This window comes from Diadema antillarum, unplaced genomic scaffold (genome assembly GCF_040938485.1).
Source record: "Diadema antillarum isolate AM-2024a unplaced genomic scaffold, OU_Dant_1.0 seq00000633_RagTag, whole genome shotgun sequence".
Taxonomy (NCBI): domain Eukaryota; kingdom Metazoa; phylum Echinodermata; class Echinoidea; order Diadematoida; family Diadematidae; genus Diadema; species Diadema antillarum.
In genome coordinates, this window is record NW_027271550.1 from 5,298 (window position 1) to 293,655 (window position 288,358).

At 38.8% G+C, this 288,358-nt stretch overlaps 2 protein-coding genes and 1 long non-coding RNA gene across 3 annotated transcripts; 1 reads left to right on the forward strand and 2 right to left on the reverse strand.

The window, feature by feature from the left end:
• Positions 1–8,626: 8,626 nt before the first annotated feature.
• On the reverse strand, positions 8,627–142,848 carry LOC139736162 (uncharacterized). The gene is made up of 4 exons (XR_011711240.1): positions 142,734–142,848; positions 110,965–111,206; positions 23,716–23,815; positions 8,627–8,997 (listed from the first exon to the last, which is right to left on the reverse strand). It is a non-coding gene; the product is annotated as an uncharacterized lncRNA (long non-coding RNA).
• A 4,220-nt stretch (positions 142,849–147,068) lies between these two features.
• LOC139736175 (protein ARV1-like) lies at positions 147,069–157,425 on the forward strand. The gene is made up of 6 exons (XM_071646909.1): positions 147,069–147,267; positions 149,623–149,742; positions 151,147–151,300; positions 153,627–153,708; positions 156,340–156,488; positions 157,295–157,425. Exons 1-6 carry the CDS (start codon positions 147,154–147,156, stop codon positions 157,408–157,410), a joined length of 735 nt encoding a protein of 244 aa, XP_071503010.1. The 5' UTR covers positions 147,069–147,153; the 3' UTR covers positions 157,411–157,425.
• Positions 157,426–165,139: 7,714 nt separating this feature from the next.
• Positions 165,140–182,048, reverse strand: LOC139736176 (uncharacterized). The gene is made up of 6 exons (XM_071646910.1): positions 181,947–182,048; positions 181,143–181,324; positions 178,603–178,693; positions 176,552–176,768; positions 173,585–173,734; positions 165,140–165,668 (listed from the first exon to the last, which is right to left on the reverse strand). Exons 1-6 carry the CDS (start codon positions 182,046–182,048, stop codon positions 165,274–165,276), a joined length of 1,137 nt encoding a protein of 378 aa, XP_071503011.1. The 3' UTR covers positions 165,140–165,273.
• Between the last annotated feature and the right edge of the window lie 106,310 nt (positions 182,049–288,358).

Genomic DNA, 288,358 nt, shown 5'->3' on the forward strand with positions numbered 1-288,358 from the left:
TGCCACAGATGGAGAAAGAGAGAAAACGAGCGACGATGACGCTAGAAAAGGCTCAGCCCGATGCAAACAACATCACGAAACGATAGCCAAACAGCGATCATGAACTCTTGACCCGCGAAAACCACAGGCAAAACAGAGAGACAGAGAGGGGAAGGGGAAAAAAATGCATAATTCCAAGCAGAGAAAATTAGGTCCAGGTTAAGCACTTACACCATAAATGGGAAAAATGCATCAACAATGTCTACGTGATAAGGAGAGTCTAAATGGAATATAGATGTAGAATTTATGAATTGCTTGAATGCAGTAACTACGGCTTTCATACCTCATCAGGCTGAATATTTAAAAAAGATATAAAATGACTTGAGCTACAACAGAAGTACAACTATATTATACACAGATGGACTTTGATACAACAAAACACTTGCAATAAGAGTAGTGCTTTGCCAACAATGTCATAGAATTACAAATTAACTGAAAGTCTACAGACAAGATGAAAATGTGACACTGCTACTGTAGGTGCACTTCCTTTTCAGTTCATGCAATGGTCCCTTTCTAATGAACTACTTAGTAATCCTCAATGGTTATAAGCAACTTGAAGACATTCATGTCATTTATACGGCCTTGGTAGGGCCTACTTGACGTCCACTACCCCTATGAATCATTAAATTAATCACATAATGTGATAATATTGATACAACAAATAAGTTAATGTCGCTAAAATTTGATAATCTGGACAGTAAATTGAAAATGCAATTGAGAACATATCATCTCTGTATCAAAGAAAGCTGAAATTTTTTTGTCAAACTCCAAAAGTATCAGCTCTGGTATTAGTAAGGCCTGGCCATTTTTCCCCTTTCCTTGATCAAGTCATTCAGTCTTAATGGCTAGCTAATCTGAGGGTAGGCAGTTATTTGTTGTTATTACCACTACATTTCACCGATTCATCTGGATGGTAAAAGCATTTGGCAAATCAGCATCTGGGAGAGACGTATTTTGTGTTCATGCCCGATCACAATCCATGACAGCACAAAATGGCAAATGAGGTCACTATGGTCAAGCACGTATGGTCAACCACCACCGCCTGTCCATCTGAATCAGCTGCAAGTGGTCAGTCAGCTCTGAGATTCTGTACTCAGTATAGAATGCATTATACAGGCATGCACGCTGGACAGATATATTTAATAATTTTGAGACATGAGGGGGGAAAATATACAATAATTTATAGTTAACATTGTTTATAAAATTGGCATCGCAAACTTATTTCACAAATTAGACAAGAATTTGTATCTATGCTTTAATCCATGGAATGTCAGATGGATCCATGTGATGTGTGGTATTTGGTACCTCAAATAAAAATGTGCTACTTCTTTGAATTATCTTTTTTTTAATGCTATACACGAGGTTGTTTTTTTTTTAGGGCTAAAGTAATATTCAGTGCTTTATTGCAAGCATATTTTATTATATTAGTGATCTTAACAAAGCAAGAAATGAAATCTATTGAGTCAAATAAATCCTGCAATCTAATTATTTTTTTTTCTCTCTGATTATAGTATCAAACAGTAAAATACTAATGCCCTGCCCCAATAGTGGCCATATAGGCATTTGTTCATGCATGTGCTGCTTGAAAGCAGCAGCAGCACCACCACCAGTACTACTGCACTTCGCATTATTAGCCTACAGATGAAAATAGGAAATCACAGGCCAAGTTTGTGGATTAAAAAGATCTCTTTCTGATATAATAATAATAATAATAATAATAATAATAATAATAATAATAATAATAATAATAATAATAATAATAATAATAATAGACTTTTATAGAGCGCCTTTTCCACTGGATAAAGCGCTATGACATGTCATCCCTCGTCGCCATAGGAGATAAAATATATACAAAATACCAGGCAGCAACAGTACAAGTCGCTGCCTAAAATTACTACAGCACTTACAGAAAAAATAAAAGTTATATATTATCATTACTGTAATTACTTTACACACATCATAATAGGGATGAATTGGTATCAGGATTGTTAATGCCAATCACCAAAATTTTACCAACATGATACATTGTAGCACTGAGTAACTGTACATCTTAAGGCATTGAGATGGCACCACACAATACCATTGCCCCATGTACATAATGGTATTCCGGGCTGCAGCATGCCACATAATATAAGGCAGTACAGCTTTTGTTTTCAAACATTCACAATGAAATTGTATGTTGGCAAAATGTCTAACTTTCTCAGGACAGGACCTCTATTTCAATATGTCATATGGACTGTATACAAACAGTCACTGGTAGTACTGACACATATATATGTGTGTAGTTCAAGTGAAAATCCATTCAGATATTATGTTGCTCTGTATGAAAACAGAAAATTTAGAAATTTAGATTAGTGAAAATTGGGCGGGGGGGGGGGGGAGGGGTGGGGATCAGACAATCAGTTGGCAACTCTATGTGATTTAGGTGTTCAGCAGTGCTTCAGTCAAATTTTTTAAAACAAAAATTAACCTGTTCTAATTTTTTTCCAAAGAAAATTTTCTTCAGACCTGTTCTTGGTACATAATAGCATAACATTATATGTTTGCCTGCACTCCTCTGTGGGAAGTTCTGTCTTTGCCTGAATATTTGAGAAAATGAAAGTCAGTGAAATTTTGAGTTCAAAATGAAGCATTCTTCAACACCTTCGTTAACAGAGTTGCTAGTATTTCTTATTCTCTAAACTTTTATCATTCATAACTTTTTTAATTTGTTGATATATTTTCCAAAATGTTCACTGATTCAGTCCTCTGATTTTTCTGTTTTCATACAAAGAAACACATACTGCGGTATCAAGATGGAATTTCCTAGTAGTGTGTGGCCCCAATTATCATCTTTGCATATCAACCTATCCTAAATTTTACATGCTACGACATCATGAGATTAAGTCTCTGATTATTGTGGGTAACTTATTTGTGTACAATGTCAGTGGCACTTGGGATAGTGGCCCTGGAAGGGTTAAACTGCATAATGGGAAGGGTGATTGAGTAGGAACCCACCATTAGAATCACACACTGACTGGCACAGATTTTGCATTTTGAGGCCACCATACTTGCCGTTCACTCTGCTGAGCTCGATCAAGATGATGTTCGTGTAACAACGAGAATCAAAATGAAGTGTCACAATGCACATGGCCAAAAAGGAAACATATACACTTCCTTTTAACTTGATCGTGATGTGAAAATTTCATTGCTCAAACAGACGAAATATACTAAAAAAGCGGACGATTGTCAGTCATTTTGTCCATGCTTCATTGTAATGCCTCACTAATGGGCTGGTGATGGGCTGGTGTTCCACCGAGAAACCCGAAGTTAACGCTGAGCCTAGACAGACTTTGGCAGTAAAACGAGCCTGCCCAAACACGCCTACATGTATGTACACCTAAAGAATCATTGATTACTGCCTAGCACGGCATATGCCTCTAATTACCATATCAATTCCCTAAATTGTTGATTATCATCAGCAGACATATCATACTAATGTAGCCTATTTATATACAGGTTTTTTTTTTTTTTGTTAATACACTCTCTCTCTCTCTCTCTCACTTCCACCTAGTAACTCTGTGTGTGGATAAAACTGCCATTGCTTGTCATAATTGACAGAACAATGCAAGCATACTCTAAACACAGTAACCTAATCACAGAAATGATATTGACAGTCACCCCAAGCTACAATCTTAGGGTCAATTCCCGGAACCTGACATCTGTAGGACAGATTACAAGGGTCAGACATCTTACACAGGTTGCAGCAGCATTACCACCGGGCAGGTATATATTTATATTGCAGATGAGGTAAAATAAATAGTGTATGATTAATTTGTAGCATTATAAGGTTTAGAAAAAAAGAAGAAAACCAAAATATGTCTGTCCAGATCTTGTATGAGGCAGCCCAACCACAATATTATGTATGTGTACATAACACTCGAGCCCAGCTAAAGAAAAAATGCACCAATGTTCACAGATAGGTTACCCCTGTCTTGCAGCTAAACATACTCGGCGAGGAACATGAACCGCGAATGTGACACTGGTGTCATTTCACCGGCTTTCACATTACACGACTCCAGCATACATGGCATTGTATGGCCTGTCATGACCGATAACAATGTTTTCGAAAGAAGGGGGTAGGAAACCCTAAAATGAAATGACAAAAAAAAAATGAAAATAAAAAAGGCCAAAATTGATAAGGTATTGGGGGGGGGGGGGGGGGGGAGTGTTTCTCTCGAGACAGACCAGTACTGGGATACTGAATGAGCCCAAATTGACAGCAGACGAAAAGTCTGATCGGCTGGCGGCCAGAGCCGCGAGTCTGGTCAGGGAGGGAATGCCGTATTCCAGACAAATCGTCAATTCACGTTCCAATTACAGGAGGCCATCTCGCGACTGACCCTGCCGGCTTTGCGACAAGCAATACAAGCACTCCAACAGCCAGCAGCTATCAGAGTCACTGGCTGGTGTTAATTCAGCACCAAATAAAAAAACCCACATTCCTCTGACCTGCTGCTATCATTGTTATTGCTGAGGTCACACAGTTTCATGTCCACTTTTTTACATTTCCTTTCAAAGAGTTCAGTTTTGGATCTATTCAACTTCTTGCAGCAAATGAATTGAGTTGGGGGGGGGGGGGGTAAAGGGGTGGAAATGATTGTGGGATTTCACAGTCTTTGTTGTACTATGAAGAGGACCTGGGCTCACTCCCGATCCTTTTCATCTGTTTATGCAGACAAAATCCCTGCCAAAATAAATCCATCCCTCTCTTCCCCCACGTTTGCCCTTAGCAGGAGAGTCAATCTCGCCGGAGTAGAGTGAGGCGCTCTGGCGACGAGGCGGCAGATAACATTGCCATGGTTACAAATAAGCAACGATGTAAGATATTTGAAAGAAAAATGATAATGCAAAACCAGGTTAGAAATCTGACAGGTTGGGTGTTTGTGTGTAAAGGCAGGACAGAAAGACTTGCTGTACAGCTAACCTGTAGGAGAAGGGGGGTGAGGGTGAACGCTTTGGACAGCAGCGTGTGGTGGGGAGAGGGAGGGCCACTGAGCTGGCTGGCAGATCGTTGGGGCAGTGAAATGGGGTCGTATGGCAAGAGCAACAAACACATACCAATAGTTTAACAAGAATGTGCCGAGTGACAGGTATGAATGATGGAAAAATTGGCTGGTGAATGGTGAATTCTTTGGCTACTTGCACTCTAGATCTCTCTCTCACTCTCGCACTCTTCCCATGTCTGAAACACATAGAGCACATTGCCAGTGTGTGTCACACTGTGCATTACTGCTTTGACGACAAAGACCCAACTTTATGAATCATCTATCAACTATTCCCCAATAAGGGAAAAATATTTCCTCAGGAAGTCATAAAGTAGGTGTTTGTATGAGGTATACGTTTACTTTCATCATCGTGATCAATGACACATAAAATAACTACACACACTACCACCTCTAACCCTACAATTACTCCATATTCATAAAATTACTCCCTAACAAAAACAAAATAATAAAAAACCCAACAAGACACGACAGAATGAAAATAGGCCTACTAGTAGAAGTAGAAGTAGCATTGGTGGCAATTAGTAAAAGTAGAAATACACTATGTACTACTACTACTAGTAGTAGTAGTAGTAGTAGAAGCTCAGTACAAGTTGTAGTAGTAGTAGCAGTAGTAGTAGTAGTAGCAGTGTGAATGCTAAAGCAACAGGGCAATTAAAGCTAACCCACTGACAGCATGGGTACCTTAGAAATCGGAGTTTTTGATACAAGCCACCTATCTGATCATAAAATACAAAGTATAAATGTCACTTTGTACCAAGCAAGACTAGCATAGGATTTGGCTTGACACTATGCTAGATAGAGATACCATACTGGATTTGACCACAAAAAAAAAAAAAAAAAAAAAAAATGTTTACGACTGAGTTTCTTTGATACAGTTAATGGAAGACTTGGCCACTGACTACAACTGTAAACATGGAATAATGTATAGTGTGGAACCTTTCATGAATGTCACACTGTGCTAAATTAGTTTTTCTTTTTTTTTCAAATCAATATTTGGGGAATTATGAAATAAGTTGAGAAATGCTTTCATGTGCAAAACAGTATGCACATGAAATATACTGAATGGGTACGACCGACATTCTTCATGACTAAGTTCCAGTCTTAGAGTCACGTTTCTTTGTTTATTCCTCTCCACTTTACGGAAGAGGAGATAATATTTGTTTAATAGACCCTTTAGTTACTGATATTGAGGGTGTTGATTCTCATCCCCCCCCCCTTTTTTTTTTTTTGGGGGGGGGGGGGGGGCTATCAGTCAACAGGAAAGATGAGAGTATTAATACAATTCCATCACCTATGACAGGTACTGTACCTCCATATAGCATATAAATAACATCTGTAAATGTTGGCCAAAACTGACATATCTTTCAGCTCTGAAATCAGTGCAACTGAAGAATTTAAATGAATTTAAGCAGATAAATGCAATTGTCATTTGATGTGTTTTTTAAAAGTAAGGTCATCATAAAAAAGAGAAAAATTACATCATTTTAATGACACTGCACTCATGACACTCAAACAAGAAATATTTCTTGGCTATATTATCAGAATCATCACATATTTTCTACTTATTTTCCTTGTTTTTCTACAGCTTCAATCTCAAATATCCAAAGTGGATAAAAATGGATGTATCGGCTTTTGCATTTAAACTCTTCAATAGCTACATTAGAAATTCAAAATAGCAAATCTACACAAAAATACACTGATGCTACTTATCATCAACAACAAAAACATTTAGATAAAAAAGAATCCCAGTTTGACAGGCACTTATTTCTGAAATAACTTTTAAGAGCAACCCTCTTTATTGACAAAAGAAAACACACAGAAAACCTTGTATCAATCAGTTTCCTATAGAATGTCATTATTTCCAAGAGATTTTGCAGTAATTTGCAGTAAATACTGTAGGCCTACTGCAAAATCAATTGCATTTGAGATACCTTTTTATGGATCTGATGCAAAATAGTGAATGGGTACGCTGGCTGGGATATAGCAATATCAAGCTGACATCATATGGGCACTTTGTTCTTATCAAAGGCAAATTATCAAATTAAGGACCAATACTTCCAAGAAATGCTAGACAAAAATAAGCATGAAGGAGTACACATATGCTGCCGTTCCTTTTTTTTTTCCGACACAAATTTCAGTTGTACATGTGAGAGACCTGTGATCAAAACATCGTATCTTTCATTCTTTGCACATTTTGCCTCAATAAATCAAAGCGTATTGATAACGCAATGGACTGGTATGTACACACCTGTCAAGATTGCTACAATCTTTTCATTTCAATCGCCACATTTATTTATGGTTGTCAGTTTAATGACCTAGACATACTAGCTCTAAAACCCTGCAGTAATCGAGCAAGTCCGTAAGAAGACAAAACCCCTTTCCAATCTTCAAATGAACCACATAGCATGATAAAGGAAAGAGGCAGAATATTTACACAGAAATTCATGAAGCTTGTCAAGTGTAAAAGAAATAGTACATGTCATGTGTGATTGAACATTGACACTCATGAACATGGCTAAATGCACCATCACAGATTGTGGATATCATGAGAACTTCACCATAATAGCAACATTTCAATGCAATAAATTTCCTACTATTTATTTCTACAGGACTGTTGTTACACTGACAATCTTTTTACTTTGTTTATCACCAGGTCTCCATTCTCATCATTACATACAAAATTAGCTTATATTGCAAGATGTCATTTGTGATGCATACATCTAAATCCACTACCAATTTACACACACATACACACACACACACAATTACAAACAGATATGATTTCACAGTCTACAGTTTTGGGGTCGCGGGCAACATAACATTTTATCAAAAAAAAAATTCAGTATCGATATTACATGTTATCTGTGACTGAGTTTTAGTTCATTTAATTCTTAAAATTTCACAAATTGAATAGCTTGTGGATTCCATTAATGTCAAAACTGTATGATTTGAATGAAAGGACAATGAAACACAAAATTGCTCTGTAAACACAACATTCTATCACAAAATACCTGATTCCTGCCCTTGTTTACACAGTTAAAGTATCTACAAACCAAATATTGTCAAAAAAGATTTTGACTCTTTTTTTCCTTCTCCGTTATAAAATATCCCACGCATACATCATGGACAACTGAATTTTCATCTCAAACAAATGTAACATCTCTTACAATAGCATTGAAACATAGCATAGTATGCATACTCAGATTATGAAATAAGGAAAACATGTATTCGTATGAGGTACATTGTTCACATCTACAGGTCACATTTATCAATCGTATGTACACGTAACCTTTACAAAATCTGCCCAGGTTGTGACTACCGTTGAAACATGTGAAGAAAGGCAGTGACATTGTGTTTACACACCAATTGCACAATAGCATGGCCTGTGAAATACAACACTGTGCGCAGGCACACAATAAAGACGCACTCTCATATTCAATACTTGATACACAATATGGAACGACTTCATCAGTTAGCACACCATGCTGGTATTCAGGTAATGATAGACAAAAACAAAATACAAGGGTCCTTCCTATTTCTTTTCATGCAATATGATCTGCAACATATGTGCCACTGATAATCTTTCCGTCACTCTTGTCTTCCCCTGAGCTTACACTCTTCCTCATCCTTTTATACTGTACGCATTGCTTCATCTCATATGTTTCCTACTCTTTTTAGCACTTAGAAGGGAATATTTTCAAGATTATGACACAGTCAGATACCATAATATTATGACAAGTCATGGGAGGGTTTAAGAGAGCATAGATCAGAGATGATTCAGACCGGTATAAAGGTAAGAAATGGTAAGATTCCTACCTTGATCGTTTCGGGGGCGGATGCACTGTCTCCTCGATTTTCGAGTAATCCCCTTCTTGGGACGAGTGGGATGACACCGAGGGAATCGGGTCCACTGGCATTGTAAGGAGGATGATGTAAATCCCGTAAAAGGAGATAAATGGGAAAAACAAGATTTGTAAAGAAAACACACCAGGTACACAAATGTGCAGCACTTCTGCGATTAATGGCCTATTTGTATCAAACTTTGTGTATCAAAAATTTGGCACGATGATGAACGAGTAGGACTGGGATGGCACAAATGAACACTTCACAATGGTTCCTTCTTCACTAATCCAGTGATGAGACTGTCGCTTTGTACTTGAAGTGGATGGCCGCCATCGAACTAAATCATTTCTCCCCTGAATATTTCTTTGGCACTTACAAATGCACTTATCTCTTCTCTCCCTGCGCTCGCTCGCAGATGTGATGAAGTCGAATGCTTGGAATGTGTTACCAAAATATCTGTAAACAAAACACGGGAGCGAGGGGTGGGGAAACTTGATGCTGGGGTTAAAAGTTGATCATTGCATGGTAAAGGACTTGGAGGTTGCAGTTTTTATCCACGGGAACATTGAATTGCCGCTAACAACAAAAACACAGAGCAGCCTGGCCCAAACGGAAGATACAAAAACACGCTCCTTCTATTTCTCTCTCCTCTCTACGCACAGAAGTGGCAGCTTTGTTATAGGAATGTGCATGTCACGAGTAGCTTGGTTCCAAGGTGAAGTGATAATTTTTCATTCATACTTCTGTTATTTTAGTCAAATCACACAAAAAGTGCCCTTTGAGGAGGGGGGAGGGGCACATTTGTCTGAACTTGCCTCAGTCAAGAGGTCAATTTTGTTTTGTCATGCGCCGTTTGTGTGTCAACAGTGGCCGTAATGCCATTCTGCACATCACGAATGTTCCTGCTCCTGGCGGGTAAACATCTCAGAGAGGAATACGAAGCGGGATCTGATCTTGCCGGCAAGCACGCAGAAACATGGAAGAGTGTGATCCAAATTATGTCGTGCAGTTCTGGGTTCCCATTCACAGATCTCTCTGTCCGAGGCAGCCACAAATGACAAAGATATCAGAGTAACTCTCCTCCAAGGTTTCGCTACAATTCCAACTGCAAGGCTTTCTTTCCGCAATACTGGCTCGATTGTTGCTCATCCACCATACACAACGATATCAGTGAAAAAAAAAAGAGGGAGGGACAGAGAAAGGAGAGAAAGGAGAAGAAAAAAAAAAGAAATAAAAAATGATGGAAAGGGAAAAAGGAGTCAGAGAAGTGTGTCTAAGTGCTGCAATGATTGAAGGTTGAGAAAACAGACTGAGGAGGTAAATTGGCTGTGAAGACGTGACTGAGCTTTGTGCGTTTCACGCTAGCCCAGGCCGGCTGAATGCGTGCACAAAGACCCACGGAGCCGCCCGCAGGGGGGACAATAAGACCTGTGTAGCAGCCCTGAGCCCCAGCGTTCGGGCAGGTGTTCCAGCCGGCGCTGCGCTGACTGTCCCTGCTCTCGGCGGCCTGCAGACAGTCCAGCGGGCTGGAGGGAAGTTGTGGTCACCTTCCTCTCACTCACTCCCCCACACAGCAGGGCTTCAGACTGAAGATTCCTCCCCCTCTATACCTGCTCGAGCAGCCAGAGCAGGGCAAATGGTACAGAAAAATGGAAAAAGGTGATCTCTTACATGTATCAAATGCACATTCCTGTAATCATCCTTGTAATCCTAAATTACAGCCGGTTGTGTCGTAGTAACAAAAATGCGGGGCAAAAACTTGAACTGGTGCTCGGCAAATACTCCACGCGTTAGCCAGCAATCAGTGCTGGAACCACACAGCTGTCGCCAGTAAATACTAGAGTCGTCCTGGGTGATGATAGATTCTGACTGGATGTGAGTAGGGAGACACAGATTATGTGTATATGGAAGTCAGTTGGTGATTTGCGACCCAATCAATCACAGGAGCTGAAGTCAGTTTGATCCATGGGAGTAGAGCAGGTGGTGGCAACGTGCCTCGTCGATCCCTGCCTTGTAGCACACGAGAACACTGCTACACACAGCTACACACACACCGTACACACAGATCAGGAGTCACAGCACATGTATCCTGCACATGGCATGCACTGGCTACAATCCTACAGACCCAATCTCTCTCTCTCACTCTGCCCGTTCTGTTCTGCGATGGTGGCATCGGCCTCGTAAGCAGCAGCGGCCACTCTGCCCCCGCGTCAGAAAATCACTCACATGTGCTCCACACAGCTTGCTCCGCGAAACCAAACCAGCCCTGTGCTCTTGTTCAGCGAAGCCGCTCGTTGTATTCTTACTTGCCAGAGCTGTCTCTCCACACGTGTTTCCGGATCGACCGCTCGCATCTCTCTCTCTCTCCCAATTCGAGACGATCGGCTATCTCTGCCAGCTATCTGTCAGTATGAAAATCTAATCCCACGGGATCCTGTACATGGGAGTCCCCTCAGTTTTATGCAGACATAATCATGTCGAGTTCTGCTCACTCGTATCACTCATTCCACATGAAATTGATATATTCGGCTCTGTACACGGATGGCCACTATTTTTGTTGTCGCTTCACGACATTCAAAACGGCGATTATTGGTGGCAAGAAATAATTCGCGGGACGATGATACGTATTCAGCCACTACACAGTATGCGAAACGTAATCGGCAGACCAGGCAGGCTAGCATCTGAGACAGTAACTCCAGAGTAATTGCCACTTTGCAGTAATATTAGGCTATGTGGTATGTTTCCATGCAAATAAACCAAACTAATTCACTCCCTGGCTCCTCATCAACAGAGTTCTGCCCCAATTCAGTGGGGGCTGCCGTGTGCGTGCGTGTATGTGTGTGTGTGTGTTTGTGTGAGTGTGCGTGTGTGTGTGTACCAGCGTTTGTTTCTCCAACATGCGAGTGAGCATGAGAGCGAGAGGGAGTGAAAGAGAAAGAAGTAGAAGCAATCAGCTGCCAGCCGGCGTCAGGCTCTTTCCCCCACACACACAGAAGACAGGACAACGCCAATGCGAAGCAAGCCAAAGAACGAACGAACGAACGAACGGCACGACACAGCTCAGCTCCTCGCCAGGCCCACCCAGTGGCCAACCAGTCCTGTTTATTATTGTCACAACCAATTACTAGAGGCATGGAGTCCCAGGCAGGCAGTGCTGCACAATATAATAGCCCTGGCCTATATACACGAGTTCACTTGAGGTCATGGTATTACACACACTCTATACACAGGCAATGCTGAGGAGGCGACCCATTGTTTTCTTGTCCTTCTAGCTGTATCCTCTCTCGCCCTCTCTCCCTCCCTTTTCTATCTCTCTTTTATCTCCCTCTCTTTCTGTTACTCTGTCTCACTCTCTCCCTCACTCTATTCAGTCCATGTAATTCATTGTGCAGTCTGTAATCATTTCTCTCTTTCTCTCTCTCTCTTTCCCCCTCTCTCGCTCTATCTTTCCCTCCTCACATACATGTAGTGTCTTGCCTTGGTCTCTCTGTCATAAGCCAGTCACCCATACATTAGGTCTTGTGTGTATTGTGCTACTGGTATTCTATACTTATCAAATTCCATCAGGACTTGCAGAGTCTGCTGCTACAAAATTGTACATTCCACTCCCATCTGAATGCCAGTGATGTAAGAAATGTTGAGGATGTTGTGGTCGAAGAGGAATCAAGGGTAAAAATTGCACCAGTTCATCAAAAATGAATATTCTTCCTTGTTATTATCCACAGAGATGTTGCGATTTCAAAATATTTCAGCACAGCAGGGCTTGCGAAACAAAATCAACTGTAGCATTTACATCAATATAAATTAAAACGAGCCTTCATAGGCCTGTTGTTCAAAGTGTTATTCTCTGTAATATACAACGTTACTCCATTACTCAACCAGCACAAAGATAATTAGCATACTAATCTACCAAATCATCCCGCTATTTCGAAAATATATTAAATTTGATGTGAAAAATTTTCTCAATTGGAGCTTTCAAAGTAGCATGCTCTTTTGAATTCACATTAGCAAAAAATGGTGTGCTTTTTTGTGATGTTCTTTTTCGTGATGTTTTCGTTTAATTTCCGGAATCATAAAAAGTATTTAAAAATATTGTGCTGATATGAAAGGACCTCAGGTTTAAAGGTCAACTCTAAATACAAAAACTGAAATCAAATGAAAAGAATTTCTTTTTTAAACTTAATAAAACTGGAAATAGAATACAACAAATTCTAATGCAAATGTGTGTGAACAGTAAATTCATGTTTGGAAAGTGGAAAATGATCGGGATTTTTTTTTTTTTTTTTTTGTAGGTGGTGGTGGAATGTTTTGTGTAAATGTGTAATAGTGTAAATGAAAATATTATAATGCACCATTTGAGTAATGCATTGAAACGAGCAGATGAGATTTAATTCAAAATCAATTTTTGAAGTGGAAAAAAAGAAATACAGTGATGCCAAATAGGGGTTTAGGGCAATTACCCCCTGGGCAATTACCCCAGACCCTTCCCCTGACCATAACCCTAATCTTAATCCTGAACCTAATTCTAACCCTAACTCAAACTCTAACCCTAACCCAAACCCTTTACCATAAACTTAACCCTAATCTTAACTCTAACCCTACACTGACCAGTATTCACAGGGGGCAATTGCCCTGATACAGCCAAATAGCACATATCAAACATTTCAAAACATGGCTGCTCCCTTTTACTGAATGAAGTCTGAGGTGCTAAAACCTGTAATACTCACTCTATATCTTTATCAGTATCTGCCACATGCATACAGTGAATATGCCACACATATTATCATGAACACTGCAACATCTATTATGTGTGGCAGTAATAATATCACGTTCATCATGTGCATAATTTGGTTGTTCTTGCGCTTGAGCTTTGACAACATTGTGGGAGTGCTAATGGACGGCTGGTTGTACATGAAGCTTAGAATTCAGGACTGACTAGCTACGTATGCTCTAATCCAAGTTCCTTCAACCCCAAGAGTAGGAGTGAATATTTCCCCTCTTTTTTTTTTCTTGAAATAATCTGACTTTTAAGCAGATCAACCTAAACCTTTGTAATGCTATAAAGTCTAAAACACTTTGCTACTCAAGAAATCAATCTCTATCACAATCTCTTGTGTATGTGCTACATCATGGTTAGTTTACTTTTTAAAATATTTCAGAGCAAATATCACATCATGATTAAAAGAAACAAAAAAAGAGAGATCAGCCTAACATGAAATGTGCCACATACATATACACTTTGAAATTTTTCTTTTTTTACATGAGTGTGTGTACAACATCTTTTTCACTAATTCATTTTTGTAGGAAGAGTTGGTAAAGATGTTTCAGGCATCACTACTGTCAATGCCATCTATAAATCAACATCCAGTCTGGTGAAAATCAAATTGTAACACATTTATGGATGTAATCGTTTTTTGTTTTGTTTTGTTTTGTTTTTTTCACACAAGTTTTTTTTTTTAACCCTCTATTTTCCCTGTATTGTTTTGGAGTTAGTCTGTTTCATCTGAGTACTAAATGTTGCTTTTAGTGTAGTTGTTGTCGCCAGTTTCTTACTTTGGCTGGATAATGGCTCTGTTCATTTCCATTTGCTCTTCCTCCAAACAATTCCTGCCCTCTGCTTAGGGGCGTAACAGCATAAATGAGAACTAAAAGGGCAAAAGCAAACTTTCATACTAGCGCACATACACATACACACAAACATGTATGCACATATCCACCCACCCACTCACTCACTCGCGGGGGTAATTATACTTTCTTATCAACGCGCCACATCGGCCCATCTTCCTGCCCGCCTATCTCAAATCACAAATGGAGGCATAATGAACTTTGCTTGGTTTTACTCCGTTCTGCCGTGTTCTGGGGCGATTACAGGTTACTGGGTCAGCTGTTGTAGCCATGCACTTGGCCATCAAGTAACCTTCCTATATCAATGCCCTCTGTTATCACACTCTTTACCCAATAACACATTACACAGGCACATTTAATAATACATACAGACATTTTAACAGACACAACAATTTTAGAATATTCTAGTGCATTTATGCTCAATATGTGAAGACAGAATCAGTGTTTAGACACGCTGATCTGAAACACCAATCCAAAATGCCATTCAGTGGGTCATTGTTTATGGTCACTTTTTTCCAGCTTGACAAAGAGCTGATTTCATGAACATGCACTGCGCATTGTTGATAAACTATAACACCCTAGTGTAGTGAGCTATTCAGTATACACAATTTTGCATTTATGCTTTGAACAACGGAAAATGCGATTATGCAGGAATGCCAATCGTAAATATAATTTGTGTTTGTACTTTTCCAGTACATGTGATTAGAGAGAATCGCTGATTGTAAATGCACGTTTTTGTGCATTTTGAATCAACATTTTGAAGCGGCATTAATATCAAAGTGAGTCGAGAAGCCACGGGTTTCAAGACGCCCATTCTGGCTCATGGAAGTTAAACATGTATGCTTCCAAAGACACACATTCATCCGTATTCGTCACACCAAATTTCCGAGGAAATACACGTTAGTATGACAAATTTACAGCCTCACCATCCCACGTTGGCCACACCGCCTCCCAAAGATAGGAGAAATGACAAAAGAAAACAATAAATCATCATGCCTGTCATGGTGAATATTTGGCGCACTTGAGCACGCAAGAGACTTGAAGAACTTCCTCCTCATTGTTCTACTTCTACGAGACCAGAAAACACATTTTTCCTGGAATACAATACTTCAGTTTCTAGCCTGTGTCTTCCCTAAGGTGTGTGTTTGCCGCACTGATAAAACTTGCGGTCTATCGGCCGTGACTTGCTGGTAACAAACCCGAGTCGATTCCATCTGATATTCCTCTCTTCAAACCAGATCCAGACCCTGTAATGATTGCCTGAATCTGTTGGATGCACTTACACCACACATGGAATCCTCTGCCTTTCAAAATATTCAAGTTGAAACATTTGTACCAATTGGCTGCTGAAAACTGAACGTATTACGGTAAGTTGCACTTTCAGGCAGTCGCATCATGAAGCTAAAGGCGACAACCTTCTAAAATCTGATTTCCTTTCTCAAGAGAGAGGCAACACATTAAAGTAATTCAGAGCAGCTGAGCAATGGAACAGTCAAAGCAAATGTTACCAAGATAAAGCAATTATTGCTTTCAGATTGAAAATAATAATAATAATAATAAAAAACAACAACCTGAAAGCATATTCCTTGATATATCTAACAGCACAAAAATCCATGTGAAGAAACAACAGCAACAGTTCCTATCTGCAATTGTAGGCCTATACATCATGTACTTGTAAATTAAATTGTTGGCATACTGTATAAGTGGTCATTTTTGCGAGGGTTTAATTTTCGCGAATTTCGCAAATCACAGTTGGATCGCGAATTTAACAATACGCAAAAATGTCGCCATACACTTGAGTAACAATACATGCAAGATAGCGTTGGTGTCAATTTGCGAAATCACCATCTCGCGAAAATGTCTGTCACCTTCTAATTCGCGAAAATACCTGTACGCGAAAATAACAGCGTATACAGTAATTAAGGGAGAAATGTAGGAATGAATGGCTTCAATATTTCAGAAGGGTCAGTTTGCACAATTAGGAACAATGTGATGCCAAAATACAGCACTGGCATGGCTACATACATCGTAGAATAAAAGACTTCTCATTCAAATGGGAAGTAATCACTCAAATCTCATAAAATCAGTGAAATGACAGATGAATTGGTTAAAATCAATGTCAAATCAAACCTATAACTACAAAGCTGTGTTTGCTTGAATGTAAGTTCATAATTTGACCATTTAAGAAGCGTCCTGTACACACATTTGAAGAAGCTCAGTACTCTATCAAATCAATTCAACTCTCCTTTTCTTTTTATACAGAAACCACTATTCATGTTCACTTTTGTTTCTTTTTTTTTTTTGCACACAAATGATTTTCTTCATACATGTATCAGCTTGATGCAAGATTTACCTGGGATACTGTGTCCCCTGACAAATTCTCTAAAACATCACGGTCCATACAATCATGTATGGAGGCACTGCTGTAGGGGCACTGTGGTACATACTGGCAATGAGTCTGAACATTTAAGTGCAGGTCATGGATGGGTTCAAATCTTGGCAAGCGCTGACATTCTTGGATTTAAGATGTTTTTACCCACTATTTCCCTCTTGATGAAGGTGTACAAATTGGTTCCTAGCAATGCTAGGGAATGATAATGGTAGAGCCCTCCGGTAGAGCAGTGGTAACACTGAAGGGGCTACCCTGGGCAAATAAGACAATATTTTGTGTGTGTGTGTGTGCTTGCAAGAAGCGATCACCTTGCCAGTGTCTTTCAGATGGTTCTCAAACCAGGCAGATTCCCTTACAGTGACTTCTTTGAGATTTTAGAAGATGGTGGCTGCATTCTGCTCCTAAGCTCAAAACTGGATTTCTGTACTCTTTATGTCTAAAACTGATTAAGTTTCATCCAAGCCCAGAAAGTATCCATCAATACAGACAAATTTAGTCTCAACCCCCCCCCCCCCCTTCTGCCTACAAGAGCACTGTAATACAGTGTACACCTCAGTACAATCCTGCAAATATTTGATATGAACGATATACCATATTTGAAAGAACATAGATTCAATGTTACTTTATGCAAGCATATCTTTAAACTTAACTTTATCAAAAGTATGATACTGAACAGCTAGGTAATTTCTTTGAGAATTTGCACAAGCAATACAGATTAGCTACATTCCAAAATTCTTCATTCATATTTTACAAGTTTATGCATCGTAGATTCATGAGACACTAATTTTATAAAGTGTCTCTCAGACATTGACTTGTAACACACTACAAGAAACATGATTACAAACAACATATTTTTGTAGTCTGAACCTTCCAGTCCAAAATGCTCAATCTAAAAGAGTAATGGGGGTTGCACACAGGCACAAGTCAAATAGTGTCTGGTTTGACACACTTTTTAGATTACATGGCTGGGAAAACATAATCAGAATAATGAATTGTATTTTCAGGGAAAATGACCGATTCTCTATTTCATAGAACTTGTAATATAAAATTAATGGAATTACAATGAAATAATAAGTAAAAGGGTTTATGATAGCTATTCATTATGAGCCTCTCATTATTGATAGATTGAACTTTCAAAGTCAATGACCAATCGCAGTGTTTGAATAGAATGTTGGCGCGATGATAGGTTTCACGTCAAAGGACATTACCATGTACAATTCAACATCATTATTTATTTTGAAGCTCATAGCACAGAAATATACCTTACTTGGATCAATGACAATTTATTCTGATTAAATATAACCTCCTTTTTGCTGTGGAAAGGGCTGAAATTTATTTTTCTAAGGGAATGAACATTTGTTAGAAGTGCTAAGCATACTGCAAAGAGGCACAACAACTTTGCATTTCTTAAAGATGATCTTTTCTGAACCTTCTTTAACTGCAAGTGTTGACAGAATGAGAATTGATTCTTGAAATGAACACTTAAAATAAGAAGAGTTTGATCAACAACGAAATATACAACAAGTAGACACAATACATTTTATTTTATTTTCTAGATATCTACCCAGCTACTGCCTTGACCTCCGATGCAGATTGAAATTGTCACATTGCCAAACTGCCAGCAATATCTTGGGTAAAACATAAACATTTAGCCGCAAGTCACAGAATGTGTTATCTATTCAAAGCTTCTTCTTTTTTTTCATGTATGTTGAACATTTGGGTTTTTGAAGACTCCTGTGTCAATAACCCAAAATAATATCACAGAGGAATTTTGGACAAGATGAAAGTTAATCTGAAAGGAAGGAGCATGATTTCAGAAACACAACAGTAAAAGTTTGATCAATAACGGAAGAAAATTTAGAAAGTAATGAAATGTGAAGATTGGCTAATTTTCAACAAACCGTTCTTGAACAGTCAATATGAACACGCAAATGAGTGAGTTGATGATGTCATCACCTAACAACTTGCCAAATCTAGTTTGAACACAAAAACTAAAAGTTCTAGCTTTTTGTTCCATTGCAAAAATGCCCAAGTCTCAAATCTCAGAATAATCTGACTGATCACTATTTTGAAGGTAGTCAGGCAGGACTATCTGATTATGTTTTACACTTTGATATCAGAAAATTTTAATTTTTGTCATTTACGTATACAATCAAAGGAAAACTGTGAGGTGATGACATCATCAGCTCACTCATTTGCATATTCATATAAGCCGATAAATTGTATGAGAACTGTTCTGCACAAATTAGCCAAACATCAATTTTCATAACTTTCCTGATTTTTATACAAATTTTATCACATTTTTACTGCTGTGCTTGTAAAATTTTACTATTTCTTATCAGACTAATTCATAGCTGGCTTGGAATTCCCCTTAGGCAAGAAATTGTGATATTGTACACACAAACACACATACACACACAAATCCAATACTCTCATCTACAGATAAACATCACGAAAGGTGTACCACACATGGCTAAATTTCAAACTATTACCTTTTATTTGTTTATTCTATTATCTGATGAGGAACAGTGTACTAAGCATTTGTAAAACATAAGTTTACAATCATTGCTAGTATTACTTCTGCACTTTATATGCCCCATCTACTCCTTTCTAAATGGGGTCTAGTACCATGTGTAGCCTTTGGAGAACCTGTCGTCTTAATTTGGACAAACACAATGATCATAAAATCAACATCTAGATACTGTGATGCTCTGTTTATTAGAACGGCTTGTACAGGACAATCTTTTTGAAGGTTTCCTTCCCTGTAAGAAGTGTTAGGAAACAGGGCACCACCCAAGAGACATACACAGGTATAATGTATATTATATAGAAATGGTTCCACAAGGAATGGCAAGACTGTTTTGTGACATATTGAAGACAAATTCCACGCTCAGCAAAAACTGTACAAAATTAAAGTTTACTGCTCAATTTGTGCAAATCAAATTTTCCTCTGGACAACCTGGTCTCTCTACTATTTTTTTTAAGAACTTTCAACAACATACAACCCCATCCTCATCTCCTCCAATACCAGTGAAAAAATAAAGAAAAATGGGAAAATTAACGACAAAAAATAATCTCTTTCACACAAACTAGAAATGATGCTGATAATTTGGCAATTAGCGCCGACTGCTCGCCACCCTTCCCCCCAAGGTCACCTACTTCCATTAATTATGGCCCCACTGTTCTATCCGTGACCACACGGCTCTCGCCAAACATTACCTGGAGAATGCCATGGTATAGAGCGAGAGAGAGCCCTCATACCAACAATGTAGCCCCTGTGCTAATTTACCAGCAACAGCCATTCATCGCTATGGTTTCAACTATGAACTATGACGCAGGCCCCTCACGCTGCCTTTCAAGACGAGGAAAGCATCGTGCAGCTCTAAGTGCTCGGGCTCCTCAATAAACATGGACTCCGTGGGTAATTTGGAAAGAAACTAGATGAATCTATTACACTGGGACTAAATCAAACATGCACCGAAACTGGTGCCACACACAAAAAACAATATCATGCCTAATCGATGAATTATAACTCTGCGCTTATGTGAACGATGGACAGCAGTCAGGGAAAGTCAACCTAATTTGATAGCTCTTGATAAAAAAGTGACCTTACACCTAGATTGGGGGGGGGGGGGCATTCGTTCGTTGTAAGTAATGTCCATCTAACCCCTGTAACTGCCTTGAATTGCTGTGAGCACTAACATCATTGAGAAGAATGCTTAGTACTGCTCTGCTGAATCCAACTTCAACTGTTTTCACACATACGCACTCAAAAAATGTAACACATTTTTCTGGGATGAAGTTATCAGGACCTATGGGACAATGAGAAAATGCAATGCAGCCTGGCCTAAGCCACAACCCATATTTACATAAAGCATTTAGCACGAAATCTCTCTCTTAGAAAAAGGAAAAGCGAAAAACAAGAAAAAAAAAATCAGCACATGGCACCAATGACGCAGATTTCTACCACCCCCCCCCCCCCCCCCCCCTTCCCATCCAATCCATAGGCTACTGTATAAGAGGTAAAGGGAGAGTTTGAGAAAAAAAAAATAAGTACGTTCAATCAAAAAGGGGAAGGAAATTGTAAACAGAGTAGAGTTACTGATCAGGGCGATGGAAAAGTGCACTCCGCTCGCCACATCCCCGGCACGACTCAAAAATTAGATGAAAGCCAATCTTGGGTGGCCCTCTACAGTCTGTGTTGGTCCACCTCACGTCGTGGCCCAGTTTCTGTCTGTCCATAAATTTAATTGCCCCCGGCATCCTTTCACTTGCCATAATCAGCCCACGGCGAACGGCCTGACCAGTAACTTAACAGCGATGTCCACTTGTGTGTGTGTGTGTGTGTGTGTGTGTGTGTGTGTTTTAGTCCATTGTTGTGTAACATTTATGATTGTTATTCATTTATTGTTTTATTTTCATACCCATTTATTTTGGATTAAATATAAATTTTCCAGTAAACCGTGCGCTTAGAAACATCCGTATTAAGCGTCTAAAAAATGTATTGTATTATCATTATCATTATCATTATTATTATTATCATTATCATTATTATTATCATTACTTGTTTTTAAAAGGAATAGAGAGGACAAGAAAGACATCTCAGTCATCCACACAAAATATGACAAAGTTGTACTATCACGATGACATTCCAACATGTTGCCCTGTCATCCCATGCCTACACATACATGTCACATTTCAATATATCAAATCTTGACAAAGCAGATTTTGGTTTCCACATATTGTAGTTTGTTGTTTACATGTTTTTGTTTCTGTTTTTTGTTTCTGTGGGATTGAGTTGTGCTGCAAAGGGGTGATTGACTGAATTCTCTTCCATCCAAGCTCTGCATAAACCTCTATCATACAAGATTCTAGCTCTATCCCGTTTCATATCAAAACTTTCTTTCCAGTGAAATGACGATCATTTAAACAGTGCTTCAACTATAAACACTAAGTTCAATGACATGGTCACAGTGATGTTTCAATAGGATGTGTAGACTGTACATCAAATGTACAACAACGGGGCATTTTTTTTTTTTTGACATTTCATGCTTGTGGCTTCCGACCACTAATCTATTCAGTGAAATCTGATCTCATTTCGCCACCACAGGCAAGGCGAGAAAATGGCCTACGTCATACATCGCAAAGATACTGGTTGATAGAATAGGAGGGGTCTCTGAATGTGAATCCTACATGGAAAGATACATATCACTACACATACACACACTCAAAATAAAATGCTAAAGAAAATACATATTGTAAAATGACTACAGCCAGTGTCACATTTATATCCATAACATCCTTACTGCACATGCTATGTGGTGAAACATTACACATGACACAGATACGCTCGACTCCCACTTCACTTTACTGCACGGGCCTCATCTTCGTGGATCCTAGCAGCTTTGCCCATCTACTCTTTCCGAGAAAACTGACTTGAATAATCGGAGAAAGACTTTGTTTAGCTCTGGTAAACTGTGGTTTTTTGGCCACTCTGCCTTAAACCTAATGCCTCCCCTCTGATTCATGAGTTGCCGTGGCGACAAAGTACTGTTGGTGTTATTTCCATTCTCTCTCTCCAGGATAAAAAGGTTGATGGACAGAGGGATACATGGATAAATGGACACATGAACAAATGCAGCAATAGGCAGCAGGGATGCAATTCACAGTCATGAAGGTGTTTGGACATAATCCAGTATCATATGTCAATGGCATGACAATGTAGGAAATACTATGACTAATATCTTTTCCACAAATTATACCACCAACTAAGATAACTTACTGAAAGTGGATATTTTTGTGTGAGTAATCTTCTGCGCTCTGCCAGGTAAGATGAGTTTCTCTTTTTTTAATCCGGCGGAATCAAGATATCAATTGCTGTAATATATGGCAAGCAAAAATACTTGCATGCTTTTATTTTTGCGCAAGTTTCTGGTTGCATGAAATGTGCAAAAATTTCCACTTTTTCAGTATACACCAGTCACATGGTCTAATATCTATGTTCTATCAAGTACTGAAAATGTATCATGTTACTTTAACAAGATGACTGTAAACATTTCAAACTTACTACGAATCAGGCATCATAGACGCAAGTAAACAAAATGAGGATTTACCATATATAAAACAACAAAATTGGCACTGAAATCCATACTTGAAAAAGAGCAAATTGCTGACAATTCAAGTAAATGCAGACATACTGATGGGAAAATCATGACCACATAAATAAGTCTTATGACCCAATATCTTGTATGTTATGTAAAACACAGTTAGCTCTATCACGTAACTGAATATCATCAATATTACACTTCCTCGTTTTCTTACTTGACATTACACGAATTTCACAATCACACGAAATGAATGGATTTCATAATTGCATAATGGTACATGGTACGCACAACAAATATGTAAACAATTGTTCTAAATCCTCAGCATAGTTTCAGGAAATCATCAAAAAACTATCTTCACTTGATCCCTGAAAATAGTCCAACTGGTTTTTCACATCTATGTCTCTGTCGGAATTTTCAATTTCTTTGGTTTTCTTTATATTATCCCAGTTTGATCCATTTTCCGCAAGACCAATACAATTGAGAATAAATGCATAATTTGATACTTCATCATTTACAACTAATTCTGCCAGTTTCTCTCAAACTACAACATGTAAATTTTCAATACCAATACTGCACTAAGGATTATACAAATGGGGAATATTGTAAAGAAATACATCATTTTCAAAGAGAGAGAGAGAATAATGGAGTGTAAATGGCATACCTGTGATCACTTAATGGAACATTTGTTCACTGAAGAAATCTGTATTCAATGGAAGACAACTCTGGATACGGGCCTTGATTACACTGCATGGACTGAAATTCTGAAATGAGAAGAAAAAGATTGCATTGTGAAATTACAGGCAACATACACAGACCCCTGTGTTAGCAAACACTGGAGCTGTCAGAAGAGTATTAACAACAGCATAATTTATGATGCATAACTCTTAAAGGACAAGTTCACCTTCATAAACATAAGGATTGAGAGAATGCAACAATAATAGTAGAACACATCAGTGAAAGTTTGAGGAAAATTGGACAATCGATGCAAAAGTTGTGAATTTTTAAAATGTTTGCGTTGGAACCGCTGGATGAGGAGACTACTACAGCTTGTGAGTCATATGCGTACAACAGTATAAAGAAAATGTAAAAGAAAATTCAACATATTTTCACTTTTTTCGCATAATAAAAGAGCACTTGACTTGCCTCTTTCTATAGGCGGGGGGAACAATATTACCCATAACATTTGTCGGTAACGAGTCAGGGGAATGTGTACTTTTTTCAAAAGATGGAATTTTGTGAAATTCTCTTTATATTTTCCTTGTATTGTTGTACGCATGTGACATCTAAGTTATACATACACTGCAGTAGTCTTCTCATCCAGCGGTTACTGCACAAAAACTTCAAAAATTCATAACTTTTGAACGGATTGTCTGATTTTCCTCAAACTTTCACTGATGTGTTCTACTAATATTGCTACATTCTCTCAATCCTTATGTTTATGAAGGTGAACTTGTCCTTTAATAGCACCTAAAGGTGCAATTATACGTAGTTTGAGTATGAAATGTGTAACAAAAGAACCCATCAGAAATTTGTTCTTGATGGTTAATATGCATATTCCTAGTCACTGGGATCAGTCAAACTGCAAAAGACAAGGCATGTACAAATAGATCCACCAACAAGAATACTGAGTTAGTGGGACTGTGATACAAGTTTTCTACTTGTGCTGCAAACAGATCTGTGTTGGTATTTTCTACCTGTCCAGGATCGTATTTTCTTTATACTTTTTTTTTTCAAATAAAAAGAAAATTAGAATATTTCTGATAATTTGAGATATTTTGCAAATGTCTTTTATACAAAGATATGTAATATTACAAATGGAATAACAATTACAATCAAATCAAATCAAATCAAATCAATCAAGTAGCTCTTTTGCTGCTTCTATCAAATTTTGTTAACAAACCTACACCCCCCCCCCACCCCCACACACACACACCCTCTACCTATGGCAAACAAGCTTGAACAAAGATCATTATATTTTGATGAGGAAAATTAGTTACAGACATGGAATTGATCTGTATTTGTTGACAGTTTGAGTTCACAAAAACAAAGAAACAAATATAACTGAATTACAATGACTGAATTATTAATGACAACTGTATGACATTCAATCAATATCAATTAATAAGAAAAGAACAATATAGAGTTTGACTAACTGGGTGCCAGAGGGTCGACAGGCATGGTATTCCCTCAGGACATCATAAAGCTACCATCATAGTCACACATAATAACCAATAACCAATATCTATCAATTTACATGTATTCATGCTTAAGTTTGCACAGTGGGCTTTGATAGGCTCTTTTCTTCATACTTAAAGCTAGAATGGTGCTTTTGATACCACTGCTATTGATATCACTGATCTGATACAACTGCTTTCCATCTTCACAGCTTCTTCTCCAGGGTACCGGTATATTCTGCTTGCAGTTCAGGTGACCACAAATGAAACAGCTCTTCATCACACCTCCCTGATCCATTTCAAACCCTTGGCCAGGCCCACTGGACAACAAAGGACTCTTGACCAGTCATTGACCTCAACAGGTCCACCAGGCCCCCCTGGTGGTTGTTTACATAACTGTGAACAGTTAATCTCACAAAGTACACACAATGGTTCCAAATAGACTGATCAAATTGCATGTTGCCCAGTGGTCCTGCACCAACACCCTAAACATTTTCCTCCTTTTCTTATTTTGGGGTGGGGTGGGGGTTGTCTTTTGTTTTCTGGTGGGGAAGGGGGATGGAAAGTGGGTAGCTAGTCAGGACTAGAAAGTAATTCATAGCACAGCTTTGTGGGTATGACTCCTCATGCAAACATCACACTATAGACATCTTTTTAGTGGCTCCTGACCCACTCCAAATATCGCACTCTTTGAAAGCCACCGGTCATCTGCATGATTTTTTCTTTTACATACACACTGACCTCTGAGTCTATGTGATACCAAGGAGGTTCGAGAGATGGAGTTACAACTGACTATAATTATTCAATCAGCTGTCAGTTTTTTATGGATGGACAAAAGAATTCCACAGGTGCATTTGTGCCTTTGATTTCGAAGCTTGAAGACGCCATCTTTCTGAGCAATCTGAAGATTCACTTTTAATGCTATCATAATATCGGGTAGGCCTATATGCTGCTCGTTTATATATCAAATGCAATGAAATTTCACCTAATGATAAAGCATATAAAACAAAAGTCAATTCCGTTTGAAAATATGTGCAAAAGTGTAAATCTGAGCTGTATTTTGTGAAAGTGTTTGAAATTTTACCCTCATGGAAAGCCGGTTTTATCACTTTTGTGATTACTTCTGCCAAATGAAACTAATATGGTATCATCTTCAAGTATAGTTCTTTATAAATTAATGTCAGATTAGCATACAGACACGTACAGTCGAGTAATTTTGACATCTATTTCAGCAATATTTGAGCAATTTCTATTCGCGCACCCCCGTGCCTTTACCATTGTCTACCGCCCATCGTTTGTAAGTAGGGATAGCAAAAAGTAATTGCCATCATAAAGACATATCTTATCTTCCTCAGACAGTGGCTGGTCATTATGCAATGAGACGTGAATTCATGTTCTTCCTATCGGGGGGGGGGGGGGGGGGGCAGATCCAGTTTGACACATACTTCAAATATTTTTGAGTGGCGGCTTCGACCATGGGATCAAAGTGAATAAGACTGTTGTGACTGCATTTCTCGAACCTCCTTGGTGATATACACCCACACATACACACACATAAATATTTTCCAAACACAAACAAACAACAAACAATAAACAGAGCACATTTCATCATTATCAGTAGAATCCATAAAAAGCATCCTCAACCTCAGCGACAGGTAAACCGATCTATTCATCTGGTATTTATACTGTGAAGGCAACTACCTTTGTACATTCTCTTGGCTTCACTATCCCCATAGCTTCCCTACTAATGAATGTCATTATAAGGATTATCATTTTAAGGAGCCCTGAGGGATTAATGGATTACGGCCACTAAGCTTTGAGTACTGGTCCAGGGCCAAGAACCTGCCGGACATGCAAACCCCTGAATAGAGAGGAGACGATGTTATGATGGGGACAGCTCACTGTCCACTACATCTACTTTGGTCAGCTAGGGTCAAGGACAAGTAGATGGATGGGCAGTTAATGGTCACTCTTCAGAGACCTGTCCACCCAAAGTGAGAAATCTCCTTCAAAATGACAAATTGTCTCAAAACAGCTAATTATAAATCAAGGAAGTATGCTAGTCATAAAGACCATGCAGGACAGGAAACAAGCAAGAGAACAAACAATACATTGTTTGTGTAGGACAGTGATCGGTTAAAGGATAAGTCCATCTTCATATAAATGTGGATTGTAAAACTGCAGCAATATTAGTAGAACACATTAGTGAAAGTTTGAGGGAAATTGGACAAATCATTCAAAAGTTATGAATATCTACAGTTTCTGCAGTCACTGCTAGATGAGAAGACTACCACAGTATATGATGTCACATGCATAGAATGATATAAAGAATATAAAGAGAATTCAAAAAAATTTCATATTTAGAAAAAAGTACACATCCCCTCGACTCACTACTGACATATATTGAGGTCAATATTATTTCCCCTGCCTTCTGAAAGAGGCAGGTTAAATACTCTTTTGTTATGCGAGACAAATGAAGATATGTTGAATTATCTTCATATTTTCTTTATACTGTTCTACACCTGTGATATCACAAGCTGCAGTAGTCTTCTCATCCAGCGATGGCAGCATTGAAACTTCAAAATTTCAAAAATTTTGAACGGATTGTCCGATTTTCATTAAACTTTCACTGATGAGTTCTACTGATATTGCTGCATTCTCTCAGTCCATGTATAAATGAAGGTAAACTTGTCCTTTAAGAATAATTTCTGCAAAGCGTGTGATAAAGATGTAGTTGCAACAAAAAAAAAAGTTTTAAAAGAAGGATGGCAAGCTTGCATTCTTGTCCTTTTGGGTAGGTTGAGTTCTCTCAATATTTTTACTGACTGTCATTTTAGTGGTTACATGACTGCTATTGGAATTTTTAGCACTGTGTGTGGTACTGGATACAAACTGCTTGCATATAAAACATCATATCGACATGCTTACAAACAATAAAAATACTGAGTATCTTAAAAGCCAAAATGTATTGCATATTTACGAAAACTAAACATAAGCCCTTTTTACACTTGTGTTTCTTAACCCCGCACTTTCTCTAACCCAGGACTATCGTTAGTCCCGTATCAATTTTTTCAGCTTTTTACACTTGCCAATAAATCCCGTACTACGCTCTTGTCCTGGGCTAAGGAGAAAACTGACCTTTTTACACTCATACTTCTTAGCCCCGTACTTTCCAAACCACATGAATATTCATGATTAGGCTGTGCACTGTACAAGTACATGCACGCACCGGCAGCACTTGATTACCTCGTTTCTGATTGGTCAGTGGGGGGTCGGACTTCGTATCCGTCGCTTAGCCCCAGATTAATTTTTCGTTCTGTTTACACTCGCTTGCTTGGCACCGCAATTGTGATGCTAACCCTGCTATTTTGCAGGGCCAGATAGTACGGGATTATCGGTGGGGCTAGCCCACTTTCGCAAAAACAAGTGTAAACAGAAAGTGGGCTAAGGAAAGTCCGGTACCAACGGTGGGGCTAAGGCCCCCCCCCCCCCCCCCCTTAGCCCCACCGTTGGTACGGGACTAAGCAAAAATTTGCAAGTGTAAAAAGCCCTATAGATGTTCATCTTGAGGTACATTCCCAAAGGTAGGTACTAGTCTAGAATAAAGGTGTCTAACACATGTACTAGGTACAATGATGAGCCTTGATGAGGCTAAATATGCACACATCCTGTGGCCATTACCATACTAGACTCAAATTACAAGGAAGACTGAGTGATATCTAAATTCACCTCGGTGAAGAACTAGGTCCCTTGCAAGTCACATGATACATTTAATGGGCAAGCATTCTATGCTGGCAACCCTGTTTGTGAATGACGAGGGATGGCCCCTATATGGAGTAAAACTGTGATCAGGTGGAATTGAGAGACATGGAAGGATCATTTTCCCAATTCTATCTTCTTCATGGAGGAAAACAACCCCTCTATAAAAAAAATATGATAACTGGACCGTGCAGACTGAGCAATGAGAGGGCTTTATAAAGGAGCATACACGCATAAAATTTCCAGATTTTATTACATGATTTCAGAGTCTTTTCAACCAATTGAGGATGGACTGATTATGCTACAATACGCATTTCCAGCACACACCTGCCCGAGTATTCTCGGTCAAAATTGGTAGTCACTTTGGTACATGGAGCTCCACTGCTCTTAAAGTTCACATAAGAAGCCGATCGCCAAAAACTGGACTGTTTGTGTTTTTGAAAGGCTTATTAACCATACTTTCCTATCTCACATCTTTCAAACCCCTAAAAAGGTTGGTTTTTGAGGAATATGCGTTCAAATTTCGTCAAAATATCGAAGCCTTATTCCCCGTTGAGTCAAGACCCCTAGATTATGATGTCACGTAAGGGTATTCCCTCTTATGTCCACGCAAATGCAGTGCTGTCAAAGCTTTAAAATTGCGTCATATCGCTCTCTTATGATGGATTTTATGTTCTAATTTGTTTAAGAATTATTAGAAAAAAATGTTCTAGTGAACGATTTTTTGATACATCACATAATATTCAGAAAATTTAGAATTTTGAGAGGACTTTTTTAGTTTTATTTTGGTTGGAAAAATAACGTCCCGCGTAAAAGATTAATCCGCGAGTGATGCGACTCTGTACGTGCCAGCGCGCGGTACGGTGCGGACGCCAGATGCTGCCAGCAAAGAGCTACCTCTGTGTGTGTGTGTCACTACGTGTGTGTGTGTATGTGTTGTGTATGATGTGCATATCGAGGCAGGAAACTGGGCTGGTGTCGCTTGCGATAGCTCCTATAGGCCTACAACACGCATCACAGCATAGCACGCACCCTGTACTGTACATATCGGATACAGTCACGCTCACAAATCACGTACGTCTTGCAAAACAACCAGACTAAATTTCTGTCTACTATTATTAGTTTACTTGTGGATTGGTTATGATCTTATCGTTGTTCATTTATATGGCATTTATATTTCGAAAGTGCACTCGCGATGCTCGAGTCACTGGCACTATAAAGCCGAGAAGTCGGTTGTGAATACAATCATGTCCGCTTAGCCAAAGTGCGAACGTAACCATGCTCGCCATGCCGGCTGCCCTGGCTTGCAATCGCGATGCTCTCTCGTCCGCTCGGCTCCCCGAATTTTACCGGCGGGGCTGCCTAGCTGCTGCTAGCTAGCTGCGCCTGCATACATACGCGGGGTTCGTACGTGTTGTAGGGCGCTCAATACGGTACATGTGAATCGAATGTAAACTGAATACCGAGCACGTACGTACGCACGCAGCGCACACAGGGTATGACAACACATAGGGGGAGTGGCTTCTGCGCTTGTTACGCGTATTTTCTAACCGCTGTACGCTCATTATCTGATCGCTGGAGATCCACACGCGAATGCAGCTTTTCGGCGTTGTTTGCAAACATGATTTGGGTCACATTTTCATGCGTGCTCGTAAAAAAATGGGGTGATATTGCTGTGATTTCAAAGTTAAATTTCTCAAGATAGAAACATCATTTCGCCATGAAATTTGAAATATGTCTTAATGAATATGTCTAAAATCGAGACGAGGAGCATCCCCGTCGTTTGCCATTCCATCTCCATCGAAAGGCAGCGGCTCATGACAATAGGGTTGCGGCACCCGTGGCCCTGCCGCTGCTTCCCCGGCTGGATTGACGTCGACAGCACCTTGCTCTCCCACTTCTCCATCGTCCTCTCCCCAGCTTACATCTTCCCAACTTCCATCGTCCTCGTCTATATTCTCGTCCCCTTCTCTGCTTTTGTCGCTTCATTCCTCTTCACTAACGTACTCCTCAAAGTCCATAAAAAGATCACTCTGATAACTCACTGTTCTCGGCCATTTTCGGAAGGAGTGAAAGCTCAAAATTGATCGACGCGAAATTTCGAAACGAACCGCTATGAAAAAGTTACGATGATACAAATGTGAACCGCACGTACGTACGTACAATGCATACGATACGAGCTGCGAGGTGATACGTCATACCGACCGACGGCCGACCGGATCTACTTTCGCACCAAAACTATGAGGAGAAAATTGTGATAATTGTGTGAAATTTGGGCTTGTTGCAGATCATAGTAATACAAAATAATTGTTTGAGAAGAAGCAGTTCATGATAATACTATTAAGTGTAGACAAACAGTAAAGAGTTGGTGTCAAAAGTATAAATAGCAGAGATTTCAGACTTTGAAAAAAAATTGACAGAAATTCTTTCCCGATGCCAAATGCTTTTCTACAGAGCATCCGGGGCCCGTGGCTCTAACTACCCTGGCGTGACGTCACAACTTTTGGAGTCCCGTACTGTGGCTGGTTTTCGAGGGGGAGGGAGGGGGATGTTTGGGACTTGCAAATAGCGGATATCTAGATGCTTGCGGGGATTTGAGCCAAACTTTTTGCATAATTGGTCAATTACCAACATATATTTCATCTACAAACGAATTTTACGAACATTTATTCCCTTCATATAGGATCTTTAAAGGCAGACGATCGTCATCCCTTATGGTACGTAAACTCTGAACGACCGAAGTTTGTGCATGCAATTGCGTAATGCCAGACTCGGTGCTATATCCATAAACGTGTGGGACAATGCTGCCACTGAGACACGTGTGTGTATGTGCGTGTGTGTGTACGCATCATACACAAACATTGTGACCGCGAGCTGCAGTGATTGGAGGAGAGAGGCGAAGACGCATGGCTCTTTTGGCCTCTCTTCATGTGCATGCGCACTGAGAATGTGCGTCCATTCGGAAGCTCTCGTGGCTCGCTCGGACAGCCATTTTGGGTCAGGAGATTTGTAGCACAGAACTCTTGTAGTCTAGAGTGTTGTTCGCTGACCCATTGAGCCAGCGCTATTCTCATTCGGGGTCACTATATTTGATACAGAATGGGGGAGGCAGCGTGTTGTGTTCGTCTCCGTGCCGCACAAACCACTCGCCACGATTGTATGCCTTTAACATTTGTAGGAGGCGATCAACATGACACGCTCCAGCTCAAATTTCACAATCATGTCACCATGTTTAGCAGTAAAACTAAGTGCAATCGAGTACCACCAACAGTGAGCCGAAAGTATATTTAGTTCCTGGAAGATCAGTTGCTGACGCTTGATTGGGATGATCCGGGAGAATGAACTTTGCCACAACTAAAGAGGTCAGATGGTACATTGCTATCTCGGTGCCATGTCTATCTCGACATTAATTTTGTGGCCAAGGTGGAAAAATACAGCACCTCAGGCTTATTTGAAATATACCTTGAGCAGGGCTCGACACTAACGGTGGCCCGGTGGCCCGGGGCCACCAAAAACACACGTCGGGCCACCAAAATTTCAGAAATGAAGATTTTGGTGGCCCAATCGGGCCACCAAAAAAAGTTGGATGTTTGACTTCAATTTTGGAAACGGACAACAGTAACAATCGGCTCCGTTAGATGCTAAAATAAATGTCAGATGTTTGCTTATACTTTTGGAAATGAATAACGGTAAGATTCAGCTCCGTATGGTGCTAAAATTAATGTCAGATATTTGATTTTGCGTTCGGAAATGAATAAGGATAACATTTGGCTCCGGAAGATGCTGAAATAAATGTGGAATGTTTGCTTTGACGTTCGGAAATGAATGCTAATGATATTCAGCTCCGTACGATGATAAAATAAGTGTCTGATGTTTGCTTTTATGTTCGAAAGTAAATAGCAATTACATTCAGCTCCGAAAGATGCTAAAATAAATGTGGAATGATCCATTTGACGTTCGGAAATGAATAACAATAATATTCAAGTCAGTACGATGATTAAATAATTGTCGGATGTTTGCTTTTACTTTCGAACGTAAATAGCAATAACATTCGGCTCAGGAAGATGCTAAAATGAATGTCAGATGATTGCTTTTACTTTCGGAAGTGAATAACAGTAATATTCTGCTCCATACGATGCTTAAATAAATGTCAGACATTTGCTATTACATTTGAAATGAATAGCAGTAACATTCAGCTGCGTTTGATGGTAAAGTAAATGTCTGATGTCTGCCTTGACGTCCAAAAATGAAAAACATAACATTCGGCTCCGTACGATGCTAAAATAATTGTCAGATGATTCATTTCACTTTCGGAAGTGGACAGCAATAACATTCGGCTCCGTCCGATAATAAAGATAAATGTCGGATGTTTGCTTTTAAATTTGGAAATGAATAACGGTAATATTCTGCTCCGTACGGTGCTAAAATAAATAACAGATTGTTGCTTTTACATTTGGAACTGATTAACGGTATCAATCGGCTCAGTTAGATGCTAAAATACAGTGTAAATAGTGGATGTTTGCTTTCACGCTCGAAAATGAATAAGGATAACATTCAGCTCCGTAAGATGCTAAAATGAATGTCAGGTGTTTGCTTTTACATTTGAAAATGATTAACGTTAACATTCGGCTCTGTATATGTTAAAACACTAGTAAATGTTGGATGATGGCTTTTACAATCAGAAATGAATAACGGTAACTTTCGGCTCTTTACAATGCCAAAACAAATGTCGGATGTTTACAAATGTCTGCAAATGCTCCCACTTTATCATTTCAAACGTAAGTTTTGACCTCCTAAATAGGCATCAACTTTTATGATAATCTATAAGCCTATTTTGTTAAATCATAGAACTCGGAATAACGGTAAGACATTTGAATTTTTTATTCATATTATTTTAGACATGGGTACCTGTATCACTTCAGTAATACTTGATATTTATTTTTCTATGTTTAGTAGGACCGATTTATTTTTATGCCTCCGCCATGAAGTGGTGCCGGAGGCATTATGTTTTTTTGGATGTTTTTCTTGATTTTTTTTTTCGGGCCACCAGATTTTACTTTCGGGCCACCAAAAATAGAAATCAATGATTTTGGTGGCCCGATTGGGCCACCAAAAATAAAAGTTAGTGTCGAGCCCTGCCTTGAGGGTAAGAGACATTGCAAAGAGGCTTCAATAACATCAGGCAAATTATTTGTTGTATAGGGCCCCAATTTTTTCTCTCTCTTCTTTCTTTAAAACACAACATAATATCAGGAAAGAATAATCAAAGCAACACTTTTAAAGACATGCTGCAAATCCATACCTATAAGCCCAGTTTACATGCACCCAAAATTTGACATTTTTGAAAAGTATATTTTTGCTGTGCAGTGCAACAACCATTAATTTTTGTGTCTAAGACCTATACAACAAAATAATCATAAAGTATCACAATCTGCATCGCAATGTGAAAATCACTCCATCTTGATTTTTCAAGACCTTTGCAATAATTCGCCTCATGCAATATGAACGGCACATGAAGAAACCTCTCGACTTTCTAATCCCAGGATGCACCTTGCCACACTACGGAAGCACACTACTACGGTGCTCAGGGTCACTGTCACTGGTCACTGTCTACACAAAATGCGCAGTTCACAGATTAAAATTGGTTTGCTTGCATTGGAAGCATTTTTTTCTTTTGCCATGTGCGAATGGAAGCAAATAAAATTGTTTTTTGCACTGCGATACAAAAACCAAAAACACTTGTGTGTGGATGGGCCTAACGGTGGGTTGAGCTGACATACTGTTTGCTATACGTCTGATTGGTTTGCTTCTTTTCCCTTGCAATTATACTTCATGAAGGAATCCTGTTGCGAATTTCTCAAACATCTGACTATGTCATAAAAATCTGTTCCCATCTTAATGTTTACAAACTTCAAATCATTTGACTGTCACACGACATGACATAATAGAACAACATTCCAGTTGCCATAACAGAGAAAAGATTACCTTCAACATCTCTAACATCAGTTCTTAATCTTTCATTCTTGTTCACAGCTTTGGTATAGAAAAAAAAAATATGTCTAAACTTCTTCTTGTCAGTATATTCTGAATTTTCAGCAAAATATGACATATTTACTAGATCTCACACTAACTGCTGACTTTTTTAAGGGTATTGTGAACCAGACTTGACCTGCAAAAATTCAAGGAGAGAGACAGCAAGAGAGAGAGGGGTAGGCCATATTATTTCTTTTTTCTTTTTTTTTATGTGTACCTTCAATCTGCAGCTGGGGCAAATTAAAAAGCACCTGGAAAAAAACAAAAACAAACGCACACACACAAAAAAAAAACATGGTGCCAGCAGATTTACAGCATGAAAATGTGTGCAGAAGTTGGCTTGAGGAGGCGATTGCCAACAATCAACTCCTCTACAGCAAACATTCTTGAACTGGTCATAAAATGTCAATGCTCTTCTCCACTCTCCCTTTATTCTTCTCTTTGTCCTTCCTTCCCAATTTCTTTTTTTTTTCTCTCTCTCTCTTCCCACCTACTGGCTACTATCCTGATGTCCTTGACACATCTGTAATGATGCCATGTACTGCCATAAAAGTTATGTCTACTACGATCAACACCGGGCACATAAATCAACTTGCTCCACTTTTAAATGAACTTGACAATGACACAGCCGGCCATAAAGGCCAAATATAAATTTCTTCCTTTTTTTTTTTTCCTGGTACTATTCATACGGTTACAAGCTCCTTCTAATCCTACGGAAATGAAAAAAAAAAAAGCAAGATGGAAAAATCCGCCTGATCGCTCTTTCTGTTGAACACAAGAAGTGAATCAATGGCTGAACAATTTGTATGGTGTCTTTGGTGACAATGGACTTGCTCACTTTTAGTCAGCACGGTTTCTTCAACTGACCTTTGTGCAGGATAAAATCCTGCGCATCTAGTGCTCACCCAAGCATGATGGGTTTCATCAGTTTTGGGATTTTCCTGAAGGATTCTTTACCAAATCACGATGAACAATTACATTTTTTTTTGGGGGGGGGGTTGGGGAGGGAGGAGGAGGAGGAGGAAGGATTCACTGAATTACTGCTCTTCAAAAGGTGATTTTGCTTTGTTCAAACACTTGTTCCCCGGGAACACATAGGCAAATCTTAAGACAAACGAGATATGAAAACTCGTCACACTGAGGACGAGTTAGGTGATACGCTTGGGGTCATCAGATGTCGGTCATCTGTGATCGACAAAGAAAAGAAGTGATATAGGCACCTTGAAGTTATATTGAACCTGCATGTGAAACCGTTTCTCTAACCACTCGGGCACGGGACATCCACGAAAATGTTAAGACAAAAAAAACCCAAAACAATGTATAGATATAACAGGGGAAGAGTCAATGACCACTCAACAAACTTGGCCGCGTGAACATGTATTGCATTGCTAGATGGAAATACGGCCTTGTAACGATTGATGTCGCTAGGCCATTTCTGGCAACTCGGGAAAAATACGTCCCGCAGACATACAACCTATAATCGGCTGGTTTTGATACCTTGCCTTTAATCACAATTTTCAGTGTGATGACGTCATCAAAGTACAAAACAATGACATGGACTTGAAAGACAATTGTTCAAAGTACAACTCCTCCGTCGTCGTCATTACATACTATGATCGATTTGAAAAACCCAGCCTGCAGAAGTTTGCAGCAGTCTACGCAATGTGGTCTCCAACACAAAACAGAGTGATTGTGTGTGTGGGTGTGTGGCTGTGTATAGGTGCGTTTATATACGAACGTGATTTCTACATGGACGAATGTGTAATACACCATTGAAGAAAAAAAGTAAAATAGATAAGTATTTTGTTTCATGCTCTTATGGGGTTCGAACCCGCACGTGTGCAACCTTACGTCTCTGAGACGTCGCCTTTAACCTCTCAGTCATACGTCTCGACGAGAAAATATGAGGAACGTAAGCTTATATCTGAAAGATGACTCAGGAATCATTTCGTCCACCTTCCATTCTCATTTTCAGTTTTAAGCTGCAAAATTCTCAACCTGGTGAGAAGATCCAAAAAAAATAATAAAATGTATGATTACTGCAGCTTATTGTCTCAGCTACAACATACTTAAGTTTCAGAGGAAATGAAGCAAAATCAAGTGAGGTAAAGGTGCTCGAGCGTTATCGAGGCAATGCATGGTTAAAAAACAAAAATCCCCTCCAATAGACATAAACGTATAATCTTCGCTGATTCCGGTATCTTGCCTTTAATCACAACTTCTAGCATGATGACGTCATCAAATTAGAAAACATTGATATGGACTTGAAAAACATTTGTTCAATGTATAACACGTACATCGTACATTGTCAGTTTGCTGTAGACATGACAATCCATCACATAAACATGAGGCAGGTATTAGTACCTGTATGAAATTATTATAGGCATGGTTATCAAATTCCCCTAAAATTTCCTTATAATTGCCTTATTTTGGCACACAGTTATGCTATCCCTTTAAACTCGTCACAGTTTAATTAGAATCATTAACATCATACATTAGTACCATATTCAGTTCCATAGCTGATCACGTTTGCTAATTAATTAAGATTAATTGTCTAGAATGTGTCATATGGCCAACCTGTATACACACGTATACACACACACAATGCTAAATGAATGTATCAAACATCTGTAACACAACTTTGAACTAACTGTAGGAATTATCGCTGCACTTATCATCCATACTTTTTATCACTATCTGAAACTCCACAAAAACCACTAATCGACAAATAATCATCAATACAGAAGACTGACTTAAAGGAACAATGCAAATACCTTTTTTACAATGTATAGCTTGTTACATGTATAAATCAGCACAAAGTAACCACGACTACATTGTGTTACTGAATTGATATGAACAAATTTTTTTCATACAATATACTATATCAGTTTGAAAAGCCCAGCCTGCAAAATTTTGCAGCAGTCGAAGTAATGCAGTCTCCAACGCAAAACAAAGGTATACTGTGTGAGTGTGTGCGCATAGGTGTGTTTACATGCAAACGTGATTTCTACATGGACGAAGGTGTAGTACTCCATTGAAGAAAAAAAAGTTTTAAAAAAATAATTATTTTCTTTCGTGCTCTTGTGAGGATCGAACCCGTACGTGTGCAACCTCACGTTTCTGAGACGACGCCTCTAACCAATCGGCCATACGTCTCGACGAGAAAATTAGAGGAACGTAAAGTTATGTACGTGAAAGATGAATCAGGAATCATTTCGTCCGCATTCCATTCTCATTTTCAGTTTTAAATTGCAAAATTGTCAACCTCTTGAGGAGATTTCAAAGAATAAAATGCATGATTACTGCAGCTTATTGTCACAGCTACAACATACTTAAGTTTCAGAGGAAATGAAGCAAAATCAGCTGAGATAAAGGTGCTTAAACGTTGTCAAGTCAATGCATGGTTTCTAAAAAAATCACCTCCCATAGACATAACACGTAAACTTGTCCGATTTTGCGTCTTTACCTTTAAACACAATTTAAAGCATGATGACGTCATCAAATTTCAAAACTATGACATGGACTTGAAAGGCAAATGTTCAAAGTACAACATATCTGAATTTGGGATAATATTGAGCTTAAACAACAGAGATACGAGCAAATGAATGTCAGAAACAGTACCTTAAAAAAATTAATTCCACTTTTTTGATTTCAGATGATGATATGATGACGTCATAATGTATTCATGGAGATATTGATACTTGAAACGTTATTTCCAATTCATATGTTTTTGTAATATGCAATAAAAACATAGGGTAACCAGACATTTTAAAGAGCTATGGCGAAATAAACAAAGACATGTTTTTCGCTATATTTGCACATAGACGCGCACACGAAATTTCAACTTTGACGCCAACGCATTCCTTTGTTATAGGTCAAAATTGATCGGAAATCAAGGGATATTGTTGCTTAATGTATCAGGAATCCAAATCTGTCAAAAAATGTGCATTTCCATTTTGCTTACGCGCGAAAATGTGCCTACGGACGCGAACGCGCGAAACGCTTAAAATATTCTGAAACTTCGAGATTTCCCATTGGTAAGTTGTTTTGAGCCTTTTAAAAGTTTGACGCACGCGTACGCGCGCGTAATAATGTCCTAGGTAATTAGCATTAAAATGTAAGATAGAGCGTGACCTGAACTTAATGTCCACCGAAAATGATACAGAAATGACCTTTAGTTATGAAGTTATGATCGATCATGTAACATGGTCCGAAAATCACAAAATGGCGCCTAGATGACGTCATAGATATGTTACTGTCATGAAAACCTTATTGTGGCTAGATTTTGTCATGAGACATGTTCCCTGAAAATGTCATGTTATTCCGTAATGTCATTCTTGAGATATTGATGACACAAAATTGTCCAGAAAGAAAGAAGAATAAAAAGAAATAAAGAGAGATTTTGACAATCACAATAGGTGATACGCTGATAGCGTATCACCTAATTAAAGGTCCTGTTTACCTTTGGGAGCAGTGATTTTAAAAAATGTTGAAGATATCACATTTGAGGCATATGTGTAGGTCAGTTGTATCGCAAAACATCGTCCCATATAAGAATTGTGCAGTAGCACCTAAAATATATGGAGATATCACTATTGTTCTCAATAAACCGTAACTGTAGACGGTTTAGTCTGGAAACATTTTAAGTATAACCATTGTTTACACTTTGTGAATTTAACAATACTTAATATTGATTATACTAATTCAAAATTTTTACATTGGTTGTTTCTATCCCTACCTCACATTTCGGAACTATTTTGAAGCATTGATGCTGGGTTTTTATTTCGTCTGCAAATGGTAAAATATGCCTTTCAGTGCAGAACTCAATGATAACATTTATCATCTTATCAGGGCAATTAGATACACAAGCTAGAGTATAAAAAACAGTTCTTTTTATAAAAACACTTCTTTTTCAAGGACGAGAATTTTGAAAACTAATTACTATTATTCCCTAATGCTGGGTCTAATTTGTACTTTGGTTAACCATGCAGCCCATTAATTTGACCCATCAGAAAAAGTTAAAGTGGTTTGGTGCTACATCTCATCATATTTCTTACTACTCAGTGTTAAGTTGGTCTTTCACAAGGTAGAGCAAAAATAGTTATCTTTCATTGGAGCCATTGTTGTTTTCACGATTGTTTCTGTAGCAGAAGCTTCAAAAGTATTTTGAGAGTTAAATTTCTTATTCTGAAATCTGCAACATATGATACCATTGATGTTTGGCTCAAATTGGCAAATTGCCAAATATACTTTTTTTTGGAAGATTTTGATTTTGTCTAGATTTAAAGGGATGGTATACATGCGGATTCACATTTTAACTTTTTGCACGATAATAAGAAACCACTTACATGAAATATTAGAGAGTATACAATTCTACGAGGAACTTAAAGTTTGCTTGATGAAAATCGGTTATGAAATGGTTGAGCTATTCAAAAGCAAAGCAAAACAAAGAGGTCCCAACAAAAGGTTGGTCCCATCTTTTATTAGGACCACTTTGTCTTTTGATACCTCAGCCATTTGCCCTGAATGAATAAGCGAGAATACCATGGAATTTGTTTCTCAAACTTAACTCAATGGCCATTTGAGAAACAGCAATCTATTTTACAAAAACAGAATCTCTTTTAAAAATTCCAATTTTTGATCAAGTATTAGGGTGAACAAACATTAATCTACTTTCATACAATAATGTGATCATCAACATTTTTAGCCATAATCACAGCTGTATCTTAATGGATCCTACATAATCGTCACAGCTATTAGCATTCACTGAGACAATGCTATGTATATATGCATTCTGAGTAATGTCTGCAATAAAGCACATTTTCCGGAAACCCAGACAAGCCAAAGGCAAAACGTAAAAAGATGGGGCTAAATCAGCACCGTTTGCGAAGTCATTTATAATTCGGTGTTTGCTATGCATGGGGCCAAACTGTGATTGCATTCGGTTCAGCACTCCATGTTCAGCTGGTCGTAGCCTGCCGCAGTCACATAGAAATGCACTCGCCTGACAACAAAAAAAGAAAAAGAAAGAGGAAATCAACTAGAACAGACTCCGCATGTAGAAGTAACATGTGGGACTGTGCACGTTGCGAGAGACAGGACAAATCTTAGCCATGGCTCCCTTCGCGTCTTCCTTCTAGCGGGCCACTTAATGTATTTAATTTCAAAGTGCATTAGGAAATTAGAAATGTAACGACGCCATAATGCAACCTCACCATGCTAACTGAGGAATGGAATTTGATTTCTTTGCATTTCTGTACATAGCCCCTCTCCCTAATTACAGAGAATGCCCTAAGTGAGCAGAATCCATTCTCGATATGATTGCTATGAATTCTTTCTCATTCTCTCCTTTGCCAGAGTGGCATCCAATCTGTATCATTGGGGAAGGCGAAGGGAACTCCAGAAGGGCCAGATGCGAAAAAATGTTTCTTCCGGACCTAACGGTTCTCCCCCGGTGGAGGGGTACTACTCTGCGGTGTAACATGATTTGCCTCGGCAAATGTGATGAAACTCTGCAGAGCCGAAATGGAGGGGGGGGGGGGAATATGGGGGATATGGGAGGTATAGGGGGGTTAATAGTGACTGGGGAGCAGGGGCCATATATAAGAAGCACAAACATGACTCCAAGTGCATTCCGAATACATACGATGGCTATGGCATCCCCATCTTGATACACACACAGAAAAACAAAAAAATAGACTTTCTATTCTTCTGTCATGATGATACTGTATGCTATGCTGTCAGTAGCTTGTTTATTTCTCTATTTCTTTCCTCCCCATATGGCATACATTTCTCTACTTCACATCTTTCCCATTACTCCAATTTTGATTAACCTTATAATCTACTTTTTCCAAATGGATGCGCCAGTCTCCCCATGACCTTTTCCTCATTCTCAATTTAATACCGTCTTTCTTTTCCCGATGCATAAGACATCAAACTGACCAAAGTTTCTACCAAAAGAGGGGAAGAAAGGGCTATTTTCTATCCTGCACAAAGCCTTGCCTATGTGGGAAATGTTTTTGAATACTGTGGTATGCACAGGGCTTCATTATTCATCACCAATTTGCAACGCTTAATCACCTGTCAGTTCAGTTGGTCCAAAATGACGACATTTGACATGCACAACGGATATGTCTTCCATCCTAATAGTCAATGATTCTGTCAAATTAGCTAGCATATGAAGGGGCCATGTTGGGAGAAAAAGAAAATACTTCAGTGCTTCGAAGACACAAGATGAAACTATGTCACACCCTCACTGGCCTTCAAAATGATCAAACAGTTTTGCCATCCTCAGAATGTGCGGGGTCTTAATAGAGTCAATAAAACCTGAATGGCATTCTTGGCATTTATCTGACAGGGTTTCTAAAACCCTACTCCCCACAGAGAGTGGGAAAACACAGAGAAAAATAAGAGAGAACAAAGAGATGGAGATAGTATCCTTCTTCACAAGCCCTCCAGATCAACAGATTTAAGTGGAATCAAATTATCAAATAAATGTCATATTCTGCATCAAACTGGCTAAAATTAGAGATGCCACAAGATTCTTAATCTTGCCATCACATTTACTGCTTACAATGATTTTAGTTAGAGCAATGTTTCACTTTTATGATTGAAAAAGGTAAGCAGAAAAAATAACTAACTAATAAATTGGTTCAACCTTGTACCCCCATCTCAACAGACAGCGATTCCGCTATGATCCTAAAAAATCGACAAAGAGAATCATATCGTGGCTTGAACACTTTAAATCTTCGCCATCGCATCTTCAGCATTTCAGAAGCATGGAGGGTCATCCCCATCGCCCATGGTTGCCACAAAGTTTTGAACATGTCCCCAAAACTTCCGTAGCAAGAGCGCGGTAGTTTTAGAGCATATCACAATCAGCTCACAAGCATATTAGAAGCGACATATTCGAAGCTCTAATGCAGTAGCAACGCGTAAAGCGTCACCCAAGCGCATTGAAAGCCGCCCCCATCGCCCACGAAAATTTCCACTTTTACAGTATTCACGCAACAGGAACCGATCATGAACGAAAGAACTTGATGCACCAGACAAGGAAGGTGGAAATGGAGAATAGCATAAAATACTCCTTTCTCCAAGAACACGTAGTATGAACCTCCTCTGTTTATCAAATCGTTTGTTTTTCATTCACCATTGCTACACAATGCAAGTGGCATAAGTTGCATCCATTGCCAATATCTTCATAAAATTGGCTCAATGTCCGATACGATTTGTAGTTTGCTCGTAGGCCGGTTCTTTAGTATAAATATATCTAACCCATGGTCTTTTAATAGAATGGATGACTTAAAATTGACAGTCTAATTTCACATTAGGTTCAACTGGTGTTGTTCTAGAATGCTAAGGTATAGGGGTGAACCATATTATGCAAATCCTTGTTGGTTTGACACTGACATCTGACTGAAGAAATTCAATCATGTATTAAACCCAATTTATACCCCAATCGCTTGAGATCGTAGGATGATTAACGTATCACAGCCACTCCAAATGTACATGTTCCACTGTTGTTTATGGCGAGGTCTTGATAAGTGTACAAATATCGCAATATGATGAGTATGATTGCAGAAGCAGCACATCTCATCAGCCTGGGAAAGTGGCAACCACGTGGCAGAGTTGTAGTACAATCGTGGCACTATCGCCTTCAGTGCACGTTGAGCATGGATAAACCGTAGTGTAATCGCCTTGCGGGCAAAAAATGGAGATGAATAGTAATTGCACCACGATTTGTAAATTCTTCACAGATCCCCATAGTTGCCATGATCGCCTTCCTAGTGAGATGGGGGTATTAGGTTTGAAACCATTTCTGCTTGTCGCAGCAATACCTGCACCAGCATCTGCAATAAGTTCATTTTAGTTTAATGTCAGCCTACTAGGAAAAGTATATATATATTTACTTGGTTACAGTGAGAAGATCATTTTTACATTGTCCTCATTATGGTACAAAAGACAAATGACCCTTATTTTAACACGTAATGATGGCTGCAGTTTTGCGATACATCTAGTGCATCATCATTCCATACAGCAAAGGACAAAATCTGCTAAAAAAACCCAAAATAAATCATCTACGAAGCTTTGTATGCAGGAGCAACAACGCTGTGATGACACTGATGACGACGATACTTTTAAGAAGCTATCCATCCATTTTCTGAAGCTTTCTATTTCAAAATTTTCCCTTACATTGGTCGGTTTTCTTTTGTTTTAATTCAATTATTCATAACGTCTTCGCAAAGAAGGCAGGGAATAGTTTTGATGTTTTTTTATTCTTTTCTTTTTCTGATTTTCTTCTATTCAAACAATTTTCTTGTCCCCTCGGACATGTCATATTAGTTTGACTTCAGCAAATTTCCATGACTTTTCTCAGACTTCTTCCATCAACACTGGCTTACAACCAAATCAATGTGAATCATCCTGTCTAGCTGAGTGAATAGAGTTTTTGATGAGAGCCAATATACATGTACATCTGTCCAAACAAATTGCTCAATTCTTGCTCTCAACTAAACCAACCCTCTTCTCCTTGTTTAGTCAGTGCAAGCCGACTTTGAATCAGCCAAGCCTCCCCCTCCCCCCTTAGTCCCACATACTGCTTCACCTCGTGGGGTCATTCTCTTCATCTCTGGTCATTATCCCCTTCTCACGCCCCCATCAAAATTACAAATCCCAAGCGGGCGAAAACATTGGAGCATTTAGCTGGCAAAGGAAGGAACAGGGAGGGGGAGGGGGACGAGTTGTGAACCTGAAAGATTTGGACAATGGCACGTCAACGATGGCTGAGCTGCGTGTAATTGGCTCAAAGCGGCAGCAATCTAAACAGAGGAAGCCGGGGCTTCTCCTAAATACGAAAAGAGTTTTTTGGGGGGGGGGCTGAATAGCTGTGAGCAGTCGCTGGGAGGAACAGAGCTGCCCTGCTGCTTTACAAGGCAGTCTTGGTGAGACACTCTCTTTTGGACAAAATGTCAAGGCAAAACGCCCTGTTTATGCATGGACAGGCATTCAAGCTACGGCTCACACGCTCTCTCCCTCTCGCCACCAACTTCTCCCTCCCCTGCCTTCCAAGTACATTTCAGTTTTGTTTCAAAGGCCACCGCATCTGAGCCACACGTGGAAAACACACACACACACACGAGGGGAAAAACATAATTTCTTGCTCTTTTGTCACTCTTTTTAAAACATGCCTCCTTATTTCTTTAAAACCACATCAAAAGGGAGAGGAAAAGACACAATCAAGATGCAAGAAAGCCGTCTCCCTCTCCGGTACACGCTCCTTTTGCACGACATGTTCAGCAAAACATTCTACAATGCATTCACTACTCATTTTAACGTCTATGGTATACCAATTTTGGTATAGGAAGCAAGCTACTTGTAGATGCCACTGAAGGCAAGGAGACATTTCTATTGGAGTTTATGTTTGCCCCCCCCCCCCTTTTTGCATGTAAAAAACAAACAAACAAACAAACAAACAAAACTGAAATATATCCAAATACAGAGTTACTGCCTTTGCACTTTTTGCTTGAGCTTGATGCTATGCAGATGTTATGATTTCTTTTCTTCTTCTGTTTTTTCTTACACTGGTGTAGGGGCAATATGACTGGTGTAGGGGCAATATGGCTGGTGCAGGGGCAATATGGCTGGTGTAGGGGCAATATGACTGGTGTAGGGGCAATATGACTCGTGTAGAGGCAATATGGATCCTACAAACAATTATATAACTAATGACGACATGTTCAGAGGGAAATTAAACATCCTTTGTTTTCAAACTTCTCTACGACACTTATGAAACTTCTTTAAAACTACTTTTGTTTGTGTTTGCACATACAAACAGTGTGACAAAGTTAACATCAAAACTAGTATGTTTCACGTTTGTGTATGAAAATTGGATGATTAATTGTAGTTCCAAATGTCATCATACAGAAAGTGTAATCCCAAGAAGATTGATGTACAGAAAATATAATCCACATAAAATATAGGAGGTTGAAAAATTAACCATAATCAGACATGAAAACCCCCTTAAGCTTTGCAATGCATTAATTCTGTAATTGCTCCCCACACCACACACCACTTGTTTGATGTATAATTGTATTATTGCTCCTGTTACTATTCAAGGAAGTACACATACGTCGAAATCGCAATCAGCAACTGTAGTCTTGGAATAAAATACTCCTTAGGACTTCAGGGTTAAACTTAAAAGGTGTAAACACAAACAGATGTGTTCTGTCATAGCAGTTCTCAAATGCAAAATTGAATACATCCGTATCCATGACCTTTATTGATAATAGAGCAGCAACTCAATTTTGCAAATGTTCAATGACAAACTCCCTCGAAAATCGAATACGGGCAAACAAAAGACCCATTTTCTTCCTCGTCGCACCCAAGTCAAATCAAAGTTATGACACATATCTGCTGATGACATTTTATGGGAGAAGGATATACAAAAAAAAGACCTATAAACCTTTTTTTTTTCCCCTTTCCTTTTTCAAACGATGACAATGGTATAAAGTCAGAGGCCTTGACGGTGAAATATGAATGATGCTAGCTTATTTGAGTGTCTGAGACCACATGACACAGACATCTTTGTGTCTTCATGAGTTTGGAGATTCTACTCTGTTGCTTGAATTTCTATGTTCACAAAAAAAAAATGCAACAAGTGATGGGGGGGGGGGGGAGGGAAAAAAAGTATTCTATGAAATCCCAAAGAAGATGAATTCTGTTTAATGCAGCACATCCTAGACGTGACTCCAGTGACCTTTGCATTTTTCTTCCTTTTTTTTCCCCTTCTCTCTTCTAGTTTTGCCTCGCCTGTTCGCCAAAGTTTATGCCATGATCAATATCGCATTTCAATGGCCTTTATCAGAGAGAGAAATCAAAGGGACGTTGCACATACGCATGACAGTACGGCAAGGACACACATAACCAACGGTGGCGCAAAGAGCAACAGAACATTACGGGGGGAGCGCTCGCTTCCAGGCGTGATGGAGACATCAAGTTCATAATTATTCGAGGTGCTGCGCAAGACAGATAAACGTGAAAAATGTGAGCGTAGTCAACCCTGCAAACGGTTGATCAGCCATGAAGACGGGGGAAATCGGAGGGAAACTTTCAGCTTGGAAGGATCGGGAGGAAAAACGAGGAAAGACAACAAGCAAGAGACAGCATTCTTTCTCCCTCAGTCCACCTTCTCTTCCCTCTCCCCACCCCACTACCCCCCTCCCCGAATCAAGCCCCTCCAAGAACAGAAATTCATATTAATCAGCAGCATTGTGGATGCTTAGCTGAGAAACCCGCCGTCACATTACAGAAGTAGAGTTTGCGTTCTCTCCTGCTGTGATTTTGAAACCGTAATGTGATAATAGGGAACAAACGTGCAATACTGGATAGCAATTAACATTCACTAACCACTGCTGCCTGTTCTCCTTCCAGCAGAGAGAGAGAGAGAGAGAGAGAGACAACCAGAAACATAAAGAGAGAGAGAGAGAGAGAGGCAGACAGACAGACAGACAGAGAGGGAGACAAACAAGAAGTGGGTCTGGGCCATTCATGCCTGTAACGGATGACTCCCAACACACTCACTCTTTCTCCATTGATTTTTCCCTGGGATAAACTAAAGTAATAATTTGTGGTCAGCTTATGGCTAAATGGCTACCGCGACACAACACTCGGAGACACAGAGTTACGATTTCCGCGCCCCTGCTGTCATCCACCCGTCCATTTTTACTCTTCCAAGCTGCAAGATGCCATGTTGCTTTCACTGATATACAGCCTGTTTGATCACCAGATTTGTACACCTTTGGAAGGAGGGATGGGACAGCATCTTAACTTTTATTCAAAGTCGTGAAATTCTTCCATCGTGGTTTTCATTGTAACTGATTGACAAATTGCCCTATTTACGTGATGTGGGGCAATTTGTCAATCAGTTGCAATCTTAACTTTTGTTCTACTTTTTTTTTACTACCAGCAAAAGAGAACATTTAACCCACTGAAGACTAGTACCGAATACATATACTCAGGCAGGTGTCTATGGGAAACGTGTGTTGTAGCAAAATCAGCTCATCCTCAACAGGTTAACACTTGTCAGTACCATCTGCAGACTTTGATATGCAATGCATTGGATAGTTAAGGATAAAAATCCTGAACAAGTTGAAAAGAAACATTTTATAAGAACTTTGATTTCAAACACTTTGAGGTACGTCTCCACATTCAGCTCCTATTGTACGGAAGACTTTACAACATCCAAACAGTGAACATGTCAGCTCATTATTTAGATTCTGAAGACCAACTTGCCCACCTGTTGAATGCGAATCCCACACTAATGGCATTGGACAGCCATTCCGGCTCAATTTATTTCAATCGAATTGTCGTTGTTGCCGTAGATCGGTGTGACTACCAAGACGTCATGGAGAAGAACATAAGGTAGTCTTGATATAATGTCTTCCTTGAAATCTGTCAGGCTATTGCATCCGAGATGGTCAAAACATCATAATATAATTGTGAATAGTGAAAACGATGATCTCTCCACATCGCGAGTATGATGACAGCCCCTAACTGTGGTGTCACTGCCACATACATGAGCAGGCCTAAAAAATAAATAATAGAATAAAACACCTAAAATATTGACTAACTCAACATGGCTCTTTTAATTTGTGTTCTTTTATTTACTGGTGTGGCTCCTCCCTATCTGATTTGTGACTTCACACAATTATGTGCCTTACATAACCAGCAAATATCTCAACATGCTGTATACGCATCTAAAGTCTCCAGACATGAATGAGACTACATCTCTACATGACTTCAGGGAAAGGAAGCATCCATTCTCCAGCGACAGTGGTCAGGTCTCGGGGAACGAGACTAGGAGCTCCGGCCGAAGGCACACTACCAGGTAATGCGCATTACCAATTGATGTCCACTCATGCGCTATCGTTCAGGGATTGACCGGGCAAGTTCATACCGACCTTGGGATTCGCACGCACGGCTCGACAGCGGGGAGGAGCTAACCGGCTCAGGAGTGACGTGACAGGCCGGGATACGGAGAAGGAAAGACAGAGGGGGGGGGGGGGGGGGGGGGGAGTGAGGTGGGGGAAGAAAAAAAATGAAATAAACTGTCTCCTGGGAGTCCCTTGAAGACTTGTAGACCAGCCTGTCAGTTCAAACTGCTCACCCATGGGTAAATGAGCCCACGGAGGAGCGGAACATTTCCTCATGATCAATTTGTCGCACATAATTTGCAACCTGAGTTTCTATTGGCGGCCCGAACATGACTCGGCCGCGCAAATTGTCGTGGAAATGCTGCTCCACGCTGACTGCTGGTATCTTCATGTGCCACTCGATTGGCTGTGTGGCATTTGATTGAATCCAGCCTCATCAAGCTATAAAAATACCAGTTGTGCACAAAATTGTGACAACCCCCATCTGTTGGTCACATTAACTCTATGCTTATTAATCATCATAAATCTTGATGAGTTTGTATTTCAAGCACTGAACGGATGAACCGCAATAGTGATGCCTTCTGTATGAAATCCATCCATATCTAGCTTTTGCTTCATATGGGCTTTGAGGAAAGCATATCTACTCATACAACTGCACTGGAATCCATTCTACAATATTCTACATGATGGAGAGAGAATCATCCAGGGACTCCCCAAAAGCAAATTCATGCATTACCTTACAGATTGATCACGCTGTGGTATTAAATTGCACTTCTGCATCATATTCAAATCAAAGACGCTACATTCTGGTACAGGACAGTTAAGGAAGTTCAAATTTCAACATATTTTCACCGTAGAGTACAAATGTTGGTCACAATCGCTTAGGCCTATATGTGAATTAGTTGAGGCGATGGTAACTCACAAGTCTTCCCATTGGTTTGTGTACAACAATACCACAGGAATCATATTTCTGGTAGATGATTAAGCAACTACAACCCTGTCCCACCCCATAGATAAATAAATAAATAAATAAACAAATAAATATAGATATAGATATAGATATAGATATATAGGGCCTAGCCATTGCTTAGGTTATTACAACATCACAAAAACTTGATGAGATGGTTAAATTCTTTTATACTGGATCTCATCACTGATGATACGTGTGTTAGTCTACAAAACACTTGTAAGGCTGTGACAGCATGATTTTATCTTATTTGTTCATGTGACTGCTGCAAAAAAATCGCAATCTCAAAAAAAAGTCTCTTCACCTTTACTCAGTACCAGATATGTGTAAATAAGCCTATGCCCTTTTTATACATGGATTCATAATTTAAAAATTCAACCAAAAAAAAAAAGATATTCATATGGAAGTTTGTCATTGTGCAAATCCACGACTACCTGTATGCATGCACGATCAACATGGTCAAGTCAATTAGCCGTGCACGTCTGACTGTACCTGAGTTGGACTATCAGAGACAGGACACGGGAAATTACCCCCTCCTCCCCACCCCCTTGTTCTTTTCATCGCCGATATGATCACTTGTCAGGGTCCTACGCTTTGCATGCCTGCTGGTACCAATTAGGCCATGTTCACACTGATTAGAAACAGAGGAGAGATGTCTGTATATGAACTTATTGGGCCAAAACAAGTCTCATATTCCCAAATCAATGCTTTTTTCTTATTTCTTCTTTTTCCCCCTTGCTTTTTCTTTTCTTTTTTTTTTTTCTTTATCTCCTATTTTCACCTGTAAAGGTAGATAGGACCATCTGGTTATGTCATTGCAGTAAAGTATTGAGAGCAAAGATTATATTCCCACAAAGATTTGAAGAAAAAAAATGTTGTGGTACAGATCATGAGTTCTACACTCTGTTGTTTTAAATTGCCAACATATTTGCAGGTACTTAACATTCTAGCTATAATTACTCTCTGTGGATCAAAGAGTTGAGTGTACCCCCTTCCCTTCCATGCCAAATCAAGAAATTCCCCTGCTATTCACTTGGTATTTATAGTGAAGGCTCAAGACTTAGGCTGCGTTTATCTCATGCATGAGAGAAAATCATCTTTCAAAACGCATTTCAAATGGTGTTTACGAACGTGGTTTGAAACGTGATTCTCGGGTGCCGGGGGTTTATCCAACCATCATACAATCGTGATTCCTGCATTGTCACTGTGACAGCTGCTTTGCGCCGTTCGACCTGGGAAGAAAAGGTCGCCTACGTACCACCAAACATGCTTCATCATTCACACACAAATGATAGGTAGAAAAACACAACCAAAAACTGCTGGGAGTTGACCTTGAGATATAAATGCGCTTCATAACGGCATTGCATTTATTTACTCGCAGAAAGGCAATATTTTTTCGAATTTTTTTTTTTTTAAAATCCTCTCCAAATTATACTGCCCTCATATGACATGGATTCTTTACCAGTTTCAGATTTGATATTTGCTGGTTTATAATTCATATTTTTTTAAAGCCTTGTATCATAATCATGCTAAATTTTAAAACAATAATCGGACACATCACAGGGCAAATTATGATGAATTAGGTCAAATGTTACAGTTCCAATTACACATTGGAAAACCATTCTGTTTTCAAAGCCAAATTACGTTTTCATAGGAACTTTAATGCTAGAAATGCAGTGAAGCAAAGTTTTGCAGAAATTGGAACTTCGCTGTGATGTGCATTTTATGACAAAAACTACAGCTTTTTGTATGCAACGCAGGCTATGACGCTTTCAACGTACTGTTCCATATTGGGATATTTATCAGCCTGTCTGTGCATGGTTGTGTGTTTGAGCAAAATATGTAAAGTTGGTAAGCCCTCGACTGAGCCAAGCTTGTAAACACGGCGCATAAAAAGTTAAATTCATGGTATGCTGTGATACCTTTGTAGATCATCTGGATCTAGCAAATGTAAGTTCATGTCAGAGTGAAGTGCGCTTCCTTACCACAAAGAAAGAAAAAAAAAAGATCACTCATAAAAAGACATATTTTAAGAGCTCTATACAACTGACTTCCTGACTGACTTTTGAATATATGTGACAACGAACTGCTGTTGAACAGCCCCTGCTATAAATCACTCAAAAAGAGGAAGAAGGGGAAAAAAAAAAGGCATGACAGGATCCAAAGTTGGCCAGATGTCATTAGGTAATGAATGAACGCAAACTTTTTTTCCTGGCTAGCATCATATTTATCTTCACACGCAGGGAGTGAAGGAGGAGTGCATGCAGTCATAAAGGAAAAGAATACAAGATGATGGTTTTTCATGGCAAAAGGAACAATACCTTTAAACAGTCTCACACATGCATACACTGTGGCAGAGAACCGCAAAATATACCAAACCCTCCAATTCACCATTTTTGGTGGGCCCTAGCGGAGGGTTATGAACAAAGCGTGTTTTGATAGATATATTTCTGCCCCACTGCATCACTAGCCATGCACGGATCTGGCCATTGTTACCACACCACTGAGAAAGCGTAATATGTGGTAATAACCAATCGACAAAAGAGGTCATTTACATGCATTTCAAAAATATTAGGTTGACTGGCTCATTTTGAGTGGTTTTATTTCTTCCTCTCATGCAATTCTCCATCTCAAGCACACTTGATTACAATTACTGGTACACGCATTGCAAGTAACTATTCGTTTTTAGTGTATGACTAATTGGAAGAAAATGTTAATGTATGAAAGGTTATACCCTGAGAAGAATCTTCTCTGAATAATGAGAACATCAGACTGTTTCACTTTGATATCACATTGGCATACTAGAAAACTTTTAACCTGACATCTTAAATGAATTAATGAGTGTATTAACGTGTCACTACATATACAAAACAACTTCGAGCTCAACTTCAAGATAAGATTGAGACCATTCCACAATAATGTCTCTTAAAATGCATTCTGCCTTCAGAGAATCTTCAAACAAAACTCAAGCTGTAATGATGACACGCAGCCATTGTCTATGAAGTACAAGGATAAGGTTCGGAAGACAGTCTCAACCATAAGCAATGACACTTGCTGCCGAAACATTGTCTGACTGTAACTTGAGGGGTAAGTTCACCCAGCAAGGGGTGCAGTATTCACCCCGAGTCTTCAGGCTGGACCTCCTGTACTCAGAAAGCAATGGCATCTTACTGGCAGTGTTAACCCGTCGAGGATGAGTCCCGAGTATACTCAGGCAGGGGTCTATGGGAAATGCATGTTGTAGCAAAATCAGTCCGTCCTCAACGGGTCAAAGGACAAGTGCACCCAAATATACATATGGATTGAAAGAATGCAGTGCATATTAGTAGAACACAGCAGTGAAAGTTTGAGGAAAATTGGACAATCCCTTCAAAAGTGGTGAATTTCTGAGGTTTCAATGCCACCATCACTGGATGAGAAGACTACTAGTACTACAGTTTGTGATGTCATAAAGGAAAACGATATACAGAAAATATAAAGAGAATTCTACAAAATTCACTTTTTATGAAAAGTATACACACTCCCTTGACTTGGTACTGACAGATGTTAAAGGGACTATACAGTACTGGTTGAGGTAGGGATTCATGTTTTGAACATTCCTAAGTGAGATAATGAAAAGCCCCTTATGAAATATGAAAGAGCATGAAATTTTAAGAAGGATTCAACGTTTATTTGATGAAAATTGGTGTTCGAATGGCTGAGATATCCAAAAAAGTGCTAATAATAAAAGGCGACATGCCCCAACTTTATTAGTATCTCTTTGTTTCACCTTGTTTTTGGATATCTCAGCCATTTCAAAACCGATTTTCATCAAATAAACTTTTGATACCCCTTAGAACTGCATGCTCTTTGACATCTCATAGAGTGGTTTCTGAATATCTCACAAAACGTTAAAAGCTATATCTTCACCTCGACCAGAACTGTACACACCCTTTAAGGGTATTATTATTCCCCAGCGCTGCTCTCTGAAAGGAGCAAGTCAAGTGCTCTTTTACTATGCTGTTAACAAATTTCCTTTATACTTTCTTTATATCATTCTTCTTTTCAGACATCACAAACTATAGTGGTGTCTTTATCCAGCAATGGGTGCACACACATTTTTTTTTTTAATTCATAACCTTTGAACAGATTGTCCGATTTTCCTCAAACTTTTACCAATGTATTCTGCTAAAATCACTGCATTCACTCAATCCACACATATATATTTGGGTGAACTTGTCCTTTAAATTATTACTTTTTTATCCCCATTTTTCTTTTCTCTTTCTTTAAATGGAGGTAGGGGGCACAGGTTGCATGAGGGAACTTATTCAGTATGGATGACAGACTGATGCTAAACAACCTCAATGAATGATGGATAAGGGTGTGATTAATTTAAGCCCTAGGATGATCACTCAGAGTGAAAATTGTACACCGAGCTGCCTGTTAGTGTAGAGGCCTACAGTAAAGACAAATCATTGATCATTCATTATATCGGTCATTCGCTTTGACATTGTTATCATTTTAATCAAGGTCAATAGATAAGTTTAACAGCAAGAAAAAACAACAACTTACCATTCACACACATCTAAACTATTTGTGTTTAACGTATGGTTGCTGAAGAGCATTTGCTTTGATGGCTCAATACCAGGAAATTGATTGATAAAAAAAGATTGATAAAAATATGTGGCCTCCAGAGCTTTTACTTCTAGTTCAAGCATATTGAAAGATAGACTAGTTTGCTGAACACAATCGAATTGAAATGAAAAAAAAAAATCATCACATGCCTCAGAAAATTAATTCATCTAAAAGTGTGTTTCTACTGGACAAGTTGTATTACCTACCTTTCTACACCGCAAATGTTTGTCACCTGCATCGCCTACTATATTTCTACCACCCAAACTGTTTCTACTGAGCAATAACATACACGGTGATGCGGGGGAACTTGCAAAATGTGGTGAAACAGGAAGTCACGTATGATAAGGTCACAGATCAGATTGTGCACTCACTGCATTGTGGGAAGGGAAACAATCAAGATGGCGCCAACTAGAACGAGACACGAAATGTACATCAAGTGCAGTAAGTATCTAGGATGATGCCACTGCTGTCCTGTGATGATCACTTGAATAACGTGTGGTATCTCCCTGTAAGAATTTGAGATTTCCAGCACACTGCAAATTTCATTACCTACTCTGTTTCTACTAAAAATTGTCCCTTGCATTATCTCGCATTAACCACGCAACAAGGTGGACAATGGATCATGTTGTGTTACCTTGCATCACTTACTACGCGATATATTTCTGAGGAAAAATTTGGGTTGTTACCCGCGTTTCCTTGCATTACTTCGAATTATCTTACATTAACTTGAATTTTATTGTTCTTGCTATAAAAACACACTCTAATTATGAATACTATCAAAACCTCCAGAACTCTTTCCACATGGATTTGTGTCATGTCTTCATAAAGCATGACTCAGGGCCACTATACTTTTTAATGACATCATATCAAATGAAAACCAAAAATATTACCACCACATACCAAGCTCAATACTAAATACAGTAAATCTCTTCAGTGGTTATGAAGTAAAATTATATTTTAGAAATTTGAGCTAGACATGTGATCCACTGATTTCACCAATGTTATCTCATCACAATAAACTAGTTCATCATCAACATATTCTGCATATTTGTTCAACTTTTGATGACTTTTCTTACGCCTTTGACATCTTAGAGAGACAACTAAGTGACTGCTGTAAGGCAAGACATTTTTGCAGCATGAAATTTTCATTAATTGCAACTGGCATTTAATGTATATACAGTGCAGAAAAGAACTTTTGCATGCATTGTAATTGTGCAAGCGAAATCAAAATGCATGCACAATTTCTGGTTTTACAGTATCACGCTTATCCTTCTATGATTCACACTGAATTTCATTACATTCACCCTTCACTATACTGTCTTTAATGAGAAATGTTTGAATTTGAACTCAATTCAACGGATTCTGACCTCTGTTCTTCAGTTCAAATATCTAGTAACATACATGCACAAATACATTTTCACTATAAAACTCTAGTTTTACTCCTTCTCAGCTTTGAGCTCTGACAACTCTTACAGATGGATGGATGGATGGAAAGACGATTGTAAAATGTAACACTCTGGTGCTGCAATGTGGCAGGGAGATAAAGAACAACATCAACAGCAACAACAACAACAACAACAAAGAAAGACAACTACTTAAAAAGCAGCATAGATCCGACCCGTTGCATTTGTCCCTCCGCAGACAAGATTCAGGGGCTGACTGGGTTGGTTGTGACAGCGCGTTTGATGCTACACGCTGGCTGTCAATTTGTATCAACTGTTTCAATTAGAGCCACAGATTATGCACAGCGTGAGTCCAGGGAGCCCAGCGTGGCACGACCAGTAGAGATTTCTGGCTTGCCATCAATCGCCTGCTGAACTCCTCCACTCATTATTTGCTTCACAATACATATTCTAACACTTATGTGCCAGAAATATACAAATATTTGATAATGTTTGAGTGTTTATTTCTATGTATATATAATATTTGTAGAATGGTGTATTTTTTAAGTGTGTGTGTTTGTGTGTGTTTATGTATGTATATATATATATATACATATATATATACATATCTAAATATGTGTGGGTATATATACATATATATATATATATATATATACATATATATATACATATCTAAATATGTGTGGGTATATATACATATATATATATATATATATATATATCACATATGAAGACAGATTAATTAATGAACTGATAAAAATATACAAATCAAAATGATTATCATTGAACTCTGCTACACTGGTTTTATTCCAAGAATTTTTACACAAAGGCACCAAATGCCAATGTGCTTTAACAGGAAAAGTGTGGAATGAAAAAAAATAATTTAAAAAGCCTTTATCATATGATGTTTACTTTGCTGTTCTCATGTGCTTATTAATCACACAAATAAATAAAGTAACCTGGATTTTAATGGAAGGGAAATGACCTTGACAATAGATAATGATTTGATATTTTGTCCAGTGGTTGCAATAAAGTGCATTTGATCCAATTCAATTATGCTGGTGACTACCAGAAAAAAAAGAAGAAAAAAAAAGCTAAAGTATGCCACACGCTGCATAGTGAGGAAATAGATTCACATCTCCACCTGACAGCAACAAACTTCATAGCTTCACAACCACCTTCTGATCACCATGTTTCAAAAGAGAAAGAAAGAGACAGAGAATGATAAAGTAAACATGAAAATACACACAAAGAAACACATACATACAAACACACACACACAAACACACAAACACACAAACACACACATACATGCACACACTCACTCAAAACACACAATTGATATACTGTATAAGTTGTTACTTTGGCGTACAGATATTTTCATGAAGAAGGAGGTCATGGACATTTTCGCGAGATGTTGTCTTTTGCAGTTTGACACCGAGACTATCGTAAGTGCATTATTACCCTAGCATTTGGCGACATTTTCGTTAGTTGTTAAATTCGAGGTCAAACAGTGATTTGCGAAAATTAAACCCTTGCAGAAATAACAGCTTATACAGAAGGTTATTTCATGAAACTTTGCTTGAGTTTCCTATTTTTACAAAAATCTATTTGGTTTTGTTCATTTCATGAAACAACACTTTCTGTGGCTTGGCATTTATATGTTTTCCCTAGTATCACATTTCTTTATCTCAGGTTTATTGGGCAGCTTCAATTGACAAGCGATCGTAATGACTTTCAGCATTTTTACCATGCCTTTTTTTAATCTTATTGTCTCTACAGTGAGCTGAGTGTACATGCATGTTATTCATATGTATCAAGAGAAATGCATGCATGCCATTATTTTTTTTTCTATTTAGAAACATAACTTGTGAAAAACCACAAAATAAATGAACTGTTGATTGAGGCAGTGGACACTACGATAGGACACTACCAGTGATTGATAATATGAACAAGAGACACACGCTCGAGAACTTTCTCAGAATATCAACAAAATAATAATCTCCTTTAGGAGAAAAAAAAAGTGTTTCGTGGGGGGAAATAAAGGGTAAGGAAAAAAGACGAGAAATGGTACATTAGGCATCTTTTGGAGAACTACCATTGTGGCAAATTCTAAACCAGTGCTTACCATTCTTTGTTTTCCCCAAAGAATGGCAAATTCGGCGCAGAAAGGCTCACTCTTAAACCGGTGCCGATTTTTCTTTCAATTTACCTTCTACTCTTGATGATAACAGAGTGGCTAACAAAACAGTTCCTCTGCTTTTCAATCTTTGTGATGTCTCAAACACCAGTGGAAGAAAGATGATTCTGATGCTGTTGCTGCAATCTTTTTCATCTCTACGGCATTAAATCATGTTTTTCATGGGCTCCAACCTGGATCCTTGTTCCCTCTTCCTTGCCATCCGTCCATCCCTCCCTCCCGCTCTCTCCCAAGGAGCATTACGAACACGTGATACTGGGAGGTGGACGAGTAATAAAGCAATCTCGTCAGCCAGTCAGCCCTCTGTCTCCCCCCACCCCCCCCCCCCCACACACACACAGCCGAGCTACGTAGCGTAGCGTAGCGCACGCCGATCTAGACTTCCATCCCATTTGCTGTGAGGAAAGTCGCATAATGCATGCTGACTAGCCAACAATCCCTAATGCCAGCCCAGCGAGACTTGCTGGCGCCGCTTGCCTCTTTATCGCATCGTGCATAATTTCTCTCCCTCCTCCTCATCTCTCATCCACTCTCCCTCCCAGTCTCTCGCTCCCTGATTTCCCTCTCTCCATCTCTCATCTTGCATCTCTCCCCTTTCTCTTCCAGTTTTTTTCTCCCCCTGCACCTTAGCTCTCCTATCTCTCTCCTCCTCTTCTCTCGCTGGTTTGGCGTATTAATTCTATTCCATCGTTGTTTCTGAGACCTTTATTACGGGTCTTTCCGCTTCATCCTTATCCCTCCACACACAGTCTATGGTGGTATCTTAATCTCATATTCATCCCGATGCTCGTCGGCAGTCATAATGTAGATTTTACAACCAAGACAATGTCAACCTAAGCTACTCAAAGAGCTTACCCGTTTCTAGCCCTCCCCTCCTTCGTGACCCCCACCCCCGCAGCTCGTCAGATGAACCTGTCATTGGCAAAGACCTCGTTTCTGATCACTTTAACCCTGACTACCCATCCTCTTCATGTCTTCAATCTTTGCCTACTCGTTTTCACCTTTGAGAATGTCCTTGGTCTGTATTTGCCTACATGGAAGCGCAGTTATGTATGTCTGTGCATTTCATTCCTTCCCCCACCGTTTCCTCCCCCCCCCCCCCCCCCCCCGTCTCTCACTATTTTCAGCCCCTTCTCTCTTTCTTCCTACAGATGTTCATGACTGTAGCATTCTATTTGTGCTTCTTCTCTCTACTTCAGTTCATCCTCCTCATCTTCGACCCCCCCCCCCCCCCCACCCCACCTACCCGCCTCCTCCAGAAAGCGACTTGCATCAAGTCTGCCAATCCTGGGTGGGACATGTAATATCATCTTCTGTGTCAGCCAGGGAACCGATGGCATAAATTCACGGTCAGGGTTGGTCTTCGGGCGGGCATCGGGTAGATGCAGCAGCGTGCCAAGGACGGCCTTTTTTAGCAACAGTTACCACAGCAGCCGGACAATTGCTCCTTAAATACTTGCCGGGAGTGTCGGATCTGCAGGCTACTGTTCCACTTTCATTCTTTCTCTCATTCTCTCCCCACTTTCCTTCTCTTTTCTCCTTCTGCTTACTGCTCTAAACATGGGTCGTGCGATAGGGCCGTTGCAATATGCAACCATAACAAATGGGGGCAAAATCTAATTTTGCCTTAAAAGCCACTGAGTGTGACCATTTGCTGGAGTGAACAAATGGGGGACAGAAAAGAAATGTAAATTGGAACAACTCAAGGAGGACTTGAATGGGCATTCAATAAGTGTATCTATGTAAACAAAGCAACAATGCGAAAATAAACAAAAGCCTCAGATATGGAGGCATGGACTAACTTTTTTGCTGAGGGAAAATTGATGCAATTTACTGGAAAGCTGGCGTCACCGAGAGGATGAGGGGTGGTGCGTTAGGGAGCAGCCCCCGTCAGACCGGTCCTGAAAGGCAGAGGAGTGTGCAGGCTGCAGAAAGTGACACACGCCCACTAATCAGGCAGAATAACAATTAATCAGGGGGCTTTCTGAATGAGGGATGCACCCGTCTCCTGTGGCTGGGGCTACAAAAGCCATCCCCCCCTCAAGAGACACGGCATTGTGCCCGGCCCCTGCGCTGGGGCGTTTGGGGCGTAGACAGAGACAAATCGGCAACAATGGCTACTGTAACACAAGACAGCTGCTCAATGGAGCAGCAACAGAGAGCGGATTGGGAAGAGGGGGCAAGAGAGAGAGTGAGCGAGAGGGTGAGATTGGGGGGCGGGGGAGGGGGAGGGGGTGGGAGTCAGCCTGACGCGTGATGATGGGGTCCTAATGAGAGGTCAACGTGTTGGTAAAATACAGGACAGATGCTGGGTGGCAGTATCAGGGCAGAAGTGGGTGAAACATGACAGACGCCTGCTTCCATCCTGGCTCATCTAGAGTAGAACATGGCAATCACATCACAAACAATAATGGCAACGAAAGAAAGAAAGAAAGGGGGAAAAAAAAGGAAGAGTAATGACCATTGTAGCTTAGCGTATTCCGGTCATGCTGAATACAAACCATTAGGTAAACCAATCAGATGCAAAGAAAAAAAAATCAGAATAAACGAGCCATGTCTAGCTTGCTGATTGAGCGCTATGTTTGACATAACATGCTCCATCATCCCAGTGCAGACCTCTGGGATGTCATCTGTCAATGAGTCGGAGACCCTGCATTATTAAATACTACCAAAACAAATCAAGAGTTATTCACCTTTCATTCATTAATCCCACTGAGTCATGCAGAATTAAAGAAAAAAAAAACACATGCAATTGGTGAACCACCTGCCTCTGCTCCTTCACACTTCTATCTCACCTCTCGCATCAAATACACAGGAAGATTTACACTTCCCTTCGGTTTTATACTTTGTTCCACGTTTCACCAAGATGAGGTCATACTTCACATTTCAGAATTAACATTCATTCAGACATTAATGTTTGTTTGTTTGTTTGTTTTTTCTGCAGCAAAACACTGGCAGCAATGCTACACCAAATGAATGGTACAAATTAGAAGAGAATCATCCACATTAGAAAGCTTGGAGGCTCTTTGAATCCTTCACATTAGAATGTTAGGGAGTCGTCTAGAATGTCTCTTGAATGTTTCGTTGTCAGTTTGAAGCTAATCAATAATTATGTTCATTCCTCAACATTGATGAAAACAAAAGATTGGAGATATTTATTGCAAAGGGGATATATTTGGTGTCATATGCCATGAGAAGAAAAAAAAAATCCATACAAATTTTAAGCTGCTCTTAGCATGTTCTGTTGGATGATTTATAAATATTCAAACAGTCAAAACATTTTGACTTGCCTGATTTCATTCAATTCTTGCTTGACTGACAAAGTTTGCCTTACCTTTACATAACTTTCAATTTGAACTGAATTGCCATTATAACAACCCTCTACTTAAAAATTTTCAGCTGCCAATTAGAGCTTCTCATTGAAATATGTTCTTGTGATTATGTGAGTTGATAAGCAGATTGGCAAAAAGTACATCAACATTGTAGTACCCAATTTATTGTTACACATTGAATAATACACTACATTCAAATTCGTTTAATTTGCACAGTCTAATTTTTTAGACTGTCTTCTAAAGGACAAAATGATTTTGGCTGGTATCTATGTTATCACAGCTTTTATTATTACATAATTTTCTATTTAAGGCTAATCATGAATTCAGCATAAAGGGTAATTCATATATAATTGCAATGATCCCTTACTTGGTATGAACCCTTTGCATGTGTAATTGACTTTACCTTATTCATCAATCACAGCATGGATCTGATTGTCAAATTGCCCTTCTTTGACATTGATAAACAGCGATTATTCAGGGTCCTGAGCAATAGTCATGATAAAAATCATGAACACACATACTCAGGTGGGATACCCATGATCTTTATCATGGCTATTACTTTAAAAAATACTGATAAGACACTGTTTATACATGTCAAAGTAGGGCAATTGGTCAATCAGTTGCGATAAAAGTAGGAGTGCAGGAATCATTGATTTGAATAAATCACAGTGTGATACGCTCTAAAAAAAATGTGTGAATCTGAAGTAGTGTATTTCTGGACTTCATATTTAGCTGACAGTCATGGCACAGGCATGAAATACACAATGTTCAAGTTGTCAAAAATCAAACAAACAAACAAACCTGGAAATATTTGTTTCACAAAACATTTGTACTTTGAACGCACTGTCCCAAGTTCCTACTTAATCTCACGCAATGCTGCGAACTTAAATTCCAAGTTCCCTCCCCTTTCCAACCCCTTTCCAGTATCAAACCAGATCAGGGCGAAATTTTGCAAGCAATCTCCCCTACATTGGCAAGAGACATCCTGACCTTATCGTGCCCTTTGTCCCCCCAGCCGCAAGAAAATAAAGGGAGGAAAAGAACCAGGACAAAAAAGAAGAGCCACAATTTGACACAACTCTCTTATCACCCCTTGCATGTCCCGAATCAGTGCGGCTGATTGATAAAATTTCCCCCCAACCCATCCCCGAATTAGCAGCGGGGGCTTCCCCCCCAGGGCTAGGGGGAAACTGCTCGCTCAGAGCCACTGACAGTCCGCGAACTTGGTGAGTCAGTGGTGTGGCATCGACATCTTGTGCCCCAGGTTTTCACTCGCTCTCTTTCCTTCTCACTGGAATTTAAGCTCTATGAAACTTTGATGCATGGCTAATTTTTTTTTCACTCAAAACTTTGGCTAATTTGTGCTTTCTAAACACTCTGGCTAAAGTGATCTTCCATGAATTAGAGAACAGGCATCATGTTTTGCAAATCTGGAAATATTACTTGAAAGGAAGAACACCACAAAGTATGACACTTTATTTATTTTTTTTTTTTTTGGGGGGGGAGGGGGACATATTCATATTTCAAAGCTCTTTTTCCTATTAACCCGTAAAAGATGGAATGATTTTCCTATAACACACATTTCCCACCCACCCCAGCCGAGAATACTTGGTACCAGTCTTCAACAGGTTAACCCTTCCTACCCATTCTCTCTTCTCGCTCATCACTCTGTCCTATCTACTTCTCCATTCCTCTCCTCTTCAATATCTTCATGTTCTTCTCCATTATCCTTTTCTCATCCCTCCATCTTTCAAATCTCTGTTCTTTTAACACACCCCCTTTTTTTCCTAATCCACGTCCTCCACTTCTCTACCACCACATACTACCTCATATTTTCCATCTTCCAACTCTCAGCTCAATTCTTCTCTTCTCTTCTTCCTTTCTCATCTTTCTCTATCATTCTCTCCTCCTCCTTTATCTCTAGTTCACCCCTCTCTCTTCTCTAAAACTACCACTCCATCCTCCCTCAACTGCAACCTCAATTTATCTTTTCTTCCACCCACCTTTTTTTTCCTCATTTCATCACTCACATCATCCTAATGTTCACATGAAGTATGAGGAGAGCATTACCGCCTCCAATATGGGGGACAATTTGATCCTCCATCCAGCACTCCGCTCCATACTAACACTTCCCTCCAGCATTCCCATTAACCCCTCGCCACTGATCTCTCCCTCACACTCATTCATCGACACCGTCCTAGAACCGACAACAAAAAAAGGAGTAGAAAACCAATATTTATCCATGATCTCCAGAGTTTGTACATTGTAGTCTCTAATCAACAATCTCCAACCTTTCCAAACAATCTGCAAACTTTCCTTTTGTGATTTCCTTCACATTTCTCATTCAAACCTTGATCGTTCAAATTCAAAAAATGATTTAAGTTCTTGAGATCGTGTTTCTTACTTATATCTCATTGCATTTGGGGTGTTGTCTCTTTTCTCTTGAAAGAAAATATGAAATAATCACTCCACACTGTCGGGGCTGAAATTGTACATGTTTGTTTTCTTACTGTACCTCTTGTGATCCACATTCGCATCAATCTTGACACCAGTAACAGGAAAAATGTAAAAATGCTGCAGAAGATTTTGTCACAGTAAGAGGTAAATCGTCACAGAGCCTAGGATCCATGTCATCATCATTTCTTTCCCTTTTATCCCCAATCTATCCAACCTGATATTCTTATCATGTCTGTTCAGAGGGCAACGTCGGATAACTTTTGCCCCCGCGCTTTCATTTTTCGGGGTCCTCCTGGAGGAATACGGCATCAGTAATCAGCCATTAAGAAATGCTCCATCACTAGGACACGAGGCATTACATGGCAGCCCCTCTTGCCACCTTCAGTCTGGAGTCATTTTAACATATCACATGCCAAATATAGATTGGGACTTGGGTTTGGGGAGGACTGTCAGACAGTGTTGTCTTACGGAGGCAGTGAATGGAGTTGAACAGCAAACTTAAAATGTTGCAACCCACACTCACAAAACGCTGGCGGCTCTTCTCCATGATACACGATGCTCCCTTTCACGTCAGCCTCCTTAGACTCCGCCCTGCAGGAGATATTAACCCACATAGACAACAACAAGAATGATTCAGCCCTACTGGGTCTCATCCACATTACGAATATCATCCTACCCAACAAGCAGGTACACGAAAGCTTGTATGGTACGCGGCACCGATTCCCATACGCAGACGAATTTGCAGAATGCTCAATAGAACCGGTAATTTGTCGGAGGTCATCGCATTATCTCCATTCTGACCCCCATTTACCAGGTGGCCCTCCTGTCTCCGTACACACCACCCCTCCCCTTGGATTGAGGACACAGTTCAGTGGGAGGAGGAAGGGAGTAATTGGGACCCCCACTGGGGGTCCATTATGTCGTCTGCTGCTGGGTCCACTCTTGATGAGGGCTGCTGAGGCTGTACCTACTGGGACGTCAGTTACACTGTTGATCCAACCTAGAACACCCTGACAGATGCTGACTCACTGTCAGTCTCTTCCTTGATGCTGTCGCTCCTCTCACGACGACGGCAGCCAACTCTCCCGGTCTTGAGCCTCTTCCAAAAAAATGTCCGTCTACACGGCAATTTCACAGAGCAGCAAATAATCACAAAACTGACAACATTTTTCACAGGACATTCTATTCAATGTTGCAAAATTTACTAGTGATTCTGATATTTGCAACATTTTCATATTGTACTAGGTGGTTTGGCGAAGCAAACAGGATACATGATGAAAGTGTTGCAAAAATTACATTTAAATTTGTAAATTCTTATTCTAATTATAATGATAAAAGAATGCATGAAACAAAATGAATGGCATTTATGATGATAATAATGATAAGAATACACACTGGTATTAAAACAAACTTGGGTATCTAATGTCAAATGCTTGCTTAAGACACCAGACACATTTTGTTCCACAAATCAGTAGGGTAGGGCAGACATGAAGTCCCAGATACTTCCCAATCATACAGCTGTATAATCCACAGCTTACATTCTGACATCCAAAAAACTGAACGGGGATAGGCAACCTCCAGGGCAATCGGATGCCTGTGGATGTCACCATGACAACCCCTCCACAGAGCAATGTCAACTGAGTAGACTACAAGGCCAAAGACAAGGGGAAGGAGATGACAAAGAAGGATAAAGGAAAGAGGGCAGAGCAGAAGAGGAGAAGAAATAGGAGAGATCATTGGAGTGTTATGTTCGGATAATGCTCCCCTCTTTCATAGCATTTCGAGCTCATCATCTTCCAATAAATGTGAACATACCAGCTAAGAATGTGAAGTCAGAATTTGATTTGTCAATACAGTGCACTCCCGTTACAACGAACACGGTTATAACGAAATTTCGTTATAACGAAGTAAATCTTCTGGTCCCAAAATTATCACCATTAAAGTCTATGGAGCAAAATTTGCTTATAACGAACAGGGTTATAACGAAATTTCCGTTATAACGAAGTTTTTTCCGAGCGCCACAGATAAAGAAAAACAAAAGAAATGTGCTCCGTTATAACAAAATGTGAATTGCTCTCGAAAATACGTAGCGGAACAAGCATATTTTATAGCGTCTCTGCATGGGTGAACGCTTCACACCACTGTGTGTTCGCTCCTTGTGTCATGCACAGTTTCTGAGGGGAACTTGCGTTTATTATTGTAATACAGTTATCCCATCACATTTCACATAGCTTTCCAGTGTATGATTAGCATTCAGCAAACAGAATATGATATAATACGTGGTTTCCTTGTTTTCGTTGTATATTGTATTTGTTGGGTTATAACGAAATTTCGTTATAACGAAAGAAAACTGCCGGTCCCGAGCATTTCGTTATAACGGGAGTGCACTGTAGTCTTAATTGACTTAAAGACACTTAAAGGACCTACTATTTACAGAATTGAATGACAGCTCTAGACTGTTTGATTGCATTCAGAGTGCATCCATTTTTTTCCTTTGGTGGTAAGACTCTATTATCTTTTATAAATCATAATTCAGAGTTGTCTCTGATGTAACCAATTTCCAACAGAGTATTTTAGACAAATACTGAATAGGTGTTTAGAATCATGAACAGAAAATATTGTTACCAGTGCCAATAAATGCAAAGCAGCTGCATCCAGTAATTTTTAAAAAGGGACCAAATTGAATATAGAGTTCAATATCTAGAAATAATTTCAAAGCCTGAACCTCTACCACAGCTCTGTAACAGACCAAACAATAAGACAATATAAAAACACCACCACGTCTAATGCAAAATTATACGTCGAACTATCAGCTGGATTTTCTGGATATGGGAATGAAGTTGTCACCAAAATGTTCAACAAGTGGAACTGTTTTGTTGCAAATTAGGATGTCCATCATAACATTGACAATTATGTGCACTTTGATAAAGTACCAGTTATGAGTACCACATATAAATAAAGAATGATTCTTTAGGCCAAGAAAAAGCACTCTCTCAATATGTTGTATCTTTTAATTGCCCATCTCCTCAGATCATTTAATTTAATCCTGGCCTGACACTCACATTCATCGTTTTCTAATCTCAGTCATTTCAGTAAACAAACAAATGGCATCTCTATAAGTAGTAGAATTGGACGTCTTTGTAAACAATTGCTTTGTTGATTACTGTTTAATTACATTTGTGATTTGCATAGCTATGAAATATACTAATCAGCAATTATTATGACTATTGTTATCATTATCACTATCTGTTATCATTTTCATCATCACCATCATCATCTTGATCATTACCACTATCATTTGTTCCCCTCATCTGTGCCAAAGAAATTTGTTACATGAAGTACTACCGACCAAAAACTGAGTACTTTAAGCAAAGGGGAAAAGTTTACACAAACAGCACAAATGCTTCTGAGCGAATGCAGACCAACAACATCCACAGTCAAGGCTACAAGTCTTAGCGGGCATCGCCAACGCTCTCTGGCCCGAGTTTGTTTGGGTCGGTTTTTATCGCGATTTCGATCTCCGTTTCAGTTTGACGGATAAGTAATAATGTCATATGTCAACAGAGTGTACTCTTGCTCTCTCCCTCAATCTCCCTCACTTTCACCCCGGGTTCCTCTTCTGCTTCAGCGTTACCACTGAAATGAATCATCAGTCGATGAAATCACCACCCTTCTCTTTCCCTTTCTCTCTCTCTCTCTGCCTCCGCCGTGGTGGTTTACTGAAATTCCTCAGTGCTTCAAAGCAGCTTAACATTTGTTATTGTTTTTAGTCACTATATAAAGATACATACGTCCAAAAAAAAAAAAATAAGAGTTGACCATCTTATTGGTTTTATAGCTAATTTGGGGGGGTGCATACACAATAATTCTCAAGTTGCGTCTACACTTTTTGCCACCACCTATGTGTCACCTGCTTTCGTTTCTTCCCTTGTTTTTTGTTCTAAGGAGAACTGTATTTTGAAAAGGGTGTAGTATGTACGTTAATCTACACTGAAGAGGAACTGCTACATATCTCTTGTCAACAGGGTAGTACTGTACGAAACCAAATGCTGCTCAGCATTTGGAAAATGAAATCATTCCTCATGTTCCCCTGACATTAATGATGGTTGCAATTTGGTTAAGATTGTGTGGTACTGCAAAAAATTATGACGGTTAATCACTATGCGATCTTGTAATTTGAGATCCTACAGTCATTCATACTGAAACTTTTGGGTTTAAGTGAGAACATTTCAGATGGCATTGGATGTAAACGAACTTTGTAACGATGTAAACGAAGTCTGTCACTCTAAGGGGATTCATAAAAAATACAATTGCCTTAACCTGTATACTTCTAGAAATGTGACATACATATCATGCGCAAGGCAGGCAAGAAGCCTTAATCAGACAGTGAATTACAAAACACATATTCTTTCCACTTAAAGCTATATATGAGTCTTGAGTCCCTCAGACAAAATCATGTTTAGAGTAAATGTGGATATCTTTCAAATGGTTAAAACAGCCTTCATATTGTAGTGTTCATTAATGTTCCTGGTGACAGGAAAAATGTTAAAAGGTACAAAAAATTGACCTGATAAATAAGTAGACCCTAACTGTATAAGCCATATTCTCATGGTCGGACATCCGGGTATTTTGTGTGTCACGGGGTCATGGATAGCGTTGGAGTGAAAACAAACCACTCGCGTGAGCCTGGAGTGAACACTGTACGTGTTTTCTGCCGGGGCGCCCCGCGAGCATAGCGCTAGCGCAAGCTGGTACTGTAGCTGTGCGGGCGGCAGAATTAGGCCCTAGGCCTACTCTAAATTAGGCCCTACCCTAAGTACTACAGTACTAACGTTAGACCTACCTGAAGTTTCTATGAGGTACTAAGTAAGCGTAGATATCGGGGTAGGGCCTACTCAAAGAGGTTCTACTGCACATCTGGCCATTCTGTCGGGTCGTTGATCCAGAGTCCTGCCGCGATTTCATACGGGCACAGGTCCAGTCCGGCCGCCTTAAACTTGGCAAAATACCGGGACCGATCGATCGTCAGGATCCAGATTTTTAGAATATTGCTGGCAAGACATGATGCATGTATCTCATGAATGATGGCACAAATGACAAAATGAATAATAAAAAACAGTCCCCATGTCTGAGCTGCGTAGAGTTGCACATAAATTATACGCGTCGCACATGCACAGCATGCAGTATGCGCATTATGCAGGCTTAGCGCTTGCAAGCTGTTTGTTTTCACTCCAGTCAACCGGAAGTGACGTGTAGCCGACCGCAAGAATATATTACAAATTGAGACTTGACGGACATTTTTTTTTTCATTTGTGATTGAGAACAACACTGACAGAATGAGAAAAAGGTTATCCCATTTCAACTGGTGAGTTCCGAACTGTGCTACAATCAGCAATGCACTTGTGTTACCAGAGGCAGGTTGTTAATTTTGCAAAGTTTGCAAAAATAAATATGCTGCATAATACACCACATATACCATATTTTTCTTTCTTTCCTAAAAAGTTTTCCTTTACCTAGTGCAAGGTTTGTCTCCTGGTCTGAAATTTATATAGGTCTAAGAGACCTACATCTTTGAAACATTTCCATTAGAATCATGATACATTTCCATCTACTTTAAAGGAGACCTCCAGATGATTTTCAAACTTTTACTTTTGAACAACCTATAAATTGGTCAAAATAGGAACTGAGTTTGAGAATTTGTACCGATTGGGATGAGGAATAAGAATGTTTTCAAAATTTATAACAATTCACAATGAATAAGGACGACGACAGTCTCATATGCCATCATCCTTGTTCAGTGTACTTTGTTTGTGGCTTTTCAGAGTATTGGCATCTCTGCTCAAGGAACACCATAAATTCCACAAATCTATACATGAAGCTGTCGATTAATGTGCTACATGATGTGAAATTATGAAAATCGCCACGACTTCCCCTTTAATGTTTATATTACGGTTGGCTGTAGAAGTCATCAGCTGCTCTCTGTATCATCTCACCTTACCATTACGTAATTACCCTTTCGGTCATCCTTTCGGCGGTCTCTTTGTTTCTGATACCCTATACTTCCCCCTCCATCTATACTCTGGTAGAGTTATTAACGGTCATTCCATATCCTCTACCACCTACCCCTTTCATCTCATGCCGACAACGATGGACTAAAATAACATATTCACTTGTGAATAAAGACTTGCATTGACAATTACTTCCCTAATACTTGTCTCCCTCGTCCATTCTGTAACCGGGGTGCAGAATTCAAGGCCTATATGCCCCCATTTAGAGTCCCCCTTACGAGGAGGACCTCCAGAGGACATGCCGGACGAAAACAAACATTTTTTATACTAACTCAGCAGGGGGTACGAGAAACCCTTGTTTAGAGTTCCCTGGTTGTCTAACACGAAGTTGGTATATGTTTCTATGGAAACCAGTTGGTGCGCGTTTCTCCGCAAGAGAGGCAGGCAGTTTCTCATGTGCACATATGCGCAACCTGCAACAAACTGTGCAGGTCAACGGAAGTATGTGCTGTGTTCAAGCCGCCCCTCATCTGCAGTAAACACTGCACAACCTCTACAAGCCGTGCTAGACTCCGTGCTAGGCTCTCTAGCACGACATTTATGCCACACTCACGCTAGACTCACACCAGACTCACTCCAGACTCACACCAGACTCACTCCAGACATGAGCTACTCCATTGTCCAAGGTAAACCCGGCACTAGAGGTTGTGCCATGTTTTGGGGGACTCTGAAAAGAGGGGTATTACTGAATAACTTACAAGATTTACACATATGCTCTTTGAACAAGCTGCTGTGGCTGCAAAACTTCAGTTGAAATTCATGTTTTTCAAGAACAAGTATCAACAGTAAACTAGGATTTCATAATTGGAAATTGTTCAAGACAAATGTTCTAATAGCTTCTTGCCACAAAATCTTTTGAGATGGCATTGCACAGAGGAGAGAGAGGTTTTGTTTTGTTTTGTTTTGTTTTTTTCTTTTTAACTGTGTCAATGACCTCTTCATGAATGGCCAATTGCAATGCTCATTTCCTGGATATTATCTCTAACACTTGCAATGATTTCAAATAATGTTTGCCCCACTCTGTCAAGCCTTAGTCCACTGCTCTCTTCTTTCAGAGAAGCTCTATTCCCCATCCTCAAAGTTATGATGCTGCCAAGACATCACTTTGGACATACTGCCAAAGCTATAGGAAGTGTCAAAATCAAATTCACATTGTAGCAACATCAGATTTATCACACCAGCAGCTCCCGCTGAAAACAAAAAACCACACTAATTCCCAGAAACGGAATTCCCCACATAACCGCACAGGGTAACAATCCTATCCTCACATTGCCATCATAAAAGCGCACAAAATGCCGTTCTTTCCCTTTTTTTTTTTCCTTCTTCATTTTTCTCCTCCATCAAATCACAGCATCTTCCAGTGAGCAATATCGGTGCAACTGCATACAAGTAACTGATCGTTCACCCGCAAATTTTTTGAATCGCTCATCGCCAAATGTCAGGCCAATCAAGAAGGTAGTGACAGAGAGAGAGAGAGAGAGAAAAAAAAGGACCTGTCACTATTGAGAGTGTATATGAGGGAAGGAACAATGTGATTCTACAGGGGGAAAAAAATGGAAAAAAAAGCCTACGGTGAATTCATCCGCATAAAAGATAACGGGTGTAGCCAGTCGCGATGAAAAGCTTACACGCCCACGGAGTAACAATTCAATTTGCAGAATGTTTGTGAAGGGGGGAAAAAAATGAGATGTTACTGGTCTAGCATTCAATGACATCATCAGCAGTTCATGACCAAGAAAATAAGACACAGCTGCACACATACCAAAGCTTTGCATCACTTGCCATTAAGACTATTACATGCCCTGACTTGTAATCAACTGACCTTTTCCAAAGATTACGATACAATTTTTAAGGCAGTGCTTAAATTCAAAGTTAACTAACTGTAAGTGCTGATGTGATCTGATGGTATGATTATATGGTACTTAAAAAAAAAAATTGAACTAGAACTATCACTAAATGTCACTAATACACCACCACTATGAAAAATTATAACCAAGTTCCTAAACAAATATATATCCTCATGAAAATTTATATCTACAGGTGCAGTAGGAATTCATGTCTAAGCCACCTTATCCATAGAACAATATGTCTTGCACATCTAAGGCCAAGTAAAAAAAGAAAGTAGTTTCTCGTCCGGGTTTTTTGAGCAAGGCGATGAGGGAGGTCCTTACTATTTGATATCTTACTATTTTTTCGAGGATTGTCAAAATGAAAGTAATATGTGTGAATATTGTGATATAAACCACTTATCATTTGAGTGATGCACAATTAATACCAAATCTGCATATATTGCTGTTTATGCATGACAAGTATACCAATTTAACTACACTGTGACTGTATTCATTCAGTCATATCAAGGGTATGGAAAAAAAACACGTTTTTTTAACATAAAATATACACATTTATGCATCACTTGTTGAACCTATGAATCCAACCATTATCTCTGGAAATGCATAGCATTATTTTTGCCTGTCAACACAACACAAACTTACTGAGTTAGATCTTTTCTCATATGAAAACTTATTCGCTCAAGGATTTAAAATGCCGCAGACAGTATACTGCCAATTGTCAACCCTGTGAAACAACCACCTGATTTCCTTTTTACTGAAAGACAGAATACGAACCAGTTGAATACTACCGGGTATTTTATTCACTATTTAAAGCCGTTCGCTGTGCACACGTGCGCTTGAGATCGGTTCTCTCCATCACTCCACGATTTTTTTTTTCCAGCTCCAGAACGCATGCTATGCTGGCTGGCTGGTCTCCTCTACTACAGGGAAACCCCGTTATAACGAGTTCGGTTAAACGAGGAACCGCTTATAACGAGGTGATCGCGTCGGTCCCGTTTTCCTTTGCGTGTAATGGCAGAACGAATCGGTTATGACGTGTTCGGTTATAACGAGATTCCGGTTATAACGAGGACAATTTCGGTAAATCATGATAAAGAAAAACATAAACAATTTGATCGGATACAACGAGGTTCCATTTCTTGACCAAATTGCCGCTTTCAAACACGCGACAAATGAAACATTGGAAACCGAAATCTCGCTATCCACGTCTTTTCCCGTTTTGCAGAGAACCGTTCCTTCCATGTTTTCTTCTTAATCACGCGATAAGACACAGGAACACCTTCCGATGTTCCTACTAATTATCAAACATAATCATTCGGTTTTCTTTTTCGCGAGAAACGCGTGCGTGATATGAGGTCAGACCACAGCGCAACGAGAAAAAAATAGATAACGCATTCAAAAACTTTTCATGTATGTTATAGCGACAGTAAAATTTGACCAAAAACGGACAATTGGAATGCGTGTGCAACTCATCATTATATCCTTTCCAATTTTAGTTCCGACTTCCAGTTCTTTTGCTGGTTTTGAGCAAATATGAGTTTGGACGATTAAAGGCGAAATAATAAAATCATCGCCCCGATCCCGCCGGGTGACAGTAGCGTTAAAATAGTTGAGTAACGCATGTTAACCTATATACTTAATCGGTGTTCAGAAAAAGAAGCAAACGCATTTATTAGTTTGAACAGATCTGGATTTGTTCATTATCATTTAACAAATGATAATTTAAATATGAGTGTGTATGATCAAAGCAGAAATAATTAGTGAAATCATCGCGATCCTGCCAGGTGACAGTAGAGTAAAAATAGTTGAATAACGCATGTTAACCTATATTAATCGGTGCTCGGAAAAAGAAACAAACGCATGTATTAGTTTGAATAGATCTGGATGTGTTCATTATCATTTAACGAATGATAATTAAAATATGAGTGAGTATGATTAAAGCCGAAATAATGAATGAAATCATCGCGATCTCGCCGGGTGACAGTAGCGTAAAAATTGTTGAATAACGCATGTTAACCTACTTAATCGGTGCTCGGAAATAGACTCAAACACATTCAACAGTTCAAGAACGGATGTACAAAACGCGAAGAGATTTTCGGAAGAAAATAAAGAACGCATTTTTAATCCCTTCGAGCGCAACGGTCATACATTATATAAAATTACACCCAAATGATTCATGAAATTATCGAATTCCCGCTGGGCACCAACAGCGTAAAATACCTCGCAAGTTAGCGGTAAACAACGCACGTATGTTACTCTGAAATCATCGCGATCTCGCCAGGTGACAGTAGCGTAAAAAAAAAGTTGAATGACGCATGTTAACCTAAATCAGAAAAAGAAACAAACGCATTTATTAGTTTGAATAGATCTGGTACAGATTTGCGTAAACAGGATGACAACCTCCCACATTCAATCCTGTCACATATTTTCAAGAACGGTCGTACAAAACGCGAAGAGATTTTCGGAAGAAAATAAAGAACGCATTTTTAATCCATTTGGGCGCAACGATCATACATTGTACATGTGTACAAGATTACAGACGAAATCATTCATGAAATCATCGCATTTCCGCTGGGCACCAACAGCGTAAAAATACCTAGCAAGTTACGGTAAACAAGGCCTGTATGTTACTCTACAATATATATTTGCCCCCATATTTGCGCTGGTGTTTAGAAAAAGCTTAACAAACAAGAATTACAGTAAAGAATTAACTTATCATTTCAGCCTCTATTTCTTCGTCTAATTCACAAAATCTCCCTTTATTCTCTCAATAATAACGCTCAATAATTGTGTAATAACAACGCAAAGGATATGTTTAAGTTTCATTGATGGGTGTATGACGTCATGCTTATGTTTTTCTTTGTTTTTAATGAGTATGGTTATAACGAGGTACCGGTTATAACGAGGTAATATCGCCGGTCCCACGGATCTCGTTATAACGGGGTTTGTGGTTACATTGCGCAATCAATCTAGCAGCACATGAAGCAAGCAACAGCACGAGAGAAATGTACAGAAGGTGCTCAACGTCCTGTCTACATCACGACGTACCGAGTGCGCTGTACATCACAGCCCAGGCCCGCCCATGCACCAACTACAGTTCAACTGCTTTGTGGGTCATTCCTTCTTGCCGAGCTCGCAGTGTGAAATGCGTGCGTTATTACATACGCACTACAGAAGCTACAGCTGTACTACAGCTAAGTATAGGACGCAAGGCGTAATTAGAAATAAGACATCACGATTGGTAGGTGAATTGCTGATTTTTTTTTTTTTTCGGCGGCCGAAAAAATAGTAAATATCAAAAAAGTCGATGCGGCAACTGAAAATCGATGCGGGCGGGGAGCGGGCTGGGAAGAGAATTATGAATTTCTTGGTATTTTCAGCGCCATTTTGAAAATAGTAAATAGTAAAAAAATCGATGCGGCGGCCAAAATCGATGCGCGCGAGGACGAGAAACTGGTTTCTTTTTTTACTTGGCCTAAGCCTCACTGTAGTTACAAGTGCCAAATTTCATATCAAAACCTCCAAAGTTTTTCAATCGACAAGATTTCTGTACCACATATATAAATATATATATATATACATATATTATTTATGTATATAAAAACTGTTAACAAGGCAATCCATCATCCAAATTACGAGAAATATTATGAGAAAAAAATATAAGAAATCCAAATTTCTCATAGACATGGACTTTATATTCCTGTGAATGATTTGTCAGTGATGCTTTGGAAAAAAAAAAATTAGCAAAATTTGTGCAAACATTTTGAAGTTTAGTAGTGTTTACTGCTAGAGATGATGGTACTGGATGTGGACGTCACCTGGCAGTGCACTGCAGTGGTACCACTCATTTTCAGTCAATATCAATCAAACAAACACACTATATGAGAAGTGATATTCTACTCACATTTCACTCGATTTCTGTGTCATCTGAATTATTGAGCATGACAATGAATACCATACAAATAATCATAGTATTTGTAAGTTGATAATAATTTGTGGGTATACCCCCAGGATATGCTGAACAAAAAAGAGCTGTACTTGAGCATATTATCTCTCTCATCCCGCCAAATTACTCACTCACATGCTGGTCAGTCCCACCACGGCCGCATAACTGAGATCTGACCATAACACTTTTTAAAATCATCACATGACCTTGAATGATAATTTCATTGTCATTTCCGATTATTTTTTGTTGTTGATGTTTATTCATGCATGTCAGCAATCAATACAGAGCTTAAAGGGATCGTATAGTTTTGGTTGAGACCTAATTTCAGGTTTCTAATATTTTTTGGTGAGATAATGAGAAACCTCTTATGAAATATGAAAGAGCATGTAATTCTATGAGGAATTCAACATTTATTTAATGAAAATTGGTTTTGAAATGGCTGAGATATCCAAAGAAGAGCGATTCTAATAAAGTGTGGGACCCACACTTTATTACGATTGCTTTGTTTTACTTTGGATATTTCAGTCATTCCAAACCCGATTTTCGTCAAATAAACTTTGAATTCCTTTTAAAATAGTATGTTCTGTACTATATCATAAGTGTTTTCTTGGTATCTAGCAAAAAGTTAAAAGCCCAATTCTCATCTCCACCAATACTGTACCATCTTAAGAAATGAAATAAACAGCGCATTTTCATTAAATTCCTGTTTGTACATTCAAGAAAAAAAAACACACAAAAAAAAAATAAAGCTTCATGCATAACCAATATGATCTCTCAAGGGCTCAATTTTCACTCTTCTGCATGAACCAGACAGTTTGAGAATGACATCAGGGCCAACAACAACAAAAAAGTCACATGTACAATTTTGTCATATCTTGGGATCGAAGCAGTTGGGTTTCTTTCATGGAGATGATTTGCTGTAGACCTTGGAGAGCACATGACTGGCCCACAGTTGATCAGTAGAGGGCAGCCTTTACAATTCTGTGCAGAGCATCAGTCACTTTTGCGAGCACCAAAATACACACTAAAAGGCACACATATTTGAAATATCAAAGTCTCATGCATTAGCGGGAAAAAAAAAACAGAAAGAGAGGATTTTAAATGCTTTCAATATTTTGTTCGAGAGCCACTGCTTAGGATTGCATTGAGGTGACTATGAAAAACAGCTATAAACTGCTCTGAAGACCTTATTCTTTGCATTTATCTGGTGATCCTCAGCAAAAGAAAAAAAATGAATACAAAAAACAAACTTTGTCTTATCTGGGTTATCATTGGCTTTCTTTATTAAAGCAAATGATGTGCTCTTTCCATCTGCAAGGAGAGTCTCCAATATTTCCCTGACAGCATCTCATTAGGGAAGGGATTATACGTCAAACATGCAACTGTCAAGCAATGATATTATTCTCGCAATGTTTAACGTGCAGGGCTTTGGCTTTCAGTATGAAAGTATGTCTGGATGCATATACCAGATGACATATTAGTATCGTATCATATCTAAATGGCCAAGCAATAAGGGTATGCATATATGTGCTATGGTGCATTTATCTCTATACCCACTGCCTGCAACTCACATCTGACAGCAAACAACGGGTGAAGAAATGTCAGTGCTTCAGCGGGAACTTTGAATGTTATACTGTGTGCAGCTTCAGGGAAATTCCAGCTAGCATGTCTGAACATAAACAGACAAGACTGTAGTGTGTGTGGAAGCAGGTTTGGAAGCCGGGCAGATGGTAAAAATTATGTAATCCTGAGGCATTAATTTAGCCGTTGAGGGTGGACAGATTTTGCTTTAGCAGGCATTTCCCACAGACACCTGCCCGAGTATACTGTATACGTCAATACTTCACAATGTCTTTATTTTCGCGAGTTTCACGAGTCACATGCTATTCGCGAATTTAAAGACACATGAAAATATTGACTCTGATCCTGACATGAATGTGACATGCATGTATACATTTCTCCTTTCAGTACTAAACTCCATGATCGCAAATTGAACCACTCGCGAAATCATCGGGAAGTCCCAATTCGCAAAATTTTAGACTTACTAAATATACGGCATACTGTATACGCCGAATATTTCGCGAGTCGGGTGCTATTCGCGAAATTAAAGACACGCGAAAATATTGACTGATCCCGTTGTGAATGTGACGTACGCATGTACACTTCTCCGTTCAGTACAGGACTCCACAATCACGAATTTAACCACTCGCGAAATCGTCGGGAATTCCCGATTCGCGAAAATTTAGACTCGCGAAATATATGGCGTATACAGTATGCAGTACTCGGGACTAGTCTTCAATGGGTTAATCCATTTGGCATAAGGGAGTTTACAGACAACCAATTATTGGCACAACTTTCCAGCTCTTGGTCCACTGGACATGGCCTGTCCTATCTTTTCCTTTAACGTTCCTGGGACCACCTCCTGAAACCATCGACGATATTACTGCACAATTTGGCTTCTTGAGAGGTTGTTACAGGGTTAAAGAGGTTCCCTCCAAATGGGTAGGTATGAATAAAGGATACATAATATGAATGGGAGCCACTACTTTAACTCCTTTGCGTGCTTTGAATGCTGATTGGCTCATAAAACCCCATTGCACTGTAGCATTTTTTATCTACATCATTTGAATCATTTCCTGTATTAAACCTGAAATAACTAGTGTCATGTATCAAATGTATGACATACACTTCCATGTCCTCAATGTCCATAAAATACATGTATCTTCAGTACATTTCTTGCTGGTATGTAGTCCCAAATAGATCAACCCAATTACAACTCATCTCTTTTCTGAACTTTTCATCGACGCATGAAGCAGAGGCTGACCTGGAACTTGCATCATGACTGAAGTTTACTATTACAACCTCAGCAATTTTCTTCTAGAACAGTAATGACTGAAACATATTTGAAGCAACGACGCAAGAACAGAATCAATTTTTGTTAGCTGTAACACAAGGTTTGTAAAATACTAAAAATAAAAATACTTTATTAATTTAAACAGATCAGTCTTCAATCACTGAGACACTGTAAAAGAACACCTCACATAGCGTACATAAATACATATTAGCCCATTCTGTACAAGAGAGTTATTGTTCTTTTAAGAAAGAAAAAATAGATACATGTAAATAAAGATATAAAAAATAAAAAATCATACACTTAGGACAAAACCCTGATCTGCTGATGTTTTTATTGAATTTACAATATACACATATGCATAGTAATAATTGATGTGTCAACTACAAGAAAAAAATGGCAAAAGGAAAAATAAAGCAAAGAGTTTGACAAACTATGCTAATCTAGTTTTTCTATACTTTTGCCATATATTGTTTGGTATTTCTTATTTATTCCTATTTGTTAATTATATTCTTCTTCATCCATCTACATTTTATTCTGGCATTTCTTGTCCATCAATTCAGTTTAACAATGATATCTGACTCAAACTAATGCACTTTAAAGAGGTGCGACTTTTTAAATAGCAATATTTTGATGTTTCAATTAAGAAAAGGGGATAGATTAAAGATGCTGATAAGCATTGTGGCCAAATTTGGCTTATTCAGGCACACTAGGGCATGAAGGTTATGCATTAGCGTGAAAATGACTGAGAAAATATTGTTTAGGAGTGCCACCTCCCTCCGCTCCCCACGTGCTCCCCTGTTATTAACCCTACCCAAGACTTGGCATCGTGATCCGGAGCAAGAGAGTCCAATATCTGACATCCTTTCAGCACCTTCATGACAAATTTGTTTAAATCACTATTGGTCCCCAAACAGTCAGCCAATTATTTTTTCTCTCTTTTTTTTTTGGGGGGGGGGGGGGGAGGGGGTAGGCAAGCATTGGTATCTCTCTCTTCCTCAAAAAAAAAAAAAAATCATTAGGAGTTGAACACAAAGATAATAGAGCGAGGGTTTGCTTAGTGCTTTTACAAGAAAAGGTGGCATGATCAAAATTGCTTTCTTGGAGAGGGTGCGGGTATGAGGCGCAGCTAGGGGCCTCCGTGTTTAATGTGCAGCCCTCCTGAGGATTTCGGGCAAATTTGACATCAAATATGTGGGCCAACCGAGCCAGATGGACCCATTCAAACACACAGTGAACTTGTGAGAGAAATCTGCATCTGAATTCATCTTTTTTTTTTTTTTTCTCTCTCTCCCTCTCTCACAGTCTCTCTTGTCCTACTTTCTTTCCCTGCTGCATTTGTTTTCTTTCTTTGACGCTAGTTTGGTTTACTTTTCTTGCATCCCCTTGGCAATAATGTGCCCATGATTTTCATGCGTGAAAGGCACGCAACCCGTCATACATCATCTCTTCCTACGAGTGCAGTATGCTCCGCTAATGCCTCCTCCTTTTTCTCAGCTTCTGTTTTTCTCCTCCTCTTGTAAACGTGTTTGTTGCGAGAACGTTCATAAAGTCAAGTCTCGGGGTGGAGGAAGAAAAAAAAAAGAGAGCGAATGCTGTTTGGTATCATCATTCATTTGTTCTCATTGTTTGATGATGATGCGTCATGGTAACCAGAGGGCCAACAGCATGAAGTAGTATGGTACACGTCCCCAAAATATGAGCAGCACACTTCCTCGAAAAGGTGAGATTTAAGGTAAGCACTGGGGGGGTCAGTCCAAAATGAACAGAATTAGTTTGAATATGCTTTTACTGCTTAGCAGATTTTTCCCTGTTTTCTTTCCCATCGCTCCCCCCCCCCCCCCCCCCATTGGGAGAGCCAGCTTCAATTGAAGTATAAATACTAACATATTTACAACGTTCAATTTCTCTGTTTCGATGATTGCTTGTAGTGCATTGTGGGTTCTCTTTCTCACATCATAAAAACAGGTTGCACCAGCATCGCTGCTATGCACTGGCATTTTCTTTTTTCTCTCAAGAAAGGTTTTATTGCCACTTATCCTCAACCCTTAAATTACCTCAAACCTGAATGAACAAGAGACCCGCGGGTCACGCGCTCACCTGAGTATCGCAATTTCACCTTCCATGCATTCTTGCACACTCTTACCTGAGAACATTGGAAACTTAGGTCTGCATATGGATCCCCCCCCCCCCAACTCCAGGGTGGGGGGGGGGGGGGCAAGCAGCCCTGGATCTGCAATGAACAAACTTGGAACTACACGTAAAGTCATCAATGTACAAACTCATGGTATTAACTATGCTTTATCATTTCTGGTTCTAGAGTAGAAGATTTTAAATATTCCTTAATGTGGGAGGGGGGAGGGGGGTGAGAGGTGGGCCCCATAGGGGCCCCCAAGAGGGATATGGTGCCCATTTGAAGGAATTGAGATTCTATCCCCCGAGGGATGCTACCTGCTAAGTTTGGTCAAAATTCATCATGAGGTTTTTATGAAGAAGATGAACGTGTACAATTCAGGCCCCATTACAACTGTAGTGTAGACTTCTCTCCATCCCCTCTCCTGGGTCCCAAGGGAGGGGGGGGGGGGGTGGTACCCCTGATTCCGCCAATCCCATGAACAAACTTGAAACTACAGTCAACAATGTACTAACTCATAGTGTTATCTAAGCCCTATCACTTCTGGTTCTAGAAGATTTTTAAAGATTCCTTAATTTTAGGGGGTTTGGGTCCCCCTGGGGGCCCTCCAGGTGGGCCATGGTGCCCATTCGAACAAATTGAGATCCTATCCCCTAGGGATGCTACCTACCAAGTTTGGTGGAGATCAGACATGGGGATATCAAAGTGAATATGAAAATGTACGATTTAGGCCCCATTAGGACCCCTCCGCATCCCCCTCCCCTGGGTCCCAAGGGGGGCACCCCTGATGCCCCATGAACAAACTTGAAACTACAGTCATCAATGTACTAACTCATAGTATTAACTAAGCTCTATCACTTCTGGTTCTAGAGAAGAAGATTCTTAAAGATTCCTTAATTTTAGGGTGTTTGGGCCCCCCTGGGGCCCCCCAGGTGGGCCATGGTGCCCATTTGAACAAATTGAGATCCTATCCTCCTAGGGATGCTACCTGCCAAGTTTGGTGAAAATCGGTCATGGGATTCTCAAGAAGAAGATGAAAATGTAAAAAGTTTACGCACGACGGACGACGGACGACGCACGACGCACGACGCACGACGCACGACGCACGACGCACGACGGACGCCGGACGAAGAGCGATCGGAATAGCTCACTTGAGCCTTCGGCTCAGGTGAGCTAAAAATCTATACGCACCACAGCTGAATACAAGGTGAATCAAGAAGCCATTCTGTGACAAATCAGCATGTTTTGATTTTGTTTTATTTTTGGGTTTGTTTGTTTTTTGTTCTACATCAGACAAACCACAACAATAACAATCTAAACGTGCCTATTCATGATTTCCTCTAATATCATTGGGTTTTTTTATGAGATTCGTATTTTCATCAGAGATTCTATGATCTTCACACCCAGTCAGAGCTAGAGATACAGAATGAATCCAATTAGTAGCCCATCTCAAGCAGGCTGTCTGAAATCAAGATGAAACTCTGAATGAACGACAAGATAGCAGCACCCCTCAGTGTTCATAGGGGATTCCTTCCCTTGATGATGATACCCCTACCCTTGACTCCTCACTCATTGTGTCGTAGTCATGGTGTGAAGGCATTGAACTAGTACATGGGGTGTGTGTGTCAAATCTCTCTCTCCCTCATCTCTCTCTCACTAACCCACACACACAAACACACACACACACACACACACACACACACACACACACACTGCTGAACGAAGAAGACTTAGGTTTGTTCTCCCCCGGCAGCGATGTATTCCATTATTTACCATCTTCTCCTCACCCACATTAAATTATTATTCTATCTGCAATGACTGCTGCATAGGTCATTAACTCCGTGTAATTGTTGTCATTTATCAAACCCAGCGAGGTGCGACCAACTTTACTGAAGGAGAAGGGGCGTCGTCCTCCCACAGCCGCCACTCTCATCCCCCACCTATCTCATCCTAATTGTGGTGTCGACACGGGGGCTGCAGCAGCAGCAGCAGCATCAGCAGCTCTTACGTCCTGTTAATCACACCCAAAACTTTTTTACACACTAACATACGCCAGTAGTACATGACCATATGCATTCATTAAGGTGGAAAGTATAGGCAGGGTTTGGCCAAATTCTACTTCATCAATTGTGGTGAAACCATTGAGACTACAAATGCAGCCCAAAAAAGTCTGAATAAATAACTTGATTCAAAAACATCTCTGGACCATGATTTAAGTTTAAACATGATTTGATAAGATTAGATTGGCATGAAACATGTTTCTTAACATGCTGAAGAACAATTTTTTTCTGACATGTCTGAAACCCCCTAAGGTCTCTTATCTTCTTCTACTTAGTCTGTTCCATTTCAGCTGGCTTAATTGATTCTCTCAAATGCTTGACATCCTTAAACTGTTAACCTTGACTTTGTTCCATTCCTTTCCTATGATCAGTCATCTTAGCAATCCATTATAACAGACAAACTGACAAACTATGATGTGTACAAACACCTCTAGCACCTACTACATAACAGAGGCATAGAGATGCAATACTTGCTTCAAGATTCAAGGCATTTGAGGTAGAGATGTTCTCGACGCATCAAAAGTAGGTTGCACTCATGCCAGACATGCATCTGCACTTGACTCACGAGGCCCTGCGATGAAAGAGAGGGCGTTGCATCACAAACATCACTTAGAGATGCTTGAAGATCACGCGAATGTGGTAAAAATGTACTTGCGGTGCATTAAGGTTTCAAGATTGTTCAAAGATGAAAAACCCAAACGTGTTGCATTCCATGAACAGCCTTGTTTGCCCATATCTAATCAATTCTATGACACAATAAAAGGAAAAGCTAGGTATCAACCCCCCCCCCTCCACACTTCATATCACACATGAATGCGGTTTACTGTTTATACATTCATGTTTCTACCTTGTGCCAAACTTGGAAATAAAAAGACTGCCAATGGTGAACGAGTTTGAGTTTTTCTTTTTTCCTCTCTCTCTTTTCTTTTGTGTGCCTCTGACAGCACAGTATTTTTGTGACCAGGCTTCAAAGTTTCAAACAAAAGCGCTGATTGAGGACCACTTCACTCGTCTGTCGGAGACAAGAGAGAAATCGACGGAGTCGGGAAACCGACGTGCGTGCTGCAGGATGTACAATGACAAGTAGGACAATGGGAAGGTCTCGCTTTGACTATTATGCCTGTCACACCGGCATCAGACACTGACTCGTTTGTCTCATCGCAGCATCAAACACGGAAATGGGCTACTTGAGGGGGGAAAAAATGGAAAGAGTTTTTTTTTTTTAAAGAGTGGAGACCACTCGTGCTAACCGTCAATACCACAGAATGAGAGATAATGGATCATCAGAACGGGAAGATTGAGAAATCTCCAAACGAAAGGATCCCTATTTTTTGTTGGTTTTTTTTGGTTCCCCCTTCTCTCGCCTGCATCGATAATGGAAGACTGCCCCGTATTGATTTATGTGGTGAAGTCATGCTACACATGCATGTGTAACCTACAATCAAATTGCGGTCATGAGCGCAAAACAAATCATTATTGTGTCAAGAAAAAAAAAAAAGGTACAAGAGGGACGCGTTCCATGCATTTTGATATGTTGAATTAGATGCCATCAGCTCCTCCAATTGAGAGACATATGAGTGGCCATGACAAGGTCTCAACAATAGAAAGACAGCTAGACTAAAAGAAACAAAAATGTATGTTTTTTTTACAACTACTTGTCAGTTTGAGCTAACTACAAGTACAAGAGTGACTCTTTTTTTCAACATTAAAAACAGTGGGTAGCTTTCATGATGCTAGAATGGGGGGAAAAATCCTTCAAACTGGCTCCGCTTTTCATTTGCAACTAATGCAGTTATATCAACCATAGCATGACTCGGCGATCATATCAAATTACAAAAAGCAAAACAAACAAAACAAAACAAAACAAAGTATGAAGAGAAAAACAAATCATAATTACTGTCAATATTTAACTTCCTTGAAGCAAGAGTGATATGGTGTGTGAATCAAATATTAATCAAAGTTTACCATATTTTCCCTTTGTTGCATGGCTGGTATCTATTAATCTATCTTTTTTCCATGGACGATAATGAACAGTCAATCATGCCAAATTGCATGAAAATTTAATTCTGGTGTTATATTTGACTGCCTGTATCTCATACCTAGATTATATAATTCGGCAGAACGGCACTCATGGTTATCATAAGATTGTAGGCATGGATCCCGTCAAATATTTAAGACGAAATTATGAAAGCCAACCTGATACAATTTTCCATACACTCTTCACTATTATTGTCAAAGGATATGTTCAATCACAATCAAAATTGCCTACCCTGCTGCATTTCCAGAAATTTTACTGGCCTGTGCTAAATGGACAGTTACTTGCCTCCATCACTAGAGCCACACCTACACAATCTACATGATCGGTATGTCTTTTTAAAGGGACTGAACAGTACTGGTTGAGGTGAAGATTCTGCTTGTGACGTTTTGTGAGATATTTAGAAACCACTCTGTGTAATGTTAAAGAACATACAGTTTTCAAGGGAATCAAAAGTTTATTTGATAAAAATCGGTTTTGAAATGACTGAGATATCTCAAAACATGGAGGGGGGGGAAGAGATCCTAATACAAGTCGTGGCCTGTCAATTTTATTAAGACCGCTTTTTTGGATATCTCAGCCATTTCAAAGCCAATTTTCAACAAATAAATGTTGAATCCTTCATGAAATTACATGCTCTTTCATATTTCATAAGAGATTTCTCATTATCTCACCAAAAAATGTTATAAACCTGAATCCTCACCTCAACCAGTACTGTATAGCCCCTATATCGTCAGGTGATAGACATGTGCCCGAATCTAATGCACACCCCCCTCCCTACTCTGGCTTCTCATTTCTCCCCTGAGTGATCCGTGGGAGAGCGAGTGGGGAGGGGAGCGCGTTAAGCGCCGGGACGAACTCATTAGGCCGCGACATGCTTGGAATCTGGGGCACGCCAAACGATTGTCGCTCTTGCCACGCCAGCATCAGAAAAACATCTATCTGCGCTGCCTCATCACTCCGTTGCCTCTCCGGTGGCAGGCATAACTGTTTTTCCACGACAAAGCCGCATGTTCCAAACTCATCTCTCTCTGTCTGTGCGTATGTGTGTCTCTCTCTCTCTCTCGGGATATTGCTGTCTAGGCTCCAGGGAGAGGAGACAGGCACAGAACATCATTAGGTACTTGACTCCATCCCAGCCCTTTAACAGTGTTGGCATTGTTAGCTGTGCTGTCTGTGCACAGAGAGAACCTGTAAGAAGGGTCCACATCTAAAGGAGAATGCCATTCATAATGACAATGTGTTCCACAGATCAAGCAGTGTTTCCCCCCAGTTGAGTCAAACCATGCGACCATCAGAGCAGTCTATCTATGCCTCCATAAATCTATACTGCACTCAAATGTGTCTATATGATTCCACTTTGAGAGTAAGGAGCACCACAAGATAACATACCAAATTGGCGACCAACTACTTTCTTAAACTTGTGACACACTCACCCACTCAAATGCATCGTCTTGGACTCATACGGATCTACCACTTTCACACAAGTCAGGGGGAAGGGGTCACCTAGTAGATTAAACAGGTAATCAAATGGGGGACATAAACAAAAAATTTCTTCCATACTAGCAACTAAGCGCCAAATGAGTGGATTGATAAATCAATTTTTGAGGAAAAAAAAACTCATTTAATTATAAAAAGGTACACACTGGGAGCTCTGATTTGGCACCAGTGTGATGTTTCTGCCTCTGAACACAACTTTTAAAATTGCTGTGTGCAGATTGAAAGGTGTGTTCTATATTCCTCCATTCCCACGCCCTCCTGATATAATGACTACCTGCTAATATACCCCTATTGCACTGGTTTCAGGTTGTCAAGAACAACCTCTGTTTAAAAGGTACGCATGAAATTCGAATATGTTACGGAAACTGCCTATTTCAGCTCTGCACTCAACCATTTACGCAATGCACAGGTCTGTGCTCTGCAATGACACCATCATTAATTCATGAATGCTTTGGTCCTGCAAAGAAGTCACTGCAAACTTCCCACCTGTATTAATTGGGTCACCTGCCCTCCAACGCCCCAATTGCCACAGCGGCTGAACTCGGTGAATGCGGAGTTATTAGCAGCAGCTTTGCGGACCAACGTCTGTATCATGGATTATTCAGGACTGCCAGGATGGAATACTTGTGGTAAGCCGAAGAGATAGCTGGCAATTCTAGTGTGTCAGCTGCAATATCTGTCACCTTTACCCGATGGCAACCTAGCCCAGAATCACGCTTCTGCGGTTTACAAAACAAAACAAAAAAAGAAAATTGGTTTCTTGCTCATCCTCTCATTAGCGACTTTGTGTTTTATTGGGTTAAATGTATTTTCAGGAGTATTAAATGAAGAGCATTAAAACCTACTGTTTCTGTGATTTGATAAATTTTCATAGCATTGACACATGGCCACCTAGTTTCAATAAGCAGTGGGTTAATTGGTACCAATATTTCTAGTGCACTCTTCAAAAACTTTCGTCTCATGAAGACGTATCAGTCTTTGGAAAGAAAAGCAAATACTGCCGTCAGTCTCCATTAGTAGATTACACTTCATCTCCCCCTTCTCCCTTGCACCACGACCACAAAATATGGTGCCGAAATAAAAGAAGAAAAAAAAATGAAAATAAAAAAGATGCTTCAGTCTATAGGAAGACTACCATCAAACTCATCAAATCCAGCACTAGTTCCACAAATCAAACATGACAATCATGCTTGCCCGAGATGAATCCAAAAGTATTCATTTTCCCCCACGACGACTCGTTCTCAGAGCATAAACACCCTCTCCATTTAATGAAAACACCAAGAGTCATTTTCCGGTATTGCTTTGAATCAAAAAACTCACGACACTTGCGAGGAATCTAATCTAAATAAAATAACCTGCAGCAAGTGCTGTATGTGCCCAGCATTCTGCACTGGTGTTACTTTCGTAACATACTCAAGTCGACTGATACTCACGAAAATTGATCTGGCATTATATTAGCCTCCCCTTAACACGAATGTATTTATACATTCTCTCTAAGGTGGGAATTTGCCAACTTACTGGCTCCTGAAATTGGATAAATACATATATCTTATCCAGTTGCTGCAATTCTTGGATTGTGGATTTAAATGCTGGTAAGATCGCCTTTCAGGTTCTGATTCACAAAATATTATGCTCATGAAATATATGGGACACGCAGTGATTATAATCCCAATGCTGAAGTCCCCAGCTAATGGCTAGCACATCACACTCTAATATCAGCAATACTTTCCTACATGTTAGTATGATTTGGGTCTGCAAACATACCTCCTGTCATTGTTTTTTCTCTACCTACTGATGCATTGCACAATGTCAAGATAAACATTTTTCCTACTTACATCAAAAGACACAATAAAATTGGTAATATTAAAGGTCCAGTTTACCTTTGGGAGCAGTGATTTTAAAAATGTTCAAGATATCATATTTGATGAATATGTGTAGGTCTGTTTTATCACAAAACATCCTACCATATAAAATTTTTGCAATAAAGCCTAAAATATAAGGAGATGTCAGTATTTTTCTCAATAAACCATAACTGTCGATGGTTTAGTCTGGAAAATCCTTATTATAATCATTGTTCACATTATATGTATTTAACAATACTTAACATTGATTATACGGATTCAAATTTTTACAATGGCTGTTTCTATCCCTAACTCACATTTCAGAAGTATTCTAAAGCACTAATGCTGGGTTTTTGTTTCATCTGCAGATGGTAAACTATGCCTTTAATCAAATTATGAATAAATCAGCTATAAATCAGCAAAGTACAAATGATAAGAAGTTCTATAATATACTCATGTGGCTATGTGCCTAAGATTATGTGATTTCTATGTTTGCACTGTATTTTGGGGTTGGCCTTAAAGGATAAGCCTCCTTTTTTGCATATGATGTTTGTTTCTTTTTTAAATATCCTGGCATATGAATGAATTATGTACTTAAAATCTTACTGAGCTTTCTTCGTTTATTGGCTAAAATGCCTTGAAACTAATTGTCATAAAATAGAGAATACTTAATCCCCCTTATACGTCACCATGGGCTCCGTTTGACATAATGACATTGCTACATATACCTGGGAGGGACTTTCTTATTTACAACCAGGTCAAGTATTGGGAGGATTACTAGATGCTGATTATAGAAAAAGAAGGGGAAAAAAAAAGCTTGGCAACTTCAATATGGAAGTGCCTGGGCATATCCAAATCTATAGGGTTAAAAGATGCCAATTTAGTGACACTTTGTGTGCAGAGTGGATGAGTAGTTCTGGACAAGAGATGTTGCACTGAATGTCACACAGTTCACATAGCCATTTAAAGTGTTCGTAGAATATCACATATATACTATACATTAATAAAGTACGATATCAATTGTTCTGGCCCTGTGTTCGTCCAAGTTTCTTTCTTTTTTCTTCTTCTTCTTCTTCTTAAGATCTGCTTTACTTCTGTCTAATGCCTCCATCCTTATGAAAACAACTTTCTCCCTGAACAAAACAAAACAAAACAAAAATTCTCTCTGAAGAGCTAGAGGCTGATAAAATATCTCCACACCATCTGACTCAGTGAGAAAAGAGAAGTCGTGTATTGTGATGCTACCACCGTACTGGAAATGAAAGAACGTACGGGGATTCGGTGGTTTCGTGGGGCTGACACAGATGTAGCTAATCATGTGCCCAGCCTGGTGGAATTACAGCTGATGAAAAGTGACATGCAGCACTCTTTGTTTCTCAAACAAAAATGTAATTGACACCACATCAACAAACGAATCTTGATCCTCTCCACTTTGCTTGTCATCATAAATTTGATTAGTATGACCCTTTCCCCCCTACTCTAAAAAGGTATTCTTCATTAGACATGGACCCATAAAAGACATCTATGCATGTATAATGTGCTTTTTACCAATATTGACATTCAGCAAACAAATATATACAGCCAACGACCATTCGATTTCAATTCAAAACTACCCCGGCCTTCCCCCTACCCCCCCCCCCCCCATCTCACCAAACTAATTGTCTGTGATTAAAATTGAGGCCTACCCACTGCGCCTCTTTCCCCCAGCTTAATTAACCTTCTTGGGACGACTCTAGACCAAGACAGCATTGCATCAAATCAGTTTCCTTTCAAGATAATTGAATCTAATGTCACAAATCAATGGCCTTTGCAGGCTGATCGTGTCCGAGCACACGGAACATGAACCGCGCTGGTGGGGCACAAAGTATGTGTTGTGAGCACTACATGAAGAGTGGCTCTTCCCATGTCGACATTGTTGGCCGCTCTCTTCTCCGAAGGACGGGGAAGAGTGAGAACAAAGAAACCTCAGCGGAATGAAATCAAAGAAAATGCTTTTTCGCCTCGACCTCTGTTTTGAGTGGCTCCAAGTTGATTGCCACCCACCTTTTGCAGATGCAATGGATAAAAAATACAGTACAAGTAACTCTTTTATGCATGATATGTAGAATGTTTTGGGCTTTTTCACGTATCAACCTAGTAATGATGACATGAAACTTACAGCTTGAGTATTTCTTATCTTACTACAATTCTATGTGTGTCATGAAACAAAATACATGCCACTGACACTACAATTATGCCTTGCCGCAAAAGGCTTTTGAAAATGCTTTTCAAAAGTCAGACATAGGAATCTAGCATATCTGAAATCTGGCAATTAGGGCTTGAATTTGATTCTTACTTATGCTTTCAATCATGGCCTTTTACTGTGGAAGGGCCTGGATCTATATTTGTTTACAAAGTGGACTACTTACTTGATGTAAAAAACAGTTGTCGCAAAGTTCAGAATCTCCTTGGCAGAGTTTCCTCTAGCCTTACATTTTCAATGAAATAATGATGGGATTTAAGCTCTTGCTCATATCTACTGGAAACACAAGATAGGACTTTGAAAGAATTTGGGGAACTGGGCCAATAAGTTGATATTACGAGTTACAGTATTTTGTACCAGTAAAAGGATCTATACACTATACATTGACTAGTTCTCAACAACATTTATTCCTGGTAATCTATATTTGTATTATGTGATGTATAAAATTGTAAGTGAAGCAGACTGTTCTAGATATGCCCTGTGAAACAACTCACTGAATATTTGAATGAGAAACATGCCAAAAATAACATCAAATTTAAAGTAAAGCACTAAATTTTGAAGAAAAAAAATGACAATTCTGAATAATTTCTCGAAACTTCAAACCTCAGAAGATGAGACTTACGGTTGCCTAATCTCATAAGAGCAATATAGACCAACGGTGGCTCAGCAGAGCTATTTTGATTTTAAAAAGAAATTTTACTCCCAGGGCTTAACCGACAGCCCCAGATGAAGGCCCCCTACCAAATTACTCTGCAGTATCATTAGTACTACCCAGTTTGATAATCACTCTAGCAGAACCATAGGAGTCGCTCGAAGCATCACTTTAATGCACAGTGATCATCCATGCCAATTTTCATCCTTTTTTTTTCTCTCTCTCTCTCCGTTTTATTGTCATCATTATCTTTCTTCCGAATACACAGAGAAACAGAGAAGATTCGGCTGTCATCCAAGTAGATTTCTCATGAAGAAATCTTCCTATGATTAACATGAAATATTCATGGCGGTATCAACACTAGTTCCACCTATTTCCAAGTGCTGGTGTGGCTTTAAACCCTATCAGCTTTATGTCAAATGTCATAAAAAAACAATTACCACCTTCACACACAAAAAAAAAGAAACAATAAAGGTTATGAATGAGAATGATTCAAGATTTAATTCTCTTGGGGACTCACTGGCAATAGGTTCTCCCATCAGTCCAAGCTTATGGTTTGAATGGCTGTCTAATGTGCAGGGTTTTTTGTTTTTTTTCTAATGCAGTAAAGTAGCAATTTTACAAGATCTATCACATTCGATTCTTTAACTACATTCATATCCATCATCGGGAGTCTCCAAGTGGACATTATAGATCAAAATCCTTGTAACACTGCTGTAACTCACATTCACTGAAAATGTCAAAGAGTGCACAGACCAATTAAGTTTCAGAGAATGATGGCTGCACCAAAAACTTTAAAATTTCATAACTTATCGACAAATTGTTCAGTTTTTCTCAAACTTCCCTGATATGTGTTCTGCTAATATTGCTGCATTCCCTCAATTCACATGCTTATTTGGGTTTCATTCTTCTTTCAGGGCTTTGCCAGCACAATCCATATTATGGTAAAAGGTATCAGGTCTGCAATTCAGCAGCAAATTCACTCACACTACAGGGCCAGCAAACATGAGGAAAAACTTCAAATATGACTGAACCATTGCACCCCTACAATACCCGCCTTGAGATCAAAGATAACAGATATACTGTAAAACAAGGAATGTTTGCATGCATTTTAATTTCGCGAGAGCCAAGATTCAAGAAATTTAAATGCATGTGAAAGTTCTTGTCTACACTATATGCATTGAATGTCAGAGGCAACTCGCGAAAATTTCATGCTGCAAAAAAGGCCATTGGCTCCAATTCGCGAAAATTTCAGCCGCGAAAATATTGTGTTTTACAGTCGTTAATATACCTAGCACAAATTTGCATGCTTTTATATTTGTGCTTGTTCCATGTCGCCTCACTGCTTCTAACAAGATGGAATGAGAGCTCGATGTACATCTTGATCATCCTCAGCCACACTATAGGGATTTTTACACTAGCAAATTTTTGCTTAGTCCCGTACCAACGGTGGGGCTAAGGGGGGGCCTTAGCCCCACCGTTGGTACCGGACTTTCCTTAGCCCACTTTCTGTTTACACTTGTTTTTGCCAAAGTGGGCTAGCCCCACCGATAGTCCCGTACTATCTGGCCCTGCAAAATAGCAGGATTAGCACCACAATTGCGGTGCTAACCCCGCAATTGCGGTGCCAAGCAAGCGAGTGTAAACAGAACGAAAAAATAATCTGGGGCTAAGCGACGGAGACGAAGTCCGACCCCCACTGACCTATCAGAAACGAGATAATCAAGTGCTGCCGGTGCGTGCGTGTACGTGTACAGTGCACAGCATAATCATGAATATTCATGTGGTTTGGAAAGTACCGGACTAAGAAATACGAGTGTAAAAAGGTAAATTTTCTCCTTAGCCCTGGACAAGAGCTTAGTACGGGACTTATTGGCGAGTGTAAAAAGCTGAAAAAATTGGTACGGGACTAATGATAGTCGTGGGTCAGAGAAAGTATGGGGTTAAGAAACACAAGTGTAAAAAGGGCTTATGACACACTCCATAATCAAGAATTGACAGCCATATTCACGATATCAACAGAAACTCTACCCTGAAGTTGTTGCAATCATAAGCAATATAGTTCCTGGCCATCTCATTTTTAGCTTGAACTAAAAACATTTCCTCAGCACATTCTTGCAAATTTCCTGGTGGACATGTTCCATCATCTCGCTCAAGAGCTTGAATTCATAGCACGAACAATACCACAAAGAGATTAGTTCTAAACATTAACCACTTCCATCAAAACCACATGCTTTCACTGTATTAAGGGATAGATGTGCCGTAATCATGTCATGTGCATCACACCAAACTTCATTTACAAGATGAGTAGACTCAGCTTCCATATTTCCATTTGGGGAGATCTGCAGAACAAACCACGGTTGGAATACATTCACCTTTCACTGTTTTCCATTCATCTGATACAATTTCCACGACAACTGGGTTGCACACTTGTTTTGAGGTTTTCCTGAAGTATACCAGACTGACCAACAACACTGAATACAATGACAAGACTTCCACTTAAAATGACATCATTCATAACCAGTACGCACGATGACTTCCAACCACATGCTTTAAAAAGAAGAAAAATTCATATCTAACTTTCTGCATATCTAATGACATCAGCAAATGACTAAGAATACTGTATATGCTATATATTTCGCGGGGGTTTTATTTTCGCGAATTTCGCGAGTCGGGAGCTATTCGCGAAATTAACAACACGCGAAAATATTACCTTCCAAAATGAATCCCTTGCCTTGATGATACGAACATTTCAGTACTAGAATACCATGTCATGGCTTACCGAACAGACCATACTGGCTAAGCTTGTTTACGCACGTCCACGTCTACTTACGAATACTGTAGAGAGCCAATCCATTATCGCAAGGGGACCACTCGTCAGAAATCTAGCGCGATGGACTTAACCACTTCAAAAATGTTGAATTCTAACTTACTAGTTCGCAGAGTTTGGTAAGTCTTTTTCATGTAGTGTAAAACTAGTATCATTCTTATATGCTAGTAAGTTGAAAATTCACACTTTCTTTGCCACTTCATATTTTCTCTGGTCCCCCAATCGCGAATTTAACCACTCGCGAAAATGTGTGACAGCGGCAATTCGCGAAAATTTATGTACGCGAAAATTATAGCGTATACAGTAAAACAAGGAAACCCCCCCCCCAAAAAAAAAAAAAGAGGTGAGACTGGGCTAATAAGACTAGTCTTGAAATAGTTTAGTCATGATGTCACTCTCTAATCACTGGCAAGATGGATGCGGAGATGGATGCGGAGCTCAGGACAGGAGATGGAGAGGGGAGATCATCGCACCACCAACTGGAGGATGAAGCAAGGCCAAGGATACACACACACACACACACACACACACACACACACACACACACACACACAAACGAAGTGAAGAGGGAGGAAAGGATCGTCACCTCTGGGGTTATCTCTTCTGTGCGACTATCAAAACAGATTGGAAATTCGCTGGCTGTCAGAAGAGAAACATTCCTGCTCTAGGACATGGGGGGAGGGGGGGGGGGGGGAAGAGTGGAGGGAGCAGTCATTTGGGGTGATTCATCTCGCAAATGAGGGAGACACCACTCCGCCACTCTGCATCCCCGACCGTGATGAATGCGTGTCTCTTTTACTTCCATCATGTCCACGGCCACTGTATGACCTATTTAATGTTCTTTTATATGTTTCGCTCTGCAGACTCCACGTCACAGGTCAAGAAGCCCACTTTGCACCAGATATAGTCTGTACATGCAACTGATAACATCAAGAACCTGACTTCTTGTCATCCATAGCATTGGCACATATGCATAATACAACACAACACACATGTTTCAAGACTAAATGTCAGTAGGATGGACACAAACTAGACTTCCATCCCAGGTGCAACAGCCTACTGAAATTGTTTTTCTTTTCTTTTTTTCCTACTTCTTCTTGTAGTTGTACAACTCTCTTCTTCACAATTGCACCATGAACCACGGGAGATCACTACTAACATCAACGCTACTGTATACATCATGTGTCGAATATTATTAGGGAAAAGAGATTGATCTATATTGTAACACACACGGAGACACACACATACAGATGCTGCAGCCAAAGTTATTTTTGACACTCTACCTTTTAATCTACTGAAGATCCTTTCTTCCAGGATAGGGAAACTTATCAGACTCAGTCAGAGAGTGAAACATGAATAACAAGGCCATTTGCAAGAGCCTTGCTCTCACTGGGAAAGAAAATGGAAGGACAAATGTATGCATCCATACTTGTCAATGATACCTAGTGTAGGGGACCCATCTTTTGTAAGGTTTTCTTTTGCATGTTGATGATATCCAAGAAAGATAAAGCCTGATGATAGTTTGAGTGATGAAGACAATTTGCATGGAAGGCTGTCTCATCTTTGCTTTTGTAGTTTAATCACACAGATCCTCAAATATCACGCATTCTACTGTCACATACACCAACAACATAAAATGATGAAAACCTGTCCAAAAAAAATGTACAAAATAGCTGCAGGAGATATATGTCTCATATCCACTGTTGAAAAGAAACCTGTACAAAGACGTTGTTTTGCAAGTTACAAGATCGTAATACTTTGTCAGCCAGCATTTTTCTATTGTCACTGTATTTTCTGCATTCATATCAAAGGATGTGTTAGTGATGACTGTGACGTGATTGAGGAAGAGCTTTTGTACCATAGCTTGCCAGGCCTCGGGTCCACGGAATACACAGAGCCTGAGGCAGTCTAGACAACCCCCGAGCTAGGCTCTGGCAAGATGGCATAAGATCATACCATACAACCAGCAGAGGTTGTTCACCTCCCAAATAAAACCGCACATTCCATTCTGCACTCAATACAGCGGATCGTGTAGCTAGCTAACTGTGCTATGACACCACAGATACGCTTCAACTGACATCAAAGGTTGCATATATTCATACAGCATGTGGTAGTTATCCAGAGCCTGACATTTTAGTCACTGACACGTGCCCATGTTGGGATCAGCCTTAACACACCCCTTCCGAAGTCTATCACTGTACAATAAGAGAATTCATAAGAATTATATTCAAATCAGTATCCTTTTCTCATCTTTACTAGGTATTTGTTAAGTTTTATTATTCTAAGATTACTGCTTGATTTACTAACACTTCATTCTCTGGTGTAACACATAACAAAGTCGAGGGTTTCTTTATCTTTTATATCAGAACTAATTCAAGTAGCATTTATTCCTGTAGACACAGACAAAACAATAATAAGTGGAATAAGCTCCTGTGGAATAAGCTCCCTCCTGTGGAATAAGCTCCCTCCTTGTGGAATAAGCTCCCTCCTCTTCTCAAATCTTCACCAACACTCGATCATTTCAAACAAAACTTGAAGACTTATTTATTTTGATGTCCCTCTACAGTTGTATGTGCACTGGACTTATACTGTCACTGCCTGGTATTTTGTATATATTTTATCTCCTATGGCGACCAGGGATGACATGTCATAGCGCTTTGCATCCAGTGGAAAAGGCGCTCTATAAATGTCTATTATTATTATTATTATTATTATCAAAACAGAAAATATGAATCCACAAACTTTACTAAAACTTGAACACTACCTTTTGGTCTTGAATCATCAATGAAAATGCAAGGTGAGCACATGACAATCACAATTAAAAAAAAAAAAAAAGACTTTTCTCTAAAAAAGTGAAATCAGTAGGATATGAACTGATCACAGGGTTTTATCATAGTTAGAGAGTCACACTTTATTTAGATATATATTTGAGATCAGTAGATAGCAAGGATTGGGATATACATACATTTTTTTTCTTTTTTTTAATGTATTGATGCAACTAAATAATCAGGGGTCAGCATGTTGGCAATATAATTTGAGAATAAATACATTTAATAGCTTTGCCAGTGCCAAAAATCAACATATCAGAATAATATCCATAATGATATCAGAATAATATCCATAATGATATCAGAATAATATCCATAATGAAAATAACAAAAGTGTTTATTTCCATTATACACATAGCACAATGATTTCCTCACTGCAGCAATCTCATACGAAGTGGTACGTGTATTTTACCCTTTGTAGATCCTAACTTTACCAAGATTGATTCCAGTTATTCAACATGTTTTCTAAATGTTACATACTACATTCCACAATATCCATGAGCATTAATCTTCATGCCCAATCTAGAGATTTTGCAAAATTGTATAAACTGCTCAAAGCATAATTTTGCCAAATCGTATTTATCGCTTACGCAGGTACTACAGAAGTGTCATATTGCTGCCCATACGTGTTCTTAAATTGTCATAACAAGAAATTTAAAAAAAAAAACACCTCATAGAAGAGAAACAGACAATGTACAAACAGCATGCTTCCTGCAAAATATTTTGCCTTTTTTTTTTCAATCATTTATTTTGGCAAAATTATAATTTATTTAGACAAAATACCTAACCACCGCTACTCTGCAGTGATTTGAATTATATACATATGAAGGGAGGGGGCAAAACATGGCACCCCTGACACTATTACTCTGCAATGAACTGAATTACTGACAGTGGAAAAGAGACAAATTCTGTGGGATTGTCAGAAATGCTGACACCACGTCTTCTGACGAGCATCTCAACATAATGAGAAATTAAAGACCACATTGCTAAATAAACGATGAATCTTGAAGGTGATAGGTGAGCACCCAACAGATGAAGAAACCATACCACTCTGTCATTTGTTTTCCCCGTTCCATCTCTCCCTCTCTCTCCCTCTCTCTCTCTTTCTTGGTCTCTTTCTCTTTCTTTCTTTTCAGAACAAAAAAATGAATTTAAAAAAAAAAGACTGGAAGAGAAGATGTCCCAATGCATGATTTATGTGCAAGCCATAAACACACAGGAATCATTATCCCCTTGATATGACATTTACAGTGAAATCATGTCACCCGCCAAATTTGCCCCTGATGGTCAATCTATCTTCGACAAGAACTAAAAATCAATTACCCAGTGAGAGGCATGAGGAAAAATCAATTTCATGCCCAGAACAGCTAGTCCATTATATAAATTGCTACTTCCATGCCATTCCTCCCTTCTCAATGTTAAAAAAAAAAAATAACAACAAATGTCCATAACCTTCACTCTTTTCAATTTCCTATATCATAATCTGATCAGATAAAACAGACAAAATTGAGTTTTTGCCTAGTCTCGGTTTTAGGTATATTGACTGTTCAGCCACAATTGACATTACTGTGACTTGGCAGTTGTAAGTAATCTTGTATGGTGATGTGATTTTAATGGTTATCTAAAGAGAGAGAGATGAAGATATTTATGATGGCAAGCAGGAAGAAGAATGTTGTGATATCTAATGATTTATACAAAGGCAGAGGGGAATGACTGCGAAAAACTTTTTTATGGTGTTCTTACTCTTCCACTTCTTATCTTCTTACCTAACTCCATATTCATCTAAACTTTCCTTCACCTGCTCATCTACTCATTCATCGTTTATCAATATTTCTATGGATTTTTATGGATTGACCGATTCATTCATACTTTAACTCATCTAATGAAAATGATGTATACATCAAAGAATACTAGAAATAAACCGACTTGAAGAGATGTTTTTTCTCCAATTACACATCACTATCTACTTTGACTGCATAAATGACAAAAACCTTAGACCAGTTAACTAATTTATTCACTCATTCATTCATTGTCTATACATACATTAAATTTATATATAGAATTTCATTCCAAATATGTAGACATCTTTTAAGGGCTAAGGGAGGTCTCCTTTCAAATGGAGGAGAGCCTTACAGTGCACAGGTTACTAAGGGTGGGATTTCACGGAGCACGCGAACGATTTGCGAAGGACGCGAATGACAAAATCCAACATTCGGAAAAGTTTTTCTCCGAATGTTTCCGATAATGAAGCCGAAAACTATTCTTGCGCAATTTGTGCGAAGTTTCCGCGACGTATGTGCGAATGTCGTGTGTATCATTGCTAAAGTACAGCATATTACGTACACGAAGAACACGCGGCGGAAATGCGAACAACGAAAAATTTTTAATAATCATGGGAGAAAATGTACCCAAGGAAAGGTGGAAGCTGTCTTGAGTTGAATTTTTTTTCTTTCCTCTATTTCTCCTTTCTTTTTCTCTCATTTTTCTATTGTGTGCTTGCCTACATTTTTTCCCCTAGGACTTATCTCCACTAGTAAAGCATATGATCTTTTTTTTTTTTTTTTGCAGTTCCTCCAACACATAATCTTTATACTTCAAATGAAATCTTACATACTTTAGATTAATTTTAACTGTATTCTGCGATTTTTTTGTGTATATCAAACATTTCTTTCTCTTTGCTAGTCTTTAATTTCTTTTGTTACTATAGTTGTTAATAATTGTTTGATGTTTAGGTGTATGCTACGATTTTTATTTGTAGAAAACGTAGAGGTCATACATCCCCCAAACGTACGCTAAACGTTCGCGAGAATGTCTCAAAAGGTACGCGAACAGTTTGCGATTACGTCGTAAAATGATCGGAAAAACTTCGCAGATTTCGCGTAACATACGCGAGACATTCTCCAAAGTTTCGGAGTCTGTTTGGGGTTTCACGAACATTTTGCGAACATCGCGCATGTCTTGCGAAGGTCTTGCGCATATGACGAGGCTTTAAAGACACTTTCGAGAACAATTCACAAGCAAATCACGACCAAGTGTGCGGAAAAGGTTCGCAGAAAATTTCAAACTTTTCTGAAATTCTCGCCGAAGTAAAAACGACATTCGCGAACAATTGACGACGCTTCCGAACCCTCACGTTCGTTTGGCGATCTTTTGCAGACCAAAATGCGAATGCTGGATTTTGCCATTCGCGTCCTTCGCAAATCGTTCGCGTGCTCCGTGAAATCCCACCCTTAGTGATCGGCTTTTACTCAAGTTACAGGTGATTAGCTCCAGATTGAGAATGCAATATTGAGAAAACAGGAAGTGATCATCTTGAATACACTTATTAGTGTACATACATGTATAATGTTATTTGATACTTCTCCCGAGCTGATAATGTTGCATGACATCCAACATAACTCAAGTGTCACATGATTTTTGAAGTCTACAACCAAATACACACTATCACACACACAAACTCATTCATGTTTTACATGTATATCATGATGATTGTATCACAAGCAGCTGCAACATTATTTACTCACAAAAATGATACAATCAAAGTTATTTATGTCACAGCAGATCTTAAACCTCACTGAGCCATTGTCTGCAGTCATGGTCAGTTTAATCAATTTGTGAAAGAAAAAAAAGAAGAAGATTGTATGAATTGAATCCTGAATGACAGCACAAAGTCATCAAAGCCACAATGAAGGCTAGAAAGGGGATTGTATCACAACGTGATATTGCTATGTCAGTACAAGCAGAGCCAACGAAGGACTTCAGTCATTAAGTATACTCACACGGAACAAAAAAACAGAAAAAACAAACACACATACACTTACACACACACACACACACACACAAACTTTTCATGTTCCTTCGGAGAGAATTTGCCAAATGTTCAACCACTCATTGAAGCATCATCTGATGTTAACTCCATAAACTGTTTTCACACATTTTCAGTTCAAACCTGATGATGTATAAAAGGTACCTCTAACTATTCTAAAATGTTTGTGAGATATTGTCCGGTACATGAAGGACAAAGAAGGGGTGCTTGGTGCATGTAATTAACCAATTCTAAAACCAGAAACATTCTCAGCATGAAACTTCCCCTAACAGGAGCTGATAGTCTTTTTCGCTGCATGAAACTGTAAATTGACGATTAGCATTCAATACAAAGCATAGACAAAAACTTTTGTGAGCACTTTACTTTGGCGAATCCTGGCTCCTCACGAAATTCATGAAAGTTTCATGCACACAAAAATTTCTGGTTTTACAGTATGTCTTGCCAGGCTTTGAAGGGAGTAAGGAGCAGCATATAGAAGGGACCAGTAGAAATCCTCTCATGACCTCAAATGTCAAAATGTTGCCCACATTCTATACAAGCACATCATCACTAGTTTGAAACATATCCATGCAGTAGTTTGTAAAATTTGTACCTAATGTCTCTCTTTCTTCCAAATCAAAAAAAAAAATAACCACTCTTCCATATTTTCTTGGTTCTGTTTTGGGTCTTTTATATAGTATTTGTCTGTTAGTGTTTCATCCACCTCCCTTGTCTCCTTCCTACTTTCTCCCATCTCCAACTTCCGCCAGATGGTAAGCAAAAGAGAAAGTGCCGAGAGCGTCACCACGGCTACGGTACACCATCATCCTTCTGCCATTCCCTTTGTACCACCCATGGCCTCTGCACATCTCCGCGACCAATCAAATAGCTGCAAGTCTGTGCAGTTTCTACAGTATCACCTTCCCCCCTCTTTTTTCTTGCTTGACTTTTCCTCACTACATTTTTTATATTTTCCTTTTTATAATTCTTTTTCTCCTTTTTTTCTCCGCACTGACATTCCCTAATTACTCCCAATGTCATTCCTTGAAGAGAGATTGTCTGATTATTGGAATGCTACCGAGCTCCTCGCCTCACTCGGGGATGTAACATGAGGAGCAGCTGCCCATACCAGGAACCACACTCAAATGCCGATTTCATTAAATTAATGACTCCCCAGTTTCGTTCCCTGAGAAATCCCATCGCTAGCGGACAAAAAATGCCATACTTCACAAGGTGAAAACGAAGGCAAAAATGTTCCTGTTTAATTTTAAAAAAAGATAAATAAACAAACAATCAGAGAAGAGTAAAAGAGTATGATCTACTAAATAATTTTGAACATATTAAATCACAGCCATTTTCTATTCTCAATCACTTATGATTTTCAGGCACTTACAATGCAATATAAACAAAGAAAATGCTCAGCAAGCTGAGCTGCAAAAATATTTTTCCTCCATATGCCTAACTGAGCAAAATCATGAACAATAAAAAGCAGAAATATGTAGATATCTAGTTCAGTACTGGCATAATCTCATCTGAAAAAAGTAAAGCAATCATACATTCTTCCAACGTACTGTGAGCTTCAAACACAAATTGCCCTCCATGTTACCAGTGCATTGCAGCAATTACAAGACATTTCAGCATACAGACATCTACTCTGTTGCACATTGCCTCTTCCAAACAAAATGAGCTCATGAATTTCTCTACAATCACTTCAGCAAAGTTATGTGCACAAATCACGCGACTTTGAAATTCCCATCCATCTACCAAGAGCACTCTGAAATCTCTCCACGTAGCCGGATGGCACGCACGCATGGACACACTGACTGCTTTCCACTCCGACCTGACCTTGAGGTGAAGAGGATGCGATCCTTTCAGTGATGCATTCCAAGGAATCTCCCGCGGCAACAGCCAGCCATTCATCTCTCACTCAAGAAACAAAAGTCTCGGATACCCTGCATTCGAGTGGTTTTCATTGTTCTTGGCAGAACTATCCATCATTTAGCAGAGTTGGCCATAGAAACTTAAAGGTACTGTACCGCAACTCTTCAGAAGATGTACAATGCAGTTACAAAGAGTTTTCACTTCAAATGGTACACCGTCAATAAAGAATCTGTCTTGCCCTAGCAGTGTCTGTCTGCCATCTCAAAACAACAATACAGATACAATTCATGGACCAGAAGGGAGAAACAAAAATAGCCACTGAATTGTGCAATATATATACAATCTGTCAATGTTGAGCAGATACTGTGCAGCTTTTAGCCTGAAGCTGCACACACAAATAGGCGGAAACATGTTGTCATCGCTCTGAGAAAAGTGAATGATTTATCTGCCTCTTACAATACAATACTCTTATCTTTGGAAGCATCAAATGAACATTTGAAAAAAAAAAAAAGTTACTTAATCCTCTCAAGTTCGCTAGTGTAATATATCACTGGTCTCTTAAAAGTATTGGTTTATTTCATGAGTAGGAATGAGAGTGTTAAAGCAAGTACATGAAGCAAGGGACAAAGTCTGCTCACTTTCACATGTAAAAGCTTTGCAAAATCTACTCTCATTCTTCATTGAAAACAACAATTTTATTCCACAGTTTGTGGAGAGATGGGGAAAATGCACTGGATGAGGAGAATATGAAGACATTAGCAAATATTTCTCTGAAGAATTATGTGTACTGGATATGCAGAACTCTTTCTGACAATCATGATGTGACACAGAAATGGTATTGCAGCCTCTGTGAGTTCTAAAATACTCCAAAAGGTACAGTGCTAGATGAAAACATTGCTGTCTTTAGTCAACAGAGGGCTCCCTCCAATGTCAGCTAAAGACCATGATGTCTCAGCAAAATGAAAATGCTTCATACACGTGGGTATGATTGATTTCTTACTGGATACCTTCACAACTTTTGACATCAACATTTAACAGGAATATTCAAACAACTAATAGCATACTGCAGATAGCAGCAGCTGCAATACAGTAGAAATGCGCAAACCAATCACGTGTTCTGATTGCATCAATCATCGTCTTGTTTATCCTAATTTATGCTACAACTATCCCATGGAATCCACTTTTATTGCGGCAATAATCACACAAATGTGCCATTTAACTCAGAAAGGCTTTGAAGAGCAAAAAACAATTAGAATGGTTTCCCGCATTAGAAAGAGGCGAGCTAATGCATCACTTGTTGACAGAGGCACAATTTGTATCTTCCCAAGACGAACATACCTTCACAAGTTTTCTGTTGGACACATTTTCCAGATTCTTCCCCGCACATCAACTGCCCCTTGGAAACTTGTACGATACACGTACAGAGACCTGTCTTTCAAGTTTGCTCTCTCACATACTCCTTCCCTTCAAAGCAATCTGATCAGGTCTTGACACTGACTGACAGCCTGAACTTGACCCCTACCATTAGGTTGGGAGGTCAAGGGTGAAATGGAAATGCCATTGATTATTTGGCCGGGGACACATCCAGTACTTGTTATCTTCTCAAATTTGTTTATTCTGACACCAAGAGGGGAAATTCCTCAGCCGTGGATCTTGTGCGCACATTTATCTAACACACACATGCACTAACACACAAACACACATTCACACACGCACACACACATACTACAAACATATCATGGAAACATGCTCTCTCTCTCTCTCCTCTCTCTCTCTTTCTCTGTCACACACACACACACACACACACACACACACACACACACATTCTCATAAGATGCTTCAACCGGCGATATGATAGTTTGCTCGAGGAAACTCGGCATATTCCATTATTTGTTTTTGGAAGAAAAAAAAATCACTTTTTCGTTTCCCCAATTAAATTGACTAAGTGAAATTGAAAACCATAAAAAATAATACTTGAATTCAGTGTAGTATGTAAAAAATCAGGCTTCATGTAGTGTAAAGGTGCATACACAACAAACAAGGATATGTGTAAAAATTTCCACATTTCCTCATTTGAATAGTGTCAAAACTTTTCGCCTACATACATGTGCTAAATATGCAGGACGGGCAGGTGCATTATACAGGAATACCCCAGGGTACCCCTAAGGCCTCGAGAGGGCGCTTTTTCATTTGTTTTAAATACTCTGTACAAACAAACATATGCCCAGCATGAAATGTATCACAGGTTGCCTGGATTGAATGGTTACCACTACAATATCCCCGTCTGAAGCCACTTGCGAGAACACACACACACACACACACATATAATCCATGCATACAAATACATGACTCCACATATTTTCAATGGCCGACCTGCTTTTTTCCTATATATGGAGTACTTTACATCAGACTAGGGCAGCTAATGTGTTGTTTTTTAATCCGCCACTTCTGTTTCCTTCATTCTGCTAACCAAGGTCATTTTGCCCCACTAAAACAGTCTCACAACCGAGTTCTGAAACTATGCTCGGCTTACATGTATGTACCAGTGCTTATCACGTTACACGTGCACATGCAGTGGAAATCCGTAGCTGATCTAGGTTTATAGAGTTGTATGAATTACAGCAGCACCATTTCCATACCAACATAAAGACAGCCCACAAAATATGAACTTTATGGTATTTAGTATATCACTTGGTGGATAGAGGAGGGCCATGTTTGTAATTTTTGCTCTATTAATAGCATTAAACCTTCACTTGATTCATGTTCTCTCAGACATGTAAAGAACCACATATAATGCATGAGAAAATATATAATCATTTTCATGACAATATGTCACAAAAGAATTACTTTCAGCCCTAATAACCACTCACATGGTAACCTCAAATAATGAAGATCACCTTGTCATTACTGATCACCTTTGAGCTAAGCAAGAGAGACAATGATAAACAAACCTATATAGAATGCCTCTTACAACCATGACCCTTGAAATAAATCACTGCATCCAGCTTTCTTTCTTTTTTTTTTCTTTCTTTTTTTCTTTTTTTTTTTTTTGGGGGGGGGGGGGGGTGGGTTCTAGATTCAACTTAAACCAATGCTATATCCTATACGTACACTTGTGAAGTCCACATGTGACCTAAAAACCTGGGGGGGGGGGGTGGGTATGTGTATTGGATACCACCACTGACATCAAAGAATCATTGTGCCTCAAAGGAAACATTAGGGAGCTTTAGATTTTGATGCGCGGACGTTTGAGACGAGTGCGCTGGACGTTCTCCTCTCCCCTGCGTCGAAAAAAAAAGGCGCTTTAGATTATACTGGGACACAACGTATAACAAATAAAATGGAGCCCCCATATGATCGGTGCATGTATGTTGCAAACTGTGCAGATGTAAAAATAGCCCAGGACGCGTAGTGAAAAACTCAGGCGATGCAAGCTAAAAATAGATCGACTTGACGCATGCTTCTGCGCACACTCAGAACATGTTTTTCCCTTCTGAACGTCTGCGCGTCTAAAATCTAAAGCTCCCTATTAACTTGTTGAGGACGAGTCCCGAGTATACTTGGGCAGGTGTCTATGAGAAATGTGTGTTGTAGCAAAATCAGTCCATCCTCAACGGATTAACCCTATGTATTTCCGGCTCCATATGGCGGCATCAAAATACACAGGACAGTGCTAAAGGTGGAGACTTCTGCTAAGCATGGCATGCTCACACTGTGCTACACTCTGCAAAAATCCTGCGATAGTGCCACATGACCGCTATGAAATATGATATGCTGCAGGGATGCCAATTTGATGGCAGTTTGAACAGCTGTGCACCATGTGCCCACAAGAGGGAGCTCTTTTCATTTGAGAAGGGTTGTTTTAGGAGGTTTTGTCATCAAATTTTGTGTTTCAAGAAAAGAGGGGAGATAATGAAACAAAATCAGTAAGGCAGCAAATTAATGTACTATCAGAAGAAGAAAAAAGTATGTAGAGTATTAGATGAAGATAGTAAAGTAATTGGTGGAAACTACTTTGTCATGCTTTGTGCTTCATAAAAACATCCAAGAATTGGATACATGACATACATGTACACGTGTAAGTTTTGGTACAAATATTTACCATAAACTCTATCCGCACCTTGACAGCGAGGTTTCAAAATGCCATCCCTGCTTCTGAAAATAAAGGTTTCCCACAAATCCCGAGCTAAAATTGATCAACCATTTATTGATAGATTTATGTCTGCACTAAGCTGCAGCAAATTGACAAAGATACTTGATATGAGAAGCTCCCATGGTGCAAACTACATTTCATTCATAAGCTATGTACAACAGTGAAAATTAACAGTTCCTTTAATAAGCTGTTTATATGCGTGTGTGTGTGTGTGTGTGTGTGTGTGTGTGTGTGTTGTGTTATGCATTTGTGCATTGAGTATGAATGTTTGCATATTGTGAATGTATGAGCATGGCCTAAATTTCATGGGTTATAATTGTAAATGTTAATTTTCAAGTAAATACCGTAATTCTGTATACATATTATTTGACAGCCGAATACATGTCCCTCACTACAGCAACCCATTAAGTTTAAAAGCAATCACTCTCATAAATTCAAAATTTTAAAAAAGAATGCCTGTGATAAATTATTTTAACCAAAATTCTAGTCCTGACTTGATTTGTATTCATTTATGCATCATGCAGTACTTTTACATCTAGTGCTATCATTCGTTGACCTTTAATATGAACTAGTTCATTGCAATATAGTAACATGCAGACAAAGACAGAAAATAATCTTAGAGACAGAAAATACGGTGATTATAATAAATTGTTATTGAGGCAAATTCATTCTAAGAGACAAGGATATTTTTAGATTTAAAGATGTTATAAATACCACTTGTGAGACAAGAAGCTACAAAAAAAAATTATGAGGGTGAAGACACAAAAATATATATTTCATTTTGGGGGTGAGGCTTTTTATGACAAAAGGCTGAAAACCTCGTCAATACCTATGCTTCAAAATTAAAGTAGAAATATGACACTATCCATTAAATTAAAGACATAAACATATCCCACATGCATATCGATAAACAATTATCACAAAGTGATGGTAGTGCAGTTGATATTACTAAAAGAAGTGACAGGCATTGGTACCTATCACTGGTGTACACCCTCAACATCAGTATTGATAGTTGTCTTTTTTAAGAGATTAACACTCTCACGTAGGCTTTAGTCTCTTACTTCCAGTCAGTGTAAAACTTGACATCTGGATACTTTGCAGATAAAGTAGAATATAGAAAAATTAACATTGAGGACATAAAAACCTTTTGTACGCTTTTGTACTATCAAAATGATAATGATAATAATGATAGTAATAATAATAACAATAATAATAACAACAATAGCAATAATGATAAAAATAACAATAGTATTAATAATGATATGTATGTATTCAAAAGTTTGCATTTACAAGTGAATAAACTTGTGATCAACTACTGTATATGCCATTATTTAGCAAGTCTAAATTTTTGTGAATCGGAACTGGGGGATGATTTTGCAAGTGGTTAAATTCGCGATCATGGAGTCCTGTACCGAACGGAGAAATGTATGCATATGTCACATTCACAGCGTGATCAGAGTCAATATTTTCCCATGTCTTTAATTCCGCGAATAGCACCTGACTCGCGAAATATTCCGTGTATAGGGTATGTGATTACTGTGATTGAGAAAGTGTCGAAATCTATCCCTTTGTTTTACTTAACTCAGAATTAAGGTGAGGAAATTCAATGCTTGTAATCAGGCACTTCGCTGCCACTGTCATGAATCACAATATCCTCACACATCTTGAAAAAACATAGCTTCTACAAAAGTAAACTTTTAACCCCATGGACTGCACCCTATTTTGGGTAATTACACACACATACACACTAAAAATCCTGATGATTCTACTGATGATTCTACTGATGATTTTACCTGTTGAAATCAAAGAAATAGATATACCCCATTCATACATGGCATTTACAGTACTGCTCTTGAAGTGTTCTTAAGTTATACCCCTCTCGAGGTTACGTTCAGGAGTACTCCTGAAGCGATCTTACTCTTGTATAAATGGTCATCAACATTCAGAGTGCTCCGGAAGTGGTACCGAGTGCCATGTGCTATGCATGACACAATTATTTTCAGAGTTCCTGCCAGCACAAAGGTTACCATGGCAGTGATGCCTCTCTCAGCCACTTTGTGGCAGGTGGAACTCTGCAAAATGTGGTGTAAAGTATATTAGTGATGACTGAATGTGTGTTTTCAAAAACAAAAATGGTCCTGGCTTTCTTTTTGAGAAATGATTTTAAAGAATGCATTCTTAATGTTTCCTTTGAATCTGAAAATTTCATTGGCTACATAAAGAAAAAGAAAGGACTCACAAACTTTTATCTGTCATGCAGTGACATAGCAATTTTGAACTTTCTAGGAAGAAGCTGCACTCCCAAAAGTACTCATAATGTATTCAAAGTCAAAACATAGTTCTCGTATGCCTGCAGAACTGGCAATAATTGCTCCAAAATGTGCGCACATACATCAGAAATGAGTGAAATAACACTGCAAAAATGCCATTTCAGTTGTGTAACAACGAAAATGCAAAATCTTAGCCCAAAAGGTTTCGCTGGAAATCCACAATCTCAGAGCTTACCCGATCGCGGTAGGTACGTAATTTTTCATAATCGATTACATGGGACACAGCAATATCCATCCATCTTCTGGGCTAGAGTGAATTGCATGCAGATTATGTTTACAAGGGCAATCAATCGTCACATAATGTTCTACCTCCCTACAATGATAAACGGGGAGGACGATCCCCCAAATAAAAGTTGGTATACCAACTTTTATCATTTCACACTTTTGAACTAGTAATATACAAAAAATAAAATAATTTATTATCCTGGCAAATCGCGTGAGCCAGACAAGTTTCTTCATGAAGCTTTCCGATATATTGTAAGCAAATTCGAAATGGAAAAAGATGAATTTTACGCCCCTTCGAGTACTTTATTTTAGCTTAAAATTCCTTCTTACATGCTTCCATTGCTGTGACCACTCATGCCAAGATCTACACTGACTAGGTATACCATAGATATCCAACATAAACAAAAATTATCATATATCTTTTTTTCCCCTCTCTCTCATGTGCCATAGTAAGCTGGTAAAGTGCTATCCTTTGCATGGAAGCACAATCTATCACATTATCCTACTTTTTTGTCTGCAATATCACATTTCATTGTTTTTGTACTTCTCCATGTTCAACATATTTGTATTTAGAATGATTTGCGTAAGACAACATTTAACCCATTGAGGACTGACTGATTTTGCTACTCTATGCATTTCCCTTTGATGCCTGCCTGAGTATACTCAGAACAAGTCTGCAACGGGTTAAAGAGATGGTACAGTATTGGTGGAGATGAGAATTGGACTTTCAACTTTTTGCGAGATACCAAGAAAACACTTATGATATAGTACAGAGCATACTATTCTAGGAGGAATTCAAAGTTTATTTGAAGAAAATCAGGTTTGGAATGACTGAAACATCCAAAAACAAAGTAAAACAAAGCAATCGTAATAAAGTGTGGGTCCAACATTTTATTAGAATCGTCTTTTTTGGATATCTCAGCCATTTCAAAACCAATTTTCATCAAATAAACATTGAATTCCTCATAGAATTACATGCTCTTTCATATTTCATAAGAGGTGTCTCATTATCTCACCAAAAAATGTTCGAAACCTGAAATTAGGTCTCAACCAAAACTAAACGATACCTTTAACATCTATCCACAGTTGTCTTCCCTTCATTTCTCTAACTCATTCTTTGACATCAACTGTACTTGGCATGCTACTTTGCTAGCGTACAAGAGAAAAAACAAATCAGGAAAAGGTCAGCATCACTCAAATAACTTTTATCCATGTCCTTTTTGGCAACCCAGAAGCATAGCATCTTCATCAATTTATGTAAGTGCAAACGTACTGGTACACTGCTGTCGCATACTGCTCACAAACATCCAACCATGGAAAGGCCCTACAGCCCTTACATGCACAAGTCGGTCTACAGGCAACTTCAACCTGACAACCATGGCATTTAAAAAAGACAAAAAAAAATCAGTACCAGGTCTCATGACATATTTTCACATTCAAAATATGCCTTGCCGCGCCATTTCATCCCGAATATATATCATACTTCTTTCAAAAATGATAAAAATAATTTTTTTAAATACAGCTTCCTGTCAATAAACATGCACACTCGTGATCATTTTTAGTGAGTTCAGTCCACACGCTATACACTTCACTCTCACACATTTCGGTTTTGCATACCCGACATACAAGTCTTTTTTTTTTTTTTTTTTTTTTTTTTTTGGGGGGGGGGTCCTTTTCTTAACCTGCCCCCCCCCCCCCCGCAATAAATCAATTTACATCTACAGTCATAAATCAAGAGAATAGGACTTGCATTATCCTCCCATCCTGCTACTATATAGCACTAATGACACCACATGGACATACACATACCTTCTGACATTCAAATCTCTCTGCGCAGTCCTCAAAAATACTGGAAATGATCCATGCATCTGTGAGAATGGAAGACCGGTGAACTGCTCGCTCTCGGTTTACAGAGCACTTTGTGTTCAGTCTCAGGAAGCCCAAGGTGCACAGCAACGGAAATGTTGAACAATCCAGCAGAAAAAAAAAAAAAGTAAAATATATCGGACCCTCGTCTGCGTTGATGAATCAATGTGCCTGTACCGATATCGCTGAAATTAGAATTTAGAAAGATTTGGGATATAGAAGATATGAAAAGAGGGAGAGAGAGGGGAGAGAGAGCCAGAGAGAAAGAAAAAGGGAGAAGAAGATCGGGAAGTGGGGGGGGGGGGGGGAAGGAGAGAAAAGAAAACGTGTAAAGATACAAGTTGACTATGGAGTTGACATTAAACAGGTGTTTTTCTCATATCTCTGGAAGCGGTGGCAGAGCTCATAACAAATTTGCATTTGCCATGCAGTCAACTACACACACACACACACACAAACAAACATTCACACACACATGCACACATACACAAGCACAGCTTGTGCCCACAGGGAGGGGACAAAATACCAGTAAGGGGCAGTATAGCAGTATGGATGCAGCTACAACGTACAAACAATGGTAACACTGGTGTCCATATACACAAGGTACGATCAGGTGTAAATGGTTCTAATAGTTTACCTGAAATGAATAATTCCTAAACAGGACCCATCCTCCCCCTCTCCCCCCCCCCCCCCCAAAAAAAAAAAACCAACAACAACAACAACACAACAACAACAACACTCTGCTGTTTGGTTTGCTGATCACAGGATGTCATATTTGTAGAGCCAGTCCCTGCATGCACTATCAACTGGAGCAGTTTCAGACTTACAGAAGATCTCATTTATAATCATGTTCTGAAATGTATGTGTTTTATAGTTAGAGAGTGTTTGGACACTGTAATGATGTCTGCTTGCTGACCCTAACTGCATATGACAATCCATGCATTGACTGTGTCAAAAATCCTATGGCCAGTCAAACAAATGTGCAATTCTCAATATGTTTACAAGCGATACTATTAAATCACATACATGTATATTGCAAAAGTGTATGCAAGGTCAAGCTAAGCTTCACTTCCTCATCATACTTCAGAGGTTACCGTGATCAATGTGCTATTCCATGCCGAGAAAAGAGCAAAACTGCAAAGATGATATCAAACACATAGATGCTTACCCAGTCACACGAAAAAAAAGAAAAAAAAAAAACCTATGCTCTGCATACCCGAAATTGTAACTGAAGATGAAAAGAAAATATTTCATTTGAAGTCTCCAAAATTCACGCTCAAACTGGATGATATTACAAACTGGCTGTTTCTAATACTTACAGTATCTTGGTTCAATAATGGCTCAGTGTAGTGCTTTGTCAATAGAGCTATGTTTGTTCTTACACTCATATCCTTTTCAATTTCCTCTCACTTTTAATCTCAAAACTTGAAATATCACACCGATAGAATTATTTTCTTTTGCCTTTTTCTGGATTCAATAACTTATTCCATCCTTGTTTAGGAAATTGAGGATATTGAAAGTGACCTGGCAAATACGAATATGATCTGACACCTTCATGAAACCCGAGTATTTTAAATTCTTCAAATGGAGTTACTGTTGAACTCCATGTGGTAAAATATGTTACTTCCTCACTTCAAACAGGAAATATACAAATTTATACTTTCTTGAAATTTATCTCAAACAAATACTGCATATGTACCATATATTTGGTGGTGGTTTTTATCTTACACATTTGGTGAGTTGACAGATATTCTTTATTATATTCCACATACTAAGAATCTTGCTAAAGGATTGGTCAAGAGCTGATCACGTGATAAAGCTTAGTTTTGCCCATCACATCACCTGCGAAGAAAAGTTCGTTACACTCTATGATGATAGTCATTCTGTTTCGCTGATCTCTTCGTCCACACAGTCCTAACGCATGATATAACTTACAATTTTGAGTACGCGCGAAATAAAAGTGCGTTGCACTGTGGTCTATCATTTGACCTGGGTCAAGTGATAGACCACAGTGCAACGCACTGTTATTACGGTGCCGCGGTGCGCGGAGCAAATTCATTGTTTCGTCATCTATATGCGCATACGTCTAAAGTAAACAACGTAGCCTAAGCCCTAAGGACACCTAAAGACAGCTTAGACGGTTTCAGATGTGGAATAAAATGGGAATATCTATGACCCTAGATGTGGAATATAGAGCAAATAATCAACTTTAGGTTTCAGGCAACAAGACAAACTATCACTTCCTCGGCGATCTGAATGTGTGCGCTATCTTTCCTCAGCTACGCTTCGGAAAGGTAGCTACAACATCCAGATCGCCTCGGAAGTGATAGTTTGTCCCATCACCTTCACCAACGTTGATTATTTGCTTACTAGCATCATGCCAAATTACTGCATCCAATAAATTCATAAACTCAAAGGATGGAGAAATTATAAAGACCCAACAGCATGGGTATACCATGTAGTGGGAAGGCTGGCCCCTTACACATTATATATACACTACTCAAAAAAAGTTAAGGACCACTTTTTAATGTGTGTATACAATTTTCAAACCGGGTGTTGTATTTCTAGAAATACCCGAATATGGCTGTCTTGAATCTCCTCAAACACCCTGTAACAATTTCACACATGGGTGGTTTCAGTTGTTGCATGATGTCTCTCGCATTATTGCATATCCTGAAAAGTGGGCCCATTGTGAAGTGGTACAAATGTGTACAAATGTGTACGTTTTAAAAAGTGGTCCTTAACTTTTTTTGAGTAGTATATATCCAAGAATCTTTGTAACCAATTGTGTCTCTTTATCACTGATCTTTGTGTGAGTATGCACACTACTGAAGAATCCTGAATGGATTCGGCCATTACCGTTGAGCGTGCACTTTGATGCACACATTGGCTCCTGAATCTAATACCGTGTTCACAGTGGCCACGTATGCAATCACGAAACAGCGCGCAAAATAATGCGCAATGTGCGTAAACAACATGAAATGGAATTAATCACATCATCAACTTCTCGCAGTTTCAGCCATACATGGTATGTGGTCGCATCACACAAAACTACATGCAGTTTTGTGGGAAGTGAAAAACTTCCCAATCACATGCAAGGAGTTTTGTTGGATATTTCACAGTACGTTTCTAGAGAAGTTTGCTGTCACACTGCCCAAACTATGCTAAGCTAAATACTAGGTAGCAAAACTATGTAAGGTAAATACTAGGTAGCAAAACTACGTAAGCTAAATACTTGGTAGCAAAACTACGTAAGCTAAATACTAGGTAGCAAAACTACGTAAAAGTTTCATAAAGTGTAGCTGCGATTTATAGACACATTTTAAGTCGCAACTGCTAGTAGGCCGATGGGGGACACTGTGATGCATCAGTCTTGCATTAGATTCAAGCACCAATGTGAATTCAGAATAACACAGTGCAACAAAGGCTTTGAACTATGAAGCAAACAAAAACAAAACAAACAAACAAACAAATGTTCCGGGTACAGTGTAGGCCTTCCTTTGAAGTTGCCCTGATTTGCAAACAGCTTGTAGAAAAACTATTTTTGTTTTTGTTTTTCTATTTGTGAAATGGTCCTACAGTACGTTTCCCCTGGACAATCATATTGCACAAATTCTGACATTCTTGGCATTCTTTCCTGCCTGCATTCTACACTAGCAACAACTTGTAAATTTTATTCTCTATCTAGGGTATACATGTCACACACCTGTCTACCATTCTCACTAGACACACATTGTTTAAAGAAAAAAAAAATCAATATAAGATACACAAAAGATTCATTATCTTCAATGTTTCATCTATGTACCTGTTAAGTATAGAGCAACCTATTCCAGTCCTGAAATTTGTTTTTCTGCTCAATCCCCACTGCAGAGGAACAAACAACTACCCTTTTAATACTGTCACTCAAAAATTTTATGCATTTTCTGAATCTACGCCACAACAAATGAAGTCCCCCTAATTATAAAAAAACGTGTGACCAGCCTTGAAATGAGGTGTATTTTGTAGAGGGATTCACCCTCAGTAACAGGTTTGTATTGCTTATCTTCTTAAAGTTTTTCCAAGATGTGGTATTAGAGGCCACACAAAAAATGAAAGCGGCTTCTCGTCCACAATTTCAGAGAGAGGTGATATCGGAGGTCCTCAACACTACTTGATATCTTAATATTTTTGAGCCATAAATTCTCTCATGGTCAATCAGCACTCGCTTGTAAGTATACCATCATTATTACGGTTGCTGGTACCTACAGCACAAAGAATGACAGTTCGGGAGTTTCCCCCTCCCTCCACTTGACTTCTGGATTCAGAAGAGTCATTTACAGCTGACCATGCAGTGCATGCCAAGGAGTATAAAACACACATACAATTTGCACATGTATGTTAATATGTACGTTATTTTTCCCCTAATAAATTTATATGCTTTTGACACGGTCACACTTGAGAGTGTACCTGCATGCAAAATGTTGACTCATTGGCACAAGTCCAAACCACAGAGACTTGAACCACACTACAGAGTGTGCTCGTTGTTGTGGTTATTGTTTAATGAGCAAAAATATCTGTTGACTTAGGTACAGCAATTAACACTGGATTTCCTCAACTGGGACCATGAACTAATGTCAACATCTCAGGCAATTTCAGCACATTTAAATATTGTCCTACAAAAGAACTCCATGGCCAATACCAGGACACCTTCATCTCATTGACTTTACATGCAATATGTTGAATCAAGGAGGTAGCATACATCGAAGTCACAACTCCGATTTTATGGGTATTTAACCAGTGAAAGCAATACCAATTGATTATGCAGTGGTCTCTATATGGGATCAGACTTCAGAGTGCCATTGCGGTCTAATCGTAGCGATCTTGTTCGAGTGACAGCTACAACGTACCTCGCACATCATCCGCTCTTAGAAGTCTGATGTTCGATGCCGCGTCTGTGTGGCTCAGTGGAGTAATGATTTTTGTAGGTTCAAACAAACAATAAACTTCTATGATTGTGCAGTTGCCTGCATGGCATCATCCTTCCATCCATCATTTTTCCCAACGAATAACGATGAGAATCATACCAAAATCACCACATTGTATGTAGAGAGAGTAAAGTAGACATAATCATCTTCTCAGACTCTGCAACTTGAGGACGAGAAGTTCAAACCTGGAGATTAATGGGCATTCATCTCAAGACTGCGCGTGTACGCATGCACAAATCCAAAAACTAAGTCCTGCGGAAAATTTGAATAGCTCCAAATGTTGTATATATATCACAGATGGAGCAATCTTCTACTGAGGTTTTAAGAGATGGCATCGAACATGGAGTAAAGGGCTCACTGATAGTTGTGACTCGAGTGTGTAATACCTCCTTCAGAGTCCTTGGTTGAAATATGCAATGAAGACCTAAGCATACAGCGTAGTTTCCTACTGTAAAACTGGAAATTTTTGCGCACTTTGCACAACCAGAAAGCTAGCGCAAAAATAAAAGCACGCAAATATTTTCATATGCCATATATTCCATTGATTAATGTCCTGATTCTGCTGCCGAATATCTGAATTAAAAACACACAAAATTCATCTTACCAGCCGAGCACAAAAATTACTCACACAAAAATATACACTTTTACAGTATACTATGCTCACATAGACGTAGATTGGAAAAATACAAGAATTTACAATATTTTCCACTACTAACTATTTTCACCATGTGCATATCTAAATGCATTACGCCATGGGTTTTCTTAGAAAAGAATACAGCAGCCACCACATATCTTGCAAATATCAAAAACTCAATGATTTTTTCATGCATCACAGTGACCAGATCTAGACTACAAAGTGTATCGTACAGCATACGTGTGCCATGACGACAGTACAGTGCCTGAAAGCAAGGCTAACAAACACTGCAGAATTTTTTATTGACCAGTCAAGAATGAAGATGCCTGTGAAGAGAGCTTGTCCTTGCGGTAATTCCATTTGTTTCACTTCCAACTGATAGTGTTATCATATTCAAGTAGTAACAGTGGAAACATCAGTGTTGATTGGAGAAATCGCATAAGGTTTGTTGCCCACATTTGGCACAGTGCCAAACGAACACAGTAAAAATTTGGGTCCTGGTTTGGGGACTTGCCCGACCACTTCCCCCACTGGATTTATGTCAATGTCCGTAAAACCAGGGACATGGGATCTCCCTGGTAAAACCATACCTGCAGATCTATCTCTCCATCATTAAAAACAGGATGGGCACCTGCATATTTCACATGTACATATATATATATATATATATATATATATATATATATATATATATATATATATATATATATACCTATACATACCAATGCATGGTACATATTGTGAAGCATACTCTCTCACAGATCCTTCCATCTCTGCAATCTGTAATGAGCTGCTTTGCAAGTCATAGGGATCAATCAAACAGAAGTTTAAAACTTAACCATACATTAGGGACATATACAGAAATAAAATATGATAAGGAATCAATCTATTACTGGTAACTTTACAATATTCCATATCATCATCTGCATCATTCCAGGAAAAAGAAGTCGGTCGGAGCACAAGGAAGATCGATGTAAACCAACGAAAAATATCCCTTCAGATTATTGTGGTTGCTCACCTTGTTTTTTTTAGTGTTAACACCTCTTTGGCAAATGGCCTACTGTACATGACTTTCACGGCTAATCACAGCAGTGGCCAAATCAATTCACGAGTCACATTAAAGGAACTGCTCTATTACCCAGAAAAAAAGGTACTGGTACCATAAATTTACTTTACTTTGGCATTAATTTGGGGGAAAAAATTGTATGGCCTCTGGCAATGCAAACATTGCTATGATGGGCCCTGTAATTTTTAATAGCTCCAAGAATAGTGATTTGAGCCCCTTTTCTTTTTAATACAATACCTTTAAGCCTTGGGGTCATGACCCCAGGCCCTATGAGGGCCACTTGTATCATTGGTATACCCTGCCCAGCAGAACGCAGAATGACTCTTATCCAAACCAAAAACCATCTATAGGACTTGGAGATGAAATATAGAATGTTTATTGATGAGGAATGACTGCCCAGTTGGTTATACGACAGGAGAAAATGGGATTACAAGAGCTCTTCCTTAATAACTCATATTTATTCTACTTAAGAACTTCCTTATTTTGTGCAATTCTGGTAAAGCTTCTACTACTCAGTTTGAATATAAATCTGATAATCATGGCTAATTTGAACATGGGGGGACAGTTTCTATGTGACGTGATTTTCCAGACCTCAAATGAAACTGTACCAGTGCACCCAGTGACCTGCCTGTGTACTCTCAGATAAGTGGTTTCGGTTATAATAGTTCCATTCATAGCTGGATGACTACCTGCCTCATTTACAGATTCATCTCTAGACTCATCATTTGCATCTTAATCACACATTAACATTCGGTGACTTCCATGTTACATACTCTGTATAATTCAAGATGTGATAACATGTCTTAAACAGGACAAAACAGAGGTACATTTAAATATTGGGTAGTTCGCCGCTCCCTAGCGAGACCGCTAAATTCAGCCAAGTTTTTCATTTCATTTGTTACAATAATATTTCAACAAATGTTGACTAAACCCTACCCTTGTTGTTTGGGGGATGGGAATTTCAAAATATGTAATTTTTGAGCCTCCTTCTACATGCAAAAAACTTTACCTCTCTCCAGGAAGCGAACCATCCTCCTCGACAAGTGAATTTTGCACACACAACAAAATGGAATGATCTGCCGTTTCTGCCACACCTACCACCTTTCTACTCTAGGCCATTTAAATCACCACATTTCTGTAGAAGATTGCCTACAATATTCTGGGCATGTAGGCCAACACTTTTGATGGGGACACAAGACCAACATACATTGTACAGTCATGATTGGTCTGGGTAAATCCACCCCCCCCCCCCCAAACCATTTACGGGGATGCCCAGTATGTGACGTAGCCCGATTTAGTAATCCCATGTTTACACAATGCTAGAGCTGAGAAGCATGGATTACTGCTGACTGTGCCTACTATTCATGAATGAAACTCTCATAGGTTATGTTTATATATCTATCTTTTCATTTTTTGAAGCGCCATGAGCACTGAAAGGTGGACCACTGCACTATACAAGTAGCCATTATCATTATCATTAGGTGATCCGAGTATCCTTCGGATCACCTTCTGTTTTTATTATTATTATTATTGTCATTGTTATTGTTATCGTTATTACTACTACTACTACTATTATTACTATTACTATTATTATTATCATCATCATCATCATCATCATCATCATCATCATCATCATCATAATTATTATTATTATTATCATTATTATTATTATTATTATTATTATCATTATCATTATACTCTAATCCGATTGGTATCAAAGTGTACATACCGGACTTATTTTGTGGTGTTGTGTTTTGATTTTTTTATCTATTTTTTTTACAAGATTATCCTGACACTGGGAACAGACAGACAGACACACAGGACCAAGAGAACTCTGTGAAGGAATAAGTACAAAGTGAAACAAGCAGAGGCTTATACAATGTATCTGGTTTGAAATTTTCCAGCGCATGCCCTCAGAGTTTTAAATACATGTGATGTAACTTGGCAGGCCTGAAGGTGGATGGAAATTTACCTTGGAGGAATCTGAGGCGATACTTGATATGTGCGCTAGTGTGTCCTTGTTTCAATTGGAATACTTGGTTTCACACAAAGACAAACACGGAAGACAGACCACCTCACACAACACTGCCAACACTTTCTGCATTATGTTCTTTATTGCAGAAAATAATCGTGCTCACTCTGTGCGAACTATGAACTCCCTGATTTAGAGGGAGGGAAATACATTTGACCTAAAAGGGGAAATACATTTGACCTAAAAGGGGAAATTTTTCTGAACACGGTGTGATTTCAGTCCATGCAGAAAAATCGGGGAAACACATTAGGAAAATTAGACAAGCTATTTAAAAGTTTTAGCGGTTTTGGAAAAGTCTATGTGCTGCCCTTTCTAGCTGGGAACTTGACAAAAATTCACGCAATATCTGGGATGGAATAAATTAAAGAAAATTAAAAAAGAAAGAATTCCTTTTTTTATACTTTCTTATCAGACATCAGAAAGCACTTGACTTAGCTCCTCAAGGAAACATGGAGAGATCTCAGCAGCACATTAAAATATATGTACTTTCATACAAATTGAAGATTTGTGAAATGCCTTCTGATATTTTCTTTACATCATTTTACACCTGTAACATCATGAACTGTTGCATAGTTCCCATCTAGAGGAGAAAGCACATTGAATTAATTATAACTGAATATTTTAGGCTTCTAAATGAATCATCTGATTTTCTCAAATGTTCAGTTTCACTACCCTTATTAAGCTTTCTGCAATCACTGAATCCATAATGATTGGAGGAAATTCCCCTGAGGAACAGAAATACATCGTACTTAAGCTAATATTACAAAATATTCATGTAAGACTTTAAAATACATTATTCAAACTCTAAAATATTTTGCAATACAAAGTAGTGGTATCACTTGCTCTGTTATTTGAAACGTGTGACAGCAATATATGAAATATATAATGAATATACTGGTACAGCATTAAACTAAAAAAACATGGGCAAAAAAAAAAGTACAGTACTGAACAGCATCGATTTCTCTGAACCACAGTGAACTGCAAACTGTTTACTCTGATATCAACTCTGAATATGACTACACATGAATATGGTAACTTGATATGGCCTATCACTGAAAGGGCCTACTTATCAACTGAGAGCTACACATAGAAAATGGGTTGAGCCACTGGTTCTCAATAGCTGCCGTTTTTCGATTACTTTATGCTCTGTAAATAAAGTACTCTGCCATTCATGTGTGAATCATTTATGCCATCTAAATGTGACTAGCTTTGGTATGACAATCCATTAATTCACGCATACCAAAATTGGAATGCGAGTAAGATGCTGACGGCATGTGAGCTCTGTAACCATTTCAAGAGGTGCAACATCACACGCATGCTACATTTGGTGCAAAAAGTTAGAGTAGAATGACATACAAATGATCTAAAGTCCTGTCTCTTATTGCACTGCCAGCCAGAATGGCGTGCATTGGTTTAGAAACAGAAATATCTTTGTTATTACATGGTCAACAACCATGACCTTTCGCCTCACAAATTGTTAGAAAGTGTGCTTTTTATTGCAATGATTGTGTTTTATCAAGCCCTCGACTTACAAGAGATTCTTTTATCATTTTCTTATATTTTTGGACTTTCTTTTCGGGCAGGTAAAATTCATGTTTGGGCAAGTGTTCTATAACAATATGAAAATCTGCTTGCCTAACTAAGCAAATGGTTTTAAAAAAACAACAACAAATATGTGGCGCCCTGTAAAGACACACAGTTGATGCTGACATCTTCTGCTCCAACCACAGCATAAACATCAACGTCTTGTCTAAATGCAAAGCAAAGCAAATATGCATGAGGGGCAACGACCTGAAGCTGCTTCATCAAAGATTAATTCAATCCACGTTGTCAGTCTCATAGGGGTTTTGCTAAGCTTCATATATTTTCCACACTTCAGCAAATTACCTCCTAAGAAAGTCAAGCTACTGTAGACTGAGGCACCCTTCATGCTTCTTGTCTTGGCACAAATTTCTTTTGAAGTTGGTTCCAGACCTGATGGCGGCTATCTCATCAATAAACTAGTTTGACAAAACATGCCTAAAATATGGTCATATAATATTTCCATGAAAAAATGCATGACATGTGCTGAAAAGCTCATATATTTCTCCAAAAAATTATTCCACCACCAACCCCCCCCAAAAAAAAAAAAAAAAATTTGCAACAGAGTAGGAATGTTCTAACAAACCAGTTTCTAGTGAGAATATTCATTCATGTACTGATTGTAAGAATATATTCCTGCCTGATCTAATGTATCCTGGAATGCACTATGATTGTCTAATAAAAACCGAAAACTATACGAAAAAAAAGGTGCACACAGATATCCCTCAATCCCTTGCTGAAACCTATTTCTCAGTAAGTCCTCTCTCTGATTTTTGAATGCCTAAATAGCACAGCCACATTTTGAAGTTTTGGATGCAGTGCATTTTCTTCAGAATGCACAATTTACATGATTTATTGTGCACAAATGCTGGTGCATAGAAGATTTCCGTTCCAGTATGCGAGTTCACATCACTTTAAGAGTTAGATTGAACACATGTGGGCAAAGTTTCGGGTGAAATGCTGCTTGGACAAACCAGCAGATTTTACAAGCTCCGGCAGGAAGGACCCTGTTTATTGCACGTAACCTAGAATCAAGGAAACATACACATGATGTGTCAATAGGTCAAGGGAGCCAACAGCAGTCCCCCCCCCCCCCCCCCCCCCCTCATTCCATTTACAAAATGCATGTAGTTCATTAACATTATTACTTCCCTCATGCCACTTTAAAACTCTACAATTTCACTGCAGAATTTTGCAACGAGTCTGTATCCCACTTGGGATCAATTTATGTACTCTTATGCGTCAATTCTAAAAGCAGAAATCTTCATTCACGATACGTGGATTTGGAATAACATGCATGTAGGACTAGACTAACAGACTTTGGGAAACTCTTGAAATATTTCTACTAAACAGACTGCTTTCCCTAATGCCGTTTGAGCTAGGTGTACATCTGCCTCCAGTAATATTCCATTTTCTGCCAGACATTTTGTACGTCAATTTACAATCAAACCACCTTTTACATTTTAATGCACAGCTTTTGAGGTCTGTAACTGCAAATTGCACTTGTTGAATTTAGAGTGCATTTATCTAAAAAAAAAATTTAAGGCAAAATCACGATTGTAATCATGTTTGAGGAATTTTTCAGGCAATAGATAAACGCAACCGTGTTTTCAGTCGGGGTTTAGAAATGCCCATTTGAAATGCCATTCAAAGGGCAATTTGAAATGCGTTTGAGACCACGATCGTCTTTCTGTGAGTAGATAAATGCAATGCCGTTTTGAAACACGTTTATATCTACGAACTGCCAATGTCAACTTGCGGCTGTTTCTGACTGCAGAGAAAGCGCGCCATTTGTGTTTTCTACCCATTGTTTGTGCGTGAATGATGAAGGCATGTTTGGTGGTACACAGTTGACCTCTACTTCCCAGGTCGAGCAGCGCAAAGCAGCTGGGCAGTAACAACACTCGAATCGTAATTGTGTGATGGTTACATAAACGTGACACCTTGAAAATTGCATTTCAAACCACGTTTGCAAATGCCATTCTAAATGCATTTTAATTCTCTCTCAAGTTAGATAAATGTAGCCTTAGACAAAATTGACAACAAATCAGTTAAGTTTGAGAGTTGTGCATGAACACAGAAATTATGTCTTCTCTATCTGTGACTTGAACGATACACAAAATTAAGTTATTCATATTTATCTTAAATGCAGAACAGGTCAAAGCATGCTATCAATACTTGTCAAACTATAAATGGCATCATCACCTCAATAAATATGCAGATGTGCATATGATGAAACTATAAAAGTACCTAACTTTTTTCATATTAGTCCAATATTGATAAAACTTCTCCCATTCTGTTTATCTGATTGTACCCCATGTATTTAGTGCAAACTCGAACCAATGACTTCAGACAAGAAGGATAAGAAGTAAGGACAAGGCACAAGCTCCTCCTTCCCTTCCATCGATCCCTTCCCTCTGTCCCTTCCCCTCCCCTTAATTGAATCACAAGACTAATGTGGGTTGCAAAAGCCAAAATAGTCAGGTTCACACAACATTTCTTATCTTTCTTATCAACTTGAAGTTTTAAACTTCAATGAATGGCTAGTAGTTTTAATCGGAGAGGACGTCTGTATAGTGCCTAATCTTTAAGACTGAACTTTCGAGCAAGAGTCCCACTCAATGATTACACCACAAAACTGGAAGGAATACACACAATGGTAGTGATAAACCCAATGATGTGTGATGATGCGGTAGTATACAACATGTATTGGAGGTTGACCTGGAAGCTACTGGAATATAGGGTTCATGGATAGGTCACACTATCTTTCATGTTACTTGTCATTGACTATCATGTCCATATGATGGTAATCTATGAGTGGGGACCTCCAAAGGCACACGGATAGATCATACCCTTAGATATCTTGTGGTTCTAATCATCAACTAATCATTACAATTGTTAACCTTCGAGTGCATCCACATGGTGCTAGACTACAAACTTATCATCAAAGTTTTTAATTTCTAGTTAATCTGTAAGATTAGAAACGTCGGTGCGAACTTAACTAATGTCACCACTAGCACCACATGTCATTCCGGGCAACTGCTTCTTGGTAAGTCACCGTAGGCCGTTGAACCATCTCCAGCATGCCTCACAATAAATGGGAGATGACTTAGATCGCTTAATATCAAAGAGGCGGGGATTGGACCATTTAATGATAAAGATGCTGAATTCACCCTTTGTCTGGCTCCCAAGTAATTAAATGATGATTACACAGCCAGCGAATGCAATGAGGTGATTTCCATCTATCTGCATTCTGTCATCGCGTTGTTCCATCATACAAAAGATCACTTGTGGCAGGCAAGGACTCAGTCAGGACTTTGTAATTATCTACTGTCTAGGTGTACAACCATCCCTAATTGGTGTAACACCATGGGATTTTTCATGGCATTTCAAATGATCTGATATCTACATCCAGCAAAATGTGTAATGGAATAAAGCTCCCACAACAATCACAAGCTCATTAGGCATAATTTACCATTTGCAGATGAAACAAAAAACCATTATACATTGTGTAAGTGCTTCAAAATAGTTCTAAAATGTGAGTAAGGGATAGAAGCAACCAATGTAAAAATTTGAACCAGTATAACCAATGTTAAGTATTGTTAAATATACAAAATGTGAACAATAGTTATAATAAAAATGTTTCCAGATTAAACCGTCTACGGTTACGGTTTAATGAGAAAAATAGTGATATCTCCTTAAACATTTTAGGCTTTATTGCAAAAATCTTATATGGCAGGATGCTTTGTGATACAACTGACCTACACATATGCATCAAAAGTGATATCTTGAACATTTTTTAAATCACTGTTCCCAAAGGTAAACAGGATCTTTAAAGTTGAAAAAGGGTAAAAGAGCTAAAATCCACAGCAGCTCAATATTTGGGGTTCACAGTTTGCTTGTTTTTGCTTTTTACCAGGTACAGTGTATGTTTTTTTTTTCAAAGCTCTCTCCAAGCAAAACTGCACGAGAGGATATTATGTAGATGTTATGTAGATATTCAAACTTTTATTCTTTGCACCTGGTGCTCACACTTTAAGATTGACTCCATGGATAAATAGGTGTGTTGTATGTACAGTGTGAGTGTACTGTAGGTATGTGCACCTCTGAGGTGTACAGAGATACTACGATGTACAGTCAAAGATGCTTCTCTTTTTCTGTCTTGCACACTTGTTTTCATGGCTCAGATGAACTGAGCTTAGATATAGACCATGATATCGTGAGCATGTTCCATCATATAGGAAACCGTAAAGCAAGATATTTTTGCGGCATGGAATTTTTGTGAATTAGAGCCGACGGCCTTTTCCGCGGCACGAAATTTTTGCTAGTGTCTCTAACATTCAATGCATAGGGCCTACATTGTATAGTGCAGACAAGAACTTGCGCAAACATTTTAATTCATCTCAAAATTAAAATGTACAAGAACATTCCTCATTTTACAGTAGTGGGAATTTGACTGATTTGGACACTGTTGAAACTACGCTCTGTACCTCAATTTATGTGCAAATGAACAAGAATGGCTGGTCCTTCTCTCCGATCCTCAGATCCTGTGATCTGCATCCATTCCGTTGCGCATGGAGTACAATAAGTAGTCTCTCCGTGTGAAAAATACCGCTAGCCACTCAACATGTTGTATTGTTTTAAAAATATGTACTTGAAACTGTTCTTCTTCTGACCAGTGTGAGCTGGAACTCAATCTCAGCTACATGTATGTAAGTGTTCCTTGAAGGTCATTCAATGCATGTCATAAAATGTCCTCCCTTGTTGTTTTCATAGAAGCATTGGGGTAAGGCCTGTAGTTTCTGTTTACACGGAAACACTGTCTACCAGGAGTTAAACAGACATTTCCATGGCGACTTGTGCCACACCATGTGCAGTCACCTTGCACTTTGAGCCAATAATCTAGTATTTTATGTCCTTTGAATGATTATTCCCCTTTTTCATGCCTTGTGTTTTGTGTGTGTGTGTGTGTTTTGTTTTGTTTTTTATAATTGAAGTCACAGACAAATCTCATTTAAAAGCTAATGATCTGTTTTGGTACAGTACATGGTAGTTAGATATTTCTTTTTTATGACAGAATATCAGTAACCAATTGGGTGTGTAAGATGTCATCATTGTTTTTATACATTTAATGTATAACATTCCTCCCCAGTACTACCAACATGACAACACATTTGTTCAAATATTCCACTCACTGTCTGTTTTCATACACGTGCTGCACTATGCTGAGATGAATTGTATAGGCCTACACACGGTATCTTTTTTATGGTGACACTAATGAAATTGGCGCCATACCTCGTCAATTTGTTCACTGTCATACTGTGCTACATACATTTCACTGTTGCCATATTTCTCCTGTACGTGAAATCATATGCCAGCAATCAAATTTGTTTTTATTTCCTTAGTCATTCATGCTATCACGACACACAGAAATGTTATTTCTTAAACTGATTACATCGATAACAATAACAGTGCAAATATGCTCTTACGATACTTGTTGATCATCAGGACTTGATTTACAATTTATTACTCTAATATGCTACCTAGGAGACAGAGAGACAGACATATAGACAGACATAGCTTCCTATTTCCCAAAATAATAGGCACATTCAGTCTGGTTTATGTGGGGGAGAGGGAAAGGTCATACTGATGCTAATGGCCTGCAGCCCTTCTTTCCACCAGCTTCCACACTCCATGGAAGGCATCTGGATGTACGGCAGAAGACTGTGAATTATTCAGACAAATCAGAACGGCGTCAAAACAAAAACTCCCAAGGACGGAGGGGCAAAGTCAGGTACGGCTGTCAGGTCAAAGAGCAATCGTTATAAATGGACTTTTAAAGAGGCATTGGGATGCATTCTGTTGCTATTTCAAAACATCAAAACAGTGCAATGATTTTGATGTTCAGCAACAAATTTGAGTGCAAAGAGACCACCCCAAAAAATAAATAAACTTCAAAAGAAAGAGAAAAAATATTCCCTCCAGAATGATACAAAAATGACAAAAATCGGATAAGAAATAATAATGTCATATCTTCTTTATTTCTCATCAGATTTTTGTCAATTTTGTATCGTTCTGTAGGAAATATTTTTCTCTTTCTTTTAAATTTCATCTATATTTGGGGTGGATTTTCACTTTAATGGATTGCTTTGTTTGGACAAATATCAAATGTGCTATATTCTTGTCATCACCCTGGTATTGAGAAGATGGCATCTCTCTAGCCAAAGCCTTCCCTGGTCCTCTGAACTTCACTTTTAGATGACAAGCATGTACATCTTCAGAACAGCTTGTGTGAGAGTTTCATCACAATGCCTCATGGTTTTGTATCGGGATGGGGAAGTCAATGTATTGTGGAGGTTCTGTCAATCTCATTCATGATGGACAGGGATTCTTTTGATTCCCTTTAAAAGAAGAGTGTGGCACCATTTCTCATACACACAATTATTTTGACATGAACATGAGCAGAATTGCTGTTGACACAAGTGTCATTACCTGAAAGCTACACAATACGATGGGCACTGAGCATTTCTAAGGGAAAACTTCCACAGTAATTTTAATAGCAAACAGCTAAAGCTTTAAGTGTCAAAAGTCAAGTTAAGAGTATTCATAGGAAAAAGTACTGGGAAACTTTTTCATCATGATATGACAGCAAAAATCATGCAACTTATGCCCGCAAATATTTCACACAATTTGATGCTATACATGTAAATGTTTCCATTGAAATGTTGGATATATAAATACACACTTTGTACAAATCCAATCAAAAACTATATATCTAAGACTCTCTGCACAACCATAAAAAGGACCGGTAGTTATGACTGCACGAAAGATCTTTACTATGTCTTGATATTGTAACATTGCTTGTTCACACAATGAAGAAATTATACATGAACGAAAGAGAACTCAACAATTCAACATTTCCTTTTACAAAGTATACTATAAACTGACAATTCACAAGTAAACATGTTTTGATTCCTTTCTGATTTTCTCTTGTACACAGGGGAGAGAAGTGACATGTAAGGTTCATTATCAACTGTCTAGCACTAGAAACGCTCTCATTGCGAAAATTTTTTAATTTGAGTGGCGACCGGTGACACATCTTTTCAATTCAGCGTTATCACTGTAAAAAAAAAAAAAAAGAGAAAGACTTTTTGGCTTTTTGGGTCACGATAATTTGCAAAGAGTTGACATGTGCACATTATGAATGGTATGCTTACTAGTCTATGTTTCAAGGTCAATTCAATATACCACGGAGTGCCACAGCATAGTAAAAATGGCTAGAAGTGACATGCACTGTGCAATGTGAGATATATAAAATCTCAAAATTATTTTGCAGTCACCATTCTCACTGCACTGACTTCACATCTTTCAGCGAGATATAAAATCTCACAAAATTTTGTGGTCACCATTAAAACTGCACAACTTCGCATCTTTTTGTGAGATACAAAATCTCAAACATTTTTGTGATCACCATTCAAACTGCACAAATTTGCATCTTTTTGCAAAACATCGCACTAATTTGTGACATGGATCATGACCCAAATTGCACAAAAAAATCACATTAGTTCTGTTTTCACTGTGAAAATTTCGAAATGTGGGTTTAAAAAAAAAAAACACACACATTTTGAGTGCACTAAGAATGGCAGTTTTGTTTTTTCCTGTACATGAAAAAAAAAAAAATTATGTCAGGTGCATGATCTGTCATAATCAAGATTTCCACACGAGGTTGCCTTGTACTGTAAAATAGTTGATGGATGGCAAGAAATATGCTGGCCTCGACGAACAATGGCCAGCTATGCATCAAACCATAGCAGTAACTGATGCATAGCCTCAAGAAATGTGGAAGCCACTGCTGGTTTACAGTTGATTAGTGGTACTCTTATGTTTTCACATTTTTACATACATTGTACATGCCCATTCTTACTACAAAATATCTGGATATTAATAAATGTGAGCTTTCCATTCACACTGGAAGTGAAAATCGCTAAGTTAGAGATAGAGTGAGTTTCTTAACATACGCACAATTGGCTCAAGAGTCTACTGCATGCAGCTGTGATTATGGCTGCACATTTCAATTGCCACTATCAACACGTGTAACTTGCAAACACCTTTTTTAATCGCGTTTCTTGAGTTGTTGCATTTTTCATTTTTGTGTCGTGAGTTGATTGGGAGGCCTTCTCACTGAGCAGCTCCATTACGCAGTTTGACCCGAGGAGCAGAGATGTGCAGTTGGCAGTGGTTGGCGTGGGCAGGTCCGAGCTATAAACGTGTTTCAAAATGATGTTGCATGCATCAACTCTGCAGAAATGCATTTCTGCTCAAACGCATTTGCGATCGCACTTTTTTGGCATTTCAGAAATGTGTTTCTAATCCCATAATAAAAAAAACAGCTTTGTATAAATCATCAACAGCCAAAACTCCCTGAATGTTGCTTGAAAACCTTAATTCTGCACCAGAAGTGAGCTGATAAGGCAGGGCACCCCATGACATAACAATTGCCTGACGAAGTGGTTGTACATGTCCTCTGGTGTGCAAGGGGTGTAGGAGTGGAAGCAACCTAAATATCCCTGTTTTTTCTGAAGTTAGAATTTTCATTGTAAAGTGTCACAGCAAACTGCAAGCAGTCTGCAAATTTTTCTGCTGTATAAGTGACATTTTGTCACAGCTACCTAGCAACTTTCACCCAAATGTTGGGAGATTTCATACACAATGTAACTTGTGGTCCATACCTTGAAATCTCACCTTTCATCTTTCATGAACATTATTTTGATACATCATTCTTGATAACCCCCTTATAACGAGTTCACAAGTTTGTCCAAATGAAGTTTGTGGCACTTAAGTGAGCGATAATATGAAATTATCAATTGTTTTTCATCACAGCAGCACTAATATCATTAGCTACAATGTTTTCAATCCATTCTCCGTGACACATCAATGTTGTTTGCCTTAACCTTAATGAGCGCAATTTATGTTCCAATAAATCACGCTTACTGCACGACATACCTGCACACAGACACGTTAGCAAACAGCTGTGTTTTCTGAGTTTTAAAAAAATATATATAATTGCAAATTTAATTTTCATCATCTAGTAGAGATAAACCTTAGCTTGCAATAGATTGAACAATAAATGTGGGCCCACATACAATTTTGTCTTTCTTTTTCTCAACTTACCTGAAATACCTATGCCTAAAGGTTAGCACTGCAAGAAACCTATGGGTAAAGTGTTTGATTTTGTTTCAGTCATTGCAAATATCAAATGAGTGTACTTGCTAAGTTTGACCTAAAAGGGGAATTCCCAATGAATTAAAAGTTAGTCTGAAAAGAAAGAGTAATTATTTTTTAAGCACAACAGTGACAATTTGATCAAAATTGGATTAAAAATTATAGAATTTATAGAATTGTGAAGCTTCAAATTTTCACAAAACAGTTCTTGAGCAGGCAGTGTAAATATGCCATTAGTGAGTTGATGAAGTCATCTCCTCACAACTTGCCAGCGTTGTATATACTGTAGTTTGTAGTTTGTATATTTTTTTTTTTGTTCAAATGCAAATATGCCCTAGTCTCAAATTGTAATAGGTATGACTATTGTTTTGAAGGCATTCAGCCATGAATAACATTAAATATTTAACACTTGGTGCTGTACATTGCAAAAGAATTGAATTTTCATAATTTCCTAGTACACCACAAATGGAAAGTTATGAGGTGATGGTATAATTTAGCTCACTCATTGCCATATCCATGGAAATTTTTTAACTGGTTAGGGATTCCCCCTAAACCTCCAACTTCCACCAGAATACAAGACAGCCATACAGCTTATGATTTACCAATTTCATCTTTAACATGTTCCATCTTTTTGCAACATCATTGTACTTAAAGGATACAAATGCAGGGTGCTACAAACCCACAAGCCTGGGGCAACTAAAAGCTACTGTTGGGCAGGTATTGTGAGTGGACAAACAACTATCAACAGCATGGGGGTCCTTGGGTGGGTAAGTGACATTTTTCCATTTTCTTTTCTTTTCTTTTCTTTCTTTTTTTTTGGGGGGGGGTCTTTTTTTTTTCAAATACACTGCACTGCTAATGTTCACCTGAATAAGTAAATTGTTGTAAAGTTGTAAATTCTTGCCGTAATTTCACTTTGGGTATTTAGTCTGTTCTTGTTTGCATTATTCTGATATAACAGGTGCATAAGATCTACAGCACCAACCTGACGAGAACTGCAGATCCTATATGAAGTCATACCGCTTTCCTTTTAAGTAAAACAAGAAAGAGGAATTGATACACACATATCTGATAAAAATACCTTGTAAGATGTCATACGATGCCTCATATAACACATAATGCACACATGTGCTGCTGTGTTTCAGTTAAAAATTATTTTAACAACTCATTTCACAATGATTTTGTTTTTGTTTTGTTTTTTTATTGAATTCTTCTAAATTTCCAGAATGTACATGTATAAAAATCTAGAACCTAAAATCATTTGATGCTGCAACACCTACAGACAGGCCTGGGACTATTTGTTTTTACATCAACTGAATATTTTCAGACTTTGTCTTAAGATCCATCTCCAACATCATTCAATAGCTTCCCCGGCCTGAGTCAATGGAAGATTTCATGGTATGTCACATGTGTCAGCTTGACATTTGACCCTTTGAGCTCTAGACTTTGAGAGCCTGGATTCAACTCTACTTGTAATCACAAATCAATGCCAAGTTATTGAAAAATCAAGAAAACAATTAAATTAAAAACATCAAAACACATCAAAATAAAGAAAATGTTGACTGAAAAATAATTGGTGTTCCAATGAAATACACACGTATGCTTGTGGCTGAAAACCAGACAATGTCAACGAAAGGTAGTCAAGAAGGCACAAAATGGCTCCCATCGCTATAACACTGTGGGACTAAAAAGGTCTTACATACGGATACATGATCACCAGCATTACTTATGAATACGGGTGTCGCGCCTGGGGAGTCCGTGCGGCACTGTTTTCATCAAAAGTCAACGGCTTCGGGGGCTTGGAGGGCTCCTAGATCTGGAGGCTGCTTGTATTTCTTCTAATGAGCTTTCAAGAACACGGCCTGTGGCGGTAATGATATGTGCAGTTGCACCACATTGATACCTATCTCACCAAACCACCGCTAAAGCCTCTCACAATGGCACAAGCAGGCTGCATGACTGAAGGCCCACAACTGCTAGTCAGTGGCATATCAGACAAAATATCATGCTGCTTAGAGTGTCATACAAGGCTGTGATGAATCCAGTTTCAATGAAGTGCCTTATAATGTCATATTTAGACTAGTACAATATGAAGAAATTGCCATAACACATTCTACCCACAAGTAAATGTGTGCAGGGCTTTATTGTGTATGCACGATTAAAGTCTGTTATCAGGCAGAGTCAACAGAAATGATGATTTGTATGACTAACATTTCTGCGAAATCTCGGACAACATATCTAAATTTTTGTGCAGTATTAATCGTTGTATAGTAGACAACTGCACAGTTTCCTTGTATAAGGTGATTTGCATGGCAGTGTAAGGACATGGTAGTTTGAAAAAAAAAATGTACATGTACTATCATCTTCAGGTACCTCATTAATTTCCTCTTCAACTAACATCTACTCAAGCACAAATTTGTTTTCAGAACTACCATATCCAAAGTGAAGACTTGCTATTAATAGCTGTGTAAGTGTCATACAATGTATGTTCCACACAAAACCCTACCATGTGTTTTTACCAAGGAGGTTCAAGAGTTGGAGTCACAACAGTTTTATTCCCTTTGAACCCATGTTTGATGCCGCCACTTTGAATTTGAAGTACGTGCCAAACTGGATCTGCCTCACAGATGGGAAGACAATTCATTCATGTCTCATTGCATGATGCCCAACCACTCCCTAAGGAAGATAAAATGTCTTTATGACGGTAATTACTTTTCGCCATCCCTACTTTAAAAGATGAATGGTACATAACGGTAAAGACAAGGGGATGCACGAAAAGAAGTATTGATTGATGAAGATCGATGAAATAAAAATCAAAATTACTAAACCGGACATATCCAGACACTAATCTGAGAGACAAATTCATCAAGATTAATGTCATATCAGTTTTATTTGTCAGAATTCAGCCGAAACGTGATAAAATTGGCTTTCCAGGAGGGTACAGTTTCAAACACTTTCACAACATACAGCTCTGATTTACACTTTTGCACATATTTCTGAATGGATCTAACTTTTGTTTCATGTTTTATCAGAATGTGAAATTTTCTTATTTCATGAACAAACAGGTAAATAATACCCACCATTATGTTAGAGCTCACAGTGAATCTTCACATTGCTCAGAAATACAGTGGCATCAAATCCTGATCATCAAAGGCAAAAATGCACAGGTCTGTAGAATTATTGTGTGTATCCCTAGAAAACTAACAGAGCTGTTTGAATAAGTGTAGTCAGTTGGGACCCCAGCTCTTGAACCTACACGATTCTACACAGCCAATTACAAAGACAGCATTGGGATGTACAAGTATGTAAACACTTAATTTCATAATTAGTCTGTGGCAAATTCTTGATCGCTTGACAACTGGCATTTTTTGTGTCAACAAGTACCTTGGCTCCAGCATGTACACACACAGACAGACATGCACCTGTCATTTCTTCATGGGCATGGATTAAGTGTTGACAAATTCCATCTCTGACACATCATCAAGTTATTCCAAGTGTAACAATTGGCTGATTTTCTATGATAACAGTATCACTCTGCCTACGAAAACGTGCTGCCTTGTGAGGTACCATCCATGATATGACAACAGGCGTGACGCCACCATAAGAAAAACTGTGACTGCTGATTAGAAAATTGACTGAAAACACACTGCTGGATATGTCTACAGTTTGCCAACAGATGACTCAATTTGACCCTGCACCTAGAAATAAGCCCTATGCTGCCTACCCCCCAAGCTTCTCTTATCAAGTAGGCCTCTCTCATTCTCTGTTAATCCCATTGAATTAGACAATTACCTTCTCCTCTTTATCTCGGGCTAACTGTCACAGGATTAGTGTCAAAAGCTGGGGGGAGGAGATTATCCAACTATGGCTTACATAATACAGGAAGCGTTGTCTCTGGGCAGACCCAGATAAAATGAATGAGAGCTGTTGAGAGTACCTCGTCCCTGAGCCTGGATATACAATGTAGCATATCACTCTCTCATAGTGTGATCAAGGTCAGCTTCTCACGTGACAACACTTTGCTAACAGCGTGTCACTTTCTCAGCGATGACTTTGGACGCATAATGTATCTGTGATATTGATTATAGAGCAATTTAAACACAAACCCTGCATGACACGTGATATTGAATGAACACTTTATTTTGTGCAGGGAGGTGGGATCTCTTCCTACATCCCTGCTTTGTGCGAGGATAATGCAACAACAACAACATCAAAAACAGGTTGAACATAACAGGAGGTATAGTTTCTTTTCTTATTAAATGTGACATGTGAATGATCTGCATGAAGCATTTCACAATGTCATGTCTGTTCTGTGACAGACTAGTATCATAACAAGAGACCCGCGGGTCTAGCGCTCACCTGAGTATCGCAAGTTCACCTTTCACGCAGTCACTAATCTAAATTATTCACAGCTCTACCAAAATTTGACGAGGCATTCTCAAGTGGAAGATGAAAATGTACAATAAGGGCCCAATTTTTTCAAGATTCCTTAATTTGGGGGAATTGGGGCCCCCTGGGGCCCTCTGGGTGGGGCATGGTGCCCAGTTTGATAAATTGAGATCCTCACCACCTAGGGATGCTACCTGCCAAGTTTGACAAAAATCCATCATGAGGTTTTCAGGAAGAAGATGAAAATGTACAATTCAGGCCCCCATTTGGACCCTTCCAACCACCCCCCCCCCCTACCCCCAAGAGGGGCACCCCTGGATCTCCTATGAACAAACTTGAAACTACAGTCATTAATGTACTCACTCATAGTATTATCTCAGCTCTATAACTTCTGATTCTAGAGAAGATTTTTAAAGATTCCTTCATTTGGGGGGTTTGGGCCCCCTGGGGGCCCCCTGGGCGGGGCATGGTGCCCATTTTAACAAATTGAGATCCTAACCCCCTAGGGATGCTACCTGCCAAGTTTGATGAAAATGGGTCATGGGGTTCTCAAGAAGAAGATAAAAATGTACAATTTAGGCCCCATTAGGACCCCTCCTCACCCCCCCCCCCCCCCTGGGTCCCAAGGGGGGCACCCCTGATTCTGCCATGAACAAACTTGAAACTACAGTCATCAATGTGCTAACTCATAGTATTAACCTAGCTCTATCACTTCTGGTTCTAGAGAAGAAGATTTTTGCGGATTCCTTAATTTTGGGGGGTTTGGGCCCCATGGGGGCCCCCTGGGTGGGTCATGGTGCCCATTTTAACAAATGGAGTTCCTAACCCCCTAGGGATGCTACCTGCCAAGTTTGGTGAAAATGGGTCATGGAGTTCTCAAGAAGAAGATGAAAATGTACAATTTAGGCCCCATTAGAACCCTTCCCCACCCCCCTCCCCTGGGTCCCAAGGGGGGCACCCCTGATTCTGCCATGAACAAACTTGAAACTACAGTCATCAATGTACTAACTCATAGTATTAACTTAGCTCTATCACTTCTGGTTCTAGAGAAGAAGATTTTTACAGATTCCTTAATTTTGGGGGGTTTGGGCCCCCCTGGGGGCCCCCTGGGTGGGGCATGGTGCCCATTTTAACAAATTGAGTTCCTAACCCCCTAGGGATGCTACCTGCCAAGTTTGATGAAAATCGGTCATGGGGTTTTCAAGAAGAAGATGAAAATGTAAAAAGTTTACGCACGACGCACGACGGACGACGGACAACGGACGACGGACGACGCACGACGCACGACGGACGCCGGACGAAGGGCGATCGCAATAGCTCACTTGAGCCTTTGGCTCAGGTGAGCTAATAAACAGCAGGCTGATTTTCTATTAACACACTGTATTTCCAGTATACAAGATGAAAATAAGATTGAGGTCATTGATGACACGTACAGCTTCTCAAGGCAACACCAGTATGTTTCAATATTACCTTATCTATGCAATGGCAACAGAGAGAGAAAGAGAGAAAAAAAAATGATCCTTTAATGTTAGGCACATATATATCCAAAGTACATGGTCTATGTATCCAACAAAAACTATGCATTGCCATTTTAGGTTTATAGCTTCTATTAACTTCCAAACATGGCTAAAAGTAGCAAATACTGCATCTCTGTGCAGCATAGGAGACCTGTATGAATTCTGGCATGTATAAGTACAGACATAGTCTAGTATACATACAAATGTAGATAACCAAAGGAAGACCAAAACCAAAACATGCCATTTTAAAACAGCAGTACTTGGAAATTCTCTGGCTGTATGAAGAAGAGGAAATTACTTCCCATATTAAGACTTTCTTTTGATGTGATGAGTTCAGTATTTGATACTATGATATGACAAAGGAGTTAAAATGACAATTATACAATCTCAATGAATTAAATCATAATCATTTGTGATGGTAACATTTTGTATGAGGTGATGATAGCTCATGCAGAAATCACAATGTCATACAAATGACCAGCAGCAGACCCATTTAATACAATTGTATGTTGGGAAAAAATAAGCAAACAAGTGCTTAAGATTTGTACATAATACATTGTACACGTACAATCGTTGTATATGTACAATTGTATCAACATACTGAAAACAGCACTGCAAAGACAGTATCTTAGCCCTGTACCCTGTATAAGTTACCTAAGACTGCATTTATCATCTTTCCCATATATGAACCACATTTAAATACCCACTTTTAAAACCTGTTGGCAAAGCCAAAGGTCTTTAAAAATAATAATAATAATAATAATGATAATAATAATAATAATAATAGTAATAATGATAACAATAATAATGATAATGATAATACTAATAATAATAATGATAATAATAACAATAATAATAATAATGATAATTATTATAATAATAATACTAATAATAATAATAATAATGATAATGATAATAATAATGTCTTCTTTATCCAGGGTAGCCTCTTCAGCATTGCCACTGCTCTACCAGAGGGCCCTGCCATTATAATTACTCCAGTGTTACCAGGTACCCATTTATACTCCTGGGTTGAGAGGGACGTGGTGGGTAAAAACATCTTGTCCAAGGACGTAAGCACTGGGCGGGAATCAAACTCGGTCATATAGGAGTCTTATACCCCTTTCAGTAACTCATGCATTTCTGGCCAGCTCCTGGCCCGAGCTAATTTGGCCCGTGCCAAGCAGTAAAAATTGGGTTCAGTAACTACAGCAGAGCCGCGCTACTTTTATGATGACCCATTCATAAACTTGGTCACATAAGGGATAACTGCCATGGTAACTGAACACGCCATGGACAGAGCGGAAGTGCATTTTTGCGCGATATTTGATGTGCATGCCGCGTGCTTATGAGCTGAGCAGCGTAAGCTATGACCTTTGACCGTAAAAGGAATTTTGGCCCGCGCCTGGCGCTGCTATCCAGGGTTCAAAATTGGTAATGGTCCGCTGGCCATTGGCCACCCAAAATCACGTCGGACTAGCTAAAAATCATAAAATTCTGAAGTAACTAGTCCGTCTGGCTAGCCAAAATATTGCTTCAGTGTCAAAATCGATTCTAAGTAGTCCGCCTGGCTAGTCAAAAAAAAAGTTAAATGCGACCCCTGCTATAGTTCATAAACTCTTCGATTAGCGCCAGGCACGTGGTCCGCACCTGGTGCTAGCTGCAGCAGCGCCAAAATAGCCCGCTCCTGGCGCGGGCCACTTTGGCCCGACCCATTCATAAACTCAAAATTTTACGACTTAGCGCGGGCCTGGCGCTAGCCAGGGGAGTTACTGAAAGGGGTATTATCCACTAGGCCACAGTGCCTTTCAGATCATGTTTCTTGAATAGTTGTGTTTATCATCTCTATCATGGGTAAAGCCTTGTCACTGCGCAGCTCCATTGCACCGTGTGACCCAAGGAGCGGAGATCGTGTACTAGAATAGTTGGTGTGGGGAAGTCCGAGCGACATCTTTCAAAACGACTTTACTTTTATCATCTCCACAGAAACATGTCTCCAATCGCTCTTTTCAGAAAATTGTTTGTTTCTTACCTCATAACCAGATTAGAACAGCTCTTTACATTTAATCATCAGCCCAATCTCCCTGAAAGCTGTTTTAAAAACCTTAATTTTGTACCAGAAGTGAATTGATAAATGTACAGTGACATCAGACCCTTGTTAAAGTGGCTACACAGCACATCACCAGATACCAAATGCCCCTAAATGATTACATAATACTACATGTATAACTGTGCATAGCTGCCACATTCCTGCAGCCAAAAAGCCACATGACAACACAATGGCAACATGTACTGCTACACACTGGCACACACGAGCCACTAACAATGCAGCTCAAATAATTTCTGTCATTGCAAAAACAAACAATAACTGAATGTTAGTTTCACATTGAATGGATATATAGGAAGAAAAAATAGCTTTGAAAACATTGAGTAAGTATGTAATAAAGTCTCTAAGACTGAAATTAAGTTGTCTCTGTCTATCTGCTAATTGCTCACTCACTCTTTTTGCTGTTTGTTTTTGCAAATTAGCAAGAATAAAATACTATACAAAATTCGGTGGAACTGATTTGGTTTTATGCTAGGGATTAGAATTTGTTGGAATTGACTGTGCCTTTGGCAGAGAAAGGGGTGCCCTACCAGTTTAAATGGTCATTTTACAGTGGTAGTGCATTATTATGAGTTTAAACATTCAATGTTAAAAATGTGGCTACTTGTTAAACGTTGACAAGTTGGGATCATCTTAATACCCACACCTGTTTAGGCCGAGGGCACATGCCGTTTGTTGGTAACCATGTACAAGGAACATTCTTAAGCCATTGAGGATGGTTTGATTTTGCTGCAACATGCATTTCCCATAGACACCTGCCCATGTATAATACTTGGGACTCGTCCTCAATGGATTAAAATCAGTAATCGTTCCATCAAATTAGTAACCATGCCATGAATCTAGTTTATTTGATACTGTATCTGGCGGTTTAACTTTCTTTGAGAGGGAAGTGAAAGATGCTCCCTCACTCCGCTTTCAGGGAAGAGGTGGCATTGAATTTGTTGCTGTTTTGACTTTTCATCAGCAAGTAGCCCGCATACATGTAAATGTGTTATGTGTTTTGTAATCTGAAATGACTGCGAAGTAAACTGTATGTGTTTGCAATCCTCCATCTCCACTGCATTTTTATGTGTACTGTATTAACCTACGAACTACTATGTACAATGTACTGAGTAGTGGCACAAGTTCCAGTTGTCGCCTGAGCATGTGAGAGTAGTTGGCAATGTGATTATCACATACCCTGTGCCCATGATCCTAGCTACAGATGTCGCCAGAGGTTTACTGTAAAAGTGGTTTCTTTCGCGGTGGTTTTATTTTCGCGCTTTTCGCGCTTTGAGGTTGAACTGCGAATTTAACATCACGCGAAAATGTTTTTAACTCGACGCTTGTTACAACGCTATTGCGCACATGCACACTCGAAGATTCCGCGCATGAGTGTACACAGCGATACCGCCTAATAATGTAGGTACAAGCATGCTATAAAGTACTCGAGAGACGGGATTTCAGGTAAGCCTGCCTTTGATTTTAATTTTTATTTAATAAATAAAAGAATAATTGGATTTTAGTTTGGGTTTTCATGTGCAAAATAAAACAGATTTTGCCGACTGTGTATTCACAGATTTTTCCGACCGCGAATATACACACACGCGAAAAAGTAGGCACCGATGTAAACCACAAAAGTATCTGTACGTGAAAGAAACCACTTTTACAGTAGTTGGCACTGTGACTTGTCACATATACCCTGTGCCCATGATCCAAGTTCAAGCTTCCAGGGGAAGAAGGAAAAGTTGGAATAGATCTAGTGCACTCTAGTACAAGTGTACCTAACCCGTGCCCACCAATGATAATACATGAGTATGACAGAGCAGAGTTGGTAAACAAAGTTAGGTATACAGTCAAACCTGTCTATAGCGGCCACCCAAGGGAGACGAAAAAAGTGGCCATTATAGACAGGTAGCCGCTATAGACAGTTTATCCAACTTTGTGTGCATTGCCTACAGGTATGTATCATCGTTGTATTATGTACGTACTTACATGTACATGTATGTGTGTACGTATGCACACATGTGTTTCATGCATTGAACAATGCCGGTGTTTATGAAATTGTTGCACAGTAGCACGTGTACAGTCGTGAAGAACGCTTAACACTAGTGCAGTATTATGACTGAATGAGTGATGAATGCAGCAGTGGCGATCACTGCATGTTGCCCAGGAATGACTGGCACGACTACAAAGCAGAAAAACACACTGAATGACTGGCTCGGCTACGGCTCCATAGGGTCTGTGGCCGCTATTGACCGATTCTGTGACGCACTATGTATATTTTCGGCATGGGCAGCGCCATTACGCGGTGTCTTAGCCGACCCCCCCCTCCCCTCTCCCCCATCCCCTTCCGCGCACGGAATGAAAAACTGATGCATGGTTGTGGTAGCCAATGGGTGTGTCGTACTGAGTGCGCGAACGCTTGCTTAGTGCGCGAACCTTTGTTACAAGTGCGCGATAAACATGTTGCCCGTGGGGTGGGGGAGAGGAGGGGGGGTCGGCTAAGACACCTCATGGCTGCGCCCAGTGCCTCAAAATGTCTGCTGCCCTCAACGAACCCGAATCGGTCAATAGACAGGTTAAAATCTACCGCGGGAAACAACATTTGTGGCCGCTGGCCTCGTTAGACAGGTGGCCACTAAACACAGGGTCTTCAACAGGGTTTTTCTCTCGGGGGGGGGGATTTTTCAGTGGCTGCTATAGACAGGTGGTCGCTAAGGCAGGTTTGACTGTACCAGTGTAACAACATTTTTAAAGTGACGATTCGGGATGACACAATCTAAGACAGTGACACTGCTGATGCCATGGTGAACTTGGTATGAGTTCTAATTCTGCTAGGAGCCTACCGACACATTACATTTTAGTGCACAATCAAATAGTTTAGCGAAAGGGATCATTGTAAACTGCAACAAAACAAACTCCGCCCAGTGTCTACTTGGTCATCCTGACGACATAGCTTCAGAGGCATTTGTACTTATGGGTTACTACAGATACAGTCAAATACTCTCACATCACAAACATGACTTCACCACTGACTGATGCTGCTCTCATACTCAAACATAGTTTGGTAAAACCAACAATGGATCAAATCAAATCAATCATGCCTCCAAGAGTCTGACACACTGGTCATGTCACTGGTGTACTAATCACTGGATTATACACCATGCACGTGTAAATTATGCGAATTGAAAAAAAAAAATACTTCTAACAGTTACAAGACTCGATTAGACCAGTCTATCTACACCCTAGTCCCTACTCTGTTTATGTGAAGTGAGGAGATCTAACAATAGAAAATTAGATTAGAATGAAAACATTCTGTCACTTGGCCAGCAGGAAAGTTCCAGTTGTATCAACACTATTTCACGGGCATACTCGTGAAATAGGCCCCACCACTGCGTGTCCGTACTAATACTACGGCGGCTCGCCTATTTATACTCGTGAATTCAGCCCCACCGTGTGGCGTTCATCGGTAGGTAAGCACAGCGGTGGGGCTTCCTTCCACAGTATAATACTCGTGAATGCGGCCCCTCCAAGCGGCATTTACGTGAAATTGATACAGCGGTGGGGCCGATTTCCACAGCATAGCATCTTTCGTCCTGTCTTTCTTCTCGGAAGGATTCCCTAATGTCCCTCGACTAATTTAACGGCCAATTTAACCATAAATACAACCCTACCTAACCCTAACCCTAACCCTAGGACCTACCCTTGCTTGCTAACGCACGGGTGCACGCGCACTGCGGTGGGGCCTATTTCACGATTTTGCCATTTCACGTATTACAATCAAGGACACTAACATTACACTGTGCAACTAGTAAATTAATTGGTGTAGAAGTCTAAGTTACTGAAAAAAAAAACTGCATATCTTCGATTACGTGCATTACAAATGAGTTTGCATACTCACAGTCGTGCGATAGTGCATGTCCAGCGCGTGGAACATAGGTCTACTACGGAACTGAGTAGTAAAAAATAGTACCGTAAACCGCGACACGACACGGTGACCGGCCATGCACGCCTAACCTGCTAACTACCATCGCGATGCACAGGCCACAAGTCAACCTGCCTGATATAGACAAGCACCAGCTCAACTGCATGCTGCAGCTGCCCCTCTTGAGCTTGCGAGGTCCTGGAAACAGTAATTCCCCACTTTCATTCCAAATCACATGATATATCGTCTCAAATTCTCCAGTTTTCTTTCCCCCCTTAAACCCTAATTCTACTCACCTGCAGACTGCTAGCAACGGAACGAAGCAAACTTCTTCAAGTTCAGTTCAGTGTTGACATCCCACATCCGTACACAGCTGTAAAATGGGTGCAGCGTACTTTCCTGATCCTTTCGTGTGTGTGTGTGCTCTGTGTCGCGACAAAAATTCAATACCAGTACACTACATGTACCCGACCCAGTAATCGCACAACATACAGTACACCACCCGTTGAACATAGCAGAACAAAAAATGAGTGTCAATGATAGTATGGTATCGGTGAAGGCTCCCACGTTACCGACATACAAACTCGTGCCAAGAAGCGTATCAAGGGTAGGTAGATCAATATCAGGGGCGGATCCAGGAATTCTGTAAAGGGGGAGGGGGCACAATTAATAATTATTTTTGGTGCCACTTCCGGTTTCATTTCCCTTTTTCTTTTTATTTCTTTTGTTTTTAACGAAAAATAAAGGGGGGCATGCACCGGTTGCGCCCCCCTCTGGATCCGCCACTGAATTTCCCAGGAATATAGAAATCACCTATCAGACTGAGTGTATATCTCTGTTATAGTTTTCATCACAGGGGATTTAATGATGCTTTCATCTTTTGGAATATATGCCTTGATTAAGACCTGATAAACCATTGAAATAGAAAATATGGATGGTTCCCTTATAAAGAAAGTCGTTTTCTGTCTTTTATTTCTATATGATAATAAGAAAATACTTCCTTCATGCAGCACTTAGTAAAGATTGTTGATTGAATAGTAGAATGATATAAAAAAGTATTTCCAAAGTTTAGAGGACATCAGTTCAAGGAGCCTTCCCGCAAGTTGCTTCTACACTCATGCGCAAATTGCACCTGCAAAATTGTTTCTAGAGGGCGCATCTATATATCAACGATTATAGCAACTATAGGGATGATAGCCAACAGATGAAGCTTTGATGTCAGGATGTCAAGTAATTATTGTGCCTACTTTGTGTTGATTTCATCCCTTTTCAGTGCTCAAGGAGCTGATTAGGTGAGGATAGGACATAATGTCCCTCGGATAGGACATAAAATGGAGGTCCCGTGTATGAGAGAGTCACAGCTCATGCACGTAAAAGATCCCACTTCATTCATTCATCGCAAAGAGCAGGGTGTCTTACCCGGTGAAGTGGACCCACCCCACATCCAACTGGACCCCATGGAAGACCAGCTTAGTGTAGCTGAATATGGGAAATCCAGCCATCTTTACAGATGGAAAATGAACAACAACAACAACAACAACAACAACAACAACATCATGTCCGGCATCATGCTAACCGTTAATTCTGAAGGGTTTTCAATGCTCTCTTCCATGCACGCTCCACATGGAAGGAAAGAAAAGCCCAATTATGAAAAAAAAGACTGTTTATAACTCTTTTTTTACTTGATTCTATGCTTTCAAATTTCGAAAAGAAATAGGGGAAAAATGAGAAAAATATCCAAACCATGATAGGTTGATCGAGTTGACCCATGCACAATATTTTTCAGCCTATACCATTGTATACATACAAATTAACCAGTCCGACTGTATTTTATAAGGGGGTTTGTGATGTGGGGTCACGTACTATAATACGGTATATTCCGCAACTATATAGGTCCTCTACTCTGTACTATACGTTTTGCACCTGTAAAATATCTGATACTGCTCCAGTATATGTGTGTCAAGGTGCATGTCCTCAAAACCAAACGTCATCAGATACTTAGTATAGATTTTATTGAAGAAACTGTCAAGACGCACTTCCAACTGATGCACAAATTGTCACTTTCTTCTGAAGAGTGAAACAAGTTAATGAAAGGCTAAAAGAAATCAATCACCTTTCATGTCCCATCATGCCCCTCAAAATAAATCGCTTTTGAAGTATTATCACACTGAACTTTAAAGTTACTATACGACAACCCTGAAAATGATTGTGTTGTCGGAGACGTACATCGGACTTTAAATCGTATAAAGGTAACATTAATTTTCAAAATCAATTTCGATTATTCTTTTCATATTTCTCAGCTAAAAAAGACATCAAATATACAACAAAATAAAATGATACATGATATCCAGCTAGGAAGCACAATAGAATGTTGGAAACAAAGAAAACATGGTGGTCAATCCATGAAAGTTTGAATCTGAGAATGGTATAGGCCTGTGTAAGCTGCAATGAATGATCAACATCAAATCATTTCACTTAAAACATAATATACAGTTTAACAATATTTCCATAGTTTTTCAATATTTTTCAATAGTTTCCATATTTACATATGATTAAACAATATATAATTCCAATTGCTTACTTCTTTCATTTATCGAAATATTAATACACAATTATTATGATTGTATTATGTAATATTGAAATTTATTCATGTTAGCATTATAAATAATATGCATTATACCTTGTATTACCTTTTTCATGGAAATAAAATTATTTGAATTGAATTGTGAGCAAGCGCAATACGCATTGTCATATTTATGCTGTTGTGGTCATGAGGCATGTTATGTATATCACCAGTAACGGTTCTATGATAATAGTTGTTGTTGTTGTTGTTGTTGTTGTTTTTGTTGTTGTTGTTGTAATGTGGAAAAAAAACAGCACCACCTCTAAAAACCACAATGGGGCAAATTGGCTAAGAATCAGAACCTAATCTATCTGTGTGTGTCAGTGTGTGTGTGTGTGTGTGTTCGAGTTTTTTTTTCAAATGTCGTTAAATGTGTGTTAAAAAAGGTTTAAAAAAGAGTCACAATGTAAGATTGGCATTATTTTGCACAATGTTTGTGTATACTACATTTTGTCTTTGTATAACAAAATGGAAGATTGACATTATTTTGTACGATGTTTGTGTATAATGTGGTATGTCTCTGTAGAATGTTTTTTTTTTTTGTTTCTGTGAACGTGAATTTTGTGATTTGAAATTGAACGAAATTTGAATAAAGAATTGTTTTTAAAAAAATCATAAATTGAAACCGAACACGATGTTTATGACGTATGCTTCCAATAAAGCTATATAGAGGTATACGACTTATATCGGTAACTGTTCAGACTTCACTCTTGTATAATTATATTCATATTGCTGAAGAAATAACTAAATCTATATGAGCATTAGATTCGTCCATGTAAAGACATTATCAACGAGAAAATATAGTTGGAATAGTTTTCTTCTTCCTTTCCTCCTTACTCCCTTGCCCTGAGTTCTCCCGATCATTAATTCTTTTCCTTCATTCTTTAATGTATTTCTTTCTGTCTTCTTTTCATTCTGTCTGCTCCTATCTCCCTCTATTAGTTTGCTGAATATCTATACGTTGAAATACGCTGGTCGTGTGACCCATACACAGGTAACACAAAAGCAAACAAACAAACAAACAAACAAACAAACAAACAAACAAAACACCCTATAAACGCCGTATAACAAAAGTGCTTCACAAAATTCTCAACCCCCATACATCTCCATACCAACCACGCTTAGTCACCTATAAATACATCGAATGCAGGGGTATCTATCATACAATATAATTATAGGCTCCACGCTTCGAGAGATATAGAGATAAAAAAAAAAAAAACTGAGATTCATATAGCAAGAAGCAAACATATTATATGATAGGATTCTTTTATGAATCACGAACTGTTTATGATTCGAATGTGCAGATGCTTGCATTTGCGTTATCCATTTAGAAGGTATAATACACTGAGACTGGACTGGAGAAATGTTAGAATAGTGATATCCTGAAAATGATTATAATAAAAAAAAAAATGATACAATCAGTCTTAATATTTATTACCCCGTATGGTTATACAAAGGGACATGATGAGGGAAAGAAGGATAATGGAGGAGGAAGAAAAAGACGAGAAAGGAAGAGAAGAATCAGGCCTATAGAGAAAGAAGAAGAAAATAATAATAAGAAGAAGATAATAATGATGATGATGATGATGACGATGATGATGATGATGATGATGATGATGATGATGATGACAAAAGAGAAGAACAACAAGCAGAAACAAGCAGAAGAAAAAGAAAGGGGACGTCTCTTGAGAAGTATGTGAGTTTATGATGGTCTTATTTTTTTCTCATTTTTTGTTTCCCTTCTCAATACCGTACAATTACTATTTCTAGGGGTAGTCTTCTAGTACTAAGTAGTGCAAAATGTACTTTTGTATTAGCAGCAAACGCCCTCAACGCTGTGACCGAAACTTCTCTACTCAAGCTGCAGCACAGACATGCCCAGCACAGCTGGATCCGACGCACAGAAAGCACAACACACGTGCCCACGTGTTAGGATTTCTGTATGTAGTTTAGTAGTGGGCAGACGTTAGACGTGAGGGGAAATCCAGCCATATAAAATTTTTACTGCAGTTACTGACACATTACTGTAAATGTAACGATAAACAAGCGATTCACAAGTCGGAAGTCAGTGTGTGTATCACCAGAAAGTCGTAATGCCTGATAGTGATGAACGCGTTAAATCCCAATTTCGATGCATCGAATGTGGGAGTTCCGCAGAGGAGGTTCATCGCGAATATGGTAACGGAATCATCAAAATATCTCACTGTGTAAGTTAACAATGATAAGGACGATCATATGTAGAGCGTAGGCCTAGATTTATACAACGGAAATGGTACAGCTGTGTCTGGATGTCTCCTGACCTAGTTTATTGAATCACTAATATCCCACCGCCTTCTGTTGAGCATGTCGAGTTCCTCCAGTCCTGGAGAAAAAGAGTGGCAAGAGTTATCGAGTTCCTTTTGTAAATTAAATCTAAGTTTACCCCCGCTGCTACATATATTTTGTCATACCCATGATACCGCTCTACACTAGTAGTACAGAAGTAACTAGTAGTATACTCCTAAGGCACAATTAATGCCACAGATGCACACTGTCCCGACTGTTTGCCAAGTATTAAATTTATGTGTGCGCTGCGTGTATGTAAAATTTATCCGTGCATATGCCAACAGCTGAAATGTTAAAAAAAAAACTGAAAAAAAAAACTCCTCTGGACTGATGGATTTTTCTGCCTAGGTAGTGTAGAGTGGTAACTAGATTTTATTAGTGGGGGTAAATTTACCGATACATACAGAACTCTTTACAAAAAGGTGTGATTAAAATATACGCTGAGGTGGTCAGGATTATGTCTTGAAGTTGACCAAAAGATCAGTCTGTATCTGGTTGTCGAATAACCGCAGCAGCGACCCCAATACGTACCGTATACAGCGCCCCGCGCCGGGGTTAGTCGTCGAGGATATGTTCCGCGGAGACTGCGTCTGGCTTCACGGAATCCCCTAAAGGAGGGCGATAACATCAAAAAAATAAAAGACTCCTCCGGACAGACGGATCTTCCTGTCTAGTCTTATGTAGAACAAGAAATGGCAAAAACTCAAAAGAACAGAGAAGACAAAGAAGACAGGCTTGGTCATGCAAGAATTGTGAACAAGTTTAAATCGCCAGAGAAGAATGTATAAACTATGATAATGTGCATGTCGGCAAGGAAATGAACGGAAAATTAAGAATATGTGGAAATCCAGGGCAGTGTGGTCTAGTTAGGGTCATCTGTTCCTAGTGAGATTGGCAATAAGTTCTGTTCTTATTCAAACAGCACAAGATCTTACCTTCTCCTTGGACCAAAAGGACCAGGTTGATGCAATCGCTCTTGACTTCTCAAAAGCTTTCGACCGGGTGCCCCATGAACGACTTTTGCTAAAACTCCATCATTATGGTATTAGAGCTCATCTCCGGCTATACCAGAGCTCCTTTTATCCGAGGACTATACTGGCATGGAATGCGCTCCCAATCAGCATCCACATCAATAGAAGCCTTCAAGGGTGCACTCACATCACTCAACCACTAAATGATGTGGCCTTTTTACTTGCACCTTGTATTATAAGCACCATCTGTCTGCACTGCACAGGACACTCACTAGTCCCCTCGACGCTACATTCAGAGTGATGGATCCTGTCAAGTACCGAAGTAGAAGTGTTCTCTTGCCTAAAAGTTTCTTGGAGAGCAGCTGCTGCGTGCTTTCTTGGAGGTGTGACTTGATGTTTTCCTCTCCTCGGTGAAGAGCATGAAATTCCCAAGGAGATGTAGAATCTATGACGTGATGGTTTTATCTTTGGTCTGATGGGGACGCCTGGTCCTCCCAATCACCAAGGAAAGACAGGTGTTTGTGGGGTAGACACCACCAGGTTTTATATTTTGGTATGGCCTGGTGGAGGGAGTATCAGATGAGTCAAGCAGAGAGTAGAGTAATTGCCGTGCAAGTTCCAGGAAACTGAGGAAATGGAGAGCGGATTTGGTGACTGTGGCTTCTATGGACTTGCTAGCCCGACCAGACTGTGTATAGTTATGGACTTGCCTTCTCTATCACCCGGGATTGCTGCTGTGGTGATCCTTTTCCATTGCTGATAAGTAATGGGTACATTAATGATCATACTCGAAGGGGGGAAGATCACATTGGTGGAGGAGAAGGCTCTTGTAGACTTTGGCCGACTTGGAGTCCGAGTGTTGACACAACAAGTAGTGGAAGAGACAGTGCTCAATCCTGCTAGATGTGAGTGTCATCAGTTTCCCAAGTAGTCTGAGAAGAAGCATGGCTATCTGGACTGAAACATTGGGACTATGGGTCATCTACACTGCTTGATGATCTAAGTTGTTGTGTTCGATATCTGTCAGTTTTTTGTATTTATGTTATACAGCAACACAGCTTAGTTGATGGGGGAAGTACTGTTTGTTATTTAATGAAAAATAAGTGTAGTACTAGGTGTACTTTTTATCAATACTTGAATATTTATTCATATCTTTCTTTAAACAATGTTTTGTTTTTGTTTTTGTTTTTGTTTTTTAAAGAGGGATCCGTTTCATCTATCGTGTACATCTGTCATGTTGTGTTGTATTTTTTATGCCATTTTCAGGTGAGCTGCAAGCAAGTTGTGGACAAGTACGTGGAGTTTGACCCAGTCATCATTCTACTGGACGCACTGCTATTCAAGCCTCAAGCTTACCGCCACATTCTATTTAATAATGTCATATCGGTATGTTTGATGCTGTCCTTCACTGTATTCTTCTGTGGTCCTCCATTCTTCATCTCCTTATTGAACATGAGCTCATTATGGATCTATCAAATAATTCTGTTCACACTTCACAGTAGTGTAATTTCAGTAAAGTAAACCCTTTGAATGAAATCACTTCTGTCGTTTTCATTTTTGAAGCAACAAAATACCTCAAACTTTCTCTTTCATTCAAATCTAAAGCTCTAAAAATTTCATGTCCTTCATAAACAGCCGGGGAATGTGATGTGCTTGAGAGTGTAATGCACGACATATAAAGCATGGCTCGACACTAACTTTTTCGTTTAAATCCAAAATCCAAAATTTCAAGTTTTTGGTGGCCCAAGAGAAAAATTTGGTGTCCCGAAAAAAAAACAATAAAACCATTTAAAGTCCTTTTTTTTTAATGAGTCAAATATTTAAGATTTATGATATTAAGAATTAGAAGTTGGACATATCTACTCATAAATAAACTTCAACAAACTTGCAACACTCACTCTCAGGCATTCATTCAGTCCTTTTCATCCATCCTTTGAACAAATTTAACTGCTAATTTCCGGCGCAAAAAGTTACGAATTTATTGACATACTTTTCAAAAAATTTGCCCTTTTTTTAAATTTGGTGGCCCGACTTTCATTTTTGGTGACCCCGGGCCACCGTTAGTGTCGAGCCCTGTATAAAGACAGTGAAAAATAATGGATAAAGACAGGCCAACACAACGAACAACCACCATGTATGTACAGTAGATCTAGCATTTATCATTTCTTTTAACCCGTTTAAGACTAGTCCCATGTATACTTTGGCAGGTGTCTATGGGAAATGTGTGTTATTGCAAAATCAGCCCATCCTCAGGCTGGTTGAAGATGTCTGTGATGTCAACAGCTGAAGGAGAGAGAGAGGTTTCAACTTGTGTATTTGCCATTACATTGCACATCCACTTGACAATATAACACCGGAAAACTTTCAGAAGGAAGATGCAGTGTGAAGAAATGGTTTGATATTAAAGCTGGCTTTAACTCTTGGGACACCAAGGACAATAAAGGGGGGGGGGGGGGAGGTGGGAGGAGAGACAAGGGGTGCACTGAGTGAGTTATAGTTGAATAGCATGGAGGAAGAGGTGGCTCAGTCAGTAGCGTGTCTGCCTTGCAATCGAATGGCCTGGGTTTGAGTCCCAGTGAATCTTGTTGAGCAGAGCCACTTGTTGTCATGTCGTCTCCACTAGTAAGAGGCAAAACACTCTGTCCCGATTTAATAAAGATAGGACATAAACTGGAGGTCCCATGTGTGAGAGAGTCACAACCCCAGAATGTAAAATATCCTACTTCATTTGATTATGTATCTACACTAGTGTACATTGTATATGGGGTGTATGCATCTCTTTTATTTCAGTTCCATTGGCGTATCTCCATCGTCTGCTTGCTGTGTGATGCCTATATGAAGTGGGCCCACTCATCCGGTGACTCCAACCAGGATGATAGCCGTCCCTTCCTCCACTACGCCCTCCAGTGGGACTTCTATGCCATGTTCCTTGTGGCTGGCCTAGGTAACAGTCTTCTTTGTTTGTATTGACTTTTCTCTTTTATTTGGACATGGGGGGATGTACAGTATTGACAAGCCCTATTTTGAAAGAGGATTTGTAATATAATAAAAAATGTAAAATCATTATTTGTTGACAGCAGTGGTATCAATAAAAACAAAGATATTGTACAACCTCTGCATTTCTAAGGTCCAGAATTAGATTTGAATTTTCAGTGAGCAGATTCAAGTCTTCTTCTTCTTCTATTTGTAGTGTATCCTTTAGGGTCTGAGGAGTAATCACACTGCAGAGTGGTTCACATGTATCAAGAAAACCATGAGCGCAGATAGGCTCTCATCACACATATTTACAGTGAGGTGCAGTTAAAAAATTAATGGAAGGAATATTTGCTACAGTTTGACTTCCTGTAATGCCTTTTTGGAGGCATCAAGTGATGGGAAGCAGGGGTGTATCCAGGATTTTTTCTGGGGGGGTCGTAATCAAAATTTTTGGACCTTTACCGTTGCGAGGGTGTGGGAGGGGGGTGTCCCCCCTCCCATGGTAGGGAGTTTTTTTGATTTTATATCTTAAAATGAGGCCATTTGGTGTATACAAAAGTGAGTTTTTCGGCATGGCAGTGCGGCTTAGAAATAAGGTATGGCATATTAAAACTAGGGCCTAAGTTACGAAATTTACAAGGTTTTTGACACACCACGTGGTCACTTTTTTTCCTGTTGTATATAGGGTAAAAAGCCCTCAAAAAACAACAATGTCTTTTACAAAAAGTGGACCTTTTGAAAAAAAATTTTTTGGGGGGGTCGTACGACCCTCCCGACCTCCCCTTGCATACACCCATGGGAAGTCGGCTGGAACCTCCTTAAGTGCATTCCATTCCCTGCTTGTGCGTAGGAAGAAGGAGGAAGCCAGAACCTGTGAAAGAAAGCGCACACTCTAGAAAAGTGTACTGATGAAAAGAGGCTCTGACTTGTGCATGAATGGAACAAAAAACAGGATGCAAAACTTCATAGCAAGAACAATGAAGGGATTATCAGATTACGCCAAAATTGATCATGCTCTAATAACACATTTGTCCATGACTAATACCAGCTTTCAAAGCAGTAGCATTATCCTTTCAAAAGTTGAGTTGAAAGTGAAGATATAAAGGGTTTTTAAGAAATGGAAAGGGGACTCTCTAAGACACACCTAATCACATTATTCTACAAAAAAAAAAAGCGTTCTAGAAAAACTGCTAAAAACACAATTTCCCGTTTGTTTCATGATCCCAAACATAGATGTAGAAGAAGGCTTGCTCTTTCAGAAAATATGTGACCCGCTACAACAAAAAGGTCCTAAAGTCGCGCACGGTCGAAGCCGTGAAAATCGAGTTTGAAGTCAGAGCATTAAAATTGGTCAAAACTTACTATTTTCTGATTTTGATATATTAGTGGAGTCTAACATGTCTTCTATCATCTGTTGAAATTTTGAAGCAAAATGATCAAAGGAAAGACCAAAAAATAGCGTTTTTCTGAGCCATGTTTTTTGGTGTTTCAACGAAGCAGAAACTGGTTCGAAAATTTGGATTGAGCGCCACAGGTAGGTCCGCCCCTAACAACGACCAGAGTGATCTCATTGGTCAGTTTGCTGCTTGCTGCTAACCGAAGCGTGAAGCTCGCACACTGCCCAGTCGACTGGTTCGTGCGGGCGGGGTGCACTATGCTCAGCCGCTTCTCACATCCTGGTCACTGATTGGTTGGTGAGGAGACCGCCGGCACTGATGTGCTTGAATGAACTCTTCGGGGGTTGCTAGGGCTTACCTTCTATTGTCCAGAGGTGAAAACTGACTTGCATGTCCCTTGATCGCGATTGCGTCGAAAGGAAGACTTTTAGGGCGCTTTTCTCGAAACAGTGATTTTCCAGACATCTCGACATGCTCTCTTTTAAACATCGATATCTCCGCAGCCGATTATTTTTATAAAATGTGTTATATATCAATTTAAAGCAGAAAGATTAGGGGATTATATCATGCAATTTTCAAATAATCGACCTCGCCCGACTTTAGGATCATTTTGTTGTAGCGGGTCACATATGAAAAACTCAAGATTGAGGAGGTTGGTCCATTTCACCTATTTTGACTCCTCACACAAAATCAGTGCGTCCGACTTTTTGTTGGTTTTGTGATGCACTTACAGATGTCCTTATATCTTTTCAGATGTCCTTGATCTATTGGGTTTTCACAAAGATGATGATGCTAGAGTCTTCTGTTTCTTCCGTTTTCAAATATGTATGTGTTGATTGCAAATATGTCATCAGTGCATTACCCATCTCTATCTGCATTTTTTTTTCTCACATTCAGAGTTGGCTGGCTTTATGCTCGGTGTGATCGGCATGTGTTGGATATATGCAAAATACACTCATAGAGACCTCTGGCTGTCAGGGTACGTGGTTCTATCCTTTCTCTCATTTATTCGCCATATCTCTTTTTGTTGACAGTTTAACAACTGCACTGTTATAGGTTTGTGGTAGCAGTATGGAATCATTGGTGTGATATCGAAACATTGCAAATGTCTGTATGTTTGTTGGTTTGTGATTCTGTAAAGAAGGCAAACCTGTCTATGTTGTCAGTGCTCTGATCAAATGTCATCTGCGTGCTCATCACATATACCTCTGATATAAACATTTGTCACCTACATTTTACCATGGTCCAGTCTATTAGACTAAATTTCAGGACTGATGGTGTAAAGGGCTTCTGCACATATGTGTTAGATTACAGTCAACTTATTTGCATTGCTAAAAAGTGGAAATGTTCTTGCATATGGCACAACATGAAACTAGCGCAAAAATAAAAGTGCAATTTTTTTTTTAATCGTTACATGTAATGTAATTTATGTCTTTGATTTAAAAGTAGGTATATTGTAGGGTTTTGTTTTTATGCCTCCGCCACGAAGTGGTGCCGGAGGCATTATGTTTTCGGGTTGTCCGTCCGTCCGTCCGTCCGTCCGTCCTTCCGTCCGTCCGTCCGTCCTTCCGTCCGTCCGTAATGAATTTTGTGGACAGGGTAACTACCAAAACCTTTTGAGGTATCCTAATGAAACTTGGCATGTATGTGTATTAGGGGGTGAAGTTGTGCCTATCAACTTTTGGGTGCACATGCTCAAGGTCAAAGGTCAAAAGGTCAAGGTCAAATGCTTAAAATTTTATAATTTCCCCCATATCTATGCAATGCCTGAAGATATTTTCTTGAAACTTAGTGTATACATGTACTACCCAATTAAGATTCTCTGGTGAAAGTTTGGGGTCATGAGGTCAAAAGGTCAAAGGTCAAAAGGTCAAGTAAAATGTTAAAATTTCACTTTTTTCTCTGTATCTTGGAAATTGTTCAAGGTATCTTCATGGAACATAGTGTATATGCATCTACTGACTGGCAGTGGTTATCTAGGGAATTTAGGGTTCATGGGGTCAAAGGTCAGGGGTCAAAGGTCAAGGGCAATACTTCAAAATCTTACTATTTTCCTTATATTTATGCAATGCCAGCAGGATATTTTTTTTTTTAAACTTGATGTATGCATGTCTAACCCAATAGAGATTCTCTGGGATTTTTTTTTGCCAAGAAGGTCAAAGGTCAAAAGGTCAAAGATCAAGTGAAAGTGCTGAACTTACTTTTTTCTCCATATCTCGGAAGTGGCTCAAGTTATCTTGAAACTTAGTACATGCTGAATTTATGTATGTTCTGCCTGACAGTGCTTCTCTTATAAATCAAAGGCCAGATGAAAATGATAACAAATTACTGTTCAATACAGAAATTGCGCTTTTTCTCCATACCTTGAAAATTACTCAGTGCATAAACTTATGAAATGGTCAAAGTCAAGTTAAAGTTCTTAAATCCCCAAGTACATGCTCTCCTATTCATCCAATTAAACATAGGTCAAGGAAGGTAAACATTCAATACATTTGTGACAAACATGTCATTTTAATATTTTGCCAATTTTGTGAAAATGTAATCACACATTGTCCACATGTACTATAGACCTATTAGGAGAATCATGCATTATGGCGGAGGCATACCAGTCGCCATAGCGACATTTCTAGTTGTTTTTGTTTTTGTTTTTTTCTTGTCATTTATTATCTAATTTCATATCTTTGATCTCAAGGTAGGTATATTGTAGGGATATAACTGTTATGTTGTATTTTGTAGTTTTCTTCAATTTTAATAATCCTGGAGCATGAGTGAATTTGCTGTCACAATGCAGACTAGTTACCTCTTGCCATAGTAGTATGTTGCTGCTAAAGCCCTCAACCCCATGGCAGTGTTGAGCTGTTCAAAGTGCTTGCTCGATTGTTGTGGCCATACATGAAATTCAAATCACATGAAATTCTTCGTACTCAGCTGAGTGCAAAAAATATCTTGCATGAAAATTTTTACTTTTACAGTATTCTGAAGTTACATGCACTAATTATGTTCGGTATGGTAATGAAGACATAAATATCAGCATGTTTCAATGAAGTTGAAGCTGACACTGGTATAAGACTCCACATGTAGTGAAATAAGCAATATGAAAACTTAGAAAGATCATAATTGTACAAGATACTTGAATGTCTGCCAATACCATCATTTTGCCAAATGATACACTGTAGCTTACATCCTCCTTGTTTTTGTTATTAAATGCTAGTATTTTCCCATCACCTCCACTTTGGTAGAGATTTTAGTAAGGCTTGTAGTGTTGTCCTGTTCCTCTACAGTACAGGCAGATTGTTATTGTGTATGTGTACGGTAAAAACAGAATTATTCACAGCATGAAGTTTTCACAAATTAGAGCCAACGGCCTTTTTTGTGCCATGAATAATATTCTCGAATTGCCACGGAAATTCAATGTATATAGTGTAGACAAGAACTTTTGTGTTCATTTTAATGTTGCAAATCTTGGCTCTGGGAAATTGGAAAAAATCTTGGAAATTCATGAAATTAAAAATGCACGCGAAAACTTCTGGTTTTACATTATTTGTTCTCCGAGTCTGATGGTTGCATACAGAGAAAGACCTAAACCTCTCCCATTCTATTCACTGGCCAGGTACTGCTGCCTTCTGCGAGCCCTCCTCCTGTCCTCGGCCGGCAAGCTCCTGGTCATCCCAGCGGTCATCTGGGGCGAGAATCACGTCTTTACCACCTACCTCTTGACCAAGCTTTTCATGGCGGCCGCCAGCACAAGAGCTGTTGCAGGTAGTTCTTCAGCTGTGTACTGTACAAATCGAGCACAGCTGTGACCCCGCAAAGTCTGGGGGTATTTTTCTGTGGACATTATCTTAAATTGATAGAATTTTTTTATCTCAATATGGAATATCACAATGGGAAACCCCCAAAATTTCCACCTGTCAGTGTTACAGCATTCATCAGCAGAAGTTTAACAGTCTACATGAAATCAAAAAGAAGAGTACAGAACTTTTCCCACTTGAGAGAGAGAAATAAGAACTTCAGTTATAGATGTAGCACTGAAGAGCATTTGGGAATTCTACAACTGATACAATTATATGTGATCAACATTGGGCTCAAATGAAAGAAAATCTTTTGTCTCTACCAAATGAAACACAGCGAATGAATAGAAAAAATTAGAAAAATATGCAGCACGAAACCACAGAAATGTAGTGTCTTGAGACTTGATTTGTTCACATGACTTAAAAGTAGAATCATGTTTACTGGTGAACTGATCCATTTGCAGTGACACAAGATTTGCTGAGAGGTAGTGTTTTAGAGTTATTTATTTACTCATAAATTTTTGGTAGTATTTGTGAGGGGTTTTATTTTAATAATTTGATTCATTGAGACAGGATGTTTAGCCAATTTGATTTGCAGAGAAATGAAGAATGAGGTGTGGGGGGGGGGGGGGGGGAAGGTGAAGATAAATACCAATTTTTCCACAATCAGAGAAAGGCTGTTCTCCGGAAATTGGAAATGTAGTCATACATTGTCTCTTTTCTTTATGAGACAAGGATTGATTAAATCTCTCTCTCTTTCTCTCTTTTGTGCAGTCATACTAGACTGCCATCATGCCACAAGTCTCCTGCTTGTCCTGTGCGGCTTCACGACAGAGCTCCTGCTGGGACAGGTCACACCAGTCGTGGAGAAAATGCTTCTGCCGGGTTGATGAGCACCAGAGGTCAGAATCGAGTGACCATCATCCTCTGGTCGACCATCCAGACGAGAAGCGATTGATGTATCCTCCCTCTCACCACAGTGGGTCGACTGCAGAAACGTTTTGTCCCGAGACCCACAATCCATCATTGCTGCTTGTGCATGTGGAGGAAAGAACTGTAACCTGCCCAGTAGGGGAGCTGTAAGGCTTGCGTGCTCAAAAAAATAAAAAGAAAGGATGGTCACATCATATGAAAGAGCTTTCAAAACTCTGTCAAGTTGTGTCACAAACCAAAATTGATTTTGAGTCAAAATTGTTATGCTAGGGCCCTTCTGTCGGGCAGGCGATGGAATGTCACATTATTGTATCGGTGATAGGATGGTCATGGTGTTTTGTAATATGGGTTCAAGAATGTAGCCTATCACAAGGGCTGATATGAGTCGTGTGTGCTCTATTTTCTTGCCAACATGCACGAACATGCACGAGTGTGCAAAAAGTGTTCAGCAAAAAGGCCATAATTTAACAATGTGCACTCAAACAGTTACAAGTGTGCGCTCAATCACTGTTTTACGGTAAACAATTTCTGAGTTCCTGTTCAGTGTGTATGGAACATTTCTTCAGACATATTGGCTTTTGGGCAAGTTTAGGGGAAGTAGGGCCTTGAGGGGGTGAGTCTGAAGCATTACTTTCAAAATTATTATTGCCACTATACCTGTAAAGCTCAAATTTTGCATTTGCTGGAGCAAAAAACAAACAAAAAAAACATGAAATCCCACTTATGTACAATGCTCAGATTTTTTGAAGGCACAAGGGTTGCAGGGATAAAATAATTTCAGTGACCTCAGTGAGTTTTTTTTTTGGGGGGGGGCATTCTGTATGACAACATCATGTGTTTCATGATCAAAACAGTGATGTTGAAAGGACATCTTTAAGGTTATTTCAACATCAGCAAGAGACTCTCATTAATTGACTTCATTTGTGCGATGATTTTGTCTAATGCTAGTTAGCCAAATCATACGAGTCCTAAGGAAAAATTTTGTATTGCTGTACATGACTTTGCAAAAGCTGCATGGCTTTACCACAATATCTAAAGCATCACAATACATCACTTTATCTACTGAAAACTACATTTTGTGTACTCTTTACTTGATGGTTAACACCGGTTGGGACTTAACTTAAACTGTAAAATAATGTTATGGTCTGTCAGACGGTGGGGCATTTCATAGTCAGGTGTACCTTTTTTTCTCCTGTTGTCCCTGATAGATTTATCAATTATATCTTGGAATTTTATTTCATAATTTCTTGAAAAAAAAGAATAAACGTGCAGGATCGCTATACCATATGAGGAGTGTATGTTGATCTCATGCCTTTAAATTTCCCGTTATTGGTCGTCGTCACTTGCACATGTTGTAGGGAATGACTGTTGTATGTTGCTGGTTGCTTGTCAGGGGACAGTATCCTCCCAGTATAGTTGTTTATAACCTTCAAGTTTCTCCATAAGCAATACAACTGTGTACAGACTTATATATGTCCAAACTGTCTTAAAAATTCCTGCAGTATGAAATCTACAGCTTCTATATAAAAAAGATAGGGAATATTAATCAATCAGTTTTCATGGCTGTATTGAGCTCACATACAAGCCAACACCTTTAACGATGTGAATTCAGTGATCCCGATATTTCATTACTTTATTTTAAATATTTGATCTTTTTTTAGTACACTGTATGTTTACAATGAAGTACTGGTTATAATGAGGTATCATAAATTTGATGTTCCAAGTGACCTTGTTACTACAGGGCTTCCCTTTACTGCCAGGAGTGAGAGTATGTGACTAAATACACTTGTACTCTGTTGTTTCACGTGATTGATACAATGTCCTCACTTTATGCAGCTATACAATGCTGCACAAACACACACACACACACTTTACACCAACCCCCTGTTCGGACGCAAGCCAGTTTATACCAAAACTCGATAAAGAAACAACGTATGAAGAATCATCGTATAGCCGACAGACCATTCAGACGCTAATTTCGACCATTCTGGAAAAACGTCGTATAGATGTGCAGTTTCTCACTGCACATGTTGTTATGGTCATGAGTGACAGGTACAAGGTCACCTTTCGTGCTCGCACCCATTAAGCCCTGCCCAGTTATACCGTTCTATGGTCGCCATACCTTCAGACGCACAATGGACACGATGGAATGCTGATTCGTTCTCAAGTTCTAGTTCGAAATGATGCTCTGACCGTCGCTTCGCTATACGTCGTTTCGTTAGTGGTCAGACGTATAACTTCATCGTGTAGCTATACTGTTTTGGTATAGCTATACCATTCTAGTACAAATTTTTTGCGTCTAAACACCCTGCAAGTCTCTGCTTATCCAGCTAGACTGTATTACAAAACACCATGAGCAACCTCCACGCGTATGCATCCATGTTTTGAGAAATGCATGAAACAGAAAAACACAACTCATTGCAACATGTTCCTTTCATGTTTCTTTCCTTTTTTTTTAATAGATTGGTCTTTGCAAAAGTCTGCAATGCAATTAAGGAATATATACAATCTTCACTTTAAAACAAATTATCACATGATTTACATATTTGACACTTGATAATAGAGGTCCATTTCAAATCATAAGGCAAAATAACCTAATCTTATTCCACTTTTTTTTTATACAATCACTAGTCATGTATGTCCTATTTACATATCTTGCATCCTTGGTTATACAAAAATAGTTTTCCATCTATAATTCTTTGTCCCCAACTGGGTGCATGTACATGATCTCATGTAATATACAAACAAAAAAGGTTTGGCTTAGGTAACCATATAAAGACACAAAATTGAAAAATAAATAAATGTGAACAATAAGAAAAAAAAGAAAGGTACACACATTAAATACGGAAAGTCAAGCACCTGTACGATCACAGTATTTCAATATGCAATAAAACAAGGCACATTTATCTACAAACTTACATTTGGGATCATTAAGGCAGCTGTAAAAAAAATTCTGAGATGTGTGGTGGATGCAGCTACTGTTAAGTTCCTCATTAAAAAAAAAAGACAAACAACAAATCCTAAACACCACACAAACACAAAAAATCAAAGTTTCTGTCCATGCCTTGGTCATTATACCCCACAAGCTGTATATAGGGAGTGAGACAGTATGGATTGAAGTGGCCAAATGCACGATATCACAATGATTTGAAAGTCCAACCTGTAGTTTGATGTCTAATTTGTGCCATACAGCCCGGTGTATAACATGTACTCCCAAAAAACACCTCATGTACACTCAGTCTCGGAAACGGGGAAAGTGCCCGATAAGATAGCTCCTCAAAATTGTTCATGTGTGACAGAAATGTCTGCAAATTATGTTGTCACAAATTCCCGTGTCCCCCAGCCATCCTACAATAATTACACATATCCATATTCCACAAATAAATAAAACTGATCAAACTGATCCCAGCAGGTCTTTAATAAGAAACAAAAGAGTGTTACCTTGATATCACCAGTAGAAAAGTGGCACGAAGGCATCACATCTTGTGCATAATAGTTAACAAAGTGTTACGCTGATTAAGAAATGAAGTGATTGTGCATAGCATGAAAAAGATTCCCTGAAAGCCCCCTATTTTTCTTACTGCGTCTGTACGCATGGCTTGTGCATTGACTCAATGAAAATACACAATGTTATACAGTAGGTAGCTTTCAGTTTTCTTCACACTTGCCTGCTATTCCCTGATTGTATTTATCATTTGAGTGGAAATGGTCCAGTCGAGCCAATACACATTTCAAATAATTCCAAGGTTGGATGCATAAATGTGTATTTGCTTATTTTACTTCATTCATTTTGACCTGAAGTTGTGTAGCAGCACATAACATGAGACCAAACTCATAGTGACAGAAATTTGTATTCTAGGATGTTACATACTGCCCATAGTACATACAAATCAGGGCCCCCATTTCATAAAACAAGTTGCCATGACAGCAGGAACTCAAACTGCAAAGACAATTGTCATGATAAATCTTGCTTCCTGATTGGCTGTTCCTACGAGAAGTAGCCTTTTTGGCAAGAATTGCTATCCTAACATATTTAATGAAATGGGACATAGGTCACACAGGTGTAATAGCCAACACTGAGATACTGGGGGAATCTTCCATGAACACCTCTGATGGAAAACCTCTCTGAAACTCCTGTGCCAGTGTAAGTGTCAAATGAGTACATTTCACTTCTTCATGGCTACATCTCGGATTCAAATGAGGGTGACATTTCTCTATCTGAGCTACCTTCTGAAGAACTCTTTGTAGGGGTTTTGCAGGCACTTTGAATGTGTTTCCGACCACAGTGTGAATAACAGTGATACAAGAACGCACATTTTGAACAGAAGGCAGTCATCGCCGCTTGTCGGCATCATAGCCAGAATCACACTGCAATGTCGTAAGGTTATAGACAAAGGAAAGCACTGCACTCTTTCAAAAAAAGACTAACTAATTATTGGTGAGTTGGGCTTTTATTTTACTCTTTTTTTGGGGGGGGGGGGGGGTGAAAGACAGAATATTCTACATCCAAGCAATATATACATAGCTTCAAAAAGGCACTATCTTCCCTGTGTGTCAGAAATAACATTTACACAAGTAGAAGTCCTTCAGTACCAGAAGCAAGCATCATTAAATGTCATAAAGCCAGCTCTACCACTGGCAGAGACTTCAACTTTCCCACTTTGAGACCATTTTTTTGCAAAATCTCCCGCTCTCGATTTTAATGTCTCTCACTCTAGGCGGTGTGTCTCCCACTCAAAATGTAATTTTTCCAGTTTAAAATACAGCGTTTTCCCGCCCAACTCCACCTATATCAAATACAATTGTGAAGTTTAGTTGGTCAGTTAAGTTTACTTGGTTTAGTTTCCTTGGTCCCACTATATATATCAAAAAAATCACTACAAAAAAAAGGATGTAAAAGTATACAACCTCATCGACACAGCGTTAACATAATCTGCTTTGCCGTTTAGACACGTTCATGCATATGGGAGATTAGGCATTTATATGCACGGGGTCAATTTAAAACGTCATGATAACACGTTTTACGAAAAAGAAGTTTCCAATAGTAAAACATTGTTTAGATTGAATTTTTTTTGGGGGGACAGGAGGTAGTTAAGACATCAAATTGTTTTTATTTCTGAACAAGTATCTCATTTCTCTTTTTTTTTCAGCCACATCGAACTGTGCAGTTTTCTAAACAGTCTACAACTGTCAGGTACTGTAGTGATGGAGCACTAAAGTTCACCACCAATTCAATAAACATGGGTTAAGTGATACGAGTCATAACATGTGTTGCAGAGGATAAATAATATCATATGTATGTTCTGGATGGATGAAATTCAAGGCAAATACATGTATCTATCACCAACACCGCAATCTATAGTATGTGCCTGAGGCCTAGAAAAGTTCTAATGGATGATGATGATCATAACAAGCTAAAGAAAGCAGAATTTTTCCACAAGCTCAAGTCAATATCAAAGGCCAGTAGTATGATGAATAAACAAGAAGACAGACATCCACTGTAAATTGTAACCTAATACCATCAATAAAGAGTCTGGAAGTGTATGAACATCTGTATCACGTGCACCACTGGTTTCCTAACATTTCATTTTCGCCATTTATTGCTGTAAGTTTGACGGACAAACTCTGACAGATAATCATAGATTTCATCTGAATTCATGGGAGATGACTGAAATTCCCCCAAGTTGACCTGGTCGGGGGGAACACTTTGCAACTCCATGACACACGTTCTCACTTCATGCCTAATGAAGAGTGTACAACTCTGTTGATTACTATACTCTACTTTTCATGCGTACATGGCTAGTTACACAATTTCCAATTATGTACCCTTGCTTACTTTTTCCTCATTCACCTTCACACCTTGTACATCAAATCACCATGGTTAAAAGTCTTGTTAGTTTGAACCCACATCTTTTAGTATGCTGTCTTAATATGTAACCAAGTGCCACAACGACACAAAATATGGTGGTAAATGGAAAAGCTTTTGAACCAAAATCTTTTGGCATGCTGTCTTAATATGTAACCAAGTGCCAAATTGACACAAAATATGGTGGTAAATGGAAAAGCTATTGAACTAAAATCTTTTGGCATGCCGTCTTAATACCAAGTGCCACACTGACACGAAACATGGTGGATAATGGAAAGGCTTGTCCAAGTCATCAAGGAATACGCCAGGTCCCAATATCTGTACCCAGCTCAACAAATAATCCTGTATCAGAGGCACAACACCAGCACCAGGACCATTGATGCATGCAGACCCTAAAGTCAGCTGCAGAAAATTTGTTACTGCAACAGTCAATAGCTGCGAATCAAGAGAGAGAGAGCTTGCATGCTAGATCACCGTTTTTAAAGCGTAAAACCGACATCTTGAAATTTCAGAATAAGTCAGTGTAAACCATCTTATGTGCTAGGGCTGAAGACCCACACAACTACACCTCTTCTTTGTGATAAAGAATATGCTGCATAATCTCTTGGACATAGCTAATTCATAATAAGATAAATTCTTTTTAGTGTTGGGGAAGGGGGGGGGGGGGACCCCCACGAGGAGCCTGACTGAGCCCACTCTAGTTTCAGTTTCTTTTCACACATAATGTCGGTTGTTTTCCCCAGAAGATTTCTTGGGCATGCTAAACTTGACTGCTTGAGAATGTCCAACAGCTGCTCTTATATGACCCTAACTGTAGAACCTTCATAGGACATGACATGAATCCCATCATTTCAGTGGAATAATGTTCTACTTCACTATGCCTCCTCCTATAATAGCTTGATTGAAAAAAAAAAAAAAAAGAAGAAGAAGAAGAAAAAAGCAACATGCATGATTTGGCTTTATCACCATAGCAGCTTCCAGAGACCCATCAGTTGAAAGTCAAACACATGTTGCTGTTGTGGCTACAATTAACCTATAAACTCACAATCACTGCAAACTGTTTTTACGGATGCTTGACACCGAACCTGGAATTGTAGGCCAGTTCCAATCCTCATGAGGATTTCCTTGCCATTTGTTTACACAAGTACATGTATTTTCGTAACGAATTTTCATGGCGACAAAAAAGTGTGATACCAAAGGTTTTGAAAATGGTTGTGCTTTCGTCTTCACTGTGCGGAGATTCAGGACCCCTTTCAAGAATAATTCTAGATTACCGTCATTGCATGATTATAAAATACAAAAAAGGAAAGGATGAAAGCAAATGTTACCAACACTTATGAATACTGAGAATATTGGGTGATGCACCTTAAGATGGAACAGAGGACTTTTGTTTGTTTTGTTTTCTCTTCCTGGAGAGAAATTCAGAAATTAGCAGCACCAAAATCTATCAATACCACATGTATGGTATTATGACGCCCAGAAAATGTTATTTTGTTATCAAATGAACCATATCCATCTCGTGGCTTTGGGAGGAAAAAAAAAATTAAGCAGGGCGCTTCTCCTTGTGCTGCCGACAAAATGAAGGTCAATCCCACTTTGAATTTTCGCTATTGCGCTTTATTAATACTCTGGTGCTGTGGATCGTAGCATGCATGTACCACTGTTTTTACCTCGCTTACATAATCTCAGATCCTGACTTGAATAGCTTAAATTTTTACAAAGCCTCACAACAGGAAAGAATAAAAAAAAGTACAAACCATAACATAGACATAAAAGAATAAAACCTCTGAATTAATAGATTAAAAAATACAACAACAAACAAACAAGAATAAATCAGCAAAAGACTCCCTGAACTAACAGTATTAATTTTTTCCATTCCAGTTGGCATCCTCATGAAGATCCCATTATTTCCTCCTTTGGTCTAACCAAGTCCTATCCAACACGTCAACAACTCTCATATCTTCTGCTCAAAGGCTACATGGAGGTCGTCGATATCGCCGTGGTGGGGCGAGCCGGGTGCCCCGCCCTCTGTGTTGCTGCTGGAGACGGAGCTGCTCTCGTCGTCGGCTCCGCCCCCACTTCCGGTGCTGTCGTAGCTCTGCTTGCTACCCGGCCGTGGTTTGACGGGGCCGGGACTGGTCAGCCCCCCTTTGTTTGCTGGTAGGAGGAGGGGCAGGTGGTCGAGGTCAAGGCTGGTCTGGTGTGGGCTGGACGTGGGGTCCTCCTCCGCGGTGCCGTTGGGGTCCAGGACGAAGTGGTCGCCGATGTGGCTGCCGATGGCCAGCGAGTGTCGGAGCGTAGAGGCTGAGGGGAGCTTCTGGGAGTCCACCACGCGGAACGAGGCGAAACCTGGCGTAGGCAAACAGAGAAAGGGGAGTGTTAATAAATGATTCCATGTGACTGATAAATGAGATTAAACATTGCAACTTGCTTGAGGTCTTTGTCTTTTATGTTCACATTTCCATCGATTCCACAGTGGAACAAACTTGAAATGAAAACTGTCATTTGTGTGTGTAATGTTGTTAGAATTATCATTATTTTTAAAGGGTTGAGAGAGAAATCTCTCAAACATATGACTGTTAATGCAGTATATTTATAGCTCTCTAATTCTTTTTTTTTTCTATTTGACCAGTTAGAAACGAACAAGAGTATATATACATAATGTATATATATCCCCATTAAATAGTAAACTGCATCATAGTTTTTTAAAGCCACTGACACAGATATGGTTTATGTGGACCAATGTATTCAGAGTACCACTAGTGATATACTTATATATTTAAACTGACCCTCTTGTTCTGAACAATTACTGGAAAAACCTCATAACACCACAAATATGTTACATGTAGCATGTCTTTTAAGACTGATTATAAATATCAAAAGAATTGAGGTGGTGGGCTTTCAAGTCCATACGTAAGTCACATGCTTTTTCTACCAAACTTGCGAAACAAACCATCCAAATTGACCATAGACCTCAAACATACTATGCTCTTAATTCATTAGGTGTAAATATCAAAAACTTTCTACTCTCAGCTGAGAAGGAAATGTGATATCTATCATAAAACTGATATCACTTGCATCGTTTCGAATATACCTATTTTAGGATCACATAAAAAGTCCCAGTGACATACAGCATTCTATCTTTTTTAAACAGCAATGCACTTGTGTACATTGCACAGACAATATAGAACTCATCATTAATGTTGTATATAATGACTAAACCTCTTCCTGTTACTCTTACTCCTTTCTATTAAGACATCTTTGGATATCTTTCTTAATTGAACACTCTGCTGGAGTAATCATTAGGATGGATTAAATTCCATCAAATTGCTATAAATATCGAATCACACTAGACAATTATACTCTCAGAGACATTGGACTGCCATTGTCACTGATGGCTGATTTTTGTTTCTTTTTCTTTTTTGAAGTCACAGAAATATTGTGAAATATATGTGTGCAGATCAAGAGTGGAACATATAAGTGACAGTTACTGTAGTACGACAGGATACAAATTCAAAATCATGCAGAGTGGGTGGAAAGGCATGCAAAGAATACAGGACATCATGCAAATTTTGTCCAAACAAAAGTGGACTTCTCTCGTCAAATCAGAGAGATATTCAAATGCCACAACACAATGACACAATACCCAAACATTTTTCTTCTTTTTTTTTTTAGTCATTAAAAGTGTTAATACCTAAGAGAGTTAATGCAACAATCTAACATCACAACTAATGCCATATATGGAAGTAAATGCCACTACATGAAAAAAAAAATGGTTGTATATGCTCACAGAATACCATATGCTTAAACTTCAGTGATATTTATATGCTGCTATTGAAATTACTCAAGGCTGTGTATGCTACATTCATAAAATGAATGGGTTTGACTATATACATGTTTGTCATTGGGTCTCTGATTAACAAGCCTCTGAGGAAAGATTCTGAAGATTTTGTTGTTGTTGTTGTTGTGTTTGTTTGTTTTTTTGGGGGGCGGGGCGGTTGTTGCTATTTTTTTGTTTTGTTGTTGTTGTTTTTGTTTTGTTTTACTGAGACGGAGCAGAACATCATTTTGAGAATACACAGGAAGAATTTTTTTTTTTTGGGGGGGGGGGGGGGTGGGGAGGTTAACTTCAACATAAACTCTCCCCTAGGAGTAAACAAAATGAAATCATTCTGTTCTTATTCATTCTGGTTGGGGGGAAAAATGATAATAAGAGATGATAGCAATTTGGGTGACAACTTTAGACCACTTGCATTTACAATTGAGTTTTGCTTAAATGTCATCGAGGAACAAAGTGGTCCTTCACCGAAAGAATTATGGTGCTTCCTACTCTATGTACAGTAACTCTGCAATCGACAACTGAAGTCGCTTTCAATATCAAGGAAATGTCTCACATTTCATGAAAAGGAAAAGTATCTTGCATACACGGAAATTTCATCACACATTGACTAGAAATGACTGGGGCCTGATAATGTGGCCATAGACTTTCATTTTTGAAGTGTCTTCCCAGTTTCTGTCCATCCATACTGCAGAGTAATTGGGTGAACTTTATTCTCATTGTCTTTACCTTTGAAGGGGATTTCAAATCATCAGTTTAGTGGTTACTTGCTATTGCATTCCTTCAAGGCAGTCTAAGTTTCAATCAAACCTCAAACTCTCCACTTCACACTAAATAACTCTCTTTATTAGGTGTACGAATCCAATAGCTCTGAACATGATATTAGATGTACGAATCCAATTGCTGTGAACATGATATGGACGTCATCTATCATGCTATAAAAATCTGCAATGACTGTAATCCACAATATAATTGTTATTATGAAGCAAAACACATCAAACGTTGCAGAGAAACTGTGGCATTCAAATTGGAGAATCCTTCATGTTGAATATCTGTCATTTTTACATCGTGAAATAAAATTCAAACCACTCGAGGGTTGCCTCTTTTCATCTCCTCCAATATTTTCCGAGTATTCCCAGCATTTTCACTGACTAAAATCATCTTTCCATCGCATGTGAAGTTGTAGTCAGATGTCAAATAAAATGAGATTGTGTCAGTCTACTTGTAATGCCATCACCCATTCCTATTAGCTGACAATGACATGTGTACCAAATCAATATCAATGTTTCTAAGCTTAAAAAATCAGAAGGACTAAACTACATTCTGAAACCAAAACACCTCTTTGATAAAAGACCTGGTAAAATAAAATACATCAATCTTCAATATGCCTCAAAGCCCTATAGAAGGCAATGGTTAGCACAGATATGGATCAATGAAAAGGAAAGAATGTGTAAGGTAACATCTGTTCACCACAAGAAGTAAATATCTTTCCCAGGTCCCTAAATTCGCATGAATCTTTGATAGAATCTCTCGGTCTTTAGATTCGATAACAGTGGTCACATGAAATTGTAACACAATATCTGTAGCCATTCATCTGTTTACTACCTAACTTTAACAGGGAGAATCATAAAGATGTCTCCATTAATGGCTATTCATAAATTCATATCAATAACAAATATATTGTCCAAATTCATTTCTCTCTAAGAGTATCCTGATAAATCCCCCTCATACAAATCAGCTTCAAATGCTCAACAAATTAAGAGATTGACATTACTTAACCTTAACCAGATGGAAATGGATGGTTGTCACACAATGGATTCCAATGATTGGTGAACCGAGTTATCCCGCAAACACCAGCAAGAAATGAGTGAAATATCAGAATATACCTTCTGGATTTATCTGCACCTCTTTCTCCTGTTTAAAAGCTTTATTGGTGACAGCCAATACAAGAAAAACAACCATGAATAGAAAAGCTTCTGGGAATCAGATTAAAAATTGTCGAGCAATACATGCTGTTTTTAAACATTAATGCTACACATCAATAATCATCTACATGATTATAAAAAAAAAAAAAAGACAAGAGTGAATGAAATAAGTCCTTTCCAGTTCATCTGTGATCAATGATTTGTCTGTAGACATTGAAATGCACAGTGCATGATGAGATAATTAATAATAATAATAATAATAATAATAATAATAATAATAATAATAATAATAATAATAATAATAATAATAATAATAATAATAATAATAATAATAATAATAATAGTTATTAAAATAATAATGATAACAATAAATAACACTTATGTAGTGCTTAATAGACAGGTTACCAAACGTTTCTTTTTCCTATTCAAAGTCTCTTTATCCAGATTGGAGTCAAAGTGTATATACAGCATTTGTATTTGAACAGGTCCTTGTGCCTGTTTTACTTCATGCAACTTACAGACCACTTAATTTCCTACGACCACAGAATACTTTAGCAGCATAACAATGTTTGAGGAAAAGCTGTATCTAAACTAGACGCATTCCATCACACTATTAAATGCATCTTAAACATTACACCACTTTGACTTCTACTTGCTTCAAAATATCTGTTCTCTTTAACTATTCACAGTGCACCACCCCCACCCCCAATAAAAACCCACAAATACACAAACACCCACACATATAAAACACACTCTGACAGCTCAAGGCATGCAAACCTACTATGTCCCATTCTTCCCAAAAGGCACTTACACTTTTAAAAAGAGGAAGACACATAGGTCATGTAAAACGAGGCAAACTACTGAAGCATAATTCACTAACTGTCAGTGTTAGTGAGATACAAGCACATATTTGCAGACTTGATCACAATTTTATAGCTGCACAAACACTGACAACATGGAAGGCACCTTTAAAGCACAGTATTAAAGCAAAAGAACCACAGAGGAAGAAACCAGTTAGAGGTGAGAGGAAACACGATCAACACTGAGGCCAAAGCTCTATGAGGAAGTCCCTTTGCGCGATCAAACACGGCTTGTATTCTTGAAGGTCTAGTCAAGTCGTGGATTAGATGGCAAGATAAGGGTAATGTGGTCCCACTAGCAGTGTAATGAAAAGAAAGATTACATTTCAACATGTCCAAGTTGTTGGAGGCTAGAGAACTAAATGAATGAGATGGGGATGGGGGGGGGGGGGAGGGGGTCAAAGGTCAGGATGGGTAGGAATAAGCGGGACTAAGGACCAGCAATGGAGTAGATCTTGGAGGAAATTATTGTAGAGGGTCAGGCTAGTGACGTTTGGAGTTCTTCAATTAATTCGGGAGTGATGCTATGAGGCAATGGCAGCGGCTTCACACCAACAAGTAAAACACTGACATGCGGACAACACAACACAGGCAGTGAAGCGACTTGGGGGTGGTATCACAGACTTGAAGCTAACAGTGACACAAAGCTACTTTTGATGTGAGGATGCGTTTGTCTTTTCTATTTTTTTTTTGTATACCTGATCTTGCTACACACTTGTCCCAAGCAAGGTCATATCCAGAGTGCCGTTGGGGGACCATGCGGCTCCGTCTACCGCCAAATATTCGTTTGAATTGGAATCTGGCAGCATGGTTTGGGTGGAAATGGTCAAGCAGCTTGAGCTGACCGAGTGTGGCACCGCCACTCTCCCTTTCTCCCTAGCGGCAGAGCTGCCGCTGCTGCCGACACCGCCACCGCCTAACGGCTCACAGGCGGCATCGGCGGTCAGGCAGCGGTCGCTCGCAGAATGCGCGCGTATCATGGCGACGGCCTCGCGCCGTATCTCGCGCTTGCGCGACGCGTCTGCCCGCATAATCTGCCTGTCCACTTGGGATGGAATATCGGGATTGCTGGACTGGCGCCCTGCCGATTTTTCGAGCCATTTTTGGAGGCATAGATTCAAGGGAGAGCCATCAAAGGGAGGTGGAAGTCCACAGTATAAATGGAAGGAGGAATTCGGATTGAAAGTGGGGGAAGGCATAGGTCAAAAGGGAAAAAATAGAAAAACAAAAGGAAATGCAAAACAAAAACAGTGACAGAAAGAAATACCCATTGCAGATGAAAGCTATGAGAAAGCTCAAATGTTCAACTCATCCAAAACAATCCATAAGGCTGACTGGGTGGCTAATTCAGAAAAAAAAAAAAGCAAAATGGCTTTTATCATCAATAATATGTTCAAACCAGGACACAAGAGCATGAGACAACAGATTATGATATGAATACACGTAAGCATATGGGTCTACAAGGGATTCAAAATTTACCAAAAGAAAATATACACCACTTCATGACATTACACTTTCACTCGAGGGAGGGGAAGGGGGAAACAAAATTTCAAAAAGTATATCTCACTGTCATTACATAATTATACTTAAAAAAACAAAAACAAAAAACAAAAACAGTCACATTCATATCACTGATATACAAACCCAACTGTGAATTCTATTTATTCAAACTTTGACATTTGGGGGACTCTAGCTAGCTATGTTTTTGCGTCATCTCGCAAAATATAATTTCCATAGAAATCAAATTGCCTATAGATTGTCAACAGCCACGCTCTTGGAATGAGGTTTATGAGTGATCAAAATCTACATTGATTTATGAGTGACCCTTTCACGAGTTGTAGTGATGATTCTGCTATTATGTGGTAGCACATTTCCATCCCATAGGAATTAGGAGACCAAGACATGGGAAACTTGTTAGATCAAAAGAGTTGGAAGCAAGAGTTATTAGTGTTTGCAGTGAACCAAAATAAAACTAGATATATCGCTACGGCGACTGATATGCCTCCGCCATAATGCATGGTTCTCCTAATAGGTCTATAGTACAATGTCTTGACAATGTGTGATGACAGTTTCAAACAATTGGCAAAATATTAAAATGACAGGTTTGACACAAATGTGCTGAATGTTCACTTTCCTAGAACTAGGTTCAATTGGATGAATGATTAAAATGTCAGAGTGCAGGTATTTGGGGAACTGATGATTTTTACTTGACTTTTGACCCTTTTATAAGTTTATGCATTGAGTAAGTTTTCAAGGTATTGAGAAAAAGTATAATTTCAGTATCAAATGGGAAAATAGCATTATCTAAACCTGGCCTTTGACCTTTGACCTCACAGTTCCAAAGAGAATCACTGTTAGGTTGAACATGCATAAATATGTAAGTTTCATGATGATACCTATAAGTGAGTTACTTTTGAGATATGGAGGAAAAAGTGCAATTCAGCACTTTCACTTGACCTTTGACCTTTGACCTTTTGGCAAGAAACTTCCCACAGAATATATAATGGGTAATACATGTATACATCAAATTAAAAAAAACAAAAAACCTTCATTCATTGCATAAATATAAGGAAAGTAGTGATATTTTGAGGAGTTGACCTTGACCTTTGACCCCTGACCTTTGACCCATGACCCCCAACTTCCCTAGATAATCACTGCCCATCGGTACAAGCATATATACTAAGTTCCATGAAGATACCTTGAACCATTTGCGAGATATGGAGAAAAACATGAAATTTCAATTTTTTTTTTCACAAAATAACCTGTGACCTTTGACCTTTGACCCTGTGACCCTAAAATCCACACAAAGTATTATCCCCCAAGGATATACCCTCATACCAAGTTTGATGTAAAACCACCACACGGTTCTTGAGATATCGACAAAAACAAAACGGGACGGACGGACGTACGGACGTACGGACGTACGGACGTACGGACGGACGGACGGACGGACGGACGGACGGACGGACAGACGGACGGACGACCCGAAAACATAATGCCTCCGGCCACTTCGTTGCGGAGGCATAAAAAATAAAAATATGAAAAAAAAAAATATGGCATGATAATATCATTTTCTACAAGTGCATTGCCATGAGCTATGTGCATGTGATTCCCAGCAGTACTTGGACACATTTTCATTTTCTATTTGTGCTGATAGTTCACAACAAATATTATAACATCCTTCTCATGTTTCCTGCCTTGCTCAATATTTGAATACATATTTGCCTTAGCAAAAAATATATACAAAACAAAACAAAAACAAAAAAACACCCCAAAAGGGATATAAAAGACTCAAATATAATCTAAATGATACTAATTACATTATAAATCTTCCTTATTTTGACTGCAAAGTGATCAATTAATATCCTAAATTTCTTCCACGTGATACTAGTACTTGACTTAAGGAAAGCAGGACAGGAAGATTAAAGAATTCAAAAGAACTTATCACTGGAAAAAAAAATAATGAAACAGAAATGAATTATATCACGGCTCTACCGTTTGATAATAAAGATCATCACGTTTCAACAATTGCAATCACTATGATTGCAATAATGCTGGTATAGACTAAATCATAACTTTAGAAAACAGGGCACAGGTCTAGGACTGGGTGTGACGGGTTGGGGGGCCTGGCCCTACACTCACTGTGCCTGGCGTGGTTCCTGTCCCGCTCCTTCCGGAACTTGAAGCTCTTGGTCTTGCGGATCAGCGACTTGCGGGCGTGGATGGCGTTCTTCATGATGATCGGCTTGTTGGCGTCAATCTGGGCCTCTGCAGCGATGTCCTCGAAGAAGCCTGCATGAAAGGACGTGGGGGAACAAATAAGACAATGGGAGATTTGCAGTCACCAGTAAACCCTGTGACAGATGGAGGCAAAGCTATCTTATGTATATAAGAGGAATAGAATTTTCACACAGTGACCCCGAAAGGCTTAATCTTTCACGTGTGATTCTACCTCATGTTCAAGTTGGTTTTAAAAGACAGAGTGTGATCAGAGTTACAGAATGGTAGTGGTTACATCAAGATTGGACATAGGAAATTCATGAGTCTTTGACATTTTTTATGTCTTCAAGAAACTGTGATAATAAGCAACCACAAATTTAATTAGAAGAGGCGATTACAGTGATTACATCATGGCATCACAGGGCCCCCACTGGTCTACACGCAAATCTTCACTAAATATCCCTAGGAGGTATAAATCACACACACACACACACAAAAAAAAAAACACACACACACACAAGCACACAAAACTTTCATCCTTTGCATCAGACTGTTGTAATATTGCAGTAATAATGCAATGGTGGTGGGGAAACAGCTGTAGTTGCTCATGGGTGTATGCAAGGGGGGGGGGGGGGGTCGGGAGGGTCGTACGACCCTCCCCCCCCCCCCAAATTTTCAAAAGGTCCACTTTTTGTAAAAGACATTTTTGTTTTTAGAGGGCTTTTTACCCTACATACAACAGGAAAAAAAGTGACCAGGTGGTGTTCCAGCAAATTGTCAAAAACCTCGTAAATTTCGTAACTTAGTTTTAATATGCCATACCTTATTTCTAAGCCGCACTGCCATGCCGAAAAAGTCACTTTTGTATGCACCAAATGGCCCCATTTTAAGATATAAAATTCAAAAACTCCCTACCGTGGGAGGGGGGACACCCCCTCCCACACCCTCCCCCCCCCCACTCGGTCGCTCCGCTCCCTCGCAAAGGTAAAGGTCCAAAAATTTTGATTACGACCCCCCCCCCCAGAAAAAATCCTGGATACACCCCTGCTGCTACTCTTTTTGACAAAAACATGTTTTAATCTTAATGATATTCTTGACATGCAAACCAGCACGAGAATTGTGAGTGGGTAACAGCTTTAACCCGTTGAGGACGGTTTGATTTTGCTACTACACGCATTTCCCACAGACGCTTGCCCGAGTATACTCGGGACTCGTCCTCAACAGGTTAATACCCTCAGCTATGTAACATTATAGTCGCAACCAATGTCACTCTGTAGTGAAGACATGTGAAACGTTGCAATTCCACTACGTTCAAGTCTATGTCTGAGTACAATAAAACCTCCACCCACTCTGTCTATCTCATTGCACTCTATTCATCAAAGACATGTTTGACAAGTGTGCTACAGCACTTTCACTACATGACTCACACAGTGAAAATCTATTGCAAATGATGACTGAAATGATTGTCCTATGTGCTTATAATATTGTTTTTAATAAAAGATGCCATTCTTTGGGGTTCTTTTTGATGTGGTGGGGGGGAAGTTGCAGAATTCTTCCTGGTAGTACATGTAGCTTTACTTTGCTAACTACAACGTGTATCTTGATTGCTCGCATGTAAAATGAATTCACAGCGAGTAATAATATTGCCATTGTAGTCGGCCATAATGGTAGTCAAGCGGTTATCCACGGTAACAATGATAGTCATCATGAGGAAATCTCCTATAGGATCAATTTTGTGAGGCAGACTATACTCCTTTATTTCACATAGACCAAAACATGCCTGATGCATGCACAATTCAAATGAATGGAAACTTTTACTTGTTGCCATTAAAAATTTTTTTTTTAAATTCAGATGCATTTAAACTTTTGCCATCTCCATCTGTTCAACAGGTTTGCTGAAATTTGCATGGCATGAAAAACAGGGTTCCAATGCTATCAGTATTTTACGTGTTTCATTTGTATGAATACCTTTTTTGTAATATCTTTTGTCTCTTTTACGATGTAATTCTATGTGCAATTCAGTCGTATGACTGCGAGACATGAATACTTCAATAAAATACCATTTATCTAAACTGGGAAGAGGTATTGGGTTAAAGCACTTGTTTTGTTTTTTGTTTTTTGTTTTGTTTTGTTTTTGCTTTTGTTTTGTTTTGTTTTGCTTTCCTTTTCTTTTTGTTGTGAACATGTGACTCATTTCTGGACACGTTAGAGTTACATCAAAACTTGGTTGTAGTCATCAGACTGCATTGAGGACGTTCTGTGGTTTTCCTATGGACTATTTTTGACCCTCAAGGGACCTTTCAACTAACTAAACCAGCTGTCATAATGTTTTCATATGTATGTTTGAGTAAGTGCGTGTGTGTGTGTGTGTGTGTGTGTGTGTGTGTGTGTGTGTGTGTGTATATATAAGGGAGAGAGAAAGAACTTTGTCTGCATGAAGCAATCAGACACTTCTGAAGACTAAACATGCTTAAAAGATTCAGTTGGGCATAAAATGATTTTCAGCGCAGAACTGAACATGCCGTTTGTTTGTCTTGCCAGTAGTACCAATGTAGTAACAATGTGAGAATACTTGATGATTTAAACGTGCAACAACCATGTATGGTATTGAGTCATCTTCTTTATGCTTACTTCAAAGATTAATACTCTCCGTGCTTCGTAAAGGAAAACTTGGTAATGAGCACATATCTGAAAGGAAGTTTATACTCGTCATCTGGAAGATAATCATTGCCCTACTGAATTGTCCAGAAGTTAACATTCAGGGAAGCATAAATTGAATCGCACTCTCATATTCTTTTGATGATTTAAACAAAAAATTCTACATACACTGATATCAGGCAAGAGAACATGTCAGGAGTGGTATATAACAAATGTCATTCGGAGGCCTACGTTTGAGATGGGCAACATTGGTGAATATCTCGACGTCCAGCTGGCTCTGTCTCTCCGTCTTGGGGACCGGACTCTCGATCTCCTTCTCCTCCTTCAGCGCCGACTCCAGCCGCGAGAGGGAGTCCTCTGCCTTCTTCAGCCTCCGCTCCGCGTCCCGCCTCGCGATGATCTCTTCTTTCAGCTCGGCATCGGTCAGCTCCTTCTGGACGGTCAGGTCCTGGGATGATGGGGGGTGTGTGCCAAAGTCATGTCACATTAACTGACCACCGGTCAACATGTACACAATTACTGCATACCATATTCAGTACATTGTAAGACCCTTTTGAGAATGCATTCATTTCAGCTTTAGACAGGAGTTGTATATCTACAAGCATGCATTCAAAAATTCTAGGTCACCTTGTGGTATTTAATTTTTGACCAAGTGACACAGTGTCATTGAAAGTTGCTGTAGGGACATGGCTCATGTCATATCTCATTCCCTTTTGTACAACATAACATGCAAAGTTTGTTGTCAATATCTTCCACTTTTTTCCCACAAAAGATGACACAAATGCCCTTCAAAGAAACTTGCAGAGCTTTGCTTTACAAGTTACTTTTGCGTAACCTGCGAAATGGTCGAGAACCAGGCATAGTTTTAAGGTTAATAGACAACATGATCCCAATCAGAAACTCACATGACCTACGAACGGCTCATTGCATCCAAGAAGTTGTGGCACTGATCAAATGCGTCATTCTGATTTCAAAATCTCATCTTTCCTTTATAGATAACATTTTGACACCATTATGCTGTTGATTTCCTTTTTTCGCCATCCAAACAACAATGAGGGAAGCATGAATCAGGTTTGAAAGCGCAAGTTAAATGTCAACAGTGAATTGCAATGTGGAAGTGACCTTAGGCAACAGACAGAAATTGAAACCATTGTGACTCTGCAAATTAATCACTCAAACATATCCTCTATTTCAAAGGGGAATTCCAGATCAATTAAAAGTTAGTCTGAAAGGAAATAATAAAGGTTTACCAGGACAACAATGAAAAATTCGATCAAAATAAATTGTATAGTAAGGAAGTTATAGAATTGTGAATTTTTTATACTTGTTTCAAAACAATTCTTGAACAGTCGATATGAATATGCAAATGAATGAATTTATGATGCCATCACCTAAAAACTTGCCACATAGTTTGCATACAGAATCTTGGCATTTTATTTTCTTTTTTTCGTACAAGCGAAAATTTTTGGTTGTACTGTAGCTTGCTATATCGACCAAGTTGTGCCAGAGACATGTCAAAGTATCAAGAAAATCTCATATTAATGAAACCATGTTGTATTGGTGTTCATTATATAATGGGGTTTGTATTATCTGTATTACTTGTCCTTTCTTGATGACTCCTTTCTGTCCTTCATTTCTACTCTCTTGTAATGATGACTCTAACCCCTTGGCTTGAAGAAGACTATGAATACAGTGATGAAATCCTGTTCTATCTTTGTTCATTACCTCCGCCAAGGGAGGAGGTTATGTTTTCATTACCGTTGGTTTGTGTGTTCGTTCGTTCGTTAGTTAGTTTGTCCGTGTGCAAAATAACTCAAAAAGTGGTTAACGGATTGGGATGAAACTTGCAGGAAGGATTGAGAATGACACAAGTAACAAACGATTAACTTTTGATAGTGATCCGAGAATTTTTTGGGAATTTATGAAGGATTTTTGATTATTTGGCAGGTAGGATCAATGAACTTGGGAGTTTAGGCCGTGCGTATTTGAGGTTTGCATGCATGCACTAAAGTGCGCGCTCTAGTTTCTGCTAGGGCGAGGTGCGCCGTGCAGCCGAGGGTTTATGACGTAACAAAGGCTTCTATATTTGGAAATCGGGCGACTTTCAGCACAGATGGAAATCACTGATATCTCTATGAAAGAACAAGATCAGTGGTGGAAATGAGCTGCATGCTTGGCGGAGGTCTGTGCTCTCAGAGTGCTTTTCTAGTTATTATAGTGGAGTTTGTATGCATAACTTTCCCTTTCTGGATGACTCCTTTCTGCCTATCATTGATTCTTACATGTAATGACGACTCTAACTCTTTGGCTTGAAGACTGAATGATCTCTTCTCGTCCTCCAGAATGTCGGCTTGCATCTCTTTCTCCTTCAGCCTGCAGTGAGAAGAAGAGGATGTCATCGTCATGGAAACAGCTCATCAGTGAAAATTTTAGGAGTATGCAGACAGTTCATGGATGACTCAACTCCAGGACCCCATTCCATATAAGTTGATATGATAGCATCTCTTGCTGAAATGGCAAGTGCCTTGATAATGACAAGATCATGATTGGCTGTTGCTATGGGAAGTTTCCATTCTAGCAAGAGTTGCTATCCTAACATCTTTTATGAAATGGGGCCTAGAGCTGTTTTGAATGTAATCTATGAAAGCCTGGGCAAAGATTGGCCAGAAGTTCAAGATATATTATGGTTTTACTGTCACTTAGATATCGAATAAGACAAATATTTTGTTGCAACTGACTGACAAATTACCCTTCAATGACATGAATAAGCACCAATTTATTCAGTGTGCGAGTATTAGCCATCTATTAGCTATCTGTGAAATGACATGGAACGATGGCAATCTTGTGATTGCCACAACAGGAGGCATACTATAGTATACAAAAAGAGCTCTCAAAATTTGTATTCTTCTGCTGCCACCTTGTATAGAGAGAATGCAGGATTCAAAAGTAATTTTTCAACTCCTTTTGTGTCTAGGAGAGAAGATAAAGATCGATGCAATATACTCCTGCATTACTATCTCTCTTGTCAGACAGCCAAGAAAAGTTACTTAAATCAAGTAAACTGTCAGAAGGACACATTTCTCACATGTCATTATATTCATAGCAGGTGCTCCTGCTATTCTGTTGGCAAATTTGTGAACAAAAGTAAACAAAGGTAAACATTTTCAAGTAACAGTAACCTTCTGAGATTGGCATCAGATCATACTCACAGGAAAAAGTTGTTGTTGTTTTTTTTTAGAATTAAAGTCTTGAGTATGATGCAAAATGAATATCAACTACAGAACATCTTTACATAAGATGATTAAAATGTGAGATATCAGTAATATTATGTGATAACTGAGATTAACACAATCACAATGTACTGTGTATTTGCGGGGGGTTTATTTTCGCGAATATCGTGATTCCAGGTGCTATTTGTGAATTCTAAAACACACAAAAATGTTAATTCTGATCCCACCATGAATGTGACATGCATACATGTATGTTCGTTTCTCCATCCATTCCTGTGCCCCACAAGCGCAAATTTGACCACTCGTAAAATTGTTGGGGAAGTCCCAATTCATGAAAAATTGGACTTGCTGAATACATGGCGGGTACAGTATGTAACTCTGGGGGTTCCCCTCTCCCCACAACACACACATCAGTCTCATCAAGGATGCTGTCGGTGAAATCGCAAACTAACCTGGGCGTTTTGCCAGGATGCAATGTGCCACCTTTTCACACCTTTCCCTCTTAAGCTCCATAAAAAAAAAGAGAGATTGTGCCAAAATGTTGACACAGCCCATCAAGGACTACTATTGCCAAGAGGCCTTATCATTATCCTGTCTAGGTCAAGGCTAAAATGCCATTGTTAACTTGCCACAGGTTGTTGTTTTTTCTTCTCTTTTAAAGACCTGTTCTCTTCAGACTTCTGGGTCAATAACAACAGCCAGATAGAAGATTACTCTAGTCCCCTGAATCATGAATGGTCTCACTACAAAAGTAAGTATATTTAAGTCAGGATAATAACTATGATCTTGTCATCTGTGTCAAAGTATTGAACTTGATTTCACCTTTGAATCTTTGTCACTTCTGTAGTGGTCACTCTAAGAATTGCTGGCGGGACTAATGTAGCCAGAGTAGACAACTTTGCATATCTGCCGATCAGATCTGCTCTTGCATTGTCAGACACTTGGATTATGTGCGTAGAAAACACATAATTATATAATCATAATCTTTTCTACACAAATTCCACTCCAGCTCTGTCATTTCATTTTGAAAAGGAGTGGGTGGAAAGATTGACCCCTTTTGTCGCTTATGTCACGAACCCTTTCTCTTCCGTGAAATTGATGTTAACGATATCATTTAGTCTCCACTCGACACGCTGAGGAAAGCTAGAGAATGTCACTTTTCTCTGGAGCTGGTAAAACTATTGGGACACTGCAGGATATTTCAATATTGCCCAGATAGATTCAGGTTCCCTGATGAAATGTAAAAAAAAAAAAAAAATCAGTGAGCAAATGGTTAATGTTCATTATATAACCCTTTATGAGCTCTGAGTGCTGATTGGCACAGAAAACCTTACAGCCCTGTACAAACTGTCCAAAGTCCCTAGCAGAGAAAGAGTTAAGGGTTCCCTACATTCAAACTCAAGACTGTGGTCGCAGCATCCCTTGGAAAGCATTGATTAAGTCACATCAGCAAGCGCAGCTCTGACAGGCCGAGCATACAATTATATTTATATCCAAACTTCAATGTCAAATCAACTCATGTGCTTAAATGGATCTTGCATACAGTCTGAATAAAAAAGAGGTGCGAGGCGAGAAAATGAAGGGGTGCCGACCTATCCTCAATGACGCAGAGTTCGTTCTCGAGGAGGTTGGTCTTGTTCTCAATGTCCTTCAGGTTGTCCTTGAGGGCGTTAGTCTCGGAGACCAGGGTCTTGTTGACGCTGCTCAGCTGATGCATCTCGGACTCTCGCTTCTGGAGTTCCAGCTCCTTCTTCTCCCTCTCCAGAGCCAGCGCCTGAAGGTCAGGGATGGAGACAAAAAAGAGGATGATGGTGATATCATGAGAAGTACTGTCAAACGTGGAATGTTCGCATGCATTTTAATTTCGCAAATTTCCTGAGCTGCAACATTTGCGAAATCAAATGCACGTGAATGAGAATAGAAATACAAGTTTATATGACACATAGAACACTGAAAAATTGAACAATTATTACCAAACGAATTGTTGAACCTCTAACGCATGATTGTGTTTGTATCACTTTCATGTGACATCGTTATGATATTATTTTGATTGTGTATTTTGAATTGAATCCTGAATAAATCCTCAGATGAGGCAAAAGAGAAAAAAAAAATGCATGTAAAAGTTGTTGTCTACCCTATATGCATTGGATGCCAGTGGCAAGTCGCAAAAAATCTCATGCTGCCAGAAAGGCCGTCGGCTCCAATTCGCGAAATTTTCATGCCTCGAATATATCGTGTTTTACAGTACTATGGGGTAGATTTATGAGGTGCATTACATCTGAAATACCATGGTACTAAATACCACGGTAATTTGTTGGCATCATTCTGATTGGCAAAATACCAAGGTAATAGATAACGCAGTATTTCCCTTGGTACTGATCTCATTGACAAGATACCAGGGGAATTCTGGCCCAAAAGTAAACCTCTCCCAGGTAAGCACTGCTCATGCACATATTCCTCAGGCACTGGCACTGTGTCAGGTCACACGGGAAATACATTGTGGCGTGATCGGTGGTGTTTCATGACACGATTCATTCAAATCTCGCATGTGCATTATCTGCGAAGTTTGAATCATCACCCTATATATACCACAATATTTCGCAATGTATTTCAAAATAAACTTTACTGATATATTTGCATTCACATCATTTTGAAATACCATGCAAAATACTACTGCAGTATTTCACTGTAAATGTCAATGCACCTATGGATGAAAAGAATTCCTATTGGTTTGTCCAAGTCTTTCCACTGCTCCCAGTCAAAACAACTTCCACTGTGCGGCACATCTTCCACTAACTACACAAGACTCGGTAGACCCACAGCAAGTCAAAGAACATTGACAGTCACGAAAGAAATGATTACCTAAGTATGAAAAGTGACCTGTAGAAGTTATCTTTGGGTTACAAACATAAAAAGATATACCATTTTCCATGTATGACATGTTCAGAAACAGGGGGCCTCCAAATCTGTTGCAGCAGTGGGCACAATGTCTGGCCTAAATTGTCCTTCAGGAGAGGATATGCTGTTCGGAGATAACACGTGTTGTGTTTTCCTGAGGTCAACGCTGTTGTTTTTGAATGATTTCAAGCGATTAGCATTACATGCCCTTCTGATAGTCTTAGAAATAAGTGGTCAAATAATAGGCCAAGGGGTCAAGTGGCCACAATCATCACTATCTTCATGTGTATCTCTGTAAAGATATTTAGTGCAGTAAGAGATGGTATTACAAGTTTACTATGGAAAGGACAATATATTTTTTTGTCATTTTATGTGAAAATGTTGCTCATATTTTCACTGATTTGTTGTTTTCACAATGGCTCTCACTAACACACAAGTACCTCTTTGCTGTAGATTCAGTTTGTATTAAAAACTAAATAATCTAAAAGTACTTCTGTTGAATAGCAAAGTCAAGTACAGAATGGATTGATAGTAACTAAACAATCCCAAATATATCAAAAAATGGACTACTGCAAAACACAATATTTTTTAGGCATGAAATTTTCGCAAATTGGAGCCGACGACCTTTATCGTGGCATGAAATTTTCGCGAGTTGCCTCAAACATTCAATGCATATAGCGTGTATTTTAATTTGCGAAATTAAAATGCACGTGAACATTCCTTGTTTTACAGTATTACTATTCAATATAATAAAATTGACAGGAATAATCTTTTTTATCAAAAGTGACTGCAATGTTTAGTTATAATTATGAGCTTAAACCATTTTTTCCCCTTTTTACCTATGGGCACATCTATTAACAGATGACTATCTCGTAAGTCCTACTGAGTGCAAGGATCTCTCCCTTAAGCCCAATTTCCTTGAATATTGGATTTCTTATGACATTTTTTTTCATTTGATCAACTTACAACTTGTAAATGGTAGTTTGTTGTCGCCAAGCAACCACACAGCTTCCTTTCAAGCAAATATTTTTTTGGTGAAATGCAGTCATCAAACCACTTTTGATACTGCAATAACAGGATTAACTATTCACTTCCATTTTTTGTTTCTTTTCTTTTTTTTTTGACATCAGCCATTAATCTTGCTTAACATCTGTACAGCACATTTTGATTCCAGAGGGAAATTTGATATCGAAACCTATTTCAGAGTGCTGCCAAAAAAAGTATGCATTCTTAACACAAACAGGACAAACAGGTTATTATCAATTACATAGCTTCGAGAATTTCACTTCCATTTGGCAGTATACAAACAAGATGTGAGTCATACAATGAGTGAGGGGGGGGGGGTTGTACAGGCAAATAATTGTGGAAATAATTCATATACAGCAGTAACCAAAATTCTATTTGGACTGAATTTTGTGCACACTTTACTTTTTTTCTTTCGACCCAAGATTTCTCCATTAAACTGACTTCCCTTCAGCCTTTTCACTTCACACTGCCAAATGAGTCTTGATATAAACCTCATTAATCTAGCATCTATACCTGTACATAGCTTGACCATGAAAAGCTGTGGAGATTGATACAAAATATAAGGGTTTTATTCATTAATACCAAGATGGGCTTATCACAGGGGACTTGAATTCATATCTTTTTGTGTGCATTACTAGCATCTTATCACTACATTGAGCCAGAAACCCGCTGGTGAATATATTAGAACAACTTTGAGATGTGTAACAAAAGCTCAGCATCACAGAGCAAAGGAGGCATCTTACATGTTTGGGGAATAGGAACTATCAAAAGCATAAATAATTGAATTACACACCCTGATCAAACAAATTCTTGGCAATGAATTTTCAGAGTTTGCATTCCTCCAGTCAGATAAATTTATACAAACTTGATTGTCATATACGCTCGAAAATTCAACTATAAGCCCCTTCAGATGCAAACTCGGCACAGAGGTTGCTGTAGCAAAGGACCGTAAATAACACAGAACAAATTAGAAAGAATATACCAAGTAACCATACAAGATCAATATGTACTTCATTAATTGCTTACCATGCTATCATAAAACGGATGCAAAAAATATACAGCTTATACCAAGTTTTTATTGGCAGGTATCTCTATATGAATATGACATTCAAACATTGCTTTAAACAATGTAGGATGGTTCTTACCTACTTTTTCTTTTTTTTCTTTTTTTCTTTTTTTTTTGGGGGGGAAATGATTTTTCAAATACTTCTTGCAAATGTTTTTATTTCTTACAGATGTTTTTTAATAGATCTCTACTTCAATTATGTCCCTGATCATAGTGATATTCTTTTTTTTTTTCATATGATAGGTATAATTCATATAAAGCAGTGTGTAAGTAGATAAATTGACTGAATAACATGATTACACAAGGTGTTTGAAAGCCAGTGCGAATTACTGTGTTGCCCTGTTAACACAAATTACAAGGGGCGATGTTGTGTCCTACTTACGCTTGCAGCAATTTTGATATCAACTCAATGTCAAAATCTCAAATTCCATCATATCATCAACATGACCCCATTATGACTTGACCAGATACTTGTGACATCATTTCAATACACCGGCTCATACATTCCATACTTACACAAGCAAACAAGTTGCCTGCTCACAAAATAATATGTCAAACCATTACAGGGCTCAACACATCCAGTGTGAGGTAAAATTTGTGACAAGATAAGACTTTATCTCCAGCTCAAAATGGGGAAAAATAAAAATCACAGGAAAATTATCTGTTTTTGCATCTCGGTGCAAAAATCAATTTGCTTCATTACAGTTAAAGATAATATGAAGTTTTGGTACCTTTACAAAGTTTCCCTGAGATTGCCTTGTCTTAGTTTGTGTTTCAGGTTAAAGTACCTTTCATATAACCAACACAGTGAGACTTACTCGCCCCAAAGTGCTCTCATATCTTAGTAATCATGCAATAATGGTTTCGGATATTATCGACGCTGTACAACGTCAATAAATACTAACGGCTCGTTCGAATCGTTCGAATCTTTATATAGCTCCCTCAACGATCATTCTGCGTGTAACTCGTGAGAACCGGATCGCCAGCACAGAACTTGTGTAGAGTTCTGTGACCGCCAGTTATCCGGGCAGTGCCGCAGCGCTAACACTCCTCTGAAGCTGTTTGTGCGATGCGGTAATGCGTGCATGCATGCGAGCGGTATGTACAGTGCCGACAATGCGTGATCACAGATTATGGTACATGAGGCGAGGATGTACGACTTGTGTGTACTAGGACTAGTAGTATGGTACACGAAGACGGGTTTGACATAGAGCAGCCATTGCAGGAGGGAAACAAAAACAAATACGAAGACCATAAACAGTGGTCAATTCTGCCGGAGGGGAAAAAAAGACGAGTATAGCTGCGGCAACTTTGAGGCGATCAGATATGCATCAGTATACTTTGTATACTACTAGGCGCTGCGCTTTACTCACCACCGGCCACCCTGGTTAGATCGAGGCTCGTTATGCAGCGAAGCACGGATTGTACATACAGATTGTACGCGCACACAACTTGACAACACTGCGGTGGTGAGAAGTGACTTGCTGTGCTGCCAAATAAGACAGTAGTTCCTACATGATATTTTAATGTAGTTAGATATTTTTAATATTGTCTGAATTCATATGTTGGTAAACTCTCGTGATTTTAGAGGCTCCACCACAGTGCTAGACTATCACGCGGACTTGCTATGAGATAGATGACATCTACCTTGTAAACAGCCTTAGCATGCCCTGTTCAGCAGTCGATCGTTTTACCAGGGAGGTGGTTTACCGGGGAGACGGGAACTCTCTATTCATTCAGTACTGTACATGAAGGAAGACATTACCTCAACCAGCTCCCAGCCCGACCAGATGCATGCATGAATGCAATACCCGCTCGCGCTGGTTTACGTTTGGAACAGCAACACACACACACACACACACACACACATACACACACTCACACACACACACAATACACACACACACACACACACATACTCACAAGCACACTGACACCAGGGAGTGTTCCAGTCCCCCTGTCTTGACACGGGTACAGAAATAGATCGAACGTTTATTGACCTTGAGTCGGGTCAGACTCACAAAAAAAGAGGAAGAAGAAACCACGCCAGAGATGGAGTGATCAGATTGCAGGGAGAGAGAGAGAGAGAGAGAGAGGAAGAGGGAAAGACACATTTTCACAAACCTGCCTCGTTATGACGCAATCGTGGAGAACAGTGCCAGTAGCTCCATGATTCAGTCGAGAATGGAATCAGAGCTTGAAGCTCCTTGATGGAATAAAGCCCATCCCATACTCACGACTATAGGACTGACAGAGTTTGGATCCTGAACAAGTCACAGCAGCTTCAGCACAAACGAGTTGTTTTTTGTTTTGTTTTGTTTTTTTCAATTCCAAAGTCGGTCAGTCATAGTCGTGAGTCGTATTCCAATAGTGTGCGGCGGGCTTAGGATATGTAGGTCACTCTTTGGCCTTTAGTTCGGCCTGCACTAATTTATTCATTTATTTATTTATTTTTTTTTTTTTTTGTATTTCAAAGTTACGTTGGTGTTTTCATTATGCAGATGGTGCATTATAGTAGGCCTATGATAAGTGGCCTATTGGCCCCAAAACATGATTTTAGACTGAAAATAATCCGAGTTACGTGTTTTTTTTTATTTTTTTTTTACATACAGATTATATTCAGATTGACAGTGTAAATCATTAATCGATTGATTTTCAAGGAAAATGGATTTACCGGATTATTTTTTTCTTTCGAACACGCTCTTCTTCCTTCAGAGAAACACAAAACCTCCACATTCAACTCCAAAGGGAGGAAAATCAAGCTGCGCATACCGAGGTTGAGGTAACATAAGTAAATCCAAGTTCTGTGAGTTTCAGAGGAATATCGCAAGATCTTGTGGGTGGTATACTAGTACTTTAGTAAGCTTCAGTTTGATTGTAGTTATGAACTACCTATTTACGACGCCAGTGTAGCCACGGGTATGAGCATGTCGCTGTAATAATATTGTGCGACACAACAGAAGCCTGCAACATTGTGTGCGACATCCTCGAGAATTGGCGACATGCATGTTCTAACTATATAAGTGTTATCAAATTTGTGAAAAACACGTGTAAAACTTGTGGGACGACAAACTCATATGTTGGCTGAACTCTATTTTATTTTTTTTTTAAAGAATATTTTATTCTCCATCAATGGTATTTCGTTTATGCATCGATACAAGGTACTCCACCATCTCTTTATTGTTTTAGGGGGTTTCATGTTGACAAAGTCGAGTATTTGGCTGCAAAAATTGCGGTGAGCTACCTGTGGTTAATGGCTGGTGCGTGTTCCACGTGTTTATAGGGCATAGTGAAAATTCAAGGAAAAAAAAACCTACAACTCAAACGAATTGAAACAGAACGCGCAGTGGTACGGGGAAAAGACACTGCGTGCGAACATCTTCTTTAAAAAAAAAAAAAAAAATGTCGCTACGGCGACAGGTGTATGCCTCCGCAATAATGCAGGTCTATAGTACAATGTCTTGACCATGTGTGATGACAGTTTCACACAATTGGCAAGATATTAAAATGACAGGTTTGCCACAAATGTGCTGAATGTTCACTTTCCTAGAACTATCAATTGGATGAATGATTAAACCGTCAGAATGCAGGTATTTGGGGGAACTGATGATTTTTACTGGACTTTTGACCCTTTTATAAGTTTATGCATTGAGTAATTTTCAAGGTATTGAGAAAAAATATAAATTCAGTATCAAATGGTAAAATAGTATTATCTAAACCTGGCCTTTGACCTTTGACCTCACAGTTCCAAAGAGAATCACTGTTAGGTAGAACATGCATAAATATGTAAGTTTCATGATAATACCTTGAGTTACTTTTGAGATATGGAGGAAGAAGTGCAATTTAGCACTTTCACTTGACCTTCGACCTTTTGGCACGAAACTTCCCGCAGAATATATATTGGGTTATACATGCATACATCAAGTTAAAAAAATCCTTCAGGCATTGCATAAATATAAGAAAAGTAGTGATATTTTGAGGAGTTGACCTTGAACTTTGACCCCTGACCTTTGGCCCATGACCCCCAACTTCCCTAGATAATCACTGCCCATCGGTTCATATATATACTAAGTTCCATGAAGATACCTTGAACCATTTGCGAGATATGGAGAAAAACATGAAATTTCAACCTTTTTTCACAAAATAACCTGTGACCTTTGACCTTTGACCCCGTGACCCTAAAATCCAAACAAAGTATTATCCCCCAGGATATACCCTCATACCAAGTTTGATGCAAAACCACCTCACGGTTCTTGAGATATTGACAAAAACAAAACGGGACGGACGTACGGACGGACGTACGGACGGACGGACGCCCCGAAAACAATGCCTCCGGCCACTTCATTGGCGGAGAAAAGAGAAAAAGAGCAAAATCCCACGATAGCAAGGTGCCACAGACTTGGCAAAGAGGGGGGGGGGGGAGGGGGAGGGGGAGGGGGAGGGGGAGGGGGAGGGGGAGGGGGAGGGCGGGGGGTAAACCACAAATCCGCGCGGTGGCGCATTCCTGTTGAGGTCATAAACAGTCTGGGGCCTGCGGGAATGAAAAGGATGTTTCGAAGCGAGCTCAAGTCGAAGACTCCGGGGAAGACCACTGGCAGGATTGCAATCGTTACCTGATTCTACATTTCTTTCAATCAATTGACGTAAAATAATGTCATTTTTTCTATTTTCTTTATATCTTTCCTGAAATATATCCCACTGCCCTCCAAAGGGGGAAGATTCTCTATCATTATTCTTTCTTTTCTGACGGTGACTCAGAGGTGCTTGATTATAAAAAGGGAAAATCATGTTACTGTTCGTCACTCTGTAAGTTCGTTGTTCTGAGAGAGAAACACTTTCGTTATTTTTATGGTTCCTTGATTCGAACACGGGTGTTCGTTCATCCTGAAACGAAATAAATTTCGTACCACGTATAGGACCTAATTCGTTTTCAGAATAAAAATGTTCGGATTATAACTAACGCCTTCATATTCGGAGCAACAAATGGATCTGGAACAGGAATTTGGGGACCCGGATTGACGAACCTTATACATGACGTGTACTTATCCCCCAAAGTAATGGATACCGTGCAAAGAAATTAACGATGTCAAAAAGGGAGATTAGTTTCCCGCCAATTCCCCCTTCCGTCAATACTAAGGCTCCTACTTCGGAAGTATAGGTCTGTCTCTCGTTGCTCGATAAAGAAAAAGAAAAAGAAATGAACAACGTCAAAATAAACAAGAACAGAATAAACGCATGTTCGCCTATCGTGGGGCATCTATGCAATACTGTTACCTTGGATGATATCCTCACCCTCACCATCGTGTAATTCCTATATAAGAAAGCAATTAATAATTATGTTTTGCACTGGATGTTATGAAAATGTATGTGATCTGGTATCCCGACGTAATGTAAATGATTATGTTACATGAAGAGGGCTGTTCGTGGGTGGTATTCGAATACTGTTTTGTATAATTATGATTTCGTTATGTGTAGATTATGTGCGTATAATAAGAGTTTCATTTTAAATGGAGTTTCAATCAATTTTATTATTCATGTCAAATTGGATTCCTCGGAAGACCATCACGACCATGAATGCCGAGTTGCGAGCAGGGCAATCCATACGTTTACCTTTGGTTATAATACCATGTTATTATAGTTGAAATGTATCATTGTTACCTTTGGGACTTTACGGTGAATCATTTATTAACAGACAATCAAATATCTCCCACTGCCCAAGGGGAAACATATCAAACTAAGAATGACATTCCTTTTTGCTTTTAAGATTTCCCCTCCCGTCTGACAATAATTTTCTGAAACATCCACCAGTGCCGGATGTAGAATGTTTATTCCGAAGGTGATATCCGACAATGAAGTACAAAGGCTTGATACTCCGATGAATTAGAATCACAAGCTTACGCAATGCTATTTTACGAAGAACACTCTTCGGATATATGTTGAAGATTAGTGCCTAAACATTACCTATAAACCAAAACAATCGTAGCATATGTATACTAGCTAGGCCTTCTAAATAACCAATAAAACATTTAAACGAATTAATAATTGCCTATAAATAATCGGCAGCACCCCTCAACCCTAACAAAAAAGTCCTGTGGTACTCCCTGTGGTACTTGTCGGTACCACACAATGTACCACACACTTGTAATGTTACCACAGGAATTGTGTGGTACTGAACCACAGGCTTGTAGGGTACTCACTGTAGTACTTGTCAGTACCACACAATGTACCACATAAATAAATGTTACCACAGGAACTGTGTGGTACTGTTTTACAGGCTCATGTGGTACTCCCTGTGGTACTGGTTGGTACCACACAATGTACCACACAAATATATGTTAACACAGGAACTGTGTGGTACTGTGTCACAGGCTCGTGTGGTACTCTGGGATGTACCACAGGGCAGTATCACAGGACATTACCACAGGAGAGTTCCACAGGACAGTACCACAAGACAGTATACACACAAATTGTCCTGTGGTATTTTGGGATGTATACCGCACAACAGTATCACAGGACAGTACCACATGAATTGTCATTTGGGACGTACCACAGGAGAGTACAACAGGAATTCCACAGGATAGTACCACAGGACAGTACCACACGACTTATTTTGTGGTATTTTAGGACGTACCACAGGACAGTACCACAGGGCAGTTCCACAGGACAGTACCACAGGACAGTACCACAGGAATTGTCCTGTGGTATTTTGGGACGTACCACAGGACAGTACCACAGGATAGTACCACAGGACAGTACCTCACGACTTGTCCTGTGGTATTTTGGGATGTACCACAGGACAGTACCACAGGGCAGTACCACAGAAAAGTACCACAGGATAGTACCACAGGACAGTACCACACGACTTGTCCTGTGGTATTTTGGGACGTACCACAGGACAGTACCACAGGGCAGTACCACAGAAAAGTACCACAGGATAGTACCACAGGGCAGTACCACAGGACAGTACCACAGGAAAGTACCACAGGATAGTACCACAGGAGAGTACCACACGACTCGTCCTGTGGTATTTTGGGACGTACCACAGGACAGTACCACAGGGCAGTACCACAGGAAAGTACCACAGGACAGTACCACACGACTTGTCCTGTGGTATTTTGGGACATACCACAGGACAGTACCACAGGAATTGTCCTGTGATATTTTGGGACATACCACAGGACAGTACCACAGGATATTACCACAGGACAGTACCTCACGACTTGTCCTGTGGTATTTTGGGACGTACCACAGGACAGTACCACAGGGCAGTACCACAGGACAATACCACAGGGCAGTACCACAGGACAGTACCACAGGAAAGTACCACAGGATAGTACCACAGGACAGTACCACACGACTTGTCCTGTGGTATTTTGGGACGTACCACAGGGCAGTACCACAGGACAGTACCACAGGATAGTACCACAGGACAGTACCACACGACTTGTCCTGTGGTATTTTGGGACGTACCACAGGACAGTACCACACGACTTGTCCTGTGGTATTTTGGGACGTACCACAGGACAGTACCACAGGGCAGTGCCACAGGGCAGTACCACAGGACAATACCACAGGATAGTACCACAGGACAGTACCACATGACTTGTCCTGTGGTATCTTGGAACGTACCACAGGACAGTACGACAGGAATTCCTGTGGTAATTTTCGATGTATACCACAGGAGAGTACCACAGGAACTGTCCAAAATCCCACAGGAAAATCATAATATGGTGCTATTCCACACAGAAGTACCACACAGCAAATTAAATTCGTAAGTACCACAGAAAAATGCTACAGGATATTCTTTTTTTTTTCTTAACATTTTATACCAGAGGACTATCACATCAGGAGAATATCAAACAGCAGTACCACACAGGAGTACCACACAGGAAAATTGCAAGGCGGAATCAACTGAAATTTATAACAAAAATACAAACAAAAAAGCACATATTAATATTCCTCAATTAATTGATAGATGAGTTATGCTGTGAATTATAACAATTGATTTGCCATTACTTATCCTGTCCTATACTCCTACAGTATTACCTATTTAGTGAAAGTGCTGATGTAAAGCATGAGAAATTTCATAAGGACTTCTGTGGTACTCCTGTGGTACTCCTGTGGTACTCCTGTGGTACAAATTTTTACATAGCTCATGAATATTCATAAAAAGCACTCTAGATTTTAGAAAATACATATATGTCTTAAAAAATCAAAGTATTAATGATGGAACTTACTTTGAACTTTATGAAAGATTGTCTTATTATGTTATGTTATTCCCAATATCATAGATATTGTTATGAAAGTGTAATTTCATATCTTGATAATAAAGTATAATCGAGTTAGTAACCATGCCTTAATGCTTTACGGATAGACGGCCATATATATATGTACTGATAGGGTCGATGGCTACCTAGGAATAGAATATGACTATATAGATCTATGATAGGACTAGATTGGCACTTGGCCATTAGGCTCTCGTTTGAGGTTATATGTTAGGAGTAGGACAGGTTATTAAGTAGGGCCATGTTTGTCCTGAAATCCATCACTCACCTATCAGGAATATTCCGTGAAATGTGGCTAAAAGTCTCCCAGATTTTTTTTTTCCGATCTGTCCTGTGTGGTACTCTCCTGTGGTACCATGGAAATGCTGTGTGGTAATGATCGACCTGTGGTACTGTCCTGTGGTACTGTCCCAAAATACCACAGGACAGTTCCTGTGGTACTGTTCTGTGGTACTAGTCCTGTGGTACTGCCCTGTGGTACGTCCCAAAATACCACAGGAATTCCTGTGGTACTGCCCTGTGGTACGTCCCAAAATACCACAGGAATTCCTGTGGTACTGTCCTGTGGTACTGTTCTGTGGTACCGGTCCTGTGGTACTTTCCTGTGGTACTGCCCTGTGGTACGTCCCAAAATACCACAGGAATTCCTGTGGTACTGTCCTGTGGTATGTCCCAAAATACCACAGGACAATTCCTGTGGTACTGTCCTGCGGTACTGTCCTGTGGTACTTTCCTGTGGTACTGTCCTGTGGTACCGTCCTGTGGTAATTACCACAGGAGTACCACAGGACTTTTTCGTAAGGGAAGTATTTCAAGAAACAACTATATGTCTTGTGCAAAACAATTCCTGCATATTTTTTGAATGTGGCAAGATATAATGCGAACATGAGATTGTGAGTTATAAGAACAATTTCAATATTGAGCTGAGTTCAGCAGATGTCATAAAATATCTTCGGATCTCGTTCATGAGGACATGCCAGCAGAATTTGGGTAAATGAAATGCAGCCATTTCCACTGGAACTAATGGTAGATCAATGTTATTGCCGTATCCTTGGAGTAAAATGTCGCCGGGGCGCGGGACAATTCATTGTGGTGTCTTCGAAGGAAACATCACCGGAGCAAGTGTTGGTGGTTCAGTCGTCGGCGGAGCAATCATTGTCGACGGAGCAGATGTCGTTGGGGTGATGTTGTGGAGCACATTCTCGCGGAGCGAATTAATGTCAGTGGAGCATAAAGACTGACCTCTCTTTGATACATACGTATACTCATGGACACAAAAGAAACATTAGCCAATGGTATAAAGGGTATAGTGGTCGGACATTTCCATCGCCTTGATGTTACCATTTTGCAAAGAATCTACAAATTTTAGTAACATACATTCACCAAAATTAATGTCATACCGTACATTTCTGGATGCTGAAAATAATTAGAAGCTGACCTATTTCACTCAGCGTGACAAAGGTGAAAAGTTTACGTTTTCTCTGTTGTTCCGGATTAAAGAAAAACAAAATAACGTCACCATGATTAATTTCCTATTATGACAATGTGTGGGAAGGGATAATGTGTTATTCATATTTTTTGCGGTACATCAATGATCATTGATGCGACTTGACTTGACATCATCTTGAAGTTCATCAGGACGTGTTTCCAGTGACGTTCATTTACTGGTGCTATATAGGGACAGCATGTCATGTTTTTACGGAGCGTTGTTCAATCTGTTAAAAACAATATAAAAAACATACATAACGATATGTGCACAGGAAATTACAATCCTCTGATAATTTATGACAATAATAATGAGATGTGATGTTTATGGCTTATTTGCAATACATTGCACTCCCGTTACAACGAACACGGTAATAACGAAGCAAAACTTCTGTTCCCAAAATGTTCGCCATTAAAGTCTGTGTTAAAAAAATTCGCTTATAACGAACACGTTTATAGCGAAATTTTCGTTATAACGAAGTCTTTTCCGAGCGCCACTGACAAAGAAAAACAAAAGAAATGTGCTCTGTTATAACGAAATGCGGATCGCTTCCGAAAATACATAGCGGAACAAGCATTTATAGCGTCTCTGCGTGGGCGAATGCTTCACAATACTGCGTTTTCGATCCGTGTGTCACGCACAAGTTTTCGAGGAGAACTTGCATTATTGTTAAACAATCTGACAATAATCTGAAATTGAGTAAGGTTCCTTATTACAAAACACAAAGATTCTGATACACCTAAATGTCCGTTAGTTCGGAAATGAAACAGTGTTTGTTCACGAACATTTTGGCGTTATTCCAAAGATTCGTTATTCCGAAAAAAAATAAAAATATGGTTCTTATTACGACGGTGCGTTTGTCCGAAAATGATAGGAATTCCAAACATTCATTAATTGGAACATTAAAAAAACAACAACCTAAAACAACAACAAAACAAAAAAACCCCAAAAACAAACAAACAAACAAAAAACGTTTCGTTAATCCAGAAAAGAAAAGGTAAGTCCACTAACAAATCTTAGGAATTGCAAACCTTATAATCGTCTTATAAGAAAACTGAACCTTCGAAATACGTAACCTGTGTCATTTTTTTTTTAATTAACAAACCTTCCACGGAATGACAAACTTTATTACATTTTCGGATTAAAAAACCTTCGCAACAACGAACCTTCGGAATAGTGATCCTTTCTCAGTTAGTAAATTACAAACCTTTGGAATGACGAACCTGATCATTTTAATTTCCGATCGACGAACCTTCGGACATTACAAACAACTTTATGCTCTCTTTTAATTGTAATATTCAAACGAAATTTAAAAGGTCCCATTCCATTTTACATAGCTTTCCAGTGTATTCAGCAAACAGAACATCATAATTTATATGCGTGGTTTCCTTGTTTTCGTTTAATATTGTATTTGTTCGGTTATAACGAAACTTCGTTATAACGAAAGAAAACTGCCCCCATGCCCCCTATAGGGTATAGTTAGTTCTCTTTTCTTTTAAAATGTATATCATCAAGGTTCTGCAGTGACCACGGGTATATTATTTTTTGATATTTGTTTTTAGGAACGAAACAACACCGTAACGAGGGGGCATTGGTGGCACGAGAAACTGAAGGGGAAAAATGCATGGGGGAGCCTTTTTTTCCTATTCAGCCGATTAATCCCGAGTGGGGCACCAGAAAGAAATAAAAAAGAAAGGATGTAATATATATATCTTATATATATATATATATATATATATATATGTTGATAAGGTAGTCCACGTGTTGGCAAGATAAAAAGATAAGTAACAAAGCTGCAACAAAGTTCATGCTGTATTCACCAACGGTTTATTTCTTCACACAAATTTTCGGGCGTCTCGCCGCCCTTTCTCAAGTGTTGATACTGAGAGAACAATAACAAAATTAAGCCATAACAATATATTGCAACCGTGTTACTAAGGATGCGCGCTTTAACGCATCCATGCTAGGCATCCTAACACCCAGCGCGCATCCTGGCAACAGTACAATGTTACGTCATAATGAAATTACAATGAGTATAAAGCATACATGAAAAAACTTGGCACGACTGATACAGAAGTAATTCCTCTGAATACGCAGCTGCGGTGGTAATGTAAAAGCAGTGCATTATTTCTTTCAAAATTCAACATACACATAAATTAACTTTAATTCTAGTGTATAGATAATCTTTACATAATCTGAAATTATCATGATCAATATAAACATTCGATTTTTTTAAATCAAACTGAATCGTCACACTGATGGTTATGCAAAATATGTGCAAGCAGTTTACCATTCCTTTCAAACTTCAGCATACACATACATTAACTTCCAAATTCTGGTGAGTAGATAGTCTTTAAATAATCTGAGACTATAGCATGAATATGAAATACGTGAAAAATCATATTTTTCTTCTTTTGATTAAATAGATACGTCACAATACGTCTCGGAGTGGAAAAAAGACTGGTTCCAAGAAATGGTTAAAAGGAGCGTCAGCATTATATCACTCAAGCAATATAATATATCATTATATTGCTTGAGTGATATAATGCTGACGCTCCTTTTAACCATTTCTTGGAACCAGTCTTTTTTCCACTCCGAGACGTATTGTGACGTATCTATTTAATCAAAAGAAGAAAAATATGATTTTTCACGTATTTCATATTCATGCTATAGTCTCAGATTATTTAAAGACTATCTACTCACCAGAATTTGGAAGTTAATGTATGTGTATGCTGAAGTTTGAAAGGAATGGTAAACTGCTTGCACATATTTTGCATAACCATCAGTGTGACGATTCAGTTTGATTTAAAAAAATCGAATGTTTATATTGATCATGATAATTTCAGATTATGTAAAGATTATCTATACACTAGAATTAAAGTTAATTTATGTGTATGTTGAATTTTGAAAGAAATAATGCACTGCTTTTACATTACCACCGCAGCTGCGTATTCAGAGGAATTACTTCTGTATCAGTCGTGCCAAGTTTTTTCATGTATGCTTTATACTCATTGTAATTTCATTATGACGTAACATTGTACTGTTGCCAGGATGCGCGCTGGGTGTTAGGATGCCTAGCATGGATGCGTTAAAGCGCGCATCCTTAGTAACACGGTTGCAATATATTGTTATGGCTTAATTTTGTTATTGTTCTCTCAGTATCAACACTTGAGAAAGGGCGGCGAGACGCCCGAAAATTTGTGTGAAGAAATAAACCGTTGGTGAATACAGCATGAACTTTGTTGCAGCTTTGTTACTTATATATATATATATATATATATATATATATGTGTGATACATACCTGATGGCATACGTGTAGAGCTGTCCACCGTTGCTTGTTATACCGGTCGAACACGAAGCCACCTCGATCACTACTGATTATAGCTTACTATAACACGAAGCCCCCTCGATCTCCATTGGGATTGTGTTATGTGAAAGAGATTGCATAAGATTATGCTCTTGTCATGACATTTGTCATCATGAAAAAAGGGAAAAGACGGTCGCAAAATCACAGATGGAAGAGGTCTTTGATTTGCTTTGTTGTTGTTATTATGTTGACAAAATTGTCTCACAGAATCACCTGATAAGCAAACAAACCAGTCCTCTTCACATTAATTTTTTTCTGCCAATTCTCTCCACAAAATTGGCCGCTAAGCAAAAACAACAACAACAAAAAATAATAATAATACAAACAGAACCAGCACATGACTGTGGTAATCAATTCCATCAAATCACCTGCCCAAACAACAAGCAAACATGTTATACATAAAACGCATATTAGGCCCTACTAATTGTAAAAACAAACAGTCAGTAAAACAACTAGAAAACATAACATTTCGGAATACGTCTTTCTTGGTTAATCAGGCCTGCGCATACTACGCTACGAAAAAAAAAAATAAGAAAAAAATGTCCGGCATAAAATGCTACATGCCAAGCGTCAATATCCATGATAGGCCTATGCCTACTCTGATGGCAACGTTGACCATGTAGATAATCGTCATTAACAATCGGATTTTCTATATCATAAATTATTATGTTAGTTAGCGATTTCTTTTTTTCTTTTTGACTAGACAGCCCATTCATTGTCAGAATGAGCAAAAGAAAAAAAAGGCTGTGAAGACTTTTTTAAAAAATAATTTCTTTCATTTTTTTGTTTAAATCTTGACCTGACAGCACATATGTCGAGAGAAGTGTTTTTCTTCGATAAGCATATAAACATGGCAATTGAACATTATTCTAGAAGAACGCTACATGTATACCATCTTGCAGCACAGTTCCATTACACACTCTTTGACTGCACACAGTACACAGGTACCACGTGAATGGAGCAATGAAGCAAAAACAATCAAAAACGAAAACAAAAACCCGAAAACAATAATAATCTAAACAGGATTAGCATTTCTGTACAATCTGTCGACAAATCATCTGCTCAAACAAAAAACATTGTCGCGTTCTGCACAAAACGCATATAGGCCCTACTAAATCTGTAAAACAACAACAACAAAATAAATAACCCGAACCTTTCGGAATCCATATAATTCTTTGACACTCAGACCTATGCTATTTACGCTAAGAAAAAATGGACAAATGGAAAAATGTCAAGCATAAATGCTACGTTGCAACTGATATACGTCGATGTAGGGCAATTTGTCAATCAGCTGCAATGAAAACATCTCGTCGGAAGAATTTCATGAATTTGAATAAAATTAATGCTTCGTGCCAAGCGTCATGTACTGCACCAACTCTGGCAACGTATAGTGTATAGACGATCATCAGTAACAACCGAGCTGGGTTTGTTTTTGTTGTTGTTGGTTTGTTGTTGATGTTTTAGTTAGGTTTAGTCGGCGATTGTTTTCTTTTTTTACTTGACAGCTGATTTATCGACATAATCGGCCAAAAAAAGGAAAAAAAGTGCAGACAATTTTTGATTTCAAACAACAAAACCCAAAATAATATTAATAGTAATCAAAACAGGATTAGTGGTCATCAATATTATTCTGTCAACAGATCGCCTGACAAAACAAAACAAAACAAAACGAAAACACAATTAAACACGTCTTCCATAAAACGCATATAGGCCCAACTAATTTGAAAAACAATCAGTAAAAGTACGCTGAGAAAAAAAGAAGAAGAAAAGGAATGAAATTAAGAAAGAAATGCTCAGCATATACAGGCTGAAGCGTCAACTATGGCAACGTTCACCGTGTGTAGATCATCAAGCTGTTTTTACTTCTGTAGGTTTAGTTGACGATATTTAGTGCATTTTTTTTTTTTATTGGACTGCTCATTTAGGCTATGGACAGAGTTGGCAAAAACGATGCAAAGATTGTTATTGATTTTTTTGATTTGGCTTGTCAGCACTTACGGCGAGAGAATTGCTTTTCTTTCATCACAAATGATATAGTGTAAAAACCATGGCAAATTGAACAAGACCCTGTCGCCATTACACGCCGGCCGCAGTAACTACGCACAGAACACAGGTAGGCCCTACCATGCTGGACAAACAAATCAAAAAACAAAAAACAAAAAACCCTAAAACGACAATAACACAAACAGGATTAGCAAATTTGGTTGTCAGTTCTCTCGACAAATCACCTGACCAACAACAAACATGTCCTACAATCGCAAAACGTATCTCAATAGGCCCCACTAATTTGAAAATTACAAACAATCAGTAACAAAAAAAAAAAAAAAAACAAACAGAAAAAAGGCAAAACAAAAATCCTTTCGATTTCGGATTATGTCTTTCTCTGACAATCAGGCCTATGCAACTAAAAAAAATAAATAAAAAAATTAAAATTAGAAATGAACAGCATGTGGTACGTGCGGAAGCGTCAACATCTACCGACTGCATGGCAACTTTGGCTGTGTAGATGATCATCAGTAATAAATACATGAGAGCTGTTGTTCTTTCTTAGGTTTACTTGGCATTTTTTCTTTACTTGATTGTGTGATCATGTATCGTCACTAACAAAAGGATCGTTTCCCTCATTTCAGTCTTGTTTTGCAGATGTGCCTTTTTCAGACAGAAATGTCTTTGAATAGATACAGATGATGAGGAGCAGCAATACCTGAGATCATGAGAAATTTTGTGTCAATCATGCACGGCCACCTGTAGGCCTACATCTCAAAAGCGTCTCAAAGACAGTTTTAGCATGCTTTAGGGTACTGCTTTGATCCCATGATTGTCACCGCAAGCAAGCCGGGAGAAGAACAAGATGGAGATTCGATAAATCTAAAACTATATGCGCAGAAGAAAATAACGCAGAAAAATCAAATGAAGTGAATGTGCAGTCTTGAGGTGTATGTTAGGAAATCATACCTCAAAGCAAACACTTTCGCTAGGGAAAAGCAGGCAGTTTTTAAAAGAAATTATGGAAGAATGATTGTCACTTGTGATCTCAATATTTCACTTTTCCGTAGCATATTCCAGAGCACAAAAAAAAAAAAGGAAAAAAAAAAGGATCGGTATTCGTAGAGGACAGGTATATCCTGTAGGGAAGGTATTATGCGTGTGCAAAAATGTGTACGATGAATGTCCTTGTACTAGTAGGCCTATATTAGGTCCATGGCCTGTCAACAAATCACCCGACGAACAACAAACATGTCCTTCACAAAACGTACAGGCCCACTATTGTTTACTCTCTTTTTTTTTTACTTGGAAGCTCATTTATCGACAGAATAACAAAAACAAGAAAAATGGGAGGGCTACCTTTGATTGTTTGTTTCAGTTATTTTATCTGTTCTTGTCAACACATAATATGGCGAGAGAATCTTATTGCTTATTATAGCATGAAAACATGGCAATTGAACATGCATTTCGGACCGCCTCTATATAGATCTGCAGAACAGTCCACTAACACGCAGCTCGCAGCTGGTCGTATGAATACTAACAGTACCCAAGTACATAATACGTGTAATACGTTAGTAGCTTGCAACGGGGCGAACGAACGAAGCCAGCTCGCTTGCCATGGCCACGCATGTACCATCCACTAGTACAGTGATTGGCATTGTCATAGCGAACGGAAGCCAGTACGATATCGCCACGGACTACATTGTTCAGTGGACTAAATCCACTCTTTGGTGGAAGCATGACTAGCAAAGAGTATCGACTTTTTGGTGGAAGCAGGGAGGTCTCACCTCCCTGGTGGAAGGCAAAGAGTGGGGAAAGCGCGTGGGGCATGTGTACAATATGGGTACTAGATAGCATGCTCATGGCCACCGTACCCACATGCACAGTATACGGTTGGCCCATCCATGCCCCCATGATACGTACACACAACATACACCGCACAGGGGTATCGTTCGATCGTACACTACTGGACGTCGGACATAAAACGCACACAGTGGCTATACACACAATGTACGCAGTTGTCGACAGCTTGCTCTGCTATAAACGGATCGCGGATCGTAGCCTCTGGGATGCGGTCGCGCTTGTGTACAGTACACTTCAGTAGTATATCACAGAGCTCTCTCAAGACTTCTGTAAGTAGTATAGTATCAGTAGTATCCGAAAACCGACTTTCTTCTCGGGACCGCAAGGGGGCGTTGTGAATCATGCGCTCGAGACCAAATCCTTCCGTTTAAACGAGCCGTTATTTTGCGAGAGTCACTACTGCAGTTCTCATCTAAATTGACGTTCTAGTAATCAAACATGAGTTATAATGCTCCCTAAGCATCATACTGACTAGCAGTTATATCCTGATACTTTGAATCATGGTTTCACTCGGTGAAATGCACCTTAACAGGAACTCCATTTTATCTTTAACTCATGGCAAAATAAAAAACCAAACACACAAACAATCAAAAAAATCACTTGGTTGCAAAATGAAGCTCTTTGGATCCCCAGACTGTGCATGCTAAACAATGACTGGAACATGACCATGGGTATCTAAGTATTGGGATCTAGTGTGGCAAGTTCCATTATTGGATAAAACAAAATTCATAGTTTCTTCATGCGCCATTCACTCACAGCGTGCTGGCATAATTATCGTGTGAGTTTAATAAAATGTCAAGCTGAATTAATTTTTGCAATGCAATGCATGTCAAGTGAGTTAAAATCATTTTTGTGTCCACATGAAAAATTACTGGTTTTTTAATTACGTTGCCAGAATAGATTTTCAAAACCTGTTGATTTTCAGGTGCGTGAGAACTAGCCTGTAGGGTTCCTATCCAATGTAAGGAGAATTTTCGTGACAAGATTAAACGTTATCTCCAGCTAGAAAGAACAATAAACCCCACCATAAAACCACTGTAATCTGGACAGTGCTGTCTGATTTACCAAGTAAAGTCAGTCATTACCATGGCCAACCTGTTTGTGTATAATGTCAATGTTAACTTGAGATAACGGCCTTCAGAGAGTTAATTGTCAATTATTGGCTCACAATCCGTGCCCCTTGCCCTCCCTCCACCCTGTTTGGTTTTGCACTGTAAGCACGGGATTACGCCGGGCCGACCGCTGGGGTGACGCAGGCACGCAGGAAGCCCCAGCGCCTGGTCAACCATGGCGTGAATCAGCGTTGGTCATCGCGTCCGCGCAAATCTGGCCCCTCAGTCGCCGCCCTCGTCCAATCTATAAATACACAACAAAGCGCTCCTTCCTTCCCCCTGCTGTGGTTCACACAAAGGCTGCTGTAGATACACAAGATGAGCAGCTAATATCTCTACATGCTTTCAGCAAGAGCACTCTCATGAACCTGCTCCTGTAATAGAAAAAGCCTGAAAAATGTGCCATCTCGTCAATGTGCTGTAATATATCTACCACTCAGTCAGTCCACTCTATCTGTATTACAGAGAGATTCTCAAGATACTTACCAAAAAAATGTCCATCCATAACAATTTTTTTTTAAATGCACACGGTTCAAATTAGTGTCAATTTATCTGACTTTGAATGTTGTGACTGCAAGATAGTTGACTGTGGCTGTTGTTCTATATTCATTTACAAAAAAAAAGAGTAAGGAGAGCATGATTTTCAATTACAGGATAAGTACATTTCATTGTGCCACAGATACAACATCTTTAGATATCAGTCGTGCTGATGGTGCCTCACTGTCATTTCATTGATGCTGACTCACAAAATCATCTAGCAGTGTTAAAACAAAACATGACTCCCCTCCCTCCTCTAATTGGCAATGCATTGTTTCCCAATTGACAAGTGCACTGCCATTTACTAAACAGTTGCGAATCTCAAGGGTATCATGACACCATCAGACCCAAACTTTCTTTAAATCCTTCCAAATCACAGGAAACCAACAAGGAATTTCTCATTTGCTAGAATAACAACATTCTATATATCTCAACAGTAAATATTGGAATGTTTCCAAAAGTTCGGTAAAGTCACCCTCTTTCCAAAAATAGCCCCTAATACTGGCATGATAAGAATGCACGGCAACTGCTTTAATCCCATACTACCCAGCTTGTGTTGGCATGCTCAGTTACTTCCTGGCCATAGCAAAGTCAACTTTTGGATTGAATCAGAAAATCCCGGCTTTGGTCTAGCACATCAGAAAAGCTTGTGTGTGAGAAAAATCTCCATGGTAGAGGCAAGATTGACCTGTGATCTGGAATTTGATAAAATTCTGACAACCTTCCTTAATTGATCTCCGCTCATTTCATCAATATTCAAAAATCACACATGATAACTATCATAAACTAATAACAAATGTATAAAAACAAAGTATAACATGCAACTTGATATCAATTCTCTCCCTTACCCCTTTCTCTGTTATGTTGTAACACAATGTGATAGAAAAGGGCTATACATGAAAATTGACTATTATCATCACTATTGCATTATTGTTGTAATTACTATTATAATCATGACTATTATTAATATCATCATCATCATCATCATCATCACTACTAGTACAACTACTACTACCATTAGTGTCATTATCATCATTTTATAGCTCATTATGTACTGCTCACTGCTAGTGAATATTTTCTTGGTCAATACCAGATATCTTTCTTGGTCAATATCAGATATCTTTCTTCTTTTCTGCCTCAAGAAGATTTCATTTCAGTTCTGCTCACCATCTCTAAAATGCCATAGGGAGAAAAACCACGAACTCTACACTTCTTTTAACATACATTCACATTAACAGCAAGAATGCCAGAGAGGTACAATTGAATTGTGCACCCTTGGATGTGGGGTTTACAGGCAAGAAGGGATAAGTTAGCTTGATCCCAGACATTTCTGATGAAAGCACAGACCAAGAGCGCACACACACACACAACCTCTGACATGACCCCTTTGCTTCTTTTTCTTCCACATATGTTCTGGGTGCTCAAGCCATGTTACTGCACCAAATTTGGCCTCAAAGCTTTACCTGTAGGGGGCTCTCCAAGTTGGCAGCTACAAAACTGGGTTTTCCCACATTCCACACTTCTGTTAGAAGTTGCTAGGCAACTCATAAGCACATTTGATGATAAAAAAACAAAACAAAAAATAATCTCCAAAGTGCATTTCGTTCTTACTCTTACTCTGTCAGACTTTCCCCAGTCCTTATTTCTGCTGATGATGTAAATGCTCGGCAGTGAAAATTCCAAGTTTTCGGTCATGTGACGTTTCGTCACACATACTGCATGACAGAATGGTTCATCCTGCACCTGTTTTCGAGGGATTGCGACATCCCATCTTACGAGGAGAGACAGGTCCTATGCGGATCACTACTTAGAAGAAATACCCCCATAAGGAAGTCCACGAAAATCCATAATTTTTGATGCTGAAATAAACAAAATGACAATTCCCCCCCCCCCCCCCACCCGGTTTTTCTACCATTGTATGTGGTTGATCTAAAAACTAAAGATTTGTTTCTACATGTGGATTTTTGCAAGTGTCAATAGGCCTTTTGTAATGCTGAGATGTAGGCTGTAAGTAATTGAATTGAATTTGAATTTACTTGAGCAATGCACACGTACTAACACCAACATCATTTGGCTCAAGAAGCTGACACTTAGGGACAGTCAATACTTCTACAATCCCCTGCCAAACATCCACACTGCACGTGCGATTATGATATATGTGCCCTAGATTATTCCAGTAAAACTCTTTCACGCAGAAGAGAGCAGAGTTTAACTTGTACCATTTGGGATAAATCATATCCCTTGGCAACGCTTCACAAGAAGCAGAATTTTAGTTGGAAAAAAAAGCCAGGACCATGTTTAGGGAGAAAGTAATGCCACTCAACGACTTTGCTTCCTCATTCCTTGAATTATTCTTTTTGGAATTGAAGAAGGGCATAAACCATTTTTATATGAACCCCAAACTTGTCGCCTCATGAAAATAATGTCTGAAATCTGGCAAACAGCTCTGCAACCAACAATTATATTCTTTGAGGTGAACGATTTGATGTGTAACGTGAGCTGGGGTATTTTGTCGTCTGAAGTCAGGAATGCACTGTGTCAACACCTCGATGGAACACAGGTAAAGATACCCCCCCCCCCCTCTCCTTTAACCTTTTCTCTTTTCTCTTTCCTGTTCAACTCCTAGACTTCATACCAAAGGTATGTTGTCCTTGATCCTTGACTGGGCGGAATGAGTAATGAGTAAAACACAAAGTAGCTCTTTTGCGTGTTACCACGGCAACAAATACTATCCCATACCACCCAATCCTCACAGCTCTCCCACCCTCTAAATAGCTCGTCCCCAACCACTCGCATTCCCTCCTGTCAATTAATTTCCCTGATTCACAGCATATACCAGCAAAGAGAGATGGCAAGAACGTGCAAGTACCTGGATTTCGGCAGAATTTGTGTCCTACTCGTTCACAGAATAAGCCACAAAAACAGTACGATGAGACACGCAAGAGCCGCACACCAAGTTTGCCTTGGAATCAATTTCCTGCATCGCGGACATACATGCAGCAATGAAATCTGACCATGGGAATTTGATCAGAAACAATAATTTGGAACGAACAATCATCCGCTGGGTACTGGGATAGATAAGATCACCAATGTGCAGATTAACTGTGAACCATCAGAAATATCAGGTCAAAGCACCAACGCAGCAATCACTACATGGTGTTACCCTCCCAAGGACTGAATAATAATCTGATATGAATTTCAAACATGATAACCACAGGTTGTACTCACACCAAGGAAAAAAATTTTCCCTTACAGAATGTCCTCAAAAGCAAATTTAGAACTACTGCTATGTCACATTCCAGATTTGAGGGAAGCATAACGAAGCAACAGTTAATGTTATCTATGTTTCAGCAAAGTCTTCAATAAGACAATAAAGATAGGAGAGGAATTGAGGTTGTGATAAATATGTATAGCCGACAATTTTACTAAGAACATTACTTATTTACATGTGAATTTTTCATGTGATTTTTTTTTTTTTGCGTAAAACCTACCATCAAAGTATGATACAACATAATCATACACATGTGAATACCTTGGATGTTAATTTCTGTCAGTTATTCTATTTGGTCTACTTATAGGTGGTACACAAATAATGTATTTTGTGTGGGGACAAATGTTTGTTACACAGTCACTCATAACAAATATATGATACTATAGCCTCTCTCAAAAATGTACTTTAATTACCCAAAATAAAACGGGACTCACTACTTCATTACAATAAATAAAGTGTCTCAAGAAATTGAAATAAAGTGTGTCATTTGATTGCAACACAGAATGTACGGGTAGGGCATATTTCATGCATCAGTCTTTTTGTCTCTGCTATGTTGAAGTGTTCCAATGCAAACACGGCTGAAGGCCATTCCAAGACACTCCACATACCATGGTGAGGTACAAGTCTGTACACCCATGGAACTAAAGCACATTCACACAGCCACCAATAGTCGCGATTAATTATTTGCATCAAGATTTGAATTACGATGCAAAAACCAATCTATATGTGCGGACATTCTAATTGTGACTATTCGTAAGACTCAAATCCCCAGTGGGGTACCACTAAAGGTACAGCCTTTCTGAAATAGTCGTCAGTGTTTCGGAAAAGTTGCAATCATTTGCAGTGCAAAGTGGGTATGTACGGTGTGCAAAGTGTACCATTTATCTATATCCCATAATGCAAGGCGTGTGTTGGACACGTCAGAACAGTTAGGCCAAAGTCAGGTCAAATTCCAAGATTCGGGCATGTACTCTCTGTGCTTGTTCAAACCGGTGCGATTTGGGTCACGAATGATTTTTCTTTGTGAACCGGCACAATTTGGATCACAATTTTTTTTGTTGCCTACGTATACGTGTGGACAAGAGTGAAAAGAAATCGTGTGAACTGGCCTAATGTCTCACAACCAAAGAGGGATTTTAAAACCCTGCAGTGTCTTCCCATTACATCTCAAGGTGTCTCCTCAATCTTGGCTATCCATTTGACATGCTCTGCGTGACTTGACTCATCACGACATATGCAAGGACACTTGCACGCACGTGACATGACACAGAAATACAGGCTGACTGAGGAATATGAACCAGCTGTGTGCCACCATCAAAATATCACTTTAGAAATCATAGGACTGTCATAAGAACCCCCCCCCCCCCAAAAAAAAAAAAAAAAAAAAAAAAAAAAAGATGGTCTTTCAGTATTCGCTGAGATTTTGCAAAGCATTCAAAAGAAACGTGCCTTTTTCTAGCAGACATCATTCAATGGAAGTTTGCAGAGCATACCAAGCCAGTATTATTTTCGCTCTCTTGAGTTCTTTATGAGACTGGTGATTTGACTAGTATTGGTGCTGAAAATGCTTTAGTTGAACAACCCAAACTAATACAAGTACAAAATGTATTGGCACATGTATATTATATGTATGTGTGTAAGCATGTATGTATGTAAGTATGTATGTATGTATGTATGGAGGAATGTATGTATGTATGGAGGCATGCATGTACGTATGTTTGCATTTTATAAACTGGTATGCAAGACTGAATACCAGAAGAAAATGGGTATTGCGGATTTGTGCGAGTATGTCCATGAAGAAATAGCAAGAGGTGTGCTAAAAGTTATTGGTACATTTCAATACTGAACTGAGCACCCTACTTCCACTCTTGGTAACAAAACTATTGTCTGGTATTTTTAATAATCCAATAAACAATAAACTGAAACATCCATATCACACTACCGTAGATGTGCAAAGATATCTGTCAAACACCAATTGTTCAAAGCTTTCAATGACCAATTATTACTACAGTGTCATTAAAGTAACTGCATGTTATTGCAGTATTAATTCCAAATACTGTTTAATAATCACCTTACAAAACCATTTCCTGACACAGTTGAGGTTATGTACCAGTACCTTATTTTACATGGTACCTGGTATCAGTTCACTGTTAAACAGTCCCACCTATAGCATCTCATGCTGGGGAGGGGGGGGGGACATATTAATTCACAAACACGTGGAATAACAGGAACAGTGACTGTTAACCGGGGGCCAAAAGCTGAAAACAGAGGTCGAGTTGCACTCTCTCTACAAACTAAGTAGACCATGCTTATTTTCAAGTTTTTATTGTAACAAACAACATTCCACTGGTCTACCTCAAAAAATTTGTTGCGAAAGCCTCCAAATCCAAGATGGCGTCCAAAATGGCCGCCATATTCACTGAATTTGTTATTTGAATGATAGAATTCGATAGAAACATCAGATTTCAACAAATGTGATGTCATATGAAAGAGAATAAAATTTTCTACAAGTTGATACCATTTTTGTGGGTTATTGTGATAAGTGGATTGAAATTTTAAGGAAAAACACTCATTTTTTGATATTTTTCTGAAAAAAGGAAAATCACGAAAATGCTTGATTCAGCATAAATCAGAGAATGACAAAAGGATTATCTTGAAACGTGTCAGAAATTTTATTTGACATATAATTGATATTTGGAGAAAATTAGGGGTCAGTACCGCTTTCGGTTCAGGAGTAATAATGTCTCAAACTTGAAAACTCACTATGTAAAAATGGGCACTTTAGTTGTGACCAAGACCTTGTTGGTCATAAAAAAGTCTGCGCGCGTCAAGACTACTACACGCACCACTGGCACTGGCGCGTGTAGTAGTGCCAGTGGTTGCGTGTTGTAGTAGTCCTAGCAAACGCAGACTCTTTCTTTTGACAAACACTGGTTTGTGCCTGCAAACTAACTTTTCATACCAAGTGGTAGCTCAGGTGACGCTGGTCGCTATTATTTCAAAGTAGATTGTTCTGAAGCAGATGAGATGAAGGAAAAAATATATTTTTTTTTTCAAATAGAGGTAGTAGCTTGAAACTTGGCACCAATCTTGTTATAGATATATAGGTTAAGGCAGACTTAAGATCAACCACTAAAAAAAAATCAAGATGACAGCCATCAAAGTTGACATAGTTGACTGCGTCAAATTAAAAGTATTATCACGATTTGATACATTTTTTGTTGTGCTATCTATTTATATGTTTCTACATATTTTAAACATTGTAATGCTATTTCAAACCGTCTTAGGTTTTTATGGAGACATTTTTAAGACCAGTGATATTCTACTCTCCGAAAAAGAAAAAAAAATCGAGAGGAAGTATTCACTTTTGAAGGAGTGAATAACAGAAAATAGTGAATTTGGAGTAAAATTGGAGTGAATTTTGAGTGAAAATGTCCATTTTCACTCATTTTAGAGTGACCTTAGGGATAACTCGTCACTTTTCGAGTGATCCTGAGGTCACTTTAAAATGAATGGAAACGAATATTTTCACTCTCATTCATTTGTAAATGTGAATATACAGCACGAAAAATCATTTTGGACAGTTTTATTCGAAGAATATACAGAAAAGTAATTTCGCACAACACATTTAAAAGCATATTTGAGAAATTGCCGCCATGTCGGATTTTTCGGGAGGGGGGGATCAGAAGGGCTTTCAAGGACATCTATTATATACGGACATTATTACACATAGTACCTTCATCATTCACGTTTCCCCAACATCAGAGTAATATTCAAGTAAAAAAGCATAATTTGATACAGAAGCATTTCTTTTTTATCAAAGATTGGGCCTTACCCAAACACTAGAATGAGTTCCATCCCCCCCCCCAAAAAAAAAAGACCCTCAATATGGTTTACACTAGTACAATATCGTTCGGATGTATAGAAACACATAATAGACAGCAATATAAGAAGATTGAAAAAAAAATATATATGAAATTATAAGTTGAGATTTAACTCTGACGCAACACACAAAAGGTATTGTTTACCATTGGAAGAGATATCACATTCGATTTATATGTGCAGGTTGGTTGCATCACAAAACATTCTACCATGCAAAAAAATTATAATAAAGCCTAAAACACACGGAGATATCACCATTTCTTTGCAAGAAACCATAACCATGATAGCTGTTGACAGCTTTTAATAGTATATATATATATATATATATATATATATATATATATATATAAAACGTTCTTATCAGATCTATTTAGTATATCTAATGATATTTAGCATTGATTATTATACTGATTTAAGTTTGTACAGTAAGTTGTTCTATCCCTATCACAGTTTTGAACTAGTTGAGGAATTGACTAAAGGTGGGGTTTTGTTTTACGTGCACTAATGGTAAAAATGCCTTGAATGACAACCTCAATTAATTACTGCCATCTTGAATTTTGTGTGGATACTATGTTTGTCGCTAAATATGACACATTGACAAAATTTGTGCCAAATTCCAAGCTCCTATCTCTTTTTGGAAAATACTTTTTGTTCAATCTTATCTGCCTCAGAACAATCTACTACCCCCCCCAAAAAAAAAGAAAAAGAAAAGCAAACAACCCCTCCCCCCCCCCATTTATCACAATACACATCTAAAGTGGTATCAACTTTTAGGAAGTTTTACTCTCCATCCTACGACATCAATTTTTTTTTGCAATCCAATGTCTCTATCAAATTTTATGTTTGAAATGTTAAATTCAATAAAAATGGCGACACTATATTGGACCGCATCTGTACTTTGGAGGTTTTTGTAACAAATCTACTGAGGTGTACTTACAAAACATTGCTTAGTATGTTCAATAATTATTATGTATGGTCTTATTTATAGAGAGAGTGGAACTCGAAAAGTAAGCACAAACTTGGATTTGACCCTCTGTGACATCTTTGGAAACAGATGCGTGAAAATACATGATATTATGCAAAGAGGATTTCAAGTTTGAGACATTATAACTGTTGAACCAATACAATACTGACCTCTAATTTTCTCCAAATATTGATTATATGGGAAAGATGCTAATTTCTACATGTTTTCATAAACATTTTTAATTTTATTTATCTTTTTTTTACTTTTTAGAGAAATATTCACGGTACATTCTAAACAATGTCTCCATAAAAACCCGATGGTTTGATGGTTTGAAATAGCATTATAAATGTTCAGAATACAGTTGTATATAAAGACCATATGAATACACAGTAAAACATACAAAATTGTATCAAAATCGATATAATACAAGAGAAGGATCCTAATTAGATAGTTTAGAGTAGAACTTAACAAAATTGCTTTGTCATTTCTTTAGAGTGCAACATTATGGACACAAAGTTGTGTCAAGTTTGTTTGCCTTTTTGTGGGGGGGGGGGGGGGGGAGGGGGGAGTATTGGAAAATCAACATTGATCAGCAGTTGCAATCTGTGAGTGAGAATTTGTGAATCATGAATTTTGTGATCATTAGTGAGATGAATGATTAATTTTGAAATTCCTAGATTTTTAAAGTCAGTCTGTAATGAGATATATTGTCTATACTGAAATGCTATGGAAAAGAATTTTGTAATGAAAAGCACAGCTTATCCCATTTCCAGGAGATTCTTAATTCGGGGCAGACTCCCCCGTTCAACCACCAAAGTTCCTGTGGGTAAAGGTACAGTGTCTAGAATTTGTGATATATTTCACAAGAACGGAGAAAGAAGGCAAGAGCGCTCCTTGTACATGCAGCCCTAAGAGCGTCGATCCTTGCAACACTAATTAAATGTTGCCTGTTCAGTGGACCCTGTGAAGGCATTCGTTTGCTTATGGCAAGGTTCTAAATGTCCAGGATTGGTAAATCAAGTGAAGTGTGTTGTGAGCATGACGATGCATACTTTAGCAAGAAACAGAGTCTGCCAATGATTCCTCTTTCTATGCATCATCAGGTGTTGTGCTCAAAGGTACACACCAAAATGGCTGTGAGCTCACTGGCATTTGACATCTTTTGACGTTTTAGCGCAGACCCCGTTTCCACCAAGGGTCTGGACTGATCGAGTCGTGGCTCAACCCAGGTTTGATTATGGGGCTTGGTGGCCTCACATATATGTTAGCAGCAGCCAAGCTTTACTTTCTCATTCCCGCAATTGTGGCACGCTACTATCTCCAGAATTCATAAGTGGATCCAGAGGGGGGCGCCCCTGTTTGTTGTTGTTTTTGTTAAAACAAAATAAATATAAAGAAAACAAAATGAAAGGTGGTGCGTTCCCCTCCCCCCTGTCAGCCGATGAAACCCGGAAGTAGCACCAGATATATTTTTGGCCCCCTCCCCCCTTTTCGGAATTCCTTGATCCGCTCCTGGAATCTGCCCCTTAAATTTGGCCACATCTCGACCTTACATTTACATTAAAGGACAAGTTCACCTTCATAAACATAAGGATTGAGAGAATGTAGCAATATTAGTAGAACACATCATTGAAAGTTTGAGGAAAATCGGACAATCCGTTCAAAAGATATGCATTTTTGAAGTTTTTGTGCAGTAACCGCTGGATGAGAAGACTACTGCAGTGTGTGAATAACTTAGATGTCACATGCGTACAACAATATAAGGAAAATATAAAGAGAATTTCACAAAATTTCATCTTTTGAAAAAAGTACACATTCGTCCGACTTGTTACCGACAAATGTTATGGGTAATATTATTCCCCCTGCCTTTAGAAAGAGGCAAGTCAAGTGCTCTTTTATTATGCGAAAAAAGTGAAAATATGTTGAATTTTCTTTACATTTTCTTTATACTGTTGTACGCATATGACTCACAAGCTGTAGTAGTCTCCTCATCCAGCGGTTCCGACACAAAATTTTTTAAAATTCATAACTTTTGCATCGATTGTCCAATTTTCCTCAAACTTGCACTGATGTGTTCTACTAATATTGTTGCATTCTCTCAATCTTTATGTTTATGAAGGTGAACTTGTCCTTTAAGTAACCTGAGCTTTGGTGTAAATGGGGTCATATTTGACTATTGGGCACAGCTTAATTGAAGTTCTGTCTATTCAAATTATGCCTCCTGTCATGTAACTATTCCTTACATCACAACATATAAACCATGTGATAGATGTTGAGTAATCTCACACGAATTTGTCATTACTCCGTTGAGGAAGCAGGCACCTGGAGTGCAAACTTGGCCATTGATACAGCAGCAAATTTGGTGTCAGAAATACTCTCCAGCAGTCACTAAAATGGGACATTGTTAATTCTATCATAGTAAAGTGTCGGAGTGCGGACATCTATTATTGCTTCATTAGATCAAGTTCTGCCATCGAGTTGTCGGATGTGGATTCACTCGAAGCCACTCAGTGATAATTTACACCTAGTTGTGTGCCGAGGTTTGTGTGTTTGCTTCAAATTATCGTTATTGCTAGATTTTTTTTTTTTTTTAAACTGAACAATCTACACTTATTTATAGCTCCCAAGGGATTCTGATGATCTTTAAAGAGCTTTTGTCAGTCAATCTGTCGGATAAAACAAATGCAGAGTGGGCTGTTCATAAGAAAGGATTGCCTCTCATGTATACCTTATGTTTCTATCCTTCATTGGGAAATTTTCCCCCACTCTTTGCTCCATATTTTAAGCATGATGTTCCAGTTTGTTCTGTCCCTGAATTGCATTTCATTTTCCCTCTTGCTCTTCCTCTTTATGTTTTTTTTTTTCCCTCTCAGGAATGTGATTTTGTCCCCCCCCCCCCCCCCGATTCCTCGGTGCCCTCCCCCTTCCCCATTTTTGCCTTCACCTTGTCACCATGTGCTACATGGGCTGTTTCATTCAGTGTCAAATAATTGTTTTCAATATTTGCATAGGGTTTACTGCAATTCAAAAACATTCATGGCATGAAACTTTCTTGCTTTGGAGCTGATGGCCCTCTTTGCATCATAAAAGTTTCGCGCGTTGCCGACCATGAAAAATTTGCGAGTATACCACATGTACTAATAATGCAGGGATTGTTGAACTTTTGCATGCACTTTACTTTTTGGAATCTTGTCTCCTTGAGAAATTCTCAGAAGTGTCTTGCTCATGAAAAATTTTCTGGTTTAAAGGGTGTGTATAGTTCTGGTCAAGGCGAGGATTTAGCTTTTAACGTTTTGCGAGATATTCAGAAATCACTCTATGAGATGTCAAAGAGCATGCAATTCTAAGGGGTATCAAAAGTTTATTTGATGAAAATCGGTTTTGAAAGGGCTGAGATATCCAAAAACAAAGTGAAACAAAGAGATCCTAAGTAATAAAAGGCGTGGCCTGTATATACAAGAAAGAAAACATAACACACCACTGACCAGTGAGTTTATAACCAAGGGTCTGGACTGATCGAGTCGTGGCTCAACCCAGGTTTGATTATGGGCTTGGCCTCACATATATGTTAGGCAGCAGTCAAGCTTTACTTTCTCATTCCCGCAATTGTGGCACGCTACTATCTCCAGAATTCATAAGTGGATCTAGAGGGGGGGCGCCCCTGTTTTTGTTTTTTGTTAAAACAAAAAATAAAGAAAACAAAATGAAAGGTGGCGCGTTCCCCCTCCCACCTGTTAGCCGATGAAACCCCGGAAGTAGCACCAGATATATTTTTGCCCCCCGCCCTTTTCGGAATTCCTTGATCCGCTCCTGGAATCTGCCCCTTAAATTTGGCCACTCAGTGATTATTTACACGTAGTTGTGTGCCGAGGTTTGTGTGTTTGCTTCAAATTATCATTATTACTAGATTTTCTTTTTTTTACTGAACAATCTACACTTATTTATAGCTCCCAAGGGATTCTGATGATCTTTAAAGAGCTTTTGTCAGTCAATCTGTCGGATAAAACAAATGCAGAGTGGGCTATTCATAAGAAAGGATTGCCTCTCATGTACACCTTATGTTTCTTTCCTTCATTGGGAAATTTTCCCCCACTCTTTGCTCCATATTTTAAGCATGATGTTCCAGTTTGTTCTGTCCCTGAATTGCATTTCATTTTTCCTCTTGCTCTTCCTCTTTATGTTTTTTTTTCCCTCTCAGGAATGTGATTTTGTCCCCCCCCCCCCCCCATTCCTCGGTGCCCTCCCCCTTCCCCATTTTTGCCTTCACCTTGTCACCATGTGCTACAAGGGCTGTTTCATTCAGTGTCAAATAATTGTTTTCAATATTTCATAGGGTTTACTGCAATTCAAAAACATTCATGGCATATATGAAACTTTCTTGATTTCAGTGGAGCTGATGGCCCTCTTTGCATCACAAAACTTTTGCACATTGCCGACCATGAAAAATTTGCGAGTATACCACATGTACTAATAATGCAGGGATTTGTTGAACTTTTGCATGCACTTTACTTTTTGGAATCTTGTCTCCTTGAGAAATTCTCAGAAGTGTCTGGCACATGAAAAATTTTCTGGTGTGTATAGTTCTGGTCGAGGCGAGGATTTAGCTTTTAACGTTTTGTGAGATATTCAGAAATCACTCTATGAGATGTCAAAGAGCATGCAATTCTAAGGGGTATCAAAAGTTTATTTGATGAAAATCGGTTTTGAAAGGGCTGAGATATCCAAAAACAAAGTGAAACAAAGAGATCCTAATAAAAGGTGTGGCCTGTCGCCTTTTATTATCATCACTTTTTTGGATATCTCCGCCATTTGAAAACCAATTTTCATCAAATAAACATTGAATCCTAACTTCTTAAAATTACATGCTCTTTCATATTTCATTAGAGGTTTCTCATTATCTCACTTAGGAATGTTCAAAACATGAATCTCCAGTACTGTACAGTCCCTTTAACAGTACCCCTCATTTGTTTGTTTTATCCGTTTTGTTTTTTTTTTTTTCACAGAAATGTTAATAATTATTTCAGCCATGTAATGGATTTGACATCCGAAGTCATATTGTTGTCCTGGGACTGGGAGCCTATAGGCGTGTCTTCATCAGCCCGAAGTTCAAACTAGCGGGACATTTTGCGGTCTTAGAAAATAGCCCGATACAGCGAATGTGCGTCTTCATCAGCTCGAACAGCCTGCTTCGGGAAATTAGTCCGAAAATTGACGCATGCGCACTTTGCAATATTACTCTGCCTGGCTCGCGGGTCGAAAGTGGATTTCCCCGCTCAAAATCTCCTATATCACCGTATGTACGATTCTACAACCAGGGAGGTGAGCAGTACAGCAAATTCTCTCCAAAGGGATATTAATAACGCTACTCTTTCTTCTGTCCAGTGAGGCATCTTATATGAAATTAACGAATTGCAATGTTTAAACAAATCCAAAATGCACACAATCTGCAAGAATCTTCAGCTAAGGTAGAGTGGACCAAAAGAAGAAGTTTACAAAAGAACAGCTAGCATGCACGGCACTGAGTTTTAATAGGGAGGTGAGAGAAATCACCTCCCTGGTTCTAAAGATGACAACAACAGTAGGCCTATAGTACACACATGTGATCCTTGAATACACCGTGCGTGTAATGTACTATACACAATCACTAGCTGCTTGTACATGCGCTTTCCATTGCCAGCTGGCTAACCAGAAGCGTGGAGGGATCGAGAAAATTTCGGGCTGATGGAGACGCACCCAAGATAGCGCGCTATTTCACGAATTAGCGCTCTAGTTGATGAACTAGACCAAGATTTTGGGGGAAATTTTCCCGATCAAATAGCGCGCTATCTGGGTCTTCACTACACAGATAGCGCGCTATTTTGACATCGGACTAGTTTGGTAACCGCAAGATAACGCGCTGTTTTGAAACTTCGGGCTGATGAAGACACGCCTTAAGTGTAGACTGTCAGGAGTTATTTCTGTTCCAACCTTGTTCCTGTTTGTAATAGGCATACCATATAAAGTATCGGATTCCATACGCCAGCTTGTACAAGGGTTCAAAGAAAACGTGCTGTTTGACGTGCCAGTTGTTGTTTCAAATACTTAGTATCAGACCCTGTGTTCCAGTTTGGTAACTGATATCGCTTTTCCTGAGTGTCACCTGCAAAATCATGTGTTAGCATGTCATTTTTTTTTTTTTTTTTTGCCAAAATAAAAATCAAGTCTCAAAACTTACTAGACAAATTAAGGATAATAGAAATCAAATGTTATCAGTTTAAAGATTTGAAAGCTTTCATAGAATAAACATTGAAAGCCTTCTTTTTGTTTTTAAAAAAGTATATACAAGAAGGAAAACATAACACACCACTGACCAGTGAGTTTATAACTATAACGTTTAATATTGAGGTAGTTGCACATTGGAGCATGTGTGTGCACATATTACTAAATATTGATAATGATCTGTTGCAAAACAATGGGTTTTTATCCATCTGCTTACCTGTCTATGCATTTATCTGTCTGTTGTCTTTACACTTTAAAAATCTCTAGAAACCCAGTAGTGTATGTCCTTTCATTAAAAAAATATGAGCTCAGTCCCTTTCAAGCTTCTTAATGTTAGCAGGCCCTATAAGCCTAAACTTCTCACTTTTCATTTCAAAGTTCAGTAGATCTTTCTTAACTATATATTTTTGATATAAAATTTGAAATCACTGAATAATTAATAGCAGTTGTACTTCAGGGGAAAATCTGCCCCCATAATTCACATGCTAGAGTGTTACTAAACAATTGAAAATTTGTGTAGGGAAAGAGTTTTGACCAGTAAAGTTTGATAATTGTACAGAAGTAAGCAATTTTGGAGTTGAAATTTGCACATGAGCAGATAAAAGGTCATTCAGCCACTACCTGATTGCTGTCTGTAAGTGCACAAAATTGCAGGGCCAAGCTCCACAGTTTTACCTGGGCCATGAAGGTGATACTCACCTCCCTGCCTGGGCCAAGCCCTTCAATGGTGCCTGGACCCAGGGAGGTGAGAGAAAACTTCGGCTGCACCCGCGACTGTGGTGTAAACAGGTCTTTGTCACTGCTACTACCGTGTAATCATGAAAAGCAGTGTGCTATTACAAGAGAAAGAAAGAGAGATCGAAAGTCAGCTCAAGAATCAATTTGCTGACACAAACAGTCTGAATTCTCAAAAGCCAGTAACCCTAGAAATCAAGAAGTTCTTTTTATTCTCCTCTCAGTTCCCTACAGTCTCCTCCCCCCCCCCCCAATATTAATACAATCAATCAAGCAGACCCCTGCAGCAACATAATTACTGCCATTTCATAAGCATAAGGAAATGACTGAGGTGCTCAGATTACCCAAATAGACTGTCCCAGTTCATGATGCAGGTGACATCCGATACTTGACTTTGTGATGTCCATGTGACTGTTCACCTCCAGGCTACGGCTGACTTTTATTGATGCTGCGAAGATGAAGCTGGCGAGTCTATCTTCATTGTCTTTTGGCTTTGCCTCCTACACACTAATCATCTTCCGTACTCTTTGGCTTGTTGTCCTCTTTCCTCCCTCTTGCTCCAACTTTCATTACCATCCTCGCAATCTTCTTTCCTCTTCCGTTGTACTTATTTCAAGCTTTTTTTTCCACAAATCTTTCGATTCCTGGATTCCCCCCCCCCCCCTTAGACACACTTCAGTTATGATGTCATGTTTTTCCTTGTTTGTGCTACCTCTCTTCCTGCCAAACTTTTAGACCAACATGTTTGGAAAGATGATTTTTAAATGAAATTAGTTTGCTCCTTCCTTCCCCCATATAGTGGGAGTTGGATAGCCCTTTCTGCTTCTCTGTGGGTGATATCCCTCCCCTTATGTTCTTTTTACCTCTATATTTTGAATAAATCAGGTTGCTTAAAAGTTCTATTCATAAAGTGGATTTTTCAAACTTACAGCAATTTAATATACTTTCAGCTGGTTGATATAGTTTGAAACAACCTTGGATTTGAACCATCGATCAAACTTCACGCACTTTAAAGAAACAAATCCATCCTTACTTTTCTACTCATAATCGATGACATCTTCAGTTGTCTTCAGTTTGGTGGAATTTTGAAAATGCAGTGTTGATCTTTTCACTTTAGATTTTGAGAAAAAGAGTAGAATAAAACAAATGTGAAAGTCACATTACTATCTGAAAGTTGTGAAATCATAAGTTTTTAACATTTTAACATTTCATTGAGAGCATGCCACATTTTTTTTTTGTGCTGAATGTCCCTTCATGACATAAGTTTGATTTAAGTTTGATTTATTCTTGTGTTCTGAAACATCTTGGCAATAATAAGTTTATAACAGTAAGAGAGGTCATAGTTGTTGGGTTATTGACAAGAGGAATTATTTCAGAATATTTTCATGTTCAGACATCAATGTTAGAATTATGAGGCGATTACACCCTGTCTTCCTAAATATGCATCAGCGAATGCAAACAATGTCACTGTTTTGTGAAAGCTTGTCAACTTTAGAAATGTTGCTGGATATCATAAAACCTTTATCTATTTTTTATTTGACTTAACTCTTGAAACTATACAGCGTTGACTTGACTTCTGTCATGATTTATAATGTGAGAAGAAAAAGTCATTGTAAATGAGGCATATAATAATTGTATGTACTATTTGATACATACGTACGTGTTTGTATATTTCTCTCTATCTCTTCCTGTAAACAAAATATCCATCTATAGAAATCAATTAACCCGTTGAGGACGAGTCCCGAGTATACTCGGGCAGGTGTCTATGGGAAATGCGTGTTGTAGCAAAATCAGACCCTCCTCAACGGGTTAATAGATAAATATGTATATATATGTACAGGGAGAGAGAGAGAGAAGGGAAAATGGATAGAGACTTAATACCCAATTGATGCTACACAAATAATATTTTAATGCAGAATCCAAATATGAATATGTCATGCAGAATCCCCCTGCGATAGAATTTGTTTGTCTCCCTGGTCTATGTTTTGTTTTGTTTTGTTTTGTGTGTTTTGTGTGTTTTTTTTAATGTAGCTCTTATGAAGCAGCTTTTACCATGTCCATTTGTTGCTATGGATACCATGGCATGTGGTCAATGAATAGCACTGGAGTTTAGGTGGGCATCTCGTTCCTATGGGGTGGATCATGCCTTAGAGATTTCTTGCGTTAACAATTAGTAGCAGTGCAAAGAGAAAAAGTGACACCGTCCTCCTTTTCGTTCTTCGTTGCTCTGTGGGAAGAGAGTGGATATGTGATTTTAGTTTCATGATACCATGTAAGACCTCTCTGCTTCTCAATGACAAGTATTGCAATAACAACTGTAAGGTCTTGTGTTTGTTTTATTTGTTTTCTTTCTCTGTTTCTTTTTCTTCTTTTTTCCGTCATGAACATTATACTTTTTAAGTTTCCGACAAACGTGTTCTCAAGTGGAGCTACTGGCGTCTGTGAGTGAGGCTACAGGCTGCAATGAGGAGGTGTATTTTGATTGGATTTCAAGTATAAAAATAAATAACTTTTTGCAACAGCATCCTTAAAGCTTGTACAATTTGTCAATGAGGATTCAACATCTGCTTTGTTTATTTGTTTTGTGTGTGTGTGTGTGTGTGTGTGTGTGTGTGTGTGTGTTTGCATGTTTTGAAAAATATTGCTCAAGGTTTGATATAGGAAATGCCGCTCTCTGTGTTAACACTTCACCTTACAGGAATGGAGGCAATCTCTCAACAATCTGATGTCAACTACATATTGAAGTTTTCCTTTCTTATTTCTTAAATATATATATATATTTTCAATGAGCTACATTCATTGAATAGTTGTGTTGATATCAAGAGGGGTGAAAGGAAATGAAGACAAGGATAGTGACATCAGAATGGTGACATCAGAATGGTGTTGGAGAATGATTAATACTACACAGGAGATGAGGATAAACTGCATATGACTGGAGGATCAGGAAGTGGCCGAAAAAAAAGGAAGGAAAATTTCTTTCAGAACCCGAGTGCAGTTGAGTGCAGAAATTCCCAGCAAAAGAGGAGTGTAGCTTTTTCTCTTCATTCATCTGTGATCACAGGAGAGCAAACAGTATTGAGTAAAATTGCCTCATTCACAACAGATCACTGATATAAATCATATGCGATGAATCGAACCAGCCAAATGCGTGTTTAAGAATGCAAAATGCTCAAATCTGAGGTTTTGGTATAATCTAGTGGTAGAAAGTGTGGTTTATCTTGTGACAAAATTTGAGACTAAAATTTGATATTATTTCACAGGAAAAGTGACTTGGACAATTAGCAGTTGACAATTAATGACACTTAAAGCATGAAACTTTAAATGTGTTTTTCTCAAAAGTAATGTTTGCACTCTTATGAAGGACGTGACCGGTTCTAAATAAAAGAATATCAGGCATGCTTGTTTTACTAATCTGGATTCCATACTTTCCTTGTTAAAACCATTATATTTTTAGATTTTTCAACATGTTTTTGTCATTCCATTATCATTACCTAGCCAAAAAGGAGTAAACAACTTTTTGTCATTCATACACGATCACAGGAAAGCAAACAATATAAAATAAAAACAGAATATCAGGCATGACAGTCTGTCTTGCCTCCATTTTTTTTGTATGTATCATCGGATATTTGTATTTGTCAACATGTTTTTGTCATTCCAGTATCATTGTGCTTGTCCATGAGAATTGTAGATTTAGTCATTATCATGGAGGGAAAAAAATGACCAGCTCTGGTTTCTGTAGAATAGATTCATACTTCCAAATACACTGCCGCTTTATAGAGGAGAATGGTATATCGATACCTGAGAAGGGTTATGCACTGGGGATGGAATCAAAACCAAGACCTCTTGTATGACAAGTTCAAATTTTGGGTTGTTATCTTTTCCTCCGCTATACCCCTGGGACCAAGGGGTAGGAAGAAAAGACAATTGGGTTGAGGATATGAAATGAATGCATGTTAAAGCCCGGTCATACAGTGCTTTACGGCTTAATCACAGCCAAAACACGTCAAAAAGTGGCGCCCGTGAAGCAGATGATGTTGTTCGCATTGATGTCGAGTTTAAGACGAGCTACGGTCGATTTATAGACGTGGCAGGATGCGGGGAAAAATCGGAACGGCGTCGGACGCGGTAAAAAGTTTTGCACTGCTCAAAATTTTATTCCGTGGACAACCACGGGTGGCACACATGGTAAAGACGTGCAACACACATGAAACACACGTGATAATCCATGTTCCGGCAGTGATTAAGACTTGGGGAGAAGCGGTAAGATGCGAAAGTTTAGCGGTCTGTCATGGGCAGAGCACGGTCATCTGACACGTGTTACGCGTTGGTATCACAGGAAATAGCATGTGTTTAGTGGCTTATCACTGACAAATGGATTTTTCCGCATACATACACGTGGCTGGACGTGGTTAGCCGTGCTTAGTCAGTGCTTCAGCAGTGGAACAGTCGCCAACAGCCATACCCCATACAAAGCACGGCCAAACCATAATTGACCAAACAATTACCACTTACGACCACGTCCACCAGATTTTCATAACTTTTTGTACGTGATTTAGACGTGGAGTGCTGTGTGACCAGGGCTTTAGGATGAGTTGAAAGCTACAAGTGAGAGATAGAGTCATGATGGAATAGCACTGTGAAAGAAAGTGAGTGATGGTGATATGACATGTATGACAGATATTTGTAGCAATGATGCTGAAAGAGAGATAGATAGAAAGAGAAAGACAGACAGACAGACAGACAGACGGAATGACGGACAGAAAGAGAAAGAGATTTTGAGCATCACAAAGCACTTGATAAAACACATTGCATTGTGCAGGTGGTGATACTACCGTTTGTTCTAAGAAACCGATTCGTGTAATGAATCTGTACACACCACTTCATATTACTATAATAATATGGGTATACGGATTGTCCAATACTTTGAATTTTCTGATCTCTAGTCATCTCTCTCTCTCCCATGCTCTCTCTCTCTCTCATATTGTTAACATCTTATTATCATTTGAAGTCCTTGTGAATATTTCTGTTTTTCTCTTCCATTTTCAAAACACTATTTGACATTTATTTCTGTCATTGATCATCCATGTTATTGATTATTGGTAGAATGGTTTCATCTAAAACCTGGCACTTTGTAGTGATTACTTTGTACCACCCCTTCCCCCCCCCCCCCCCCCCCCCGGCATATCAAATGTGTGTTTGATTGAGCACATACACAGTCACACTGCATAGCCACATTTATCCTGGGCTCTAGTCAGCCTTTGCTCTTCTGAATTATTTAACTTTTTGATTTAACACTTTCCATAACTGGAGGATGTCCTTTGGTCAGGTCTTGAATGGTTTTCCCTTTTGTTGTCCCCATGCATATGTCCATCAACTTCCTTTGTTTTTTTTTTTGGGGGGGGGGGAAGGGAGAAGATGTGTCAAGGTTGGCAGATAAACAGAGATATTAGTGACCCAAGACCATGCTAAAATAATTTCCTTTTGGACTGTATTTCTAGTTGCCAAGTCACTAATATATTTGTGAATCAAACTGTAGAGCACTTTCTTTTAACTATTTAAAGGACAAGTTCACCTTCATAGACATGTGGGTTGAGTGAATGCAGCAATATTAGTAGAACACATCAGTGAGAGTTTGAGCAAAATTGGACAATCCGTTCAAAAGTTATGAATTTTTGAAGTTTCTGCTCAATCACGGATGGAGAGAAAGACTACTGTAGCTTGTGATGTCACATGAGTACAACGATATAAAGAAAGAATAAAGAAAATTCAACATATTTCCATTTTTCTAGCATAACAAAAGAACACTCGACTTCTCTCTTTCAGAAGGCAGGGGAAATGATGTTACCCTTAATATACGTCAGTAGCAAGTCAAAGAACTGTGCACTTTATTCAAAAAGTAAAGTTTTGTGAAATTCTCTTTTTATTTTCCTTATGTAGTTGTACGCATGTGACATCATACACTGTAGTAGTCTTCTCTTCCAGCAGTGACTGCGCAGATACTTGAAATATTTGTAACTTTTGAACGGATTGTCCAATTTTCCTCAAACTTTCACTGATGTGTTCTAATTATATTGCTGCATTCTTGCAATCCTTATGTATATGAAGGTGGACTTGTCCTTTAAGTAGCAAAACCACCAATAAAGTGGAGGCAAATTGCTGATGATTATTGAGATTTAGAATATGTTGATGCAGATATGTTTATACCTTGATTCAGAAAATATTGATCAAAAGGTAGCACCATTCACCCGGAGCAGAACTTTTGCTCTCAGGGTCTGAATCCCTTTAATCCCATTTTTTTTTTTCAGCTTCGTATTTTCATGTACTTGTACTCTCTAAAAAAAATCGAGTGAAAATTTTCACTCTAAAAAGAGTGAATACAAAAAAGAGTGAATTTCGAGTGAAATTGGAGTGAATTTTGAGTGAAAATGCTCATTTTCACTCATTTTGGAGTGACGTCAGGGATCACTCCAAAATCTTCGAGTGATCCCTGACGTCACTCCAAAATGAGTGAAAATGAGCATTTTCACTCAAAATTCACTCCAATTTCACTCGAAATTCACTCTTTTTTGTATTCACTCTTTTTAGAGTGAAAATTTTCACTCGATTTTTTTTAGAGAGTAAACTCTATATTTGTTTTCCCTTCTTTTTAGATGATTTTGCTCAAATAGTGTGTCATTATATTATAAATTGCGTGTGTTCTTCTTGTGTCTCCCCATCCATGCTTTGCTCTACCTACTGTGCGGTTGTGTCTCCACTTACCAACCCTATTCCATGGATCATTACAGGTGAGTTTGATTTCTCTCAAATTGAGTAATAGAACCTGCTACTTCTGTCTCCATTTTGTTTGTGTGTTTTGTTTTGTTTTGTTTTTTTCTACCAAAGATGGAGTCCTTTCAACCTTTGAAAAGCCATTCACAGGATTCTTCAAAGTGATGATAGAAATTGGAGAGGTTTGAGTACAAACAATCTCTTATAGATATTTTATTCTTTTTTTTATATAAATGATAAAGTTTTACACTTTTGGAGATCAAAATTCTTAAATTATTGAGATCAAGAAATCTATCTTTCATTATTACTTAGGCTGCAGGTACTGTCCAGTATAATTCTATGTTAGTGATGTGTGGTCAGGTTTCTCTGTTGTTTATGACTTGGAATGAACAGTTTGTTCCATTGTTGCATCTCCTGTGAGATCTGTGGTACAGACCTAATGAGTAAGCAGGTGATATATATCTATACTTAAAGGGTTTTAGCAAGTGCCATATGTGAGAAAGTGAAGTTGAATATGTTGTAGATTTGTGGAATAGAGAAGAATATACCAGCATATAAGATATGTAGAACTTTCACACTTTGTCTGATTGATGTTCAGGAAAAAAAAGAGAAACAAGTTCATTCAGTGTATTCTTGGCTTCCCCTTTTTATATGGCATTTTGTGTACATACATTTATTGATATCCTTATATGTTTATACACACATGTAGGTATATACATATATGATTTTGCATCTAGTTTTATAGAATTTCGCAGTATGCATCATGCAGTTAGAAAGACTGCATACCCGATGGCCATTTAGAGTGAGAATCACACACAGGTGTGAGCTGCCACCGGATGCTATGGCAGGGACTGGGGGCACTGTCTCCCCCCTCTCTCTGTGGTGTCTTTGTAAGCCATGGCAAATTGAAAATTGTGTTTCTGGATTAATTAATTGAGTGAGACCAAAAAAAAAAAAAAAAATGGAAGGAGACGGAGGGAGGGAGGGTAGTGAAAAGGAGTTGCCCAGGATAGCATTGTTTTGCTCTTTTTGGGAATTGATGCTACCTGCCAAATGAAGCCATCAACGTTGTAGACCAAAAATTGACAGTCAAATAGGATTCACTTTCGTTACCTCGGCAACATCAGTTTTAAGTTTCACTCCATGCACCCGGGTAGTCCCAGGATGTCTCGAAAAGATGTGTGCGATGACCGTGCCGAGCGTGTTTAGGTGTGGGCGTAAAGTGTTTGCGGGTTACTGTAGTATGGAGTGATACGAGTATTTATTTCTGATATGAGATGCCATAGGCTCCTAGTATTTCATCTGTGTAGACTTTGGCGAGTGGATTGTTTAACGTACTGGTGTCTCATAAGCTTCCTTTACTGCAACCCACACCAAATCATTCTACAAGAAGAGTTCATGTCTTCATTCTCTCATATTAATTTCTGGCAGAGTGTGGATCTGTTTTCATATTTGTAGAAAGCGTGCAATGTTGCCATCGTAGTCATTAACCTGCTTGGTACCAGATCCTAAAATCTCTCAAGCGACGAGACCTCCATATCTGAAAATCATGACAATTTCAGGGGAGCAAATTAAAGAACTTCTTCATTTTTGCAACATTTTTGCAAAATAACATCAGTGTTGATGTCAAATGATGTAGAAATAGCATTATGGAGTACATTGATAATTGTTCTGTTTTAAAACTCAAGTCAGTATTTTTGATATTCAAAATTGAGTTTATATTAGGAGTTTTTTGTTTTATACATCAATATTACGTCAATTGAGTTGCATGGTCTTTTCACTCCTGGGACAAATGAGTTAAATCTTTAAAAAAAAGTTAATCTAATTTTCAAATACATAAAATAGGGCCACATCCAGTCATATTTTTTTTTCTAATGAAGATCTGATTCAGCTCTTTGCATCATTAAAACTAGATGAATGAAGAGGAAATGGATAGCAGGGTAGTGTGTGTACCTTTGTTTTAAGGCCCTGCCATCGTAAGGAACAAAATAAAGATAACTCAACTGCTTCAAGGCTTTATCGGGACACTAATTGAACTCTACAAGATGAACCCACTGAGGACCACTATGCTGGAAGTACCACTGACATTGCATTCTGCAGCATCACTATTGGTCATGACAGAGTTAATTTGGCTTTGTCCAAATCCGATTCTCATCTGGATGAGTGAAATCAGTTTGATTGATGACCTACCACAGATGATAGCGGAGATTTTAGCATCGCTCTGGGCCAAAGTCGACGGAGATTAGCAGCCTCGGAGACCAGTTTGCATTGAGATCTCTAGCATTTTTTTTTAAATGACGTGGCTGCAACTTTCCACGATAGAATTTGTACCTCACATATTGGTTGATCTATTTTGGTACGGTATGTTAGCACCCCTTTTGATATCAATCAGTCAATCCATCAAAAAATTTGGGATTGGCGTGTATCTTCATGCTAGTGCACACTTTACCTGTGTTTGGACCCTTGTATAATTCAAATTCAACATCTGCTTGCTGTGATCAACCCTCTGCCAAGGTGATTGGCCAAGTGATACTCTACCTTAATTAACCCATTGAGGACGGGCTAATTTTGCTACCACACGTGTTTCCCATAGACACTTGCCCGAGTATACTCTGTACTCGTCCTCAACGGGTCAAGTTCAATATGTACTAGTATCAGGTAGAAAGTGCTTCACTCTCTGATTGCATTATGCGCCATAAATTCAATGAGTCAAATTTTCCATGATTTGGGACTTCCCTATAATTTTCTGATTTGTCAAATTCGCAATCACAGAGTGCAGTGAGTAGAAAATGGATGCTCGCATGTCGCATTCATGTCAGGATCAGAGTTAATATTTTTGCGTGTTGTTGATTTGGTAAATAGCATACTAATCACAAAAGTCACAAAAGTAAAAACCCCGTGAAATATATGGCACATACAGTGTTTATTTACAAAGAGCAAAGCTACAATTGCGAACTCTCAGACCCATATGAAATGAATCCACTGAGGATGATTTGAATCTCACAAAGTGGTTGTTACTGATGATTAGAATGATCATTTGTTCATTTACTAGTTGAATACGTACGTAGGTAGCTACCCATCCTTATTTTAAATTCAAATCTCAACTGATGACGTGACCAAGGTCAGTGTCCTGGGTTCACATTGCAAGAACAAACTTCACAAAGGGACAGAAAAGAGGAAAAAAAAAGAATGCACATGACACATGCTTAAAGGACAAGTTCACCTTCACAGACATGTCGGTTGAGTGAATGCAGCAATATTAGTAGAACACATCAGTGAGAGTTTGAGCAAAATCGGACAATCCGTTAAAAAGTTATGAATTTTTGAAGTTTCTGCTCAGTCACGGCTGGATGAAAAGACTACTATAGCTTGTGATGTCATATGAGTACAACGATATAAAGAAAGAATAAAGAAAATTCAACATATTTCCATTTTTCTTGCATAACAAAAGAACACTCGACTTCTCTCTTTCAGAAGGCAGGGGGAATAATATTTCCCATAACATACATCAGTAGCAAGTCGGAGAAATGTGCACTTTATTCAAAAAGTAAAGTTTTGTGAAATTCTCTTTTTATTTTCCTATATAGTTGTACGCATATGACATCATACACTGTAGTAGTCTTCTCTTCCAGCAGTGACAGTGCGGATACTTAAAATATTCGTAACTTTTGAACGGATTGTCCAATTTTCCTCGAACTTTCACTGATGTGTTCTACTCATATTGCTGCATTCTCTCAATCCTTATGTATATGAAGGTGGACTTGTCCTTTAACACTCTCACCACCATACCTCATGTGTCTCATTGACATTCACACAAGCGAGTTGCCCATGATATTAAAAGATTTTTACCCCGGTTCCACAGAGATTTTTTCCTCATCGGTCACTCATTGGAAGCCAAATATTTTGCTTCCAGCCATCGAAATGAGTCAGATGGCAGTCTGATGAAGCCGACTTGCGTTGTGCAACTATCAGGTCAGTGTCTGACATGTTGGTCATGATCCCATGAGACACGATCGTCCAATGAGATCATGCCTGACGTGCCTGACACTGACCTGATAGTCGACCAACACAAGTCGGATTCATCAGACTGCGATCTCATACACTTCGGTGGATGACCGGAAGCAACAAACTTTACTTCCGACAAGTGACCGATGAAAAAAAAAAAAGCTATGTGGAATGGGGGTATTAACCCGTTGAGGACGGGCTGATTTTGCTATAACACGCATTTCTCATAGACACCTGCCGGAGTATACTCGGTACCGGTCTTCAATGGGTTAAGTAATTAGTCTTTGTGGCTTTGCTCTTTGCCTTACGATTTCCTGTTTCCTTGTAGGATGATAATTTCTCACCTGGTTCAAGCATATACACTCGATGTTTACAAAAATTATTTCCATGTCACAGAATTCCTTCACTCATTTTCATTGGATACACCAATACGTTTGTAGATCAATCATTAAGTATATTGTAAGAGATTTGCATATGATACAGACTCAACATCCTTTTGTCTTGAGGGGCATGTCATTATCACAATATCCTCAGCGATATGTTCACTGAGCCAAGGTTTGATGTGTGATTCCATACGGCTTCTCATCTCAACTTTACTACCATGTATATGGCAGAGTATGACATTAGTGGTAGCCCCGTGGCCTGGGAACACTAAAAATTGGTGTCAAGCCACCAAATTCATCTTTTGGTGGCAAGCCACCAAATTCATCTTTTGGTGGCCTGATTGGGCAACTAAGATTCAAAATTGTTTTGTTTTGTTTGTTTGTTTGTTTGTTTGTTTGTTTGTTTGTTTGTTTGTTTTTTCATTTTTCTTTTTTGCTTTTATTTCGTACCAATACATATCTTTTTCTGGCCACCAAAATTTCAGATTTTAAATATTTTAGTGGCCGAATGGGTCACCAGACAAAAGAAGATACATTCAAGCCCTTCATATGATATATACTATACATGCATTTATTTTTTTTTCCCCACAACCGTTTCGACATGATTTTTTTTTTTTTTTTGTAATGTCTCAAAATCATATCTAGGTTACTGGAATATGTTGACTTGTCAATGAGGTTGAAAAGACAGAAATAAAAAAGAAATGTCCATGGCTCAGAATTAATCATTCATGCCTGTGAATTTGATTTTGAATTTAAAAACTGTGCTTGTGTGTTGATAATTATGTTCTTTCTGCTGCCTTGCCTCAAATACATACAATTAATGAATGTATACTCTCTCAGTTGATTAAGAATAGTAATTCCGTAGAAGTATTGAAAATAACCTTAAGAAGTATTTGTTTCATTTGGCCAATAATAATCGATTACTGGTACCAATATGTTCATATCAAATGTGCTGTACTGTTTCATTTCGTCCCTTCTTTCTTTTGCATGTAATTCATATTTTTGCACCTTGAACACCTTGAACATTTAATTATAAGATGGATTTTGCACCTTGTGAATTCAATATATTGTAATCATTATTATTATCATTATTTTCGTTATCATCATCATTATTATTATCATTATTTTCATTATCATCATTATTATCATTATCATTATTGATATTATTATTATCATTATTATTAATATTATTATTATTATTATTATCATTATTATTATTATCATTATTGACATTAATGTCATTTTATGAAATTTATATTCAATTCGCTTTGGTAAAGTGCTTGGCTGGTTTTCAAATTGATTTTAGTGCATGGCTGTTGTATCATGACGGAAGATGGGGTTAGTGAGGAAATTGAGGAAATTGGTGTGAAAACGCAAATAAAGATATGTAGAAAACAGTCAGGCTGCAAGAGGGAAAGGGAGACGTAATTAGTGGTGATATTTTGGCAGCGTTTTCCTCGAATGGGTAAATCCTCGGCTAGCAGTCGTCGGAGGCGTGGAGGGGGAGCAAGTCATTGTACGTGGCACACGCACAGACATGTCAGGTATGTTGCAGCTGATTACAAGAGCTTGGATGGCCAGCGCTGGCGACTTGGGACTTTCGGTGCAGCCAAGTGACGCAATTGCACACCTTGTGACTTTCTCAGTGCGATTTCAATCTTTCTCTCTGCCGCTCAGCTGGGAACAGTTTTCATTATTTGTATTCCTGGTCACCATGGTAACCAAATTAAGATGTATAGATGTGTTTTCCTCACTAGATTGTTTGGTAATGGCTGGCTATGGCATATAAAAGTGCATGCGGTCTCCAAGCTTGTAAGTGGATGCACTGCCGGGGTTCTGGATGTTGTGCATTATTGGAGCAAGAGCAGAAGTTTGATATTCTTGGAAAAAAACAAAAAGTGATGTCCATGATGAAAATCTGAGATTTCTGTAAGACCACAAGCTCACTCGGAACTGCGCAGATGTGAGAAGGAAGAGTGTTTCCGGTGCTTGAGCATTCAAAGATGACAGATTAGGCTGATTTGAGTGAGGACATCTTCTTTTTTTTTTGGGGGGGGGGGGGGGGGGCTCAAAATAGTGGAATCCTTTCTACATTGCACAGAAGACATTTCAAGTGTGGAGAGTTTCATGTGAATTGGAAGTGTTTTTGTTTGTTTCAAAAAGATGTATATGGACATGGATGAACGAAGTAGAAAAGCAGTGTAATGTGTGGGTTCATGTGACTGCCAAAGTATGCTAACAGATAAGTGTGGGGGAGGGACACTAGTTCATCTGGTGCTCTCTATATGCTTGAGTTTTATGTAGTTATCCTTTCACAGTTCTCATTGACTTTTGTGTGGCATATGGTGGCTATACCTTCCTGAACATTCTCTCACTTCAACCATTTGATTGTTTTGTTTTGTTTTGTTTTTTATTTATTTGTTTGTTGTTATTTTAACAGGAATGATTTTGCTATCAAAATGACACCACGACCATTATGCCATTGCTTGACACAGAGTGGGGGTATTGGAGTCTACACAGCAAATTGAGTCTTGGAAATATGTCACTGCTAATCCTCACATTGGCAAAGAAAACTGAAAAATGTGTCAAAATGGTTAGGAGATTCTACAGTTGAAATGAGCTGTGCTGGTCAACCATTAGAACTCCAGCCAAGAGGCAGTTTGATTTCACAGTGACAGAAATTGATTATGAACTGTGATGATAAGCTCTTTCATGCGGGAATGAGGGAAAGAGGGAGGTAGACCAATCTAAACTAATACAGCTCGCTTTATGATCGTTACACCCCTAATTTGGCACCTTGAGTGAAAGACTGTTCAGCTGGAAGTGGCGATAGCTGGTCCATGTGAGTGTCGAGGGACCCCCTAATGTGACCCCTGGGGATACATGTAAGACCTACATGTACCCCAATGAGTCAGGAGAGAGGGTGTAACTCCCCATCTCCCTGGTTTTACTCTCATGGTTTGTGGGTTGTGTGGTGAGAATTAAATTGAAGGTTCCACATTGGCTGCATTCACACACAAGAATAGGTGGTTTTTGCATTGCAGTGCAAAACTCAAATTTATTTGTCCCCTGATTTGTCACTGTTCACATACGCTGCACAGGGGAGAAAAAAAAAAATTACAGTGTTCAACAAGAATCAACAGTGACTGGAACGTGACCCTTGGCATCTGAGTTTGCAGACTTACTGTTGGCGCGTTGCATTTTTGGATTATAAAACTTCAGTTTTTCTTCACGAACTGTTCGCATAGACCACTCAGGGCAAATTGTTGTGATGTTTAAAAAAGAAATCAAGCAGGATTGATTTTTGCAAGGTGATGCAGATCGCAATAGCAGTTTCTTGTGTCAGCAACCTTTTTTCTTTTTCTATTGCGATGCAAACCTGAGTTGCAATACATGTTAAAGGTGCATAGTCCCGGTATTGTAGAGGGCGCTGTTGATGATACTGCCGATCACCATTAGCATTGATAGGAAGATTACCAAAGTTGAGCTGTCATCAAGAGTAAAGTGCGTAGGTGTTGCTAAGTAACGTTGCCTTCGTTGTCTTCTCTGTGCATCGCGCAGTCTGTAGTAATGCCAGGGTGCATGCATATGTGCTTGTTATTATGACATCACAAAAGAAGTTTGCTAAAGCTGTCATCCCCCTCAGCCGAATCATGAGCCGAACTGTGATCCGACCACTGACTACAGTGAATCGGACTTCTTCGGACTCGGGAAAGTGGGCCAAAGCGTAAGCGCCAAAGAGGAGTCGATAGCGTAGGTCATAATAGGAAACTTGCGCCGTGCGCCTGCGTACGCATTTGACTAAAACACGGGGACCATGCACCTTTAATTTGGGGAGTGGAGAGGGGGTGTGAACAGCACCTCTCTGTCAAGTCAAATTTTATAATTCAGACAAGCAAGCAAAAAGTGAAAGTGTCATCCATATTGGGCAGAACTCAGAAAGTTATGAAATTTAGCAGTTTGATGTATGAAACAAAAAAACAATCTCTGTCGCAATCACCCTCGCAAAGAAGTTTTAGTGATGATGTCATAGCCTCATGAGACCCCCATAGGCTCACAAACAAATATTTACTGAAATTTCTTTGACAGGAGTTGAAGAAAAAAGTACATCCTTCACAACAGATAAGATTAGATTTGTAATGATTCTAATAGCAACTACGATTTCTCAAGAAGGGTTTTTTTTTTAGTGGAAGAATTATCGATGTGATGTGATTGCATGTGATTGCAATCAACAAGTAAGGTAGTGATACAGCTTTATTCCTTTAATGGCAAGTCTGTTTTAATTCGTATATGAAAGAACTTTGTTTCATCATTTTTTTAGACCATTCAAGAATATATAATCCCCCTCGGTAAAGCTCTACCGCACTTGATCTCATGCTAAAGCTTCTGTTTACATGTTTATGTTGTTTTGGATGATTGAGATTAATCCCTAGACCACCTTGCCGTGGTCATCAGTGTATCAGCCTCACAGACCACAAGCTCCCCTGGTTATTGCAAGGTTCTCACTCTTTCGTTGCAAAAGCAATCTGCGTGGGTGCCTAGGTTCAGGGGCCAGTGGTGTTTATTTTAGTGAATTTTGTGAGTATTCTGTCTGTTGTTGTTGTGGGTTTTTTTTTTAAGTAACAACACGTAAAAATATGAACTCTGATCCCAGCATGAATGGGAAGTGCACATATAAATATCTCAATTCATCATTGATGTACTTTATGATTGGAAAGTTAACCACTTGCGAAATTTTGGGAGAGTTCTGATTCACACACACACACACACACACACACACACACACACATACACAAAAAAAAAATAGTCTCGCTAAATGTAATGGTCATGTACAATCAATTTCTTTGCAATATTTTGACATTTTGTATATAATATTCTGTTTGTTCCCTCCCACACTATTCATCATCTACTGTGATTTTTTTTTTCAGTAGTGGAATTTTTGTGATCTTTGTGCTCTGCTGATGTCATGCAAAGATAAGAACAAACAAATATTTTGGGGCATATGTTGGAATATGTACAGATACATTCTGATGAACAAAAGTATTTGAATTGGCCCAGCATGAAACATTAATAACAATAATAATGAGAAAGATTTTACTTTCACAGTATTCATTGTCATATTACAGTGCAGATATATTCATATCAATAATAATCATAATTGAATGTGATATCCAAAGATATACCTCAGTGAGTACTACATTGAATATAAAGTTCAGCAAGGACAATGTACATGTATTTATTGAGTATACACAATAGCATTCAGTTCAGAACCCTCAGAAACAATTTATAAGATGGTGAAGAAATGTAGCACATCAATGTCATTGAACTTTTATATATTGTATTTGCTCCATTTAGTTTTCACTGTTCAGTCTCAATACTTTCCAAACACTAAGCAGTTGTCTATGTTTCTTTTTCCATGTGCATGTGAGTGGTGATCATAAAAATTAAAATCACACATTGTGTGCATGTATGTGTATGTGTATACATGCATGTGTATGTGTATACATGCATGTGAGTAATCATCATGACATTTCCATTTTTGTCTGCCTCTCAATGCATTATTAATACACACATGCATATTAATATTCTGCTTTTTTATCCTCTCCCCCCCCCCCCTCCCTTGGAGGACCAAGAAAATCTTTGTTCAGAAATTGACAAATGTAATTCAAATTACTGATAGAAGCACAATTGTTTTATTTTTGCCACAAGATTTGTATTCCTGTGAATGGGAGATTAAAACCATGGAAGGCTGCCCAAAACCGTCACTCTAATGGATTTTGCTGCTTTACTGCAAATGCTATTAAGCTCTCACATCTGCTTTGGATTTTTGACTCATAATAGAAATCATTTTTTCCCCATAATATCCATTTGTGATATTGTGTTTGTAGTATTTATGCACAACATTGATGATTTTATTTTTAGTGTAGGCCAGCAGCATGTGTGATGTTATGCTGCCATTTAGGGGTCTCAGGATGTTTGTGTAATGATAGGATTCATCTGACTTAGTATTCAGTTTGTAGGCCCTAATTGTTTCCGAGTTTGGATTTCATTTTTATTGTATGTGTGTCTGTGTGTGCATATTTGTTTGTTGGTTGCAAAAGTGTGTGTTTATGTGGAGATGGGGGTGGGTTACACTTGCAGTTTATGTCATAGTCCTTGCTGAAATGAATTCTTATTTGACTGGAAATGAGTTCATAGTTCATAGTTATTTCATGTGACTACTTTAGAAGCTATTAAAAAGCAAGCAACCACAGGGGAAAATAGTTTTAAGTCCCCCCCCCCCCCCACCCCCTCAAGGGTAGGGCAGTGAAAATGAAGTGACTTGTATATTGGCACTAATGATTGGATTGAATCTGGAGTCTCAAGATTGAGTTAGTTCTGTGGTCTTATTCACTGAGCCCAGCCAGCAGCCAGGCTTGTTGTGCAGTGAGGATTGTGATGATAGTTCAAAGGTCATAGCCGGACACTGTCAGCTGGAAGTTGCTCACTGGAGCACCTAGTCATTGGCAGCGTGAGAATTAAAATGAAACATTCATGGTCAACTACTGGCAGACTCTGATACTTCCTTAATTTTGTACAGTCACAATCTGTTGATGCTGACGAGTTGACCTATGCTTACCTTCCTGCTCTGGGTGCATGCAGAGCAGGATTTCTTTTTAAAATGAAATATATCGATGGGATGATTAATTCACCTCATCATATGTCATTAATTTGTCTATTGATGCTTTAAAAGAGGATTTTTTTTTTCCCCACAGGTGTGTCTGAAATGCTTATCCCATTGAAACAATTTATAACAAATGTCATGTCCAATGTGCTATTACGTAAGGTTGAAGAGAAATCTATTTATGTGCCTATAAACAGTTCTAAAATGTTGACATTATTCAAGAATGTGATTAGCCTTGCACAGCCGCAGGTTTCCAGTAATTTCACACAACATTTGGTGGTGAAATTCCTGCATTTTACATCTGTCAGTCATGGGAAAGCCATTGGTAGGAAAAGCCCCAATCTCTCGCTGGCATTACTCAAAATTATGCCTAGGTCATTGTGGGTGATATTTTGATCTCAACTGGGATTTCAACTGTGCCAATATTGCATATGTGGGGCCCCACATATCACTTGCCCCCTCTTCCAGTCAACATCGAGTTAGACCTCACCAAAAAACTTTCAAACACAACTATTTCCCCCTGCCCTTAAGAGAAACAAAACAGTATAGCAAAAGAAAAATGTCAAAGGGGCATTTTTTACCTATAAGATGAAATATTGATAAAAAAGACAAAGAAAGGATCAGATCAAGATATGACTCAACAGTTCATCTGTCATCCAAGTAATGAATGGCATGCATATCAGAAGACTGTGAAAAAATGCAGGAATATCTCAAAGATCTTGATTTATGCTCCCACGACAATGAACAAGCCTTGGTAGCATGGCTCAGCTGATGAAAAGATTCGTATCTCACACCCTGCACCACAAATGAGATCTTGATTGTCTTTATTGGAAAGAGCAGAGACTATGTCAAGGTCACACCTATATACCTTGTGCTTGTGATATGCTGCCAAAGTTTGCTGTGGGTTTGCTGACAAAATACTACGGAATTTCTGAGAGAGGAAAAGATATGTTTGTCTCCCATGTCTGGTGATCTGGCTCAACCTAGGCGAATATTGATTAAACTTTCATAAAGAATGTTGAAAAATACTTCCCTGGCATATCTTTTAAAGAATGAAACACATTTTCAGGGCAATATGTTTTCTAATTCCTCATGAACAAGCTAAGAATTCATCTGGAGGTCTCCTTTCATGTTGCATGGGAAGTTTCCTCAAAGATGATTATGTGGATACAGCCAATAGTGTAGAAAGAATAGTGAGACACTCAACAAGTTTGAGGTGAAACGGACAGTTTCATTCAGAAGTTATAGAAAGTGCGCATTCCCTCAACTTATGAATGAGAAATGTTTAGGCATATATTATTCTCTATCCCTTCTTGAGGAGCCAGGTCAAATATTCTTTTAATATGCTGCAAAATGGATGCAATTTAGTATTTGTCTATTCTTTCTGTATTAGAAAAACTACGCACTGCAAAGAATGACATCATCTGTTTATCTTTGTTTAAGTTCTAATATGATTAAAGGGACTGTACAGTACTGGTTGAGGTGGGGATTCATGTTTTTTACATTCCTAAGTGAGATAATGAGAAACCTCTTATGAAATATGAAAGAGCATGTAATTTTAAGAAGGATTCAACGTTTATTTGATGAAAATTGGTTTACAAATGGCTGAGATATCCAAAAAAGTGATAATAATAAAAGACTACAGGCCACAACTTTATTAGGATCTCTTTGTTTCACCTTCTTTTTTTTTATATCTCGGCCACTTCAAAACCAATTTTCATCAAATAAACTTTTGATACCCCTTAGAATTGCATGCTCTTTGACATCTCATAGAGTGGTTTCTGAATATCTCGCAAACTGTTAAAAGTTAAATCCTCACCTCGACCAGAATTGTACACACCCTTTAACAAAAGATTTGGGATGCACTTTCCCCATAATGATGGAGAGACCAAGAGATGAACAATGTTGAGCCATGTATTCCACATTTATTCTACTGTTGATACAGTGGGCCTGATTATTTTGAAGCAATAAGCATTGGAACATATGTGTATCAATATAAAGTGCAAACAGAAAAGAAAAGTCTTGAAGTTACTGTGTATGCTCAATATATATTCCAGAAATGGCATAAAGGAAAATTCCAGTGCAGATAAAAGTTAGTCTGAAAAGAAGGAGTAATTTTATTTTTTTTTTAGCACACCATGGAAAATTTGACCAAAATCAGATGAAAACTAAGGAAACTATGACATTTGGAAGTTTCTCTAATTTGTCAAGAAACATTTCTTGAACAGTCTGTATGAATATGCAAATAGTGAAGTGATTATGTAAAACCTTCACAACTTACCATATACTGAAATTTGTACATAAAATATTGAAATTTCCAGTTTTTCATTCAAGCACAATTACCCCCCAGTCTAAAGTCCTGATATCATCTATTCATTTAGTCTGAAGTTATCTAACCCGGGATGCATCATGTTTTGCACTTTGATAACAGAAACATTGAGTTTTCACCAATTTTTTTTTTTTTTTTTTTGGGGGGGGGGACAGGGGGACATGATCAATTGAAAATTTTGAGGTAATAGCATCATCAGCTCATTCATTTGCATATTTATGTCAGCTGTATGAGATTTTTCTGATATCTATCCAATTTTGATCAAATTTTTACCATTGTACTCGTAAGAATTTATGAGTATTTTTTTTTAATCAAACTACTACTTATTACTGGGCTGTATTTTCTCTTTAAGTAGTCCTTAGTTTTTCACTTTTCAGAAATCATTACCATGGAAAAAAAAACCTCATTCTTACATGCTTTGCTGGAAATCAGTCATCTAATGTAGCATGCTGGCCACAATTGAAACTGGCTATTTTCTAACACAGTGACTTCTGCCAAAAGTCTTGCAGAATTTCCTTTCTTTGTTGTGCAGGAAATAAATCTCACTTTACATGTTCCCTAGGAAAAAAAAAAATTCTTCTCCATTGTTTATCCAAGGATATGTGGGAAATTTTCATTTGAGATACTTTCATTTTCATTTGATTTCGATCATTCTTCCCTTTCCCCAAACTTTGACAGATGGCAAATCGATAAAATTTCATATAACAAGTGAGAAGTATTTGTTTGGTATAACATCATATGCAACACAGGTACATTGTATGATATCCAATTCCAAACTAAGATATCCTATCAGGAATGAAGGGAATTGGTTGACATGGAGCGTATCAGGGCAATTACCCCCCCCTCCCCCCCCCCCCCCCCCCAGCTAAATTCTGGTTGATGGTAAGGTTAGAGTAAAGATTAGGGTTAGGGTTAGGTTCAGGGTTAGGAGTTTGGGTTAGGGTTAGGATATGGTTCAGGATTAGGATTAGGATTAGGGCCAGGGGAAGGTTCCGGGGTAATTGCCTAGGGGTAATTGCCCTGGACCTGAAAAAAAGATGTCGACATGCTGTTCTTTCCCATCCTCTAGAGACAGAGTGAAAGAGACATTATTTATTAAGACAAGTTTTGATCATAGTTTGATTACCTTTATCCAAACCTGCTGGGGATGTGGAGCAAGTTTTTTTTGATGGACAGAAAGATGCTGTTAGGTATCAATTATCTTGTACAATTATTGGGGTCATCCAATGAGCCTGACACCCACAAGTCACATGGCCCATCATGAGTTCGATACTGAAAAAAGGTCCATGAGTAATACAGCCTCCAAGCCATGCAACCATCGAGTCATGCAGCCAGTGAGCTTCACACTAGGTAAATAAGACCTATGAGTCCGACACTAGACCAAAAAAAAAAAAAAGGCCCATGAGTCCAACACTAGGTAAACAAGGCCCATGAGTCTGACACTGAGTACACATTAAACCCTGTGATGTAATGTCCATCTCATGGGCTTTTTTGCCTAGTGTTGGACTCGAAGGCCCTGTTTGCGTGGTGTCGGACTCATGGGCTTTTTTCGCTTATTGTCGGACACATTAAGCCCTGCGATGTAATGTCGGTCTCTTGGGCCTTTCTTGCCTAGTTTCGGACTGGTGGTCCTTGTTTGCCTGGTATCAGACTCATGGGCCTTTCTCGCCTAGTGTCGGACTCATGGGCCTTGTTTGCATAGTGTCAATCTCTTGGGCTGTATGACTTGTGACATGCACCCCAATTATCTATCAAAGTTATGAATTCCTTGCTCCTGTGTCAGATTACCATTATTTTGCCATACAAAGCAACTACTTCAGGACTGCAGAACTTATCAGAAGTTAAATAAGTGGAACAGATAACCTTTCTTTTTCCTGCTAGTGATCAATCAGGTAGTTAGTATAAAGCCCACCACACACTATAGGGCCTATGACTCACGACTATACGACCTTAAGACCATAAGACCGGGTCATACGACCTGCCAATGCACACTATGCAACCTGACCTTACGATTAGGCTTACGACTGTTCTGTCTTCAGTACATTTTACCAATGAGTATTAAAGCGCTCGCAGTGCGCACTGCGTGCACTTGCATTTTACTGTATCTTGATTGGCTGAAAGCCCACGACCAGTCATGGAAATTCAACATGTCAAATCTCTATGACTGGTGCTTGGACCCAGTCGTACGACTGAAAACTGGCCAGACTGTGACGTCACACCTCCTGTATTAAGGTCTTACGACTGGTCGTATCGTATAGTGTGCGGCAGGCTTAAGTGATTTTCTTTCCTCACTGTACCCAACAAGGTTCTTTGAATGATTCACAAACATTTCATATATGTGGAAATCTTGGGTAACTTTTGGAGTGTTTTGATTAATACAATCTTCTGACAAACTTACTTCAATCAACCCCAACCTGGATAATAGTATAACCTGATTGATCCAGCTGATAGGAGGTATACAATTTTATGATTTTTGTACAAGCAACATTTGTACATACAACAAATAGTTTACTTCACAAAACTGTTGTTCAGACAATTCTATTTCCAGGAAAGCTTTTCCTCCAATCTATTTCCAACCATTGTAAATTTTCAGAGATAAGGTTTTTCACTTTACTGCCATTGTCTAAATTGTCTTCCTGTATGTGGGAGGTTTTCAGAGAGAGAGAGAAAAAAAAATGTTTTTTACTGCTTCGAATTCTGCAGTAAACATCTTGATTTTTCATAATGCTAGCTCGAATGATTTCCTTTGTAAGGTAAATTTTCCCTTCAATTCTATATATATTGAGGCCAATTTCCTGTCAAAGAATGGATTCTGGTAGAAAGTGGCTGTTTGTGTTCTCAGCTGGTGATTCATTTAAAATCATGGACCTGCACCTAAAAGGAGGGAAATTATGACCTCCTTTTTGTTCCTTGTGACTGCAGTAAAGATGCAAAATCCTGGATTTATTTTGTGTCAAATTTCCCCGATTGCAGATGAGGAACAAGGGGATTGCCCTTCACTTTCACAATTATGTTGTGCCTGGTCTGTCCTGTCTTGATTTTGGAGTTTGAGGATAATAATGATACATTAAATCGCAAGTTGGTACCATGTCCAAATTGACAGTGATAGATAAGCGAACAGAAAGGAATGAGTTTCAACAAAAATTGGGAAAAGAATGGGAACTTCATTCAGTTTTGAAGTTTCACATGTTCTCACAAAATAGTGATATTAGGAACAACCATGTGTGCAAACTATTCCTAAGGGGGTGATGGTATAAGCTCACAGCTCTCCCATCGGTTTGTATACAAAGTTATTGCAAAGAATCATGTTTTTTGGGTCATTGATTTAGCAGTCACAACCCTTTTCCCTGGAATGACATCATTGCTTGGTTATTACAGGACTGCAGTAAATTGATTTGAAGGATATATCTCAACCATGTTGATTTTATATCAAAGGTGAAATACAGATTAAGTTTGGTACAGTTCAGTGGTAAACTTGTGAGGTGTTGACACCATTGTTCCTGCCAATTTGAATAATAAAGTGGTTGTGTTTAATATCACTGATTCATGAAAATTTGTCAGATGTTTAAATTCCAAAACTTTCTTATTCCTGGTCTGATTTTGATGAAAACTCTATACCTCTACTCATTCGATATTTACTCTCTGTATCAAAACAGGCTTGAATAGGGGGTTGAATTGCACCGTATTGGACATTGCTATCTGATTTGGTTTAATATCAAGGGATTCCAGTCGTATTCTAATGTGATTCCCAGAACTAGGAGATTGCTTTTTTGCTTATTTGTTTTCCAATGTGCTCTTGTTTTGTATGTTGTAACATAGAGACTCTTACTTACATTGACTTTTACTGGTGCATCTTGCTTACAATGCACTGACTTTCTCTCTTTTTTTTCAAGAAACTCTTTCTGTAGGTTTTTTCTTTTTCTTTCTAATGTTCCTTGTTTGTATATGTAAGTTACAGAGGTTGCCAAAGACCAAGGTATTGATAGAATTTGGGTTGTTGTTATTGATGCAAGGAAACCAGGGAGTGTTATTCATGTAAGCTTTGGTAATCATTTTGTCTCAAGATCAATGGGTTTAGACACATCTGCCATGCACCCCGGCCTCCAACTCTACTTTAACTCTCAATTGGGTTTTACAAGAGTTACATAAGATATACAAAGAATACTTTCAGTATGACATTTGCCAGTATTTTGTCCATTTCTGGTATTGCATACCAGTGAAAGTGCGGGCTGATAATGAAATCCATTTTGTCCATTTCTGGTATTGCATACCAGTGAAAGTGCGGGCTGATAATGAAATCTTTGCCCCCCATATTTCAGTGGGGTGGATCTGAATGGAAAATAGATGTTATTCAAGTCAGATGTTTTTATGAGCCAGATTTAAGCTCATTTGAAATGAGAAAAGAAAAGGTTCTCAGCTGGTGGAAATGTGCGGCAAATGAGTGCAATGAGACGACACGCAAGATAGGAGAAAATAGGGAGCTAATGAAATCATGTATAGACAAGATCATAGTTGAGTTATGGACGATGCAACCTTTCACATCTGACTTATTTCAGTGATTCCAATTGACCTTTTGATTGGTAAATAAATAAAACCTGAAGATTCCTGACAGTGTGAACGTGCTTTCTAAGTGACCTAAATTCTGTGTTTTCCTTAACCCTATATTTGCTTTGATTCTTTTTTTTTTATTTTTCCTTTCTTCCTGTGGTTTGTTGATATTGTCCAATTATTCATAACCTGGGGTTCATTTTGGCATACACCAAATCATAATTACACCTCCATGCTTCTCCTCACGAAGGTGACTTTGCAATGTTAGGGGGAAGGGCTGTAGATTAGGATTTGTATCTGTTGTGTCACTAGGTTCGATCCTTTTCGAAGTACAAATGTATGTTTTGTTTACCTTTGTCGCGTAAGGATGTCGTGGCCTTTCAATGGATGGTAATTGTCCTCGTCAAGGAAGGAAGTCTTCTGAGGCACTTCCGTGTCTGTTTACGCCAGTCCATTTTGATAGCAGTATGGAACTCACCGTATTTATTGATGAATTTTCTTCCCATTTTCATTCTTTATAAATGAGTCATTTATGTTGTGGTTCCATGATTTTATTCCAGTCTTTGTTTCAAAGTGTTTCCTCATGACAGATATCTTCCCACCGCATGAGCGTATGTGACTATTTATCACAAAATCCTCAAAATGTTGCACAGGTTGACCTCCCAGTAAGTCTGAAAATAACACCTGTTAGGTCAACTCGGCTGCTACTGTGCCTTCAGTGTTGCCCGATGCATGTTTTATTTTCAATATAGCTTTCCAGTTTGAACAGTAGAATTGGTTAAGAGTCGTGTGTCTTTTTAAAAGTTTTTGTAAACACAGCTTTCCTATTTCTAGTCGGTGATTTTTTCCCCCATTTTCTTGCCATGAGGCATGTAAAATTGTGTGTGAAACTCCTGCAGAAGCTCTATAGACAGTCAGCTCTGACTGTCAAGACATACTGTACTGAATGAATTTATTCCACCGTGTAAATAATAGATCACATTTATAGATATGGAAAAATAATGCATGAAGATATTATGCAGTCTGCATAAAACATGCAAAAATATTAAGTGTATGTACAATTGGCAAATGGGAATTTACCAATAGCACAGCTGGTAAACAAGGTTAGTACCCCTAAAGTCTATTGCAAAAAAAAACTCACAAAAAAACAAAACAAAACAAAACAGGTATATATGCAAATGTATAAATATATTCATGGGTCCAATATTTTTACAACAATAACAATGGAGATATTACATCGAACATAATATTGTGTACTATTCATAAAATTGCTTTGCTTTCAAAATGCATATTTTCTATGTGCGCTATACAAAACTTACAAGCATAATCATATTAAAACAGAAGCTGTTAATGGGCTGCGAAGAATTACATCAATCATCAGGGCCCCGTTTCAGAAAAAAGCAGTGGCAGATCCAGAGGAGGCTCACCAGGCACGCGCCGCCCTCTTTATTTTTTTGTTAAAACAAAAGAAATAAAAAGAAAAACAATGGGGGTGCGTGCGCTTCCACCTCCCTTTGATTTTTTAAAGGCACCTCCCCTTTACATGCGGAATTTCAGGATCCACCCCTGTTATGATAGCAACTCTTGCTGGAATGGCAACTTCCCATAGCAACAGCCAATCAGGAAGCTGGATTCTTGTTATTACCATGACAATTGCCATTCCAGCAATAGTTGCTATCATATCAACTTTGAAAGAAATGGGGGGCCCTGATCCCTTTGCAGGGCTTGCTAACCTTAGATTTCCAAATCCTCTCATGGTCAACACACAACAAGGGGTGATCCAGTGCATTTACAAAGACCCTTAACTTCAAGGCCCCCTTTCTCAAGTGTTGCATTCCAATATGTTTGATTTTCTATCATCTACAGTATTTTGGTATGTTTGTAAGATCTGATTGAGGTACACATAATTTGTAGAGCTGAGAATCTCCTCTCTCAGAATTTGACCTCACTGTGATATTGGAAATGGTTGCATTTAATTTCTCATGCTCAGCCAGGTAAGATGAATGTTTTATGTTTTTAATCCTAATTGGTCAAAATATGAAATAGTGTTACAATTAGCGACTAATTTGTAAAATTTCTAGCCTTTGAGTGCACCCACCTCAAGCTATTATGTACAATCTTATCATTAAAGTTTAAAACTTCAAGTAATCTTTTAGTTTAAAAAAATGTCATATGAAGCTAATAACTAGGATAAAGATTAGAAGAAAAAAATAATATGTAGTATCTGAAATGTGTCAAAGCTGGGCAACTCAGTAAATATTTGACTACAAAGACTACTTGCTGTCTCTGTCAAGTACATTTTGCAAGAATGGGAATTTCTTCTACTTCCTCATTTACCAAAATAACATCATGAACAGAATGTGTATTTCTTTGTGCATGTGTGTGTGTGTGTGTGTGTGTATGTGTATGTCTGTGTATGCAAAGGAGAAACATATTTTCCAGTGGATGAACAAGTGTATAATATTGTGTGTGAATCAAACACCTGTGTTAACTCTTTAACAGTTCTGTTAGCTGGTCTGCCCATGAGCTGGCGTGCTTCCTTTGCCAAAGAGCACAGACGACATCCCCAAACAAGCTGGCAGTGAAATTGGAATGCTAGTACAGTATACATATATGTGAGTCCATTACATTTATGACAGTGATCTTCCTGAAAGACTGTTGACAATTTGATTTTTTTTTAACCAGGGGTGGGGGGGGGGGGGGGGGACTAGGGTAGGAATAAATTAAATATTCATTTAAAAAAAAAAACATGGTATGTTACAGCTAAAACACAGAGACACATAGAGGGTTTGATGACATGAAGTGTTGAGAAATGACATTCATTCATTTATCTATTCATTCATTCATTCATTTTTTTCATTTCCAACAGAAACATATGAATATATTACAGAAATCGAATACATAAATTTCAACATAATACAAAATAAAGGATAAGGTAACAAAAAATTGTGAGTATACGGAAATGTTGGAAATGGGGAGGAATGCTAAAAAGCAGCGTGCTTGTAGGGTGCATTCCCCCTCACACGTAATACAAGAAATGATATGATCAATTGACTGATATACGTAAAAAGTGGAAGAAACTTAAAAGTGTGTGATTTATTGCAAATTAGCCTTTCATCAACAAGCATTAAACTTACTTGGTGTGGATTCCAGAGAATTTGGGGGAGTAAAGGGCAATTTCATTCAGGTTAATCACACTCTGGTGATAGATTTCCATGCCATCACAGTCCCTCCAAGACACAGGTCATACGTGTACCCAAAAGTTCATGTAATGGTATTGCCAAGCAACAATTTCCATTAAATAGCTACATTGTACCTGTGTATGTCCACCAATTTTCTGCAGAAAATGACAATGTCTATCCATGAAATTGTGCCAGTTTCCAATTTATTAGGCAACATTGCCATTCTGTGTTAGAATAATGAATTTATCAAAAGCCTGATTGTTTGTTTGTTTTTATGGAATCAATATCATACAATGTCATAAATAGTATTGTACTTAATAAACAATTGTTTCTTTATGCTGTTCAATGTGAACAAGATATCCTCTGGCATATTATCAACACAAATAGAGAAATTAAAATATCATCAACACTATGAATGTGCGAAAAATTAATCGGGCAAAAATATTAACATTTACAGTATTGTAAAATCAGAAATATTTGCATGCATTTCAATTTCATGAATTTCGCGAGTGCAAAGATTCATGAAATTAGAATGCTTTTCAAGGTTCTTGTCTACACTCTAATGCATTGGATGCCAGTGGCGATTCGTGCAAATTTCATGTCGTGAAACATAAAGGCCATCGCCTCCAATTTGTAAAAATTGTGTTATACCAGGATTCTCCTAAATGCAATACTCCAGTGAGGAACTATTTAATACTAGAGGATGTTTTGTGAATGCTCGTCTTGAGTTGGGAGCAGTAGCACGAGGCAAAAGCTCCTCTTTGCAGTTTGGCAAGTTTTGGGCTGACAGTAGGCCAGCTTAATGAAGACTATTAATGAAACACCAAGAAGGTGTGAGGGTGGTGATCTGCAGGATAGGGAATGAATGAGATAAAGACAGAAAGATAGATAGATAGAGAGAGAGAGAGAGAGAACACAGAAGTGGAATTGGGCCCCACTGATGGATGGAGTTGACGGCGATGAAGCATGTTACTGGTTGTGTTGTCATGGGAACTTTTTGAAGTGAGGTGTGAGGATTTTTTGCATCAAAAAAAAAAAAAGAGTATCTTACCAGTCTGATGATCACAGGCAAAAAAATTACCCTCTCTATGCAATTGGTCATTTTCTGTACTCCAAAGTTTCTGCATGGTTTTGAACTAGGCTGCATTACATGTGTAGACTGTACACTAAAGTCATAGTGAACTTGGCCTAGAGAAATTCTTGAGCAACCACACACTGTCAATCACTCACTTGCAACATTCTTCATATATGATCCTGGTGATAAAAGCATCATATTCACTTGATGGAACTTTATACAAATGAACCCCCTTTTTTCAGTATGATATTGAGAAGTATCTCGTATATATACAGTACTTTTATCTTCTATCAAAGTATGAAAGATCAGTTCTTGTTTGTCATATGCATATACTATGTAGAATCTGTGACAGTATTGGTGTAATGGGGCCCTGTTTTATCAAAAGATATAATCGATTTTAAATTTCTTTACCACATGGGCTGCCATACACCATGGACCTAAATAGACTTACCATAGAAATCAACTATCGATTATATCATAATCAATTATAACTCTTCATAAAACAGGGCCTGGATCATTTATTTGTTAAAACTCATGTGGAATTTCAGTATTTTAGATGCAAATGAAAATGATTACTCTGCCTTGTAAGCTATTTTCTACAGATTTGCCATGGTCAATAAAACCAACTCAACTGCTTTGCCCACTCAAAAAATATGATCAATCACATGATGCAAATACATAATATGTGACCGTGCACCTCAAAACGAACATAAAGTCGCACACACTGATTTTGCGTGAGGACTGAAAATAAGTGAAATGGGTCAACCTAGCGGAACTTGACTTTTTCATATTTTCTAAAGGAGCGGGTCTTCTTTTACATTATGCTAAAGTTTGGTATCATAAAACGGGCAGGAAAGTGTGTTTTTAGCAGTTTATCTCGAACATTTTTGGTAGAATAGTGTGATTAGGTGTGTCTTTAGAATCCCTTTTTCATTTCTGAAATACCTTGTCCACACTCTTCGCTTTCAACTCTAATAACTTTTGAAAGGATAGTGCTACTGCTTTGAAAGTTGGCATTAATTATGGACAGAGTGTGTTAATGAGACATGCCTAATTTCAGTTTAATCCAATAATCCCTTCATTGTTGTTACTCTGGTGGTTTACTTAATGTTGTTTGTCCACTCTATCGCACCGCCAGCACGGTTTGGTAAAGGTTAAGCGCTTGAATAGACACTGTACTTCAGAGCCTCTTTTCTCAGTTCACACTTTTCCTGAGTTTGTGCTTTCTTTCCAATATTTAGATAGGTTAGGAGAGTCCATTTGCTTTGAGTTATACATCATTTTAAAGCTCAAAGTCTTCTCTTTCAGAATATGGTCTTAACTAGAAATTCATGTCTGGCGACTTTTTGTTTGTTTTGAGGTGCAGGGTCACATATAATGTTGAGACAGGTCTCAAGAACAATACAAGTCTAAAAGAGAAAGATATTAGTGTGAAGCATATCTGTCCACATGTCAGTGGCCTTCCCGCTACATACTTGGGGCATATTACATCACGTGCTGCAGTATATTTTTTTTTCAGCATGACTACCAAAATGTTCATGATTTCACATTTCTTTCTTTTTGTTGATAAGATGCACCCCAGGGACATAGAGAAGGAGAGGGTGGCGTGAGTAGCAAATGATATCGCGTAAGCCGGGCACTTTAGTGTCAGTCGTTCACGTACAGCTCCGCCAAGCAAACAATATCGGCGTCAAGAGCTCTGAATTACCCTCCCGACTTTGACTCCTCACCAGACAGTCGGTGAATTGTTGCTATAAGTAATTGTTTGCCGAGTGGAAATCAATAATACCCGCTCTGGAATAGCTGATCTGTAATAAGATATAATGATGCATTGTATAGTGACAGGGCATCTCCCAGATGTAAACAGATTCCTGTCTCACTGTATTGTTTTTAATGTTGTTGTTGCAAATGTTTAGTCATCTGTTTTGTGATGAGAGACAAATATAATTCCCTGTAATTTGTCTATTTGAGCTTGTCATTTTGATGTGTCTGTTTAGTTTTGTATTTCGAAGTATATTACATCACTTTTTACTGGTTTCATGTTTGTTGTTGTTTTTTTCTTCTTTAGTAGAAAGATTGAACAAGCATCAGTGTATGATCAAAGGCAATCATTCAGGTCCGTTTAGCATTCGTGCCATAATGGAATAAACTATATACCTGCAAGCCCCTGGGAGCCGGGGGTGCTGGGGGTGCTGCAGCACCCCTGACTTTTTGAGCAGGGGGGCATAGCACCCCTGTGAAAAATAAAAGTTGGGGGTGCAGAAGCATCCCCAACTTTTATCTTTTTACAGGGAAAATTGCTTGTTTTTTATAGAAAATTGTCCACATTGGCCATGCACCCAAACTGGTGCATCAGATTGCTGAATTTCACTTCTGAAAATGCGAAATCTCCATAGCGTGGGAGGGGTATCTCCCTCCCACACAGTACAAGCTTATAAGTGCAGACAGCACTATCAACGCATTCCCATTGTCCCTGGATATTTTACTTTTCCTTCTTTTGCATTGATTTTTTTTTAATATGCTACCTGAAGGACTCACTAGATTGCTAAATTTCAATTCTAGAAATGCAGAAGTTCCCTCATTTAGGGGGAAGGTACCCCCTTCAGGAGAGCGTGGATAGAGGGGGCAGCATGTCATTTTGCTCCCCCCCCCCACCCCCCAGTAATTTCCAAGATGTGGATTTTTTTTTTATTCGACACTGTCCCAATCTTTCACACAAAGTGTGCACCAGTCAATTCTGAAATGCGAAATCTCCCTCGTATTGGAGGGAAATACCCCCCTCACGATATTTTCCTTTCTATTCTAAAGTAATGCAAAAGCTTCCTCGTATGTAGGGGTGCGGGGCAGTTGGCATTATATTACCCCCTCCCGATGATTTTTAGGATGTCGGAGATTTTCTTGCTTTTTTTGATGGAAAAGTGTCCAAATGATTTTACCGAAACTGTGCTAGGCATTGTTGCCGTTCAATTATTCTGAGAATATAATTGGTTTATACCCCCTTCCACATCCTCCCCCTTTGGTCCTTTTCCATAAGATTGACATATCTCTGAATGATTCTTTCATCAAAAGATCTGTCATTTCAGTTTTTTAAAAAAAGTTCCCTCGTGTGAGAATAATATCCTCCTTTCATTTCGGCCCTTACCATTTCCCCGTTAGTTCCCCTCCATGGAAGTAGTAGTTACACATCATGGATTGATATCTACCAAAATGTGTTTGCGAGATAATGTCAATTGGATTCTAAAAATGCCACACTTTCCTCGTATTAAATGGCATCAATCCTAGAATAAAAATATTTGGTGGGAGCTATGCATATACATCACTTTGCCCCCACCCACCCTCCCCATCCCCCCCCCAAAAAAAAAACCCACGATGCGGAAAATTTTGTTGCTTTTTTTAATAGAAACTGTCCAGATATTTCACCAAAAGTGCACAAGATTGCTTAATTTCAATTCTGAAAATGGAAAATGCCCCTAGTGTGGGAGGGATATACCCTCCCATGCCCTCCTCTGTTAGGCCCACTTCCGTACACCTAGTAGACTTATGAGATCGACACTTTCTGAATATTTCATCAAAAAGTGCACACCAGATCTGTCACTTCATTTAAACAAATCCAAAAGTTCCATAATGTGGGAAGGGGATATTCTCTTTCAGTTTACCTTTATTCCCCTACTACATTTAGTAGGCTTATGCTTCTTTGCTTGACAGTTTTTTTTTCAAATACTCCTTCATAAATGACTATACTTGTGTAGAGACAATATATCTTCATTTCAATCCTTAAAATACAAAGGCTCTCTCGAATGGGAGGGGTTAGGGGACACCCCATTCCAACCCCCAACCCCCCCCCCCCTTGCTGTATAGCCTCCACCCCTGGCATATGCCTACATTACATTACATATTAAATCAAAGTGTGCGCCAGAAATTCCACATCTTTGAATCACAATCATAAAGATGCAAAAGCTCTCTCATGTAGGAGGGAGATACGTCCTCCCACATCCTTCCCCCGCTTGTTCTCTTTCCAAAGATGACTTACTTCACTTGTCTGACACAAATTCCACGATATTCCACCTAGATTTTGCATCAGATCGTTGTACATTGTATTTCAATTCTAAAAATGCAAAAGCTCAATCGTGTGGAAGGGGCCTGATGGCTACCCCTCTTACCCTCGCCTCCACTTCCGTACATTTATCACGCAGTGATGATGCACACGCAGAACAAGATCTGATTTTACCCCGATTTAATGGTCACTCACATTTCTGCGAATATTTGTTTTTCATACTTTTTTGAAAAATTTTACCAAAAGTGTGCGCCAGATCACTGAATTTCAGGTCTGAAATTTCAAAATCTCCCTTGTGTGGGAGGGGGAATACCCCCTCCCACACCCTCCACCCTTAGGTCCCCTTCCACAGACTTATACAAAGTGAAGACCCTCACATACGAACACACAATGATACAATTTTCGAAATATCATAAGAGTGTGCATCAGATCATTGTATTTCAATTCTAAAAATGCAAAAGCTCAATCATGTGGAAGGGGCCTGGCTACCCCCCCGCCCCCCATCCTCACCTCACCAACTTCCATACAGTTATTACACAGTGATGACGCACAACAAGAGCTGATCATACCATGATTTAATGGACATTCCTAATAACATTTCTGTGAATATTTATCTTTCATACTTTTTTTATAAAATTTCACCAAAAGTATGCACCAGATCGCTGAATTTCAGGTCTGAAAATCCAAAATCTCCCTCGTGTGGGAGGGGGATAACCCCTCCCACACCCTTCCCCTTTAGGTCCTCTTCCATGGACTTATACAAAGTAAAGACCAACGCACAATTCTCTGATACAAATATGGGCATAGTCCACTAAGAGTGTGCATCAAATAGTTGTAATTAAATTCTACAAATGCAAAATCTTCGTCGTATGGTAGCCCACCTCCCATCCCCTCCTCATCAACTTCCATACAGTTACAGTGTATTTTACAGTGATGACGCACACACAGAATAAGAGTTGATTGTAATCCAATTTATTGGTCATTCACATTTCTGTGAATATCTTTTTTTATACTTTTTAAGAAATTTTACAAAAGTGTGCACCAGATCGCTGAATTTCAGGAATGAAAATTCAAAATCTCTCCAGTGCTGGAGGGGATACCCCCTCACAGTAATGACGCACACAAAGAACAAGAGTTGATTGTAACCCAATTTAATGGTCATCCGCATGTCTGTGAATATCTTTTTTATGTTTTTTAAGAAATTTCACCGTAAGTGTGCACCAGATCGCTGAATTTCAGGTATGAAATTTCAAAATCTCTCCACGAGTATTCACTTCTCTTTTCTTTTTTTTTGATTGAAGAATTTCAAAATTTACCACATAACGTGTGTTGAATTTCACTAAAAATGCAAAAGTCTTCTTATGTATGTGGTACAAGGCTTTCTCACCCTCGTTTCGATGTCCCCATCCCCTCCTTTCACCTCCCCCTGCCCCCCCCCCAATATACTGAAACACTGCTAATATGGTCTGGCAACCATACGAGTGGGTCAGGGGTTCAGCACCCCTGTGAAAAAAGTTGCTCCCAGGGGCCTGTACACCTGCAGACACAAATGTGCAAGTAGATATATTAAACAATTAGTTTGGTTTTTTTAAACAGTTTAGTTTCCTTGATCCCCCTTTTCCCTTTTTTTTTTCATGACAGAAAGAAGGCTTCAAATTTAATCAGAAACAAAAACATTAATCCCCAAATGACCCTTGGGAATATTTACTGAGGGTCGAATTGAATCCACTGGAGTGAAATCGATGATATCAACATTTGATGACATAAATGGTATCCTGGGGTACCAAATAAAAATCCGCCATTTTGATGAATTTTTTTTTTTTTTTAAAGGTTGTACCTGGGTTGCCAAAAAGGGGAAATTATTTTGGTGCTGGAGCTAGCGCGCGCTAGCCACTGCACTGCACTGCACTGCACTGCACTGCAGTGCACTGAAGGACACGCTATTGCTAGCACAGCGTACCATGCATGCAGAGTATAACATGCAGTGGCATGGGAATGACTGTGTACACGCACACACAGTGCATGCATTATTTTCTCTGTGGCTGTCCTCTAGTGGACGTGAGGTGACGCTACACAACGTGGTACCCCAGGCTACTACGGTACCCCGGGGTAACGTGTGATGCATCATTTGCAAACACTAAGTTGTAAAGGCACCATCGTAATTTAAGATGCAGTACATCTAAAGTGCTAGCAGTTCCAACTTTCTATGCAGGTATTTGGCCTGGGCAATACAATGCAGAAGTGCTTAAAACATAATTTGTGTGGATGATTATTAGTCAATGTTATAATTTTTTCCCCTCACTTAAAAGATTCTGGCAGCTATCACAGTTGTGAACACAACTGGTGATAGATAGTGAACATTTGGCTTGGATTGTAATTAACATCCTGACCAAATTTCTTTTACGGTGCTCTTTTCTTCATACAGTAACACTGGATAGGTTTTTAGGGTTCAGGGATACTTCTACGACCACATTGCACCAACTCTGATTATGTGGGAATGTTTCTTTAACGTCATGAGATATTACGTTCTATAGAATGTCTCATGTTTGATACTAAATCAGGACAAAACATCAGTTATCAGCCATCCTGGAAGTTTTCACAAGTAATCTTTTTTTTCTTTTGCGCTCAGCAAAGTGAAATGAATTTTAGATGTGTTGATAGGAAGTGCAACTAACTGAAGAAGAAAAAAGAAAGCTCTGATGTTTGTGCTTTAAAGCCTTACAATCGTGGCAAATGGTTTGTGCGGCACGGAGACGAATGCAACATGCTGCCTCCCCCCATTCTGTATCAAATGTCGTGAAACCGAATGAGAATAGTGCTGGCTCAATGGGTCAGCTGGTCTTACTCAAAAGGGCTGTCCGAGCCACGTGAAGCTTCCGCAGGGATCCAAATGGACGCACACTCACAGTGCGCATGCGCATGAAGAGAGGCCAGAAGAGCCAAGCGTCTTCTGGCCTCTCTCCTCCAATCACCGCAGCTCGCAGTCACAATGTTTGTGTATGATGCGTACACACACACACACACACAGAGTCCCACACGTTTATGGATAGCACTGCAGTCTGGCATTGCGCAATTGCGTTCACAAATTTCGTTTGTTTGGAAGAGTTACGCAGTAACGTACCTTTAGGGGTGATGATCGTCCGACTTTAAAGAAGAAGTAAGCAGCTACTCGTCCATGTGACAATTCTCAGTCAAGAATCATGAAAGCATAACACTTAAACATAGAATTTTTACAACTCCTTTTCAGTGAATATGTAGTAATTTATTGTTCAAGAATATGACTGGTATTGCAGTGTGTTGTAGTTTTACCCTGAATTACACTGAATGTAGTATGTGGACAACTGACCACTTATAATGGAGAGCAATACGCTTAGTCAAAACATCTTGTTTTTATTCTCCAAGAATCCTGATTATGTGGAGATGACTGTATTCCACAGTGAGAGTTTGTCATTTATTGTTTGTTTTTTTTTTTTCACAAAACCTCTGGTACCTGAGAGTTCAGATAAAACAAAGGTTTCATTCCAAACTTATCCTAGTTAGGTACAGGTGACTGTATTTCAGAGGAAGGAAAGTTTTATCTACAGAAAACCTCTGGTTCCTGATATAGATTTATTTATTAGTTTTGAATATATCTTGTTGTCGGCTCCGTGCAAATAAAGATTTAGGGGGTATTTCTGCCCATATTTTTGATCTAAGAATTTCTTTTAGAGTGCATTTTTTTGTTGTTGATATAATTAAGAAAAAAATCCTAATCATTTTACATCAGTGGAAAGCTTATGATGTACTCCTACAAATTCTGCAGTGATGAAAAGAAAAAGTCTAAAAATACCCCCTAAATCCCTTTTTGCCTGCAGCCAACATTATTTTGTGAAGATATATTGTGCCCAACTTTGAAAGCTCTCAGTGACTGTGTACATTGAGAACATTAATGGTATAGAGAGAGTTTTGTCACCATCATCTATGAATATTTTATCATTCATAAATCCCTCTGAAAACAAGCACTCTTTCCCTTAAATCCTCCTAATCCTATAATCTCCCTCTTTTGCCTTTTTTTGAATATTTCTCAGCTTCTTTAACGTCGTATGAATTTCAGTCTGCCACATGTTCCTACTTTTTTGGCGTAGTTTTTGCTTTGGTTTTGGATGTATTTCACTGAACGTCATGTCAATTTTCTTTCACACATCATTTCCGTGTGTTACAAAATCCGCCCTACATTATCTCACCTTTTAATACCCTTTCTCCCATAAATGTGATATTCTTGGAGAAAGACTAAATCATTCCTATGTCTTGGTGACCACTGACCCATCAAATTCGTTGTATGTATTTGTATATTTATTTTTGCTTTTATTCCGCTATTCTGCTCCTTTATAGTGGGTCTTTTTGTCGTTATTCCCGCCTTCTCTTCATTCTTGTATTTTTTTTTCATTCCAGCTTTCTTTCTTTCTTTTCAAAGTATGAAACTATACCATGTTGAAATTTATTGTAGTGAATAGAATAAAATTAAATTAAAAAAAATATCACAGTTTCATTCAAATCAGACATAAAATATAAAGAGAGTTGTGTGATTTCAAAGTTCTGTGGGTGCTTACTAAACTTTACTCTCCCAGGCAATATGCTTGTCAAAACAAACAAACAAACAAGCAAACAAACAGACAGGTACAGACAGTACGTACTTCCAACTCCTGAAGTGTAATTCAGCATGTCTCTTTGTGCTTGCCATAACAGTTCAACAACAACAACAACAACAACAAAAACAACAACACCTCTTCAATATTGTACGCAGTCATCTTTTCTCCAGGTTCAGTATACATACATCTGCACAAGATGCCATTTTCATTGTTTTCATAATTTCATGTGTGACAGCGTAAACGTCACTAAAGCATTTTATCTTTGTGTTGCTCATTACCAGGAACTTTATATACACATTGTAGACAGAAGAGAGAGAGAGAAAGAGCCAGAAAAACTTTGTGAGATTCACCAGAATATATTATATGGTATAATATCGAATTTACCATTATGTATATGATGAAATTCTCTCCCGTTTTCAAGTATTTGATGACTACAAATGACATTAATGATTGCCATCAATAAAAAAGATGAGGGTTCCACTTCCAGGGCAGGTAGGGAAAAAGATGTTTAAAAGATTTAAAAAAAAAAATCTGTGAGAAGATCTAATTTTAGCAGAGACTTGTAATGTTGTCATGTGACGGGATTAATACATCATGTCTCAGGTGTATAGGTCTTTGTCACTTTCTTATCTTGACATTGTGACCGCAATCTGAAATGGTTTAGATTGCTTGGGTTTTTAAGAGCTGCCAGACTGGCAGCTTTCCCTTACATCATAATACTGTAAAAGTGGAAATTTTTGTGGTGTTGAAATTTTCGTGCATTTCGGACAACCAGAAACAAGCGTGAAAATAAAAGCACGCAAATATGTTGGCTTGCCGTATGTTCCAGTAGTTGATGTCTCGATTCTGCGGAATTTAAAACATGTGAACCTCTTCCTGCCCGACCGAGTGCGAAAAATTAGTCATGCAAAAAAAAAACATTTTTACAGTATGATGTACTCTTTTATTATGTTATGAGAGCTGTGACTGTTTATCAGTCCATCTTGGTTTTTGTGCCCATGTCAGGCCTATCTCCTATTCAAAATCTTTTGAAAAGTTTGTGCATTCTCTGTGTAATATGATGCTGCATAGAAAGAATAGCATCCTAACCAAGCTCATAAATGCCTACCATTGGATTGACATGATCTGTCATGTACAAACCTGATTCATTATTCCCAGACCTACAAAGTCTCATACATTAGGCTCTAATATGAGACTCACACTTCACAAAAAAACAAAAACAAACAAACAAATGTACACAAAAGGCATAGATTTCCAACCACTGAAAATATCACATTTTGAGACAATATCTTTTAAAAAATCAGAATGAGCCAAAAAAAAAAAAACATACATGATATGCACCAGGGCCCTATTTTGTGAAGAGTTACGATTGATTATAGTTGATTTCTATCATAGGTATATGGCAACCTGTGTGGTAAGGGAATTTGTAATCAATTATATCTTTTGATAAAACGGGACCCTGATTGCATGATTTACAGCTTTAAAAATGCTGCAGCTCCTTAACATGGGAACATGCCTCCCTCCAAACCCCTCCTCTGTAAGTCACTTCAGTCCCTCTGGTAGTGTTCAGACGCACCACAAAATTTTATGCCTAGCCCTTCTCTGACCTTGGCATCTCTGTATTCCATAAAATTATGTTATGATGCATCACACAAAACCCACGCAAGAAATTGATCAGTGCGCCTCAAAATATGCATCTTGATGGGAAGACTACTACACTGACTGCAGTTTATGATGTCACATTTGGAAAACAAAAGTAGGAAAATGTTACTGAAGAAAATTCACTTTTCTAGCATAGCAAAAGAGAACTTGACTTTAAACTTTTTCAGAAAGCTGGAGGAATAATATTACCCTTAATGTATGTCAGTATGGAGTCAAGGTAATGTGTACTTTTCATAGAAATGATTTTTTTTTTTAATTCTCTGTATTTCTTTTTTTTTTCTTTTGTTTCTCACAAAACAACAAGTCAGTCAGAATGCAGATTCTAAAGTTGATATCAATTTATAATTCATGATATACTCATCTTATGTACTACATGCAGGTAAAATGCTGTGTAGGGATACTTGCAGTGAAGGGAATCATCACTACAAGTCACATTTTCAGCAATATCAGAGATTTTAGTATTTGCTCACTTTTTTAGATGTGCAACATATAATGTTACAATGCACTACTTCCTTCCCCTTTTATCTCAACAGTCATAGGTGATGTTTTCAGGGCTGCCAACTCTCACTCATTGAGAGTGAGACTCACTCATTTTGGTCCTTTCTCACTCTAAAACTTTATTTCATTTGCATGCATTTCTATTGATCTCACTCATTTTGACTCCCAAATTATAGCATTGGCCTATGGGAGTCTCACTCTCAACTAGTTTCCAATGTTGGCAGCCCTGTGTTTTAGGTAAACTTGCTATTCCAATTGATAAATTCTTGCTTCAAGTTGTTGGGGCTGTTAATATGCTATAGCTCATGAAAATATAATTGCCCAAATATGTGTTCATAGCAGAGGAGTTAAGTCGCTGGTATTTCCCAAAGTTAGGTCTATGAACCCTGAAGAAAACAGAACAAGGCAATGCATGAGGTCTCTGCTATCTTACATATTCTCTTCTGTTGCTGAAGTGTTCTTCTTATCTTTGCCATACTCATTTCTATAAAGATGAAGAGGTTTTGCTGATGATTTTGATCTATTTCTCACTCAAGTGTCTCGTCCCATGTAGTCTGCCCTTGTATTCCTTGGGGAAGCTGTGTCTAGATCTCCTTAAAGCGACACTCTGAACTAGGGTTTCATTTATTCACCACAGGTAAAATGTGTAAACAGTGACGTCATTACCATATGAATTGGAAGGAGTTTTTTAAGCATGGATGAAAACCTTTTGCATTCAGACATTGAGAGTAAATTGTGGATGGGTGCTATCTATGAACTTTACCCAAACAATATCATATACATGTAGTTTGCAATGCACAGGATTGGTACATGTACCATTGTTGTAAGCTCTTTCCTGATATCTCTAGCGCTTTCCCCGACAGTTATAAAATTCCCTTAGACCACCATGTTCATCAGCAGTCGGTTGAGAAATATTTTGAATAGGAAGGTCAAAAGTGTCCAAAGCTACTGCAAAGGATGAAGCCTTTAAGAAAAATGTGGTCATTTTAGTTTCCCTCTCGTAGAATTTCCTTTAATGTCAAACTATATAGATTGGATCTGGAAAAAGAGTGTAATTACAACTCAGGTGCAGTGAAGGCCGACCCCCTTTGAGTTAATAATTGTGAGGTCTTTGCGTGCATAGGCAAGTGATCTGAAGCACATCAACTTTGATCCCCATGTAAGTCCACTTCTTGATCGTCATGGCAACCATAGGGCATAAGCAAACATGGACTTTCTGAGCTTGATTCTGGACTCGTCAGGTAGGATTGTTTATTGATGCATGAGATGTCATGACATAAATTCACTAACAAACAAAACAATTTCATTTCTGCATCATTGTAGAGTGTCAGGTTGTGATGACAGGATGAAACAACGTTCTCAGAAAACTTTGGATTCAAATTTTTGACTAAGCTAACTTTTCTCAGGGTTTTGATAGACAAAATTCTACACATACTCATGTTTAACATGCAGACTTCCAAAAGTGTCAGCCCTGTTCAGATTGTGCAGTGATAAGTCGTGTGATAAATTATGTGCCAAGCTGCTACATGAAGCTCCCTTGAACAGTTGCAAAGCACAATAACTTCTAGGCTTCCCTTCACAACTACGGTAATGATCTCCAGTTAATCATTATTCTCATGGGAGTGATTTTTCCTTGTCAGACTTTGACCATCTCGAGTCCTGTTTCAGTGATGATTATACTTCAAATTGACTGTTTATCATGTCTCAGGTGGTCCAGAATATTTTTTGAAATTTAGTGTTCAATCATTTTTCCCCCCTTTACAGCCCAAATCAAGTTGTTCATGGCACACAAGCAGGTGGCCGTATGGTTTGGGATAGTAATAGTGGATGATTTTGTATCACATTGAAAGTGATGAATTTAAAGCCAAAACATAGTTCTTATGTGCTTACAGAACTGTCATCTTTTTTTTTTCTAATCTGTACACTTATGTGTAAGAAATGTGTGAAAGAATGCAGTGATAACACGATTACCATTGGGTAATGAAGACGATGCAAAATATTAACCCAAAATGTGGTTCAGAAGGAGCGGACAGTTTCAGAGCTTACTCAGTTGTGGTTGCTACGTGTTTTTGATATGATAACATCGATTACAACATATTGGGTCATAACGGAATCCATTGCTTTGCGAGAGTGAATTATGAGCGGTTTGCTCTGCATGCGATTCAATACTACTGCTAGGACACAATTCAATCATCAGGAACTAGCAGCGTTCTACGGGGAGGGCGCTTCCGGAATAGCAATTGGTATACGGACATTAATTTCACACTCTTTGATCTCAAAACGCTGCAAAACAACTTGATATCCCAGCAAATTGTGCTAGCCAGAAAAGATTCTTGGTAGATCTTTCTGATATATAGCAAGCCAATAATTCCGAATGGTGGAAGATGAATGTTAACCTGCTGAGGACAGACTGATTTTGCTACAACATGCATTTCCCATAGACACCTGCCCGAGTATACTCGGGACTCGTCCTCAACGGGTTAAGTTCCTGCCAAGTACTATGTTTTAGCTTTAATGGAGGTCATTGTGGCATCCAGTCTTACAGCTTATAAGAATGCTTAGAAATGCGATCTATAAAGATGATGTTTGCTTCAGAGGGTACATTACTGTCTACCTTTTTTCATGTGCTTAGTGTCATCGCATATATTTTGCTGTACATTCAGCCCTCCGTGTATACCATAACCAGTAGTATCTTGAAACGACCCAAGTATAGGACATTCAGACACTTGCGGATGCAGAAATTGCAACATCACTTTTAGTTTCTGCAGACATTAACATTAACTTCAAGCCAAATAAGTTTGAATATACAAGTGTATGAAAAGGAAGCCATGCAACAAGTTATCCGAGTTGTACCATAGGCGTAAGGTTGAAGCAGATCTGCATGATTGAATGTGAACATTTTCACTGGATACAAGCTCAGCATAATGAAGACTGCCATAGAGCAGAGTTCTGAATTTAAAGACAGCCTCTGCCACAAAGTAATGTGTTTTTTTTTGTGAATTCTGCGAATAAAAATGACACTCAAGTAATTCTTAGATATGCAAATGAGATATCAGTAAGTTTACCCTTTTTTCCATGCATGCTTCCCAAGGAGAATGCTGTAATAATGCTGTTTTGCTACAACTCATTTTACATTACCTTCAGCATTTTTCCCTCTGAAACTTTCTGAGCAGATGCCTCATACATGCACATAATTATGTAGTACCATGTGTATATTATGTACCTTCTGTGGTTTCTTTGTAGTTTCTAATCTTCAGAATCTACAACAACTAACTCGCTAAATAAAGATCTTAGCAAGAGATATAAGTTAGAACCTCTTGATCGCTCAAATGTCTGAATATCAACAAGGCTCTTACAAATGCTTTGACATGTTTAATGGATATTTCATTTTCTTTGATTTGTGCTGATAACACCTAGTTTGGTGATGAATCTTAGGACACACATTCTTGTTGTCTGTCGTGTGTTCAAAAATTATATCATATTTGTTATATAATGCTGCTTGCAGCTGAGAGTCCTGATTGAATTTTTAGCTCATCCCTTAGACAATTGTTTTATTGTTCTAGTGTTTTTTTGCTTGTTGTTGTTTTTATGCATGGGGCTTGCGAAACCTCTGTTTACTGCATGTACACTGTATACGCCATATATTTAGCTAGTCTATTTTTTTAGCAAATCAGGATTTGCGACAATATCTTGGGTGGTATTTATGGACTACAATACTAAACAGAGAAATGTATGAGTGCGTATCACATTCATATCAGAATCAGAGTTGATATTTTCGCATGTTTTTAGATTTGCAAACGTCACATGACTTGCGAAATTCACAAAAATAGAACCCTCGCAAATCATCTGTCATATGCAGTATCTCAGAAGAACACGCATAACTACACAGGCTCCTGGTAGTATGGTGTAGTGTCTCTTCAGGTTGTTTGATGGTATGGGACAGCCAGATACCGGAAGAAGATTCCCAGAGGATACAAGTACCTTCCATCTTTTGCCATCCCTTGCCATCCATCATGCATCATTTATTTAATTTCTACCAAGATACTAAATCTTTACATTAATTCCTGACCTTCTTTCATGTGCAGGAAAGAAATAATAAAGGAGAAGAGTCCCAAGCAAAATTTTTGAATTATTGACCTCAAAAGCTTAGGGGTGGGGTTCCACTACAGCACTTAACCTTATTTTTGTGGCACAATTTAAATAAAAGATATGCTGATCTCAATGCGAAGCAGTCTATACCATACTTGCGTTGTCAAAGTTAATGCTTGTTCTTGTTTATTGTCCAAACAGGAGAATGTCTAATCTTAAGACTGAATTAGGCCAGATGTAGAAAAAAAGGGGGAAAAAAAGACAGTGTGTCCATGAAATTTTGTGGTTCAAAGTACACCGAAAAAAAAAATACTATGAGAGAGTCAAATGAGAGAAAGTATGGAAGTAAGCCAGTGTGGTTTCGCATGCAAGGAGAATTCAGTCTCGGAAGCATGCCGACCAAAGAGTGGATGGTTGTCGCCCACTTAATGATGCCGATGGCCAGAGACGTCTTTTCAGACATCAAGATTTCTATTCTACTTCTAGCGCTTCCTTTGCCATGATGAATAAGTTTATTGAGGTGGCTCTTTTTTAATATGAAACTTTTTGTTTGTTTGTGCACAATGGCCCGTATCATTTGTTATAAACTTTTGCTCCTATCAAAATTACTCTATTAACCTTGATATATTTCTGTTCATCCTTCACGCTTTTATTTTTCCTTTCTGTGTGCAAATCTTTCTCACTTTTTTTTTTCATATCCTTCCCTCCCCATGTCCATTCTATATTTCCTTGGGTTTTTGTCAATTGCATTTTTTAACCCGTTGAGGATGGACTGATTTTGCTACAACACGCATTTCCCATAGACACTTGCCTGAGTATACTCAGGACTCATCCTCAACAGGTTTATCTTTGTCTTTGCCGGATGACTGTTTTTTAGGGCCTCCAACCCAAAGGATGCTGAAAGCAGTATTTAATAGTTACGTTCAGACGACAAGCCTTAACCTCGAGGTTAGGAAACCTCGAAGTTAGAGCTTGTAGTTAGGGACCGTGAAGACGCACTCATAGTTAGCTAACCTCGAGGTTAGGTCGATTGTTAAGAGCCACGAGAAATCTTATGGTTAGCACTCTAACCACGAGCCGCGGGGGGTCCCCACTCGTAGTTAAGCACCGTGTAGACACAAAAATCAATGCACTCAAAGGGGCAGGAATTTGACCTCGAGGTTTCGTAACCTCAAGGTTAAGATTCGTCTGTGGACACACGTCGTAGTTAGGGGGCAAGAGCTTAACCTCGAGGTTTCCTAACCTCGAGGTTAGGGCTTGTCATCTGAACCTAACTATTGTTGTCCCTCTGTCCATCTGTTTATCCTACCCAGATCTTATCATGGTTTAAGCAAAATTGCTCTGTGGATTTTCTCGTACTGGGGCCCTGAAGAGGTGTAGATGCCCAGATTAAATTTTGGGCAAAATCCCTCAAGTAGTTGAAAGGTCAGAGGTCATTGCTGCTACTGATGATGCTGCTGCTGCTGCTGATGATGATGATGATGATGATGATGATTCACACCATTTTATGGTACCATATATCCATTGAATAAAAACATTCAGAGGTGCAGACTCCTCCAAGAGACATAGTTACTTAATCTTTATCTGGGTCTTGATTGAAGCTTTAACTCTTTAAGTGCCACATTCGCAAGCCCGTATCAGTGGACGGCGTGCCAACTTCGCATATTCTGCTCAAGCGCACGAACCCGCCCAAACCGATCAATAAATCGCCAAATGCTACAGTACAATGAAAGCGTTTCTCGCAGTTCCATTCCTGACACACGTAGCTTGCATTTTATGTGGTGATTGAATATCAACTGGTGTTCCTTACTGGATTTGCAAGTAAATTCTTAGTTTCTGTTTGTGTGCGAAAGTCATGCCCCTACAATAATGTAGCTATACTGGTCTTTTGAAAGAAAAATAATCAAAGATTTGTCATGCAATATACATCAAAGCAAAGCCAGGCATTTTCTCTACAACTTATCTCATTACACATTGAGGGTAACAAAAATCTATAAAAGTTACATTGATTTGAAAAACAGAATGTTTTCCCAAGGGAAGACTATGTTGCTCTCTCAGAATAATGTGGCACACAGGGGGTTTATACCATGGCACATAAAGACTTAAAGTGCTCCACATTTTCAGAAGTAATTTCTAATACTGTCCAGTACTAAAATAATCTTGATGGTATGGACATTATAGACATTCATGTAAATATACATAATGCTTACTTCTGCATTCAGTAGTAGAAGTGATGCATGTATGGGTTACTGTATTTCATCACAAATATACCTATTTATATGTCAGACTATTAATCCATGGGCCAGGCCAGATATTGGTACCACCTGAGGTGGCAAAACCTTTTTGGTGTCATTTTGTTTTTCGGGCACAGATATGCTTATCAAGCTATGATAGCATTTCCAAATGAGTAGCTTAGTCATAATGAATGAATTTTTAACCAAAAAGGTTTTGCCACCTCAGGTGGTACCAATAACCCATTTTCCGGGTCTTGGCCCATGGACTATATGTAGGAAAAGTGACAAACTTGCATCCATGTATGATTACATGGAATCATCACCATGTTACCCCAGTGGAATGAAAGATAGTAAAGTTGAGACAGTTCAAAGTAAGTTGATCTAGCTGAAAAATATGAAAGCTGATATTTGTTAGAATAGATCAAAAAGGCTCAGTGTAAAATTTTCCCTGAAAATTTAAACAGAGAAGTTTTGTGTGCGTGGTACTCTGATATTCCAGAATCAGGCTATTGCATATAAATGCAAATCTACTTCCACCTTGCCAACTTCAACATTTCAAAGCAAATAATCTGGGAACTGTGTTCAGCTGTAGGCCATTTTTCTTACCAGAGTTGGTGAAAATGAAGATGGACAAAGCATATATCATCGCATAGGTAGAGATTTCCACAATGAGCAAATACTGAAATCAGAAAATTGATGTTTGGTGACTATCTCGGGCCTTTGTGGCAACAAATTGCATATTTGGTGTAAGTTTCGATTCCTAATACTTAAACTTTGCTCATGGTATCGAAGCCAATTTTCAACCTTGCAAAAACCAGCAATTATGAAGCAAGTGATTAATGTGGGAGAGTAAACTGGGTAGTAGAGAGTGTGATTATGTTCTGCTTGAGTGGCTGTGACAACAATGGTGATACAGTGCACTCCCGTTATAACGAAATGCTCGGGACCGGCAGTTTTCTTTCGTTATAACGAAATTTCGTTGTAACCGATCAAATACAATATATAACGAAAACAAGGAAGCCACGCATATATGATATTCTGTTTGTTGAATACTCGTCATACACTAGAAAGTTATGTGAACGATAAAACAAATAGTTAATCACTTTGAGATTATTGTATTACAATAACGCAAGTTCCCCTCGGAAATTGTGGGTGACACACCGAGCGAAGACACAGTGATGTGACGCGTTCGCCCATGCAGAGATGCTGTAAATGCCTTTTTCCGCTACGTATTTTCGAAAGCAATCCACATTTCGTTATAACGGAGCACATTTCTTTTGTTTTTCTTTGTCAGTGGTTCTCGGAAAAAACTTCGTTATATAGAAAATTTCGCTATAACTGTGTTCGTTATAAGCGAATTTTGTACCATAGACGTTAATGGCAATAATTTTGGGACCAGAAGTTTTACTTCGTTATAACGAAATTTCGTTATAACCGTGTTCGTTATAACGGGAGTGCACTGTACTTCAAAGTTCACTGCTTGTTCAGCATCTTACTCAGATATCCGAAGAGACGTTCCCACAGATTTTGCTGTTTTCTCATGTACAATGCAGTCTCTTAAATCTTGAAATGGGGCTGTTTAAATTTCATAGTTCTTATTAGCATATGTTTTCCAGAGTGCATACCTATGTGGGCATTGTATTGGGATATATTAGATATGGTGGACTATAAAATATTAGCATGCTGAGAGAAATTAGCTTTCCAGTGGGTTCAGTTTCTGAGGCTGTCATTCATTTCAAAGCTGTGTGGGCTTCATCTAGCATTAGACATGTCACAAACATTGTTAATTTTGTTTTGTTTTGTATTCTTTTGTTTTCATTCTTTCATCTGACAAAATGGCAAGATAGCCCATATTCAGCTGCACTAGCTGGTCTTCCATGGGGTCCAGTTGTTTGTTTGTTTGTTTGTTGTTGTTTTTTTTGGGGGGGGGACCACTAAACCGGGTTATGCGCGCCGTGCTCTTTGCGATGAATGAATGAAGCAGGATCTTTTACATGCATGAATCTTTCAGCAAAAAGCATTTTATCTTCAATTCGATATGCAACTCTTAATAAGATACAATAGAGTGTGTTAAATTCGTTAAATCTGCACAGAATACACACAATATTGCTGATTTAAAACAGAAACGTTAACTTTACTCTTTCAAAATGTATTGCCAATTTTAAGATCCATTTTGAACATAGTGTGATGGAGGTTGTTTGAAATTCTGCGAGGGAAATACACATTGGCATACGACCAAAGTGGGCTCCAATGAATTAGAAGTTTTATGCTAGCATCTGAAATAAAAGCATTGAAGATAAAAGACTGTGATGTATAGATGTTTCATTAAACCACAAATTCTACTTGGACTGGATAGGTTAACTCTTTATGTGCCACGTTCGCACGTCCGACTCAGTCCACGGCGTGCCAACTTTGCATATTCTGCTCAACAAACAAAGCTGCCAAAGCCAATTGATAAATCGTTAATCCCGCGGTACAATGAAAGCGTTTCTCGCGCTTTTGTTCCTCTCACATACGGCTTGCATTCTATGTGGTGAATGACTATCAAGCGGTGTTCCCAACTAGATTTGCGTGTTCATTCTAAGTTTCTGTCACGGTTTTATGTGCAAAAGTCATGCCGTCACAGTAATGTTGCAAACTGGTCATTCAAGAGAAAAATTGAAAATAGATTTGTCATGCAATTTATATCGAAGCAAAGTTTGGCTTTCCTCTTAACTTTGCTCACTACTATGTCCATCTTAACAGAAATTTGTAGAAGTTATACACATTGGAAAAACAGAATTCTTTCTCAAAGCATGTCTACCTTCGTGTCCCAGAAAAACGTGGCACACAGGGAGTTGCCAACATGGCACATAAAGAGTTAATGCAATGTTAAGTTCCTGAAGAATGATATCATGTCTCTTCACAGCTGATGATCAGTTTAAATTTCACATTATGTGGAGGTCTCGTGTCGGGCATGGAAGTTATTGACACAGATTAATACAGACATAACATCAGAGTTTGCTCAGGGTCATTATCGACCATGTCAATGAGAAGCGGAAGCGTTTCATGTTAAGTGTTTTTAAGTGACATCAAACAAATTTAGGTAATTCTCAACCAGACTTTGTAGAAATTTAAAGGGACTGTACAGTACTGGTTGAGGTAAGGGATTCATGTTTTGAACATTTCTAAGTGAGATAATGAGAAACCTCTTATGAAATATGAAAGAGCATGTAATTTTAAGAAGGATTCAACGTTTATTTGGTGAAAATTGGTTATGAAATGGCTGAGATATCCAAAAAAGTGATGATAATAAAAGGCGACAGGCCCCAACTTTATTAGGATCTCTTTGTTTCACCTCGTTTTTGGATATCTCAGCCATTTCAAAACCAATTTTCATCAAATAAACTTTTGATACTCTTTAGAATTGCATGCTCTTTGACATCTCATAGAGTGGTTTCTGAATATCTCGCAAAACGTTAAAACCTAAATCCTCACCTCGACCAGAACTGTACACACCCTTTAACATTCACATTGCTCCATTTTAACTCACCTCTCTGCATGCATATGTTAATTCATAGGCTGGACCAAAGAGAGATTCAAGAGGGGGGACAGAGAAAGAAAGAGAGAAAGGGTGGGGGGGGGGGGGGGAGAGGAGAGAACAGCATAGTTGGAAATGTAAGTATTTGAAGAATAACCCCATGAGATGGCTTGTCCTCTTCCGCCATTCATTCGTTAATATCTAGCAGCGAAAATGATGGATGGCTGTCGTCGCAGCAATTCTGACCAGCTGGCTGCACCAGAGATGCTGACCAGTATGACACCCTTGGTTTCATTCCCCTTTTAACCCCCTGTATATCAACAAATGCATTGTTTGCTGCAGCTGGTAATTGTAAGACTGTTTCAGGCTTCGAATGGTTAATGCAGTCAGTCACCCAAGCAGAGCCGAGGTGTAATTTGTTCCGTTGATCATGGTTGACTTGTATTTGAATTGCATTTAGTCCTTGCAAGCTGTAGCCATCAACCCACCCCCACCTTTAGAATACAAGAGGAGGGGGATTCTAGGGTCGTATGCTCTTCAGGGGCTAATAAGTAACTGGCAGCCCAAGTGTATGAATCTGTGTGGAAGACTTTGTCAGGGAATTCAGTAAATACTGCTTAAAATACAGAAAAAAAAAGTTTTATTCTAAACTCAAATGATAAGATCCTCATAGGTTAATTCACAATCAAATGACAAGTATGAAATGCAGTGATACATATCTCAAAGACATTTTATTAATCTTTTTACTCTGCCTTCTTTCCATACCGATTATTATAATCATCTTTTTCTCTTTTTTTGGTGAAGTTTGAAATGAATGAATGCTTCAGTTTTTGTTAAAAATTTCATGACTTTATTTATCCTAAATTCAACAAGAGATGGGAATCTATCTATGCCATCTCCCTCATTTCCAAATGTCGAATAGACAGGATAGATTCGTGTTTCTATATTGTGTGGCAGTATGAAAAGGGCTTTTAATATGGGAAATTTTCATTGTACATGGCACTGCCTTATATGTAAAGTGTAATATAAATATAACTTGCCTCTATTGCATCTATTTATGTTCTTACCCAGTTTGTTCATTGCTGTTGCCTGTTGCACTAACAATTCAATCACAGCGTGGTGCAATCGATGCAAATCTTATTTATGAAATGGGGCACAGGTCAGAGGTGGTGTAAAATTTCCTGAATTTTTTTTAAATTATATGTACATGTAGGTTAACAAAGCAAAATAATATGTGTGCTTGTATCCATAAACATGTATCACTTGCAGTGTCTTGTGATTTTCCTGCATAAGTTATGATTTTTTATGATTTGGAAGTGACACATACTGTGTCTCTTCTCAATACCAGCTACAACCATGTACTTTGCTTTTTGATTTCATGCAAGTCATATTTCATCTTAGAAAACTTATCAGATGTTGACATTGTGATAGACATACAGTTGAACCTCTCTTATCCGGCCTCCCTTTATCCGGATCTCTCTATTATACGGACGCAATCTCGCCGTGATTTTTTTTTTTTTTTAATAATTACGGGAGGAAAGGGGGATTCCCAACTCCTTGAGAACTCCTACACAAACACACATGAATTACATATACTTGATACATTTCTTAATAATTATTTAGGTAAATCATCCCAAGAATTTATAAAAGAAAATGTGACCCGCGACAACGGTTTCAGGCAAAAGTCGCAAGAGCAAATTCCCTTCTAGGCGGGGTACAAAGATTTTGACTATTATTTTTGTCGATTTAGGTTTTTTGCAGAAATCGAGTCCTTGATATATTTTCTACATCTACACTAAATTTCATAGCATAAGACTAAGTTTCTCCTATCGAAAATGGAATTTTAAGCACCCTATGTTGAATCGCACTCGTCAGTTTCGAGCTTCTTTCGAACGCCGCGCCAATATCCCCAGTGTTGCTACGGCGCATGGTCTCGCATGCGATTGGCTGGTGCGTCGCATACATTTACATAATTCGGCTTTCGGAGACACCAGTTGCAGCGTGTGGGGAATGCTTTGTCCACGCGTGCACGATTACATGCTCCATTGTTCTTGCTATAGTGGTTTATACGCTCGCTCTGTAGTGCGTGCTCTTCGTTGGCTTTCTGTCCAAACTATTCTAACGCAATGTTCGACAACGGAAGTGAAACAAAAATCGTGTAGCATGACATAATCGTGTGAAAAGAAAACTAAATATTCTCAAATTTGTCTAATTGTACATGTAGTAAAGATTATGACAGCAGACTGACTCAATGGAAGGCAGATAAGAGGAAAGGAGAGGTCACATGTGACCAGTTATATTCAAATACTACACATCAAAGTCGCACCAAACTAACGAGTCGTGTTTTTTTTTGTTTTAATTTAAGCAAAAGGGTCGCCAATGATAAAGACAAATCAACCACAATGAAAACACAATTTGTAAATGCGTGGATTCGCCACCGCTCCTGTTACATATGCACACAGTCATGGCGTGTGTATGCCATTGCGCAATACGTGCACCATACACGTCATGTACATGTACACCATACGTGCAATTATCGTATTCGCCATCTTGAAAGACGTACTGGTACACATAACCGAGCGAAACGCATTGTTTTTCGGCTCCATACGCTGAGCTCCAAGGAAGGTGCCCGGGAAATTTGACTCTCTCAGTGAGCCAATCAGAAGGCGATGTGGTTGCTAGAGGCGGGGCTTAACGTCGATTGGCACTATCGTACGGATGGGTGATTCTCCCCTCGCATCGCCGCTCGGACATTGTCTTTGAGAAAGAGGTGAATCTTCAAAGCCTGTTTTCTCGCAATATTGTCAGGCTAACAACTTAAAAAGTGCATTTTATTTCTCTTTGTATGCCCACTTATGGTGCCGAAGAATACAAGTGTTTTATATCAATGCAAAGCTTAGGAAATGGGCAATGTGATTCAGTGAAAAAATGAATTTTCAAAATTCCCGACTTTTGCCTGAAACCGTTGTCGCCGGTCACAAATGATTTCATTCTTGCAAACACGAACCTCTATTTTGGGGTCTGTTACTGAGTGTAACAATGAAAAGGTTGCAGTATACACATTACTACAATGGGCTACATCAGTACATGTGTATGTATATGTACATGTATAAAGCATTGAGTCTCCGGTATCCGGCCAAATCCCTTATCCGGATGAGCCCCGGTCCCGACTTGTCCGGATACAAGAGGTTCAACTGTAACTTTATGATTTCAGGAGGGAAATATATCAGATGATATCTCTGGAATCCATAGCAACAGGGATTTTATTCAAAGAACCAGATTTTGCACAAATGGTATCTGTACGGTGTCATATGGTGGTCATGTCCTTTAAAATCTAATCCTGCCACACAGATTTTAAGCATCCCCAACCTATCTACCTTTACACATTTGTGATTGATACACAGGTGTTATTCTGTTATTCTTTACTATTGGAGAAGATGAAAACAAACAAACATGTGGTTTATATATTCAAAAAGAAGGAGGTATCAATTTTCAAATATGGCAGTAGTCATACTCATAATCAATTCGTTTGAAACTTTTCAAGTATCACTGATTTGCTTACACATGAGGCTCCTTGAGAAGTGGAACACAAGGCATTTATTAAAGAGGAAATGCAACATCACGTTAACATATCCAAGTAAGGGAGTAAATAAAGCAGGTGAAAATGACAATACAGCAGCTACATCTAATCATTCCAGAAAAGCACGAGCTGACATTTACCTTGATTAGACAGGTGCTCCACCCCTAATATATATGAGAGTCTCTGGTCCTTCACGTCACAAATCTCTCGAATGAAATCGATATCACCTACACCAGCCACATTGGTTTCTTCATTAATCAGTTCGTGATGGGGTCGTTTTGATCACACTCTGTGAGTAATCTTCGTCTGTCAGCAATTACTTGCACTTTTTGAACGTTTCTGTTCATTCCACGTAAATAACTGTATTTTTCATAGGCAAGGAAATTTGTCCAATAAAGCAAGGTTTCTTTGTCTCTCTCTCTTTCTCACTTTCTCAAGGGGCAAGGCATTCCCATTTGGTGTGTGTCTTAGTAATGGCTAAAGGACATCTGATTCTTGTACCTTTTCTACCATAATTGTCTTTTTCAATTGCACCATTCTATTAACCTAGCCATAACTTCTTATTACCTAGTGTGCATTTGTGATTGTGAGTGAAATTCCTGAAGAAGTAAGAAACTGAGAACTCCCCCTATTTTTATCTCTTGTTTGATTGTGGGAAAGCTTTTCTGTGTAATGATCTTTGTATTAGAAATTTTTTTTTTTAGATATGATTCATCAAAGACGATTTCCATGCAGTGCAATATGTAATATCAAATTGTATCTTACGTAAAACACTGTAGAAGAAATAAAAAAAAATGAAAGAATGATTATTCAACAGCATCCTATTCAAAGCTGAGTTAGAGTCATGACTGGCCTTTTTCATGATATATGGCTTTTGTGTTGTTATTTTTCTAATCCGATGAATAATAAACCTCTTTTTTGGGGGCCCCCATCCTCGAGGTTCCCTTTGTGCATCAACTTTCATATGGTTGAAGATTCAAAAGCAGCTATGGAATTCCGTGAATTGTTTAAAGTTCAACCCTCCTATGTGACCCTGCATTTTGTGCGTTTGAAAAGATGTGTGTGATTCAGGTGGGTTTAATGCCACCCACTCCATCTGTTCCAAGGTATATGTCAATCGTGCTTGAGTTGCTAACCCAAAGTAGAGTCGATGACAACTCGTGTAGAAGATTGATACACTTTAAATTATTGTGTAAGTCACCTGTTATGTGAGCAGGCTGATAACGTTTATGCATTATCAAGTGTTTTGTGCATGAGGAAGACAAAAGGGTAATTACCTACGTATGGGCGTGCACACTCTGAGCAGAACAATCCGTTCGAAAACCGAAAGAAATTCACAGCTGACATCAGCGGAGTGAAGAATGTCGCATAACTCGATTACGAGTGCAGTGGGGGGTAATATATCTTTGTGTCCAGTCATTTAACAGGAAGATGGCCAGGTAGAGGGAATGGGAGATGATGAGTGTGCTTTGGTTATGTTGCGCTGAAGGAGGACAAAAATGCTAACCAGTTAAAGAGCAGTGTCAAAGAATTGTTGCAGATCAATTTTGGAAATTTGCCAACTTGCCATTTTGTATTCAAGTTCATGCAAAACACTTCAGCGCACAAAAGTTTTTGGATATTTTGCTGCCACTATCAAAAGATATATGGACAAATATCACCATGCTAATGAACTATAAAGCAGATGGTTCTTCCAACAGTATTGCCTGCGGAAAATGATTTTTACATTTGTAGGAGAATTTTGCCTTTTTTTTTCAGCACTCATTTTTCCATAGCCTCACATTGACACTGTGAGTGTATGTATTGTTTGTGTTTATAGTGTGCATTTATTTACAACTTGTCATATGTCGTCATTGACGTTTTCTCTGGAAGCAGAAAAAGGGTTTTTTTTCCTTCTATTTAGAGGTCATATTTCAAAAATCATTGTGGATTTTATCAAATTAAATCTGACATTTATTTAGCTGAATTCCTCACTGTATTTCAGAAAAAAAACTAATTTTAAACCAGTGTATATGAAAATGAAGCATCTACTCCAAATATTTAGTTTATTGCTCTAGGTACCATAGCAACATATGCCATTTAGAGCATGTGATATCCCTGGTGATGCCATTTAGGACCATTTAGGGGTGCAAATTCGATATGCTGTAATATGCCAACTAGGGTCCATTTCTGACATGACTTGGGGCTGGTGGGTAACACATTTGGCTGAGAGCAACTTCGTCATGCCCCCCCCCCAAAAAAAAAAAAACAACAACAACATAGAGTAAACTATGCACTTGCATATACTGTAAAGTTCCATGTATAAGACGCACTTTTGTTTCGTCGGAAAATATAAAAAATCGGGGGTGCATCTTATACACGGGTACAGTCGAATCACGGAAAAAAAAATCTGTCACGTACACCCAATTTTATAAAGTCAACTTGGGGCCATGTACGCCCATCGACGTCCGGAGGGTAAGCAATCATTAAAACATACAGATAAATGAGCGATGTATCAATCTGGACACACACAACAGCTGTAAGTACAGGATAAACTTACATCGGCCTTGTGGACTAGTGGTAGTAACGATGTATCAATCTGGCCATAGACAACAGCAGCTGTAAATACGCGATGTATCATTAAAACCTATCTATGTATATCGGTCTACCAAGCTACCAACGAACAGTCAACCTAGTAGCTGTAAATACACGATGTACAGGTATCATTACTAAATTACCGATACCGTAAAACTTATTGATGTACTAGTATCAATCTAGCCATAGACAAAAGCCGTAAAATACGGAGTAGGATCGACCCTATGTCACCGTAATCATGTGAACGATGTGTCAGGCATGTATGCATATTCACGGCGTTCGTCATGCTCTTCAATTCACTCTAGCCTTTTGCAAAGGCAATGGCTCTCGCAATGGACTCGCCTGCACACAGCGATCAGATCAGAGCGCGCTTGCCCGTTGCGCGCTGCGTGTGCAAGTCCATTGCTCTCTGTGAGCGTGTGCTGATAGTGAGCTGCCTTTTGCAAAAGGCTAGCATTGTACATACAAGCATGGTACAAGAGACACATGTGTTACTGGTAATCCCTCCAGGCAAAACAACAGTGAGTGTAATTACTGTACGCACCGTACGTCTCAGCATACGATCCCTCTAACATTTTGCTTCCAGTCTGACACGCGAAAATATGCGATGTCCGATGGATATCGTGAAAAGAAAGTTTAAAAGGAAACGAAAAATTGAGCAAATACATGCTGCATTCTAAGGAAATTTTGCGCTGAAATAATATGTTTGGCACACACAATATTTGCGTGGAAATTTGCGGGTTTTTTTTTTAATCATTTTAGGTCCAAAAGTAGGGATGCGTCTTATACAAGGGTGCGTCTTATACACAGAACTTTACGGTACTCATAAAAAGAGAGACTTCTATCCATTTCTATTGAGCATTAATCCTCAAAATACTTAGCAACGCCTGGGAAGAAGTTCCTCAGTGAATGTCTGATCATGATATTCCCATATGTCTTTCATCTACTTCGAATCTCTGCAGCAAAAAGCTTTGAATTTTAGGAATAGATTGTCTTATTCTGTCACATACTAACTCTCCGTGTAGCTTTTTCATGCCTCCGCCACGAAGTGTCTCCAGAGGCATTATGTTTTCGGGTTGTCCGTCCGTCCGTCCTTCTGTCCGTAATCAATTTTGTGGACAGCATAACTAAACAACCGTTTGAGGTATCCTAATGAAAATTAAGATTCTCTAATGAGAGTTTTGGGTCATGAGGTCAAAGTTCAAAGGTCAAAGGTCAAGTGAACATGTTAAAATTCCACTTTTTTCTCCATATCTCGGAAATGGTTCAAGCTATCTTCACGGAACATAGTACTTATGCATGTACTGACTAGCATTGATTATCTAAAGAATTTTGGGGTCATGAGGTCAAAGATGAGGGGGTCAAAGGTCAAGGTAAACTCATGAAATTTTACTTTTTCCATTATATTTATGCAATGCCTGCAGGATTTTTCTTGAAACTTAGTGAATACATGTACTACCCAATAGAGATTCTCTAGGAAGTTTTTGCCCAAAAAGGTCAAATGTCAAAAGGTCAAAGGTCAAGTGAAATTGCTAAATTTCACTTCTTCCTCCATAAATCTTGGAAGTGACTCAAGGTATCATCAATATTTATGCATGTTCTGCCTGATAGTGATTCTCTTAGGAATTTTAAGGTCATAGGGTTAAAGGCCAGGTAAAAATGCTAACAATTTACGATTTGATTCAGAAATTACACATTTTCTGTATACCTTAAAAATTGCTCAATGCGTAGACTTATAAAAGGGTCCGAAATTTCAGTATAAGTCCTCAAATACCCAAATACAATATAGTTCAAAGAAAATGAACACTCAACACATTATAACATGTCATTTTAATATTTTGCCAGTTAGATGAAACTCATCACATATTGTCAATACTTACTATAGACCTATTAGGCGAATCATTCATTATGGCGGAGGCATACCAGTCGCCATAGTGACATTTCTAGTTTTTTGCTGGAATCAGGACACCAGTGCGCCTTAGAACAAAGGACTTGAAGTGTAGTCTGACAGTGAACATTATGTATCAAGGCAAGGCTTTCGCATTACAAGTACATCCTGTTTATTGGCCTTGCTTATACAGAAATAGTAGTATATGAGCATGACCTTACCTAAGATCTTAATTAGGCCACATGTGAACGTGTGTCACAAAACGAACAAAAAGTCGCATGCACTGATTTTGTGTGAGGACTGAAAATAGGTGAAAAGGGTCAATTTGGTCAATCTTGACTTTTTTGATATTTTCTGATAGAGCAAGTCTGCTTCTACATTAAGCTAAAATTTGGTGTCATAAAATGAACAGAAAAGTGTGTTTTTTAACAGTTTATCTCAAACACTTTTTTAGAATAGTGTGATTAGGTGTGTCTTTAGAGTCCCCCTTTCATTTCTTAAAAAACCCTGTACACACTCTTAATTTTCAACTCTAATAACTTTAGAAAGTATGATGCTAATGCTTTGAAAGTTGGAATTTATCATGGACACAATGTGTTAAAAGAACATGCTCAATTTCAGCTTAATCTAATAATCCCTTCATTGTGGTTAAAACGGTGGTTTTCATCCTACTTTTGTAGCATTCATTGCACAGGTAGCACGGCTTGGTGAAGATTAAACGCTTGTATACCGGTAGACCCTGTGCTTCAGAGCCTCTTTTCTCACTTCACACTTTTCTGGAGTGTGTACTTTCTTTCCAATATTTTGATAGGTTAGGAGAGTCCATTTGATTCAAGTTATACATCATTTTAAAGCTTAAAGTCTGCTCTTTCAGAATACACTCTAAACTAAAAATCCATATCTGGCATCTTTTTGTTTGTTTTGTGGTACAGGGTCACATTTTGGTATACACTGGCATGGCAAATGAAAGGAAAAAAAGTGAAGAAATTAAAAAAAAATACCTTCAATTTCAATCAATGAATGAACTGCAAATAAGGTTATACTAGATACATGTTGTTGTTTTTATATTTTTTATGGCATTTGTAAGAGCTAATGCACATGGGTCTTATAACATTTCACTAATAACTGCTTAACAACAGTTTTATTGATTTCGTTGATTTTGATTAAATTTTTACATTTTTTTCATGTGAACACTGAAGAAGCAACGAATCCGTAAAAGCAAGCTGCCACAGGAAGGACTGCTTTAAGTCTCTTCCAAACGATCAGGCGATGAGGACAGGTGCTCCATGTAGGGACATAACCACTGAGTGCAGCCAGGGGACTTGAACCTGGGACCCTGTGATTGATATGCCATAGTCTTTTTCCACAGAGCCACATCTGTGTCATGACAGTTGTACTATGCACCAGGGAACATCTCTGATATGTGATGACTCCCAGAATGAAAATGAAATTGTAGGCAGCATTAATTGATATTTGCCCCTCCAGATATGAGACCATAAAAGAGTGTGGGTTTCTGCGTCGAAGAGCGGAATTTTGGCAAACTATCAAAGATACTTCTGAGTCTTTTAAAAAGTTTTTGTAGGGTTTCCATGCCACCTTCACATGCAGCATGATGAGTTGAAAATGGAGAAAACCAACTTGAAATGAAACAAGAAATGGGTAGATAAATATGTTTAAATTCTCATCTGTGTTTCGAAACATCGAGTGTAATGAAAAAAAAAAAAGATTAACCCATGTTAGAAAATACCCAAACTCAAACAGTAAAGTTGCATGAACATGGTGACTGGTTGCTTAGGATATACGTTTGTACTGTAAAGGCTGTTTTTTTTACGAGGGCTTAATTTTTGCAAATTTCACAAACCACACTTAGGCCGCAAATTTTACATGTGAAAACAGAGTGAGTGAGCAGTCATTAACGCACTTTAATTTCTTACCGTAGCCTCGGTGTCAAATCTGGAAAACAGTATCTGGCGATATATGTCTGTGACGTCCACATCAGTGAAAAAATATCTGTATGTGAAAATAGCAGCTAAATCCCCATATTATGGGGAAGCTGTGAAGGAAAAGAAGAGCAGCCACCTTGAAGGACTGACATCATAGTGAAGCCGTACAATGTGAGGTGTAGATAAATGGGGAAACAGCGAGAGAGACTGTATACTTTACTTTTGATCACCAAGCTCACAATTGAGCAGCTAGATGATTTTGTGTAATAATAGAAGCCAGCCATGCTTGAAAGGGAGAGATCTCAAAATAATCGTCATAATTTGCCTTGCTTGATGAAATGTCAACCCCTGGAATCACTCAGAGGGAAGAAACTCGGTTTTACAAATATTTTCCCCGAAACTCAGTATTTTCCTTCTGGTCCCGCGCTGTTGTCAAAACACTGGACGTCGTGATCGTGCCATCCAGCATAAGAACCAAAAAAATAAAAAGATGACCACAATTAAATTATCATAGGGGGAAAAATATCAAGTAAAAACCTACTCGGCAGGTCATTGCACATTGCAATACTTAATATGAGTTGTCATTATGATTATTGTTATCTTTATAATTACTTCATGATTGTCTGCTTTAATCAATAAGCTTTAATTTAAAAAAATATGAAAAACTTGACTTCCAGGAACTAGGGGCCTATGGTAGGATGCCTCAAGATTTCATACATCTTAATTTAATCAACTACATAGGTAAATCTCTTCAAGGAAAAGTAACCAGGTCCTCCCCATTTTTTTTCTCCCTTCAGCTTTATTTTCGACGAAACATTTTTTTCATCTATCTTTTGACATTCAAGTGGGGACGAGAAATAGACCATGAATGCATGGGCTTTAGAAAAAATGGCCAAATAGGGCTTCTTCCTTTGGGATCAGGGCAATATATTCCTGGGAGAAAAAAAGAAACAAGAGGACAGAAGACAGGTTGATAATCCACTCCAGATTGGAGAGCTGCAAAGTGGTATGGTAGGGAGGGGTTAATTGCAGCTGGCTTTGGTGTTTTTCCAGCAATGGCAGGTGGAGCAAACAGGCCTTCCTTCATAGCAAGATGGTCATTGGGGCATTCTCCCCTCATGCTTCATGTCACCAAGGAGTTAAGTCCTTTCTGGCACCAACGATTGTTAAGATGAGAAGGGGGGAGGCTTGAATATTGGATCAAAAACCTATTACTTTAATATCCCTATAACACAGGTACAGCTTTTCTTTCTTTCATGCAGCGAAAAAAGTTTTCAGGGATATGGACATCCCAATATCTTCTTATATCAATTTCTTATACTAGTATGTCATGAAGTTAAAGGATAATTTTTTCCCAGTAAATAGCTAGTCTGAAGAGAAAGAGTAAAATTTGATAAGTAAAAGATTTAATCAAAATCAGATGATATTATGAAGTTTTACTAATTTTTGCCAAACAGTTCTCAAACAGTTGAACTTTCATCTTCATTTTGCAAAATTTGTTGCAGGGATATTATGCCCTATATTTAGCGAGTATAGTTTTTTTTTTTTTTGCAAATCAGGACTTCCAGAGAATTTCATTAAATAGAGGTTAGATTAAATTTAAGTTAAATTGGTGATTGTGGTGTACAATACTGATACCAAGAAGTGTGTATGTCCATGTCACATTCATGTCAAAATCAGACGAAATATTTTTTGCATGTTTTTGAATTTGCATATTGCACTCAGCTCACAAAATTCATGAATATAAAAACCTTGCAAAATATTTGTGGTATACAGTTTGCTATTCAACAATGAAATAAGTTTCACCCAATATCCTAATGTTTACCACTGACATTAAAAGAAAAAAAAACACCTTACATGTATAATGACGCTATACAAGATTTAAGAACTTCTTTGAAAGTATGAGCCAATTACAGATGACTTTTCCATTTTGTTTTGTTTTGTCTTTTTAGTGCTGTGCTTACAAAAATAAACTGCATACAAGCTGCGTCTTTCCTCATTCAGAGTGTTAGAACTTTTGTATGCAGAAAAAATTCGTAGTCACTAAGAAGTGTGTTTCTGATACAGAATTTCACTGAAGTCTGAAGGAGCTCTGATTCAGCGACGAGTATAAATGAAAGAGTTTTAGCTGATGGTACGTACGTGCTTTCTCGGGATGAATGCATCTAGAGAGCATTTCCACCACCCTCCCCCCCCCCCCCCTTACCTTATCAGGTAATCCATCAAAATCATCTGCGGATAATCCAACGCTACGAAAATTTTCCCAAGTCTAATCAAAGACATAAAAGATGCCACCCCCTCCGTCTTTCCCTTTCAGAGTGGGATGGACCAAGTAATGGAGTTTTGACCCAATTTTGCAACAAGATAGCATCTTTGAAAGTGCAGGTAACTCCCACTCAAAAGACACTGGATTTACACATTGCTTGTAGGAACCTGGTGTATTAATTCAATCAGAAACCACACCGTCTTGAAGGTAGTGGCTTCATCCCAGTGCTGAATTGGTTGACAATAGGAAACCGACAGACCTTTTTTTTTTTTTTTTTAGTTGTTTCATTCATGAATTCCATAACATACAGCACAAGATATTTATGTAGACATCTTATTCATTTCATCAAAATTGGCAGCATTTGATGTCGGTGCAAACATCATGTAAATATGACTGCTATGCCGGACGATTTAAGAAGATCTTATGAAATAAACTCTGATGATTCATTGATTTTGCAGACAGATATTTGCTTGGTGCTTAGTTATCATGTTTTGTAGACAAATGTACTTTTACAATAGAGGTCCACTGGTCCCCCCCCCCCCCCCTAAGAGTGGGAGGAGGGGAAGAATGGAGGGATGAAATGTGGGGAGGGGAAAGTCCATCACGTATCAAAGCCAAAGTGCTTGAATGGTTCTTCGTCTTCAAGGAGCAATTCACTGGGGTTTTGAGACAGTGACACAGTGAAAAAAGGACTGCACAAGATGGTTACAGTTAATCAATACCAGCAGACAAATGTGAAGGTCTGACAGTGCTAGTCCGAATAAAGGCCGGGAGTAGGTGGAGGTTTTATTTTGTGAAAAATAAGTTGTGTCGAGTCAATGTCAGCACTACATGTTTTAGTTGATTGCAGGCAATCAGCTATGTACCCGTGAGTTAAAGGCTGGGGATGTCTTCTCTTTTAATCTGCTTTTCTATGTCTTCTTTCTCAAATAGAAATCAACCTCTTGTTTTTTGTAACTTTCCTCTGTTGTCACGTTTTCACCTCAGCTGTTAAACATATGAAAGTTGTTTTCTTCCTCTCACCTAACTTTATAACCTATATAACACACATATTAGTCACAACTTTGCTCCAAACTTTTTGGGGGGGACAAAGATATTTAAATGGTGTCCAATGAAACTTTTGTAAACATTCGCATATCTCGTGAGATTTTTTGATCTATTTTCCTTTATCATTTTTTTTTTTTTTTTTTTTGGGGGGGGGGGGGATCAATCTCATCGTTTAAACATTAGATTCAGGTAATAAAACCATAGAAGTGATATCATTTTTTTTCTGTTTTGTATCTGTAAGCTGATGAAAAGTGCTGGCGAAATTCTCTGCCTTGTAAATTGTTATATATTCCCCACTTGATAATCTTAAGTTTCTTGTATTTCTTCCAAGTGCTGTTTTCTGTCAGTTTAGTCTTCATGATAACAATTTATCCTGCCTATGCATTATTTATCTTCTGTTTCAGAACGTTGTCCTAAAATGGAAGCTTTCTTTGATAGCAGTGTGTGACAAGGGTATTTTTCTACTCTCTCATTGAATAATTGTCTGTTTTTTTTTGTATATTTGTATTGCTGAAGGAGTGAAGAAGTCTTAAACTGTATCTAGAAAAATAACACATTACACTGATTTACAAACTGTGCCTTAAGTAATGTTGAAACATTTATTCTTGAAAAAAAGAAAGAAATACATTTAGTTGCTATACAGGGATTTGGAAGAAATTCAAGTGTTTGATTAAAGGTTCTCAAATATGAGATGATACCGTATGGTATGTCTTAGTACCACAGCGTGACAATAGGCAGATCATGTTGTTTAGTATTCCAAGTGTGATCCCAAATGTATTGGGCCCATATTACTGTCACTATATTTGAACAGGTTCATAATGCTGTTAGGATTTTGAAGAGGAGGAAAAGGCTTTGCTCAATTTAACTGCCATTTTGCCCTCATTTTTTAAACTGTGCAGCTAAATGAGGATGCTATTGTCTTGTTGTTGCAAGGAGATTTTGAGAGAGGTATCCAGGTCGGGGAATCACTGTTCTCCTTGTATATAGGCCTACACCTCTGCTGTGGGTAGCACTGATGATACAATGATGTTGAGTAGACAGGTGCCACAGCTTCTTTCACGACCACATATACTCTGTCTGCCCCATGTGAGATTGGATGATGCTCTCGATCCCAGCAGACTGCTGGGCAGCATCTTGCTCAGCATTTGTCTGTGGTGCCTACCAGCTTACTGGGTTTAGCGATGATTGAGGGATGTTGCTCGTCTATATTCTTTTTGGGGGGATGCTGGGTTGCTTTCTGAAGTCCCTGCATTTTGTTGCAGCTGGTACAATGTGTTTGATACTTTACTACAGCATTTTCCAGCAACGCCATTCTCGTCATAGTGTTATTTAAGTTTTACTCCAATATATTTATAGTATATTGGATGGCAATTAACAGAATACCAGGGAATATTGCATGAATCGAAAAGGAGTGTAATATTGGCCCTAACGAGTGTAGTTTGAAGTTTGTATAAGTTGTAACTTGCACTTGTCGCTTAGCAAGAGTTTGTGTATGTACAGTATGTAGCAAGTATACATACATTCACACAACAGACTTGAGACAGTGTATTATTACACAGCTACTTTTCGTTAGTCTAAGGAGAATTCATACAGTAGCCTTTGTGTTGCAGTAAAGCTCTTTTATTGCACAAACAAATCACGTGGACAACAATACACGTGCATAATGCATTTTTAATCGTAGTTGTTGTGTACATGGCAAGGTTAGTGTCTGTGCTATTCTGAGTGGCGATTTTCAGTCATTCCCGCTCTTAAATGCCTTGATGTCATTTTTTACTGACAAATCCTGAGGTGAATGTTTATGAAAAGAGTGATTAATGATAGATATCTTGTAATCATCAAGGTGATCTGGTGCCATGTCTGCTACAGCCGTCAGCACCCATTTCATTCATTTCCTGCGTGCAATTCATTGCAATCATACAGAAAAGATCTGGTCGTTCTTGTTTAACACTACGCCCAATACAACAATAGTTATAACTTGACGATAATTGCTTTACTGTGTGTTGATGATCTCATCTGTACGTGTGTCTATGTTGTTAGTGCTATTTTCATTTTCTTTGAAATACAAATAAGCAATGATCAATTCATGAGAATGTGGTGTACTCGATAAAGTGATACACTGTCGATATGGAAACAAAAATTGATGCATGGTACAAACTTTTGATGTGAAGCAGCAAGACATAGGACATTGTTGTTGTTTTTTCTGTACCTCTTATTGCTCCAGATTGCCTTATGTGCTTACACTTTCTCTGTCTCTTCTAAATTCTGTTTTTTTTTTCTTTATGTTTTCATCAAATTGAATCCAAAGTTGAATTCAATTTGGAAGTGGGCATCAATTTGTTTTGATGATCAGAAAAACATTTTTGAGATTTTTGCATTTTCCGCAAAGAGATGAAATTGTAGCAATGCCCCCTGCATTCACAATATGTCTGAAATATTCCTGTCTAGACTATTTCAGAACAATGCCCTGCAGGTAATTCTATGTATATCAAAGGTATTTTCTCATACTCAGTGTATATGATGAGAATGTTGTCAATTGGTGACTGGAAAATTACCCAGTCTTTGTAATGGAGATTAAGATTCTTATTACTGATTGGTCGATAGTATATCAGTGGACATGTTGCAGTTCTGCCTATTACTGCCCCAGGGTTTTTTACTTCCTATCACTTGAACCTGAGGTCAAATGATAGAAAGCCAAAACCCTCTTATAGAATACGTAGCCCCTCTGCAACTTTTGCATACAGTGAAGGCCTACATGTAGACCTTTGCACGCAGAGTTTGTAGACTACACAAATTTGCATTCGATTTTCCAAGGATGTTACTAGACTATTGGTTACTTTACGTACATATGCATAGCATGCAGAAATCTTTCAACAACCCGAGTGCGCACAAAACTTCGAAATTTGAAATGTTACATGCAGAGGATATGGAACAGTTACTTTAGGAAGTGGAAAGTAAAGACATAAAGAGACAACAAATCAAGTATGCGGTCTCTGTCTGTGTGGATTGCTGCTCAGCATGCAATGTTTGATGGAAAAAACATCAAAAACGTGAGCGACATTTATCATCCCTCGGCCAAGGCCTCGAGGTGATAGAAGGGGCAGGTATGAAAAGCACCTTGGGAGTGATAATTCCTACCACTATCCTCATGAGCAGTCAATATTTGTATATTACTATGCCTGTTTGTTAATAATTGAAATGCTTTTTCGTGCCTTCCAAGACTGTGCAGGGCATGATGAGATACGGAAGCCTAAGCCTATATAGTGCCTCATGGTCATGGCTTGAATTGTGTACGAAAAAACGAAACAGGTGCAAACAAAAGTTTACACAAATAATTCCTCCTGACGGACAGTGCAGACATTCGTTGATGGATTGCGATGATGTTGCAAGTGCTCCAACTCCACCATGGCATGCATTAATTTCCACTTCCGTTTTGAGTTTATTAGCTTCCCGTTTGCGTCTTGTGTTTATGACATGTGTGAATGAATGCAAGAGCCGTTTCTCATGTATGAATGTAGGAGTGTCTATTGCTTTGCAGCAGGCATCGTTCACGCTCACTTTGCGCTCTTCCCAGAGTCTCGCAGCACATCGTCAAAAAGCAATACGCCTCCCTCCTCAAACTGTAATTCATGTGTTAACATTTGCTACCAGCCCCCTGATGAAATGTCTCGCCGGCCTCTGTGTGTGAAAAGTGATTAGACTCAGCGGCCCCTCCCGATTGAATTAGCCGGCCAATTGTGCCCGGCCACACATGGCCAAATAATGTTCAGCTGATGTCAGTGATACGCTTCAAGAGTACGGCCGTCCAATGAGGAGAAGCAGCAGAGAGAGAGAAAAGTGTTCAATTTTTCAGAAAGTGGAGTGGGAGACTGTAGTCATGTGAAGAAAAATCAATCAAAATCAATACTTCTGTAGAACTTTGTGAAGTGCTGTTAGCAGGTCGCAGCACTCTTCTTATCCTCCCTCTCTCTCCCCTCTCTCTCTCTCTCTCTCTCTCTCTCGCTCTCTCTCTTATCGTACTGAAGTTTGTTAAGAATCCCCTCTTGTCCGTTTTGCCTCATTTTAGATCTGAGACCGTGGAGTATGCCCCTCCCCCTCCTGCTTATTCTTCTAATATTATTGTGATCTGAAGTTTATTGGATGATGGATATGGCAAGGTATGTTTGCATCTTTCTCTGGGTCTTAGTGTGAAGGATGACTTCAATTAAAGCAAAGGCAAAGATTGAACTACCTAGGGCTTTTTCACCACTTTTTTTTTTGGGGGGGGGGATGCCTCACTACTTAATACTAGCAGTAGCAGAATTGAAGGTATCGTGAGGAGGCTGTATGTCTGAAGAATGAGTTTTTACTTTGGAAGAGGGACAGAGACCATTTAAATCTGTTTGCTGTCTTTATTTCCATGCTAGATTTGTGATTACATTGACAATATAGTTTCTCCCATATCATTGCGCACATTACACAGTCGGTGTAAAATGCATGCTGCTATGGGAAATGCATGCCGTAGCGTAGCAAATTCAATCCGTCCTCAATGGGTTAAGGTAGAGTAATCGTGGCTGTTTACGACAGGGTGCCTATTTGTGGCAGGGGCCATTTCCTTTGTTGATGAAAGGTCCAATCAGGTGTGAGAGTACCCTCACTTCACATGAAACTTGCGAGTAACTCCTGTTTTTTATCTAAAGTGGGACTGAGCACACTCGACACTACTTTAAGCTGTTTTATTGATGAATAAAGCTGCTTCTACCTCCAAAAAAAAAAAAACAGGAAAAAAACAGGGATAATTACTCTATATGAGACACTGAGCATACTGATTTTAAACTTTCAATGAATCCCAAACTTTAGATAAGTTTAGAATGTGAGCTATTTCAGGACCAAAAGGGAATTTGTGGTTCTGTAAGTTACAGTATGTTTCTATCAAAGTTTACCTCTTTCTTTTGAATGCAACATTGCGTATGTATAATGTTGATTTCATTATGTCGCAAATAACCAACAGGAGCCGGCATGACACAGAATAGAGAAATGAGGTGTATCGGAATGTGCTCGGCAAACTGCAGCAACTTGGGCACTCTCACTGATCATTTAAAATGTTATTGGGCAATAGTTGCAATTCTGTCTTATTGGAATTCCCCAAATTCACATTAATAACCAGATAATAAAGTAAATAAATGGGTGACTAGATAATAAATGCCCTTTTAAACTGATTAACAGGCATGCTTCCGCAGGTTAAGATTTACATAAAGTTTTCTCTTTTCTTAATTTTGCTCTCTTGGTTGTGTTTGCCCACTTCTCTGCTATTGATGGCTGATGACAAAGTTTGTTTTTTTTTTGTATGTGTATGTGCATGTACGTGTCATGAAAGGTTTGATTAAACGTATAAAAAAGTATTACACAGAGGACTTTTTGGGGGTAGGGAGCAGTTGTAAAGGTATAGGTTAGGAAGGGTGGCTAGGGAGATTCGCTTTGGAGAATGGGTTGTTAGTTTGAGATAGCGTACCATATTTCCACTTTTGTTTGTGTAATTTTTCTGTTCTATTTACATTCCATTTGTTTCACTATAAAATGAAGTGTTTATCATTGCCTTTGCTAAATTCTATTTTCAAATTGTGAAAACATTAATCACTAAAGAAACTGTTATAAAATTTTTGTTTGTTGTGACCAATAATGAATATTTTTATGTTGTACCAACTGAATTCCTGTTTGTGGTACTTTTCAAATGGAAGTGAGTGAATATCGTTGAAAAAAAAATGTAAACAAGATTGAATTTTATAGCTTTATAATTTTGTTATGATTTAGGACTCTTAGATAAAACCAGTAAGATAATATTTTTCAGGGCAATACCTTCTGGGCACAATATTATTTCCTAAAAAATAAAATGATTGAAATTCATAGATGTGGAGATAAAAAGATAAGGAAAGTGATGTAGGAAGATTGAAAGTTTTGTTGATCCAAAAGTATGGAGGAATAGAAATTCGCTCTCCGTAATTAAGAGAAGATGACTCTGCACTTTGGAAATAAACATGAAATGTACATATTTGAGATTGGCGCTCCGGCATGAAAGGAAAAACAACAAGAAAACACAATTTGTCTGCAGAATGTGCATGGAATAAGACTCCACAATCTGAACAAAATTTGTGCAGCTATGCACATGAATTATTCATGATTCTTCCCGATGACAAAGACGTAATCCCAGAATATCCAGCAACATCATATACCCAGCTGGAAAGTCGCATGGAGGGCTTTCGTTTCGCTCACAGTAACCTTTTTTCCTAACTGTCATGAAAATGCATTTGCAATGAAATGGGATTTTCATTGGCCTGTAGTATGATTCTCATGGGCATTTGCAACAAAGCCTGCTCTTTTCATCGTAAACCAGCGAAGGAACGCAGTACACCTGGCTGTGATTCACCGGCGCCAGATTGTAAATGTGATATTTAGGTGAGATAGAGTACGGCTGCAAGTGCGCTTTTTGATATACCCACATCCTACACTAGAAAGCATTACTTCTCCTTCATTGGAGTGTGTAGTGCAATGCACCCAGGTTTGAGAATATCATTTTCCATCTGCAGAAAATCTAGAAATTCTCTCTTTAGAAAATAGCAAAAGATAAGGTGCAGAGGTGCAAAAGATACTCCAGTGTATGTTTTTTATTTATACATGGATATCAAGAAGCTATAATATATCTATCAAACTTCGTGACATGGAAGACCATTGATCTAAAAGTGTTTTCTGAATATATGAGAGTCTGAAGTTCTTTATGAGTAGAAATAATGATAAGAAGAATATTCCAAATTGCTCTATAAACTTGCTGTACATCAATCTGCCTCGGGCTGCTAGTTGTGCACTTGCTCTGCAGTTAAGCGTTGCTAACCTTAATTCAATGACACAAACAGAATTGTACATGAGCATTCTAAACTCATCAGTGCATAGCGACATACTGTATAACACAATATTTTTTGCGAATTGGAGCCAATGGCCTTTTTCGCGGCATTAAATTTTCGCGAGTTGCCTGTAACATTCAATGCATATAGTGTAGACAAGAATTTTCATGTGCATTTTAATTTCGCGAATCTTGGCTCTCGCGAAATTCATGAAATTAAAATGCATGTGAACATTCCTCGTTTTACAGTAGACGCTATGTGT

Excerpts from the sequence above, each read along its gene's own strand:
- LOC139736176 (XM_071646910.1), bottom strand. The coding sequence starts at position 182,048 with ATGTATTTCCCGTGTGACCTGACACAGTGCCAGTGCCTGAGGAATATG. Across the intron at positions 178,694-181,142 it reads CTCTGCGTCATTGAGGATAG|GCTGAAGGAGAAAGAGATGC; the intron begins GTCGGCACCCCT and ends TTCTCACTGCAG. Across the intron at positions 165,669-173,584 it reads CAGGAACCACGCCAGGCACA|GTTTCGCCTCGTTCCGCGTG; the intron begins GTGAGTGTAGGG and ends TGCCTACGCCAG.
- LOC139736175 (XM_071646909.1), top strand. The coding sequence starts at position 147,154 with ATGCCTGATAGTGATGAACGCGTTAAATCCCAATTTCGATGCATCGAA. Across the intron at positions 147,268-149,622 it reads TCATCAAAATATCTCACTGT|GTGAGCTGCAAGCAAGTTGT; the intron begins GTAAGTTAACAA and ends TGCCATTTTCAG. Across the intron at positions 151,301-153,626 it reads GTTCCTTGTGGCTGGCCTAG|AGTTGGCTGGCTTTATGCTC; the intron begins GTAACAGTCTTC and ends TCTCACATTCAG.